The 255,819-nt window shown below is 39.7% G+C and overlaps 1 protein-coding gene across 1 annotated transcript; it reads right to left on the reverse strand.

Annotated features, from left to right (window-relative positions):
• Window positions 1-15,017: 15,017 nt before the first annotated feature.
• Window positions 15,018-213,260, reverse strand: LOC124720283. The gene is made up of 9 exons (XM_047245594.1): window positions 213,100-213,260; window positions 209,088-209,165; window positions 189,329-189,408; window positions 160,728-160,834; window positions 131,733-132,253; window positions 81,891-81,961; window positions 63,063-63,274; window positions 37,240-37,338; window positions 15,018-15,353 (listed from the first exon to the last, which is right to left on the reverse strand). Exons 2-7 carry the CDS (start codon window positions 209,127-209,129, stop codon window positions 63,112-63,114), a joined length of 984 nt encoding a protein of 327 aa, XP_047101550.1. The 5' UTR covers window positions 209,130-209,165; window positions 213,100-213,260; the 3' UTR covers window positions 15,018-15,353; window positions 37,240-37,338; window positions 63,063-63,111.
• Between the last annotated feature and the right edge of the window lie 42,559 nt (window positions 213,261-255,819).

Raw genomic sequence — 255,819 nt, forward strand, 5'->3', positions numbered from 1 at the left:
TGTGCCATCATTCGCCAAACTCTCGTTTCGACGTCTCGAGCGTTTAGGAGATATCAGGGATGTTACGAATATTTCATTCCAGCGAGCGTGAGTGCGCTACACAGCATCCATTTTCTCGAGATCGGAGGCAGATAGAGACCTCCTCCCAAGTCTAAAGAAAAATTCAGCATGTTAGCTAAATTTCATACGCAGCAACATATGGTGCAATGCGCACGGAACGCAAAATCATAGCGATCCCTAATTTTCATTGCAAAACGTTTCCAATTTTGCGTAGCCTCTTACTAAAATGTGTAAACCACAGGTATGAACGTTACCATCGCAAGTAAACGTGATGAATAGTGAGAGCAGTTGAGATACCACACACACGTCTCACAGAAAGGAAAACAACAAATAAACGGCTGTGAACTATATTACAACAAGAGTATTCAAGAGTCAAAACTTCCAACATGAAACGCAACTTAAAAAAACCGTTAAAAACGTATGTTTTGACAGAGCACAGAGAAACTATGTGACAACTGTTGCGTTCATTTGTTGCAGCTTATGAGACAAATTAATATATTTTCAGCATTTCCTTGGAAGTGATCACATTCACACGGTAACGTATTCTTACCACATGACTCATAGACTATTCTATAACCAACGTATAGTATGACAACTGCTTAGCCAGCAGAAAGAGAAGAAACACTGACGGGACGGACAGTTCATAATGTTGTGAAGAAAAGAAAACAAAAGTAAATGGCACGAGAGAGTTTCCAACATGACCCATTTACTTGATAGTCCAACACCATGACCACTTAACCATGACACCGTGGCTATTCAGATCAATATTGCACTTGTCCGTTCACTGTTCGTATTTTTTTCTTTTTTCACAGTTCAGAACACTTTCTTCCTGTTTCCATGCTTGATCTGTGTTCATTTTTAGACGGGCTATCCACTGAGCCACCAAATCTGATGGGGCTGCCATTGGGAGTTTCTGTTGTAAGAACCCTCGGCGGTATGAAGTGCTACGTTACAGGGCAGTTTATTTACGATTCTCCTGTAACAAGAAAGTGCTAGTAAACTCCCAAAGACCTGACCTTCTGCAGAGATAAGTCTTATATCTACACAAAAAAGCAGAGTTTTATTCGCGACGCTTCCAGCTATATCAGTAAATCTGGAAAGTAGGAGACCTACATGGAATGTAATTCCTACATTATTTAACGGAGCATACAAGGTCCCACAACTGTAGCTTAAGGGAAAACCACGCAGCCGTAATAGTAAATCGTCAAAAGTAACAAAACTGTTTCTCGACATGGAACAATTCATTTCAAGAATTATTTGCTAAACCTGGGCCACGAACGGCAAGAATCTTCAACACGTGAACTTTTGAAGCAAAAGTAATTACATTTACAAAAGTACTTGTGGAATAGGAATGTCGAGTGAAGTGTTGGAAAGGGCGAATGACTAGATTCCATAAAATTTTAAGTGTCTTGGAAAGTACCTACATAATAACAACAGACACATATGCTACCCATGCATGACATGTGTTTACATTCTCTTTCTTTCAGCGGAGTACGCTGCAAATACACCTATTCGAAAGAATTTCTTAATAAATATGTTATAGTTTATATCATTGAATCAGTGTGGTTCGGCTGTTTCCACATGTATTTAATGATACTTCAGGTCTCTTGATAACTTCCTAATGCATGAAACTAAGAAATGTGACAACTGTTTCCTGAATTAAGTAGAAAATAAGTAAAAACAAACATTATCCTTAAGACGCATGTGATTGCTTTCTCACCCCTCAGGGCGCTAGAATTACTCTAGCTGTCAAACGGTAAGGGAGTGCGGCCATAAAATCTAGAGCTGTTCCTAAAATATCGATATCTTTTCCAAAATACGAGGGTTATTCCAAAAGTAAGGTCCGATCGGTCGCGAAATGGAAACGACTATGAAAATCCGATAAAGCTTTGCACAGATGTGTTGGGTAGTGTCTCTAGTATAACCCCAGTTAGCATCACGTCACTCTTCTCATTTCTGAGCTCGCAGTGAGTGCGTAAAGATGTCTAGAAAATAGTGTCTGCCGCCAAGTACGAGGGCCTGGTGAGAAATTTCGCCTGAAGCTATGCAGCCAACATTACATAACTGTCGTGCTGTTTCATCTTCACAACAATTCTCAGCCGCATTCTGCAGGGGCAATGAAGATGCTCCTGCATCGTTTTCAAATGGAAATGTTAGATTACCCACAATACAGTCCGCAATTGTCTCCCCCTGAGTTTCATCTCTGGTCACATGAACCGCTGTCTTCGAAGACAACATTTTGACACAGACAACGAGGTGTAGGCCAGCGTGGAGAATTGGCGGAAAGCACTGGCGGCTGCCTTCTATGATGAGGCTATTGAAAAGTTGGTACAACGCTATGACAAAAGTCTAAGTCAGAACGGCGACTACGTAGAGAAGTAGCTGAAAGGTGTAGCTAATTGTTACAAGTAAAACATTTCTGATGTTCACTGTGGTTTCAATTTGGCAATCAATCGGAGCTTACTTTTGGAATAACCCTCGTATATCGAGTTTCAATGACTTGAAATTGAACGCCGATATATCGATATATTTATATTAAAACGGCAATATCGAGTGCAGATATTTTTATTTTATATTCTTTTTCTACTATATTTCCATTATTTATTTTTATTGTTTTCTTTTTGTTTTATTTATTATTATTTGTAAGTCTATTATAATCTCTTTTCGTAATTTTCGTTAAATATTTAAGCTGTTTTTTTTTAAATTACAGTAGAACATAATTTATCTTTCACTGTGTGAATGAGTAATTTATGTCCGAGTGAACCACATTTTTGTCGAAGTAATTAAACTTACGATCACCAGAATAATTACGACATCTTATCTACTAAATTTTAGTGTAGATATCTCGGTCACAGTAACTCTGTTAGTGTAATTTACATACTAAGGTGTCTGTTTCAGTCAAAACGTTTTTCTTAGCAAGTAGTAAAAGTTTGCATACGACCTCCAGGAGAATAGAAGGAATTCACAGTGTACTGTAACTAGCTTAACATGCATTTTGCACCTTAGCATACGGCAATGGCACAGTTTCTTTTTAAATGATAAAGAGCGGCACCATTTCTTCGTAAATGGCACTCCGATTGATAGTCGAGAACAAAGTCGTTACACTTTCGGGAAAGAAGTAAACGCTCTTGCGCTGATGCTGGTTTGCAGCAGCGACCTACAGGCAATGACCTCCCAGTTGCGCCGTGAGTCATGCGTATCAGAGGGTGTGGGTTGAGCCCCCTGCTGTCTTCTGCAGGCCTGGCTGTCCAGAGTTGAAGGCGACGTCGGGCTGCCTGGTTGTGTAGTTCCAGCCTCCCCCTAAAACGAAAATTATGTTAATGGGCCGAAGTTCTCTATTCATCAAATTACGTTCCAAGTTCCGATACCGAACATGCTCTGCTCCAGCTTTATTCAAAAATTACATAAATCTTCCAATATATTTTATGAAATCACAGTTAACGAGGGAAGTGACAACCTGTCGAAGTAAGATCATCAATCACATACAGTGCGAGGCACAGATTTATACTCTATCTCTGCCTGCCAAAAATTGGTAGTTACGCCAGCTTTGTTACTGTAAACTGTATAGCATTTGCCACAGACCAAGAGAACGAGTATTACACATTCTTGGAAGAAGTATTGTAAATATTCGTTTATTTACATCAACGTCGTTACAGAACAAAGTATATACAGTTGTTGAGATTAACGTTACTTCAGATACTATTCGACAAGACGTCAAAATTGGAAATAAATGCGACTGCCAGCTGTCTGTTGCTACTTGGCGGACGGCGCCCCACACAGCTGTTGCGGGGCGTCGCCAAGAGATGGCAGAGCGGTAGCCGGTCCTTTGCTAACAGCAGTACGTGTTGGTTATCTAAGTAGTACTAACACCTTCTAACAATACCACCACTTGCAAAGTAGGTTAGAAATCAGATTAATAATGTTGCTCACGCAGCATATGTTCGCTTCATTGGGCAACAACAAAGTTATTGACTGTGGATGGTATCGTCAGAATGGAAATAATGAAGTCACTGTAAAAAAGTCATTAATTTTGGCACTTATCTTGAATGGATTCCCATGTAGATATCGTCGAAGTTGCTATGGCTCATCTTGTTGATTCTAGGGTGATTCCACTTTGACTGCTAGAAGGTCCAGATCTGTATTTTAGCAATATTTCAGGATCTAACAAATGCGTGTTCCAGGAAATTCTTAATGATCAAACAATCCCAGATCGGAAAATGGTATGGTAGAAATAATTTTTGACTTGGTGTTCACGATTCGCATTTTTATTTGACTTCTTGTAAATTCACACATACTTCTTCTCAATTGTCACATCATCAAGACAGTTTTGTATCAATCTTCATACATTTAATTTCCACTTTAACCAAACACAAGACTTGACTGTTCTTTTACAAAGCGAAATAACAACTTAACTTCTACAAAGTCAAACACAGACTGCTCTGTGGGCATTCGCGCCGAAACGGTTACAAGTGAGACAAATATTATGACAGTCTCAGAGGAAGGAATACACACAAAAACCATATCACTGTAATATATCCATACATTGGAGTACCTATACATCAATAAAACCAAATGTGAATACTGCCACAAAAACATGTCTGTTACTTCGCAGAAAAGTAGTGCGATATTAGTGGTATCGAGAACTGGGGTTGGAATGCCGTAATGGACGTAATGTTGATGCAATAAGTTGTTCTGAAAGCGGTGCCGATATTCAAGGCAATAAAAGTGGGTTAAAAGCTGTGAGCTATCTGGGGAAGTTAACCTTTCATTACTGAGCAACTGTTTCCCCAGGTATCCAGTCTAGCTTACCAAATTCCCAACCAGACTAACATTAATAATAATCTTTTAATAGTCATCTTAAGACAACCGGTGATATGTATATAAAAAGAGAATTTAAATAAAAAGAAATAAATCAGTTTATATTTGGTCATTTATATTAACATTTATCATTGTTCCGTTAAAATTTCTGCATATTAAACTTGATTCATAACTAAACTGGTGCCTTATTTAGGATTGTGAAAATGTGAGTTTGAGCACATCAAATATAGAGCCAAGACTGGGAGACTGCATACAGCACTGCATTCATAAAATAACACACGAAGAACGTTGAAACATATGCAAGATGAAATGAAGCACAACCAACTGATTAAATTTTCACCCAAAGAAATTATGGTCGTAGCGCAGTCCTGTCTGCCATGAAATTACACTCACTGGTATACTAAATTCATACTAATTGTCTGTGAAATCTTCTCGAAAAGAATACCTGAGGGCTACTTTAATGATTACACCACATGCTTCACGTGGTCAACTTAGTTTACGCAAAGAGTGTAACTCCACAATAATTTTGAGAAATACAATAAATTACATCGAAAAGAAAAACCTTGAACTGGTTACTATCGTTATACTATTAACCTGATGGGTCAAACAATTATATAAGCACGTGGTACTGGTCTCACAAACTACACGCCACGTGGGTTGAACATAAAGAGAAGTTGCTATATTGCAAAAATGTTTTCAAGACGAGACATTATAATCTCACGCACATTCACATTTAAGACTGATGATCTTAGAGTTACAGATCATCAACACGTGGTTCCACTTTGCTTACAGAGTAGTGACTAAGCAACTACTGAAAAATATTCTGAACTTCACACTCGAATTACACTGCATTGCAAATTTAAGATAACATAAGATATTTTAGATCTAAACCTGAAACAAAGGTGATTAAATTTTCAGTTAGGCTGAAGTTAAGAAATCCATTGTCCTACAGACTTAGCAGAGACGCACTTAGCCGGAGATCTTACCACTTCAGACGCTCACCACGGACAGACTCCCGTGGGTCCCTACCGAGGGTGCTTCACAGATACAAACGGAAGTAACCAGAGAGGCAGCTTCCTATACCAACATGACAACGGACGGACAGGACCATACTAAGAATAGAAACCTCTTTGCTTTTAGAAAGCATAGCTACCTGTTCCGATGTTGGTCCTACTGTTCTCTAGCAGACAGGCTTGTCTGCTACCATCAAGCATGCAACTAGAAATACATTTGCTCATTCATCCTTTCACACAGAAGGGAAGGGGGATGACAGTATCTTATCGTATACACTATATAAAAAAAGCGCATGTAGGTTCCATATGAGACTGCATGGCATGAATTACATATAAATTGTGTTTTAAAGTGTAGTAGTGTGACAGATCGTTCTTGTTTATGTGTAAAAGTAACACGTTTCACTGCTCAGTCTCCTCCCAGAAGGAGTCAGAAACACCACAGTAAATTCAGAAGGGGATTTAAGAAATTAACATGTAAGGCATCCAACAGAGACCTTTCATGGTCACATAAATAATGAACCATTACAACCTGTATGCAAGAATGTAGACCTCTTTGCTGATACTTTGGTTGCCCAGTAAGGGGCAGGCCGACGGCACATAAACCCCTGTTCTGTCAAAGTCCAAGCTAGTTAAAAAATATTTTAAATTACATAAAAACAGATGGTTATGAAAGATGACTGTTCTTTTAATGCATACCCTACCCTGAAACAACGTCCATACCATCCCTGGCTCTATTTGGAACATATACGTTTTGACGATCTTCACATTGAAGTCTGACTGTCTTTCTCGCCTTCTCCAAATTTTTACTGAATTCAGTTTCCACACTTCTCATAACACAAGACTTATTTCTAGCACTATCACACTTCCAGCGCATTTGACATTTCTCAATCCTTTCATTAAATTTGTAGAAGCTCTCTGTTCATCTAAAAAATCTTCGACTGTGGGCCACTAAATACACCCTTCGGAAAACAATGTTTCTTCTTTCCATCTGCAATGTGCATCCATTGATAAAGAATCTCTCTCCAGTTATTCTTCAGAGAAGAAAAAAAAGCCACATCTAAAGAGTGCATAAGACTAGTACCGTTCAGTGGAATGCAGATGAAATTTATGTTGTTCTCCTCAAACAGTTGCATAGTTTTCATTAAGATGTGAGAAGAAGGTTTATCTCTAATAATTACTCTCTGTCCTCCTTTCTCTGAGGCAAACAGGAGAAAGTGAGTCTGAAACCAGCTGTCAAACACACTCTGTTCTAGCCACTCACTCCAATGTGTTCATTTGCATTCCAGGAGGTGAACTGTGAATCCAGTCTGTCCATTTTGGCTTAACTTTATCTATACGATAAGGGGGAAGGAATTCTCGTGCTGCCTTCCCAAACAACATGAGAGTGAGGCACGGTTTTGAGGTGTCCTCAGTTTTCTCAGGACGTCGACATGTCCGACGAAAAAAGAGCTTTCTTTTGCAGGTATGTTACGAAACCCAGTTTCATCAAAAGTGGAAACATTTCAAAAGGAACGCCGTCAATCTCGGCTTTGCATTTCTCCAAAAAGTTATTGATTACATTCTCATTTACAGCAGCAGCCTTCCTTGAAATACAGACTGTAATTTTGTGAGACAGTTCAGAATTATGTCCCTAGAAATTACCTTTCCCCAGGCCCATCGAAAGCATATTATCAGCAAGGCAGTAAACTTTTCTTATACAGGTATCAAGATAGAATTTAATCATGCATCTCAAGTCAAAGACTGGTATTGGAAGACCCACATCACTAATACTGATACAGTGATCAACAAACGATCTTTCTCCAATTTCGGTAAGAGTGGTGGGCTTCCAGCCTTGCAGTTGCTCTTCCTTCTCAATTTGTTCCCAAATGGTCTGTGTTGGAATGTCATATCTCCTTGCAGCTTCCCTCTGTCCACTTCGTCCAGACGTATTTTCTTCAAATATCTTATTTAGAATTTTCATTCGAGTAACAGGTTTTCTGCCATATCACCAAGTACCCGGGTTTCAACCTTTCTGCCATGCCATGGTATGTAGAAGAAAAACGTAGTAAGCCTACAGCACTATTTAAATTCGTGGCTAACTAGAGTCTTAGAATGAATATTTCGGCTTGTTTGTTATTGAACCTACAGCAATTTTTGAATAATTCGCAAGAGTGTAGAACGATCCTGCTTCCTTCTGCATAAGTCTCTACTGTTCTTCTCGGTAGCTGTGCGGCTCCAGAATTGGCTGAAAGATGTTAGTTCTACCAATAGTCTACAGCGGTATTTTGGTGGACATTGGACGTAGATTTAAAACACTTTAATTGCACTCTCACTGAAAATTATTCACCGATATGGCCAGATTTGTGTCTCAAAAGCAAAGCAGACTACTACCTACTACACTGGCTCGCATATTGTTAAATTGTCCTGGTGTTAGTAATAACACAGAACGGTCCAGTGGGTGAAACGGTTGAAAAATGGTTCAAATGGCTCGTAGCACTATGGGACATAAAATCTGTAATCATCAGTCCCCTAGACTTAGAACTACTTAAATGTAACTAACCTAAGGACATCACACACAGCCATGCCCGAGGCAGGATTCGAACCTGCGACCGTAGCAGCAGCTTGGTTACGGGCTGAAGCTTCTAGAAGGACTCGGCCCCAGCGGGCGGAGGAACAATTCTTATGTGACAAAAATTTAACATATCAGTTCATCATGTCACTGCCCTCATACACTTTTAAGGAACTCTGAACAATTAAGATAGTGCAAGACAATAATCAAGTCCCTTAACACTGCCCTGCTAAGTGGTGATTGTTCATAGGAGTCAATGATCAACGTGTAAAAAGTTCTCGCTCAGAATTAATTATTAATTACTGTCAGAAAAGTCACGAATGAAGCCCATGAGTGAAGAAAACGAACTATACACAATGTACGCGAATATTTCATAATGTTAGTTATCAGACTGCAGCACACAGCTCACGACAAGAGACACAGGTGTTGCTCCATTTACCATCAGCCGCAGACTGCCTGACCTCAGTTGTGCTAGGTCCATATACAGCTTCGACTGTGAGAAATATGTTCTACACTACTCATTATTGACGGCAGCCATCTTGCTTAAAATATTTTATAATCCGTAAAATACTGAGCTATCTTGTTAGCTACTTAATTAATAAATACTGCACGTCAAGTGGAACATAAAAAATTATTAACAAAATTAAAATGGGCAAGTTCAGGATCTAACAGTAAGTTCGACAAAAAATTAATTTGGAAGATAATTAGTTTTGGACAGGTTTAGATACCTTGCGGAAACGTTGGAGGTATGGACTTTTAAACGATAGTCGTTAACATTTTGAAATACACTAGTGTCCCAAATTAAAGCAACAAACAGCTGGCAGTCCATAGAGATCGAAACTGTATCCCGAAGGCCAGAGTAGGGGCGACCGTGTGTGACATCAGAGAGAGAGAGAGAGAGAGAGAGAGAGAGAGAGAGAGAGGTCCGTCATTTGACTGTGAAGGCACAACGGTTCCGCAATAGTTTTGCAAGGCAACTGGGATCTGACCTCGCACCATTGAAAGGTCTCTGTGTACTGCATCGGTATTAAAGTACTAATATTATGTAATTGTTCACATGGAAGCCCTCAATTAGATTTACACTGAATATGAATGAATGCTCCCAGATTTCCATCCTTCTCATTACTGCCCGTGTGAAAGTGCATGTGTATGTATTTTTCGTGTTTCCTTTGGTAGCCAGTAGTATGGAACTTGCTGTGTGCTGTGGTCAGTCTGGCCAATTTTGGGTGTTCAGTCAAAGGAAAGAGGCTTGTGCCTTCTGAGTCGTGTTTATCGACAGTGGGTAGGTTGGTACTGGAAGCAACCCCTTTGGTCTGTTCTGGCTACCTGTGGAGATTCGTTGTTCTGGGGGGTGCTTAAGCACTTAACGCTGGGCAGTCGGTGAGTGTCGTCTGTAGATTAAGACTGAGCTTAGAGTCAGATGTGTAACTCTTGAGGCTAGCTGAAGTAGTATAGTTCTCCCTTTATTGCAGCGATAGGTGCATTATATGATACACAGTTTACGCAGGATAGACCATGGTGCAATTTACCTGTTTTAATAAGTGTCTTCTGGTACGTTCTTTGTGCTACCAGACCTTCTAATGTGCAAAGGCTTCCCATCTAGTAATGCTGACATTACTTTGCAGAAGATTTTCCTAAGTGTGTAGGTGTGCATGGTTACATTCTCATTTATTACTGCAGTTTGAATGCTTTCGGTTTCACCTGCGATTTGATAAATTTACCTTTATGCTTCGCACCACATGGCGTGAACTCGCCTTCCGTATTTTTCAGTGATCAGTCGTGCTCCCTTGAATGAATTTAGTTTCTGTTGAATTCTCTGTGTAATTAATGGATTTTAGAGTATTTTACTGTGTGAAGTTTCAACTGGTTGCTTTGTTAGTCTGAACTAGGTGCTTGGACGGGGCAGTTGAGCCCTCAGATCTCTGTGTCCACCGAGGGACAAATTTTTTGCGGTTCATTTTGTCTCCTTGCGCATCGCGCATGTAATTTAACCGTTTTGTGGAAATATTCAGACACCTCGTAAATGTGATCCTTTTTTTAACTCTAGTATGTCCCCCCGCCCCCGCCCCCATTCCCCTCTTGCATCAGTTTTATTTGTCTGTGAATGTTTAAGCAACTGTATTGTCGAAAGGTTACTACTTCGGAAGGCACGAATCTCTTTCCCTGTGTCTTTGGTGTAGGTGTAATATGTCTTGATCATTGTTCATTAGTATGGATCTTACGTAAGTATTTGCATTTATTCGTTCCCCTTCCAAGTATTTTCACATACCTCCCCCTTCATGTGGTCCATCATCATTTAACCATTTGAAAGTGTTAAATTTAACTTAGGCAACGGCCAGTGTTATTACAATCTTTTTATTGTATAGTGTTTAACTTGTATTTGTGCTTAAACTCAATTGTGTTTATGCTTCATGTGTGTCCATCAACGTAGCCACACCCTCCAAAATCGATTTTGGTACACCCAACCTGTTGTTACCAAAGCGCAGTATTCTTGCAAGCCCAAACTCTGAATTTCAATTAGATTCTAAAGAATTATGTTTTAGTTTAACTAACTGCTTTCGTTCAGTATGATCACGCATTTGAGTAAATTAATTTCAGCATCCATTTTATGAGAGTACTGAGTTGTAAATGGTTGCTATGCAACAAGTTAATAATTTCATTAATTAATTGTAATTAATTTATTTCCTACTTCGTTGCCTAAATAATTTACTTTAAAAGAAAATATCAGAGTGCTTATTTGCACTAGTATTCACGGGTCCAGTAAGTTTAAAAAGCCATGCATCGCATTTCAGTATAACCCATTTATATGGCCAACCGCTGCCACAGGGTGAGACTACCAGTGGCAGTAATGAGAAGCAGTCAGTAGTTAGGATGTACTAACCGCACACTTCTTGTTCTCTAGTGCTCGAACAACTTCCACATTGTTCAGAGACAAAATTTCTGATCAATGCACAGCGTTGTTTTGTGTCTGATTTTTGTGTATCTTTGGGGGTTCTTTTCATCTCATTGCTGTACGGCGATCTGTTGTGTGTGACTGTATGTGCTAGGTTGTGTGTGAAATTTTGAGTGAGACATTGTCTTATATTTTGGAGATACAGGGTTTGTTAGTGTTACAGCAATCCTTTTGCGGAAGTAGGATTGTTTATGGAGATGCGTAGCAGGTCTAAGGGTGTTAGTAGACGTAATAATTTGAATAACATGATTTTGTAGTGCCGGACTCCAGTAATACCCCCGACTCTTCAAACTTCGGAAGTGAGCAGACAGCATCCCCAGATTTGTCGGACGGTGCTCGGAAAAATTTATGGTGCGGTATTAAAAGCGCGGTTGAAACCACAATTAGCCCTACAGTTAGCACCCCTTTCGATATGGCACAACTAATGAGAACTGCAGCAGATATGCACAGATACGAATCAAATATCCAAGGAAAATCAGAATGTTACAAGAACCGTAAAACATACGTTATCTGAGGAAAATCAAAACCTAGCAAAAAAGTTATCTGATCAAAAAATCAAAAGCATTTAAAAAAACTGGCGGAATAGAATGAGAATCATGCAAAAAAGTTATCCAAGGGTATGGATTAACAGTTTAATAGTTTCGCAGTGAAAATTAGAGAGGATGTAGTTACCGAATTTAAAGATCATATTGAAATAGTCGATCGGTGACTTAGTGCACTGGAAGCAGGGCAGGTTCGAGTCGACGAGCAACTTAGCCTGCAGGGAGAACAGCATCTTGGTGATTTCCAAGCAGTAAGTGAGTGGTGCAGCCAGTAGCACAAGGAACTGCAAACAAGAGTCGAAAGGGTAGAGGCGCAGGTATTGGAGGTCATTAAGGTCCAGGTGGACGAGAACGCACAGGCGATCCACGTGCTGGAGGCCGAAATGCCAAAGATAGTAGTGAAGATAGGGAACTTGTCTATCACTGACAGGAGTGACAAGACTGGAGCGTTTGGCGAGGGCAAGACTTCAGAAGTGCGATTTCTAATGAAATTGCAACGAGGTCAGTATGAGATAAATGGGCAGCGGAAGGAAGTTACACACGACCTTTGTGAACGCGTAAAGCATTTAGAGGAATGGCTCAAGTGTGACACTGAAGCATGGGAGCGTGTACCCAACTGATCCCAACCCTCCCCGTCCCTGTCGCGAATGGCGAATGTTAAAAATGATTGTCGGTAGCATTAGCTCCAATTTTTTTGTTGTGGTCATTTCGCGAAATGTTTGAGGGAGGAAGTAACGAGCCATCCGACTCATCCCTTCTCGAAATTTCAGCAGCAAAACTCTCCGTGGTACACAGCGCCTCTCTTGTAGCTTGTGCCGCTGGAGTTTGTTGGGCACCCCTGCGACGCTCTCGCGCTGACCAAACGATGACGAGACGAAACGCGCCGCTCTTCGTTGGATCTCCTCAGTCTCTCCTATCAGCCCTACCCGGTAAGCGTCCCAGATTGTTGAACAGTACCCAAGAATTGATCCTACAAGCATCTTGTAAGCCACGTGTTTCGTGTATGCGTTGCATTTCCTAATCCTTCTCGTTATGAGACTACTCCTTGGTTTACATGGTCATTCCACATAGGGTCGCTCTAGATAGTTACTCCTAGATATTTTAAGGTAGATACTGCTTCCATCAATTTGTAATCAATAGTAACCGGCCGCAGTGACCGAGCGGTTCTAGGCGCTACAGTTTGGAACCGCGTGACCGCTACGGTCGCAGGTTCGAATCCTGCCTCAGTGATGGATGTGTGTGATGTCCTTAGGTTAGTTAGGTTTAAGTAGTTCTAAGTTCTAGAGGACTGATGACCACAGCAGTTAAGTCCCGTAGTGCTCAGAGCCATTTGAACCATTTAATCAATAGTGTAGTTGGGCAGTAGTGATTTTCTTTTCCTATCTATGCGCAATATGTTACATTCATTGACTTTCTGGGTCAACTCACAGAGGCTGCAGCATTCATCAGTCCTCTGCAAGTCATTAAGCAAATCGATACTGTCTTCTGGCGTCGCCACTCTCTTATAGACTGCTGTATCGTCCGCAAACAGTGTCGTAAAGCTTCCAACAATAACACTACCACAAGAGGGCTACAAAACCTCTTGTTCAGTATATCGTTTGACACTTTAGTGACACATCCACGCACAGGGATGCAAAGTGTAACTCTATCACAACAGACAGCGGAATGAATGTTTGAAATATCATTTGCCACAATACGTACACGGGGGTGCACAGTGCCGCTATTTGTAATTCACCTATCGAAGTCCAGTGCATCCTACCCACACTTCTGGTAACTGATTTGTAGTCGACTTTCTTACCTCGCGTCTCGTATGACTTGCCCGACTAGGTTTCTCCTCCACCGGTCGCGAGCTCAAATGTTTGAGCCGTAAACAGTGCATAATAATGTGGCTGTTTGGTAGTTTGAATGCTAAGCATAATAAGAATCTTGAAATGTTAGGATTCCAACTAAATCTGTTTTATTTCACCTACCGTAATATTAGTAAGACCCACAGATGTTTCGTAACCGATATCGGAAGTCCGAAGTGATCGTCACTATATTTCAGTCCAGCTCACTAGTTTTCAGTCCGTGAGGATGAGATAAAGGAACAACTAAGATGGCATGTAACAGAAGAAAAAGCCTCCAAAACAGCTCTAGATCGAAAATTTTGTTACAACTGGAAACGGAATTTAGGACACTCACGGTATTTTTGCTGGGTTAATTTTGAATAAAAATACAAGTTTAGGATGATAACCTCCATCGGCTTTTGCGACAACAGCTGAGTGGATCCTGCTAGGACTCTGTTTCTGCACAACGAGACGTAAGTAATTCAGCAAATTCCTGTATAGTCTCTTAACCCTAAGACAGTACCCGCCCTGACAGTTAAAGTTGTTGTTCAGTTTCATACCCTGATGGCCTCTCCTGAAGTCACACATGGTCGGCCATGCCCTGGTCTTTGGGATACAGTTTTGGTTTCTATAAACTGTCAGCAAATCCGAGAAATGACAGAACGATTCACATTATGCCATTGGTCCAAATCGGTTTCCTGCTGTCCTGTTTCCCTTCTTTCTATGGCCCACCACTGCAGAGTGTCTGGTAAACATCTTCTCTGCACCATCTGTGACTGTGTACAAAGCTATTGTGGCTGTTGGGCTACCTGGCAGACACTACCTTTTTTGATAGGTGCCCTGACATCACCATTGGCACAGTTGTCAGTTGACTGGAATGCCATCTTATATGTAGAACATGATCGTACGGACATCTGTTTGACAGTTTGTATGATTATGTTGTGAACTGGACACAGGTTGGGGACATAACAGTTTGCTGCTTTAATTTTGGACACCAGTGTACGTTTTACATTCTTTAAATTGGGATACTGAAATAATCATCTTACCTGTAAAATCATTGCTCATATCACTTGTTTTCATATTTTCAGTTTTCTCGGTGGTGCACTTACTATTTTCATCATTGGTGGATTCTTTACTATCTTTGCCTAGTACTGAGACTGTACTATTTGGCTTTAATTTTCCATAATTTATTTTATTACTTGATTGGATACTACAAGAAACTTCATTCTTACAAACACCATCATTCTTGTTCTCATACATTATATCATTAGAACCTCCTTTTTGTTCACTGATTTGTTTGTTTCTACTCTTTAGAACTCTCCTTTCTGAATTTCTAAAATGAATTGGGTTTTCAAATTTATTATTTAGACAGTTATTGCCATCTAAAGAATCACTATTCACATCTTTGTCTGAGCCAGGTAGAGATGACTGTCATTCTTTTTTACTTTTCTTTACATTTCTGTCAACTAATTCTTTCTTTTGTTTTGAGTTGACTGCATTTCTTATGCTTTTTGGTGATACTGCCCCTGGATTGTTCAACATCTCACATTTTTTCTTGTCATCTGCACTTTGTACTCTGTTGCTTTTCACAGCCTGTAAAAATAATTAAATAATTAAAAAATGCAAATCAACTGCATTCAAACATAAATCAGTCGCCTACATTACATCATCACAAATAATGATACATACAAAACATTTTAAAATAAATTAAAAATACAGACGGGGAAAGCTTTTAGTTCAATAATTTGTTAATAACTACGGGTGACGACAATCTACTATCACACAGATGGTGTGTTAAGGAGCATACAGATACATAATAGCTACAGACACTACTAAAGCTGGAGCAATCAAAAATGGTGACCGCCATCGTACACAGCCCCAATTTCTGTTACAAATGTCCTCTGCCTACTTCTACCCTCTTGTTCCATTCACTTTTTGCTCATTTATCCCATCAGATCCCACTGATATTCTAGTTGAGAGATACATTCAGACCTTTCACATGTGTGTAAATAGGAAATACATTTCTCCACATTCTGCATGTCCGCACTCTTGCACCAAGCATGTAACAGTCATGCATAAAATCATGTATTACCTGCCCTTTGCATGATTACAAATATTTACAGAGACAAGGAAGATGACTTTAAAAAACTGTAAGATCATTCAGTCATTTGATAAACTGATGCACTGGATAAATGGAACGAAATGTGAAGGCACAGTGATGTGGTAGGCTATTCATCCAGTAGAAATGTCATCGGTTATTTGAGAGATGAAAGAGGAATGAAAAGGTGGGTGAGTATCATGGTGAATTAATAACCACTACTCCACTACAGCCAGTCCATCCGTTTTGTGGCATTCATATCCTAACAAGTCAGTGCAGAGTGTAAATCTCATTTCAAGCTACTTTTATTATTTTAGGACTTGTTGTCATCAAACCCCATGTTATTTTGCTAATTAGTGTACTATGCAGCATATAGTCCATTACAAGAGTGAAAAACTTTGTGCATGTTCACATTTTGTTATGATTGTCAGCCAACAACATGCTTCTCCTTTCACAATAGCAGGGGCTGGCATTGAACTAGCACTAAACAGATTCACTGATTAAATTTTTTCATGTCATTTTGAGCTCACTTTTTTGGTTTTTCTATACAATTTCCTTCCAGGGATAATTTTCTGGATTCAACACTTTATATTATTAATAATACATAAAAACAATCTGTGAGTGTTCATGTTTCCCACTCACTGATACATTGTTGTCACTTCATTAGTTTTCCTACAGTTTCCTGCTTCACCTGACATAATTTTAAGTTTCTTTGTGACTACATAATTTGAGTGTTTACTGGGTGGGACTGAATAATTTTTTAACTCGTTGTTGTTTACGGTAGCTCTAAAATGCTATTTGTTTACAATACAAGACTTCATGTACACTCTCTCCCTTCTAGATCAAAAGTACACAATATCTTAACAATTTGTGAAGTTTTGGGCTGACTCATGTTGCAGATACTTTCTGTTTTACTAAAACAGTAATCTTATGGTTAACATAATATGTGATTAATTAATTTGGATTAGAATGGAATTTAAGTTTGTAGCACTCCTGAAACATTCTTTTTGAACATGATAACATCATAGATAAACATAAGTTAGAACATAATTATCAACAAAATATTCACCTACAACAGTCTGACAATACAGTTTATAGTTAATGTAGTCACTTAGCCCAAGATGTTAAAGCATTTTCGTCCAGACAGAATTCTTATTACTGATTTTTTGATAGGGAGGGAAAATGTGTGCATCTGAGGTTCAACATCAACAGGGATGCAGGAAAATATGGAATACACATTCTTACAGTGTTAGGAACTCCCATCAGAGAGCCTCGCTCCAGGCATATTCCAACTGGTAATTCAACAATTAAGTACAATTTTAATGTAGCATTTCCCAAAGTAAAGAGACAAGAAAGGCAGCAAGATTAAACACAGTGGATTACCAGTGAAACGCTAGAACAGGGAAGGAAGCTTCAGGATGTGAGATGAATGGGTAAAGCTGAAAACTATAAAATGTTAAAAAAGAAGTATAGAAAAACAATAAGAGAAGCCAAAGCAAGAGCAATTGACACCACTATAGTGAACTCAAAAAACAAGGCAAAGGCAGCTTGGAATGCAATCAATGCTGAAAGAAAGAAAAAAGATGGGTCAAACAAAGAGGAAGGTATTAGGTGAATTAAAATAGACAACACAGTGATCACAGATGGTATGGAAATGGCAAACATACTGAATAATAACTATATCAGTGTAGTAGAAAACTTAAAATTTGAAAGAAATAGTCAAAAACAGAAGGGTATTAAGGTACCAAAAAAGATCATGCAGGACTATGTTCTTAAGACCAGTCACGGAAGATGAATTGTGGAAAACTATACAGAAACTGAAGTCCAAGAAATCAGCTGGTGATGATGAAATATCAAATCATGTAATAAAGCTGGTATGTGAGGAGATAATAACACCACTGCTGAACATAGCAAACTGTTCTTTCAGAGATGCAATTTTTGCAGAAAACTGAAGATAACCAAGGTAGTGCCAGTGTACAAGAAAGGGTATAAGGATGATCCCAACAACTACAGACCAGTTTCACTGATATCAGGTTACTCAAAAATCCTAGAAATGCTTATGTATACCAGATTAGTTAACTATTTGGACAAACATAACATTCTCATACCATCACAACATGGTTTCAGAAAGGGTAAATCTACAGAATCAGCAATTGCCAGTCTAACAGAATACATTTTACAGTCCTTAGATGAGAAAAAGGTTGTCTCTGCAATGTTTCTGGATCTTTCAAAGGCATTTGACACCACAGACCATGAAATGCTGATACAAAAATTAAGCAACTATGGCATTTGGGGGCAACCAGGTGAATGGATAAAATCATACTTGTGCAACCACAAGCAGTATATATCATTAGGAAACTCATACCAATCAGAAACCAAATCCATCAAATATGGAGTGCCCCAGGGTTCGGTAATGGGGCCATTGTTATTTAATGTGTTTGTTAATGATATAGGTGTTGAGGAGGAAGAAAAGAAAATATTGTATGCTGATGACATGACAATACTAAATAGTGACCAAAATATGGAACAGCTTGAGAGAAGAGCATACATATCTGCAAATGTCACAGCTCAATGGCTGTTGGAAAATGAACTGGGTATAAATCTAAAAAAGACTATGTATGCAGTGTTTAAAAACAAGGAAAAGGCTGTAGACATGGATTTAGAGGTTGATGGAACACGGCTGGAAGAAGGAGAATCTGCTAGATTCTTAGGTTTTCTTGTGGATAATGAACTGAAATGGAAAAAACATATTAATAATGTCTGTAAGAAACTGAGCTCTGTCATATTCTTAATGATGCAGCTATCACAGTATTCAGACAAGAACATTCTGTGTACAGTGTACCATGGACTTTTCGAAGCATACTTACAGTATGGAGTGACTGTGTGGGGAAACTCAAACAAACAAGAGACAAAATGAGTGTTCACTTGACAAAAAAAAAAGCAATTAGGACCATTTTAAGAAGAAAGACCTCTGAAACGTGCAGAAACTGTTTCAAGAATTTAGGTATCTTAACTTTTTCATCATTTTATATATACAAAACAATAATGTACATCACAAAAGGTAGTGAGGACTGGATTACAAATGCTAGTGTACACACCCACAATACAAGAAGGAAGAACGAAGTACGGAGCATACCCCACCGACTGGCAATGCTAAAAAGGACCCCAGTACTCTGGTATCAGACTACTAAGAAGTCTGCCCAAAAACCTGCAAGATAGTGTACTTCACAAAGACTTTCCAAAGAAACTTAAAGACTATCTCATTGAAAAAGAGTTTTACAGTGTTGCAGAATACTTATGCCATTAAATTTGTATATATTGTTATTCATTATCAGTGATGTAAAAATGTAAGCTAAAGCTGTAGAAAACTAAGTGATAAAGAATGTTAATATTTTGACATGTCCTATATTATATGTACATTTACTGTACACAATGTAATGTTACAGGATCAAATAAAATTCAATTCAAAACCACCTGAGTGTACAAACAGTGTTTCCTCGGGAGAGAACTGGAAGCTACAGGAAAAGTTCAAAGCGGAGCCACATGGAGCTGGTGATTGGCCAAGGCGACACATTGTGAATTACACCAAATGCAAAAACCATTAACATACAGCGCACACCACTGGTCTGACAGACGCGACTAGCCTAATGACAGCAATGAGGAAGAGTGTCACACTCAGCATGGAGCCCTGAAGGACACTGTTCTCTTAAATCTGTGGGAAGCTGAGTGATATATCAACCCTGACATGAACAAACCAACAAAAAAAATCAATATGGAGCCCCCAAAATCACCTGTTATGGACAGTAAGTAAAATGTGATGATTCCAAGTGGTGTCCTACACCTTACGTACATAAAAAGAAGACTGCAATGAGGAGTTGGCATTAAAAAAAGCGTTTCTGACTGCTGCTTCCCATCTAATCAAATGGTCATTTGTGGATTGTCCCTTCCAGAAATTACACTGACAGGGGACAACGGAAAACTCAACAAAAACCATCGTGCTATAATCTTTTCAACCAATTTGCAGAGCATGTTGGTGAGGCTAATTGGCCAGTAGATGTTGATGGATGTGGGGTTTTGTCTGGTTAGAATTGGGAAGTTCACAGTCAGTGAAAGATTTTTATATGATTCTGAGTGGTGAGGGTGAACAATAGGGATATATCTTCAACTTTCCCATTATGCAGTCATAAGGTAGTTGGGTAAGAAGAGCTAGAGCTCACAGATGCTGATACAGAATGGGTTGCAAGGCGTTCAGCAAGAACTGACACCAGTTGTTAATCATTGGAGGCCCAGAAGACTATGGAGCTTGGTCTGTACACAGAGAATTAAGACATACATTCCCAAGGTGCATATATGGTGCTCCCAGCATTCCTCCTTGCTGTGCTTAATTAGACTGTGAGGCTTGTGTGCAGTCACTTCAAACTGATGAGTGTGGTCTCTGAATGATGTCACTTGAGACACGCAGTGCCCTTAAATGATCCTGAATTGTTGCTGCAGTGTCTTTGGTCAACCACTGCCCGGTGGCAGTAAGGGCCTGTAGAAATGGGAATAGCAGTTCCTGGAAAGCAGACGATAGGTTAGGACACGTCACTCAGAACATCATTGGTGCTATATGACAGAGAGGGCATGAAGTGGTAGCAGAAATATGCAAGTGCCAGTTGACCATTCAAAGATATCCAAATGGTACATGATCTGTTATGCTGACGAAGAAGTATCAGGAACTTTGGAAAGTGGCCACTACGATAAAAATCATTGTGTAGTGACCATTGCAGTGAATCCATGAGATTGGGGGGAAAGTCTGGACTAGAGCTATTCCATTAGAACACCCCTACCAGACAACATAGTACTTCCCTACGAGGGGAGAGGTGGTGGTGGTGGTGGTGGTGGTGGTGGTGGTGGTGGTGGTGGTGGTAGTGGTGGTGGTGGCAGCGGAGGGAGCACTTAAATGCCAACACAGGAGAAAAATGGGAGGGGGAGGGAGAGGAGTTGTTGGATTAAGTTGGTCACCTCAACGTAGGTAAGTGACCTGCCTGATACAGTTGACCATTCGAAGAGCTCAAAATGGTACATGATCTGTTATGCTGACAAAGAAGAGTTGCTGTTGCATCCAGTGTGGAAGCAAACAGGTACAAGCATTATGGTTGAGTGGCCTTGCACATGGGCAGGGCAATGTGCAAAAAGCACAAACAAAGGTGGGGATTGGTCAGTGGTCAGACATTGGAGAGTTGTGGTAGATGCATATGTGTGAACATGAGAGAGAGCCATTCTGTGTAACAGTTCCTATAGCATTTATTTAAATGTTAGTGGTATCAAGACTGAAGATAGCTGGGTTGGATCATAGGAAAATTGTCTCAGTTATGTAAATACTTGATTTGCAGGAATGTCTAACTGAACTGATGGTAAATTTGCATGTGCCAAACCAATGTGTAATGGTGTAGAAATGCACAAAGGAAAGCATTAACAATGGCTACCAGAATAGAGACATGAAGACATCATCCTGCCACCATGGCATCTCAATTTGTAACAAAAGAAGGAAAGTTATGAGACTTTTGTTAATAATTTTTATAATCTGAAAATTATTTCAAATCTATGCAGAAAACTACCAGTCAATAATTTCAATTTTTGATCAATTTAGTAGTAATATGGAACTAGTTATTGGAATTCTTGTAAAGTTATTTTGCCTTAAGCAGCATTCCTCTTTCTTAAAGTAAATTGAATTTAAATATCAGTATTACTATTCAAGTTTTCTTGTAGCACAGTATAAAGCAAAAAACTTGTCGTCTTATCCAATGTTACATTATGATGCTGTATGCTACTTTAGAGCAGCAGTATTAGTGCAAAGACAATAGGGTCACCTGTTTATAGGTCATTTGTTTAAAATTATCTGTCACTGAATTACAAAAGTTCTTGCAAAGAAATACTTAAAGTCAAAATAAATTCAGTTCATTTCAGTCAACAATATTATTCCATGAACCATGGACCTTGCTGTTGGTGTGGGAAGGCTTGTGTGCCTCAGCAATACAGATGGCCATACCATAGGTGCAACCACAATGGAGGGGTATCTGTTGAGAGGCCAGACAAATGTGTGGTTCCTGAAGAGGGGCAGCACCCTTTTCAGTAGTTGTAGGGGCAACAGTCTGGATGATGGACTGATCTGGCCTTGTAACACTAACCAAAACGGCCTTGCTGTGCTGGTACTGTGAATGGCTGAAAGCAAGGGGAAACTACGGCCGTAATTTTTTCCCGAGGGCATGCAGCTTTGCTGTATAGATAAATGATGATTGCGTCCTCTTGGGTAAAATATTCCGGAGGTAAAATAGTCCCCCATTCGGATCTCCGGGCGGGGACTACTCAGGAGGATGTCGTTATCAGGAGAAAGAAAACTGGCATTCTACGGATCGGAGCGTGGAATGTCAGATCCATTAATCGGGCAGGTAGGTTAGAAAATTTAAAAAGGGAAATGGATAGGTTAAAGTTAGATATAGTGGGAATTAGTGAAGTTTGGTGGCAGGAGGAACAAGACTTTTGGTCAGGTGAATACAGGGTTATAAATACAAAATCAAATAGGGGTAATGCGGGAGTAGGTTTAATAATGAATAAAGCAACAGGAATGCGGGTAAGCTACTACAAACAGCACAGCGAAGGCACTGTTGTCGCCAAGATAGACACGAAGCCCATGCCTACTACAGTAGTACAAGTTTATATGCCAACTAGCTCTGCAGATGATGAAGAAATTGATGAAATGTATGATGAGATAAAAGAAATTATTCAGGTAGTGAAGGGAGATGAAAATTTAATAGTCATGAGTTACTGGAATTCGAGAGTAGGAAAAGGAAGAGAAGGAAACATAGTAGGTGAATATGAATTGGGGTAAGAAATGAAAGAGGAAGCTGTCTGGTAGAATTGGTTCAAGAATCATAAAAGAAGGTTGTATAAATGGAAGAATCCTGGAGATACTAGAAGGTATCAGATAGATTATATAATGGTAAGACAGAGATTTAGGAACCAGGTTTTAAATTGGAAGACATTTCCAGGGACAGATGTGGACTCTGACCACAATCTATTCGTCATGAACTGCAGATTAAAACTGAAGAAACTGCAAAATGTTGGGATCTAAGGAGATGGGACCTGGATAAACTGACTAAACCAGAGCTTGTACGGAGTTTCAGGGAGAGCATAAGGAAGAAATTGACTGGAATGGGGGAAAGAAATACAGTAGGAGAAGAATGGGTAGCTATGAGGGATGAAATAGTGAAGGCAGCAGAGGATCAAGTAGGTAAAAAGACGAAGGCTAGTAGAAATCCTTGGGTAACAGAAGAAATATTGAATTTAATTGATGAAAGGAGAAAATACAAAAATGCAGTAAATGAAGCACGCAAAAAGGAATACAAACGTCTCAAAAATGAGGTTGACAGGAAGTGCAAAATGGCTAAGCAGGGATGGCTAGAGGACAAATGTAAGGATGTAGAGGCTTATCTCATTAGGGGTAAGATAGATACTGCCTACAGGAAAATTAAAGAGGCCTTTGGAGAAAAGAGAGCCACTTGTATGAATATCAAGGGTTCAGATGGAGGCCCAGTTCTAAGCAAACAAGGAAAAGCAGAAAGGTGGAAGGAGTATATAGAGGGTCTATACAAGGGCAATGTACTTGAGGACAATATTATGGAAACGGAAGAGGTTGTAGATGAAAATGAAATGGGAGATATGATACTGCGTGAAGAGTTTGACAGAGCACTGAAAGACCTGAGTCGAAACAAGGCCCTGGGAGTAGATGACATTCCATTGGAACTACTGACAGCCTTAAGAGAGCCAGTCATGACAAAACTCTACCATCTGGTGAGCAAGATGTATGAGACAGGTGAAATATCCTCAGACTTCAAGAAGAATATAATAATTCCAATCCCAAAGAAAGCAGGTGTTGACAGATGTGAAAATTACCGAACTATCAGTTTAATAAGTCACAGCTGCAAAATACTAACACAAATTTTTTTCAGACGAATGGAAAAATTGGTAGAAGCTGACCTCGGGGAAGATCAGTTTGGATTCCATAGAAATGTTGGAACACGTGAGGCAATACTAACCCTATACGACGTATCTTAGAAAATAGATTAAGGAAAGGAAAACCTACGTTTCTAGCATTTGTAGACTTAGAGAAAGCTTTTGACAATGTTGACTGGAATACTCTCTTTCAAATTCTAAAGGTGGCAGAGGTAAAATACAGGGAACAAAAGGCTATTTACAATTTGTACAGAAACCAGATGGCAGTTATAAGAGCCGAGGTGCATGAAAGGGAAGCAGCATTTGGGAAGGGAGTGAGACAGGTTTGTAACCTCTCCCTGACATTATTCAATCTGTATATTGAGCAAGCAGTAAAGGAAACAAAAGAAAAATTCGGAATAGGTATTAAAATCCATGGAGAAGAAACAAAAACTTTGAGGTTTGCTGATGACATTGTAATTCTGTCAGAAACATCAAAGGACTTGGAAGAGGAGTTGAACAGAATGGACAGTGTCTTGAAAGGAGGATATAAGATGAACACCAACAAAAGCAAAATGAGGATAATGGAATGTAGTCAAATTAAGTCGGGTGATGCTGAGGGAATTAGATTAGGAAATGAGACACTTAAAGTAGTAAAGGAGTTTTGCTATTTGTGGAGCAAAATAACTGATGACGGTTGAAGTAGAGAGCATATAAAATGTAGACTGGCAATGGCAAGGAAAGTGTTTCTGAAGAAGAGAAATTTGTTAACATCAAGTAGAAATTTAAGTGTCAGGAAGTTTTTTCTGAAAGTATTTGTATGGAGTGTAGCCATGCATAAAAGTGAAACTTGGACGATAAATAGTTTGGACAAGAAGAGAATAAAAGTTTTTGAAATGTGGTGCTACACAAGAATGCTGAAGATTAGATGGGTAGATCACATGACTAATGAGGAGGTATTGAATAGAATAGGGGAGAAGAGGAGTTTGTGGCACAACTTGAAAAGAAGAAGGGACCAGTTGATAGGACATGTTCTGAGGCATCAAGGGATCACAAATTTAGCATTGGAGGGTAGTGTGGAGGGTAAAAATTGTAGAGGGAGACCAAGAGATGAATACAATAAGCAGATTCAGAAGGATGTAGGTTGCAGTAAGTACTGGGAGATGAAGGAGCTTGCACAGGTTAGAGTAGCATGGAGAGCTGCATCATACCAGTCTCAGGACTGAAGACCACAACAACAACAACAGTAGCAAGTGTGCTAAGAATATTAAAATTTCAGTTCTGAGTTTACAGAGAAATAAAATTTCATTCTTGCAAGTGACTCATCTAAAGTTGTTAAATTTAATTCAAACGGGAAACAAAATTTGCTCCTCTAGAGCTGGAGACCGATCTTCATTGAATTAGTTAGTTCTCCACACGGGATATCTCTTGGTAAGTGATCAATGCTCTCTTCAAAATTTGCTTAGGCTGTCTGCTGTTATGGCCGCCAACTGGGATTCTAAATCGATAGGAAGTGTGACTTTGTATGAAATGTAAGGCAGTGTTCTACCTAGGATTGTTTATTGTTTAGTAATTGTGTTTGAGAACAGGTGAACATTGTGTGTAGTGTTTCACTAATGCTCAACTGAGTGAAGTGACAGCATAATAGCTAGTAGAAAGCTGCCAGCTTCTTGGCAGCCAGCAGTTATATGAACGAATCCCACGTGACCAGTCATGGCAGCAAAAAATTTTTCCAAATATGCTGGTGTAGAAGTAGTACATGGCTGCCAATTCCAGCAAAGTTACCACAGTAAAATTGGAATCATTCACTAAATTTTGTCAATGTGAGTGATAAAGTCGAGTGGTGACACTAGGGGTAAAGAGAGTCAGTTGCACTTGACATTACAGGGATGGAAGTGACATTAGAATAATAACGCACAAGCAATGTGATTTGGGTTTGTAATTCAGGTTTCAACTGTTGGCACCCCAAATTTAATTATATTAGCAAATAATTTTTATACCATTGCACCTGTCAACTGCGTGACAGGATTTTTAAAATTTGTGAATTGCTGCAGTAAAATGGTAATTTACATAACCTTCAGTTTTGTAATTTTAGCATTGTAAAACAGGTAGAAAATTGTTAAGTCCATGCGATAACCTGTATAATAATAGGAAACCAAACATTTAGAACAGTTGTACAGGTGAACATTATGTGTACAGTTTGTACTTCACTGCATGAAAATTTTAGATAGGCACAAATGAGAGCAGCACAAGATGATGTCAGGTCCTAATGTACCAGACGAGGAATTGCCTTTCGATCACAAGATGTCAGAAGGCAGTGTAAGACAGAACAACAATTTAGAAGACAGTTCTTGCATAGTGTTACCAGCAGTGCCAACAGAAATATTTTTTGCTAGTGGATGTAATGACATACATGGATTAGACAATCCATTAAGAATATTTACGCTGATTATAAAAATGGAACAGGATTTCAGTCAAGTAAAAATTAAAACTGAACCATATGTGACAGTGGAGGTGATGCAGATGGATATCGGTGTTGATTTAGTGACTTTGTTAAATCATATAGTGACTCGAATAACGATATGGCTACAGGTATTACCACCGATATGAACAATGTGAGTGTAGGTTTCAAAAATAAAGCAAACCAGCTGGAAACTAACATGAAGACTACTATGATGCAATTAGAGTGTAAAATAAATACTGGCCTGGATACAAAATTGACAGAAAAGAAAACAAAGATGACTAAACTGAAAGATAAAATTGATATTCAACTGAAAACCGAGTATATCAAAACAGGGCCCATGATATCCAATTTGGATTGAAATCTTTCAGGCAAGATTGATACAAATTTGGAGATGCATAACTGACGTAAGCCAACTGGTAAACAATATGAAGACTAATGTAACTAAAATTCAGACAAAAATTGCCAATATCAAAGAAAGATTTGATTTGGAAACTTAGAGAGTAGAAGGAGAGGTAGAACCTGTTATAGAAGGACTGCTGCAAGTTACTGAACCCACAGTTAGGACTGAAATTTTGGACGAAAGACAAGCCAGACTGGAAGCATTATGCAACACAATGAAGAGTATACTAGAGAACATGGATTCTTGCATTCAATAGCAAGAATCCCCAACAATTCATACTGAGATGGAATTGGTACATTTGCAGGTACAGAATCAGACACCGAGTAGTTACATACCATTTGTAACAAAGAATTCTGGGATTTTAAGTAAAGAGGGTAAGTTTGGCCCTCAGAAAAAACAGGGAGGTTGGCATCCTACCGACTTCATCAAAAACTGTATGTTGGGTTGGGTTGTTTGGGGAGGAGACCAGACAGCAAGGTCATCGGTCTCATCGCATTAGGGAAGGATGGGGAAGGATGTCAGCCATGCCCTTTCAAAGGAACCATCCTGGCATTTGCCTGGAGTGATTTAGGGAAATCATGGAAAACCTAAATCAGGATGAACAGAGGGGGGATTGAACCGCCGTCCTCCTGAATGCGAGTCCAGTGCGCTAACCACTGCGCCACCTTGCTGTATGTGTTACCCACAATGTCAGGCAGAGAAAGGACAAATTAAGTAATTAATTTGTTAGCAGGAAATGCTAAGTGATGGGGACTGAATTTGGATGTGGAGAATTTTCCATTCTCTGTATTTAAGAGTAAGTTTCTGGAATAGTTTTAGTCTGTCCAGAAACAAGTCCAATTGTGGTGAGAGCTTATCATCGCCAGAATGCCAAAACATGGATGAGGATCTATGAAGGAATGTTGCGAATCAGAGTTTAAGAGCTTGGCGTATTTAAAAAGCAGAAGGGCCAAATCTGAGATAGCCTGAGAACTCGAGAAGAAGCTGCCAGCCGATTCCAAGCCATATGTAGGATGTTAACTGGAATACTCTCTTTCAAATTCTGAAGGTGGCAGGGGTAAAATACAGGGAGCAAATGGCTATTTACAGTTTGTACAGAAACCAGATGGCAGTTGTAAGAGTCGAGGGGCATGAAAGGGAAGCAGTGGTTGGGAAAGGAGTAAGACAGGGTTGTAGCCTCTCCCCGATGTTATTCAATCTGTATATTGAGCAAGCAGTAAAGGAAACAAAAGAAAAATTCAGAGTAGGTATTAAAATTCATGGAGAAGAAGTAAAAACTTTGAGGTTTGCCGATGACATTGTAATTCTGTCAGAGACAGCAAAGGACTTGGAAGAGCAGTTGAACGGAATGGACAGTGTCTTGAAAGGAGGGTATAAGATGAACATCAACAAAAGCAAAACGAGGATAATGGAATGTAGTCAAATTAAGTCGGGTGATGCTGAGGGAATTAGATTAGGAAATGAGACACTTAAAGTAGTAAAGGAGTTTTGCTATTTAGGGAGTAAAATAACCGATGATGGTCGAAGTAGAGAGGATATAAAATGTAGACTGGCAATGGCAAGGAAAGCGTTTCTCAAGAAGAGGAATTTGTTAACATCGAGTATAGATTGAAGTGTCAGGAAGTCGTTTCTGAAAGTATTTGTATGGAGTGTAGCCATGTATGGAAGTGAAACATGGACGATAACTAGTTTGGACAAGAAGAGAATAGAAGCTTTCGAAATGTGGTGCTACAGAAGAATGCTGAATATAAGGTGGGTAGATCACGTAACTAATGAGGAGGTATTGAATAGGATTGGGGAGAAGAGAAGTTTGTGGCACAACTTGCCTAGAAGAAGGGATCGGTTGGTAGGACATGTTTTGAGGCATCAAGGAATCACAAATTTAGCATTGGAGGGCGGTGTGGAGGGTAAAAATCGTAGAGGGAGACCAAGAGATGAATACACTAAGCAGATTCAGAAGGATGTAGGTTGCACTAGATACTGGGAGATGAAGAAGCTTGCACAGGATAGAGTAGCATGGAGAGCTGCATCAAACCAGTCTCAGGACTGAAGACCACAACAACAACAACAACAACAACAACAACATGTAGGATGTAACGATCATAATTTTGAAGACTTTCTGGAAAAGTGGAGAGCGAGAATATAGAGCGCAAAACTCGCAATCGAAGAGGATTCAGGAATGTCCCTGAATGAGCTAATAACAATCAGCCACAAACAAATATGATGAGAGGAACAGTTAGAGAAGGCTGAGGAGATTGATACCACCAGGAAGGGGAAACTTAACTGGTAACAGGGTGCAAGATGAACTGGAAAATTAAGATCTGCATAGATATTAGTTAACAAGTCGATGAATTGCGATGAAGATAAATCATGAAGGAAGAGGAAGGCAGTAAGGGGAAGGATGATACTGACATGCATGCATATTAAGAGATTATCTCTTTCATTCAATACGCTCAACAGCTGGAGAAGCAGCCTGCTAAGAATTCAGCAACTTCCATAGAAGAGACAAATTCTGACTCAAACCTGCAAATAATAGAGAGCCATGTCAATTTCAATAGGCAATAGTGATAGCAGTCATGCATAACCAAGAAAACAAGAGATCTGACAGAAAAAAGATGAGGTATCCCGAAACTGTTGGAATTTATACAACTGACGTACTATCGTAGACATCCTACATAGATTAGAAAATTTGCAGGAAAACAAGGAAGATTTGAGCAGCTGCAATGAGGAGGTCATTTTTCCTGACAAAGAAGTGGATGCAATTGTTTTAAACCTGTGCAAACTGTTCAGAGAACAGATGGGGTAAGAAGAACAAGAAATTGGTCAAAATCAGTATCATTAGACAGCATCTTTTAAGACTAGCAAGATATGTATGATTCTGATGAATTGTAAACAGAGAAAGATGAACAACTGTGAGAAATATACACTCTAACAGTAAAATTTGTAGTGTCAATTTGAGCTAAAGAAAATAAAACCAAAATCCATCAGGAAAACAATGAAGATGTAGTAGGCGAGGAAGTTTCTGATACCATGGTGGATGGGCATAACCAAAATGACACTGTAGAAGAGGATGAGTCTCAGAATATGTAGTCATTGAGCTATGAGAGAAAGCAGAGCAGGATGGTTGAAATGGAGAATGAAACCTCCAGATAATACTTTCACTATAAAGATGGATCAGATATCACAGCAAGGCCTTGCTGTTGAAAGGATTTATTATGGGAAAATGAAGAAGACCGGAGGGAGGATACTAGGGTGCAAACCATCATTCCCATTGCAGTACATGGACAGGAAATGTTTGTACTTTTGGATACAGGAATGCAAATAACTACTGTTTCAAATGCTTTTCTTGAAATAACCAGGCACAAACTGGAAATATGTCAGTGGCCGGTGTTAAGGTTATAGGTACCACAGGAGAGAGTAGCAAACTTATAAAGTACCAAGTATTATTAGACTTTCAGATACAGAGAGATATATATTCGAGCTGAGCTGGTGACCCTCGCTCACAGCTTCAGGCTGCGTTGGCTTCCATCACACAGCTTGAGACTGCTGCCAAGGGGTGTCACTGAGGGGGTTTGGATGTGGGGATGCAAGGGACGTCGAGCACATCCTACATGTCCTCCAATTGGACCACTGCAGTGACCTCCCCGGGCACTACCTGCACTGAGGTTGACTCCTCACCCGTGGTCAAGTGGGAGATCATTCCAAAGTCTAGCAGGCAGCAAAAAACTTTCCATGGGGCCAATTGTAGGACCTCCCAGGTTCGTTTGGTGAACAGGTTTCGGGCATTATCTGTGGCTGACGATGTCTCTGAACCGAATGCAGTCGTCCACCCCATTCCAGAGGAAGCTTCTCGGCCCACAAGGTCTGGGAATTCACAGAGGGTGGGTTTGCTGGTAGTTGGGAGCTCCAATGTTAGGCGCGTAATGGAGCCCCATAGGAACATGGCTGCCAAGGAGGTGAAGGAAGCCACTGTGCACTCTGTGTGCATTCGGGGGGAGTCATTCCAGATGTGGAACGGGTGCTTCCAGATGACATGAAGAGTACAGGGTGCAGCCAACTGCATGTGGTGGCTGATGTCGGTACCAATGACGTGTGTCCCTTTGGATCGGATCAAATTCTGTCTGGTTTCGGGCGGCTAGTGGAAATGGTAAAGACTGCCAGTCTTGCTCCCAAGATTAAGGTGGAGCTCACCATCTGCAGCATTGTTGATAGAACTGACTGTTGTCCTTTGGTGCAGAGCTGAGTGGAGGGTCTGAACCAGAGGCTCAGGCGGTTCTGTGACCGTGTAGGCTGCAGATTCCTTGACTTGCACCATCGGGTGGTGGGTTTCCGGGTTCTGCTTAATAGGTCAGGAGACGACTACACGGGTAGTGGGGGCTATGTGGAATGGACTGAGCGGTTTTTTAGGTTAGAGGGTCTCACGGAACCACAGAAGGGGCATCTGTCAGAAAGTGGGCAGGTAAAACACAGTAAGGTAGTTGTAGAAACGATTGGTATTGTAGTTGTAAATTGTCGTACCTGTGTTGGGAAAGAACCAGAGTTCCAAGCCCTAATAGAAAGCACTGAAGCTCAAATAGTTGTAGGTACAGATCTGGTTAAAGCTGGAAATAGGTTCAGCCTAAATTTTTTCAAACGATCTAGCAGCGTTCAGAAAGGATAGATTAAACACAGTTGGTGGTGGAGTATTTATTGCTGTCAAAGGTAGTTTGCCTTGTAGCGAAATTGAAGTAGATAGTTCATGTGAAATAGTATGGGTAGAGGTTATACCTGACAATTGGAATAAACTATTAACTGGATCGTTTTACCGACCCCCCGACTCAGAAGACATAGTTGCTAAACAGTTCAAAGGAAACTTGAGTCTCATTTCAAATAAGTACCCCACTCATACATTTATAGTCGGTGGTGACTTCAATCTGCCCTCAATATGCTGGAAAAATTATAAGTTTAAAGCCAGCGGCAGGCATAAAACATCATCCGAAATTGTAGTGAATGCTTTCTCAGAAAATTATTTTGAAAAATTAGTTCATGAGCCCACTCAAAGTGTAAATGGTTGTGAAAGCATACTTGACCTTTTAGCAACAAATAATCCTGGATAGATAGTGAGTGTTGTGATGAATACAGGAATTAGCGACCACAAAGCAGTTGCTGCTAGGCTGAATACCGTAACACCTACAACCATCAAAAAGAAATGCAAAGTATATCTATTTAAAAAAGCTGATAAAAATGCTCTTAACACCTTTTTAAGAGACAGTCTTCACTCCTTCTGATCCGATCATGTAAGTGTAGAAAAGTTGTGGAATGTTTTCAAAGAGATAGTATCAACAGAAATTGAGAGATATATACCACATAAATTAATAAGTGATGGTATTGATCCCCCATGGTACACAAAACGGGTCAGACTGTTGTTGCAGAAGCAACGAATATAGCATGTCAAATTTAAAAGAACACAAAATCCCCAAGATTGGCAAAGTTTTACAGAAGTTTGAAATATGGCACGTACATCAATGCGAGATGCTTTTAATAATTTCCTCAATGAAATTCTGTCTCGAAATCTGGCAGAAAAGCCAAAGAGATTCTGGTCATACATAAAGCACACCAGTGGCAAGACACAGTCAATATCTTCACTGCGCAATAACAATGGTGAAGTCACTGATGACAGTGCCACTAAAGCATAGTATTAAACACGGTTTTCCAAAACTTCTTCACCAAAGAAGATGAAGTAAATATTCCTGAATTTCAATCAATAACAACTGCCAAGATGAGAAACATAGAAGTAGATATCCTAGGCGTAACAAAGCAGCTTAAATCACTTAATAGAGGCAAGGCCTATGGTCCAGATTGTTTACCAGAGTTCCTTTCAGAGTATGCTGATAAAATAGCTCCATATTTAGCAATTAGATACAACCACTCGCTCACAGAAAGATATGTACCTAAAGACTGGAAAATTGCTCAAGTCACACCAATACCCAAAACGGGAAGTAGGAGTAATGCACTGAATTACAGGTCTATATCATAATGTCAATTTGCAGCAGGGTTTTAGGACATATACTGTATTTGAACATTCTGAAGTAACTCGAAGAAAATGATTTATTGACATATAGTCAGCACGGATTCAGAAAATATCATTCTTGTGAAACACAACTAACTCTTTAAACTCATGAAGTAATAAGTACTATCGACAGGGGATGTCAAATTAATTCTATATTTTTAGATTTCCAGAAGTCTTTTGACACCGTTCCTCACAAGCATCTTCTAATCAAACTGATGGAGTATTACCTCAGTTGTGCGACTGGATTCGTGATTTCCTGTCAGAAATGTCACAATTTGTAGTAATAGACGGAAAGCCATCGAGTAGAACATAAATAATATCCAGTGTTCCCCAAGGAAGTGTTTTAGGCCCTTATTGTTCCTGATCTACACTCCTGGAAATTTAAATAAGAACACTGTAAATTCATTGTCCCAGGAAGGGGAAACTTTATTGACACATTCCTGGGGTCAGATACATCACATGATCACACTGACAGAACCACAGGCACATAGACACAGGCAACAGAGCATGCACAATGTCGGCACTAGTACAGTGTATATCCACCTTTCGCAGCAATGCAGGCTGCTATTCTCCCATGGAGACGATCGTAGAGATGCTGGATGTAGTCCTGTGGAATGGCTTGCCATGCCATTTCCACCTGGCGCCTCAGTTGGACCAGCGTTCGTGCTGGACGTGCAGACCGCGTGAGACGACGCTTCATCCAGTCCCAAACATGCTCAATGGGGGACAGATCCGGAGATCTTGCTGGCCAGGGTAGTTGACTTACACCTTCTAGAGCACGTTGGGTGGCACGGGATACATGCGGACGTGCATTGTCCTGTTGGAACAGCAAGTTCCATTGCCGGTCTAGGAATGGTAGAACGATGGGTTCGATGACAGTTTGGATGTACCGTGCACTATTCAGTGTCCCCTCGACGATCACCAGTGGTGTACGGCTAGTGTAGGAGATCGCTCCCCACACCATGATGCCGGGTGTTGGCCCTGTGTGCCTCGGTCGTATGCAGTCCTGATTGTGGCGCTCACCTGCACGGCGCCAAACACGCATACGACCATCATTGGCACCAAGGCAGAAGCGACTCTCATCGCTGAAGATGACACGTCTCCATTCGTCCCTCCATTCACGCCTGTCGCGACACCACTGGAGGCGGGCTGCACGATGTTGGGGCGTGAGCGGAAGACGGCCTAACGGTGTGCGGGACTGTAGCCCAGCTTCATGGAGACGGTTGCGAATGGTCCTCGCTGATACCCCAGGAGCAACAGTGTCCCTAATTTGCTGGGAAGTGGCGGTACGGTCCCCTACGGCACTGCGTAGGATCCTACGGTCTTGGCGTGCAACTGTGCGTCGCTGCGGTCCGGTCCTAGGTCGACGGGCACGTGCACCTTCCGCCGATCACTGGCGACAACATCGATGTACTGTGGAGACCTCACGCCCCACGTGTTGAGCAATTCAGCGGTACGTCCACCCGGCCTCCCGCATGCCCACTATACGCCCTCGCTCAAAGTCCGTCAACTGCACATACGGTTCACGTCCACGCTGTCGCGGCATGCTACCAGTGTTAAAGACTGTGATGGAGCTCCGTATGCCACGGCAAACTGGCTGAGACTGACGGCGGCGGTGCACAAATGCTGCGCAGCTAGCGCCATTCGACGGCCAACACCGCGGTTCCTGGTGTGTCCGCTGTGCCGTGCGTGTGATCATTGCTTGTACAGCCCTCTTGCAGTGTCCGGAGCAAGTATGGTGGGTCTGACACACCGGTGTCAATGTGTTCTTTTTTCCAGTTCCAGGAGTGTATGTTACAATCAAATACAAAAGATGCAGAGTTGTCATAACTGAGGTATTGCACTACTGAGATCTGTGCATACAGAGAGCTTGAAAACTACTTTTATTTTAACTTTATGTATTTTATATTTTTATCAATATTGAATGTTTTGATGCAGGCAATGGTCTGAGGATGAACATTTCTGTTGGAAACTAGGCAAAGACTATATATAACTATGAGTGAAAATATTTCTTCTGTTATCCTTACTTTCTACCCAGTTCCCTCCTATGTATCTTTTATATTTTTCTGTTCCACAATGGGTGCTCTTATCAGACATGTCCATTCCCCTTCAACTGACCTGCCTATAGTGGTATTCATTATTATAGTATCAGCTGTTTTAGATAACTTCAAAAGCACATAATCATTACTCAGTAACAGTGATTCTTTTAAATGACTCCCTTATACTACAGTCTATTCTTCATCATTATTAAACTGTGATCTGACTTTTTATCTGCTCCTAGATAAGCCTTACAAACCATTATCTGATTTTGGAATCTGTCTAACCACACCATAGTCCAACAAGAATTTTCCGATGCTCCAGGTCTTTTCCAAGTACCCCTCCTCCTCTCGTGAATTTTGAACACTGTATTTTCTACTACTAGCTAAATTTTATAGCAGAACTGAATTAATCTTTCTCTCCTGTAACTGTTTTCTATTGCTTCCCCTACTACAGACATCAGTCACAAATGATTATGTATATTTATATAAATCTCTCTCTTTCTCTCCCTAGTTGGACCTGAGTTGCTTTCAGTTCTGATGACAGAAAACATATCGCTGAACTTTTCACAGTAGCTCTCCCTGCCCCACCTTTCTATTCATGAGTTATTCACCTAACCAGAAATGCCCACCTTCTTTCCATTTAACTTCTCTGACCCACACTATCACACTATATCTACACTGACCCTTTGCATTTTCTTTTTCAGATTTCCTAACTTGCCTGCCACATATAGACTTCAGACACTCCATACTGCAATTCATAGAATATTACCCTTTCGTTGACTCTTCAATCTTTTTCTCATGATCACTCCCCCTTGCCACATCTGAATGGGGAATTAATCCAGAAACTTTTATCAATGGAGAGACCACGTCTGTTTTATTACAAGCCACATGTCTTGTGGATATGCAACGACAGCCAGTCAAAATAATAGCAAAAATTACCTTAATTAAAATTGACTTTATAGTATAGAAAGGAGTGAATGATTCACCTAAAAAAATCTTTCATTACCCGATGATATTAAATGCGTGACATATAACAAAGTTAAATCTGAAAGTAAGCTGAAGAAGTTCCTTTCTGGAAATTCCTTCCATTCTTTAGAAGACTTTTGGTTTATAGGGGTACAATTATTGAACTACATGAAATGAGATTGTCATAACTTCTGAACAGTTTGCTTTAGGATGTTCAGACTGTATGATTGGCCAAGGAGCACAAATGGACTATTATGCACTGTATGGTGTGGTTTAGTAATAAAGCACACTTTCATTTGGATAGGTTTGTCAATAAACAAAATTGGCACATTTGGTAGACAGAGTATCTGCATTTCACGGTCAAGAAGCCTCTTCACCCTCAATGGGTGACTGTGTGGTGTGCAGTGTCCTGTCACGGAATAATCAGTGCAATATTCCTTGATGGCACATTTACCACTGAACACTTCGTGAAGGTTTTGGAAGATGATTTCATCCCCAATATTCAAAGTGACAATGGTTTCCACAAGATGTGGGTCATGCAAGATGCAGCTTGACCCCACCGAAGCAGGAGAGTGTTTGATGTCCTGGAGGACCACTCTGGGAACCGCATATTCTCTGGATCTGAACCCATGCAACTCCTTTTTCTGGGATTATATTGAAGACAAGGTGTATAACAATAACCCAAAAACCATTGCTGAGCTGAAAACAGCTGTTCAGGTCATCAACAGCCTTGTTCTGACACTTCAGTAGGGCATGCGGAATTTCGCTATTCGTCTGCACCACATCATCATCGCCAATGATGGCAGGCATATCGAACATGTCATAACATAAATCTGAATATATGAATTGATGTTTACATGTTCAATGATGTGTGTGCATGCCATAGTTTGTACCCCCTTTTTTTCTTTCTTCTCCCCCATATAGTTCAATAATTGTCAGCCTGTAGAAACTAGTAGCATATTTAGTGCAACAGCTTTACATACACACTTGTTTTATCAAGATAAATAGTGTATCCTATTATGTGAATTCCTTTGTAAATGGTCAGCATGCAATCAAAGTTAAATATCAATTAAGTAAGTATCCTGTAAACTACATCAGTTCAATATCATTATAATATATCATCCAAGGTGACTCCTGGAGCATGTAACTCATAACATTAATTTCTTTGGTATTTCTCTCAATTACAATGGATCCACCTATCACATTTTATTCCAGTTACATTTGTTTCCTCCCTACAGTCATATTTAACGTTTTCTTCTTCTTCTTCTTCTTCTTCTTCTTCTTCAACATGAGCTTCAAAGGATAACATTTTACCTTAACTTCTACTCCTAAATGTCCAACAGTATCTGATTCAAAAACTGTACACTCTATTTTATTAATTTCAATCGTGTCTGTGAAATACACAGGTACGGGTCAAAACTGTTAATTATGCCATTTAGCTTTGTAAAATTAAACAGTAGAGGCAAAAATAGATTAAAAAATTAATTACCTTCAATGTTGTCAGCATAGACAATCCACATATCTAAAACTTTATGCCAAAACCGTGGCATTCCACATTTGAACTTAGACGCAATTTGTGCAGGCAGACCTGCAAAAGAAATGTAACAAAAATATACTACACCCGTATCTGGATTGTAAAAGAAATTCCACTTACTAAGTTTCAGCACACATTGAGAAGAAAAGAAATAAAAGGTGACACAATGCTTTGGATGCAGTGTTGCTTGTCTTGTAATACAGCTTCCATTTATGCAAATTTCCATTTCATCATTAGATTAATGACTACGAGTTCACCTGCTCTGCAGTACGCCCCTTTCTTACAACCTTTGTCCTTCAGTCTTGCTGTATTTATCTTTATCTCTATGTTTATTTTCCTTAGATTTTTCTTTACGCCATTATTTCCCTCTTGTTGTAAATCACTCTGCATTATGTTGGTTCATACCTCCATATTTTGGTTTAATTAAAATGAGTCAACAGAAAACAAAAATGCCCAACCACTATAATTGAAGAGTGAGATTAAATTATGTTGAAATTGTTCACACTAATAATGGTAATATTAAAACAGAGAAAAGAAAAGATTGCATAGGGCTGAGACAGGTGGTACACAGATACACCACCAGACTTTACTCTGTCAGCAAGGAGTTGATAGTACAGTCACACTTCTTCTTTGTCTCCATGAAACACTCAATCAAATCTATTCATTGCTGGCTTTCTAATGACTTTCCTACCGAAAAGTTGCATGCCAACTGAGACAGAGAGAGACAGAGTGCGGGGGGGGGGGGGGGATTGTTATATTGTTATGTATACATGTGGTCTTATGCACAAATACATGAAAGATTTCAATTTATATTCGTATCACACACTAAGAAGAGAAATAACTAACAGACATCAAAATGTATATATTCATACCAGACTGACCACAGCCCAAGTATAGAGAGATCAGAGCAGGCTGAACGGAAATAGGGATTATGGAACCTTTTTATGACAGAGTGCAGACCACCGCAGCCATCCATCACTTTTGAGAAAAACTCAATGTCGTAACAAGTACAATGTTTTTATTTATTTTTTTCATTTACAGGAAATTACATATATTTGTTTGAGCATTACTAACATGAAATAATTGGAAGTAAGCTGTTGTCTCTCAAACCAACATTAATAGTTCCCTTTAACAATTTTTAGGTGTATCAAGGTGTCGTACTAACTGTATGGGAAGTGAAGATTTATTTGGAAAAATTGTGACTTCTGACACAGGAGCTGAGAAACTGAGTAAAAAATTACAAACTTTGTATCAACAATGACGGCAACTACATGAATATGCTGGAAAAGAAATAAACCTTGAAAACATAGCACAGAGAGTGAGAGAGAGAGAGAGAGAGAGAGAGAGAGAGAGAGAGAGAGAGAGAATACAAAATTCAAAAAGTCAGTAAATTATATGTTAATGTACTTAAAACTATAATAATGCATGGAAAGTTCTGGTTAATAATAATGAATTATTTAGGAATAAAGGAACGATTCACCGAAAGGCAGAAGCGCTGCGTTGTTGACAGATACACAAACAAGAGGTTTGTTTGCTAGCTTTTGGAATGAAATTCCTTTCTCAAGCTATAGGAGAAACACACACACACACACACACACACACACACACACACACACATGCACATTCCTTGCTCCCTAAAATCAGTGAAAACAGAACAAAAGAGGGATGACTGAGGGAGCTGGCAATGGAGTATGATCAAGGGTTCTCCAGGCCCAGCAAGCAATGGAAGATGTCCTAATGCCAACCACTTTGACCTCACAGTAGTTTAAACTGTTCTACTTGAGAATAAAATCCACTTTCAAAGAGGAAATGAAGTACGACTTCAACAGTCTGTGAGCCATTCGTCAAGATTAGAGGCAAGAAATCTGGAAGACCACACTTAACATGGAAAGCCAAAAGGAGCGGGCCTCCCACCCAGACATGAACTTATTTTTGTACAGCTCAACAACCATGATGTGGGGGTGGCTCATTATGTAACATAAAACTATCAATTCATTTGACACCGTCAATGACTAACTGACATAAGATGGAGGACTCATTCTGGGAGGAATGGAAGTAGTAGTGGTAGTGTAAAATTTATTAGAGGGGGCAGTAGCCCAGCAGATGATGAGTAAGGAAAGGTCATATTTGCACCCACAAATTCACACCCTGTGATCACCAAAGCAAATGTTGGACAATAATCACTTCTCTAGCCTTTCGTTCGATCAGTGCATTCCCTGGGATGCTCTCAAGATTTTGGACCCAGAGAAAGGCAACTGGGCAGGCACTACAACCACCATCTTTCTCTCAAGAGAAGTGAAAATTAATGTGGATGAGAAGCTGCTGAGGTTACAGCATGGTATTCAATGTGCCATTACGTTGCAGATCATGAAATAAATAATTTAGTGTGTTAGATTTTAGCCTCAAGGACAGGAATGTGGCTGATGAGATGTGTTACTGCTACATGTCACAAGCCGAAAAAAAGCAGCCACCATGCTGAATGGCGTTAAATATCATATTTGGTGCGTTTTATTTCTCACTGAGTACATGGTATGAATATAAGTTGGTTCGAAGCACCAGCAAATAGAAGATCCCCTCAAAATGTATTGTTTTAGTTACCATTTGTTATAATACAATGACAGGAAACTCAATATTCATAGGTAATGGCTTCCTGTTGCTGATATATTAAGTGTTATAACTTGAAATCTATAAAAATGTATCGTTTCAATGCTATGGCACAATGACTGCCTACCAAAAGCACATCTTTTTGGTACAATTTTCATATTAAATGTGAATTAATGACATTTGTAGGTACAGTTCTTAATCTGTGTATGTCATTAACAGTGATCCAGTAGCTATGATGATACTGTAGCTCATGTGCTGATATTCGTGAGAGAATATAGCACATCCCTAGCCAGCTCTACCTTCCTTCAATGACATGGTTTGATACACAGTTTGTGGTAAGTACTCTTCATATACAAAATACGTAATATTCATATCAAAGGAAAAACAGTATCAAGTCATAATATCAAAAATGAGTTTATTCGTGATATGTACAGTTTGATGTTAGAAATAGTGTGTACTGTGCATTGGGTTTGAAAACGCCAGAGCAACAGTGGCAGACTTGCTGTAACAGGGTATGGTGTTGTTAAAAGCTGGTCATCATATGCGCAAAGCTTATAGCCATGCCATGCTGTCAGATGTCATTGGGATAGCGGCCTTTAATTATCATTAAAAAAGATATTGTGTTGTAGAACGAAAAAAAGATGAAAGACTTTGTATGATCTTAATTCATGTATCAGTTATTGCCTAGTTGTGTTCACAGAATTAAGTAGCACACATACATGTGAGCAGCCTGAGTTTCTGTTATTACATTGGTGATACAGATGTATTATGGAAAATGAATAAAATTTAAAACCTTTATTGAGAAGTTGTTTGTCACAAGAGTGTTTGTGCAAGGTGCTCATCATGTTACATCCTACCCAGATCATGTCATTGAACAGAACCAAAATCATAAATTAAGTGAGGCTGAGAAAAAGGGAAGTAGACTGTCTTCGAGATGATTGATTTTTAGTGAAATGACTTTGGATGTTGGAGGCAGTATTAGTAGCCGTGATCAATTTAGAAAGGCTAGTACATGCTGTTTAAGTGATATACAGTTTTCAATAGTGAAAAGGTGCCATAACATTTCACAATGGTGTAATGTTAGCTCAAAGACATGAGTTACACAGCTGCACTTATGAATGATTAGTTGTGTGTGCTAATATCACTGGTTGCCTTAACAACAGATGACAATAACTATATGATGAACTGTGAAAAATACATTATTGCTGGCAATTATGAGCAGATTTATTATCACTGTTACACAATTAATGCCTGCTAGTCCAATTAAACAAGAATCTGTTAGGATAAAGCATTTATTTGGCAGAGGCAACAGTGATATTGACCCAATAAGTATAGGTGGAACTGTTTCCAACATCTCAAAGTTAATGCCTGAACACGGTAACCACCTCTCCCCCCCCCCCCCCCCCCCCCTCTCTCTCTCTCTCTCTCTCTTTTTATGTGGGCATGTGGGGGACAACTAAATGGTGAGGTGGTCAGTCCCGTGATTCAAAAGTTATTTACCTAAGATACAGTGTCTGTTAAAAGTGGGTGGATACAGTGAGAGGAGTGAAACTATAAAAGGATGAATTTACAACAAATGCAGTGGAAAGCATAAAAGGGTAGGCCAAATGTAAAAACTGGATAAACAGAGGTATAAGAGAGTGGTCTTTGCATAGAAAACACAAAGAGAGGCTCCAACCACAACCACCTTGCCCCTGATCCAGGAGGAAAGCAAAACTTATAACTGAAAATAAAATCCACTTTTAGGTAGGAAACTGAGGAACAGTTCAACCATCTGTGAATCGCCAGCTAATACTAAAGACAAAGAATCTAGAAGACTAAACGTAGTATGAAGGGCCAAAAGAAGGAGACATTCCACCAATATATAGAATACATTCAGTCTGGCTCCACAGACACATTGTGGGGGTGGCTTGTTACACAAGAGAAAACAGTGGGTGAGCCTAGTATGACTGATGCATAGACAGCATAAGACAGTGGACTCCTTCTGAGAGGAGCAGAAGGAAGAATGCCAAACTGCAGTAGTCTCCTTGACTGTGCAGAGTGTATTACTTAGAGCAGCAGTGCACCGGATGTCATTTCACTTTTTGGCAAAGACAGAGTTGACGAGTATCCTCTTATATGCACCTGAAACCATGAAAGGGAATGGGTGGTAAGTATCTGTCTCTCTAGCCAGACAGTCTACCAGTTCATTTCCTGGGATGCCCAACAAGACTTGGGACTCAGAGAAAGACAACAGAGCAGGTGGCAGGGCCAAGGGCAGAGAGGAGTTCATGGATAGCAGAGACCAAAGGGTGATGTAGCCTGCAAGCTGCTCACTGAGTCAGCATATATTTAAACACTGCAAAGGGAATCCTGAGTAATGAAATGGAGGGCCCTCTTAATGGCTAGCAGCTCTGATGTGAACACACTACATGATCCCAGCAGCATATGGTGTTCCATGCTATTAGGAGGCGTAAAAGTGTATCCTGCCTTTTTTAATCATTTTAGAACCATCAGTATAGAGGATGGCAGCACTCTGGAATTCTTCAAGGATGGAACGTATAAGATGCCAGAATATCATAGGGGTGACAGAGGCCTTAGGGCCCTGAAATAGATCAATCCTAACTGGTTTTCCAGGCATCATGAAGGAGGGGGGGGGGGGGGGGGGAGAGATACACAGGGCGCTTTCCAATGCATGGAGATGGAGATTTTCCAATGAGTGGAGATTCCAACAGAGGATTGGTTGGTAGGTTGGCTTAAAAGAGGGGGGAAGGGACCAAACTGCTAGGTCATCGGTCCCTTGTTCTGAATAACACAGTGCCACAAGGGTGAGAATAAAACAAGTGAGACTGACAACACAAAATGGAGAGAAAGGAAAAACCACAAGTACTACAGAAGGGCAACAAACACTTAACTGCACAAAGGGGAGAAGAAAACCGCAGAAATGCAAGAAACAGGTGGATAGATTAAAACGACAAAACAGATTACCATGGCTGGCTGACCATAAGAATAAAAAGGAGAAGCCAGCCACTGTGCAGCACATTAAAACCTCCAGCCTAAAAGCACTAGGAAGTAGAACACAGAGGAACAAAGGACATGTGCTAAAACTTAGATCAAGTGTAAAACTAAATCAGCCAATGAGGCATTGTCAGATAAAATTAGTGGCAACGAGTCCGGCAATCAAAGATTTCGTCACAGTGGGGCAGTGCACCAGAATTTGGGCCACTGTCAACTGGGCACCGCATCGAAACTCTGGCGGGTCTTCATGGGGCAGGAGATAGCTGCAGGTCATCCAAGCGTGGCCAATGTGGACCCAGTAGAGAACCATGAGAGGCCTGCATGGAGCACTGCCACACATTAGTAGTCTCCTTACTGGCATGCCATCTGTTGTGCATACTGAGACTATGCCATTCTGTCTCTCAGAGCTGAAAAACCTGGTAGCATAAAAACGAATGCAGGTCAGTTATTGGAATGCCAATCTCCATAAGCAGTTTCGGTGTAGCCAGTTTGGCCAGCCTGTCAGCAAGTTCATTGCCTGGGATTCCGACATGTTCTGGGGTCTGCACAAACACCATTGAACAACCGGACCATTCCAGGGCATAGATGGACTCCTGGATGGTCACTACCAAAGGATGATGCTGGTAGCACTGGTTGATGATAGCTTGTAGGCTGCTCAAGGAGTCAGTACACAGAAGAAACGAGTCCCCAGGACATGAATGGACGCGCTCAAGAGCACAAGATATAGCCACCAGCTCTGCAGTGAAAACACTGCAGCCATCAGGCAAGGAATGCTGTTCAATATGTCCTCCGTGGACATACGTGAAGCTGACGTGACCATCAGTTGTCAAGCTGTCGGCATAAACCACTTCATGGCCTCAGTACATGTCAAGAATTGAAAGGAAATGACACAAGAGTGCTGTGGGGTGAACTGAGTCCTTTGGGCCACGTGAAAGGTCCAGACAAAGCCGCAGCCTAGGTGTACACCATGGAGGTGTACGTGAATGGACCTCGAGTATAGGTGGTAAAGGCAAGGACTCTAGTTCAGATAGAAGGAATAATGTGTGCAATGTAACTGGCGAGCAGTTGTGCACACCTAATCTGCAATGGAGGGGCTCCAGCTTCCGCCATGACGCTTGTCACTGAACTCGTCCTAAAAGCTCCTGTAGCTAGTCAAACACCAGAGTGGTGCACTGGGGCGAGTAAATGCAATGCTGAGGGCACCGCTGAACCATAAACCAGACTCCCATAGCCAAGGTGGCATTGAACAAGGGCTCTGTAGAGCTGCAGCAGCGTAGAGCGATCTGCACCCCAATTGGTGTTGCTCAGGTAGCAGAGGGCATTGAGGTGCTGCCAGCACTTTCACTTAAGCTGATGAAGGTGAGGAAGTCAAGTCAATAAGGCATCAAAAACCAATCCTAAGAATTGATATGTCTCTACTACAGTGAGGGAATCATCTGTAAGGTAAAGTTCTGGTTCAGGATGAACAGTAAGACGCTGACAGAAGTCTATAACACATGACTTTGCAGCCGAAAACTGGAAGCCATGGGCTAGACCTCATGACTGTGCTTTGCGGATGGCTCCCTGTAGGCACCACTCAGCAACACCAGTACTGGTGGAGCAGTATGAAATGCAGAATTCATTTGCATACAGAGTGGGTGAGACGGATGGCCCTGCAGCTACTGCTAGACCGTTAATAGCCACTAAAAGAAGGGATAAACTCAATACACAGCCCTGTGGGGACCCCATTCTCCTGGATACGAGGGGAACTATGGGAGTCACCGACTTGGATATGAAAACTGGAAGCGACAGGAAATTCTTTGGATAAGAATCAGGAGCAGGCCTCAGAGACCCCACTCGTATAATGTGGCCAAGGATATGATGTCGCCAGGTGGCACCTGTATTGATGAGGCAGAGGTCAAGTTGTGACAGTAAAGTTTCAACATCTCTGCCTTTGCAAACAAGCACAGTGTCACCCCACAAGGGTCTATGAGTGTCAAAATCTCCCAAAAGTAGGAAAGGTTTAGGGAGCTGATCAATCAGTGCAGCCAGTGCATTCAGGTGTACTGCACCATATGGAGGACAATACACACTGCAGACAGTTACTCCCTGCATCGTACTTATTCTGACAGCCACAGCTTCAACAGGTGTTTGAAGGGGCACAGTTTCACAACAGACTGAGTTCAGGACATAGACACAAACTCCACCTGACACTCTATTATAGTCACTAAAGTTCTTGTAATATCCCTATAGCTGTGGAGGGCAGGGATCTACATATCTGGGAACCAGATTTCCTTAAGGGCAATGCAGAAAATAGCTTAAGAGTTGCCGTAGCTCAGCCAGATGGTGGAAAAAACCGCCACAATTCCTCTGGACAATGACATTATCGTGAGGCTGGGAAGGCATGAAGCACGCAAGGAGGCAGGTTAGGCCTCAGGGTCATCTGCTGCCACTAACTGAGTATTTGTTGCCATTTCTATGCTGGATGAGGCATCAATGAGATCCAGGTCTGCAGGGGATGCTAAGATCTCCACTGCATCCTCAGATGCAGAATTGATAGGGAGTTGTGGTGTTGAGGCCACCAGAGGGTCCTGTTTCTTATCAGACTACTTCTTAGTTTGATTGCTCTCTTGCTTCTCTTTGGGGCCTGCTGGGAAGATTTTTCCAAAGCAGCTTCAGGCACAGAGAAAGACCGTGAACCTCTTTGTCCAGCAGCTTTTGGCTCCTTGAGCCACTGGTGAGTGTCTACCATGGCATTAGTGGAGACCTTGGGAGAGAGGGCCCTAAGGGATCCCTTCCGCACGAGAGGAGCCAGAGGAGGCTGTTGCTTCTCCAGCAGGGGGGAGGGAACCAAAGTCCCCTGCATTTGGGGATGACTTTCTCCCAAAGTAGGTGCTTTGGGAGCAATGGAGGAAGATTTGCCCCCTACCACCAAGGGGGCAGATGTATTCTGGTGGTCCAGAGGGCTCACTGTTCGTGGCACAGAGTGAGGAACCATTGGCACTTGGGATGGTGATTGTGACATAGCTGCAGCATATGTTAACGTCAACTGAATGGGGCATAATCTTTCAAATTTACATTTAGTTTCTGTGTAAGTAAATTGGTCCAGGGTCTTGTACTCCATGATTCTCTGCTCCTTTCGGAGTACTGGGCAGTCTGGTGAGCAGCAGGAGTGGTGCTATCCACAGTTGATGCAAGTGGCAGGTGGCGCACATGGAGTATCTGGGTGCAGTGGATATTCACAGTCTCAACATGTGGCACTGGAATTGCAGCGGGAAGACATGTGCCTGAACTTCCAGCTCTTAAAGCACCACATAGGGAGAGGGACGTACAGTTTAACATCAGAGCAGTAAACCATCAACTTGACCTTTGCAGGCAATGAATCACTATCAAAGTCCAATATGAAGGCACAGGTGGCGACCCTGTCTTTGGGTCCTATGTAAACACGCAGGATGAAATGAACACCTCGCTGTTACAGAGCTCATCATCAGACTGCAAGAGGAGCCCGTGATGGAAACTGATCCCCTGGACCATGTTGAGGCTTTTATAGGGAGTGACAGAAACAGGAATATCACTCACAAGTGAGTAACACCTGGGATTGGGCTGGGGATGCTGTCTGAAACAAGACTGCACTGTTTTGCATCTTGAACAACGCTGTCACTTCTCCAAACTTATCCTCAACGTGTTCAATGAAAAACTGAGGCTTCGTAGGTAGAAAGGAGTCCCTATCAGTTCTGCTACAGACTAAAAACCGAAGCTAATATGGCTCTCTGTTCTGTAGCCATACGTTCCTTCCATGGTGTAGCATTGTGTTCGATCTTATCCTTCTTAGAGACTGCTGGTGACATACGGTCATCAGCAAGAGATGACTTAGTCCGCTTCACTGCAGGTCATTCGCCCTAATGCCACCCACTCTGATCCCCTGTGAGAGTCATCCAGCCACAGCAAAGGCCAACTGGCATGATGGCCATTGCTGGGAGTCCTGATGCCCCAGGAAGACAGGTATCTACTCCTTGGCATACATGGGGAGTTTCCAACTCAGTCATCAGCAGTGTGATCCCTATGTTGTCAGGGGGCTACCACCAAATGGATACATGATGACCCAACCACAATGGACTGGCTACCATGCTGGATACTGAGTGCAGAGAAATCCAATATTGTCATGGGGGCAAAAGAGGACAGGAGGCAACGGAAGAAGATGACATACCCCAGAAAGTGTCCTTGCCGAAATAGCTGAATTGCAGGTGGAGATGCAAAGCCATGACGAGAGATTCAGGAGATCGAATCTAAGGGCATTATGGATAAGTCGTGCACCACATAAGGTGTCCTGCCCCATATGGCCCACATTTTCATAGAATTTTGAAAGTGACAGGTCAAACCATAGAATGGGACCTGAACTCATAGGGCCAAAAAGTGTGAGACTTCTTTTAGTCGCCTCTTATGACAGGCAGGAATACCTTGGGCCTATTCTAACCCCCAGACCAGCAGGGGGAGTGGGAAGTGAGACACATTCCAACCAGCAGTCCCACCTGAGTTTGGGTATCTTAGGAGACATCCCTCATTTGCAAACATGATGGGGTATATAGGATGGTCAGGGAACTGTCAAAATGGTGACAAGAGACTGTTGATGAGACTACTGTGAAAGGCACACCATATAATGATGAACAACAGGATCATGTAGTTTCAAAGTGGAAGGAGCTGCTGAGCCATAAACCACACAAGCATAGTCTAGTCTGGACAAACCCAAAGCATGGTAAAGATGGAAAAGAGTAGCACAAACTGCAACCCACAATGTGTCCACCACAAGACAGAGCACATTAAACTTCCGCATGCAGGTAATCTTCTGGTGGTGAATATAGGGCAGCCATGTCAGCTTTTTATCAAAAGTAAGGCCCAAGAATTGAGACTGTGCTCCAACATCTAGGTGCTGGTTCCCTAAATAAAGTTCTGGATCAGGGTGCACTGTGGGTCGACAGCAAAAATGCATAACCCGCATTTTGGAAAGAGGAAACTGAAAGCCATGGGAGAGGGCCTATGCAGAGGCCTGTCAGATGGTGCCTTGGAGCAGGCATTCAGCAGATGCTACCAAGTGGGAGCTGCAAAAATTGTCGATATATAATGCCAGGGTAACCTGATGGCCAACAAAGGTTAATAGCACATTGCTGGCTATGAGGAAGAGTGTGACACTTAAAACACAACCCTGTGAGATATCATTCTTCTGAATCCGAGGGGTGAATGTCGACTCAAACACTGAAGAGCCAGTGGGATAAAAACTCGCAAATAAAAACTGGAATGGGCCATGAAAGCCCCCGTTATAGAGGGTAACTAAAATTTTATGGCACAAAGCCGTGTTGTATGCCTTATGTAGGTACCGTGACAGTGAGTTGGCTGTTAGTACAAGCCTGTTGGATTGCTGCTCCCAATCTGAGTGAATGGTCAGTTGTTGACCATCCTTCCCAGAAGTCACACAGATACAGTGATAAAAGGCCCTGAGATTCAAGTACCCAACATAATTTGAAGCTAACCAACCTCTCAAACAGATTAAAAAGTACATTGGTCCGCATAATCGGGCAGTAGTTGTCAAGAGATGTTTGGTTCTTCCCGGGCTTAAGGATGCGGATAACTATGGTGTCTTGACATTGAAAGAGGAAGGCACCAGTGAGCCAAATGCGATTAAGACCCTGAGTAAATGTTGACCCTGAGTAAATGATGTCTCTGGGTAACATCCAAGTGTTGGATCATCTGGTTGTGGATGGCATCTGGGCCTGGGGCTGTGACATGTGTAGCGGTAAGAGCCTGCAAGAACCCATTCAGTGAAGGCTTCATTGTAGAATTCAGCTTGGTGAGGGTTGAAACCGAGGGGGGGTTTCTTCAGCTTGGCATTTCTGCTGGAGAAACATAGCAGGGTATGAACAGGATGATGATGGTATTGCAAAGTGTGTTGTGAAATGTCCTGCAAGGATTGAGGGAGAAAACATAGTGCTCCAAGCATTTGTCTTCTTACTTTGCTTAAAAAGGTAGCAAGCCTTAGCATGGAGACACTTCAAAGCAATAAGGTTGGTCTGTGAGCAGTGACATTTAAATTGTTACAGGGCCTATTGGCCATCCTCGATAGAGACTTGCTACCTCCTTGATCCATGATGGTATCAGTGAACGACAAGGACCTGTAGATAGGGGGATAGAAGTGCCAGTGTCATGAAGAATAGTTGCAGAAATGTCTCACACAACCGCATCACTGCAATCCAACATAGAGGTGTCAAAGTGCATTGCAGAAATATATATAAAGGCCAACTGGCTCTGTGGAATGCCCAGCATGGGGGCCTGTCTACCGGGCAGCAGCAGGGGAATGATACAATCATCAGAAAGTGATCACTGCCACAAAGACCATCATGGGGTGACCAATGTAGGGAAGCAATCAGAGCAGGGGAGGAGATCGTGGGATCAACAGCAGAAAAGGTGCCATGAGTGGCACTGAAGTGGGTAGGGGAACTGTCAATGAGGACAAAAATCAAAGTCTGTAACATGTTATTCAATCAGAAGATCTCTACCCATTGAAACGCCACTCCGTCAAAGGGTGTGGCATGTACTGAAATCCCCGAGGAGGAGATAAGGAGGTGGGAGTTGCTGTATCAAGGGAGGCAGTCAACAAAAGGAAGTGGTGTATCTGGAGGGATGTAGACACTGCAAATGGTGATTGCTGGGGTCATTTGCACTCATGCCACTATTGCTTCTTCGTTAGTACAAATGGGGATCCAGTCACTGATGACATCGGTGTGAACCAAAATGCAGACCACTCCAGACACTATCCCATGGTCAGCATGGTTTTGACAGAATGCCTGATACCCATGAAAAGTTGGAGAGTAGTCATCAAGAAAGTGCGTTTCTTGATAGGAAAAGACACAATGCAAAGTAAGAGGAAAAAAGCTGTATTTCTGGTAGGTGACAGTAATATCCTTAGCAGTTACACTTGTTTATTGTGTGGTTAGAGACCAGTTTAGACATAAAGAAGCTGAGGGGAGGTCAGTGGTCATCACCTACGAGAGCGGGGTGACATCCATAAATATCAGACTCAAGTTGCAAATGGGGAGACGGCACCTCATGGGGCACCGGGAAGGGGAGGCGTCTTCATCATCATCATCTTCTTCTTCTTCTTCTTCTCCTCCTCCTCCTCCTCCTCTTGGAGGTTGAGGAAGGCAGGCCACAGATGGATAGCAGGCTCCCACAAGGTCTGGAACTGAAAGAGAGCGGGCGACCTTGGGGTGTACAAATGGTGCACCCCATTGCTGAGTTGTGGTAGCAGGCCTACGGCTGGAGAGACACAGGGGTGGGTCCCAAGGGACGGGGTGAGGGGGGCATCACTGGCACGTGCCAAAGAACAGGGCACTTATTCATCCAGGGAGGGTGAATGGCAACCAGAGGAGAGGGCATGGGAACCGCAGGGGACGTGGAGGTGAGAGGGGGATGAAGCTGGGTAAGGAAGTGGCAGGAGGGGGAAAGGATGTATCAGAGGCAAAAGTGGAAGAAATCAACACTGGATGGAGTTGGCCACATTTTTGGCGAGCCTCAGAATAAGACAGACAATCCAGGGACTTAACCTCTTTGATTTTCTTTCTTTCTTGTAAACTGGGCAACCTGGCGAGCATGGAGAGTGGCAGTCATGACAATTTACAACACAGGTGGAGGAACACAGGGTCTTCCCTCATGGAGTAGGTGGCTACAGTCACCGCACTGAAAGCTCCTCATGGGTGGCAGGACGTACAGTTCCACATCACAGGGGCAACACACAACCTTAATTTTCTCTGGGAGGGTATTCCCCAGAAAGCCTAATAAAGGTGCCAATAATGGTGCAGTTGTCTTTACGACACTTCTCCACATGTCAAACAAAATGAACACTGTGTTGCTCCAGGTTAGCCCAGAGCTACTCATAAGTTTGCAGGATGAGATCCCTATAGTCACTTCCTGGATCATATGCAGACACTGGTGACAGATAATAGAAACTGGGAAATGACTGAGGCAACCACAAACACAAAGAGCTGCAGATTGGGCATCATAAGAAGCTTTGATCAACAGGGAGCCTGACTGCTTATTACTGTGAGACTCTACTTTGCCAAACTTCTCCTCTATATTCTCCACAAAAGACAACGGCTTTATGGTGGTGAATGTGAATCCTAATACAGACCAGGTAGTGGGGAAAGTGTTTCATCCAAAGACTGTGAGCCTGGCCCTCCTCCCAAAGTACAGCCAGGGAAGGGAAAGCTGCAGGATCATATGAAGCAGCATTCAAGGATCCCCTACCACTAAATGTGATGGTCTTTGGAGAACGGCCAGATTTCTGCAGCTTGATATGCTTTGTACACCAAGCATCCACCTGACACCACCCACTCTGATCAGGGGCTCTCCCCATGGGCACCACCCAGCCACAGCAAAGGCCACCTGGCAGGACAGCTGTCGCTGGGAGTTCTGATGTTCCAGGATGACAAGCAACTCATGCATCAGTAGTGTGATTCTTGTATTGTCAGGGGCCTAGGCCAGATGAGTACATAACAGCCACACCACATGGACTGGCTACACATGCTGGTGAACTAGTGGAGCAGTGGGGGTTATGGTGGAGAAGAAGAGTGGAAGGCAGGAACGGAGAAGAATCCACATCATAGACACTACAGAGGGAGATCTTCCCCAAATGGATCACACTAAAGACAGAAAATTTAGAAGTGGAGGTCAAACACCAAGGGTGGACCAAAAACGCCAAAAAGGTTGAAAGAGAGCAGGCAAGAGGAACAAAATCACAAGGAATGCAGGTAAACAGGTGAATAGCCAGGTCAACATAAATAAATACGCCAAGAGAGGGGAAGGAGGGAGCAGAGAGGAGGAGCATGGTGAAGGAAATGCAGCCCAGGAAGGAAGAATGGGCCCTGGGAGCACCATGCATGAAATCACAAAAGAACTGTGAACCCCTGGGGAGAGGGGGGTCGCAGAATAACCTTATTAGCTAGAGTGAAGACTAGTAAGCTCCTAAGAGTGTTGAAAGAACTGAATCGATCAACACATAACATCAGACTTGTTAACATCATTGCAAACATATTGTTATTAACAAATTACAAAGTCAGGCCAACTGACAGACACAGTGCAGAAATATTACATGCACATCGACCCGCTGCACACAGCTGAAAGCACCATGGGCTATGAGCTGTGAAAAGAAAGGTAGCAGGTTCACATCCACTTGCTTCTATTCCTTTCTTTCCTAAATAATTAAAGTAGAAATACTATCTCAAAAGTTGATGTTATTTATTATAAACAATGTATCTGAGGCAATTCTTGTTGCAAAGTGGCCAGAAACCTTGACAAGCCAGCCAGAGTGTGCCAGAAAGTAAAACAAGTTAAACACTAGAAGTTTTTACTGTTATGAAACATCTTGTAAAATATGGGTTTATGGACTGGCTTATGTTTTTATCTTGTTGGTAAATATCTTTTTCAATGATGGTATGCAACTTTGATAAAATCTCGTCTTCCATTCACATGAAATTACAAAACAAGTCTTGAACTTGAAATCTGTGCAATAAGGTATGTTACTTCAGAGTGCTGGTAGTCAATGCGACATGAGAATACTGACATTAGACACTATACCATAAGTGTATTAAATTTAAAACTGAAAATGGGATGGAAATCCAATTAAGTTAACAAATAACAATATCTCAGATTGTTGGACAGCATTACGTATTGTTCCAGTGCCAGAAATTCAACATTCAAGCCGCTGATCAGTCCAGAACCTTTATTATGATTTTCTCAACTTTTCTTTGACAATCACTAACGCAGCTGACACAGCTATTTTATGTGCCTCTATTCTTTTGGTAACGATGTGCATTGCAAATAAAATAAAGATAATGGGTGCACAAGAGTGCTGAGAGCACAAATCATGTTAACCAGCTCATCCCATGTGCTGAGGTCACATGTCCTGTCCACATCCACGTCAATGTTAGCTGCCTTGTCCCATGGGAGGATGGATTAAGGTCTAATAGAGAATGTTGTGAATAGCACACATCATAGGGTGACAAAAGTATCATCAATCAACAGCCTGGAGACTGCTCACTGAGTTACTACAAATTAAACTGCAGTTGAGGGTGGTCCATTTGACACAATGTAGGGCTCTATTAATGGCTGTCACAACTGCCATAAAAACATTAGATCATAGCAAGCAGAAGAGAAAGTGTGCTGCCACCCGGTGTGTTAACACATGTAGTGTAGGGCAGATGGCAAGCCCGTAAACTACGAGCAGAACTGTCACTTCAGTTGACATGATTTTGCCATATTGGAAGGTGTATGTCGGTAGTGTCTATGCTTATTTTGCAAGTTTGTTTGAAATGTTGTGAGTGCACATCACAGAGTTGAAGGCTACAGTGGCAAAGTGGTGTTAAGAGTCTTAGTTATTCATTTTTGAATAAGAAGAAGAAGAAGAAGAAGAAGAAGAATGAAAAATGCCTTTGTGCATTGTTCTAGTGTGCAGATCAGGCAATAGAAAAAGTAAGGGTAAGCATGTTTTAAACCTCCAAAAAATGTAGCAGAGTTTTCCAAATGAGCGACAGCAATAATTCGGAAAGATAGAGATCTGACTCACAGTTGTTTTGTGTGTGATTCACATTTCAGTGAGGAACTTCTCACAAAAGCAGACTTGTTTGTCATCAATAGTAAACAAGTTAAAATTCCAAGACAAAAGTGGTCTCTAAAATGAGGAGCTGTTCCTCATTTATTTCCCAATATACCATAATATCTATCAGAAGTATTGCACAAAAGAAAATCACCAGTAAAACACTCACAAGAAAGAAGCTGTGGCAAAGAAAAAATATTGAATAAGAAGTTATGATCTCAGTGTTTCTTCTGTCAAGGGAAGTTTGCAGAACCAAACAGTTCCAGAAACAGCAGTAATATCATTAAAAAGAACATTTAAGTATAATAAACTGGAAGTTGTGTGATTATATATTGAATTATGAATAGCGAATGCTGAAATAAATCTTCTGCTGAAGCACCCCTCAGACAAAAAGCATATGACAATTCAGTCACATCTCTTGGATCATTCTAAACTAAGCAAGAAACAGAAAATCATAGTAGTCACAAAATAAAGAAAAGCCTGTTGGAAAACAATAAGGGAATGTGGATGATAACAGAGTTTCTTCTGGACAGCGTGCTCTTAAAAATTAAGTCACCCAAAGGATATAGACATTGTTTGAAGCAAGGATTGTTGCCACTTCCTTCCAAAACACCATCTGCGAAGTTTAGTAATGGGTCTCAGATGCTCATATGGAATCAATATGCCTGCTACCAAAACAATTAAGAATTATTCACAGGAAGGATGAGATGAAAAGAAACACATAGGTGTGCTGATTTTTGATGAAGTTAAGCTCCAAGAAGAAGTGCATTTTAATAGCACTTTGTTCAGTGTTGATGGGTTCATCAATATAGGGGAATATACTCCAGAAGACTCCTATGAATAAACTTGTAAATCATGTTCTGCTGTTTATGTTTGTAGCTCTACTGCATAACTGGATCCAGCCTGTTGCTGTGTATGCTACTTGCAATGCAAGTACTGATGACTTCATCTCACAGAAATTGATTCAAGATCAAGACAGAACAAGAATTACTGCATTCACTTCTGATGGCAGTCAGCCAAATAAATAGGTCTGGCAGCGTCTAGGAATTAGTGACATAAAAAATAGCTACCTGCTCTGTATCAAATCCAGTTGAAGAAACAAGAAGAATTTGGGCAGTTTCAGATGATGGGATAAGATGAATAAGGATCCACAAAAGTTCATCTCATGGAAGGTAAGTAAAACGTGATGGTGCCAAGCAGTGTCATATGCCTCATGCAATAAGTGGTTGGCATTTTGAAAAATGCCTGCCAGATTGCTGTTTTGAAACCAACCAGATGGTCAGTTGCGTATCCTGTCCATAAACCCACACTGACAGGCAACAAAAGGCTCTGTGATTCGAGATCCCATCATATTTGCCAGGTTACCATCCTCTCAAACAGTTTCTGAGCCTGTTGGTGAGGTTAATCAGACACTAGTTGTCAACAGACTTGGAGTTTCATCTGGCTTAAGGATTGGGATGATGATAGTATCTTCCCACTGTGAAGGGACTTGCACTGTGAAGGGAGAACACTTTCTAGCCAAATACAGTTGAAGTCCATGAGTAGACAGGGTTTTTGAGTGTCATCCACATGGTGAATTGTCTGATGATGTTGCTCTAGCAGTCCAAGGAGCATCTTTTGAACATATTGAAGAGAAGCTCTCCCATGCTCTAGAAATTCTAAGTGGCTATTACCAAGACAACCAGCTGAAGCCAAATCCAGCAAAAACACAGATTTGTGCATTCCATCTTAGAAATAGACATGCAGCAAGGAAATTGCAGGTATTCTGTGAAGATAAGTAATTAGAACACTGCTTCACCCCCAAATATTTTGGAGCACCTCTTAATCAAGCACTTACCTACAGAATACATTGCCTGAACACCAAACGGAAGGTATCTCCAAAGGCAACATGGAGTGGTCGCGCGGTTAGAGGCATCATGTCACTAATAGTGCAGTCCCTCCCACCAGAGGTTTGAGTCCTCCCTCGGGTATGGGTGTGAGTGTTGTCCTTAGCGTTAATTTAGTGTAAGTAATGTGCAAATATAGGGACTGATGACCTCAGCAGTTTGGTCCCTTAGGAGTTCACATGCATTTGAACATTTGTCTCTGCAAGGAACAACATTTTCTGGAAATTATTAGGTACAACCTGGGGGATGCATCCTTGCATCTTAAGAACTTCTGCTGTAGCTCTTTGTTATTCAGCTGCAGAATATGCTTGCCCTGTCTGGTGCAGATCTAGTCATGCTAAACAAGTATATATCAAACTTCCTGGCAGATTAAAACTATGTGCCCGACCGAGACTCGAACTTGGGACCTTTGCCTTTCGCGGGCAAGTGCTCTACCAACTGAGCTACCGAAGCACAACTCACACCCGGTACTCACGGCTTTACTTCTGCCAGTACCTCGTCTCCTACCTTCCAAACTTTACAGAAGCTCTCCTGCGAACCTGGCAGAACTAACACTCCTGAAAGAAAGGATATTGCGGAGACATGGCTTAGCCACAGCCTGGAGCTGTCGGGCACACAGTTATTAGGTCGGGCACACAGTTTTAATCTGCCAGGAAGTTTCATATCAGCGCACACTCTGCTGCAGAGTGAAAATCTCTTGCTGGAAGTATATATCACCTTGAATGAAACCTGCAGACTCAGTACAGGATGTTGAGATCTACACCACTTGATAAAGTTTATGGTCTAGCAGGCATCCCACCTCCAGGTACCCATCGTGAATGTGCATACAGACTGGAAACATCTAAGGCACTCAACGTGAAGACCCACACACTACACGGGTATCAGCCAGCAGTACCAAGGCTCAAGTCAAGGAAAAGCTTTCTCCATTCAACTGAAAGCCTCACTGAACTACCTTCGAACTTCAGGATCAACTCATGGCATTCCAGAACCAGCCACTATGCAGGGTGGATGATCCCAACTGAACACCTCCCATCAGGTCATGAAGAAAGCTGGTCAATATGGAAGACCCTAAACAGGCTGCATTCTGGAGTTGGAAGAATGAAGACCAACTTGAAAAAGTGAGGATTTGCATGCAACTCCACAGCATGTGAATGTGGTGAAGAACAGACGAGTCATCATCTTGTCTGCAGCCTATTCCCAACGTCATGCATGCCACAGAATTCCATCGATGTCACCAAGGATGCATGGGAGGTTGCTACATGCTGGTCACAAAACATTAAATTGTAATTGTAATGCTTATAGTACCATGGTTTGGAACATTTTATATAACTTGTAAGCTATAGAGTGAGTTCCTGACATGATTAAATAAAAAAATTGTCTGGTTATGAATCAGATCAGTGCCTGGGGCTGTATGATGAGTCAAGAGCCTGAAGCACTTCCCAGACAGTATAAGGTTCGTTAGATAACCAGCATGACAGATAGTGAAAGACAGAAAGATATCCAATGTAAGCATTCACAAGGTACCCACATAAGAAGAGGTCACAGATGCTGTTGGAAAGTAGGTCACAAGGTTTTCAACAAGGACCAAAGCATTGGAACAAGTAACACCATAAAGAAAGAGACTGGGAACACATGTTGATATTTGACAGCCATGGAGACTATGAAGCTTGACTCACACCTAGTATTAAGAGGCATATGTTCCCAATGAGAAAACGTAGGGCTCCAGCATTCTTCCTCACTTTGTTTACTTGCATAGTGAGCCACAGATGAAGAGCCGTTTGCAAGTAAAGAAGGTAGTCAGTGAAGAATGTCGCTTGAGACATTTAAAGGCCCTTCAATGATCCTGAAAAGCTGTTGCAACATCTTTGGGGTCTATAATGGCACCATTCAGTGGTGGTGGTGGTGGGGGGGGGGCTGTATAATGTGGAACAGCAGTTCCTGTGGTGTAGGTGATCACACCCATGCCAGGGACGTTCGACACCATGTCATCAATGCAAACTGACAGAGAGAAGGTGAAGGTAACAGAAGAGGTACACAAATACTATTTGACCCTCTGAAGAGCTCAACAGGTTAATCAGTCCATCACGTGGTGACAAGGGAGTGAGAGGACCTTCGTAAAGTGCTTACTGTCACAAAGATTGTCACATATCAACCATTGCAGTCATGCCACAAGACTGTGAGAAGAGATCCTAAAGTTGACAGAAATGGGGTATCCAATGCCTCTGGGATCACCGAAGTATGTTTCTCCTGATATTTCTTTTTTGTCTCTTACACAGCTTTTGGCCATTGAGATCCTTGAGAGGGTTTATTTGTTCTGGGTGTAGGATTGGAAAAGAGTGGACAGCCCTGGGACCCAAATGGTGTGGCTCTCCAATCCACTGACCAGTGTTGGGACACTGATTTGTGGATTTCTGGCAAGAGGGTTTCCTAAATGGAGTATTTTCACTGGTGATGGCAGAATGGCAGAGGAGAAAGTTACTTCTTTTGCTGGGTATAGCTCTATAAAACTACTTGCAGTGTCTAATGCAACTCATATGCAACAACTTTACAGTACCGTAAATAATTAGCATTGTCTCGCAGATTATTATTTCGTTACTGTATATCATCATAGATTGCTAGTCATTTCATTTACTGATTAATCCATCAGATATTATTGTGAACCATTGTTATGATCTATCTCATGGTATCTGAGTGGTTTTACCTTATTACTTTTTGTGATAAATTCAGAAAATTTTACTATATAATTATTCTTGTTTATGACCTTTGCACTAGTATTTAGTTTTAGTGATCCAGTGTGTCCTCTTACTTTTATTTTTGCAAAGTTGATATTCCAAAACTTCATTTGTAACATTACCGTTCTGTATCTTTCTCTTCATCATAAATTGTTTTCTCCACAGTCTGATCACTTGAACAACTTGATAGTAAGAATTTTCCTTCTTATCTCTTACAAAGAGTTAGTTACTTTATTGTTTATTGAAAACATAGTCTTCAAGGATGTGATTTTGTGGTATTGTGGCTGCATCAGCTACATGTGCCTATCGTATGTAAAAAAAAAAAAAAAAAAAAAAAGTAAAGCACTTCTGACATTAAGTATACTAATTAATAGAATGGAACAAGTAGTTTTGGTTGCAGATGAGACACTGTCATTTTGTGCTGCTCTGTATTTAAGGTATTAATTGGAGTTTAACCATTAATTTCATCCACATTATGAAGTGGCCTTTACAAATGTCTGCTTATGTCTGTGTATGTGCGGTTGGATATGGGTGTGTGTGTGAGTGTATACCTGTCCTTTTTTCCCCCTAAGGTAAGTCTTTCTGCTCCTGGGATTGGAATGACTCCTTACCCTCTCCCTTAAAACCCACATCCTTTCGTCTTTCCCTCTCCTTCCCTCTTTCCTGATGAAGCAACCGTTGGTTGCGAAAGCTTGAAATTTTGTGTGTGTTTGTGTGTTTTTTTATTGTGCCTATCTACCAGCGCTTTCCCGTTTGGTAAGTCATGGAATCTTTGTTTTTAATATATTATGAAGTGAACAAGTGTATGAATGCCACTTCATGTTCATATTACAAAAGTATCCCTTTTCATATAGTATAATTCATTAAAACTGAAAAGTTCATAAGGTGGGAAAACACACACTCTGATATAAATTAATTTACAATAAATGTGGGATGAAGGTTGTCTGGGTATATCTTTGGCACTCCCATTTCATTTAAAAGACTAAGTGTTGTAGTACTTCCTATTTATCTACAGAAATTAAAGCAGGTTTGATTACAGTGTGACAAATAGGCCACACTTCTCTTTGTGTGTCAGCAGTTGTCAACACAGCTGTAACAGACCCATTATGTTGACACATATCAGTGTAATTTAATTTAGTTAATAGTTTGGTATTGGTGTGTGGGTGGTGACTCTGAATTGCCTTGTACTGATACAACTGCAGTGGGATAGGAGAAGGGATTTCTAGTGAGACTCTTCACAGGGATATGTAGGTTTCTTTGTAAAAGACATGAGGTTCAAGAACAACAGGCAAAGACTTGTGGCCTTCAAGCTGAGATAGTATCAGAAGTGATGGGGATAAGCTAGGTATCACAACTCTCACACAAATGTGGGCTAATCTTGGATGAACAGAGCAGTCAGGGGAGCACTGAATTTCTACTGACATTGGTTGTTGCTCACATTGAAGCTGTGCACATTGCTGCTATTGGGAGACAGAAATAAACAAGACAAAACTGTAACAGGAGGGGAAAAGATACATCAGCTGAACTGACAGCTGAAAATGTAAGGGAGAGCATGGTCAAAAATGGTATAATTTCTTTGATTACAGGTATGAGAGACTAAATACCTCATTCAGACAGACTGCTTTAAAAGAATTCTTTATAAATAAACCATACCACACATAAGAGTCTTGCACCTAAGTAGCTCACAACTCTTTTATGTGTATATGTGTGATGAGCATGGACCCACAAACCATTGCAGGACCTTTTCATTACCTGTGGTGAAGTTTTACTCTGACTATATATTTTCTCTGACTTATACTCTAACACAGAAACTCTTCTGCTAACCTAGCCACGGTGTCATGCAGGATAGGTCATCCACTATCCAGCAACATAGCTAGTCCGGATGGGGGGGGGGGGGGGGTATCATCAAGTATCCGTATGCTGGTAGCCCTCCTGACCACACATGGATCACACTACTTATACCCAAGCCTTCACCTCCTACTTACACAAAGTAGTAGATGCTTGCCATTTTGGGGTATTGAGACTTTGGGCACTGACCATTGTGCCAGGTGGCCTTTGCTCTGACATGGTGGCATGCACTGTCAGAGCCTTCGTTCTGAGTATTTGTGGAATTGTGGTGAACGTCTTGTGTCATGTAATGACCAAAGTTGTCAGCTGGTGGCCATGAATCCTCTGCAGACGTTTTGAACAGATTGCAATTTAGTGCTTATTATTGTGACCCTAGAAACTTTTTCTCCTGGGCTACACCATGTGAGGAAAACATAACCTAGTGACTTGTCAACAGTTTATTCCCCTATGTTTCTGGTTTGCATCTGAACAGATGGATTATACTTTCTCTCCATTAAATCAGTGTTTTTTTTTGTGGAGATTATTGAAAAAGTTACTGCCAAACTCTGTTCCCTTTGCAAACTGCTGTGTGATTAAATCTTAATTAAGATGGCAAATGCTACCCATTCCCAGACATTCTTTTCTTGTAAACAAGTTGGTTATGTACATGTTACCATCACACTAAATAAGAACGTCAAAATGGTACAAGAATTAATTTTTCAGTGGGAACTAACCCTTCATACAGATGAAGGACTGCATGAACAATTGGAGAGATGAGGGTTTCACTTTGTTTATCATGCACGTTGAGACCCACCAAAACAAAGCAAACACCAGCACATTTTCCTGACTTTTGAGAGGGATTCACCTTGAGGAAAGGTAAAAAAAAAATTTTGTGTTACTGATGCAAAGTGAAGCTGGATTCCCATCCCACATTCGACATTTTTAAAGGGTGGCACTTGGGGCTGATGTCTTCCCAGTGTACATGTGATCCTATTTGGGCAGATTGTGGTCATCCACATTATGAAAATTTATTGTGAGATCACTACCCCGTCTGTGTCAGTTGTGGGAACGACTACCCTCCTCAGTTGCAGAAGTGTGGTAACTTAGTCAACAAACACAAAAGTGAAGAACTAAAGCTGACAGATGCTCTCATATTTAGAAGCCCTGGAAAAGTATGATTGCCTCAGTTCAATCTCAGTGATGATATTGACCCTTGTCACTACTGTGACCAAGTTGTCAGTAGTTACAGGAGTATTTATTACATAGACATCAAGACATCCGGTAGCACACAGATAAACTTGACCATAGGGGAGATAGGCCCTCCCTTCTCAAGGTTCTTGCAGCACAGTTAATTTTGGGAAAAACTCCTCCCACCCAGCAAAAGAAGTAACTTTCTCCTCTGTCATTCACCAGTGAAAATACTCCCTTTAGGAAACCCCCTCACCAGAAATCCACAAATCAGTGTCCCGACACTAGCCAGTGGATTGGAGAGCCACACCATATGGGTCCCAGGACTTTCCACTCTTTTCCCAAACCTACAACCAGAGCGAATGCCCTTAGAATCCTATCATCAGTGTGTAACATGCAGTTCTCTTAGTTACATATTATTTATATGTACACTCAATAGTTAGCTTTGGTATTCTTTTTTGGGGAACAAATGCACAAAATATGATCACAATTTTCAAACTCCAGAAAAGAGCCATAATAACCAAAAATACTAGTTAAGGTCACTGTCAAGATATGTTCAAAACACTTGGGATATTAACTGCTCCATGTGAAGACATTTACCAGTCAGTTATACATATCAAAAATAACATTGATAATTACTGCACAAACACCTCTGTCCATGACCATGCAACAAGACATAGACTCAACTTACATTTACCAAGAAAAAAATAAACATAAAACTCAAAACAGCATTTTCTACCAAGGAATAAAACTGTTCAATAAATCACCAAAAGAGATTAAAGAAATTGCAGAAATACACTTATTTAATAAGGCAGCTAAAAGTGCCTGTTATGCAATATATTTTATACATTGAAGGATTACGTAGACAAAACAGAGTAGGGGTTTCATAAAAAAATGTTGTAGAAATAAATAATAATAATAATAATGATGATTTAAAAAATCCAACATTCCACATAACACCTTCACTTTACATTTTTTCCTTCTTTTTTCTTCTAGAAATACTTACCCCCAAGCTATGCATAGCACAATTCTAACACCTCTTCCTCTTTCTGAGCTCAACATCTCGCTCATTATGGAGGGATGCTGACTCAGTTTCTCAGGATAGCAAATGGGAAGTTGTGGTACAGAAAATTGCCCAGAGATCACCAGTGTGTGTGTGTGTGTGTGTGTGTGTGTGTGTGTGTGTGTGTGGTGAGGGAAGTGTTATGAAACAATGTGTGTATACTGTGTACAGTGAGTGATAGTGAAATATGAGTGAACAGTGTGGTATTACATTATTTAATACGTTATTTGTAAAAAACGTATTGTATACCAGGAGTAAATCTAATGATTATGTCTAACTAGAAGTCTGTAAATATATGTGTATATGAATTCGCTTATTTTAAATTGGTCTAAACTTGTAAATACTTTGACATGTCCTATATACTTGTAAAAAGAACTCTATGGATGAATAAAGCTTTTACTACTACTACGACCACCACCACCACCACCACCACCACTACTACCCAGGTGTAGATCTCTCTGTCTGAAGCAAAACAAATGCCATGGATGTCTTTCTTTGAGGCTCAAAAAATATGGAAATCACATGGGGAGAGATCAGGAATGAATGGCGGATGTGCAAGAGCTACCCAGCAAAATTTCTGCAGCATACTCAAGACAACCTTGGCAATATGTGGAGGGGGCAATACGTTGCAAGGCAGTTTCTACAGTAGTTTTGCTGGGAAGCCTTTGCACATCCTTCATAGAGTTGCAATCTTACCAACATGATTTCCATATTTTTGAAGCCCTGAAGAAAGACATTTTTTGCCGTCAATTTGCTCTGCTAACATTTTTCTGTGATGGTATCAGTCATCTTGTCTCACAGTCAGATAATGTATTAACAGTTATCATGATTACTTTTTAAATCATAAACAGTTTTCTTACTTTTTTGCCATCTATCTCATTTTCATTTGACTAGCTCTTACGTAACACCTTAAAACTGAGATACAAAACTGTAGACATCCTTGCAATTATGTACATCATGAAACTGTCCTATGAGCTTGCAGGTATTGCCATCAACAAGTGTCACAGTATCACTTTTGAGTCTTGATTTTACTGAAGCTGTTGTGTGATCAATGTACGTGCTTCCCATAGACCTAATGAACACAAAAAAGAAATAAACAGAAGTCTGCACTCACATTACATTACATTACATCTACCAAAAGAACAAGATCAAAGTAAATTTAAGAGTAAAATACAGGGTGACACAAAAGTCTGTTAACATTTGAAAATGCACTAATACACAGAATAAAGAAGGTAGAGAGGTACAACTTGTTACACATCTGAAATGACATGGAGTTTTATTGAAATCAATAATGAGTGCAAAAACCCGCCAACAAGTCAATGACACTGGAAACTCAATGGCTTGATGGGGAAGTCATAATGTGGTGTGGATTTACCACATCACTCATGATTGGGCTTTTTTTCTTTGAGGAAATGCGTAGTACTGCTTTTTGAAATGTCAGCATGGCAGGTGTGAAGTATGCCAATATGTTACAGGATCACACCATCCTTAGCCTGGCTGATAAACACCTGCTGGAAGGTATGACTTTTATGCAGGATGGCACTGCAGCCCACATTGCTACATGTGTGAAAGATCTCTTACGCACATCATTAGGTGAGGATTGTGTGCTGAGTTGATACTTCCATCATGTTTGGCCTCAATCCATGTGATTATTGTTTGTAGGTTTACCTGAAGTCAGAAGTCTACAGTGATCATCTGACATTACGGATGTTAAAAAGATGACATCTGATGGCAATTTCTAACATATCTATTTATATGCAGCGCAATGCTGTTCACAACATTGTTCCTTGACTACAGGTGTTATTGATGAACGACATCTGCCATGTTGAGCATGTCTTAAGCAAAGATCATCTTGCTAAAAATCAATTTTTATGTTAATTTTTGTTTTTGTATCCTATGAAGCACCATCTGTTGGTCTTTCGCGAACTTTTTTCTGGTTTCATAAACCCCATGTCATTTTAAGCATGTGTGTCAATTTTTACCTCACTACCTACATTAATTGGTAAAATATTGAATTTCAAATGTTATCAGGCTTTTGGGTCACCCTCTACACTTTAGGGCAAGAAAAACGATGCACTACTTAATAGTTATGTAAACTGTTCACAAATTGATATTTATGCAGGTATCGACAGATGGTTGGTTGGTTGACTGGGAAAGGGGACTAAACAGCGATATGATCGGTCCCACGATCTAAGGTGGTAGGAAGAAAACCAAGGGAGAAACAACACAAACACCACAGTCCAGTCATGGGGAAGGAAAAACGGGCTAACAAAGAGGTAGAAGGAAGATTGGGGCAGCAGGGAGAGGAAAAAAACATCGATCCGTCCCGAACTGCATATTATATACCACCATCACAACATTATGGGGACAACACCGGAGGAAGAAGATACATGAAAATGGGAAAAAACTGCACAAAACGTAGTGGAAATGGTGGAAAGAATCTAGCTGGTGTGGAGGCAAGACCATGGCCTCCATAACCAACACCAACGCCAAGGGACTCCAATTCCAGACAAAAATTCAAGAACTTAAACCTGAGAGGACAAAGCACTTTCGCAAAGAAAACTGAGGACGGACTAAGCATCCAAGGATTGGCTACTGGCACCTCGCAGTGGCACATTTAGTGCAAAGGACCAAAAGGCAGGGGCAGTCCAGCAAAATATGTATCACCATGAGGGGAGCAAAATATGTATGACCATAAGGGGACGCCCACTACAGGGATGGGGGAGGGGGGGGGGATCATTGTGTAGTAAAAAACCGTGTGTCAACTTAGTACGGCCCACACAAAGATGGCAGAAAATGGTAGATTCCTACCGGGAAAGACAGAGGTAAGAATGCCATGTAGTGGGAGTTTCGTCAATTGAGCAAAGTTTATTACACAAAATAAGCAAAACTGTAAACTTTGGTGGTCGACAGGTGGATGTATGATGCTGCAATGAAATTTCACCACACAGTTGGCAAGGTTAGTAAACTGTGGATATGTTGATACCAAGACATACAGTCATTGCACATTCCATTTAGTGTACTCAGTTTGACAGTAGCTATGCCTTACAGAGTGCCACGTGAACAATACCAATACACACAGATGACAGCGCATAGTTGGATTCAAAAAAGACAGTCGGAGTAGCCAGTGAATCACTCACAATGAATACGAGTGATGCCAATATTCGACTATGTTGGCAGGAATGGGTTAACCATGGCTGAACACAGCATTGGGATGGAAACAGCTGACCTAGAGAGACAACAGAATGAGAGGACTCAGCAATCATTACAGAGGCACTCAGAGCCCCTGACTCACCATCACTATTAATCTGACGAGCAACTGATGCTTCAGTGACCACAAGGACCATTAATAGGTGGATCTCAGAAAGGGGTCTGAGCTCTCAGTGCCACTTGTGCTGACCACCATTGATCCTTGTACAACAACAAGCCTGTCTGCAGTGGTTTCGGGCATATACGACCTGGAATCTCACTGACTGGAGTAGAATTGTCTTCAATGATGAATCCAACTTTAAATTGAACCCCAATGACCGGCAAAGACGTATCTGGAGTAGCCCTGGACAGTGGTGGGATACCAACCCAAATGTCACCTGTCATATGGCCAGACAACCAATTGTGATTGTCTGGGGTGCCATGTCATTTCACAGCAGGACCTGTTAGGTTGTCATCTGGGGACTTTGTTGCCCTTGATGGGACACCATCCTGAGCTTACATTTCAACAAGATAATCCCTTCTCACAGGAAGAGTCTCTATTGCTTGTCTTTGTACTTACCAAACCCTACTTTGGCTAGCACGGTCACCGGATCTCTCACCAATTGAAAACCTTTGGAGCATTATGGGCAGGGCCCCCAACTAGCTTTGGATTTTGATAATCCAATGCACCAGTTGCACAGAATTTGGCACCATACCCCTCTGGAGTCTCCCCCCATGAACTATGGGCCTTGCCATTGATGGTGAGGCTTGCATGCCTCAGCGATACAGATAGCTGTACCGTAGGTGCAACCACAACGGAGGAGTATCTGTTGAGAGGCCAGACAAATGCGTGGTTCCTGAAGAGGGGCAGCAGCCTTTTCAGTAGTTGCAGGAGCAACAGTCTGGATGATTGACTGATCTGGCCTTGTAACAGTCACCAAAACAGCCTTGCTGTGCTGGTACTGTGAATGGCTGAAAGCAAGGGGAAACTATAGCCGTAGTTTTTCCCGAGGGCATGCAGCTTTACTGTATGGTTAAATGATGATGGCGTCCTCTTGGGTAAAATATTCTGTATGTAAAATAGTCCCCCATTCAGATCTCCGGGCAGGGACTGCTCAGGTGGATGTTGATATCAGGAGAAAGAAAAGTGGCATTCTACGGGTCGGAGTGTGGAATGTCCAATCCCCTAATCGGGCAGGCAGGTTAGAAAATTTAAAAAGGGAAATGGATAGGTTAAAGTTAGATATAGTGGGAATTAGTGAAGTTCGGTGGCAGGAGGAACAAGACTTTTTGTCAGGTGGATACAGGGTTTTAATAGAAAATCAAATAGGTGTAATGCAGGAGTAGGTTTAATAATGAATAACAAAAATCAAAATAGGAATGCGGGTAAGCTATTACAAACAGCATAGTGAACGCATTATTGTGGCCACGATAGATAGAAAGTTTACGCCTACCACAGTAGTACAAGTTTATATGCCAACTAGCTCCGCAGATGACGAAGAGATTGATGAAAAGTATGATGAGATAAAAGCAATTATTCAGATAGTCAAGGGAGACAAAAATTTAATAGTAATGGGTGACTGGAATTCGACGGTAGGGAAAGGAAGAGAAGGAAACGTAGTAGGTGAATATGGAATGGGGGTAAGAATGAAAGAGGAACCAGCCTCGTAGAATTCTGCACATAGCATAACTTAATCATAGCTAACACTTGGTTCAAGAATCATAAAAGAAGGTTCTATACATGGAAGAAGCCTGGAGATACTGAAAGGTTTCAGATAGATTATATAATGGTAAGACAGAGATTTAGGAACCAGGTTTTAAATTGTAAGACATTTCCAGGGGTGGATGTAGACTCTGACAATCTATTGGTTATGAACTGTAGATTAAAACTGAAGAAACTGCAAAAAGCTGGGAATTTAAGAAGATGGGACCTGGATAAACTGAAAGAAGCAGAGGTTGCAGAGAGTTTCAGTGAGAGCATTAGGGAACAATTGACAAGAATGTAGGAAAGAATAGGTAGCTTTGAGAGGTGAAAACGTGTAGGCAGCAGAGAATCAAGTAGGTAAAAAGGCGAGGGCTAATAGAAATCCTAGGGTAACAGAAGAGATATGAATTTAAAGGAGAAAATACAAAAGGAGAAAATACAAAAATGCAGTAAATGAAGCAGGCAAAAAAGGAATACAAACGTCTCAAAAATAAGATCGACAGGAAGTCCAAAATGGCTAAACAGGGATGGCTAGAGGACAAATGTATGGATGTAGAGCATATATGATTAGGGGTAAGATAGATACTGCCTACAGGAAAATTAAAGAGACCTTTGGAGAAAAGAGAACCACTTGCATGAATATCAAGAGCTCAGATGGAAACTCAGTTCTATTCAAAGAAGAGAAAGCAGAAAGGTGGAAGGAGTATATAGAGGGTCTTTACAAGGGTGATGTTCTTGAGGTCAATATTATGGAAATGGAAGAGGATGTAGATGAAGACGAAATGGGAGATATGATACTGTGTGAAGAGTTTGACAGAGCACTAAAAGACCTAAGCCGAAACAAGGCTCCGGGAGTAGACAACATTCCATTAGAACTACTGACAGCCTTGGGAGAGCCAGTCCTGACAAAACTCTTCCATCTGGTGAGCAAAATGTAAGAGACAAGCAAAATACCCGCAGACTTCAAGAAGAATATAATAATTCCAATCCCAAAGAAAACAGGTGCTGACAGATGTGAAAATTACCAAATTATCAGTTAAATAATCCATGGCTGCAAAATATTAACACAAATTCTTTACAGACGAATGGAAAAATTGGTAGAGGCTGACCTCGGGGAAGATCAGTTTGGATTCTGTAGAAATGTTGGAACACGTGAGGCAATACTGACCCTACGTACTATCTTAGAAAATAGATTAAGGAAAGGCAAACCTACATTTCTAGCATTTGTAGACTTAGAGAAAGCTTTTGACAATATTGACTTGAATAGTCTCTTTCAAATTCTAAAGGTGGCAGGGATAAAATACAGGGAGTGAAAGGCTATTTACAATTTGTACAGAAACCAGATGGCAGTTATAAGAGCCAAGGGGCATGAAAGGGAAGCAGGGGTTGGGAAGGGAGTGGGACAGGGTTGTAGCCTATCCCCAATGTTATTCAATCTGTGTATTGAGCAAGCAGTAAAGGAAACAAAAGAAAAATTTGGAGTAGGAATTAAAATCCACGGAGAAGAAATAAAAACTTTGAGGTTTGCCGATGACATTGTAATTCTGTCAGAGACAGCAAAGGGCCTGGAAGAGCAGCTGAACAGAATTGACAGTGTCTTGAAAGGAGGATATAAGAAGAGCATCAACAAATGCAAAACAAGGATAATGGAATGTGGTCGAATTAAATCAGGTGATGCTGCGGGAATTAGATTAGGAAATGAGGAGCTTAAGTTAGTAAATGAGTTTTGCTATTTGGGGAGCAAAATAACTGATGGTAGAGTAGAGATGTCGAAATAGAGATGATATAAAATGTTGACTGGCAATGGCAAGGAAAGCGTTTCTGAAAAAGAGAAATTTCTTAATACAGAGTACAGATTTAAGTGTCAGGAAATTGTTTCTGAAAGTATTTGTATGGAGTGTAGCCATGTATGGAAGTGAAACGTGGATGATAAATAGTTTGGACGAGAAGAGAATAGAAGCATTCGAAATGTGGTGCTACAGAAGAGTGCTGAAGATTAGATGGATAGATCACATAACTAATGAGGAGATATTGAATAGAATTGGGGAGAAGAGAAATTTGTGGCACAACATGACTAGAAGAAGGTATCACTTGGTAGGACATGTTTTGAGGCATCAAGCGATCACCAATTTAGTATTGGAGGGCAGCGTGGATGGCAAAAATCGTAGAGGGGGACCAAGAGATGAATAAACTAAACAGATTCAGAAGGATGCAGGTTGCAGTAGGTACTGGGAGATGAAGAAGCTTGCACAGGATAGAGTAGCATGGAGAGCTGCATCAAACCAGTCTCTGGGGTGAAGACCACAATAACAATAACAACAACAACAACAACAACAACCGCTCTGGAAGACATCCAACAACTCTATCAATCAGCGCCAACCCAAATAACTGCTTGCATAAGGGCCACTGGTGGAACACCTTGTTACTGACTTGCTCAGTTTGTGAAGTTCTTTCTCTTGAATAAATCATCCAATTTTTTCTGAAATTGTACTCATTTGTTCATCTGTACATGAATATCACATCTACCAATTTCCATCCCATTAGGATAATTCTTTCATAGTGTATTGATTCTTTCTGTCTTAGAGTGTACTTCATAGATACTTAATAGTTACAAAACTAAGTTTGAAAATCTGATCACTTTCAAATTCCCCATTTCACAATATGCAGATAGTGGAAACAACGAGCTCTGTCATGTATGTTCTGCAGGAGCCCCTAACATCTCCTTCAACTTCAATGTTGACAGTGAGGCAGATCCATTAAGCACTAGTCAACCCTCCTAATCTATCAGTTCCTTACAGCTGTTGTTGTAGTTGGGCAAAAATGGTACATGACGTCAAAATTACAAGAGTGGTTGTTGACAGCATGTCCTTTGCTTTGTGTATGTACCACAAATCGGGAGATTTAAACTGATCCAAACTTTACAATTTTATATTACATCCAACTCTGCCTGCTGTATGTGAAGTTGAGTGAGTCACATGTATAAGAAATAGAACAGGACACAAAATTAAACCGTATGTGACATTCTGAGGTTTGCCCTGTGACTGCTCCACACTGGGATCCTAAACAAAAATTTATTTACTAATTCTCCTCTACAATCCTTAGAAGCCTGTAATAGAAATTGTGAAACACACTGTATACCTGTCTTGCAAGTGCAGTCAGAATGCCTAACTTGTGGGAGGGGCCTCTAAAGATGGCTATAGGTGAAAACCACACATTTCTTTCACTGCCTACTGTTTCACAATCAATACTGTTTACATTGGCAATGAGTTACCACACAAACTCATGCTACATACCATTAATAACATTACGTAAAACAAGATACAGACGTGTTTCTCTCACAAATTAGCAATTATGCAAGTAGCAACGGCTGTTGAATTTAGCTGTTTGAGGGGCTCGCTAATATGTTTTGTCCACTGCAAATATGCGACAACAAGCTCAACCAGAAACTTGAGCATTTTAGCCTATTCACTGGCTCCTATTAATGTTCTTCATTAATTACTGCTGTTAAGTCCCTTTGTTGCATATAAGTGAATATTATGTTTTTCATTTGTTTTCTTTTTCAAAACTAAGACACATGTCATTTAAAATTCTTAACAACTTCACCTGCTTCTGTCTCTACAACATGGTTAATTGTAACTGCTGTGCCACACACCAAAAGAACTTACTATGCTTGATGAATGTGATGTTGCGTCATTCACCTGTATAAGAAAGAGAAGAGGATGCAAAATTAAACAGTATGTGACTTTCTGTGATTCGCCCCATGACAATTTTTTTTGTCATTCTAGTATCTGCTTCTTTTTATTAAATATGTGCAAACATATTATTCATCACCGATTCTTTCCACAAAAAATAGTGTGTTGATCGACATCATCAAATGCCCTGGACAGATGATACAAAATATTAATAGATGATATTGCCACAAGCTGTGCCATAGGCAGTGTGAAGTTATAGCTAGCATCCCCGCTAGCCTTCTGCAGATCACCAATTCCAATCCAATTACCACTAAATATTTGTTATATAGTATTCATAATTTCTACAAGGTTCTTGAAATATATTGTGTTTGTTATGTTCACATATAATGAAATAGTTGATGTTTGTATAAACAACAGCACTCTTCGTATCAGTGTGTTGGTACTTATAGATGGCCGTGCTTTCTGATTTGGACTCAACTGTGATTTTTACATGACCCTGTTTGGTGGAGATGTTGGTTATTTCAAAACATCTGTATCTTCTGGCTTCAATTAGGCAACATAAAAGGTGTTGTCTTGATGAACAAATCAACAGTAAGTGAACAGCACATCAGACATCCTCCAGTGCCTACTGGAGACAATGGTCAGGACCCAACAAAATGGCTGAAAGGAGTCAACTAATTCACCAAGTATAACAGATGGGATGATGTCAGATGTTTTTCATTCATATACTTTCATGTGGGTGGCACAGCCCAACTGCAATTCAAGAACAACAAAGAGCAGCTCATTGGTTGGGACAAATTCCAGGCCTAACTGAAGAAAACATTCCATAATAATCAGCCGCAGGTCCACTTAGTGGAAGAATAATTGAAGAATGGGGCCCAATTCATGAAGAAATGACTCAATCATACATAAAAAATATTTTGGCTTTATGCCACACAGTGAAAGCGAATATGACAGAAGCTAACAAAACAGATTATGTATTGAGCTTTTCTGGTAAAGGATGTCACAACAATCAACAATTTCATGTAATGTTACCAGTGCATGAAGAAAACACACAAGACAAGACTCAGACGAAAGAAGTATGATCGCCATCTCAATGTGGTCCCCATGGCAGTTGTGGAAGTCCATCATGACCTCACCTCTCTGACACACCAGGTAATGATATATACAGCAGTTTATGGCACCCAGGAATGTTGCACAAAGTGCACGAGGGATAGCAGCTATGAACATGAACCCCATACTTCAAAAAAAGAATGTTGACAAAGAGATGTACCAATCCTTAGCCCCAATCTAGGGCACTAGTTGAATGCACCATGAAGAATGGACTCTACCAACTTGGATTATGGCATATCCTTCAAATGAAAACCCAGCATTTCTACAATCTCGACTACAACCAACTCCTCTGCCAAGTACAATGCCCTGTAGAAGAGACATCTGGTGGTCAGAGAACAACACACTGGTATGTCTTCACTGTGGGCACCCTGGAGTCACTGTATGCTAGTGCAGAGAAATGAGACTAGCATATGATGATTATTGTGCCTTGATACGTCAAGTATCAAAAGAGTTCTATTCACACTAGTCAACTGCAGATGGTTAGAGTCAACTTGTGAGATGACGCCAGTTGTTGTACACGGGGAAAAGTCACCCATCAGATGCTGACAGCCGTTCCCTTTTGCCATACACAGGTACCAGCCACTCACCTAGAATGTGATCTCATAAAAGCTAAGTGAGGCAACCATCTATGGAGGTGAGGCTGTCACAGACAAAAATCCTCCTTGGTTGGCAATCATCACAGTGTAAGGAAACCACAGTGACATAGTCACTGGCGACCAACCTGTCTGGGCACTGTTCGACTCCAAGGCTTCTTTTTCTGCAATGTTGAATGCTTGTTATCATCAGCAACAGAAGACAATATTCCATGATACAAAAGCAGTTGTGCTGATGGTTGCAAGTGGGAAATACATCCACATGATGTACTGCAAGAATAACTATCATTTAAGAACAACAGCCCTTTGAAATTTTTTGTTTTAACATAACGTAATCACAATGCTGTTTTCAGATAGGAATTCTTGCTGACATCACACGCAGTCAGACTGTGCAAAATCAAAGTTCCACATACACAAAGCTATTCCAACAAGCTCTGGGTGGTTATTTGCTACTGAAGATGACATCCCATTGTCATCAAACTGATGAGCTCCATTCATCAGTCAAAATACTCAGTCAAACTGTGAATCTCTTGTCAACTACAGAAAGATACTCAGGCCCAAAAAATAAATCTGCATACATCACTAATTGTCACAAGCAAATACAGTTGTTCCCTAAATGTAATTGCATTGGAGCAGCTAAACTAGACCAGAGTTGGCAGCTGATTGCCACTGGTGGAGAATTGTGCTCTGCTACCACTACAGATGATGAAGAGTACAATGTTATTATCAGACAGCTAATAAGATCTGGCCTGATGGAGGAAAAAGTCTGTGTGTGTAGCCATTCCATGCCCATTTTTGGGTGCTTTCAAACTTGAGTGCAGAAGTGAGAGATCATGTGGACCATATCAAAATGGGGCAGAATCCATGAATTAGTTAGCACGTGTATGAGATCACTGGCTGAGTGACACACAACTCATGAGGAAGTGGAGAAAGTGCAACAAGACGTCAGTCTTGAACTTTGAGGTAGCACTTTATCCTTCCTGTGGTTCTCATGACGGGCGAGGATGGTGCGTGGTGTTACTGCATCGACTACTGACACTGAACAAAATCCCAAAAAATTAGATAAACCCATTGCTGCATACTATACTCTAGACTGCTTGAAAATAGCAAAGTATTTTTTTAACGATGATCATGCAGACGGGCTGCTGTCAAAATTGAGATTGACGAGGCTGATAGTGAAAAGACTGCCTTCATAATTCCTGATGGCCCCTCTGAGTTTGAAGACATGTCACTTGCACTGTGTTTATGTTTCTGTTCGACCTGCAGGGTTCCACCTGAGTCTGAAAAAGTGCCCATTCACCACCCAAAAAATAAAAACCTTGGGGCACCAAGTGAATGGCAACTGAGTCCCACCCTGATCCCAGTGCTTCATATAGGGCCTGTGCAGCAAGGCATGTCCCTCGCCAGAATTGCTATGCAGAGACACTAAATTTTCCTGGAATGATGTGGGAGGAAGACGTTTCCTCGCTGATAAGGAGACGCTAACATCTACATTGGTAACACTGTATGACAAAAATATTGAGGCAAACACTGGCAGTTATGGGATGTTGGCAGATACAGTCGAACAAAGATTGGGATACATATTGCCCATCATAACATCTGTGTATGACCAAACAATGCAAGGTTTCACACTATTCTTTCTGCTCCACGGTCACAAAGCTGAAATTACAACAGATACATTGTTACAATTTCAGCAGATACATTGTTACAATCCCCCCATGAACCATGGACCTTGCTGTTGGTGGGGAGGCTTGCGTGCCTCAGCGATACAGATAGCCGTACCATAGGTACAACCACAATGGAGGGGTATCTGTTGAGAGGCCAGACAAACGTGTGGTTCCTGAAAGGGGGCAGCAGCCTTTTCAGTAGTTGCAAGGGCAACAGTCTGGATGATTGACTGATCTAGCCTTGTAACAATGACCAAAACGGCCTTGCTGTGCTGGTACTGCGAATGGCTGAAAGCAAGGGGAAACTACGGCCGTAATTTTTCCCAAGGGCTTGCAGCTTTACTGTATGATTAAATGATGATGGTGTCCTCTTGGGTAAAATATTCCGGAGGTAAAATAGTCCCCCATTCGGATCTCCGGGCAGGGACTACTCAAGAGGATGTCGCTATCAGGAGAAAGAAAACTTGCATTCTACGGATCGGAGCGTGGAATGTCAGATCCTTTAATTGGGCAGGTAGGTTGGAAAATTTACAAAGGGAAATGGATAGGTTAAAGTTAGATATAGTGGTAATTTGTGAAGTTCGGTGGCAGGAGGAACAAGACTTCTGGTCAGGTGACTACACGGTTATAAACACAAAGTCAAATAGGGGTAATGCAGGAGTAGGTTTAATAATGAATAGGAAAATAGGAATGCGGGTAAGCTACTACAAACAGCATAGTGAACGCATTATTGTGGCCAAGATAGATACGAAGCCCACACCTACTACAGTAGTACAAGTTTATATGCCAACTAGCTCTGCAGATGACAAAGGAATGATGAAATAAAAGAAATTATTCACATAGTGAAGGGAGATGAAAATTTAATAGTCATGCGTGACTGGAATTCGAGTGTAGAAAAAGGGAGAGAAGGAAATGTAATACGTGAATATGGATTGGGGCTAAGAAATGAAAGAGGAAGCCGCCTGGTAGAATTTTTTACAGAGCACAACTTAATCATAGCTAACACTTGGTTTAAGAATCATGATAGAAGGTTGTATACATGGAAGAACCCTGGAGATACTAAAAGGTATCAGATAGATTATATAATGGTAAGACAGAGATTTAGGAACCAGGTTTTAAATTGTAAGACATTTCCAGGGGCAGATGTGGACTCTGACCCCAATCTATTGGTTAAGACCTGTAGATTAAAACTGAAGAAACTGCAAAAAGGTGGGAATTTAAGGAGATGGGACCTGGATAAACTGAAAGAACCAGAGGTTGTACAGAGTTTCAGGGAGAGCATAAGGGAACAATTGACAGGAATGGGGGAAAGAAATACAGTAGAAGAAGAATGGGTAGCTTTGAGGGATGAAGTAGTGAAGGCAGCAGAGGATCAAGTAGGTAAAAAGATGAGGGCTAGTAGAAATCCTTGGGTAACAGAAGAAATATTGAATTTAATTGATGAAAGGAGAAAATATAAAAATGCAGTAAATGAAGCAGGCAAAAAGGAATACAAACGTCTCAAAAATGAGATCGACAGGAAGTGCAAAAAGGCTAAGCAGAGATGGCTAGAGGACAAATGTAAGGATGTAGAGGCTTATCTCACTAGGGGTAAGATAGATACTGCCTACAGGAAAATTAAAGAGACCTTTGGAGATAAGAGAACCACTTGTATGAACATCAAGAGCTCAGATGGAAACCCAGTTCTAAGCAAAGAAGGGAAAGCAGAAAGGTGGAAGGAGTATACAGAGGGTCTATACAAGGGCGATGCACTTGAGGACAATATTATGGAAATGGAAGAGGATGTAGATGAAGATGAAATGGGAGATACGATACTGCGTGAAGAGTTTGACATAGCACTGAAAGACCTGAGCCGAAACAAGGCCCCCAGAGTTGACAACATTCCATTGGAACTACTGACAGCCTTGGGAGAGCCAGTCTTGACAAAACTCTACCATCTGGTGAGCAAGATGTATGAAACAGGTGAAATACCCTAAGACTTCAAGAAGAATATAATAATTCCAATCCCAAAGAAAGCAGGTGTTGACAGATGTGAAAATTACCAAACAATCAGTTTAATAAGCCACAGCTGCAAAATACTAACACAAATTCTTTACAGACGAATGGAAAAACTAGTAGAAGCCGACCTCGGGGAAGATCAGTTTGGATTCCGTAGAAATACTGGAACACGTGAGGCAATACTGACCTTACGACTTATCTTAGAAGAAAGATTAAGGAAAGGCAAACCTACATTTCTAGCATTTGTAGACTTAGAGAAAGCTTTTGACAATGTTGACTGGAATACTCTCTTTCAAATTCTAAAGGTGGCAGGGGTAAAATACAGGGAGCGAAAGGCTATTTACAATTTGTACAGAAACCAGATGGCAGTTATAAGAGTTGAGGGACATGAAAGGGAAGCAGTCGTTGGGAAGGGAGTAAGACAGGGTTGTAGCCTCTCCCTGATGTTATTCAATCTGTATATTGAGCAAGCAGTAAAGGTAACAAAAGAAAAATTCAGAGTCGGTATTAAAATCCAAGGAGAAGAAAGAAAAACGTTGAGGTTCGCCGATGACATTGTAATTCTGTCGGAGACAGCAAAGGACTTGGAAGAGCATTTGAACAGAATGGATGGTGTCTTGAAGGGAGGATATAAGATGAACATCAACAAAAGCAAAATGAGGATAATGGAATGTAGTCAAATTAAGTTGGGTGATGTTGAGGGTATTAGATTAGGAAATGAAACACTTAAAGTAGCAAAGGAGTTTTGCTATTTGGGGAGCAAAATAACTGATGATGGTCAAAGTAGAGAGGATATAAAATGTAGACTGGCAATGGTAAGGAAAGCGTTTCTGAAGAAGAGAAATTTGTTAACATCGAGTATAGATTTAAGTGTCACGAAGTCATTTCTGAAAGTATTTGTATGGAGTGTAGCCATGTATGGAAGTGAAACATGGACGATAAATAGTTTGGACAAGAAGAGAATAGAAGCTTTCAAAATGTGGTACTACAGAAGAATGCTGAAGATTAGATGGGTAGATCACATAACTAATGAGAAGGTATTGAACAGAATTGGTGAGAAGAGGAGTTTGTGGCACAACTTGACTAGAAGAAGGGATCGGTTGGTAGGACATGTTCTGAGGCATCAAGGGATCACCAATTCAGTATTGGAGGGCAGCGTGGAGGGTAAAAATCGTAGAGGGAGACCAAGAGATGAATACACTAAGCAGATTCAGAGGGATGTAGGTTGCAGTAGGTACTGGGAGATGAAGAAGCTTTCACAGGATAGAGTTGCATGGAGAGCTGCAACAAACCAGTCTCAGGACTGAAGACCACAACAACAACAACAACATTGTTACAGTTTTAACTGGCTGATACTCGGGAAGACTATGTGAGACACCTCATCACCAGGACTGAAGAAGCTAAACAGCTGGCTCGCATATGGATCCTGGAAGCCCAGGAGAAGGACCAAGAGCTGCATAATACGAAAGTGTAGCTATCAGAAAAGTTAGTAAAATGCCAATGTGGTTCCTATTGTAACCTTCATCTCTTCTCAGAAATCACATACAAAGTAGAGGATTATGATCCTTCACCAAGAAGTCAAAAGTATAGAGATCTCATCAATGTCATCCTTATGAAGCCCTGCTACACTCCTGAGGCAAAGACTGACACTGGGGCTTCTCTTTCAAGGACACTGAAGGCCCACCAATGACTGTGAAGCTTATTATCATTTTATTTTATTTATTTATTTGGCCTTCAATGTGAGTTAACTACTTAGAAATTAAGAGTTAAAAGAAAAATTGGAATTTCCTTAACTTGGATGTGAACGTATTTCATTAAAATAACTAAACATTGTTTTGACAGAAGGTCTACCTTTCATGCTCATGGAAGGAAAGAGAACATGACAACAATACATGAATTGCTGCCAAATGGAAGACCACTGACAAGATCTAGATCCAGGATGTTGTATTCAGCTCCAGTGAGAAGTTCTGAAATGGGCTGGCATCTGTTTCATCATGAGATGGAGCAATGACAGAATATGCGCTGCATGGAAGTGCAGTACCAATCAGCACCATTGGCTGGCATGCTGCAAATTATCAGTTCAAATCCAATCACCAGCAAATATTTCTTATTTACTATATATCATTTTTGGAAGGTTCTCAAAGCTTATCAAGTTCATAATGTTTTCAAACTCTGGAATATATGATGGTTACATAAACAGCAACACTCTCCATTCAGGATCCAATTCTGTACTCTCTAAATGTTGGTGTCTGTAATAAATGTACTTTAAGTGTTAAGTATTGTACTTCACTGATGATCCTGCATTCTGCTTTGGACTCAGCTGTGGTTATGTCAACACTTATTTTTTTATTTAATGCTTGTAATATAAGTGATGAAGTCAAGAAAGATCTGAGCATTTTAGTTGGATGGAGACAGACAACATTCACCTAAATGTGCCAGTCCATGCAGATTGAGAACTTCTCACACCTTTCGCTCCCACCCCAGCTACCATCTTGGACTACATGGACATACGCCACCTACTGCCACAGTAGACATAAGTTGGACCATGCAGCAAGTATAATGCACACCGACATTCAAAGGCATCGCCGCAACTACCGGTACACAAGATGGCTTCAACGGGTAGCCCGATCACTGACTGCCGGCACCTGGTCCACTGTGCTGTGTGCAGAGGTCTCGAGGCTTTCAATTGTCAGTGATTTTGAGATGTGTAACTACCTCCACCATATTCTTGCTAGTGTCACATTGTAACACAGTAAAGTGTATCTTTCTGTTCCTAGTTAGAACAGTAGCTTGAGTGATTCCTCTATTGAATTAATATCATATGTACATCTTTTTGTGGTCCTCTTCATTTATTTACCTATCCTAATCAGACTTGGCTTTCAGGGTTTTACTTACACCAGGCCAGTGGTTACTTATTTCGTTGTTCGAAAAGTATCATATTAACAAGTACAAAGAAGAAGAATGGGTAGCTTTGAGAAATGAATTAGTGAAGGCATCAGAGGATCAAGTAGGTAAAAAGGCAAGGACTCATAAAAATCCTTGGGGAACACAAGAGATACTGAATTTAATCGATGAAAGGAGAAAATATAAAAATGCAATAAATGAATCAGGTGAAAGGGAATACAAACATCTAAAAAAACAAGATCGACAGGAAGTGCAAAATGGTTATGCAGGAATGGAAAGAGGACAAATGTAAGAATGTGGAAGCATATATCACTACGAGTTAGATATTGCCTACAGGAAAAATAAAGACACCTTTGGAGAAAAGAGAACCTGCTGTATGAATATCAAGAGCTCAGATGGAAAACCAGTCCTAATCAAAGAAAGGAAAGCAAAAAGATGGAAGGAGTATACAGAGGGTCTATGCAAGGGACATGTACTTGAGGGCAATGTTATGGAAACGGAAGAGGATGCAGAGGAAGATGAAAAGGGAGATATGATACTGCATGACGAATTTGACAAAGCACTGAAAGACTTAAATCTAAACAAGGCGCTGGGAGTACACAACATTCCGTTAGAGCTACAGATTGCCTTGAGAGAGCCATCCATGACAAAACTTTTCCATCTGGTGAGCAAGATCTGTGAGACAGGCAAAATACCCTCAGACTTCAAGAAGAATTTAGTAATCCCAATTCCAAAGAAAGCAGGTGCTGACAGGTGCGAAAATTACCAAACTATCAATTTAGTAAGTCACCGCTGTAAAATACTAACACGAATCCTTTACAGACAAATGGAAAAACTGTTAGAAGAAACCCTTGGGGAAGATCAGTTCCGATTTCAGAGAAACGTAGGGACACACGAGGCAATACTGACCCTACAACTTCTCATTGAAGATAAGTTAAGGAAAGGCAAACCTATGTTTATAGCATTTGTAGACTTAGAGAAAGCTTTTGTCAATGTTGACTGGAATAATCTCTTTCAAATTCTAAAGGTGGCAGGGATAAAATACAAGGAGAAAAAGGCTACTTACAATTTGTACAGAAACCAGATTGCAGTTAAAAGATTCAAGGGGCACTAAGGGGAAGCATTAGTTGAGAAGGGAGAGAGACATGGTTGTAGTCTGTCTCTAAGATTATTCAATCAGTATACTGAGCAAGCAGCAAAGAAGACAAACAAAAACTTTGGAAGAGGAATAGGGAGAAGAAATAGAAACTTTGAAGTTTGCCAATGGCCTATGCCAATTCTGTCAGAGACTGCAAAGGACTTGGAAGGGCAGCTGAATGGAATGGACAGTATCTTCAAAGGAGGACATAAGATAAACAGCAAATGAGTTTTGCTATTTGGGAAGCAAAATCAGTGGTGATGTTCAAAGTAAGGAGGATATAGAATGTAGACTGGCAATGGCAAAAAAAAGCAGTTCTGAAGTAGAGAAATCCGTTGACATCAAGCATAGATTTAAGTGTCAGGAAGTCCTTTGTGAAAGCATTTGTAAGGAGTGTAGCTTTGTATGGAAGTGAAACATGGGTGATAAACAGTTTAGGCAAGAAGACACTAGAAGCTTTTGAAAAGTGGTGCTACTTCAGAAGAATGCTGAAGCTTAGATGGGTAATCACGTACTGGATGAAATTGGGGAGAAGAGAAATTTGTGGTACATACTAATTAAAAGAAGGGATCAGTTAGCAGGACACATTCAGAGGCATCAAGTGATCAAAATGGTTCTGAGCACTATGGGATTTAACTTCTGAGGTCATCAGTCATCAAGGGCTCACCAATTAGTACTGGAGGGAAGAGTGTGTGTGTGTGTGTGTGTGTGTGTGTGTGTGTGTGTGTGTGTGAGGGGAATAAAATCATTGAGAGAGACCAAGAGATGAATACACTAAGCAGATTCAGAGGGATGTAGGTTGATGAAGAGATGTAGGTTAATGAGTAGATGAAGAGGCTTGCACAGGATACAGTAGCATGGAGAGCTGCATCAAACCAGTCTTTGGACTGAAGACCACAACAACAACAAAGAAGGTAGGTCTGAAAAGCCCCAGATGCTAAATATCCAATGTCTTCTTTAGTACTTGCATATACATAGCGTCTACTTGTTCCTGTTTCACAGGTTAACAAATTCTTGTTAACCTTTGAAGTCACATATTGCCAGTATACGTATTCTTGAATAATTGGGTGAAAGCAAACAGGATGGGAAAGAGATAGGAAGGAAGTACTGACTTTTGGCCACATAGGGCATTGCAGCTATGCAATGGTGAGAGTTGAAAATTTGTGGTGCCACACCCTGTCTTGAACCCTGATGCTCCGCTTCTCTAGAACAGTTGCCTTCACCGCTTTGGTCATCTGGGCATTCTTTCTGTATTCCCAACTTCCCACTCACCGCATAGCAACAACCACCACCCATTACCCTCCTACTCGCAGATTTCTGATTCCCATAGGCGTTCTTCAAATGTTGGTTATGCATTTGCACCAAAACTTTTTCCACATTACTTTTTAAATAGTGGCATCTGATTACTTCATGCAACCCTAGCATACAATCGGACTCCTTTTTGTGGAGACATTAAGATCATGATCACATTAATTACATTGTGGATTGCACATCACCACAATTATGTGTGATCTTTCTCAACAGTGAAACTAGTCAGAAAAATGGCTTCAAGTAAGAAGAAAAACAAGCATCTGCAAAGATGCAGCCTGCTCATGTTATATTATATACCTGGATCTATGGACATAAGTTAAATAAAAATAAATAAATAACATGTACATTAAAAATGGTCTTTCTCAGATGTATCTATACCTGACTCCTTTGAAGCAGAGTTTTCTCCCATTCAAGACGGGCAGCCACTTCTCCAGCAATATTTCACTACCCTGAAATAGAATGGGTCTGTGTAAAAGTTATATGACAAAAAATGTAAATTTACAAAACTCATGCAGTATTACACATTTGCCATTTGAGAATCAAAGTCTAATATCTTCCCAAAGACATTAGAGATTAAGTAACAGCGTAGTAGGAGGTTCATGAAAAGTGACTAACACATCTCAGAATGATTTACGGAAACATCAGAAAATCTTAAAGTGAGTGTCACATGGACTTTGTATCTTATTTCAGTTTGCTGTTTAAGTGGGTAAAGAAGACTCAATGAATCAGCAAGCATTCACAAATTTTACATGGGAACCATAGGTGAGCACATTCATAAGGTGTCACTACTCATTTGGCAGGCAATTAAAAAACATTGCTACCCACTGACTGGATATTTGAGCACAGCCTACATGGTTGTCAGATCTCCTACGATAATGTCTCAAGGTCAATTGTTAGACTCAAAAATCAATGGGAATTTATTCCCATTTGCTGAGGAAATGATAACAGCTACATTAACCTTCCCCTAACTTCTCCCATTTCTACACCAACTGTGAGAGTCTTGTCATTTGTGTTCTGTTCAATGAAGGTTTAGCATCATAAAGTGTCATCAGAGATCAGCCACTGACACCCCCCCCCCCCCCCCCCCCCCAAGACAAAATAAAAAGGATGAGAATTAATCCATCTCTACTCCACCCCCTCTAAGTGTGTGTGTGTGTGTGTGAGAGAGAGAGAGAGAGAGAGAGAGAGAGAGAGAGAGATATTTCATGATACTTCTTTTTTTCCCTTTTTTCAGATATATTGTGGCAGCAGCAACATCTATGTGAGTTATCTTTTGGCTTTGAGTCTAAATTACCGCAGCAGCATCCCACAATAGGCCTATCTGAAAGGATGCCACTGTTTGTTTCTTCAACCCACTGAGCCACAGTTAAATGGTCCCAGTGTACTACTAATCTTTGCCTTTATGCATAATTTCATTGTCAGTAGATCCAACTGTGCAAATACAAGCAGACTGTGACTGCCATGTAGTAAAGGAAACTGAGAATGTTATACACAGTGCTAAAGTGCAGTTTAAACATATGGAGTAGGATAAGTTAAGTCGTTCAGTGCCATACACCGATTCTCATATCATGATGGAGTATTACCCATCTTACTCTCCCCCGGATATTGGCTTCTCAGGTGTGAAGCTATCCATCATATGAATGAACAAGGATGCAGCACTCAAGGTAACATCTGGAGACTTTTCCATTTATTGACATCGTTCAAGACTTATTAACTCACTGGCATATGCGGTGCATTACAGATTGTTTTTGACAGACTGAACTAGTGGCAACCATATGACAAAGCTGTATTCAGTGAGCCTGTGTGTTACATATATGTACATAATGTACATGTAGATGACTTAACAGTGTATAAACTCATGTGTCCATGCAGTGCAAAACTGACTGCAATCATGCCATATGTATTAAATCCATAAACCAAATTTACAGATGGCATATAAGTTTTATATTGGACCCATCTGTCTGAACACTGTAGAGACGGAATTCAGGATGAGTGTCTGAACACTGTAGAGACGGAATTTAGGATGAGTAAGAAACAATTTGGAAACTACAGCACAGCTGTTGATGTAGTGGGGTAAAAGTGTTCTAATAAAAAAAAAAAAAAAAAAAAAAAAAAGGGAAAAAAAGGATGATGATTTGCTGCACACAATGTAATACAATGAATAATATTATTATCTTACAAAACTGTTTATTTTTTCACAATCCCATCCTGTCACTTAATGTGATTTAAGCATTTATAAAGACATGCAGTCACTTTAGTTCCACAAGTAAGGTGTTTGTTCCTTTATCACAAATCCATACAGAAAGAGTGTCATTACCATCCTTCCACCAACTTGCTAAGCTGTAACAACTGGACTTTTTTGCATTTTTATACCAAAAACAAAGATCACATATAACTAAACACTTTTTTGTGTTTTAAAGTTGCATATACTGCTGCTAATGCTACATATTTACAACAGTTGATAAACAGTTCACCTGTTTACATAACAACTCACAAAGGCTGAAAATGTCTCAATGGGTAGTATTACTCCTTGCCTCAAGATGACCACTAAATAAGTATTAGTGGCAATAATTAGTCAGAATGTTGTCAGTTGAGACAAAGTCATCACAGCCACCTGACATAAAAATTATGCTGTTTAATTCTAAGTATAGTTAAGTAATGGCAGGAAAATGGATCAGTGTGGGAATGAAGTCAAATCACGAACTCTACTCAATGTTGGCTTGCAAAAACCTGAGTATTGTGATAGGAGACTCATATTATCATACCAACTGAACCACCAAAATTATCATGTTCATCTTCATGTTCCTGAATGCATGATGAGTCCGCACCTCTCACCATATGAGGGTATATCCATAACCACCACTCAACCGAACACGTTCTGATATGAGAGGAGCACCTGATCCCACTCTTCATCGGTCCAGTCCCTATGTGACCACTGAAGGGGATGGACATGCTGCAAATGCACTCCTGAGTCTCTGAGGTGTGACTTAACGATGCAGGCGCAGATGTGTGTGGCACCCTATGGCCAATACGAACTACTACTATGCATTGAACATGTATCTTCTGTGGGCTCAAAACTTCATCATTTGCGTGTTTTGTTCACAGTTTCTGTACTTTCCAAGGAACAACCAATTACCCAAAATGTTATTTGCTCGTGTGAAGACATTCTTGGAAACGTTAAAGGATGGGTGGGAGTCAATGGTACATATGCAGGACACTAAATCATTCAGGACAGTGAAATTGTAAACCTCGTCATTGAAAGTTGACACTTCCAGCATCTCATCAATTAGTGGCCCGTAAAATGAAGATGAGAAATATGCTGTTTTCTTCTGAAACAATTACATGTTTAGATTCTGCCTTGTGACAGTTTCAAGCTCAAAATCAATGTGAGCAATATCATGTACCTGTCCTGCTCGTAAGCAGCTAAGCTTGTGTAGAGAGGTCACAATTAAAGATTTTTGTGTTAATTCTATACATATGTACTGCACATGTAAAATGGACACACATTACATATTTTTTGTTTACTAGGCTGTAGAACATACATTCTTACTGCAAATGCCTATGTAATAACAATAATAATAATAATAGACATTCATTTCATTAAGAATGTAAGTAGTTTTTATTGTTAAATTTGTAAATAAAAGTATACAGGTCAATCAACCAAATAAATCAGTTTTCTAAACACATACAGACAGGTGTGTGTACCCTGTGGCCACTATATGCTGCACAAAAATAGAATATGCAATTCCTACATATGCTACGACTTTTTCCCTGTTCTTCTTGGAGGTTATTTGTGCTTTTCTAAGAATTTGCACTGAATACACATTGAAATAGTATGTGTATGCATTCAAGAGACTGCAACCATCACGGGTGGACAGTCTTAAGTGACATTTTCCCTGAATAATCACATCTACTAACAATTAAGTGTGCCCTACAAATAAAACTGTTGGACAAGTGTGTGTGAATTTCTTTGCACCATATTTTAGCAAAGGAGTGACCGAACAAAAATTAGACCAACATGGGGTTTTTAAATAAGTGTATCAAGACTGTACTTACCATTTCAGTGGAATTGCTGATAACATTTGCACTATATTGAGGGCCCAGCACAGTCAAATAGCACAGACACTGACTATAACTGCCTTTCCAAGTGTCACAACAGTGGACTGATGCACCGGACCACCATGCCACAAGGGGTGACAGCCGAGTCAGTGGCGCTTGCTGAGACAGCTATGTCAAGTCAGCAACACTGGCCCATTCAGTGACAGTTGGGTGAGCTGTGCTTGCCCAGAAAGTGACAGTTGAGCAAGCAGGGCTTGCTCAGAAAGTGACAATCAAGTCAGTGTACTTGCTCAGACAGTGACAGTCAAGTGAGTGGTGCTTGCCGAATCAGTAACAACTGGTGGGAGACCAACATTACTGCCTGAAGCCAGACATCGTAATTGCCACAAAATGCTAGATGGTGTGGTCTTGTGTCCAAAGAACACCAATGTCAGTGGCTCTGTAAAGGTGGCACGGGTTAAGTCACAAATGCACGTATTAAACACTACTGGAAAGGGGCTAATGGAGGATGACTATGTCTCCAAGCCATAAAAACTCAGCAACAGACTCCATTCCAAAACTGGTACAGAATTTAAGGCAGAACATGTCTCACCCATGCTGCTGACTACTTGAAGCGTAAACTATATCCCTTTGCCTTCCAACTCATAACACTTGAGGCCAGGGTAGGACTCCTTCAGATTATTCCAGGTGTGTACTTTACCACTAGTCTGACACCCACCCACAAAGTATAAATGAAAAGTATTATCATATACTACTTGTATTTTGGAAAGCAAGAATAAGGATTTTCATGCCATATATCCCATACTACATACTAGACACACTGACCGATGGAGAACTTTTAGAAAGCCTCTTTAACAACAAAATTTCCTGAATGACACCACATGTGAGGAGTGTGACAGGATCATGAAAATTAGATTCCAGGCAGGACCAAAGTCATGTGGCTACAACCACCAGGTATACAGACTGAGACACTGGCAATTAAAGTCTACATTGCTGTTGATCAGTGGTTTAACTGCCACGACCTCAGCCACAGCACTAAGGAAGCGAGAGATAACATGCACAAAATATGGACAATCAGGACACAAATGCACAGAGTGCAGCTCAAGTGAGACCACTGTCTGCATATCCTGCAAAAACAGATGCCATACTTGTAAAAGGGCTACAGCAGGGGACTACCAAACATACAAACAACTACACAACAACTACTGTCGATTAGAAAATATTGATTATGACAGTTAAATTCAACTAAATAAGAGATGTGAATGCAGTAAAGGATACCTCAACCACCAAGAGAAGCTACTGGAGAGCAATATCCTGACAGGCAAATAGGCCTCCAAACATATAACTTCATAGATGACGAGCAGTTTCCCACTCACACAAGTATAGGGCAGTTACATCAATACACCAGAATACACATATGAAATGACATCTGGAGGATATGTTCTCTACAAGGTAGCCAAGAAAATCAAAAAACAAATGTATTACTGCATGGATTTTCAGGCATCACTCATACAACATACAGAGGAGCTCAAGAACGAACCTCACAAAAGAAAGCACAGAAAGCAGACTGTATAACAAAACAAACCAACCAGACAACTGGAGGACAACAAACAAACCATCACACTGATTACACCAAATCATGAATAAGCATATGGAACTCGTAAAAGTGAATATTACATTAAGCCAGTAAAATTCTGTTTCTGGAGGCATTCTTAACCCAGGCAATGAGATAAAAAAATGCTCACCTGCATTATGGGAAGCAAACACCTCAAATGAGATTGACCAAAAAGCTTCATTTGCAGGGCAGGAAACAAACACCTCAAACACCACAATGCCTAGATTAATCAAAGTAGGCAAACTAAATGAGTAAAAATACAAAAGCAACACATGTGATTCATGCAGAAATACTAATACTTATGAAATATCTAATCCCCCAACTATATCAAGAGACACCACCATTCACTCATATAAACATGGATGACATAACCAAGGGAAATGGTGTGATGAAAAGAGACACATGAGATGTGTGTAACTGAAACAAGTGTAACTGTGTGCACCTCAAAGAAGATGCTTAAAATAATTACCATCATGGCACAATATCACACTCAGCTTTCCATCCAATTATAACACTCGCTTGCTGTGACACAAACCAATGTTACCCTCTGGGAGGATTTTTAATTTTGACTGTGCGTGTGTCTAATGGATGAAGGTATCAGACAGTAATGTTGAGTATATTGTAATTAATAAAAAAACTAAACAGGCTCTTACTTTGGGGATAATGAAAGTAGTAACGTTCATACGAATGAAACAATAAACGGTCACCAGCCCAATTAGGCACATTAAATTGAAATATAATGTTCAAGAAAATTGAATATTAGTTGTTGTAGTGACTTTCATTACGACTCCCTTTGAATAGCACACTGGATACACATGAATACAGGGCAATCTAAGTTGTGGGTAGCAGTAATTACCATTAATGCACAAATCAGTAATCCTAGAAAGCAAGATTATACCCCACTCATAATAATAACAGTTACAATCACTATCATTACATGACTCAGTACTGAGATGTTACTGCAGGAAGCACTGAATTAAAGTTGGATATGGAAATGTTTCTGACTTAACTGACATATAAAAACCACAAATAAAATTAAATAATACTACAGTTACACTGTTTATACTCCCATTTGTAGAAATGTTTCAGATTTCTTTAGTAGCGATAATAGTCTAATTATCTTTATAATATGAGAATAATATGGTGGGGACACATAAACTGATAATGTATCATTGGTCAAACTCGATGATCATTTCAATTGCAAGATTCAATACAACTAAATTTAATTCTGAGCTCCACTTGGAATAGTTTATGTTTTCATCCTTCAAATCAAATTTCCCAACACTAAGTTCTATTAACCTAAAATATTGAATATTACATTTACCCAATGAATATCACAATTACCAGTGTACCTACACACACCTATGTGACAATGACATAAGGGAGCAGCTAAGAGTGAACCATACCTATCCCAGCCGAGGTATTTGTGCATTTTTTAACTGGATGTGGACCTCATTCCATGAATTTAAACCACGTGAGTCAGGCAGACACCAACCTGTACATGTGGGCAAGAAGTATCCCAAGAACATACAGCCTGTCCTGCAGACAGTATACGAACATCAGACACATATTATACCAAAACTACATAACACATAACCACAAACAAGAAATAGGACAAACTTAACACATGAAAAGACAACATCTCCAAAGCTACATGAGAAAACTACATATAAACACAAACCTATTGATGGTGAGCCTATACACGACCTCATGACAGATTCCATAGGGGAGTTGCATAAGAAGAAGAAGAAGAAGAAGAAGAAGAAGAAGAAGAAGAAAGCAACAATTCACCTACAACAAAAGAACTTTGGATGATTGATATGACCATACTATACTATAAGTTAGTATGAGATCCACCCCAATAATGCAATCTAAACCTGTTTATACGATCAAGTATAAGAAAGTGGATGTGTATTGTCACAAAAATGCACTATAGATCAACAGATACATATACAATAAAATTCTCAACAGATAATTAGGATGATGATGATGAAGATGATGATAATAATAATAATAATAAGCCCGTGGAGGCCCAGGAAAAGAATATGCCTCTGGTACGTTCTGCCAGTCGTAAAAGGCGACAAAAAGAACAAACCACTAATAGGGCTAACCCCCCTTTTCGTGTGATTACTTGGTTCAGGACAGAACTAAAGAAGCCTCGGACAAGCGCCGTCATGGTCGGGGACGACGCTTGAACCCTATGCCCGCCCACAATGGTAATGACACTGTTAGCCAACTGGAAAATGATTTAAATCCAAATAGAGGTGTTTTGCAGGATATGCTTCCTGCAACCACCCTAGAAGGAAAACAATGACAGAGGATGAGACGGTCAGATGAGGTTAATCGACACCTCATGTTCTGTTATTACCAAGCAACAAATCTAGGAACCAACACAACTGGATACAGATCACAAGTATACATAACATTTATTACCAGATACCCAGAATTAAAATTTTTAACAGAACAATGACTAGCTGATCAGATCCGTGTAATAATCAAAAATAACAGGATACCCCAGTCAGAATTAGAAAACATCAAACAACAACTACAACAAATACTGGAAAAAAAATAATGTGCGATCAGAAGAAGAAGAAAATACAGTAATGGACTCAAACATCCCAGAGCAAACAAACAAAGACCAACACGCATCAATTAAACAATCAGAGGAAAATGAAATCTTAAGACAGCCACCGGAACAAAGCACAAATAGAACACGAAGTGACACACATGTTAGATATAGAAGAGAAATTTCAGCTGACATATATAGAATACAAAGAGACAAATACAGACATTAGACTATTCTTGCATAGACCACCAAATAACCCACAAGTCGAAACAACAATAAAAACTATCAACACAATCATACACAACAAAATAAATGAAAACAAAACTATGGAAGAGTTACAACTACTGGTTTATATAGGAGCACTCACTACACTAAATATACATACTAGGCAGAGATCAGAACCAACCAACACACAGAAGAAACCCACAAAACCAGCATGGCAACACAGGCTACAGATCAGAATAGAGAAACTGAGAAAAGACATCGGACAGCTAACACAATTTATAAGAAATGAAATGTCAGAAGAAAAACGTAAAAGGTTAGATAAAATCTCACAACAAGAAGCGATAGAGCAATTAGATGAAAAGAAGCAGAAATTACAAGCATTGGCCAAACGACTTAGAAGATACAAAAAAAGTGAAAATAGAAGGAAACAAAACCAAACATTCAACACAAACCAAAAGAAATTTTACCAGACAATAGATAACACACACATTAAAGTACACAATCCACTAAGCATAACAGACATGGAACACTTCCGGAGCAACATATGGTCAAACCAAGTACAACATAACAGGCATGCACGGTGGATACAAGCAGAAACAGACACATACAAGATGATACCGCGGATGCCTGAACTGATAATTTTGCAACATGAAGTCACCCAAGCAATTAATTCTACTCACAATTGGAAAGCCCCTGGAAAAGATAAAATAGCAATTTTCTGGCTAAAGAAGTACACCTCAACACATTCACATCTAACTAAATTATTTAACAATATGAATATAATAGAGGGAAACATTCCACATGGGAAAAATATATCTAAAAACAAAGATGATGTGACTTACCAAACGAAAGTGCTGGCAGGTCGATAGACACACAAACAAACACAAACATACACACAAAATTCAAGCTTTCGCAACCAACCGTTACTTCATCAGGAAAGAGGGAAGGAGAGGGAAAGACGAAAGGATGTGCGTTTTAAGGGAGAGGGTAAGGAGTCATTCCAATCCTGGGAGCGGAAAGACTTACCTTAGGGGGAAAAAAGGACAGGTATACACTTGCACACACACACATATCCATCCGCACATACACAGACACAAGCAGACATTTGTAAAGGCAAAGAGTTTGGGCAGAGATGTCAGTCGAGGCAGAAGTGCAGAGGCAAAGATGTTGATGAAAGACAGGTGAGGTATGAGCGGCGGCAAATTAAAATTAGGAATTAGCGGAGACTGAGGCCTGGCAGATAACGAGAAGAGAGGAAATACTGAAGGGAAACTTCCCACCTCCAGAGGTCTGACAGGTTGGTGTTAGTGGGAAGTATCCAGATAACCCGGACGGTGTAACACTGTGCCAAGATGTGCTGGCCGTGCACCAAGGCATGTTTAGCCACAGGGTGATCCTCATTACCAACAAACACTGCCTGCCTGTGTCCATTCATGCGAATGGACAGTTTGTTGCTGGTCATTCCTACATAGAAAGCTTCACAGTGTAGGCAGGTCAGTTGGTAAAACACATGGGTGCTTTCACACGTGGCTCTGCCTTTGATCGTGTACACCTTCCGGGTTACAGGACTGGAGTAGGTGGTGATGGGAGGGTGCATGGGACAGGTTTTACACCAGGGGCGGTTACAAGGGTAGGAGCCAGAGGGTAGGGAAGGTGGTTTGGGGATTTCATAGGGATGAACTAAGAGGTTACGAAGGTTAGGTGGATGACGGAAAGACACTCTTGGTGGAGTGGGGAAGATTTCATGGAGGCTGGATCTCATTTCAGGGCAGGATTTGAGGAAGTCGTATCCCTGATGGAGAGCCACATTCAGAGTCTGATCCAGTCCCGGAAAATATCCTGTCACAAGTGCGGCACTTTTGGGGTTCTTTTGTGGGAGGTTCTAGGTTTGAGGAGATGAGGAAGTGGCTCTGGTTATTTGCTTCTGTAGCAGGTCAGGAGGGAAGTTGCGGGATGCGAAAGCTGTTTTCAGGTTGTTGGTGTAATGGTTCAGGGATTCCAGACAGGAGCAGATTCGTTTGCCATGAAGACCTAGGCTATAGGGAAGGGACCGTTTGATGTGGAATGGCTGGCAGCAGTCATAATGGAGGTACTGTTGCCTGTTGGTGGGTTTGATGTGGACAGACGTGTGAAGCTGGCCATTGGACAGGTGGAGGTCAACGTCGAGGAAAGTGGAATGGTATTTGGAGTAGGACCAGGTGAATCTGATGGAACCAAAGGAGCTGAGGTTGGAGAGGAAATTCTGGAGTTCTTCTTCACTGTGAGTCCAGATCATGAAAATGTCATCAATAAATCTGTACCAAACTTTGGGTTGGCAGGCCTGGGTAACCAAGAAGGCTTCCTCTAAGGGACCCATGAATATGTTGGTGAACGAGGGGGCCATCCTGGTACCCATGGCTGTTCCCTTTAATTGTTGGTATGTCTGGCCTTCGAAAGTGAAGAAGTTGTGGGTCAGGATGAAGCTCGCTAAGGTAATGAGGAAAGAGGTTTTAGGTAGGGTGGCAGGTGATCGGTGTGAAAGGAAGTGCTCCATTGCAGTGAGGCCCTCGACGTGCGGAATATTTGTGTATAAGGAAGTGGCATCAATGGTTACAAGGATGGTTTGCAGGGATAACAGACTGGGTAGGGATTCCAGGCGTTCGAGAAAGTGGTTGGTGTCTTTGATGAAGGATGGGAGACTGCATGTAATGGGTTGAAGGTGTTGATCTATGTAGGCAGAGATACGTTCTGTGGGGGCTTGGTAACCAGCTACAATGGGACGGCCGGGATGATTGGGTTTGTGAATTTTAGGAAGAAAGTAGAAGGTAGGGGTGCGTGGTGTTGGTGGGGTCAGGAGGTTGATGGAGTCAGGTGAAAGGTTTTGTAGGGGGCCTAAGGTACTGAGGATTCCTTGAAGCTCCGCCTGGACATCAGGAATGAGATTACCTTGGCAAACTTTGTAAGTAGTGTTGTCTGAAAGCTGGCGCAGTGCCTCAGCCACATACTCCCGACGATCAAGTACCACGGTCGTGGAACCCTTGTCCGCCGGAAGAATGACGATGGATCAGTCAGCCTACAGATCACGGATGGCCTCTGGGCTTCAGCAGTGGTGATGTTGGGAGTAGGATTAAGGTTTTTTAAGAGGGATTGAGAGGCAAGGCTGGAAGTCATAAATTCCTGGAAAGTTTGGAGAGGGTGATTTTGAGGAAGAGGAGGTGGACGGAACTGTTCCAGGCAAGGTTCAATTTGGATAGTGTCTTGGGGAGTTGGATCATTAGGAGTAGGATTAGGATAATTTTTCTTCGTGGCAAAGTGATATTTCCAGCAGAGAGTACGGGTGTAGGACAGTAAATCTTTGATAAGGGCTGTTTGGTTGAATCTGGGAGTGGGGCTGAAGGTGAGGCCTCTGGATAGGACAGAGGTTTTGGATTGGGAGAGAGGTTTCGAGGAAAGGTTAACTACTGAATTAGGGTGTTGTGGTTCCAGATTGTGTTGATTGGAATTTTGAGGTTTTGGGGGGAGTGGAGCTGGAAGTGGGAGATTGAGTAGATGGGAGAGACTGGGTCTGTGTGCAATGAGAGGAGGTTCAGGTTTGCTGGAAAGGTTGTGAAGGGTGATTGAGTTGCCTTTCCGGAGGTGGGAAACCAGGAGATTGGATAGTTTTTTGAGGTGGAGGGTGGCATGCTGTTCTAATTTGCAATTTGCCTGTAGGAGGATGCTCAGAACAGCCAGTGTGGATGTGGGAGAGGAAAGACTGAGGACTTTTATTAAGGATAGGAGTTGACGGGTGTATTCATTGGCTGAGTTGATGTGTAGGTGAAGGATTAGGTGGGTGAGGGCAATGGATTGTTCAGTTTGGAACTGGTATAGCGTCTGATGGAAAGAAGGGTTACAGCCAGTGATGGGAACTTTAAGTGTGAGGCCTTTGGGGGTAATGCCAAATGTCAGACAATCTTGAGAAAATAAAATATGGGAGTGTAATCTGGCTAGGGCGAAGGCATGTTTGCGGAGGGAATATAAATAATACTTAATGGGCTCGTTGTGGGGATGGTGTGAGGGTGACATGGTATTAGAAGGTGGAAAGTGTAACACGAGGCTGAAATGAAACTGAAAATAAAAATATAAATATATGGGGAGAGATAAAGGTGAACTGGAAAGCAGCTGGAGATCTGGTGTGAAAAAAGGCGAAAAAGTGCTGGTTATAGCTGGGCTTGTTCATCCTGTGGTGAACTTGGGTTGGCAGACAACGATGTGCACAAAGGTTAGGTGGTTGTGTCGCCGCCAAAACACGTAAAAGGGTGGAGCAATTCGGGAAAATTTCGAAAAAACTGCGTGCAAATGTATTAAAAGGAGTGGCTTTGTGGTGGCAGCTTGTGAAAATGAGGCTAACAATTGTCTGACGATAAAATAATGACGTTAAAACCTGTGGGAAGCGGCTAAAAAAGATCAGTGATGTGGGAAAAACGGAAATGGAAAAAAAAGGCGAAAGTTATTAGAACTAGCCGAAATGGCTGTTTAATAGCTGAAAGGAACTGTTTGTGAACTGGAAACGGTGGATTTTATAGCAGCGGTAGTGTTGAAAGCGGAAAAAAATTTTTTGGTTATGGTTTGGAAGTGGGTTACATATTATTGAGTATATATAGGCGGGATAAAATTGTATGGTAGATTGAGTAACGAGGAGAAGGTGAATACAAAGTAAAACTACTTGCAAAAACAGAAAAGTAAAATAAGGTGACAGGAAAGATTTCGAAATGTCACAGTGACAATAACAAACGTAATTGTTGGGTTCAAATTAATGATATGAATATAATAGAGGGAAACATTCCACGTGGTAAAAATATATCTAAAAACAAAGATGATGTGACTTACCAAACGAAAGTGCTGGCAGGTCGATAGACACACAAACAAACACAAACATACACACAAAATTCAAGCTTTCGCAACTAACCGTTGCTTTGTCAGGAAAGATGGAAGGAGAGGGAAAGACGAAAGGATGTGGGTTTTAAGGGAGAGGGTAAGGAGTCATTCCAATCCTGGGAGCGGAAAGACTTACCTTAGGGGGAAAAAAGGACAGGTATACACTCGCACACACACACACATATCCATCCGCACATACACAGACACAAGCAGACATTTGTAAGGGCAAAGAGTTTGGGCAGAGATGTCAGTCAAGGCAGAAGTACAGAGGCAAAGATTTTGATGAAAGACAGGTGAGGTATGAGCGGCGGCAAAGTGAAATTAGAAATTAGCGGAGACTGAGGCCTGGCAGATAACGAGAAGAGAGGATATACTGAAGGGAAAGTTCCCACCTCCGGAGTTCTGACAGGTTGGTGTTAGTGGGAAGTATCCAGATAACCCGGACAGTGTAACACTGTGTCAAGATGTGCTGGCTGTGCACCAAGGCATGTTTAGCCACAGGGTGATAGTCATTACCAACAAACACTGTCTGCCTGTGTCCATTCATGCGAATGGACAGTTTGTTACTGGTCATTCCCACATAGAAAGCTTCACAGTGTAGGCAGGTCAGTTGGTAAATCACGTGGGTGCTTTCACACGTGGCTCTACCTTTGATCGTGTACACCTTCCGGGTTACAGGACTGGAGTAGGTGGTGGTGGGTGGGTGCATGAGACAGGTTTTACACCGGGGGCGGTTACCAGGGTAGGAGCCAGAGGGTAGGGAAGGTGGTTTGGGGATTTCATAGGGATGAACTAAGAGGTTAGAAAGGTTAGGTGGATGGCGGAAAGACACTCTTGGTGGATTGGGGAGGATTTTATGAAAGATGGATCTCATTTCAGGGCAGGATTTGAGGAAGTCGTATCCCTGCTGGAGAGCCACATTCAGAGTCTGATCCAGTCCCGGAAAGTATCCTGTCACAAGTGCGGCACTTTTGGGGTTCTTTTGTGGGAGGTTCTGGGTTTGAGGAGATGAGGAAGTGGCTCTGGTTATTTGCTTCTGTACCATATCGGGAGGGAAGTTGCGGGATGTGAAAGCTGTTTTCAGGTTGTTGGTGTAATGGTTCAGGGATTCCGGACTGGAGCAGATTCGTTTGCCACGAAGACCTAGGCTATAGGGAAAGAACCGTTTGATGTGGAATGGGTGGCAGCTGTCATAATGGAGGTACTGTTGCTTGTTGGTGGGTTTGATGTGGACAGACGTGTGAAGCTGGCCATTGGACAGGTGGAGGTCAACGTCGAGGAAAGTGGCATGGGATTTGAAGTAGTACCAGGTGAATCTGATGGAACCAAAGGAGTTGAGGTTGGAGAGGAAATTCTGGAGTTCTTCTTCACTGTGAGACCAAATCATGAAAATGTCATCAATAAATCTGTACCAAACTTTGGATTGGCAGGCCCGGGTAACGAAGAAGGCTTCCTCTAAGTGACCCATGAATAGGTTATATCACTTTGCCATGAAGAAAAATGATCCTAATCCTACTCCTAATGACCCAACTCCCCAAGACACTATCCAAATTGAACCCTGCCTGGAACAGTTCCATCCTCCATCACAGAGGGACCCACCTCCTCTTCCTCAAAATCACCCTCTCCAAACTTTCCAGGAATTTATGACTTCCAGCCTTGCCTCTCAATCCTTCTTAAGAAACCTTAATCCTACTCCATACATCACCACTGCTGAAGCCCAGGCCGTCCGTGATCTGAAGGCTGACCGATCCATCGTCATTCTTCCGGCGGACAAGGGTTCCATGACCGTGGTACTCGATCGTCGGGAGTACGTGGCTGAGGGACCGCCCCAGCTTTCAGACAACACTACTTACAAAGTTTGCCAAGGTAATCCCATTCCTGATGTCCAGGCAGAGCTTCAAGGAATCCTCAGAACCTTAGGCCCCCTACAAAACCTTTCACCTGACTCCATCAACCTCCTGACCCCACCAACACCCCGCACCCCTCACCCCTGCCTTCTACCTTCTTCCTAAAATTCACAAACCCAATCATCCCGGCCGTCCCATTGTAGCTGGTTACCAAGCCCCCACAGAACATATCTCTGCCTACGTAGATCAACACCTTCAACCCATTACATGCAGTCTCCCATCCTTCATCAAAGACACCAACCACTTTCTCGAACGCCTGGAATCCTTACCCAGTCTGTTACCCCCGGAAACCATCCTTGTAACCATTGATGCCACTTCCTTATACACAAATATTCCACACGTTCAGGGCCCCACTGTGATGGAGCACTTCCTTTCACGCCGATCACCTGCCACCCTACTTAAAACCTCTGTCCTCATTACCTTAGCGAGCTTCATCCTGACCCACAACTTCTTCACTTTCGAAGGCCAGACATACCAACAATTAAAGGGAACAGCCATGGGTACCAGGACGGCCCCCTCTTACGCCAACCTATTCATGGGTCGCTTAGAGGAAGCCTTCTTGGTTACCCACGCCTGCCAACCCAAAGTTTGGTACAGAATTATTGATGACATTTTCATGATCTGGACTCACAGTGAGGAAGAACTCCAGAATTTCCTCTCCAACCTCAACTCCTTTGGTTCCATCAGATTCACCTGGTCCTACTCCAAATCCCATTCCACTTTCCTTGACGTTGACCTCCACCTGTCCAATGGCCAGCTTCACACGTCCGTCCACATCAAACCCACCAACAAGCAACAGTACATCCATTATGACTGCTGCCACCCATTCCACATCAAACGGTCCCTTCCCTATAGCCTAGGTCTTCGTGGCAAACGAATCTGCTCCAGTCCGGAATCCCTGAACCATTACACCAACAACCTGAAAACAGCTTTCGCATCGTGCAACTTCCCTCCCGACCTGCTACAGAAGCAAATAACCAGAGCCACTTCCTCATCTCCTCAAACCCAGAACCTCCCACAAAAGAACCCCAAAAGTGCCCCACTTGTGACAGGATACTTTCCGGGACTGGATCAGACTCTGAATGTGGCTCTCCAGCAGGGATACGACTTCCTCAAATCCTGCCCTGAAATGAGATCCAGCCTCCATGAAATCCTCCCCAATCCACCAAGAGTGTCTTTCCGCCATCTACCTAACCTTCGTAACCTCTTAGTTCATCCTTATGAAATCCCCAAACCACCTTCCCTACCCTCTGGCTCCTACCCTTGTAACTGCCCCTGGTGTAAAACCTGTCCCATGCACCCTCCCACCACCACCTACTCCAGTCCTGTAACCCGAAAGGTGTACACGATCAAAGGCAGAGCCACGTGTGAAAGCACCCACGTGATTTACCAACTGACCTGCCTACACTGTGAAGCTTTCTATGTGGGAATGACCAGCAACAAACTGTCCATTCACATGAATGGACACAGGCAGGCAGTGTTTGTTGGTAATGAGGATCACCCATTGGCTAAACATGCCTTGGTGCACGGCCAGCACATCTTGGCACAGTGTTACACCGTCCAGGTTATCTGGATACTTCCCAGTAACACCAACCTGTCTGATCTCCGGAGGTGGGAACTTTCCCTTCAGTATATCCTCTCTTCTCGTTATCTGCCAGGCCTCAATCTCTGCTAATTTCTAACTTCACTTTGCCGCCGCTCATACCTCACCTGTCTATCAACAACATCTTTGCCTCTGTACTTCTGCCTTGACTGACATCTCTGCCCAAACTCTTTGCCCTTACAAATGTCTGCTTGTGTCTGTGTATGTGCGGATGGATATGTGTGTGTGTGCAAGTGTATACCTGTCCTTTTTTCCCCCTAAGGTAAGTCTTTCCGCTCCCGGGATTGGAATGACTCCTTACCCTCTCCCTTAAAACCCACATCCTTTCATCTTCCCTCTCCTTCCCTCTTTCCTGACGAAGCAACGGTTGGTTGCGAAAGCTTGAATTTTGTGTGTATGTTTGTGTTTGTTTGTGTGTCTATCGACCTGCCAGCACTTTCGTTTGGTAAGTCACATCATGTTTGTTTTTAGATATAAATTATTTAACAGTTACATTGCAGACCCATACACATTTCCTGATACACTTACACATGGAATAACTTACCTGAAACCTAAAGATCAAGCAGACACAGCATAATGAGCTAAATATCGCCCCATAACATGCCTACCAATAATATACAAAATATTAACTTCAGTCATTACAAAGAAATTAATAACACATACAACACAGAACAAAATTATAAATGAAGAACAAAAAGGCTGTTGCAAAGGAGCATGAGGATGTAAAGAGCAACTGATAATAGATGCTGAGGTGACATATCGAGCTAAAACTAAACGAAGGTCACTACACTACGCATACATTGATTACCAAAAAGGTTTTGATAGTGTACCCCACTCATGGTTACTACAAATATTGGACATATACAAAGTAGATCCTAAATTGATACAGTTCCTAAACATAGTAATGCAAAATTGGAAAACCACACTTAATATACAAACAAATTCAAATAATATCACATCACAGCCAATACAGATTAAGCGTGGAATATACCAAGGAGACTCATTAAGTCCTTTCTGGTTCTGCCTTGCTCTGAACCTACTATCCAACATGCTAAATAATACAAATTATGGATACAATATTACTGGAACATACCAACACAAAATCACACATTTGCTATACATGGATGATCTAAAACTACTGGCAGCAACAAATCAACAACTCAACCAATTACTAAAGATAACAGAAGTATTCAGCAATGATATAAATATGGCTTTTGAAACAGACAAATGTAAGAAAAATAGCATAGTCAAGGGAAAACACACTAAACAAGAAGATTACATATTGGATAACCACAACGACTGCATAGAAGCGATGGAAAAAACAGATGCCTACAAATGTTTAGGATACAGACAAAAAATAGGAATAGATAATACAAATATTAAAGAAGAACTAAAAGAAAAATATAGACAAAGACTAACAAAAATACTGAAAACAGAATTGACAGCAAGAAACAAGACAAAAGCTATAAATACTTATGCTATACCAATATTGACCTACTCATTTGGAGTAGTGAAATGGAGTAACACAGACCTAGAAGCACTCAATACACTTACATGATCACAATGCCACAAATATAGAATACATCACATACATTCAGCAACAGAAAGATTCACATTAAGCAGAAAGGAAGGAGGAAGGGGATTTATCGACATAAAAAACCTACATTATGGACAGGTAGACAATTTAAGAAAATTCTTTCTAGAACGAGCAGAAACTAGCAAAATACACAAAGCAATCACTCATGTAAATACATTGGCTACACCACTGCAATTTCATAACCACTTCTACAACCCTCTAGATCACATAACATCAACAGATATGACGAAAGTAAATTGGAAAAAGAAAACACTAAATGTCAAGCACCCGTATCATCTAACACAGCCACACATCGGTCAAGATGCATCCAACACGTGGCTAAGAAAAGGCAATATATACAGTGAGACGGAAGGATTCATGATTGCAATACAGGATCAAACAATAAACACCAGATATTACAGCAAGCATATTATTAGAGATCCCAATACCACAACAGATAAATGCAGACTTTCCAAACAACAAATAGAAACAGTAGATCACATCACAAGCGGATGTACAATACTAGCAACTACAGAATACCCCAGAAAACATGAATGACAATGTAGCAAAAATAATACATCAACAGCTTGCCTTACAACATAAACTTATAAAACAACATGTTCCCACATACAAGTATGCACCACAAAATGTACTGGGGAATGATGAATACAAATTATACAGAACCATTATAACAGATAAAACAACACCACATAACAAACCTGACATCATACTCACCAATAAAAAGAAGAAATTAACACAACTAATCGAAATATCCATACAAAATACAACAAATATACAAAAGAAAACAGGAGAAAAAATTGAAAAATACATCCAACTGGCTGGGGAAGTCAAGGACATGTGGCATCAGGATAAAGCTGACATTATACCAATTATACTATCAACTACAGGAGTCATACCACACAATATCCACCAGTACATCAATGCAATACAGCTACATCCAAACTTATATACACAGCTACAGAAATCCGTAATTATTGATACATGTTCAATCACCCCGAAGTTCCTAAATACAATATAGCATATACCGTACAGTTAAAAGGAAGTCACGCTTGATCAAGGTCCACGTCACTTTCCAGTTTTGACCAGACATAACATCTGAGAAAAGAAAGAAAGAATAATAATAATAATAATAATAATAATAATAATAATAATAATAATAGACTAAACCAATACACTGCTTGAGTATCAACCATATAGCCAATGCACAGTGTCTCTTCTACTCTTAACTATTAATGTTAAGAATTGTGACTAGCAGTCATCACCTCAAAGCAACAGTTCCAAGGAATTCATCCCCAGTCATCTATAATGTGTCCTATCTTCTATTATTTTCTTCATAAATATCAAAACATTATTTACACTTCTCCAAATTTTATGTTCTATTAACTGGTTTTAAAAAATGCTGCAGAAAAGGAAAATTAAAATGAAAAATATGAAAAAATAATAATACAATAAAACTTGCTCAAAATGGAGTCACATGGGACTAAATTAATTTTCCAAATTGGACAAGTTTCTGGATGACACAAAACACACTAGACTATGTAAAATTTGTAAAGTACCATACACAAACATACAATCTGTAACTATGCACCTATTTAGATACCTTTACTCCTACACAGTTGATGTGGCTTAGAACACCAGATCATTACAATACTGCTATGTGATACAGCATATCTGATTTTTACTGTAACTTTCAATCTGCATACACGTCTTATTCCCTTGTTTATTTGCTAAACATTTTCCTGTTCAAAATTGTTTTTTAAGAAATATTTTACACCACAGAATAGTTCCAACAGCTTGAGAGAATTTGTATGTGCTGCAAATTGTGTAACATTGTTTATGCTTGCAACAGCCTCTTCAGGTGTATTAATTTTTCTAGGGACATTACTTTGCTCCTATTCTTCTTCTTTCTTCCCTTCTCATTGTCTTCTGTGTTCTGGTTTTCTATTACACCTACTGCTTTGCATTTGAATTAATTCAGCACTTGCTGCAAAAATTTCTTGAGCCTTGAATAGTACAGAAGCATCTTGTTCATTACTTCCATGCCCCATTTTGTTGAAGCACTTGATGACAGTTTTGGACTTTATTTCCCTTACTGCCAAACCAATCCAATTTACTGCATCCAGTACAGAAACTGACTGTACTAGAGGATATGCACTTTTGGCATCTTTATCACTAAGAATAAGAGACTACATCAGTAATCATATGTACTGGGTCTTGAATGTGTAATTAACCCTCTAGTCCATGGGTTGTATGAGGCTGGTTGAACTGGGCAGGAACCCAGTCAATTTCACATTTGATAACTTGACTTTCAGTTTGCAGGATGCATTGTCTAGGAAAAGGAGAACTTGGCGACTTCCTTTTTTAATTTTGGCACTGAAAAAGTTCAGCCACTGTTCCATAAGACACAAACACCATCTATGCCTTTTTATTGTTTAGCCATTTGACTGGAAGCTTATTGATGTCTGTGTTTTTGATACAAGGGGGTTTTTCCACCTCCTCAATTACCAGTGGCTTCTCCATTTCACCCAACATGTTTCCACGCAGCAGTATAGCGAGTCATTCCTCGGACATTTTCCACTGATGTACTTTTCTTGAATTACTTCAGATTTTGTAGGCAGCACATGATAAAATAAACCCTTTTCATCAGCACTGGGCAAATCTTTTGGGTCATAATTTACCATTAGGTTGTGCAGTATTGTACTCCATTCTGTTGCTACATTTACTGCACATCCTTTGCTTCCCCATACAACGTTATATCTAGCTTTGAAATTGTCCAGGCATGTCGTGGATGCCTTAAATATGTATTCCCTTGCTCTTTACAGGCTTTCAGAGCCCCTCTCTGCAACATGGGTCCAGCCAAAGGTAAGTTTTTTTGCCCACATACGTATGAAAATCCCCACACAATCTCTTTAATTTTTTCATTTTTGTCTTAACTTGTCTTTTCACTTTCCCATTCCCTTTGACTCATGTGCAGTGCCAGAGTTGTCCCACTAGCTCAGTGAGATGAGCAAAGCTATGGAGAACAGATACGCAGACTCATCAAAGTTGAAGTTACGTTCACGACAAACTTTCTTTTCTTTTCCAGTTAAAGCATCAAACTGTATCAAATTAACACCCCTACAATGTGGTATCTTCTTTCTGTTACTGTTACCTTTATTTAAACATTAAGACATAAGATAAACTTTCTACAGACACGAATGACCACTGTGTTTCATCCATGACACAAGTAAAGCTGACAGAAAATAATAGTTGATACATTAACCGTGTCTGTATCAATGAGGTGCAAAAAACACAATAGACAGGCTGAACTAGATTGCACATTGTGCTATGCACAATAATTCTATTCTGTATGTTTGACATCAGTCAGCCAGTACGTACACATTTGAGCTACATTCACTTTCGAAAAGATGATCAAATCAATCACCTCGCATTTGCTAACACTTTGCCACTTCCTGGATCATACTTTGCTCAACCCTATGCAGGACACCGGCATCCACTATTGCCAAAGCAGCATCCACGCGAGCTATTACATCCTGTACATCCATAGGTGGAGTGCTATAAACTTGCTCCTTTAAGTATCCTCACAAATGAAAATGTAGTGGATTAAGGAGCGCTGAACAATGAGGCCAGAACAATGGACCTCCATGGTCAATCCATGGCTCTACAAATGCTTCATTTACACAGTTACACACATTCATTCCGAAGTGTGGTAGTGCACCATCATGCTAAAGCCATAGCTGTTGCTGAACACCATGTGAAACGTTTTCTAATCCATTAGGCAAAGTATTGCAAAGAAACATATGATACAGCAGGATATTAAACTTATTTGGCAATAGGTAAGAGCCCAAAAACACTCTTCCCACACTTCCAACCCATGGGTTTATGTCAAAACATGAAAAAGCCACGTTCAAGGAAGACATATGGTTGTGTTCTGACTAATAATGGCTGTCGTGGGGGTTCAACATACATTCATGAGTGCAGCTACATTCATCTGTACATACCATGTTATTTATAAAATGTTCGTAATCTTTCATGTGGTGCAAAAGCCATTCACAAAACTGTATTTTTCGAATATGGTCTTATGCTGGTGTTGAGTTAATGTGTAATTACACGGATGCTGTTCTTCATCATGCAACTTCAACAACCACTCTTTGAGATATCTGGAACTGCCTTGAATTATTACGAGTAATTTTCCGAGGTGACTGGTGAACTGTTTCAAGAATCACGACCTCTGTGGAGTAAGTCTGGTCCTCGGATGACCTGTGTCCATTACTTGTGGAAGAAGATTACCACGGTGATGCTCCAGGTGACAAAAAACATTTTTATCAGGATGGCGCCTTTGATGGCGTACATATGAGTAGCCGTAGCAGCAACAACATCTCTGTTATCAGATCCATCAGCACCAAAAGCATATTGACGTATTCATCATTTGTGTACTCTACTGGGAAGCTGCCTGACATGAACTTGAGAAGACATTATGGTTGGGCACTGAGTGATTAGTAGACACGTGTAGCATGAACTGTAGTGGATCCCACTGTCATGTGATGTCCAAGATTATAAAAGGGTATTATGTGAATCACCCTATATGTATTATGACGATCCCAACAAAATAACACAATGGAAATGACTGCTCAAAATATCAACCACTGCAGGGGATACAGCTCACACGAATGAAATCATATCAGTCATTTCAGATCCTCGAGAAAGATGCGTTGTTGAACAATTATTACAGAGACAACAGTAACTCCACAAACCAGAATGTGAAACATTCTCGTGTGGACGTGCTGACATATGGCAGGCAGATCACATAGATATCAGGGCTTGCTGATTTATGGCAGGTAGATCTCATAGATATTATGGCTGTTGATAAAATATCAGCAATATCTTTTTCACCAATATATTGATATCAAAATGGCAATAATATCAAGTGTCGATATTTTTATTTTATATTAGATTTTTTGTATTTTTGGTAAATATTTGAAACTGTTCTTTTGAAATTGTAGTAAAACATAATTTTACTTTCACTGTGTGAAGGAGTTTTACTTCTTTTTAAGCTTTCATCATGTCCAGTCTTTCTCTTTGACTGTGCGAAGCAATTTGGTGGCACTAAGTAGTAGTCGAGTTCCACTCAGGGGAGACAGTGTGAATGGAATAACAAGACTTCCAATGTGAAGAAACAGCACACCAGTTGGGTTAAAAAACAATTTAAAATGCAACTTGTGTGCTATTTCTACACAGCAACATTATTTAAAAAAAATATAGGTGTAGGCTTCCGCAGCCATTATCACTGTCAATGAAACAGCTCAAGGACTGTAAAACAGGAGTCAGCGTTGTTAAAATAAAACAGGAATTAGCGCAGAGCAAGCCCTCAGGAAGACCACTTACAACAGTGGTCTAAACTTTGTACAATTTTAGATATTTACAATGCTGTCAATAGCCCTAAAGAATTTTATTGACAATTGCAGAAAAATATGAACAAAAATCTAAACGACGAGATTGGTCTATGTGGTAGGGCGAGAGGTGTGAGGAGGAATGCTGCTGTAATCGGCTAACAACAGAAACTGCAACGTTTAACTTCACCACACAATTTTGACATTACTACTGCTAGGTTGCTGGCATTTGCAGAAATAAAAAAAAAACAGGGTGCAGAAATAAAAAAAAAGACATGGAAGTCAACATGAAGTTTTTTGGACAGATCTGATATGTGACGAAACCAAGTGATGTACCTATCGGACACCTTTTATTTACGTGCCACTTACATGCAGTTACCATTGTTAGCAAAGTGATTATCGCCAAGCACGAATGTGCATAACTTTCCTCTCAATTCTTGCTCCAAGAGAGATAAGCAGGTTGCTAGCTTGTTGATGAACAGAACATCTAACAATAAATCACTACCGTACTTAAAAGTACAGCTCTAAAACTGGCCACACATTTACAATGTACGGCTGATATTTTTATAGGCCAATGTTTTTTTCATCGATATATCAATAATTTTTTTGAAAACGACAGTCTTCTAAATATTGATATATCGGATTCACAATATTTTTATAAATATTGACAGTCCTAATAGATGTCACACGATATGCATGAGCAAATAAAGGATTTACATATATTTTAATGGTTGTAGATACATATTCCAAATTTCCCTGGGCTCTACCAGGGAAAGCAAAGAGTGGAACAGATGTTGCATGGGTGTTTGAACAATTGCTGTGGAGAGGGATCAATTGTTGCCTAGGCAATCTTCAAATCGGCCATGTAGGTTGTGATGTACTTTTCCCATTTCTTGTTTTCATGTTTTTGATTTCTTCAAACGCAAAGAGAAGCGGTGAAGTGGTAGCCCAGCATAGAGCCTGTGCCTACCATCATGTATTTTTGATTGTCAAGTGTTAAAAAACAAAAGATGTTTTTCCTGTTTCTTGGTAAAAGGAAGGACTCGCTCTCTGTTAATGAATGAAGGTAGACGCATGTTATTTTAAGAGTGTAATCTGCCATTTTGGTTGTGAGAATAAGTAAAAAGTCTGTATTTTTTATGTGCATCAAATGACAAATACAATATCATTTTACTAATTGAAACATTATATGAGTTAAATGATTAAAGGAAAATCTCATATAAAGATGTGAAACAAATACTAGCAAAGAGATAGAGGGGCTGGCCAGTACTTACCTCAGCTCAGTACAGCTGATAGATACCGTTTTGTGTATGTATCGGCTCTACTGAGCTGAGGTAAGTACTGGGCAGCCCCTCTATCTCTTTGTTAGTATTTGTTTCACATTATATGAGTTATTATTCCAAGTGGTACTGTAATATATAAAAATCCAAGAAGCCCACCTGTGTACTTTGGAGTTACAATGAAGATCCGATTACAATGTCGTAGACATGGTCAAGATTTTGTAGGTGGATACGGTGATCACACGTAGTATTATTAATTGGTAAGCATAAATCTACAACAACAGGAAGAGTACTTCGTCAATGCAGAACTAATATGAACCCATTAAAGGTATAGCCCAACTTATTGTGCTTGTCTAAGTGCCGAAGAATTAATCTCATTATTTTGATACATATAAACATATTTATATTATTGTATCATATATTTTTATTATATTATAAGGTGAATCTTACAGTATGTAATTCAAGGAATGGAGTACACTACTATTCAACATTCTCCCATCTGAAACTGAGTACCATGGAACATTTGTACAGAACAATAAAAACCACAAATGTATGTGTTTTAATCTTTGTGGTTCTAGATATTATCCCACAAATAATTTGGCAGTATAAGCATACTAAATATCACTGATAAGAATAAAATTATCGATGTTTAGGATAATGGGCTTCTTTATCTATATTACTCTACGAAGACAAGTCATTGTTTAATATCGTTATCAAAAATCTTGGAAAGTTTTAGACCAATTTCTACACAATAATATAAAGTTTGAATGGACATAATATATACTCTAATAAAATTTCTGACAGACATATGCTACATGTATATATAAAGGGGAAACGCTGTTAACAAAAATTTCAAAAAGCTCTTGAACAATTTACATCAAACATCTACATGATACTCTACTAAATGTTCAGACAGATCTATGATAGCAAAGTATTTAAACCATTAGACAAACTTTTCCTCTCATATATATGTATTCTTTTCCTCTATATATAACTTTAAACAAAAATTGTATACACAGTAATGTGCTTTTTTTTTCTTTTCTTTCCTTGCAGTTGGTTTGTGCAGAATACAGGTAAGTTGTATTTATGGCTTATCAGCTAATAATTAGAATACTACTACGCAACTGCATTGTCTGAAACTTTGTAATTCACAGATTAAAACCATATGAATTACTGTCACTGAAGCTACTATCTTCACAGATCCAGCAGCTGGAGATGTCTCTCTCATACCCTGCATACCAACAAACCCAACCGATTTACCCATTCATTTTAAGTGACTTCAGTTTCCAATCAAGGTTTCATTTACAATAACAATAAACAAGGCTCAAGGTCAAGGACAGGTAAGAGTAAACGGACAGAGGGGGGGAGGGGGATTGTTGTAGACAGAGGCAAGAAGGAGATGGACAGAGAGAGGGGAGGAGGGTATGGAGTGAGAGAGGGGAGTACATGATGGATAGAGAGAGGAGAAGGAGATGATGGACAGAGAGGAAGAGAATGAGGAGGAGATGGGCAAAGAGAGGGGGGAGGAGGAGATCACGATGTAATCCTATTCCATACATATTTAGCAACTGTGAAGCACTGATGGGTTCCCTAGTATGGTATACAAATGTGTTAAAATGGTGGATCAATGCAAGCAAAAATTTAATGCCCCTGATTTGGAACACATTTCAAAATATAAGATGGTGTTTGAGAAATCTTGTCAACTGAACTGGTCAACAGAGATATTTACAGTTTCCAAAGTGCAATGAACAAACACAAGAACTTACATCTTAAAGGACAGTGAAGCTGAAGATATTTCTGTTAGGTTTTTATACAGAAGAATTACAGAGAAGCTCTAAACCACATATGGTCCTCATAGAACATGTCACAGGACATCAGAGGAACAGGGCTTCAGTTAAATGTGTTGACTTCTAAAATTCATTAAAAAATTTCATAGAGTGTTCATACAGAATATGATACCAAGGGCAAAGTGGAAATCTAAAGAATGCTGGACTGTAAACCTACATGTTGCAGGGGCATTTCGTACTCAATGTGCTGCATACGTAAAAAATGGAATAAAATCTACTAGTCTGACTCATTCAGTGATTTAAATCCATCACAAGAATTGTGCCACAATTTTACCAACAAACACATGTTCTACAGTGTTTGATGCCATCAAGACTCTGATACATATCTCATTTGATATTCCTGCCTATGGCCCTCCTGATAACCGTACATGTGTCAGTTGATGTTTAGATGTGATGTCATACCTTCTGACTTTAAAAGAATGTTCATAAGTATTCAGCACAAATTTTATTAGCAAATTTTGTTACACCACCTGTGTGCTTTAATAGTTTAGTTCCTTGAGTTTCTGCGTGTAAATTTAATATCTAATAGCCTCTGTCCTCGCATTTTCATTTGCGTCAGATAGTAAACTGATTTTGTGACATATTACAAGTTCCTAATTGGGGCGAATTATTTAGTTTCACCTGAGTGCTTCAGTAGTTAGGTTTTCGAATATCTGCGTATTATTAGACACAGTTCCTGCGTTTTCATCAGGGTCTACAGTAGAGTTGCGCAGCACGTGCCGATAGTCCATTTATCTGATAGTTTGTCTTTTGTATGGACAGGGACTGCAATTGTTGTGTGCGGATGCGAGCTGAGTTGGTGACACTTCGCTCTCAGCTTCAGGCTGTGATGGATTCGGTTACACAGCTTGAGGCTGCAGTGGATGGGCACCACTTGTTATGGGCCAGCCGTGGGGATCTGATGGGCCTTCAGCACGTCTGAGTCCTCCAATCGGTGGCCAACCCAGTTGCTGCTCACACTGAGGCTGACACCACACCTGTGGTAGAGTGGGAGGTCGCCCTGGGGTGAAGCAGGCAGCAAAAGACTTCTGAAGTGGCCGCACATAAGGCCTCTCCGGTTTGTCTGACAAAGAGGTTCCAGGTGCTGTCTGTGGCTGACACTGTCGCTGAGCCAGATGCTGTTGCCTGTCCTGTTTCAGAGGAAACCACTCAGCCTGCAAGATCCGGGCAATCACAGAGGGTGGGATTATTGGTAGTTGGGAGCTCCAACATTAGGTGCATTATGAGGCACCTTTAGGGACTTGGCTGACAAGAAGTGTAAGAAAACCTATTTGCACTCCGTGTGCGTACCGGGTGGAGTCATTCCAGATGTGGAAACGGTCCTTCCAGATGCCATGAAGAGCACAGGGTGCAGCCAACTGCAGGTGGTTGCTCATGTTGGTACCAATGATGTATGTCACTTTGGATCAGAAGAGATCCTCTCTGGTTTCAAGCAGCTAACAGAAGTGGTAAAGGCTACCAGTCTTGCTGAAAGCAGAGCTGACCATTTGCAGTATAATCGACAGGACCGATTGCGGACCTCTGGTACAGAAACCAAATGAAGGGTCTCAATCAGAGGCTCAGATGGTTCTGTGACCGTGTAGGCTGCAGATTCCTTGACTTGCGCCAAAGGGTGGTTGGGTTTCGGGTTCCGCTGAACAGGTCAGGTGTCCACTATATGCAGGACGTGGCTACATGGGTAGCAGGGGCTGTGTGGCGTGCAGTGGGTGGTTTTTTAGGTTAGAGGGTCTCAGGAAAACACAAGGAGGTCTTCAGTCAGAAAGGGTGCAGGCCGTACACAGGAAGAATGTAGATACAGGAACCACTGGTATAACAGTTGTAAATTGTCGTAACTGTGTTGGGAAAGTACCAAAGCTCCAAGCACTAATAGAAAGCACTGATGCTTAAATCATTATAGGCACTGAAAGCTGGCTAAAGCCGGATATTAGCTCAGCTGAAATTTTTTCAAAGAACCTAATGGTGTTCCGAAAGGATAAGCTAAACACAATTGGCGGTGGCGTGTTTGTTGCTGTTAGAAGTAGTTTAACTTGTCGCGAAATTGAAGTAGATACTGCCTGTGATTTAGTATGGGCAGAGGTCATTGTTCAAAACCAGAATAAAATAATAATTGGATCCTTCTAACGACCACCCAATTCAGATGAGACAGTTGAAGAAAGGTTCAAAGAGAACTTGAGTTTGATTTCAAAGACGTACCTTACTCATACGATAATAGTTGGTGAGGACTTTAATTTATCCTCGATATGTTGTTGAAAGTACATGTTTAATTCCGGAGATACACACAAAACATCATCCGAAATTGTGCTAAGTGCATTCTCTGAAAATTATTTTGAGCAATTAGTTCATGAGCCCACGCGAATAGTAAACGGTTGTGAAAACACACTTGACCTCTTAGCAACAAATAATCCTGAGTTAATAATGAGCATCAAAACCGATTCAGGGATTAGCGAACACAGGGTTGTCGTAGTGAGATTGAATATTGTAATCCCCAAATGCTCGAAAAATAAGTGAAAAATATACCTACTCAAAAACGCAGATCAAAATTTACTTGACACCTCCCTGAGAGACAATCTCCACTCATTCCAAATTAATAATAAAAGTTTAGACCAGATGTGGCTTAAATTCAAAGAAATAGTATTGGCAGCAATTAAGATATTTCTAACAAATAAATTAACAACAGAGCTGATCCTCCTTGGTACACAAAATGGGTTAGAACACTGTTGCAGAAACAAACATGCCAAATTTAAACAGATGCAAAATCCCCAAGATTGGCGATATTTTATAGAAGCTCGAATTTTAGTGCAGACTTCAATGCGAGATGCTTATAACAGTTTCCACAATGAAACTTTGTCTCAAAATCTGACAGAAAATCCAAAGAGATTCTGGTCGTATGTGAAGTATGCTAGTGGCAAGAAACAATCAATGCCTTCTCTGTGCAATAGCAATGGAGATACTATCAAAGACAGTGCTGCCAAAGCAGAGTTACTAAACACAGCCTTCCGAAATGCCTTCACAAAAGAAGACGAAGTAAATATTCCAGAATTCTAATCAAGAAAAGCTGCCAACATGAGTAACGTAGAAGTAAATATCCTCTGAGTAGTGAAGCAACTTAAATCACTTAATAAAAGCTAGTATTCTGGTCCAGACTGTATACCAATTAGGTTCCTTTCAGAGTATGCTGATGCATTAGCTCCATACTTAACAGTCATATACAACCATTTGCTTGACGGAAGATCCGTACCCAAGGACTGGAAAGTCGCACAGATCACATCATTATTCAAGAAAGGTAGTAGGAGTAATCAACTAAATTACAGGCCCATATTGTTAGCATTGATATGCAGCAGGATTTTGGAACATATATTGTGTTTGAACATCATGAGTTACCTGGAATAAAACGGGCTATTGACACACAGTCAACATGGGTTTAGAAAACATTGTTCCTGTGAAACACAACTAGCTCTTTATTCGCATGAAGTGTTGAATGTTATTGACAAGGGATTTCAGATCGATTCCGTACTTCTGGATTTCTGGAAGGCTTTTGACACTGTACCACACAAGTGGCTTGTAGTGTAATTGCGTGCTTATGGAATATTGTCTCAGAAATGTGACTGGATTTATGATTTTCTGTCAGAGAGGTCACAGTTCGTAGTAACTGATGGAAAAACATTGATTAAAACAGAAGTGGTTTCTGGCAGTCCCCAAGGTAGTGTTATATGCCCTTTGCTGTTCCTTATCTATATACAGGATTTGGGAGACAATCTGAGTAGCCGTCTTCGGTCGTTTGCAGATGACGCTGTCACTTATCAACTAATAAAGTCATCAGAAGATCAAATCCAACTGCAAAACGATTTAGAAAAGATATCTGAATGGTGCGAAAAGTGGCAGTTGACCGTAAATAACAAAATGTGTGAGGTCATCCACATGAATGCTAAAAGGAACTCATTAAATTTCAGTTACACGATAAATCAGTCTAATGTAATAGCCATAAATTCAACTAAATACCTAGGTATTACAATTATGAACAACTCAAATCGGAAGGAACACATAGAAAATGTTGTGGGGAAGGTTAACCAAAGGCTGCATTTTATTGGCAGGAAATTTAGAAAATGTAACAGACCTACTAAGGAGACTGCCTACACTATACTTGTCCATACTCTTTTAGAATACTGCTGCATGGTGTGGAATCCTTACCATATAGGACCGATGGAGTACATCGAAAAAGTTCAAAGAAAGGCAGTACGTTTCGTATTATCATGAAATATGAGAGAGAGTGTCACAGGAATGATACAGGATTTGGGCTGGACATCATTAAAAGAAAGGCATTTTTCATTGTGATACAATCTTCTCATGAAATTCCAATCACCAACTTTCTCCTCCAAATGTGAAAATATTTTGTTAACACTGATCTACATAGGGAGGAATGATCACCACAATAAAATAAGGGAAATCAAAGCTTCATTCTTTCCACACGCCATACAAGATTGGAATAATAGAGAATTGTGAAGGTGGTTTGATAAACCCTCTGCCAGGCACTTAAATGTGATTTGCAGAGTACCTATGTAGATGTAGATGTAGAAATTACTTTCCACCAACAGATCTAGGCAAGGGCCCTGGAGTATTGCACTGATCGATCTTGAGACATACAACAGATTTCCTACTATCCACAAGGCAAACAATAAACTACATCTAGGAGTTGGTAAAGTTGTGGAAATATGCCCGGCTCATATGATATTGATGATTTAAATGGATTTATAAGAAAATCATCTGTAAAAGAGTGCAAGTTACATGCAAATGTTAATATGTGTAAAATGAAAATAAAATTGACAAAACAGACAACAGACTTTAGCCATGAGGGTTCCATAAGGCCACTATAAGCATTCTCAAGGATTCACATTTTGGAGAAGAATTCAGATAAATTTTAAGGATCAGAACTACCTGTGGATGTACAAGCAGTTAGCTTGACTAGTGTCGAGCATACCATCGCAATGAATCTGTATCTTCACTACAAAAGCCCAGGATACAAAATTGTTGAGATGTGCTAAGCAAACTGATACACCTCCAAGTGACTTGGGAGGCACCAGACCATCTCAATTTGAATACTGTTGACCGGGACAAGAATACAGTTGATTTTTACAAGAGACAACTGCGATACTACTTCACTTTAAACAGCATGGAAGTAAGGTACAAAAGGGATGCACACAACCTCCAGTACATCTCATCATTTCAGAAGCTCAATGTTGTAACATGGGAGAATTACAGGTTCCTTAAATTAATAGGATTGAAACCACATAGTGATGTCTGGCTCCAGTTTGTGAATCATTTGCTAGGAATATTTCTCTCATAAGCCTTTTCTTCAGCAACATTTAATAATAAAGATGGGATAAGAATTCTCATTCTACACACACAATGGTTTAACAATTGCGAGCAACAGTTTCCTATACTTGGAAGGGAAATTTGAGAAGAAAGATGGAGGAACTATACCAGCTTCCAGCTTACATGTAATATTTTTGCCTTTATCTGTCAAGAAATAAGATACTAACTGGATGGCATCGAGGTCGACCATCAAAACATATGTTTCTGTGTCAACTTTGTACTTGAGCAGGATGGTACAAACACAGATGAATAAGTCTCTGCTTTAGAGTATGTATCCCACAAAAATGTTTATGGGGTGTGTTTAGGATACAAGACACATCATGAACACTAAGCAAAAACTAATTCTGGTTTGAAGTACAACAGATAACTCAATATAAGAGCCTAAGCCCAAAGAGAATAAAAGCTCATCAGAGAAATTGGTATGGGAAATGCCTCATATTCCTGTGACAGTGGAAATGCCTCATATTCCTGTGACAGATAAGGAACACTTGAATTTTTTATGGGTATTGAAATCAGAAATTTAATTACCAAGAAGTTTATGTTCATAGGAACTGTCTGAATATTCAGTTCTAGAGCAGTTCAACTAGACCTGCGTCGATTCCTTATCCTGGCTCTCCAGACAGGATGTGACATCTGAAAAAGTATTCGAGTGTGTTCAACAATTGTAAACTAACCAAAGCCAAAGTGTACTTAATTCTGAATTCTACCTATATGATAATTTACAATTTGACTGGGGTACTAACACTCGTGGCCTACTCTCTGACATGTGTACAAGGTTTCACTCCAATTAGATATATTGTTCAAAGCAAAATGAAAGTGAAATCAGGACTAAGAGACACATGTGTTGAATTTGAATCATCAGATAATTTCCCCAGGTATCGCAGATCCATAGCATTTCGCAATGACACCTTGCAAGTGTGAACATCATTGCTGACACACAGGGTTTCTACAAGTAACGAGGAAAAAGTTGTATTTGAAGATATCATCTTTACTGTATTCACAAATGTTGGACATGTAATAATGACATTCTCTGCAAGTGTGACAACATCCAATTGTTCAGAAAAGTAATGCGTGCCAAGACAAAAAATCACATTGTGGTCAGCATATTGTCACCACAGGAAATACTGGAACATCCCAGGAACAGCTTACAATATAATCCATCCAAATCTTTGTACACAAAGACAATGTCGTTTACATCAAAGTTAATGAAAAGGTGATGTGGATATGTAATTATAAGAATGCTTCAGTTAGCAACCGGGAATAGCATCCATCTGTCAAACATATGTATGAATTTGAGTGACCAGCAAACGATATTTTCTTTTTCAAATAAGCTTTGTATTTAATCAGTTCAATATCCTTCTAAATCCTCCTCCACCAACGGGTTTCAACATGTGTGCAAACAGGGAATTATTCACAGTAAGTATTTATGTTCATCCAGAAACATTTAGATTTCCCATCCAAAATAGTAGAGTTTTAGATGTGGCTTCTACATGTCTTTGGAATCAGCAACAGTCTCCTGCTGCCTCTTTCCGACACACTATCCAACCCATTCTGAATGCAAAATTCCATGTATTTATTGCACAAACTGAGGTGCACACCTCATACTTAAAGTTCACTTTTTTCATCATCACTGCACTCATGCTGGATAAAAACCACCCAACATTTATGTCTCAGCCCTTTAGATAATAATGTAACACTGGGCAGTGCATACAGACACAGCAGTGTCCTATGCACTTGAAGCAAGAACTCTAATAATGAATTCAAGATATCCAGACACTGTCGCCTCCAGTACATTATCGATACCTCTGATCTTCTAACCCAGCATACGAAGTGCATTTTGGGCCTGAAGACAGCATACTGAAATGCTAACACTGGAACTCAAAATAAAATAAAATCACTTCTCAAATATGTATGGCTATGTGGCAATCTTCCTCAATAAAAGTTTTTGGATAGGTCTATGGCAGCAGCACATCACAGCACTGCTGCAATCCATTACTTGACTAAAGTAACATCAAGTACATAGGAATGCGCAGATATTTAAAATGCCCTCTTGATTTTTGGTGGTTTAAGATATCTTCTTTAAAAACAATAATGAAAGAGAGTGTGTGTGTGTGTGTGTGTGTGTGTGTGTGTGTGTGTGTGTGTGTTGTGGGGGGTGGGGAGGGGGGAGTGCAAGCTGGTTATCTACTGGGGGATGAAGCTCACTCTCTCCTCTCCATTCCACTCACTGACTCGAAACTAAAAGGACTGTAGGAAAAACATTGCCATCAATTAGGCCTCAAAAACAAAGAAAGCAAGCAAGGCCTGTTGATGTTAAAGGAGCTGGATTGGCTAAAAGGCTGTAAGGAATTACTGAATATATCAACGCAGAGTGCAAAGCAGATGGCAGTCCTCCAGGGCTCTTACTACAGTGAGAGTCTTTCCCTCCACATTTGCGATAAACACTAACATAAAGCTTAACGAACTTCAAACTGGGGTAAAATCCGCTTTCTCTAATGAATCTTAGAATTCATCCAATACTCGCTTCACCGTGTCAGTAGTTCATCAATATATTGGCCAGTGTGAGGAGGGGTACCCAGATGGATCCTCTTGCCATAAGAGAAAATCGTTACCGAGCCTTGTATGTGTGATCGACAGACTGCATAAAGTGGCAAAATTCTTTCCTCAAAGTTCAGTAGTGGTTTCCTTCATCATTCTGATTTTACTGCAGGTAGTAAAATTTTACCAATCAGACTCCCTTCCTGTTATGATTAGATGCATTTCTTGGTGTATTAGGTCAGTACCAGGTATCCTAATGCCTAGCAATTCACTCACAGTTGCTTCCTCAGCAAGATGAGCTGTGAGCTGCTTACGAGCATAGGAGTGTGCTTCAGTGAGCACATGAAAGTGATGGCAGCACCCAATGGAGGAGGTCAATAGTAGATCCTGAACACTGACAGGCGTTGCCTTCCTTGCACAGTGATGGCTAACAGATTGAAGACAGCTCTATGAGTCAGAGACCAACAGGGACTTTTTGGTTACAATGTGTTATAGGGCTTTGGTGACAACTGCCTGCTCCACAGTGAACGCACTTCACAGAGACCAGAGTTTGTTATTGCTACTGTACACAAACACACACTCAACTCTACAATAGTTCTATAGCCATCTGTGTACATGGTTTCTGAATTAATATACCCATGAAGGATTAAAAGAAACAGTCACATATAGACATTAAAGTATGTGTTCCCTTCAGGTCCACAGAGCAGGTCGAGGTGTATGTTTGAGCTAGCTATGCACTATGGAGTAGTTCGAGGAAAAATATGTGCATACAGTTGATTGGAGGTATCTAAAGACAATTCCTCAACACTTCCCAGCTGTTCTACTACCCCTGAGACATTTCACTTAAAGTCTAGACTTCTGATTGCCAGTGGCAGATGGCATGGATCACTAGGTGCCTACCCAAACATTATTACATAATTAACTAGAAGTTAAGAATTTTGACAGAACTGTAACGGTACAGTCACCTTACCACAAGGTTCCATTATGGAATATTAGAGCGATCTTAGAGCGTTGAATTTTTAGAGATAGTAATTTTATTTGGCACCCATGTGATAACCATTTTAGTTTCTCATCAAAAAAGCCTCAGGCGTGATACAGCTCCACCACTTCTTCTACCTGATTATATAAGATATGTTTAGGATGTGGATACCTAATTCAGAGCTGTATCTACATCTACATCTACATAGACCCTCTGGAAGCCATCATATGGTGTGTGGCAGAAGATACCCCATACCACTACTAGTCTTTTCCCTTCGTGTTCCACTCAAAATATATGTCTCTGTATGAGTCCTGTTTCTTGTATCATATCTTCGTGATCCTTACATGCAACATATGTTGGCAATAGTAGAATCGTTCAGCAGTCAGCTTCACATGCCAGTTCTCTAAATTTTCTCACTGGACAGAATGTTGCATTCCCTTCAGAGATTCCCATTTCAGTTCACGAATATCTCCGTAACACTTATGTATTGCTTGAACCTACCAGCAACACATCTAACAGCCCCTCCTGTGAACTGCTTCAATGTCTTCCTTCCATACAACACAGTGACCGCCCCTGGTAGCTGAGTGGTCAGCATGACGGAATGTCATACCTAACAGCCCTATTGACATACAAGTCGCTGAAGTGGTGTCAACTCGAAAGACTTGCACCAGGCGAACAGTCTACCTGACAGGAGGCCCTAGCCACACGGCATTTACATTTTATCTGACATGGTATGGATCCCCAACACTCTAGTAGTACTTAAGAATAGGTCGCACCTCTGTCCTATATGCAGTCACCTTCACAGGTGAACCACTCTTTCCTAAAATTCTTCCAATAAGCCAAAGTCGACCATTCGCCTTCTCTACCACAATTCTTGCATGTTCATTCCATTTCAGATCACTCTGCAATGTTAGGCCCACAACATTTCAGATTTGTTCTTTCCATTCATCTGCATTTGACCGTCATTCATTATACCAACCAGAAATTTTGTCTGTCATCTAGTATCTTCCTACAGTCACTCAACTTTGAGGAAAACATAATGTGTTCTTTTACTTACGAAATCTTCGAGCCACTCACACATCTGTTAACTTATTCCATGTGCTCATACCTATGGCAACAGCTTGCAATGCACCAATGTACCAAATCTAGAAATATGGAATCTGTCTGTTGCCCTCCATCTACAGATTGCAGTACGTCATGTGACAAAAGGACAAGCTGAGTTTCTCACAAGCAATCCTTTCTAAACCCATGCTGATTCTTGGACATAAGCTTCTCAGACTCAAGAAAGTTTAATACGCTCAAACTTAGAATATGTTCATGGATTCAGCTACAAAACGAAGTTAGGGATATTAGTCGGTAATTTTTTGGGCCTGTTCTTTTACTTTTCTTATTTACTAGCATCACCTGTGCTCTTCTCCAGCCACTTGGGACTTTGTGATGAGCAAGAGATTCACAATAAATGTAGGCTAGGTAGAGGCCCAATACCATAGAATACTCTTTGTAAAACCAGATTGGGATTCCATCCAGACCTGGTGATTTATCTTCTTTCAAACCTCCCAGATGTTTCTCTACGCCAGAGATGGTTATTGCTTTGTCATCTTATGAGAGTCAGTCTGATGCTCAAATGACTATATCTTTGCATGATTCCCCTGTGTGAACAATTTCTTGAACGCAAAATTTAAAACTTTGGCTTTCGTTTTGCTATCTTCAACTGCCATGCTGGACTGGTCAACAAGGGACTGAATGAAAGACTTACATATGACTAGAATTTTCTCAGGTACTCTGCCAGAGCTTTTGCTGAGGTGTGACTGCGATAGTCGTTGTGTGCTTCATACATAGATCTTTTCACAGATGCATTAATCTCTACTAACCTTCACTTGCCATCATTTGGGCATTTTCTTTTGAAGTGAGAGTGCAACAGCCTCTGTTTCCTCAGCATCTACCAAATTTCATTTTTAAACAATGGAGGTTCCTTTTTATCCTTCATCCACTTACTACGCAGTTAACTCTCCAGACCATGATTTACAATATGCTTAAACTTTGCCCGTAATTCCTCTATATCCACCTTACTGGAACTAAGTATTGTCAATTCACTCTCTAAGTGAGATGCTAACTACTGCTTTTCTGCTCTATCTAGCAGAAATTCTCTCCTAGCCTTCTTTCCTGATTTATTAACTTTAGAAACCATAGTTGCTATTATGATATCAAGATTGCTAATCCCTGTTTGTATACTGACATTGTTGATAAGATCCATCCTATTTATAGCTACAAGGTCTAAGATATTTCCAGTGTGTGTGGGCTGCTGAGTTGGCTGCTCAAGATAGATTTCAGAAATCATGTTCAAAAGTATTTCACATGATTGGCAGTCTATACCACCCCAATGAATCCATAGGAATCCCAATCTATACTCAGTACGTTAAAGTCACCTGCAACTAGTCTTGCACAAAGTCAGTATTTATGCGCTACTGACAAGATTTTCTTTGAATGACTATAGAACTGTCACAGCGGAATCGGATGGCTGGTAGGAAAATCCAACAATTAACATGGTTTCACCTACAGCTATTATATGGAAACAGATAACATGACTCGCTAAATATCTCAGAGCTTTCCACCTTGGGTTTCAGCCAGCTCTCGATCCATGAATAATTTGAGCATAAGAACTTTCCCGGAGGGCAGTAAATATGAGAACTGTATTCAAACACTTCGACAGTTTGCTGATATTGTGACAGTTGAAGTGCCTTTATTCTGAAGGCCGTCTGGCTTCCTTTGCTGTATATCGACTGCGAGTTGTCATAAGAGGACCTCAAAGTACCGTTTAGCCTAAAAAACCTTCATGTGCACTCCTCAAGTACTCTGCTACCTGAGTAGCTGCTTAGTTTGTGTAGTGCACCCCTGACCCATCAAGGGGAGTTCTACAAATCCTAACAAGATAATGCAGGTCTACAATTCTGCAGCCAAGACCATCACAGAGTCGACCAAGACTTGGTTGAGACCTTCCACTTGGCTGCAAACCAAAGGATCCTGATCAACTCTGGAAACAATACTGCAAAGTGCAACCTCTGCTTGTACCCCACACGCGAGGCCAGCAGTCTTCACTACCTCTGCCAGTCACTGGAATGAGCTGAGGATGGCTTCAGGCCCCAAGCAAAAGGCGTTGTTGGTGCCGATATGAGGCACAACTTGCAAATGACTGTACCCTGCATGCTCGATAGCCACAGGCAAGGCCGCCTCAACATCTCAGATGAGGCCTCCCGACAGATGTATTGGGTGCACATTGGCTTTCTTTCCAGCCCTGAATGCTCTGCTCCTAAGGGGCCCCATAACGGGCCTAGTGTTGGAGCTCCTGATAACTAGTAATCCCCCCCACCCTGTGTGCCTGCTTGGACCCTACTGAAGAAGCAGAGGAGTGGTCACCCGTCCACTCACAGGATGAATGGACGAGGCGAGGCGACCAGTCTCCACATTGGTGGTGTGGGTTTTTGTAGAGAACTGGGTGCCACTGTTCAGTATCCAGTCTGGAGCCTTCTGAACACCTCCCTAGAGCTGACATTTTGTTATACCAGTGATGTGGAGCTGCAATGTAAAGAGAAGTCATCAACACACAGCAATCAACAAACCACACAGCTCACCATGGATATGATGCCACTGACACCAATTACAAAATATTAGATATTGATGATGCCTGAATGCTTTTTAATTGGATATATCAAGAGTATAAGATGGTAAAAACTGCATTGATACTGGAGTAAATATTGCCTGAATTGGAGAATTTGGCAGTTCATCATCCTTTTGAAGAGTTTGTACATTCCATTCAACAGAGAGATCATGGTGTAGTTGTTCAAAAAATGAGGAACCTTTGCTGACCTCAAGGCTGCAATAATGCAACTCTTTAGCCATTAGGAGGAAAATACCCCATCTCACCATACCAAATTAGAAGACTGAGAACGTGCAGTTAATTCCCATGGCTGAGATGTTTTCATTTCTACTGACGTATTGGAAAATAATGTAATGCACAATGCAGCTTCCATGGACTGTAGCACCACAACCCCTTTGGAATCCTGTATCCTATTCCAGACTCATCTCCACTCTCCCATGAGGGTATATATGTAATATTAGTAATTTACACCAATTTAAAATGTTGCTTTGACTTTGACTACGTTGTGTCTCACCAATACATAGAATAAAGGAAACATATTTCTGGTTATCTGTATTCGAATTCACCAAAGCAACTCTGAAATTTACATTAATTTAAATTATTGTGGTGACATTGTTTACGTTGGGCCTCACCAGTATATCGAATGAAGGAAACATGTTGGATTAAAAACTAATGTACCATCATAATTTGCACACAATACAAACTACAGGCACACGGAAGGAATAAATTTGTTATTGTAGTTATGGAGTAATTAGCAATTAAAGTTATGATATTTCAAGTCATCAAGAGACAGCTATTTTTATGTTTTTTAAGTCAGAAATTGTTCATTCTCCAAACAGAAACATGACACAATGCTTTTTCAGACAGAATCAAACATGTTTATGTTTTAATTGGTGTTAGTCAATAAAACTGTACTAACAACTGTATAGAAATGTAAAATTTTACTCATACAAAATTTAATTCCTTCCTGTCTTTGTATAAAATTATTCAGTTATTCTATGTAATTTTCTATGTGATTTGGGAAGATGTATGTAAAAACTTTAATTGTTAAATATGCAAAATTCAATGTGTAACAATAAAAGTAATTGAAGGGCTCAGAGAGATATAGTCATAAGCCACAACTTTCACGAAATTGAGTTTTTCATGTTGCGGCATTCTTAACAATGTCTTTTTCACAACATGTTGAACAAGTTCCATGTTACTGCAACAGATGGCAGGCTATGATGGAGTGCAGTTCTATGCTGTGCCATCTGGTGGTAGTTTCAGAAGATACATAGTCACAAGCCACGGCAAAAGGGCAGGTGGGTCAGGAACGTCGGAACCGTCTTCGGGTCTTCAACGCATATTTGACACAGACAGTAGTGGAAGTGAAGAGCTTTACCCTTTGGATCCTGACAGTGATGAATCTTGGCATCCATCGACCAGCAGTTCCAGCTTAGATGATGTTTCGGTAAGTATATAAAACGGTTTATTTCTGCTGATTAATTTCCTGTGGCTTGTGACTTTGTTTCTCTCAACATTGCCAACGCATTTGACAGCCATCCTGTGTGTTAATGATGAAACTTGATGGGCACATTTATATTACTGCTTAATGGTGCAATAATGTAGTTTCTAAGGCAAAAGATGTGTAAAAAATATTTTCTCATTAAATTGATTTTAGCGAAATTTAATGTTTTGTGTGGCTTATGACTATATCTCACGCAAATTCTTAGACTATTTTGTTCTTCATATTATAGCTTGAAATAAGTAGAATAAATGAAGAATCACCTGAAAAACCAAAGCCTTCATGGAGAAGAAAGCGAAATATTGATCAGTGGAAGAAAAATAAAGCAAAACATCGACGAAATGTTGGTCAGCAGTATAAGTCTTTAAAAACCCACAAGACTGTTCAGGCTGCTACTATAGGAAGTCCCTGTACTTGTTTAAATAAATGCTTCACAAAACTGCTTGGTGAGGAAGAAAACATTTTTCATTCATTTTGGAACAAAGGAAACTTTAATGAACAGAATACTTACCTGATGAGCTGTATGAAAATGGAACCGAAAAGGTGGAGGTTTGTTCACTATTTAAATAAAAATGGTTCAATATTTTGTATATTTATTCCATTTTGTTATATTAGTCATAATTTCTTTCAAAGCTATCCAAAAAAGACTTCCAAGAAAATATGTGAGGGTATGCGGAATAGAAGCCATGATCTGCAAGGAAGCTTTCCTAAGGGTTCATGGCTTACAGATACACGCACAAAGAGTGAGGAATTTGCAATATCAAATGAAGCAGGGATTTGCAGTGCCAAAAGAAGATGGAAGAGGTTTGTATGTTACTCTGTGCTATAAGTTAGGGATGTAACCAAACTGAGTACTATACAAATATTTCTATTAGGAAGAGGATATACACTCCTGGAAATTGAAATAAGAACACCGTGAATTCATTGTCCCAGGAAGGGGAAACTTTATTGACACATTCCTGGGGTCAGATACATCACATTATCACACTGACAGAACCACAGGCACATAGACACAGGCAACAGAGCATGCACAATGTCGGCACTAGTACAGTGTATATCCACCTTTCGCAGCAATGCAGGCTGCTATTCTCCCATGGAGACGATCGTAGGGATGCTGGATGTAGTCCTGTGGAACGGCTTGCCATGCCATTTCCACCTGGCGCCTCAGTTGGACCAGCGTTCATGCTGGACGTGCAGACCGCGTGAGACGATGCTTCATCCAGTCCCAAACATGCTCAATGGGGGACAGATCCGGAGATCTTGCTGGCCAGGGTAGTTGACTTACACCTTCTAGAGCACGTTGGATGGCACGGGATACATGCGGACGTGCATTGTCCTGTTGGAACAGCAAGTTCTCTTGCCGGTCTAGGAATGGTAGAACGATGGGTTCGATGACGGTTTGGATGTACCGTGCACTATTCAGTGTCCCCTCGACGATCACCAGTGGTGTACGGCCAGTGTAGGAGATCGCTCCCCACACCATGATGCCGGGTGTTGGCCCTGTGTGCCTCGGTCGTATGCAGTCCTGATTGTGGCGCTCACCTGCACGGCGCCAAACACGCATACGACCATCATTGGCACCAAGGCAGAAGCGACTCTCATCGCTGAAGACGACACGTCTCCATTCGTCCCTCCATTCACGCCTGTCGCGACACCACTGGAGGCGGGCTGCATGATGTTGGGGCGTGAGCGGAAGACGGCCTAACGGTGTGCGGGACCGTAGCCCAGCTTCATGGAGACGGTTGCGAATGGTCCTTGCCGATACCCCAGGAGCAACAGTGTCCCTAATTTGCTGGGAAGTGGCGGTGCGGTCCCCTACGGCACTGCGTAGGATCTTACGGTCTTGGTGTGCATCCGTGCATCGCTGCGGTCCGGTCCCAGGTCGACGGGCACGTGCACCTTCCACCGACCACTGGCAACAACATCGATGTACTGTGGAGACCTCACGCCCCACGTGTTGAGCAATTCGGCGGTATGTCCACCCCGCCTCCCGCATGCCCACTATACGCCCTCGCTCAAAGTCCGTCAACTGCACATACGGTTCACGTCCATGCTGTCGCGGCATGCTACCAGTGTTAAAGACTGCGATGGAGCTCCGTATGCCACTGCAAACCGGATGACACTGATGGCGGCGGTGCACAAATGCTGCGCAGCTAGCGCCATTCGACGGCCAACACCGCGGTTCCTGGTGTGTCCGCTGTGCCATGCGTGTGATCATTGCTTGTACAGCCCTCTCGCAGTGTCCAGAGCAAGTATGGTGGGTCTGACACACCGGTGTCAATGTGTTCTTTTTTCCATTTCCAGGAGTGTAAGTTCATCTTTTTTTTCTTTCAGGAAAACATGGAAACTACCCACATAAATTTCAAGACGAAGCAATACAAAGTGTTAGACAATTTCTCTATGTCATACCGAAATATAACAGTCATTACAGTAGGCAACAGAACCCCAATAAAGTGTATTTGGATTGTGATCTCACAACTGCTTCCTTATTTCGAGATAAATACTCAGAATACTGCAATGAAAAGCAGGTTCCTGCAGTACCTGAAAGTAAATTCAGAGAAATTTTCGTATCTGAATTTAACATAGGCTTCAAACTACCAAAAAGTGACACCTGTTCAAAATGTGATGGATTTCTAATTGCATTAAATAACCCAGAATTATGTGCAGAAGAAGTCACAGAAAAGAAACAACAATATGAACTGCATCTCAAAAATGCTGACAGAGGACAAAATATGATTGCGTCTTTAACTGCTCTGGCTAAATAAAATTCGAAAGAGCATCACGTGATAGCAATGGATATGCAGCATACGTTCCCCACACCTAAACTAACAGTTGGTCCAGCATTTTCCTAGAGGAAAATACGGACTTACAACTATGGTATCCATGACTGTGGATCAAATAAGGGTTATATGTTTATGTGGAGCAAGAATGATGGAGGACGGGGCTCAGATGAGGTTGGGAGTTGCTTATTGAAGTACTTGGAGATACCTAATCCTCAGACAAAACATCTCCACATAATCACAGACAACTGCAAGGGTCAGGCAAAGAATTGGACTATTATTGCTTTGGAAAGGTCCCTTGTTGCTACCAAAAGATTTGATTCTGTCCAGCATTACTTCCCTGTGGTAGGTGACACCATGCTACCTTGCGGTCGTGATTTTGGTCGCATTGAACGGTATGCAAGAAACAGACGTCCAATAGTGTACACTCCAGATGAATGGGCAGAAGTAATAAAATCTGCGACTCCTAAACATTTCATTGTAACTAAAATGGTAAGAGAAGACTTCAGAAGTTTGGAAAGCCTGAAGACATTGATCTCAAAATGTACAGAATCCACATCTGGAGATCCCCACCATTTCAGTGAAGCTACTCAATTTAAAATTGAGTCTGAAGATCCCTTCAAGCTATGTGTAAAGCACTCTTATTCAGACATAGGAGCTTTCATGTCAGTGGATATTCGTGTCAAAAAGAAAGGAAGGCTAGTCGAACCAAATACATATCAGCTACCAATAAAGTACAGAAAGCCACTACCAATTAACCAGAAAAAAATTGATGATGTACTGTCTCTTATGCCATACATACCTGCAGCAAATCAAGATTTCTTTTGGTCATGTACTGGAAATAACCTGTACAATGATGTGGTAGGGGAACTTCCTTGATGTAACTGTATCAATGAAAAAGTAATTTATACGTCTCAGATACCTGATATGTACATATTAATGTGCAAAAATTATATATTCTGCTTGCTGTGTAAGAGTAGTTAAGATAAATCCTTACAAATTCATACTTTATGTTTTAAACAATTTTTTGGGAGATATAGTCATAAGCCACCATTGACTACATCTGAATTAGAATCATTCTAAAATTAATATTTTATAGCATGCAGAGAGTTGACTATTTAACAACATGCTTCACAAGTATTAAGCAAGTGTTTGCAGTAGAAATAACTTTTCTATTTTGTATTAAACATTTTCAGACCTCCGTGGAACTTTAAACTCGCTGTATCTCAAAACCAGTTCGATGTGGCTTATGACTATATCTCTCCGACCCCTTCAATTGTTTAAAATCATATAAATAGAGGCGATTTTTACACTGCCAGAGGTTAGTCCTACATCAGTCTTAAGTCTGCCTTGGACCGAATTTTTGTATTAACAGCATGTAGTCAGACTTTGTATGTTCACCGTCAAACATCTAGCATACAAAATAAAATTCTTTGTGTACAAGAAGTACTGAAACTTACTTACTTCATTACACAATTCCCACGTGGCAATGCAGTAACATCAAGTTGAACCTAGGGCAGCATCAAGAAAAAGCACTCTGGATTACACAAGATACGTCCTTTTTCTTTTTTCTTTTTTCTTTTTTTTTTTTTCTCTCTTTGGCGGAGGATATCTTTAATAAGATGTGGCATATTGACCATTGTTTTTCTTGTGTTAAGCAGTGATACACATTCCAAACTTCAGCACAAAAACATTTTCGCCACATTATATTACAACTGAATGAAACACACAGTAAGACAAGAGCCCCAGGGTGCTTCTGAAAAATTCTTCTACTGCTGATAGATAATCAATGGAAAGTCTTGTGTCTGCTACGATAAAATTTAATAAACAGAGTTGATGGGCATGTATTTATGCACGGAAGTTTTAACTCTGTGAGAATCCATTATAGTTCCATGTCTCATCTTTGAGAAAATTGCTTGTACTTCTGAGATATCCATGACAACTGGTAGTGACCATACATATTGGATGCTGAATCCCCAATCTGGCTTGTTCTAGTTTGAACAGACGCTTTCTATGCAGACCATATGTCACTGGTTTTGAGGAACTTCACATTCATTCTTGTCATGTGTCATAATTAAGCACAGTCTATGAGTGAGACAGAACTATATCGAATAATTTTGTGGAATACCTATTCATGAATAAATCTTCAAAAAGGTAACAACTTGCTCAGTAAGACAAAATCTTAATATGCTCTAATGTCAAAATGGTGATGTACACAGGCGAAACAATACACCGCAGTAATACACACAGCATATGATTTATTATTTTAAAACAAAATTACCTTGGAAACTATGTTGACATCATCTTTAGTAAAACTGCAGCAGCCAAAGCATAAAATTCCCTAAAATAAGTAAATAAGTCATGATCAGCCCTAACTGGTGAGGAGAGGCAGAAAGAGAGAGAGAGAGAGAGAGAGTGTGTGTGTGTGTGTGTGTGTGTGTGTGTGTGTGTGTGTGTGTGTGTTGGGGGGAGGGGGGGGGGGTTCTGTTTGTAATTCACTCAAACATTACACAGCCCGAAGTGCTGTGACTGACCCCATCATAAGTTTACAGGATTCAGACACAATGGCGAGAAATAAGGCAAGGTATTCATCTCTGACACAAGAGCCAGTGATAATTTTATCATTGGTAAGAACACCCAAAAGTATTTTACAGAGCTGAATACTGTAAATGTGGCAAAGTTCGGCCCATACTAGTGAAGATGAAGTGTGAACTCTTGCTAAGCTGTTCCTAACATTTCTTTTTTCCTTTCTTATTAAAAATCAATCCCACACTTAGTAAGGTTTTCTGTGGAAGAATGACATTTGAACCATTGAAGTGCCCATCTCCATGCTTTGATGGCTGCAGCAATCAGTTCTAGCCACCACACCACAAGACACTTCCCAAAGAAGTGGGAGATTGTCACTTGTAGTGTGTGAGATTTATTCTCACTTTTTCTTACACAATATCATCAATTCCCTTCAACTGATTAAATTCAAACACTATTTTGGTGGCAAAAATTGACCAATCAGCTTTTCTGAGAGACAGCCACTGACACAGTGATAATTGTGACTGTGTTAAATAAGGGAGTGATGGTTGGGATAAAATTTGTGACCACTAGGGTATCTTTGCTGAAATGAATTTTAACTCCAGTATTGGGTGGGCAATGATCAAGTAGTGCAATTAATTTTTCTATTGTTTGACCTCTTTAGACTTATTTGTATCATCCCATTTCTTTGTGGTACATTAGTTCAATTTATCTACACCACAAGAATTGCTCAAATGAAATATTTCAACCTAAACCAACTTTATTGTTGGTTTATCATTATTTCTTTACCTTTAGCTTTAGCTTGTTTTGCCTCTTGTTTAGCTGAAACTAGTCCTTGTCGTCAATTACAAGGAATGACTGTTTCTGTCAGTTTTATCAAATTGAGACTCTATGAGTACTTCCATCACCTTTTTGCACTTTGAAATCCTTTGCCTATGGTGAGTTGTGAAATTATGCTCAAACGCTAGCAATGTAGTCAGCCATTCAGTTGATAAATACGTGGAACCATTAGAAATCACAGTAATTCATTCTTCGTTTGAGATTTATTTGCAGAAGACAAACAATTTACTCTTTTACCACCCACTGAACTGTCAACCTTCTTGCATTTGAAGGCAAGGCCAGGTACTGTGCGCCACATCTTCACTGAGACATGACAAAGCATTGAAATCAATATTAAGGGCATAGTTCTCATCGCTCCTACTTTTGCAATTATTACTGATTAATTGGTGCCTAGTTTTACACATAACCTGAAGTAAAATATTTGTAATCTGCTTTGGACTTTCTGCTAAGAAACTTACATTAAGGGCAGTTTCTCCTATGTACACAATTGTTTGAGGAGACCGAAGTATCCTTGGCTAAGCCCCTCAGTATTCAACGAAGGATGAGGCAACATGAGTGTAGTGAATGAAATGATCTTCATTAGAACTGGAGCAGATTCATTTCAAACCTTCACCGAGGTATCTGTTCTTACTTTCAATAAATTGAATTTTTATAGTCAAATAAGCTACATTTGCTTACAAAATACATTACTTGATGATTGCCCTCAGCTTAAGTCGGACAGAAAAGCACCCAGTATATTACAATAAACAATAACTAGTAAGCTCTTAGGGAGTAATACGCACTTCGAAAAAAAGGTGTCACGAAATTTTAACCCAAAAGAAATAATGTTGTGTAGGTCAACAGCGCACCATTTATAAACTATGGAAACTTGCTGCCATGCACTTTGATTGACTGCGGGTTTGCCCTGTTGCCGATGGTCTGGAGAATGCATAACTGTGAATGCTTTGCCTGCCAGAGATCACAACGTATCCAAGGCATCCCACACACTCGATGGTACTGTGCCAGCTTTCCACTCTGGGGGCCTCGGGGCAAATCCACCAAGGTCCCGACACATCCATTGCAGTTTCATGATAAGACGTTCTGGGAACAAACCCATCAACAGCTGTTAGTTCATGTACAGAAAGCCTTTTACAAATTGTGTCGGCACTGAAAAGAGCCTTTTTTGTAGCTAGGACACTGTTTACTAAAGCAGGTGCTCAAACTGGCGACCCTCTGAAGTGACACAAGCTTGGTAATGCCGAACGGTGTTTTGCCGAACTCTTTCAAAGATTCCTGGCATTGTCCTGATGTGATTGGTGGCATGCTGAATGTGATACATTAATTCCTCTTCATTTGTAGGTGGTTCACATCCAGGTGGGTGAAATAGAAACTTGAAGAATCCCCATAGGAAAAAGTTCGGTGGCGTGAGATCTGGTCGCCAGGGCCATGTCCTACAAGCACCTCTGCCACTGAACTGGCCGTCGAAGAGTTCATTTAAATATATGTGCACAGCACAACTGTTATGTGCGGATGCCCCATCATGCTGCAACCACATGCGTAGTCAGATGTCCAGGAGAACGTCTTCCAGCAGGCTGGGTAGAGTTTCTTACTAAAAATCATGGCAATTGGCCCCAGTAAGTTGAGGAGGTAGACGGACTGGCCAAATCAGATGGTTGCCCACAATGATTACCTAAAAGTTAAATGAAAATCGTTCCTGGTTTCCCTGGACGCATGTGACATGAGGATTTCCCCTTGCCCAGTAATGAATGTTTTGAGTGTTGTAAAGGCCATCTTGACAGAAGGTGCACTCGTTGGTAAACAACACAATGGTGGGGAAGTCAGGACCTCGTGCAACACTTAACAGAAACCACCGGAAAAACCCTAGCCTGTGGTCATAGTCCGCCATAGGATTTAGGTCTTTGACAGGGTGGAAACTAAATGGATGCTGGCCGTAGTTACTCAGAACCTCACAGACTAACTGATGAGTGACCCCCAAGTTGTGTCCAACCACTCGAGGACTCGTCGTAGGTGCTTCCTTGAAGTGCTTGAGAACAGTCTCTTCAAATGCAGCACCCTATCATGTTCGAGGTCTTCCAGCATCATCACGATATCCCACTAATGAGCATGTTTCACTAAGTTGCTGGTTAATTGCTGTAAACATCTGGGGGTTTGGGTGGCGTCTTGCTGCATACCGTTCCTCATACAACTGTTGAGCTTCATGCGCATTAGCACTGGCTAGTCCATAGACAAAACTCATATCTCATTGTTCCTCAAATCAATACTGTGCTGCCATGCTTACTGCATGACTAAATCACAGGTGATGTTTGTGTGCTCTGAAGCAAAGCTTATGTGTGAATGCCTCTGATGTGAGGTGGAGACAAACAACAAGACCAATTCGACGTGTGTGTATCACATGGTGGCACTGACGGGGGGAGGGATGTTTGTATGTGTGAACCGACAACCATAGCACTGCCCGTCAACCGATGAACAGCAACAGGGCAATCCCACAGCCAATTGGAGCACGTGGTGATAAGTTTCCATAGTTTAAAAAGGGCGCGTTGTCGACCTACACAACATTAGTAATTTTGGTTCCTATTGGCATCAGCTATCTAGGGTTAAAATTTTGTGACACAATTTTTCTCCATCCTGCTGAAATTATCAAGAAACTGCTTACTAGACAATGGACTTATTTTGCGAATCATGATCATGGCAAAGAAGTCAAAACAAGATCTGAGGGATCATCATATGGACAATCTACTGGGAGAGTATGCCAAATAGTGAGAATAGCTGCATAGTTACTTTTACATGGCACTGTGAAATATATGCTGAAGAAACGAAGGTATTTTAGTGAACTACTAAATGACGTACATTAAACTCAAGATATCCCAGAGATGAGAAGATTAACCTGAAATGTGTGTGCAGAATCATTTTGAAAACCAGGTTAATATTTTAAGAAGATTATATGCTAAAAAATCAAATTTTTCCGATGTAATATCAATATCAATGCTCGTCCTCCTCCTCCACCACCACCACGACGACCACCACCACCACCGATTAAACTTACCACCAATGTCTGAGGTGTATTAGTTCTTCTCATGACAACCGATTGCTTCTTATTTCCATACTGATTATCATTGATTTTTGCCTCTTGACAATTTGTGTCCAAGTCAACAATGCCATTATCTTCATCACTTGAGTCTTCACTATCACTAATAACATCGAAACTTCTTTCAGCTGCCAGAAAATGATTCTTTGTAGTTGTAACTGTGTTGCTACATTCTGGTTTATTTCTTTTGGGGATTACACAATTAGTTCTTTCTTCTTCTAAACGTGGCTGATTTCCAGTACTTTTAGTATCACATTTTTCATCTATAGCATTATTAGAACCAAGTCCATGAACTGTATCTGTGAACTTATTGTTGGCAGGTAAGGGTGAAAACGCAAAATTCCTCTTTTGAGTTTTGTTTCTGAATTCCTCACAACTACTTTCTTGTAATGATTGTCCAGGGGGCTTTTCTAAGGAGGAACAGCTGTCTAAAATAGCTGCATTGTCATTTCCCTTCCACTGAAAATCATGTGGTTCTCCTGATTAACAGACAGAAAACAAAAAAAAAGATTAAAACTGAAGTGATTATAATGAAGTGGTCAACTTAAGGCATGAATGTGAAACAGTCAAAAAGAAATAAAATAATTAATTATTGGAATTATCATATCATTTACAATGTGATATAAATATTTATGTACAAGAATTAAATGATAAACAAGCAAATCTGTGAAACTAAAACTCTTAACTGGTAACTAAGTCAGTTAAATGAGTTTAAAATGAACTAAGACAAAATCTGGCAGAAAAAGAAAGCAAGCTTTCTCAGAATCTACATAAAGATAACCACTAACCATAAAGGCAGGGTACTGAATAGACAACATGCACATAGAACAAGACTGGAAATTTTGTTGTGTTTTTGGACAATGTTCTTCTTAGCTTTCAATGTTCTCCTTCTAAGCTGATGAAAAACATAGACCCATTGACTCAAACATGCACAGCTACATTGACCCAACTGATTACATAGCCCTAGGGCAGCAGCCCAATGGTGTGAGGAGTTCTGTTGGATGGAGAGGGTGAGAGGAGCAGTGAGGGTGAAAGGCAGTGGGAGGAAAAGGCAACAATGGAAAGAGATAGGTATGCAGAAACAGAAGACCCACCCATGAGCAGACGCCACAGGTTGTGCAATAACCAAGAAGTCAAGCCTGTTGCGCTCAGCAACATGTTCTGCAACTGGATAGTCAATTTTGCTCTTTGTTGTAGTTTTAGATTGGTTATTACTCAAGTGTCAAGTTTACATAAAAATCTGTACCAAAGTCACAGCTGAGTTGGTATACAATATGACTGCTTTCACAGATGACCCTGTCTCTGATAGGGTAGGATATGACTGTTGGGGAGGGATATTCTACAGCTACACTCTGTGGACCACTGTGAAGAGCACTGTACTATATAATCTTTTTCCTATTCCATTCCCACATGGAGCACAGGAAGAATGATTGTTCACAAGCCTCTGTGTGTGCTGCAATAAATTTAATCTTGTCATCACAAAACCTATGAAAGCAATCTGTAGGAGTTTGCAGTATATTTGAAAGAGTCAAAATTGATAGCAATTCTTGAAACTTTGTTAGGAGATGTTCTCAGGACTCTGAGGCTGCCAGTTCACTTCTTTCAAAATCCATGACTCTCTTCTGTGGATCAAACAAACCTGTGACCATTCATAAAACAAGCCTGTGACCATTCAAGCTGCCCTTCTCTGTATGCATTCAATATCCCCTACTAGTCCTAATTGGTAAGAGTCCCACACAAGCAATATTCTAAGATGGGTCACATGATTGATTTTTAATCTGTTTCCTTTGTAAACTAATTGCATTTCCCTACTATTCTACCAGAAAACTGAAGTTAGCTACCTGCTTTACCTACGATCGACCTTATGTCTTTTTCCCTTTCATGTCCTACCAAGTGTTACACTCGGGTATTTGTGTGAGTTTACAAATTTCAACTATGATTCACTGATATTATGTTCATCTGATACCATGTTAATTTTTTATTTTTCATTTTGTTAAGTGCACAATTTTACATTTCCAACCATTTGAAGAAAGTTGTCAATCTTTGCAACGCTCTGAATATTTTTGCAGTTTCCTTCAAACTGTATTTCATTGTAGATAGCTGCATCATTGAAAAAAGTTGAGGTTACTATTAATATTGTTTGCAAGGTCATAAATATGCAACATGGACAGCAAGAGACCCAACACACTTCCCTTGGGTACATCCAAAGTTACTTCAGTTCTATATTTGTCAATAGTTCTCTATCCAAGATAACATGCTGCATCCTTCTTACTAAGAAATCTTCAACCCAGTCAGATATTTTGCCCAATACACCATACTTGGGTTCAGAATATGTTGTAAGTTTCTGCTACAAATCAATGTTCAGGATACTGGACAGTAATTTTGTGGATCACTTCTGCTAACCTTCTTATAGACAAGTGTAACCTATGCTTTCTTCCAGCTACTGGGTATGGTTTTTTGTCTGAGAGAACTACTATAGGTTGTAGTAACAGAGGGACTAACTCAGATGAAAACTGGGCAGAATCTGACAGGTACTCCATTGAGCCCTGGAGCTTTGTTCAAATTTAATGATTTCAGCTGTTTCTCAATATCACTGAAACTAATACTATTTCACTCATCTCTTCAGTGGTATAAAAATTTGACTGGTGCAATACTCCTGTGTTTGCTTATGTAAAGGAACATTTGAAATCAGAGTTAAGAATTTTTGCTTTTGCATTACTACTCTCAATTTCAGTTCTCGTCTAGCCCGCGAGTGGCTGGATGCTAACTTTCATGCTACTAAAAGCCCTTACCTATGAATGTTGCTCACTTAACTGCCAAACACATTTCATTTAGCATCTCTATCTGCAGCCCTATGGTTTCTTTTACACACATTATCCAGTAGTCTGTTTCTTTAGAAGATTCTCTACAGTGATTGTATACCATAGAGGATCTCTCACATCATGAACTGTTATACTGGGTATTTAACTTTCCAGTGTATAGTCAACTATTCTTTTAAACTTGAGCCATAATTCCTCTACATGTCCCTGTACTGTGCTGAAAGTTTCCAGTTCGTCACTGTGATATGACACTAGTGCCTCTCCATAGATTGAACATATAGAAAAAGATAGATTGCTACGTATCGTAAAAATGACATGTTAAGTTGCAGATAGGCACAATTAAAAGATATGTAACTTGAAGGGGCATCACTGCTGTCTGCTGCAGTGGGACATTAAGCAGAATCAGCGGCAATGATATTCATCATTTTAGGGCACTATTAAATGAAGGTAGACGCTGAGCTAAAAATGTGGTTAAGTTGTTTTAGTCCAGAGTAACAATGGGAGCATTCCACAGCAACTGGTTCAGTTGACTGGTTCAAGGATTAGGGCCATATGTGGATATGCAACAGGAGATATACTTGTAGACTAGGTTTGCAATGGAGTGACTGTGAAGGTTCTGCCAGCATACCATAGGTGCACATTGCCTGTTACTCCAGGTATGACATCAACATGTGGTCATGGTCTATTGGAGGGGATGGCTGCTAACAGAATAAAGTACTGTTGATGGTTTGTAGTCTCAATGACAGAGGTACTCACAGAGCCATCAGAGAGATGGAGATTATTGTCCAGTACGGTGGCACACCAAGTTAAAGAGGACCATGTGAACGGAAGAGGAGAGAGAGTCTGGATGCTGTGGAAGAATGAGGATATAGTGTCTTGGCCCAGACACAGATCAGATCATAATGATATCATCAACAAACACAAACATGGCAAGGGCATAGGATCTTTGGGTGGCTAGTAAGGCTTCCTTTAATGACCCATAAACAGACTGGTATGTTTTAGACTGGTAGCACTTTAACTTTTCTGCGGTTTCCTTAAATTACACTGACTGACCACATTAAGCGTGCTGTCAAAGGGTGGTACATGCTTCAGTGGCAGCTTCTCAACTACTGTAAAGTACTGCATGTCAAAGCATGTCAACAATGATCTGAGCATTTTACAAGTAACATAGTATCAAATGTTACTGAGTGGCAAATTTTGATTTCACAGGTATGTGCTTTTGAACAAAGGGCCTTTACACTGAAGTGACAAAAGTAATGGGATAGCAATATGCACAAATACAGATGGCAGTAGTGTTGTGTACAAAAGGTATAAAAGGACAGTGCACTGGTGAAGCTGCCACTTGAACTCAGATGATTTATGTCAAAAGGTGTCCAATGAGATCAGGGCTACAAGAGATGAATTAACAGACTTTAGATGTGGAGTGGTAGTTGGAGCTAGACACACGGGATACTCCATTTTGGTAATAATTACATAATTCAATTTTCTGAGATCCACAGTGCGGAGACTGTGCTGAGAATACAGAATTTCGGGCATTACCTCTCACCAAGCACAATGCACTGGCCAACTGCCTTCAATTAACAATTGAGAGCAGTGATATTTGCACAGAGCTGTCAGTGCCAACAGACAAGTGACACTGCGAGAAATTACCACAGAAATGAATGTGGGATGTACGATAAACATACGCATTAGGACGGTGCACCAAATTTGGCATTAATGAGCTCTCACAGCAGATGACCAACACGAGTGGCTTTCCTAACATCACAAAATGGGGCTTGTGAAGACGCTGGTTGGACCCTAAATGACTGGAAAACTGTGGCATAATCAGACGATGCCCAATTTCAGTTGGTACAAACTGATGGCAGGATTCGAGTGTGGTGCAGACCCCATGAAATCGTGGACCTAAGTCATCAACGAGGCACTGTGCAAGCTGGTAGTGGCTCCATAATGATGTGGGCTGTGTTTACATGGAACGTACTGGGGCCTCTGGCCCAACTGAATCGATCATTGGCTGGAAACGGTTATGTTCGGCTACTTGGAGAACATTTGCAGCCATTAATGGGCTTCGTGTTACCAAACAACAATGGAATTTTTATGGATGACAATTCATCATGTCACTGAGCCACAATCATTTGAGATCGGTCTGAAGAAGATTCTGTACAATTCGAGCAAACGATCTGGCCACACAGATCGCCCAACACAAATCCCATTGAACATTTATAGGACATAATTGAGAGGTCAGTTCGTGCACAAAACCCAGCACCGGCCACATTTTCACAATTATGGATGGCTATAGCAGCAGCATACTTCAACATTTCTACAGGGGACTTCCAATGACTTCTCGAGTCCATGTCACATTGAGCTACTGCATTACACAAGGAAAAAGGAGGTCTGACACAACATTAGAAGGTCTCCTAAGTCTTTTGTCACCACAGTGTATTTTGGTTATTGTGCTGTTTCTGTGACCCTAATCTTCCATCCTACAACTCTTTATTTACACAATCCCTTCAACAACAAGTTTCATAAACAAGGCATATAGTAATATGTACCCAACCATTTTCTCTTTTCTAGTTATAAAGTTCTTTACTTGTCATATTTCTTGCTGACTTAGTCCGTTATTCAATCAGTCTCCTGATTTTCAATAAACTCCCTTGGAACACCAAAATTTACAGGCTGTAACAATTTTTTTCTGATTTTCCAGCATACATGCTGTGCTCCAAACAGACTTTCATTAATCTTTGTCTGACCTCTGCATATGGGGAAGCATTTAAATAGTGTTCTATTTTTATCTTATGGGACCAAATTGCTTAGGTTGTCGGTCCCTATGGTGTTCCATAATTCTACATAATTTCATCAGCAATATTTATCCACAATTTTGTATGCCTGTCTAACGATCATCCTGAAACACTAAGGAACAAGAATTGAAAGAATTACCATCCTTTCTCGTAATTGATCTTTGGACAGCTGAGTAAAGGACTCTGAAGTGACTGTGGGGCAATGAATGAGACAACTCAATTATTGAAACACTGACAAGTAAAGACTCATACATACAACAAAATATCATGTAAAACTATAACAATGAAAATAATCATTTTTTGAAAATATATTGTAGTCTTTTCTTCTCATCCCGGCCAGTAAGTCTCCCCTGACCTGGGGTTCTGGCTGATTTTTCTGAACTCTATCTCTTTTCCTAATCCTCAACAGTTCTTTTTCCTTCAGCTCTCTGCCTAAAGCTTGCCTACGTAATACCTTTCTTACGTGTGTTCCCCTGCCGCCGCTCAGTGACAAGATTTTTTATCCATCCATTTATATTATGTATAATTATAAGTATCAGTACATGACACAACCATACTGTAATGCCTTCAGTAAATTTTGTGTGTCACTGAATTAAAAGCAGCTCCATTGCAGCCATACGCAAGGCAAGCAGTCGAGCACAGAAGGGGTGACATGTAATTCCACAAGCGAGTCTGTCTGTACACTGTGGTGAAAGGCCGCACAACTACAAACCAGCCTGCAGAATATTCCCACAGCATTGAGACACTGAGATGTTGATATGTATGTGCCTGGGAACAAGGCAACGGCACAACGAGAGTGTTATTAATCACCATAAATACTCTCTGTTTCTAACTCAATTATGCACAGTCTGGCAGCACCTTCCACGACATCAGCTGTGTGCAATTCTCCATCATATTACAGGCCAGCCAGCAGCTGATACCAATCTGGGCAGCCACCTCCACCAGACCAACTCACGGTTTTATGTCTGCACCTGTAGACTCGGAATGACACAACAGATGAGCCACCCCCAGGCTCTGAGCTCCGATGCATCACCACACTTCTGCCTTGGAGGGCAGCAGTTTGCAACCATGGAGGTATGGCAGCGACCATTACACACCAGAGTGAGTTTCTAAACCAGTAGCAGTGGCTGCCTATGAGAATTCAGTGGTTTATGCATCACTGGCACTGCTCACTAAGGGTCACATAATGCTAACTTAGCCACGCACTGCCAAGTGAGGTAAACAGTGTCAGCAACATGAGACAAGGACATCAAACAGCCATCCTGCCCCCGTGACCCTCTGATGTCCATGGCACTGCCAGTAGACCACACACCTGAAGAGGGTAAATCTGGGAGCATCACAGCACTTCGACACTGCAGCTCGTGGTTAAATAAAATATGTCGTATCTTGCAGCAAAGTTTTCCTAGTCGATCTTGGCCAGCACTATCATCTCCAGGTACTATGTGCAATATGATTTAGGTGTTATTATTTACTGGACATTAGAATATTTGTTGGGGGTGGGGGGGGGGGAGGGGAGGAAAGAATGATTTCATAAATGTTTGAAGGGATAATGCAATAATCATTAAAAATGGAGTAGCACATCTCAGTGCACGTAACTGATCACTTGGCTTCATGAATTGTAATTTATTCTTTGTGTGTGTGTGTGTGTGTGTGTGTGTGTGTGTGTGTGTGTGTGACTGGTTAAGTAATAAGTTGAGGGCATTAAATATTTATTTTCTTTCAACAATCATTTGTTCATGTGAACAACACTACACGCTTGCATCACACGGAATATTACAGATTTATGTGGCAAACTGATCAGTTGTTTCTTTTATATCTAACACAAAGATAATAAAACCAATTCCAGCAAAGAGGTAAAAGAAAATGTGGACCACTACAGGATTATTATCTGTGTGGTCATCATAAATAGTTCTGGAGCTAACACTTGGATAAAATTCAATAAGATAAAATACACTCATCATCCCAGTTTCTCAAACTCCTGAACATTAACATTGACTGTGGATATTGTATCACAGACACAGTCCCTTTGACTGTTCAGAGATGTCACTAAACCCACTCAAAGATGTAAACAACCATGCATGAGCAGCACCTATTAGACGGAGGAGGCCCGGCAGCTGATCAGTTCCAGACATTCCACCACGAAGGAGGTAAATGGCTTGTGCTGTCTGTAGTTCAACCATGCCTAGACAGTCAATACTACAGTTTGATTGTCTCTGCATTGTTACTTTGTGCCAGGAAGGGCTCTCAAAAAGGGAGTGTCCAGGGGTCTCGAAGTGAACCAAAGCGATGTGGTTCGGACATGGAGGAGATACAGAGGGACAGGAACTGTTGATGACATGCCTCACTCAGGCTGCCCAAGGGCTACTGCTGCGGTGGATGACTGCTACCAACGCATTATGGCTCTGAGGAACCCTGACAGCAATGCCACCATGTTGAATAATGATTTTCATGCAGCCACACGATGTCATGTTACGACTCAAACTCTGTGCAATAGGTTGCGTGATGTGCAGCATTCACTCCCGATGTCCATGGCAAGGTCCATCTTTGCAACCATGACACCATGCAGAACACTACAGATGGGCCCAACAACATACCGAATGGCCCGCTCAGGATTGGCATCACCTTATCTTCACCGACGAGTGTTGCATATGCCTTCAACCAGTCAATCACCGGAGACTTGTTTGGAAGCAAACCAGTCAGGCTGAACACCTTAGACACACTGTCCAGCAAGTGCAGCAAGGTGGAGGTTCCCTGCTGAGTTTGGGTGGCATTATGTGGGGCCGATGAACGCTGCTGGTGGTCATGGAAGGTGCTGTAATGGCTGTACGATATGTGAATGGCATCCTCCGACAGATAGTGCAAGCATATTGGTAAGGCATTCATCTTCCTGGACGACAAATCATGCCCCCATCGTGCACATCTTGTGAATGACATCCTTCAGGATAACGACATCACTCAACTGGAGTGGCCAGCATGTTCTACAGACATGAACTCTATCGAACATGCCTGGGATAGTGTGGAAAGGGCTGTTTATGGACAACGTGAACCACCAACCACTCTGAGGGATCTGCGCTGAATTGCTGATGAGGAGTGGGTCAATCTGGACCAACAGTGCCTTGATGAACTTGTGCATAGTATGACACAATGAAAGCAGGCATGCACCAATGTAAGAGGATGTGCTACTGGGTATTAGAGGTACCGGTGCGTATAACAATCTGGACCACCATCTCTGAAGATCTCGCTGTATGGTGGTACAACATGCAATGTGCGGATTTCATAAGCAATAAAAAGGGTGGAAATAATGTTTATGTTGATCTCTATTCCAATTTTCTGTACAGGTTCCAGAACTCTTGGAACCAAACTGATGCAAAACTTTTTTTGATGTGTGTAATTACTAAATTAAATTACAAAAAATAAAACTAAACTAATTCCTAAATAAATATATCCAATGTTCTGTTCTCTCTCTATGACATTGCATGTCATAACATCATTACATCACAAGTCAAAGCCAACACCAGATACAGTATGTTCAAGCGACCCAAAGCAACACGTATACAAGCACAGCTACACTGTCCTAGACAGCTTCATATTCGTACCTCAGCAGCCTAGTTTCTTTACTCCTTCCATTATTCCACTATTTTTCAGTATTGGAGAGTGTTATAAATCATTTTAGTGATTTATGTGCTGAGAGGTGACAAAGTAGTGAGATGTGGCACAGACCCAATGTGTTTCACTATTGATGTTTGGTCGACTGTCACAAAATCACTAGATTTAAACCAAACCGAAGCCTTGTTGACAATAAAACCTGAACACAACCCAGACAAGAGTCAAGAAAGAAAATGAATTCAAAAATAAAATACTAAATATCAGTTCAATGAAAAATCCTAAGATATTTAGGACTTAACACACCACCACTTCAGTCATATGCTTCCATTGTATTGTTTCAAGTCTTTTAATGTTACCTATCCATTATCTACAAGTACAGCATCTCTGATCTTAATCTAGCGGATTCCGGCAAGTAGCTTGCTCGGTCCATCTGCAATCAAATTGTGTGGCTACAAGTCCTGTCCACCTCAATTTCATTTTTGTTAGCATTATCAAATTAATCTTCCACTGAAGTCTGTTTCCTGAGCCACTGGTATGTTTCCTCTTATCTTCTAGTAATTCCCAACGTGCATCTCCTTATTGCTCGATGGACAACCTTCGAGTGTTTGAATGGTTTTTTAATTTAATGGCCACGTGCCACTGCTTTAGAATAAAACTGGTAACAAACACTGATTGTAAACTTTAATTTCAAACATGTCAGAATTTTTAATGTATTTAGGAACAAAACAGGGACCATACTCAGTCCTTTATGTTTGTCTTCAGCTCTCCATCCAGCTGTAGTCAAGAAGTGATCTGAATAGGAAAGCTAAACTGTTCTATGGCTCAGCTGTCAACTTGCACCATTTTCTATTACATGTTTTGTAGGTCTACTTCTAAACTTACTGTATTAAGTGTTTTCATTAGTTATTGAACTCTGCATGGACTACACATTAACAGTGATTCTGTACTATCTTGTGTATATTTTTTTTAGTTATGAACAAGTCTGCAAAGTTTCAATGGATGTGGCACTACAATCCTGCAGACAAAGAGAACAAGATGTTTGTGTTAACTCTGATACAGATCACTTTTAAAAGGTTTGTTCTGTATCTTTGCTAACTTACCCTAAGTGCAGCAGACCGTTCTCACACATGAAATGTGAATGTTGATTGTGGAAGAACTTCAGCAATAATATTTGGCATACAAGGTGAGGAGAAGTGACTGAACAGTTCCTGATCAACAGAGGGAATCTCGTGTCTTGTATTCAATCTTGCAAAGGAAAAGGTGCAGGATAGGATTCACTGATTTGGCTCAAATTTTGTGAGTAGAAGCATGTGGATGTCCCTTTCAGGTGCCTAAAATATCACACCTGAGTAGGCCATAAAAAACTCTAGATATTTGTGAGTACAACACTCTAAATATTTGCGAGTACAACACTCTAAATATTTGTGAGTACAGTCTGACATTTTTTTGAGCATTCCAAAGGATATTTCTCTCATACTGTCATGTCCTTGACTGATATGAAGAAAGTGATTGATTTTGCTGATGCTCTTCCAAAATGTAAGTTCCTGTTATTAAAAATAACATAGTTGCATTGAACAGCTTCGAAACGTACAAAGGGTTTCAGGGTTCAGTGGGCTGTTATGAACAGCTGATGAAGAGAACATTACAACAATAGGCAATAGCAATGCAAGGAGAGGGAAAAAATTAACAGTGGGAATCGAATCAGAGAGAGAGAGAGAGAGAGAGAGAGAGAGAGAGAGACCAACCACATACCTCTTCATAAAGATCTTGTTTGTTAGGTTCAGTGCATAATGTCATATCTCCATTATTTACTATGAAATTATCATTCATAATTTCAGTAACCTGCTCTGCAATTGCTTGACCCCTAGATATTTCTACAGGAGTCACATAGGCAGGAAGTTTGTTGGTGATCATGCCTTTCTCTTCATAAATTGAGAAAGTGTCATGAAAAGTTGTAGTTTTGATGTTTCCACCCATAACATCACTGGTAGAAGATTCTTGCTGGGTTTCCGTTTTCCAATAAAATAATAATTTTTTATGAAAATCACTGCAAACATGAGGCAAGACAGCATTCATAACTGTAGAGACCACTACAGAAATGTCAGGCAACAGATATAGCAACAACAAACTGTACAGGATTTGAAACAGCTGCCAGAGCCATGTGCTCTGACCCATAGAAGAGAAACAAACAGGAAGGATAAAGTGAGGACATGACAACAGAATATTGCTGCTGAAGGACAGTTGAAACCACAAACCATCAGAAATGTATCATTTAAAATAATTATTCTTTAAATATATTAATTAATTAAAGTAATCATAATTAAATTTAATATATCAAACAAGGAAACTCCAGGTCAGAATATCAACAATGTAGGAAAAGACAGATTGCTACTTACTGTAAAGGTGAAACATTGTGTTGCAGACAGGCACAATTAAAAGACACTTACACATAAATTTTTAGACGCCACCTTCATCAGAAAAAGATGAAGGGTATGGGTGAAAGTATAGTGCAAGTATACTGTTACATTTAAAGTATTAATTTTAAACAGTGAAAACTCAAGGCTCGAATATCGACAATATAACGAAAAAACAGATTGCTATTTACTGTAAAGATGACACGTTAAGTTGTTCACACAAGCAGACACACCTGATGCCTACATCTTCACTGCCATCTGTGGCATGCAACTGTCACATAGAAGGGAAGCAGCAGCCTGGAGGGGGTGGGGAAAGGGAAGGGACTGAGATAGCAGTGTACATGTGGGAGGAGAGATAAGCCTGTCTGGCAGGCCATGCAGGGGACTAGGCTGGTAACAAGTGTTGCTTTGGGAGGCTGTGGGGAAGGGAATTGGGGGGAAACATGGAGCAAAAAGGGAGAGAAGTGGGGAATGGGAAAGATGGGTGGGTGTGTTGGCAGAGGGTGCCAAACAAAGAGGTTGGGAGACAAGAATAGGGATGAGGTAACAGAATAGTGGAGGTGAAGACTGTTAGATGGAGGGTGTGGGAAGAGTATGTTGCCACAGGGTGAGGTCGGGATAACTTCAGGTGCAAAGAATGTGTTGTAAGGATACTCCCATCTGTGCTCTTCAGAAAAGCTGGTGGTGCAGGGGAGGATCCAGATAGCTTGGGTTGTGAAGCAGCCATGAAAATTAAGCGTGTTATGTTCAGCTGTGTGATGCGCCACAGGGTGCTCTACTTTGCTCTAGGCCACAGTTCAGTGATGGCTGTTCATCCTGGCAGACAGCTGGTTGGCAAATACAACAATATAAAAAGCTCTGCAACAATTGCAGCAGAGCTGGTATATGACGGTGGCTGCTGTCACAGTTAGGCAGCCTCTGAAGGGATACAACAAGCCTGTGACAAGACTGGAATAGAAAGTGCTGGGTGAGGGACTGGGTGGCTCTTGCACCTGGGCCTCCCACAGGGATGTGATTGGGATTGAGAGTGGTACAGAAATGGACTATAATGCTGAGGAGGTTGGGTGTGTGATGGAACACTACTTTCAATGAGGTTTGAAGTATCTTGGGTTGGATGTCTCTCATTAATCATTAATTTTATATATATAAATGAACTGTTTAATCATATTTACATTTTACAATTAATAGATTAACATTGTGAGGTCCTTTGATATAGTTTATGTTGATATCTGCCTCTCCCATCTATCCACCCCCAAAGCACAAAATATAGTAGTCCCCTTACTGTTATTTGAGAGGAATAGGCAATGTGCCATTACAAGATTTCACCATCTTCCTTCATATTCGGACTCATCCATGATAATGCAAGGCATAAACACAAATGATACATCACAACAAAGAAACAAAAAGAAACATAGACTAACGCAGGATAAAATTCCAGTTCGAATAAATGACTATATTACTTACAAGATTCAACTAGTTCCGTGCTGCATGGTGTCATGGTTGCAAAGATGGACCTCGCCATGGACGTTGAGACCGAAGTTGCGCATCATGCAGCCTATTGCGCACAGTTTGAATCGTAACATGACATCCTGTGGCTACAAGTAAGGCATTATTCGACATCGTGGCATTGTTGTCAGGGTTCCTCCGAGCCATAATCCATAGGTAGCTGTCATCCACCGCAATAGTAGCCCTTGGGTGGCCTGAGCGAGGCTTGTCATTGACAGTTCTCTCTGTATCGTCTCCAGGTTTGGTCAACATCGCTGTGGTTCATTCCAAGACGGCTGGACGCTTCCCTTGTTGAGAGCCCTTCCTGGCACACAGTAACAATGTGGATGTGATCAAACTGTGTTATTGACTGTCTAGGCATGGCTGAACTACAAACAAGACGAGTCGTGTACCTCATTCCTGGTGGAATGATTGGAACTGATCGGCTATCGGACCCCCTCCATCTAATAGGCGCTGCTCATGCATGGTTGTTTACATCTTTGAGTGGGTTTAGTGACATCTCTGAATAGTGAAAGGGACTGTGTCTGTGATACAATATCCACAGTCAACATCTATCTTCAGGAGTTCTGGCAACTGGGATGATGCAAAAGTTTTTTTGATGTTTGTATATACGGTGAAAATTGCTGATGCAATTTCCTGCTCCATACTAAAACAGACAAACGGAACACCTTTAAAAAGTGGCCAAAAACTGGTTGTTCTTAACACTTTTCACAAGTTCAGAGAGGAAATTGGCTTTGAAATTTTCTGAGGAATTTTATTTACAAAAGTTAAGGCATATTTGTGAATGAACTGCATGGCTGAATCGCTAGCATTAAAGAATTGTGGCTGGATGTTGTACTGATCACTGGTTTGAAGCTTGTTCTAGTCTTTCTCTTTTCATTGCCCCCCCCCCCCCTCCCCCAATTCAATTTGATTACATAGATTATTTAAATATAAAATTCTCTTAGATAATTGAAACATAAAATTCATCAAATGTATGCTATTTAACACTCATCTAATCATCATTTCCCTTTCTTTCTTCTTTTTTCTAACTACACATATTCCAGCTTTCATTGCAAATATAAAACTGTAATTATCGATATTTTGCATAAAGTTTGCTATTAAAGAGCGTTTAAATTAAGAAAACACTAAAAATAAATTTGTGGGACAAAAATGAAAAATCAAATTCTCTTTATTGGGACTAAATCCACCGTTTTACATCACACATGTGATCAAGAAGCCAGAGGGATAAGCCATGTTAGAAACATGCAAAACAATAGTTTTCATGACACTGTGCATACCATACAACTGCTGCATCTTTATAGCTGCCACCGTACCACTGCAGTCTGCACAGAACTGAGTTAAAGTTATTTTGTGAGAAATAACATGAAATTTAAGCTCCCAGATGAACTGGAGTAAATGTACGAAACTTTGTCGTATGTCAATGCTGAATGCTGGCAGGATGCAGAAAAGCATGCACAAAAAATGGAGGAAAAAAGTGATGCTTGAATGGCTTCATGGATTCTCTTGTTGAATGCCTTGTTATCAACATAGCTAATAACAGTTCTTAAACTGTACACTATTTTAACTATACGGTGAAATCTCTGCAATGCACTTTTATGTTATACATATCTGGTGCAGAAAAATTACCCTGTGTTTAAGTTGTACATCACTATGTTAGCTACTGTCAACATTATGTTATGTTTTCTGTATTGTCTTGTAAGAAGCATACTGCCAGAGTTTTGCTGTATATTATTTCATTCTATTTAAAAATTAAATGACATTCAAAGCAGTATTGTTTGTCTGCTCATCTGTTTTTACGTCATAACTGCCATGTTCAAATCACTACTGGTTAGTTGGGCCAGCTAATTGGCCAGTGCAGTCCAAGTTTAATGTGCTGGTAAAACTGTTGTCCTGTATTATCATTGAGTCAGTGTGTGAGTAACACAGCATAAAACAAACCTTCTGGTACTTAACCAAATCAGTGCCACCCTTGAAGTGAAGTTCATCTCACAACAAGCAGGCTTTCATGCTGGCAAGTCATGCAGTAGTCAAATCTCGAATCTAACCCAGCACATCGAGAGGACGGTTTTGAGAGTTGTGAGATTACCAGAGTTGCTTTTGTTGATCTAACAGCTGCATATTGCACTGTGAGTCATGGGAAACTGTTAAAGAAAGAGTATGACCCTACTAAGGACTACCAACTAATATCCCTTATTAGCACCTTCCTCCAGAACAGAAGATTCTAAGTTTCATTACAGGGTAAGAGGAGTAGATGGTGAACACAGAAGAATGGTCTCTCCTAAGGCAGTGTGCATGCTCCAGCATTGTACAATATCTACACAAATGCTCAGCCAATACCAGCAAGTACTAGGCTCTTCATCTATACCTATGACACAGCAGTAGCTATTCAGTGGACAGACTTTAAATAAGTAGAGGGAAAGCTGTCTCTACCAATGGATGAACTCTCCAAGTACTATGATGACAACCACCTGAAGCCCAATCCCAGTAAAACTCAAGTGAGCGTATTCCACTTATGAACCAGCAAAGTGAAGCAAAAGGTGGACATCACATGGTGAGGAGAGCAACTGAAACATTGCCCAACACGTCAATCTAGCTGTTACGCTGGAAAGGGCTCTAACGTACAGGCAGCAATATCTAAATGTGGAACAAAAAGTCATTGCTCGCAATGGGATACTTCAGAAGCTGATTGGCAGCAGCTGGGGAGCCAACCTGCACCTCCTAAGGGCTTCTGCACTTGTGCTCTGTGTATCAGCTGTCAAGTATGCTGCTCCTGTGTGGAAGGCTTCAGCTCATGCTAAGCAAGCCGATATTGTGATCAATGATACTGCAAGGATCATCTCAGGATGCTTGAAGCCAACAACAGTGCATAAATTGTATCCGATTGTCGGAATAGCCCCACCCAACATCTGGAGGGCCGCTGCTGCAGACAGTGAGAAAACACAGCAGGAGAATGACCGCCGACATCCTATGTATGGTCATCAGGCAGCAAGATCATGCTTTAAAGAGTGCAAGAGTTTCCTTCCTAGGACTGTGCCACTGGAGGGAGCACCAGAGGCAATTCATCTTGCAACATGGAAGAGCTCACTTCCTGTAGAGGTATCGCCAAATGAAGAACTAGCTCCTGGCGCAAACCTACAATATCCTGTATGGAGGTCCCTCAATCACCTAAGAGTGGGCATCCCCTGATGCAAGACCAGCCTGAAGAAATGGGGAACCCTTCCAGTGAGCGCAGACACCTCTTGCAACTGTGGTGCTGAAGAAGATCCAAGCCTCCTCCTGGGCAACCCGTGCACAATACAAGATATTTACGAAGAAAATGACAAAGCTATCACAACTGAGGTTTTTTGGAAATGCTGACCACACACAGAAATGAATGAATGAGCATAAAACATATACTTCTTATTGTACTTCACTGTACTCCAGACAGCTTGGCTTCCACTGCATGTGAAATGCAATCCCACAAGATTCTAGCACATATGCAAGTATATATAATGTAATGGTTATAATAGAAGGAAACATTCCACGAAGGAAAAATATACCTAAAAACAAAGATGATGTGACTTACCAAATGAAAGTGCTGGCAGGTCGACAGACACACAAACTAACACAAACATACACACAAAATTCAAGCTTTCGCAACAAACTGTTGCCTCATCAGGAAAGAGGGAAGGAGAGGGAAAGACGAAAGGATGTGGGTTTTAAGGGAGAGGGTAAGGAGTCATTCCAGTCCCGGGAGCGGAAAGACTTACCTTAGGGGGAAAAAAGGACGGGTATACACTCGCACACACACACATATCCATCCACACATATACAGACACAAGCTTGTCTGTATATGTGTGGATGGATATGTGTGTGTGTGTGCGAGTGTATACCCGTCCTTTTTTCCCCCTAAGGTAAGTCTTTCCGCTCCCGGGACTGGAATGACTCCTTACCCTCTCCCTTAAAACCCACATCCTTTCGTCTTTCCCTCTCCTTCCCTCTTTCCTGATGAGGCAACAGTTTGTTGCGAAAGCTTGAATTTTGTGTGTATGTTTGTGTTAGTTTGTGTGTCTGTCGACCTGCCAGCACTTTCATTTGGTAAGTCACATCATCTTTGTTTTTAGGTATATATAGAATGTAATGTTTACATCATGTTTATTCTTATGATATTAAGAGAGTCCTATCATGAAGTACTGGTTCCCGCCATCAACAGAGCTATTAATTCAAAAGTTTCTGTTGAGTCCCAGTTTACATCTTTTGTGAGTCAGAAGGATAGAAAGGGTGGGGGGTAGATGAAACAACAGACACACAGAGAATCCTCACATTTGTAAAGTGGAATCTGTGATCTGATTTCATTAAAAGAGTTTTGTGTTGCAGCTTTATCCATAAACATAAGAACATGTTGCATAGGTTGGAGTAACCACAGACAGTCAATCTCCATCAGAATTACGCAAACAATTTGTGTTTGACACATAATCATATGCTAATGTCATATGTGCATAAATTGGTGTGAAGACTGGTTATTTTCCAGTGTCACATACATGTCTGTCATTGGAAAATCCCACCCACTATCTAGTACGGAGGGGTCTGACGATCGTGTCATATCGCTGAAACCAGTAGCCTATAAAATAAATTGGAGATAAAATTTCAGCTGACTGTGTTTTTTTAAATACAAATTGGCTGTTGTCCTCAACTTCAGCAAAGCAGGAATGCAGGCACACAAACTGCTCAAATCATGTCCAGCTGTCACCCAGAAAGTGTTAAGCAATATAATGCTAAATTTTTAACAACATTCCACATCTGAAGTTGATTAAATCTGATGACAGTTATTAATTATAAAATGATGATACTTTTTCAAAGCATTTGTACCTAACAATAAATTAAAAGATTTGCTGCATCAGCTGTGGGAATGTAAACAGAGTACACTACACTCTCATTTTTGTAAAATGTGTCATTATGGCCCACAGTTTACTAACTGAACTAGTCATTTATAAAACGCTATTACAAAACAACATATTTCCATCACTACAATTCAAATAAGGAAACAATAATGTGCCCATTACAGTAATGAAATCTCAGGGTCATTTTCCCTAGATTTTAGTTAATGCTCTTACAAGGTGTAATGTGATGATATTGCTTAAGAGCATAATATTACAAAGTGATGACCAGTCCATCATCAGCGCAGGTATTGCACAGTGCCCACGCGTGTGCCCTGGAAAAAGATAGTCTCTACGAACAGTGGTAGCCAAGTTTCACAGTGGCAGTCAGTTTGGGTGGGACAGGTGGCTACTGTCTATGGCACTTGCTTGCAATGATCACTTCACACACACACAAAATACACGAGTGATCTCCCAGTAAATACTTAAGTGCCTTACATCATGTTTAGCTCATCGAGGGCTCACAAGTTAAATCTTTCCCCAAGCAACCATAAAATTTGCAACGGTTGTGTCCGTCTGATTGGCAAGCTCTGATTCACTGTTTCATCAACTGAGTTACTTAACCACAACTTACGACGTTCATGTTCATTACATAATGCCATGACAGACACTACTTTTAGATCAGTCTTTGCAGGTGTAAGAACAGGTGTACATTTAAACTGGTGATATAGTAACACAGATCTGCTTATCAGTATTATGACTTGCATCCAAATATCCAATATAAGTAACACCATGCAACAGCCTTCCTCAAAGTGTAACAGACATTTCATATCCCGCTGCTGCTACTACTGCTACTACTACTACTACTACTACTACTACTACTACTACTATTATTCTTGAATCATACTGTAAGAGACAAACAACATCATTGAACCAAAGTTCATTATCCTTCTGCCTAGAAGCGAATAACAGATAATAACATAGACACAAACATAGAAACAAGCAACATACTGATATAAGCAGCTGCTGAACACAATATGAAGACGAATGCCTGCTGCAATGTGCTTATAAAGACTAGTGCTCCAGTATATGATGTGGCAGATGCCGTGGCACGTGCACAAGTCACACGGCCCACTGCAGACAGCCTCTGGTGGCCAGTCCATGCAGATGCCACTGACGAAAAATTAGAAGTATAGCGTGCCAGGGGCCTGGTGCCACAGCATATACCCAAGTACTATATCCAGAGTTCTACCAGGCTTCCTCAATGGGGAGAGAGCATTCAAATGATGTGGGCAACTCTTGAAATATCCACAGCCTCTGTGACAGACACCACAAATGATGAATGTAATATGGAAGGAGATTCAGGGCTGGAATCAGTGAGTACAGGTGCCGAAATGGTATGGCTGCGGACACATGTGGCGTCTGCTCCCCTGTGAAGTCCCATAAGAGAGGAACGATAACACAAGTATTGGTAGCATCTTGATGTCCAGTTCTCGACATGCTGGAACTGTGCCTATGGTGCAAGTGCTGGCATCTCATTTGGGGGCACCAGTGTCGAAGGGCCTGAAGGCACTGGCTCAGTTGGTACCAATGGCAGTAAAGCACTGCGGAAAGGCCTGGCAGCAAGCATCAGGGCAGCTGGATCCTGGAGGAAAATCAGGAGGTGGCAACATCCACATGGAGGGTGGGTTCACCCCTGCAGCAGGGATGCTCTATGAGGCTAGAACAGGTGCTGATGGTAGAGGCAGCAGGTACTGTTAAGCAGTACTGGTATTGGTGCCACACTGTCAGCCTGCCACTGGTGTGCACAATATAGTGGCAGTGGCCTTGGCAGCTGTGGACCGTGGCCATAATCCACTTCGGTCTTCAGCCAAACACCAAAGCCCAGTCCGTGGAGCCAGTAGCATAGCACAGAGAGAGCTGTGCCTTCGGATTATGGCTGAGTGGCATGAGCAGATGCAATAGGGTGCATTCCTGGCAACTACAGACCATCTTGGTTGGAATCCGATCCCTGTAGGAACTTGAGAAGCATATCAAGGTCTTGTCTATGTAGGAGGCCACCACAAGGTACTTTTTCATTTGTATGTTGAAATGTGTGGACAAGACATCCCATCTCACCATTACACCACACTGTGGAGCATCATCTGTCATGCATTTTCGAGACAGCCTGAATCATAGCTGCGGCTGATGTCTGAGGGCAGTGAATAACATATGGAAATTTATAAAAAGCATGGACAACCAAAAACCTGGAAAAATTTAGGATGGGTCTCATGAAATCAATATGGACACAATCTCACATACTCTGCAACACAGACAACAAAGAGAGTGTCACTCACAGCGCTGTCTATTGTGTAGCAACAAGATGTACAATGTCAGCATCGATTCCCCGTCAAAAAACACAATAACCTGGTACCCAAGAACACTCAATGTCCCCGATATAGGAGCTGAAGCACATTCTGCTGTAAGGCAGCCAGAATCACAACCGTAGACGACAACTCATTTATAACTAAGAAGACACAATCGTCAAACACTGAAAGGTTGTGACATAAGGCAAAAGAGTTACGTAAAGAATCAGAAGTCGTACCCAGAGGCCTGTCCAGCCAGCTGTGCTGAATGAGGTGAACAACTTGATGCAAGACCGTATCAGCAGTGCCAACAGCTGCAATCCAGGAGCCTGTAATAGGAAACCCTTCCACTGTACATTGCACCTCAACATCAAAGTGAAAACAAAGGAGTTCACCCTTATAAAAAATAAGATCTGGACACAGTGGAAGGTAAAACAGTGCATCGGTGTCAGTAGGCCGAAAATGAATTTCATGCTTGTAGCGAGTCAGAAATGAGACCCACCAATGAAGGCAATGTGCTGCTTTGTCAGGCAACAATGCAGAAGGGTTAAACAATGAAACCGAGGGCTTGTTGTCAGTGAAGAGGAAGAACTTGCCACGAAAGTACTAGGGCTCAAACAAACAGATCTGTATCAACGTTTGGTTACAGGAAAATTATGTACCTCTGAATGTGCTGGTGGGTGTTGGTTTTCTGCAAAACTCTGCAGTCATGCTCTAGATATACTTGTAGATGTAATTGTAGATGCCATACGCCATCCTTTCAGAAGCTTTTCGTATGTGTAGAAACCTCTTACATAATAATCATCGTACATGTTCTCCAGTGTGTTGTCATCAAACGCCGTGATGATACTTGCAACTTTAACCTTCTTCTTGGGAGACAGTTGGTATTCACTGTCACAGCTTCCATCGCTTCTTCTTGCACTTGCAGTAGCACTACTGTTTGCAAAGAGTTGTTCGTCAGTATCGTCCCTATCATCATCATTATGTGTTAGTGTTACAACAGTATCTATTTCTAACTTATGCTCATATTTCTGCACTATAATAGATACCAGAAAACATGCGAATGATTCATCTTCTACACCAATACCATCTTCACAAAGGAGGGTTCTTCGTAACTTCATCTCAACCAATCGCAATACATTAGCAGGATCGATTACCAATCGCCGAGCCATCTGACACTTCAATACACAAAAAATGTCACAAAACGCAACTTCAGAGGCACACTGCACTGTCCCTACTGGTCCTGACTGGCGTGCCAGCAGGTCAGTGTGCAATGCGGCATGGCATACACAGAGGCCTCTAACGAATGACTGCAGAGTTTTGCAGATGCGGGAGTATCACTAGTGCAATAAGAGACCTTTACATTATTTCTCACATGAGTTTGGTATATTTGTGTTTGTTAGAGCCCAAGTACTTTCCTGGTTAGACCCGTACAACACATCATGAAACTTTTTGAGTGCATAAAGTACAAGTGCTTCTTCCTCAACTCAGGAGTTGCACTGCCGAGCGAAGTTGAATATTTATGGCAAATTAGCTATTGGACGTTCGGAACCATCCTCACCTTGAAGTGTAAGAAGTCTGTAATGGAGGTCTCCATAGCCAAAATGTCATCATAGTGCATGTAGAGTTCTCTCACTGCACCTCTACTCCATGCCACGGTCTAAGTCACAAATGTCAGTTTGTTACTAATTCTCATCACAATTCCTATGCCAATTGTACAGTCCTTGGCACCATCATTAAGTTGGCTCCCGAAACAGAGATTCCAAATGTAATGTAGATTTCTAAAGCGTGAACACATGCTCCCAGGTCGGTGTCCACTGATAAGAAAGGTTCTTGTGAAGAGAGACAAGAACTCGGAAAACAGAGAGTCTAATTGCAAGAAAGGAACGTGTTCGGGAACAAGATACACCATATGTGAAACGGAAAAATCAAAGGTACTGAAAGCATCTAGACCAAACAAATGTGCAGTACAATCATAGTGTCTTCCAAAAATCAAGGAACAAGTCACAGACAATACATAGTGGGAGCCATAAATAGCTCAAAAAGTGGAATGTACTGCTTGTTTTAGGTCGCCAAATGTCAAGTAACTGGAGACAACAATGGAGACACAATTAACGTCAACAGGAGGGGGCTAGGAATGATAAACAGACACTAGATGCCCTTTTTTCCTTCACTTGTTGCCAAGTCACCAAGTGCTTAAGGAACATGGCCTTACCATGTTGCACAAAAGAAAATGTGCAAGATAGGAGCACGAGGTGCTGCTGTTGCTGTGGTGGTTGTTTGGCATGATGTGGCATGGAGGCTGCATTTGTACAGCTGTCACATCATCCTCCCCGAGAACTGACCAGCACACCAACAACCAGGAACAGGAGCCACCATAGCGATGTCACACCGAGTCTCAATCTGATAACTAGCAGCACAAGATACATATGTTGGAACTTAAACAGTGGCAACACTGTTGTGGAGACACTATGCAATGGAATCTACTATTGTTGCTGACAGCACACGTTGTTGACATACCTACCTTACCTCCAACCAAATGGACTCGCCCATCCCACGTCACTGGCATGCGCACAGTCGAGAGAAACACAGTCACTTCTGAGTGAGCAGTCTAATGTAACGGTGCCACTATGTTTTCGAAACAGGAACAACGGAGTTGGATCAAGATTGAATGTGGCAGAGGTTGTACAGAACGACAGTGTCATCAAGGTCTTCAAGTGGCATGTGGGGAATCGGTATCGCTGTGCAGAACAGTGGCACATTGGGTAAAAGCCTTCAACGAAGGTCGGCAAACTGTGGCAGACACACATCAGGTAGGCTGTCCTAACATCTCTGAAGAAGAAGTGCATGCTGTTGCCGTGTTAGTGGGCAGTAATCGGTGCCATACGATTCATGAGCTCACCCGTGAAACCGGATTAGCGCATATGACTGTGCTTTGCATCCTGAAGGAATGCCTTTGCATGTGAAAAATTGCATTACGATGGGTTACACGTGACTTGACGGGCATACAGAAATGGATGCATTAGGACACAGTTCAGACATACTTGGACTGCTATGAGTGCAAAGGAGAGCTTTCTTATGCCATATCGTAACACTGGATGAGACATGGGCCACATCATATGAGCCAAAACAGAAAGTCCAATCCAGTGAATGGTATCATTATAGGTCACCGCAAAAGTTGAAAGTGCATCAGAGCCCCAGTATGGTGAAAGTTATGGTGATTCTTGTGTATGACTGTGATGGCATTATCCTAACACATTACATTATTCCATGGCAGACAGTCAATGCACAGTATTACTGTTCATTTTTGAAGCATCTCCTGTGGCTAGCTTTGTGAAAGAAGTGACGACACTTTTTGGGCAACCCACCCATCATTTTGCAAGACAATGCGTGGGCACATACGGCGCAAGCTGTGTCTGCTCTGTTCGGTCGATGGGACTGGGAAGTACTGTACCATCCACCATACTCCCCAGACTTAAGTCCTTGTGACTTTGATTTGATTCCGAAGATGAAGGAACCACTTCATGGCATTCGCTTCAGAACTGTTCCAGAGTATGACAGGCAGTAGACCACTCCATTCACACCATCAACAGAACACGCTCTGCGAACAGTATACTATGCCTTCCACATCACTGGCAACGGGTTCTACACAATGCTGGTGACTGTTTGAAGGACAGTAACAGGAGCTAACATGTAACTCTTTTGTACCAGTTGTGAGTAAATAGTTGCCACTATTTAAGTTCCAACCCTTGTATCTCGAAAGATTGAACAATATTTAACACTTTGCTCAAAGATGGGTTTTAAAATTGTAGTGCGCACTGACTTTTCATGAGCCAACCAAATGATTGTGCCATGATCCATAGAACCGGCATAGGAATCATGATGAGAATTGGTAACAAACTGACATTTGTGACTTAGACCGTAGTGCAGAGTTCTGCCACATCGGCCCTGTAGGACTGGGGAACAATGACAGAACTCTACATGCAATGAAACATGTACATTCAATGATGATAATTTGACAACTTAAACACTTCGTCAAATGAAAGTGACGCAAGTTCCTGGAGTGTGGCTAACTGTTAGGTGCATCCATTTTCATTTTGAGAAATATGGGTGGTGCTCTTCCTTTGTCACACATTAAAAATTCCAATTTATCCAGAATTTTTTGTATTTTAAATCTTTCAGGACTGCTTAGTAGAATAAATTCACATTCTCACTGAAAAGAACACTGGAGGGTGTGATTTTCATTAAATTGAACAAAGGTGAGTCCAGGTGAGAATACCAATAACTATGAAAAGGATACATTGCTACTCAATGTGTCATCTTTATGGTGAGTAGCACTCTTACCCATTTCATTAAATTGAGTGTTTAATTTATAAAAGTGAATTACCATTCACTGTGGACGCGGTATGAGAGTGATGACCTTGCTTTGTTGGGATACTATTATACACTGAGTCCAGCATGTTTTGTATAATGCAGTGTTCTATAATTTATATGACAGCTGGCAAGTTTTGTGTTGCAATTATTCTCTTAGAAAACTTTTGTCATGGATGAAATAATCTTCCTGCAGTTGTTTCCTGACTCATTACATAGCCAATATATTTCTATTGTTGGCAATGTATAATACTGCTTGTAATCCTGTTAAGTCATAGTACAAGTTGATAGGGTGGCATCAGAGTCCAGATGGTTGGGGGGGATTAACAAACAGTTGTAATGTTTGCATTTACAATGTTAAGAATTGGCCTTCACATGAAAAAAGAAAAGAGATGTAATAACAAATCCAAGCCGTGTTCCTGTAAACATTCTATTAACTTTTGACAGCCACTGTAATGTGAATTTTTAGTTAAGTGACTATAGTAAGAAATTTCTAATAATGGTCATCAATATGTATTTGCTTAAAAAATTAATAGAGAGTGTTTTAAATCTTGAAATAGTCACAAACATAGTGCAAACAAATTGCTAGTAGGTGGAAAAGATGCAGAATGAAAAATGAAATATTGCTGTCACTGTTGCAATAGCAGCCATTAATATTCTTATTATTATTCATGAAATGCTACTTAGCATGCACAAAAAAGGAAAGGACAAATGGCTTCCACTGCAATGATAAAGCAAAATTTTCTCTCCACATACTAGTAAATTACTTGCACTCTGGTGGTGCCTATTTCAAGATTTAAAACACTCTCCATTGATCTTGTAAGCAAATACCCATTTATCACCATTACAAGAAATTCCTTGTTGTTGTCACTGAACTTAAAATTCACATTACACTGGCTGCCAAAAGTTAAGAGAGCGACTGAAGAAATACTGCTCAGATTTATTAAAGGATCTCACTAACATTGTAAATGCAAACATTACAACTATTTGTTTAAACCCCATGCCCCCTGGACTGTGATTCTACACAATCAACTTGTCGTACGACTAAACAGGATTACATGCAGTATCACACATCACTGACAACAGAAATATACTGGTTATTTAGTTGGTTCATTCATGAGAAAAGAAAATAAATGCAACACAAAACTTGCCATCCGTAATATCCTTTATGGAACACTGCATTACACAATACATGTTCGACTCAGTATATAGTTGCATGCCAAGAAAGCAAGATCATCACACTCACACCATCACATCCATAGTAAATGGTAATTCAGTTTTATAAATGAAACACTCAATTTAATGAAAAGGATAAGAGTGCTACTCATCGTAAAGATAACACATTGAGTAGCAATCTGTCCTCCTCATAACTGCTGATATCGCAACTTGGACTTTCCTTTGCTCAGTTTAATGAAATGTACATCCTCCAATGGTTGTTGCATTGAAAAATGTGAAACTCTGTATTAACTCCTGCATCTGTACATCATTACTTTCCTGTTCCTTTACCCAGTCCCAGCCTGCCTTCTCCTCCTGGTGTAGAAACAACTAAAAACATCAAAACCTAAATTTTCAACATTTCCTTTTCCATTAATGTGTGTCAGATATACACCACTCATTCTGGATTCCAAATCTGTTGAACCCTTATTCTCCCTGAAATGGTGTTAATATTAAATTTTGACAATATTTTGAATTAAATTATAGACTATATAACAAAATGGGTATAATAAAAACCAGTTTGCGAAAAAAATGATTGCTTCTATGTCAAATGATTTGGTGTAAGCTCATAATGACTCCACATTTCCAATTTTTCAATGGAAACAAAGGATGCCCAAATGCAAGATAAAATGCTGTATATGTCGAGCTATCAGAAATCCCATGAAATCATCAAATTCAGAAAAGAATAAATCCTCAGTATAAATATGTTACAACACCTCTACCACATTCCTTTCGTTTTGTCAGTGCACAATAATGCTGTGCTATATTATATTAACCAGCTTAGTGCCCACTGCTTCACTCGTGTAGACTGTATGGCCTGCAGAGATCAAATTTTTATGCTGTTCACAAATTGCAACACCTTCTACACTTTTCACACTAATTAAGGCCACATAAGTGTGGCCTTTTCTGAATGTACTTCTGACCAAAAAAAGCAATTCTGGAAGCTAGAGTCCAAAGTATTCATTAATCATGGCTTTGGCATTTCTTAAGGAGATATTTCTACACCAACTTTCATTCCCCAATAAATATTTCTTTATATCTAACCAAATGTGAAATACCAATTTTTGTAAATTTAGCTTTAACATTTTTTTTAATGTAACGACATATTTTCTTAAAAATTTTTGTCCCCATTTTGTACTCTCTTAGACACTGAATTTCCAGAAACACTGAAAGCTGCATTATTATTATTATTATTTCTAACTGATAAGTCAAATACCAATTGTTATAGATAAAGCCTTAAAAATCCTTTAGTAATTACTTAATTTTCATGAACTTTTCACCCACTATTATACGCCCTTACTTGTTGAAGTTACAAAACGTGCTGAAACACATATTTTTATTTTCTGAAAGAAACCAAATACCACTTTTTGCAGTTTTAGCTTCAAAATTACCTTCACAGCAACATATTGTAAAAATGCCTTTTATCCCCAGTTTCACCCCCTTAGGAGTGGAATTTCAAACAATCCTTTCTTAAATGATGCCTACAGTGTAAAATCCACACACTCTCCAAACTTCAAGTTTCTGTCCTTAGCAGTTTGGGTGGGCAATGATAAATCAGTGAATCCGTCTGACCTTATTTCACCCCCTTATGGACTTAATTTCCAAAAATGTGAAACATGTATTTTTAATCTCTAACCAAAAAACCAAACACCAAATTTCAAAGATTTACCTTTAAAAATGCTTTTGCAATGAAATATTTTCATAAATGTCCCCCCCCCCCATTTCACCCCCTTAGGGGCTGAATTTCCAAACACAGTGATTTGCATATCTTTTATTCCTAACAGAGAAACTTAATACAAATTTTTGTACATTTAGTTTCAAAAACGCTTGCACAGTGAAATATTTCCAGAAAAACTTTCATTCCCTGTTTCACCCTATAGGGGTTGAATTTCCAAAAACAGTGAAACACTTTTTTTTATTTCCAACTGAGAAGCCGAATTTAGATATTCACAGATTTAGCTTTGAAAATTATTTCATAATAAAATATTTCCATAAAAAATATCATCTGCTTTTTCACCCCATAGAGGTTCAATTTCCAAAAACACTGAAATAAATATTTCTTTTATTTGTACCCGAGAAGTCAAAATACCAATATTCATAGATATAGCTTTAAAAATACTTCAATAGTTCCTTACTAATGATACACTTTCAAAAAAAGTTTTCACCCACTATTTCACCCCCACAGGATTAAATTTCCAAAAATGGTGAAACATATTTCTTTGCTTCTGACCATGAAACCAAATACCAATTTTTGTAGGCCTAGCTTCAAAACTGACTTATAGTGACATTTTAAAAAGAAAACTCTTCATACCCCATTTCACCCCTTTAGGGTTGGAATATCAAAAAATCCCTTCTTAAACAATTCCTACAGTATGAGATTTTCACTCTGCAGCGGAGTGTGCACTGATGTGGAACTTCCTGGCAGGTTAAAACTGTGTGCTGGATCGAGACTCGAGCTCAGGACCTTCGCCTTTCGTGGGCAAGTGCTCTACTGTCTAAGCTACCAAAGCACGACTCACGCCCCATCCTCACAGCTTTACTTCTGCCAGTACCTCATCTCCTACATTCCAAACTTTACAGAAGAAGGTTCGCAGGAGAGCTTCTGTAAAGTTTGGAAGGTAGGAGATGAGGTACTGGCAGAAGTAAAGCTGTGAGGACGGGGCGGGAGTCGTGCTCGGATAGCTCAGATGGTAGAGCACTTGCCCGCGAAAGGCAAAGGTCCCAAGTTCGAGTCTCGGTTCGGCACACAGTTTTAATCTGCCAGGAAGTTTCAATTCCTACAGTATAAGATCCACACTTTTTTCAAATTTCAGATAACTGTCCTTAGCGGTTTGGGTAGGGCAATGATGAGTCAGTCAGTAACGACTTTACCTTTTATATATAAAGATTGAGATATATTGTATCACCTGCAGTTATGAGCCATGTGTCCTTTGGAACAATTCAATCAGATTCAGTTTGTACCAAATATTTAGAAAATAAACAATTTTTTCCATAACAGTGTAATAAAAAATGGCAGAACATACCACAGTCTTCATCACTGAAATTTTTCAATTTGCATAAAGAATTTCGACTGGCCACAGTATGGGAATTTATTCGTTTTATTATTGGTTCAGTCTGAACTATACCACTCCTATAAAGATAAAGAAGATAAACAATAAAATGATTGAATGCATATTGTAACACGTATAAAATTAACTGTGTATAGATATGCATTACAAAACCAACATTTAATGCACCACTACATGAAAGTTATTTTTAACATTTATCATATTTTGCGAATCACTGATCTAGTTTAGCAGCAGAATTTTATCCAAACAAACTTAACCATATTTTCTGCTTGTTAAATGTCACAAGAGCAGGGATCTTGCATTAATGAATAGTAATTTTACAAGTCAAAAGGTACTCCACTTTTATTATTTCACAAAACATATTTGCAAACATATCTGCAGGACCTCAAATTACATATGGGGCCTATAAAAGTGGCAAACAGTATGTATTTCTACCATGAGATTTGTTGCGCAAACTGTTCTTATCACTGTAATTCTCTGAACATCCGAGCTTTAGACAATAATTGTCATTATCTTCATCAAGAGAGCAACTGACTGTCAAAGAAGTAACAGGATTGCACAGATACAGCAAGTTTAGTGGTGCCCACTAGGAGCAGAGATTATATTGGTGTCAGCAATGAAATGTAGCTCTTTGCATCTGTTTTCATTACAACATTTAACATGGGATGTGCTGTTAGATATTGTCATGTTTGCCCAAGTATTTTTCCCAGAATCAACAAAACCATCCCTCCTCATTCTATGAGGGTCACTCCAAAAGAAATGCACACTATTTATGTAAAAATACAGTTTTCATTCTGCATGTGTGAAAGTTTTACAATGTGTAGATACATTCTTTCAACTTGTTTTCAAACTTATTTCAAACTGTTCCCGTGAGTGCCACCATCACAGCATGTCTTCAAGATGGCTGCTACACTTGACGTTCGTCAGAAGCAACGTGCTGTGATAGAATTCCTGTGCTGTGAAAACGAGACAGTGCGAAACATCCACAAGAGGTTGAAAAAGGTGTATGGAGATGCTGCTGTCCATCACAGTACAGTTAGTCAGTGGGCAAGCAGGTTACGTGATGAAAGCGGGCATGGCAATATTGAGGATTGTCCTCGCAGTGGCAGGCCTCGTACTGCACACACTCCACGATCACAAAACTCGGATGGACAACACTGAAACATCCGCCTTACAGTCCTGACCTGGCTCCATGTGACTATCATCTCTTTGGGAAACTGAAAGGCTCTCTTCATGGAACAAGGTTTGAAGATGATGACTCCCTCGTGCATGCTGCCAAACAGTGGCACCAACAGGTTGGTCCATAATTTTACCGTGTGGATATACAGGCGCTGGTTCCAAAATGGCATAAGGCAGTTGAGAGGGATGGAAATTATGTGGAGAAATGAAAATATTGTTCCTAAAGGATATATCTACACACTGTGAATCTTTCAAACATGTATAATAAAACATGGATTTAAAAAAAAAAAATAGTGTGCATTTCTTTTGGAGTGACCCTCGAATTTGTAAATCCACCAGACATTCACAAAAGTGCCCAGAAATTCACCCATATAAGACATACTTATCATACACTACCTGATCAAAAGTACACGAAAACCTATTAGTGGACATTAATATGGGGTGTACCCTCGCCTTTATGACATCTTGAAATCTGTTGTGGACACTTTCAATGGTGTGGCTGAATGTCAGTGAAGGAATGCCAGACCATTCTTCCTCCAGCAAAAAACCAGAGAAGGTAGTGATGTTGGATGCTGGGTCTGGAGCAAGGTCACTGTTTAAACTGTCCCCAAAAGTGTTCCAATAGTTTCATTTTAAGACTCTGGGAAGTCCAGTCCATTTCAAGAAGCGCATGCGCGCGCGCACACACACACACACACACACACACACACACACACACACACACAGAGAGAGAGAGAGAGAGAGAGAGAGAGAGAGAGAGAGAGAGAGAGAGAGAGAGAGAGCGCTAGCTGTACGCAGTATACAATGCAGTAAAATGTGTTTATAACCATCCACAATTAGCATTTTTAAGCACAATAAGGTAATATTACCCCAAGCACAAGAAATACCTCCATAATGTAACACCACTGCCTTCATACTTCACTATCGGGACTACACAGGATGGTGCATAAAGTTCTCCAGAATTCACCAAATACCAAACCCAAACCTTTCCATCGAACTGCCACAGGGTATCGTGTGATTCATCATTCCCACTTATTCCCAATCATCCAGTGTCCAGTGGTTTTGGCCTTCGCACCACCTCAAGTGTTGCTCAACACTGACCATAGAAATTTGAGGCTTGTGAGGAGCTTCTCAACCATGGCACACTATTTCTTTTGAGCTCCATACGAACAGTCACTGTGATAGCTCCACTGCTAACAATTTGAAATCCCCAAGTGATTCCCTTCACAGACTTCATGTAATTGTTTACAATCTCCCTCCCACAATGGTCAATGGTACCTTTCCATCTCAACATGAGGTCTACCAGGACTGGTTTACTGTGATTGTTCCTTTACAGTTACATTTCACAATCACATAACAAACAGCTGACTTGGGCAGAGCTTTAGAAGGGTTGAAATGTTGCCGATGGATTTGTTACTCAAGTGACAGCCAATCAGTAGTGCATGTTCAAAGTTGCAGCATTAAGCTTTCCTGACTGACTCGTTCTGCTGTTAATGATTCTCTACTGACAACACAATATTCCTTGCCTTCTTTTATACTGGTTGTTCTGCACACAATACTCCTTGCCTCCTTTTATACTGGTTGTTCCACCTCTTGTGATGTCTAGTGGTTAATTCCACGTTACATGGAAGTGTTCAGGTACTTCTGGCCAGATAGTGTATGTCTAGCTTGTATCCACACAGTTGTTAAGTATCACTCAAAAGTTGCCACATACTGCAACTTAGTGCATTTGAGGCACAGAATAACACTTCTTTTGAAGTCACAATCAAAGACAGAACTACACTGTATCTTAACCTCATTACCCAGGCACTAACAGCATTTTCATTCATTACTGATGCACAAAAAAAATGTAATTCATTGCAAGATGGACCATTTAAGTAGAGAAAAGGAGAGCATGACACTTTATGCAAAAATTCAGGCCATTTCTGTGATCTTAGCAAATTTAGTTGATTAACTTTTGAACTGTTCAGTAGTTGTACCTAAATTAGAACTAACAATTACACAAAAGAAGTTGAAGATTCCGTGTCAACAGAAGTAGATCCTTAAACATATTAAAACAAAGTATGCTCTGAATACTCAATAACAGCAGAAGCACTGAAATTATCAAAATCAAATATTATCAAATTTTAACACTTGTTCTCTGAGAAGATCTGGGAAACTTGAAAACATGCAGAAAAATGGCAAATAGCTCTAATCCAAACCCTTCATTAAAAAAGAAAAAAATAATAATAATAATAAATAAGGTGTTTATAACTACAGAGAAATATTGATTTCATCTATTCTATTATGAAACTGTAACTAAACCTTTGAAAAAAATTAAGAGAACATTTATCTAAACAATTCCTAGAATATCAGGGTGACTTCAGAAAGGGAAGATTAAATCAGAATCCTACTCTAGATATAAGATCAATAATTTCTCACAGCAGTTTATGGAGAAAACTATACACTTTAATTTGCTGACTTACAAAACATCTGACCCTGTAGATAGAGTAACCCAGGATAAAAATATCACAGAATTTGAAGTGATAGCAAAATTAGCAAACATTATCTGTGAAAGCCATTGTCAAAATTATGGTATTTTCCAGATTTTTCAAGTCAAATCTTTCCCAAGTTTACTTTTTCACTAAATTTGGCACCAGAGCGTCCTTTTTTTTACAGAAGTATATATTGACAATTCTTAGAATATCTATAATTAATTATTTTTTGAAGTATAAATCAGAGAGGAATTGGTAACAGGTCACATCAAAAATGAAGAGATAAGAAATGAAACATTTTTAAAATATTAAATATTGTATTTTGATTTAAAGGCAACAGAAAATATCGAATAAAAATTACAAATTCTGTTTTTTCAAATATAGATACATTATTAGTTACTCATTAAAGGGAACAAACTCTCAAAATATGTCATAATAAAATGAATATAACACTTCATTACATTTTGTATTTCTGCCGAAATCTCTGACGCTTTGCTCAACATAATTGCTCCTTTTGTTTCTAATTCTTTGATTTCAGCTTGCTTTCACTTGTTCGGTAATCATTCCTTCTTTTCTCATTCACATTCCTTCTAATTTTTTAGGTCCTCTTTGCACAAAGAATGCGCATGCGAAAACAGGATATAAGACTTTTCTTGATATCACCATTTCCATAATAGTTTTCTTTATGAGCCAAGAAGCAATTCTATACTTTCCCCTTTCAGGTGGTCTTTATGTAGCTCAGCAACATACTTCTTCAAATGTGGAATATGATGTTTAAGTGCTCTCTTCATGACTTACAAAATTTCCAACCCATCTTACAGAACAAAATTTGAGAGGGAGCTTGGAAAACCCTGTAATATTTGAGAAGGTTGTCCTCCTTGATGGAAAATACTTCATAAAGTACAGAATCACCCTAAGAAATTCAAGAACATTCCAGGCACTTTCATTATGAGCAGTTTTCAAAGCTTCATTCACTACATGAGGTGAGCAAGTGAAACAATGAAATATTTGTGTTTGATTATCTTCTTCATTGAATAGAAATGCTTGAAAATCACGAAACATATTCAAGTTCACATCTGGTCCATCCACAGAAATTTGGATTATATTCTTAGGTGACAAATTCAAACCATTCAGATCCTCCAGGAAACCTGATTGTAAATCAGAAGATGTGGGAAAATTCAAAAACACAGATATTAAATATCTTGTGGATATAGACCGATATTGCTCATCCCTGAAACAAACCACCAAATCCGTCTGTGCCTTTTGCACAACTTCGCTTAAACTCTCATCATATGACACACAAAAGAATCAAACTTCCCTGACTTTGTTAAGTAGGAGTTTCAGGAAATGAGGGCCAAGTCCACAAGTAATTATATGTGACAACCTACACTTGCGTAACTGTATTTTTCTGATAATCATGCTGCCATAAAACATAATTTGGAATACGTCTGTTGTGTTTCCAGAACTTCTCACTGAAGAATGAGTCATGACTTTATTCAAAGACCATATAATCTCAGATTTTACTTTCTCATCAATAACTAAAAAATGTTTCAATGAGTTTGTTTTGGAACCCTCTTCAACTGAAGTTCTAGATATTGTAGTAAGAGCAAGTGATTGCAATTTGTCACTACCATTTAAATTCCTTTCAGAACAAACTTGTGACTGTGCTGTCACTTTTTCTACTATATCACAAGACAACTTGTTTTGTTGCCTTGAAACTAATGAATCAACCAATGCTGAATGTCTCTTTCCTCTTGCACGTGTTTTTACATTTGAAATGCCACTGGTACTAATGTCTAAGTCACATTTGCACAAAATGGTCAACAGATGCCAAATTATAGTCTGCAAGTAGTACTAATATGGTGTGGGAAACATTTTAGTTAGCAAGAAAACAATTTTACTCTGATTGCCCTTAACATCTTTAAAATGAGATTAAAATTACAATAGTTTTATATTAGTAATTAAAAACTTCTAAGGAAGTGTCTTTCCAAAAAAGATGCAGAATGAAGATATTTAAACAGAAGTGGGAGTGGACAGAATTAAAGGAACAGTCGATAATCCTCCAGCACCACATGGGATGACAGCACTGTCATGGGTGGAAATACAATTTATATGTCATTTCCACTAGGTGTATGTGTGGTGTCACGTATAGCTCAATGAAGTCACACCTTCACATTTCTCAATTTCCTCTCATGGTTGCAAACTGCAGTAGCAGTCTTTGCTAACATGGCTTGAACAGATGGACACTTAAGTTTCCTACACATAAGTTTCCTACACATAATGAAGACCTAAGAGATCTGGCGAATCTTTATTATGTTGTTGTTGTTGTTGTTTTGTGGTGTTCTGTCCAGAGACTGCAGCTCTCCATGCTACTCTATCCTGTGCAATCTTCTTCATCTCTAAGTACCTAATGCAACCTACATCCTTCTGAATCTACTTAGTGTATTAATCTTGTGGTCTCTCTCTACGATTTTTACCCTCCACACTGCCCTCCAATACTAAACTGGTGATCCTTTGATGGCTCAGAACATGCCCTACCAACTGATCGCTCCTTCTAGCCAGCTTATGCCACAAATTTCTCTTCTCCCCAATTCTGTTCAGTACCTCCTCATTAGTTACATGATCTACCCATATAATCTTCAGTATTCTTCTGTAGCACCACATTTCAAAAGCTTCTATTCTCTTCTTGTCTAAACTATTTATTGTCCATATTTCACTTGCATACATGGCTACAATCCACACAAATACTTTCAGAAAAGACTACCAGACACTTAAATCGATACTAGATGTTAACAAATTTCTCTTCTTCAGAAGCATTTTGCTTTCCATTGCCTGTCTACATTTTATATCCAATCTACTTCGACCATCATCTGTTATTTTTCTCCCAAATAGCAGAACTCATCTACTACTTTAAGTGTCTCATTTCCTAATCTAATTCCCTCAGCATCACCTGATTTAATTCGACTACATTCCATTATCCTCATCTTGCTTTTGTTGACAATGTCTGTTGCGGTCAACTGCTCTTCCAGGTCCTTTGCTGTCTATGACAGAATTACAATGTCATCGTCTAACCTCAAAGTTTTTATTTCTTCTCCATGGATTTTAATTCCTACTCCAAATTTTTCTTTTGTTTCCTTTACTGCTTGCTCAATATACAGACTGTTAGCATTGGGGATATGCTACAACCCTGTATAAGGTAAGTGGTAGGGTCAGTATTGCCTCACGCGTTCCAACATTTCTACAGAATCGAAACTGATCTTCCTCAAGGTCAGCTTCTACCAGTTATTACATACATCTGTAAAGAATTTGTGTTATTATTTTGCAGCTGTGACCTATTAAACTGGTAGTTCGGTAATTTTTGGATCTGTAAACACCTGCTTTCTTTGGGATTTGAATTATTATATTCTTCCTGAAGTCTGAGGGTATTTCACCTATCTCATACATCTTGCTCTTCAGATGGTACAGTTTTGTCAGGGCTGGCTCTCCCAAGGGCATCAGTAGTTCTGATCGAATGTTGTCTACCCCCAGGGCCTTTTTTTGACTTAGGTCTTTCAGTGCTCAGTCAAACTCTTCACGCAGTGTCATATCTCCCATTTCATCTTCATCTACATCCTCTTCCATTCCCATAATATTGTCCTCAAGTAAATCGCCCTTGTATAGACCCTCTATATACTCCTTCCACCTTTCTACTTTCCCTCCTTTGCTTGGAACTGATTTTCCATCTGAGCTCTTGATATTCATACAGGTGGTTCACTTTTTTCCAAAGGTCTCTTTAATTTCCTTGTAAGCAGTATCTATGTTACTCCTAGTGATGTATACCTCTACATCCTTACATTTGTCCTCTAGCCACCCCTGCTTTGCCATTTTGCACTTCCTGTCAATCTCATTTTGGAGATGTTTGTATTCCTTTTTGCTTCCTTCATTTACTACATTTTTATGTTTTCTCCTTTCATCAATTAAATTCAATATCTCTTCTGTTACAAAAGGATTTCTACTAGCCCTCATCTTTTTACCTACTTGATCCTCTGCTGCCTTCACTATTTCATTATTTCCTTCCCCCGTTCTTGTCATTCAATCCCTAATACTCTCTCCAAAACTCTCAACAACGCCTGGTTCTTTCAATTTATCCAGGTTCCATCTCTTTAAATTCCCACCTTTTTGCAGTTTCTTCAGTTTTAATCTACAGTTTGTAACCAATAGATTGTGGTCAGAGTCCACGTCTGCCCCTGGAAATGTCTTACAATTTAAAACCTAGTTCCTAAATCTCTGTCTTACCATTATATAATCTATCTGAAACTTTCCAGCGTCTCCACACCTCTTCCAGATATATAACGTTTTTTATGATTGTTAAACCAAGTGTTAGCTATGATTAAGTTATGCTCTGTGCAAAACTCTACCAGGCAGTTTCCTCTTTCATTCTATTCCTTAATCCCATTCCCTATTCACCTATAACTTTTCCTTCTCTTCCTTTTCCTACTATCGAATTCCAGTTCCTCATGACTATTAAATTTTCATCCCCCTTCACTATCTGAATAATCTCTTTTATCTCGTCATACATTTCTTCAATCTCTTCGTCATCTGCAGAGCTAGTGGGCATATAAACTTGTACTAGTGTGGTAGGTGTGGGCTCCGTGTCTATCTTGGTTACAATAATGCATTCACTATGCTGTTTGTAGTAGCTTACCCATGCTCCTATTTTTTTACTCATTATTAAATCAACTCCTGCATTACCCCTATTTAATTTTGTATTTATAACCCTGTATTCACTTGACCAGAAGTCTTATTCCTCCTGCCACTGTACTTTTCCTTTTTAAATTTTCTAACCTACCTGTCCGATTAGGGATCTGATATTCCATATTCTGATCCACAGAACACCAGTTTTGTTTCTCCTGATAACAATGTCCTCTTGAGTAGTCCCAGCCTGGAGATTCAAATGGGAGACTATTTTACCTCCAGAATATTTTACCCATGAGAACGCCATCATCATTTAACCATACAGTAAAGCAGCATGCTCTCAAGAAAAATTACAGCTGTAGTTTCCCCTTGGTTTCAGCCTTTTGCAATGCCAGCACAGCAAGGCCGTTTTGGTTAATGCCACAAAGCCAGATCAGTCAATCATCCAGACTGTTGCCCCTGCGACTACTGAAAAGGCTGCTGCCCTTTTCAGGAACCACATGTTTGTCTAGACTCTCAACAGATACCCCTCCGTTGTCGTTGCACCTATGGTACAGCTATATGAATCGCTGAGGCATGCTAGCCTCCCCACCTAAGATACAACTTACACATCACCACTTGATTGTCATCCTTCATTATCTGGCACAGTTCACAAGTTCTGATAACTGTTAAGACTTTCTTACTTAAGCTCTTAAGGGGACATGCTTGTGAAAATGACCAAAAATTTGAAAAAAAAAATTCTTGGTCCATAGAAATAAGCATTTCATGCTGATTTCAAGAATGTATAGTTAATGGGCATTATCATTTTCCATTTGTTCTTAAATTTTGGTTGAACGTAATTCTGCACAGTGGCCATTCCCATCTGCCAGTTTGAAGTGCAACAGAATATGTGATGCATTATTCTGTTCCGTTTTTTTTTTTTTTTTTTCATCATTAGTTAGGGATCATTAACACATGTGTATTCTAGAAGGCACTGACTCCAAGAAACAAAGTACAGGCATGTCTAGAAGGCTGTGGTTTGAATGTTTACATTAGTGGTTTTATAGTAATTGTGTGTTGTTTTGTTTCTCTGTGTGTGTGTTTCCTGTGCTACAAATGCCGAGAGTAAAGATATTTAGCCTCAAACGAAAGTTTCGCGGCAAACAGTTCCAAACATAACCAAATAATACACATCAGTTGCTTCAAAAGTCACCCATGGAAACTGTGTCTACAGACAGTGCTTCTAGACATAAACTTTCACTTTCTGAATGTAATAAGAACAAGCCTAGTAGTATTGTAAGCAGCAATAATGACGGAAATGTTGTTGTGAACCTAAATAACCTGTCAAAGACTTTTGAAGAGTGCTTACACAAAGTGAAATTTATTCTTTGACTTAATATTATAGACTAGCAATAAGGAGTAATGTAGGAAATTTTGTGTACAGGTGGTCAACAGTAAATGAATTACTCTCTTTTATAGGAGGTTTAGATACCATGAACAATGAAAAAAGAAACCAAAATCCAGAAGAGACAAATCACAGCAATAGTAAACATAATTCAGAATTTCAGGGAAAGAAAAAAGCAAACTTTTGTCAGGTAACAAATTATACTTGGGGCAAGCATAAACAACTGAGTAATAGGCTGAAAAATGCAAATGCAAAAACACTTAGTAGTACTAAAAGGGATGATGATAAAACAATATTTTGATGATATACACAGTGATGAGCCACATTATTTGAGGAAGATGGGCAGTGTCCTGGTCAAAGAGCCAAAACCGAGGATGTACAAGGATTGGAACTTTAATAATGGCAACTATTTCTTTACAGCTTATACAAAATAGATGTGTGTTTCAAAGTTTTACTGACCTTCAAAGTAGTCACCAGCATTGTGTATAGCCCGTTGCCAGTGATGTGGAGGTCATAGAATACTGTTAGCAGTGCCAGTTGTGATAATAGTTTGAGCAGAGTGGTCTGCTGCCCAACGAATTTGTGGAAGTTCTGAAGCGAATTCCGTGAAGTGTTTCCTTCGGTTTAGAAATCGAGGGCTTAGGTCAGAGGTGGTATAGCACTTAGCAGCCCCATCAGTCAAACAAATCAGTAACAGGTTACAATGAAAGTGCTTGAGCATTGTCCTGCAAAATGGTGGTCTGGTCCTGTAGAAAGTGTCATACTTTTGTCTCTATGCTGTTCATTTTTGGAACACAACCTATGATCATCTTAGAGATAGAAGTGATGACACTTTCTGGGACCTGACCATCATTTTGCAGGACAATGCTCAAGCATGTACAGTGCAAGCTGTTACTGACTTGTTTGACTGATGGGGCTGCTAAGGGCTATACTGCCTACTGCACTCCTCTGACTTAAGCCCTTGTGAGTTCAACTCGATTTCTAAACTGAAGGAAACACTTCATGGAATTCGCTTCAGAATTTCCACAAATTCGTTGGGCAGCAGACCACTCTGCTCAAACTGTCATCACAACTGGCACTGCTAAGAGTATTCTACAACCTCCACATCACTGGCAACAGGTTATACACAATGCTGGTGACTACTTTGAAGGTCAGTAAAACTTTGAAACACATATCTATTTTGTATAAGCTGTAAAGAAATAGTTGCCATTATTAAAGTTCCAATCCTTGTACATCCTGGGTTTTGGCTCTTTGACCAGGACACTGCCCATCTTCCTCAAATAATGTGGCTCATCACTGTGTATATAATCGAAATATTGTTTTATCATCATCCCTTTTAGTACTCCTAAGTGTTTCTGCATTTGCATTTCTCAGCCTATTACTCAGTTGTTTATGCTTACCCCAAGTATAATTTGTTACCTGACAAAAGTTTGCTTTTTTTCTTTCCCTGAAATTCTGAATTATGTTTACTATTGCTGTGATTTGTCTCTTCTGGATTTTGGTTTCTTTTTCCATTGTTCATGGTATCTAAACCTCCTATAAAAGAGAGTAATTCATTTACCGTTGACCACCTGTACACAAAATTTCTTTAGGTACATAGTAAATTAAACATCTAACTAGTATCTTCGCTATATTCTCGAGAGGGTAGTCTACAGACTTCAATCGGATAAGGTGACACACTGCACACTTTTTAAAATTGCCCCATGAACTATTATAACATTTTAAGTGCAGTAATTCTAATGTTAGTTTCTTCTGTATAGCTCCTGATCTATATTTTCGTTTAAATATTTCCTGAAAAAAAATTCTGAGATGTAAATTCCTCTGTGTGTGCATTTCCTCACACTGTTGCATCCCCTACCAAGTAAGTCAATGCAGAATCTATGTTCTTAGAATCCTCCTACTTTTGTTGTAAGGTCCTAGAAAATACTATCAAGAAATAAGTAGAATGTACACTCATGTTCAGAAAAAATCAGAACAGCTTGAACGACTAGAGATAGGACATTGATATTCACAGGGCATGTACATTAGTGTGTTCTGCAGAAATGATTAGCATTTCAGTCACCTCGTTCCAGCATGCCTCTTGTTGCCTAGTAGGCACAGGGCCTGCCACGGGCACTGGTAACGCGTTCCACGCATGATGGCATAGATGCATATACGATGTGAAAGGAGTCTTGTTGTAAAGCCATCCATGCTCCATTCACTTGGTTCCAAAGTTCATCTGTGGTGGTCAGCACTGGGTCACAGCACTGCACCCGTCATTTCACCACATACCACATATTTTCGAATGGTGGCAACGTCTGGAGATCTGGTGGGCCATGGCAAAAGGCTGACACCAAGAAGGTACAAGTTCAAGCAGCAACATGTGGTTGTCCATTATCTTGCTGAAAAATGGAATCTGGGGTGTTATTCAGAAAGGGCAAAGCTATGAGTCACAAGAAGTCACACTGGTCACGGTGCCGTGGACTAGCAGCAAATGTGATTTGTAGTTGTACCCAATAGCACCCCACATCGTGCTTTTCCATCATTGATATTTGCTTAAAGTTGGTGCTGTGTGTCTTTTGCAAATGTAGTCACTGTGATGTCACTCCCTGTCTGCAGTGAACCAAAACGTGGCCATCATTTTCAAATAAACAGAACTTGGATTCATCCAAAAACACTATCTGATGCTATTCCTGTCCCCAGTGACGTCATTCCATACACCACTGAGGTCTAACATGTTTTAGCCGTATGCACATTTTATCAGCAGGTGGTGGTGTGCCGTGATATTGATGCTGACCTTCAACCCGTGGGCCGACATGAAACAAATGCTAATCATGTCTGCCGAACATACTAATATACATGTCCTGTGAATATGAATGTCCTATCTCTAGTCATTCGAGGTGTTCTGTTTTTTCTGAACATCACTTTACATTACCACCAGGTTTAAATTTCACAAAATGTTTCTGCATATTCAAGTTACTTCCTTCCTAATTACACTGTAGGAAATACTGCAACCAGCCCCAAATATTTTTAAATTATTTTATTAAACCATTACTAGTTACAGAGCTGCCTAACATCAGATAGCAGTACTGACTTCTTTGCAAGTTTTACATTTGTGTCCTGAATTATAACAAGGTATTTGTGTTACACTGTTTACAAAAGGCTTTACATTTGTTTTATAAAATATATCAAAGTTTTTATGAGTAAACAGTTTTATGCCCATACATGCTCTATACATAGCACTTACTTCACAAAAAGCCCTCCTTTACATCTTATAAGGCAGTGGTTTGATTTTCTTTTACAGTCCATGTTGATCAATGAAGTGAGCTAAATACGCGATGGCTCATACATTTGTTTACATCGGCAGCTGATATAGTGTACCAAAGACTGATATATATGAACAGGTATGGCACACTTTTAGAGCTACTGCAAATGTACTTTTAATGGTACATATAATTCCATACAGTTATACATTTAATTATTAAGGTTTCAAAGATGCTGATAATGGTCAATGAAGAATTTTCTCTCTGTCAATTAATTATTACTGATATCATTTAAAATTATAGGAGCTGTATGAAATTTTGGAGGTATATTGGATTTCTTTCTTTTCTGTTCTAGTTAAGGAAATATCCCTAAGTCATCTTTGATGCTTATTTCTGTGTTTCCACATTGGATCATGTGACTAGCAAAATTTGACTTATTTAGGGTGTCGAGCCTGAGAGCATCTATGTGTTCACAGTTATTGTACATTAAACCACTTACCAGTTTGCCTAAGTTAAAGTAGGGGCACACAGAACAATTTAGTTTATAAATGCCAGACGTATGCTGTACTTCAGTTTTTAAATTTAAGTAGTGAATAATTTTGTCTTTCATTTTATTGTTTGTGGAAAAATTAATTTTGATATTTTTTTGCATGGAATAAGTTTGCAGTATGATATGATGCTTTACCAATGAATGGTAAGCAGATATATTTCACAGAATTCTGAGGAGCTATTTGAGCTAAATTGCTGTTTTATTTGGACTTAGAGCTATTTTTGTCACTGTATTTCTTTTTAATTCTGTTGTGAAGTTTAGTGATGGTGTCAGAGCTCTAACCATCATTATGGGTGATTAGTTTGATTGTTTTTAGTTCTTGCAGTTTATCTTCAGTGTCCAAATGGATTTTTTTCCATTCTGTTGAGTGTTACCCTATAATACACCATTTTGTGTTGCTCAGGGAGACATGATTAGCTGCTGTCGTGGCATCCATTGTAGTGGGTTTTCTATATATTTTAAACTTATATTTACCACTGCATTTACTAATTTTTTATCCAAGAAATTTATGCCACTATCAATTTCATGCACAACAGTAAAATTTAGGTTTCGGTGGGATTTGTTAACCTCTTTTGAAAACTAACTAACTTCTTCTATCGTTCCATCAAATAAGGTAAGTGTGTCATCCCCATAGCGTCTGTAATATACGACTTTTTTCTTTATTGTCATATTGGCATTGAAAAGGATGTTTCTAAATGATTTATGCAAATATTGGCTAGCAGGCTAGCTAGGCACCTGCCTACTGCAAGGCCATCTTCTTGTTCATACAAATTGTTATTAAAGCTGAACTAGTTTTGTGATAGCACTAAGATTATAAGTTTAACTAGATCATAAATTTCTGGTATACTGATCTTTTTTATGTTTAAGCATGTTACTTTTAATTACAGAGATCGTTTCTTTTACCAGTACATTTGTAAGCAAGTTAAATATCAAAGAATGTGAATGTGGCTATGTGTGGTATGGGGATGTCTTTGACGTTTCCTGAAATCTCATGGCTATTGTTTTCGCTAAAAATTATTTTCAAATGTAAAGGCCTTGGTGACGATCTCATTAAGTTTTTTTTTGTTTTTTTTGTTTTTTTAGTAAGTGCTCTTGAGGTCACAATCAGATATATAGGACAATGCTCTTTGTGAATCTATGATTGTGATCAAAGTCCTGAAGGTGGAGGGTACATTATTGCGCATTCAGATTTTTCAATTGAGACTAGGATGAAGTTGCACTCTCTGAGGGCTTTTTTATGCTTAGCCTATAATTTTAGGTCTGGCTAAGTATTAATTTCTTTTATGTTACATTTCTGAAAAAAATCTACATCTACATCTACATCCATACTCTGCAAGCCACCTGACGGTGTGTGGCAGAGGGTACCTTGAGTACCTCTATCGGTTCTCCCTTCTATTCCAGTCTCGTATTGTTCGTGGAAAGAAGGATTGTTGGTATGCCTCTGTGTGGGCTCTAATCTCTCTGATTTTATCCTCATGGTCTCTTCATGAGATATACGTAGGAAGGAGCAATATACTGCTTGACTCCTCGGTGAAGGTATGTTCTCGAAACTTCAACAAAAGCCCGTACCGAGCTACTGAGCGTCTCTCCTGCAAAGTCTTCCACTCGAGTTTATCTATCATCTCCGTAACGCTTTCGCGATTACTAAATGATCCTGTAACAATGTGTGCTGCTCTCTGTTGGATCTTCTCTATCTCTTCTATCAACCCTATCTGGTACAGATCCCACAATGCTGAGCAGTATTCAAGCAGTGGGTGAACAAGCGTACTGTAACCTACTTCCTTTGTTTTCGGATTGCATTTCCTTAGGATTCTTCCAATGAATCTCAGTCTGGCATCTGCTTTACTGACGATCAACTTGATACGATAATTCCATTTTAAATCACTCCTAATGCATACTCCCCAATAATTTATGGAATTAACTGCTTCCAATTGTTGACCTGGTATATTGTAGCTAAATGATAAGGGATCTTTCTTTCTATGTATTTGCAGCACATTACACTTGTCTACATTCCATTGCCATTCTCTGCACCATGCGTTAATTCACTGCAGATCCTCCTGCATTTCAGTACAATTTTCCATTGTTACAACCTCTCGATATACCACAGTATCATCTGCAAAAAGCCTCAGTGAACTTCCGATGTCATCCACAAGGTCACTTATGTATATTGTGATTAGCAATGGTCCAACAACACTCCTCTGTGGCACACCTGAAATCACTCTTACTTCGGAAGACTTCTCTCCACTGAGAATGACATGCTGCATTCTGTTATCTAGGAACTCTTCAATCCAATCACACAATTGGTCTGATAGTCCATGTGCTCTTATTTTGGTCATTAAACGACTGTGGGGAACTGTATCGAATGCCTTGTGGAAGTCAAGAAACACGGCATCTACCTGTGAACCCGTGTCTATGGCCCTCTGAGTCTCGTGGACGAATAGCACGAGCTGGGTTTCACACGACCGTCTTTTTTGAAACCCATGCTGATTCCTACAGAGAAGATTTCTAGTCTCCAGAAAAGTCATTATACTCGAACATAATACGTGTTCCAAAATTCTACAACTGATCGATGTTAGAGATATAGGTCTATAGTTCTGCACATCTGTTCGACGTCCCTTCTTGAAAACGGGGATGACCTGTGCCCTTTTCCAATCCTTTGGAATGCTACGCTCTTCTAGAGACCTATGGTACACCGCTGCAACAAGGGGGGCAAGTTCCTTCGCGTACTCTGTGGAAAATCGAACTGGAATCCCATCAGGTCCAGTGGCCTTTCCTCTTTTCAACGATTTTAATTGTTTCTCTATCCCTCTGTCATCTACTTTGATATCTACCATTTTGTCATCTGTGCGACAATCTAGAGAAGGAACTACAGTGCAATCTTCCTCTGTGAAACAACTTTGGGAAAAGACATTTAGTATTTCGGCCTTTAGTCTGTCATCCTCTGTTTCAGTACCATTTTGGTCACAGAGTGTCTGGACATTTTGTTTTGATCCACCTACCGCTTTGACATAAGACCAAAATTTCTTAGGATTTCCTGCCAAGTCATTACACAGAACTTTACTTTCGAATTCATTGAATGCCTCTCGCATAGCCCTCCTCACGCTACATTTTGCTTTGCATAATTTTTGTTTGTCTGCAAGGCTTTGGCTATATTTATGTTTGCTGTGAAGTTCCCTTTGCTTCTGCAGCAGTTTTCTAACTTGGTTGTTGTACCACGGTGGCTCTTTTCCAGCTCTTATGATCTTGCTTGGCACATACTCATCTAATGCATATTGTATGATGGCTTTGAACTTTGTCCACTGATGCTCAACACTATCTGTACTTGAGACAAAACTTTTGTGTTGAGCCATCAGGTACTCTGAAATCTGCTTTTCGTCACTTTTGCTAAACAGAAAAATCTTCCTACCTTTTTTAATATTTCCATTTACTGGTGAAATCATCGATGCAGTAAACGCTTTATGATCGCTGATTCCCTGTTCTGCGTTAACTGTTTCAAATAGTTCGGGTCTGTTTGTCACCAGAAGGTGTAATATGTTATCGCCACGGGTCGGTTCTCTGTTTAACTGCTCAAGGTAATTTTCAGATAAAGCACTTAAAAAAATTTCACTGGATTCTTTGTCCCTGCCACCTGTTATGAACGTTTGAGTCTCCCAGTCTATATCCAGTAAATTAAAATCTCCACGCAGAACAATAACATGGTGGGGAAATCTACTTGAAATATTTTCCAAATTATCCTTCAGGTGCTCAGCCACAACAGCTGTTGAGCCAAGGGGCCTATAGAGACATCCAATTACCATGTCTGAGCCTGCTTTAACCGTGACCTTCACCCAAATTATTTCACATTTCGGATCTCCGTCAATTTCCTTCGATGCTATTGCACTTCGTATCATTATAAACACGCCTCCCCCTTCACTGTCCAGCCTGTCTCTGCGGTATACATTCCAATGTGAGTTTAGAATTTCATTACTGTTTACATCTGGTTTCAGCCAACTTTCTGTCCCTAGCACTATGTGGGCATTGTGACCGTTTATTAATGAGAGCAGTTCGGGGACCTTTCTATAGATGCTCCTGCAGTTTACTACTAGCACATTAATATTGTTATTCCCTGTTGCATTTTGCCTACTCCTACCTTGCCGTGTCTCAGGAGGTGTCTTGTCGGGCCTAGGGAGGGAATTCTCTAACCTAAAAAACCCACATGTGCACTCCACACCTGCTCCGCTACCCTTGTAGCCACTTTCTGCGTATAGTGCATGCCTGACCTATTCAGGGGGACCCTACATTTCTCCACTCGATAGCGGAGGTTGAGAAATTTGCTTCCCAGATCTCCGCAGAATCGTCTGAGCCTCTGGTTTAAGCCTTCCACTCGGCTCCAAACCAGAGGACCGCGATCGGTTCTGGGAACAATACTACAAATAGTTCGCTCAGATTCCACCTTGCGAGCAAGGCTTTCCACCTTCACCAACTCCGCCAACTGCCTGTATGAACTGAGGATGACCTCTGAACCCAGACGTCAGGAGTCATTGGTGCTGACATGAGCAACAATTTGCAGTCGGGTGCACCCAGTGCTCTCTATCGCCACTGGCAGGGCCTCCTCCACATCTCGGATTAGACCCCCCGGCAAGCAGACAGAGTGAACACTGACCTCCTTCCCCGACCTTTCTGCTATTTCCCTAATCACCCGCCTAACGTTCGAGCACCCAATCACTAATAAACCCCTCCCCCCATGTGCCTGCTCAGTCCTTGCTGAAGGAGCCGCCACATGTCCACTCACAGGCAGAGTGGGCGATGACACATGGCCAGCCTCCACATTGACCCTCTGCCTCGTGCGCAGTGAACGCCACTGAAACCGCCACTCCCCTTGGGGAGAGGGTGGCCCAACTCCACCCGGTACCTGCGAAGATGTCTCAACAGCAGGGACAGTGGGTGAAGCATGTAACACCTGGGGTGTACCATGCGACACACCAGACTCCCCACAGACTCCCTCCAGACTACACTCTGAGGCAGCAGCCTGAAGACAGCTGACCATGGCCATCAACACGTTCAGCTGTTCTCGAACAGTGGCCAGCTCCTCCTGCATCCGTACACAGCAGTCACACATCCTATCCATCCTAAGAAATCAATTTACTGTAGAGAGTTAATCAACTGTTAACTAGACTGCTAATTCACTAAAGGCGGCTGACAGTTGACTAAACTGTGGTTACTAGACACTTCTTGTAGAAAACAATGAAAATAGCACTACCTGTCTCTGGACTGTATTCAAAACAAACACTAGCACTACTGGCACTATGGCTGACTAAAGGGACTCTCTCTAACTGTATTCAAAACAAACACAAAATCTATGGAACACTATTACTAGCACTCGACAATTAAAGCTTCCTAAAAGCAAAAACACACGGAAGAAGAAGTGAAAAGTAGGAAAACCACAGTTAATACTTAAATTAACGTAGCTCGCTGCACAGCAGGCATGAAGCAGATGACGACACTGACACTACTGGCACTATGGCTGACTAAAGGGGCTCTCTCTGGCTTCATTCTAGTGTTTGTTTATGTAATCGTCTTCATACATTATCACTGTAGAGCTTTGTTCTAAATGAGTTTTTTATTTATTTTTCTGAGATCAGTTGAGTATTGCAAAAATTTGCATTGCGTCTTGTTTGTGTCTGTGTGTTCCTGGATTAGCTCGTTTATTTTATTACCTACAGCATTTTCACTGCAATTATTTAATTTAGTTATCTCACATGCAATTCTGGTTTCAACGATTGCTTCTTTAATGTTAATTTTTACTTGTTTTAGTTGTAATGTTATGTTTTGGGGCCTTGTTTAGCAGATTTTGTTCAAAATTAATGAAACTAATAGTTCTAAAGTTGATAACTCTATCAAAGAAACAATCTTCAACAGATGATGGGTTTTTGTACGACTTCTTGCTTGAAATTAGGGCTTTTATGATATGATGTTTTGTCGTAATGAAAACACCAGTTTCGTCTACAATGCATATGAAATGCACAGGAAACAGCAAGTTATTTCATTCTAAATGAAGTACATACATCTGACTATTCAGAAGCTCTTTCTGTTTGTACTGAGCTCTCATTTCACTACGTAGCCAACACAGTACACACTTTACCTTTGCTAGATATGCAGTTTTACTGATGTTCTTGACGTTCACTTTGATATACTTTAGAATGACTCTTTCAGCAAGACGCTTTTTGTTAAATGCTACAGTAAGTATTACTTTCATTAGCTGAAGCTTGCACTTTTCACAAATCATGCACAGATCTCCTTACCTGGTGACATAATAACAAAATTATTTTATCCACCTTGGTGAGAGAACACCGGAGCTGTTTTCGTAAATTATACTGTGGGAGTAACATTGACGTTTTTGGAAGTTTTACATTTTTGACCTGAAGTATAACAATGTTTCTGTGATTACATGCTTTACAAAAGGTTTTACATATGCATCCTAAAAGATAACCAAGTTATTGTGATTACAAAGTTATATACTTATATACATTCCATAAATTGCACTTTACATACTATAAGATGAAGGTCTAATTACTCTTTTACAATCCACGTTGATTAATGCTGCCATATACAAATGTATCCACCACCTTGTATTTAGTTCATTGACCAATGTGAAATGTAAAAGAAAATCAAACCTCTGCCTTATAATATGTAACAGAGAGCTTTTCATGAAGTAGACACAATGTATAGAACATATATAGGTGTAAATTTATGCAATCATAAAAACTTTGAAATATTTTAGAACACAAATGTAAAACCTTTCATAAATTAAGCAATCACAAAAACTTTCTTCTGTTTTAGGACACAAATGTAAAACTTGTAAAGAAGTCAATGCTACCCATCTAATGATGGGCTCGGGCCTTTAATTAGTGCTGGCACAATTTAAAAAAATCTTTTAGCTGGTTGCAGTATTTTTCCTAAAGTGTGATTTATGAAAACAGATGTGGTGTTCTCTAACTAAAATGGATAAAATACTATCTAATTGAAATATTTTCAATAATGTACTAGTGGCACAGGATTTTCCCAGATACTGATTTTCTTTCTATTGTGGTTTTTGCTAACTCATCCCATAATCATTTGAATTCCATGTTTTGTTGAGTAGCCTCATTCCCCAGAAAGTTTGATACACTACTGGCCATTAAAATTGCTACACCAAGAAGAAATGCAGATGATAAACGGGTATTCATTAGACAAATATATTATACTAGAACTGACATGTGATTACATTTTCACGCAGTTTGGGTGCATAGATCCTGAGAAATCACTACCCAGAACAACCACCTCTGGCCGTAATAACGGCCTTGGTACGCCTGGGCATTGCTGGAAATAATAACGGCCTTGATACGCTTGGGCATTGCTGGAAATAATAATGGCCTTGATATGCCTGGGCATTGAGTCAAACAGAGCTTCGATGGCATGTACAGGTACAGCTGCCTATGCAGCTTCAACACGATACCACAGTTCATCAAGAGTAGTGACTGGCATATTGTGATGAGTCAGTTGCTCTGCCGCTATTGACCAGACATTTTCAATTGGTGAGAGATCTGGAGAATGTGCTGGCCAGGGCAGCAGTTGAACATTTTCTGTATCCAAAAGGCCTGTACAGGACCTGCAACATGTGGTCATGCATAATCCTACTGAAATGTAGGGTTTCACAGGGATCGAATGAAGGCTAGAGCCACGGATCGTAACATATCTGAAATGTAACGTCCACTGTTCAAAGTGCTGTCAATGTGAACAAGAGGTGACCGAGATTTGTAACCAATGGCACCTCATACCATCACACCGGATGATACGCCAATATGGCAATGACGAATACATGCTTCCAATGTGTGTTCATCACGATGTCGCCAAACACAGATGCGACCATCATGATGCTGTAAACAGAACCTGGATTCATCCGAAAAATTACATTTTGCCGTTCGTGCACCCAGGTTTGCCATCGAGTACACTATCGCAGGTGCCCCTGTCTGTAATGCAGCATCAAGGGTAACCGCAGCCATGGTCTCCAAGCTGATAGTCCATGCTGCTGCAAACATTGTCGAACTGTTCGTGCAGATGGTTGTCGTTTTGCAAACGTCCCCATCTGTTGGCTCAGGGATTGAGACATGGCTCCACAATCCGTTACAGCCATTCGGATAAGATGCCTGTTATCTCGACTGCTAGTGATACTAGGCCATTGGGATCCAGCACAGCATTCTATATTACCCTCCTGAACCCACCAAATCCATATTCTGCTAACAGTCATTGGATCTTGACCAACGTGAGCAGCAATGTCATGATACGATAAACCGCAATTGCGATAGGCTACAATCCAACCTTTATCAAAGTCGGAAACATGATGGTACGCATTTCTCCTCTTTACACGAGGCACACAACAACATTTCACCAGGCAATGCCAGTCAGCAGCTGTTTGTGTATGAGAAATCAGTTGGAAACATTCCTCATGTCAGCACGTTGTAGGTGTTGCCACTGGCGCCAACCTTGTGTGAATGCTCTGAAAAGCTAATCATTTGTATATCACAGCATCTTCTTCCTGTTGGTTAAATTTCGCGTCTGTAGCACATCATCTTCATGGTGTAAAAATTTTAATGGCCACGAGTGTATTATCCAAGTTCTTTTCTTTTTCTCAAAATTTCTGTTCTACTAATTCTTGAATTTTTTCCTCCAAACTGGTAAGTGTATCTTGTGAACAAATTGGTTCACCATTTTCACGCCACTGTTCTAATAATTAGATATGGCCTTGTGCATCTGAGATTGGATCCTTTACATATTTGCAAACCTTCTCAGTCAAATCACATAAACGATCTACAATGATTTGTGATTCATTAATATAACCATGTATTTCACACCTTACCAAATCACACTGCCATAAAATTTCAGTGTGTATCTCCTCTTTTAATGCGGACAGTTTTTCATGTAATTGATTACCTAGCCTCATCTCAACGTGCAATTTCGGAACCTCACAAGTTTCCCAAATCTATTTCTTTAGCTCTTCTACTAATTTTGCATTACTATTTTCTGGCTTTGATGTACACTCTTGTTTTTGAAGCATTTCACTACTAAGGTGATTGCCTTGAGCCATAATATTATATTTCATAATTACAACTTCACAAGAAAAACTGCTATATTTATTCCCTGTCCCTCAGGGGTTATTTTTCTAGTCATGCAAGTACAGTGGGTCTGTAAAGTCACGGTGCAGTTATGAACACATGTTGTGGCTAATTGAAACCAAATGAAAGATTGGAACTTGCACTACTTGGACAGTATAGCAAAGTGTTTCTGTAGTATGATGTTCAATGATGTGTGTGTATGTAAGTCATGAAGCAACCCAACAAACCGGGTAGCAGCAGCAGCTGATCAGGCCATGTCAGTCGAGATGTTGATGATACAAAGAAAAGTTTAGTGTAATTCGTGGCATGCTTAATCCAAATCCATGGCCGATGTTCAACTTGAATATCATCACACGCACAACAAAGAGCCACCACTTATAAAAAAAAAAAAAAAAAAAAAAACATTAATTGGTGGGATACCCAGTTAAAGGAGACTGGCAGTTTCTTGATGAACCATGTTCTGGTAGGCAGTCACTACGCACAGAGCCCGTAGAAGCTGTAATGAGACCCAAAAAATCTGGTGTATGTAGCATTGAAAATTAGACCTAAAAAAAAAGATCAGTTCATAAGGGCTGAAACAAAAGCTCATCTTTTTAGGGTTACAAATTGTGGTTGTTGCACAGTATCAAACTGACTGATAGGTCCAAACGATTGAAGTTAGTTACACATATGCTTAATGAGATTGATTATGATGAACAATTTATGTAGAAGATTGTGTATAGCTATGATGCCACATTCCATTTCTGTCATATTCATCACTGTTCATCAGAATATGGGCTTCAGAAAATCCTTGTGCCTACGCTGAACACGAGGTCAACACATGGTGTGCCCTGATGCATAAGTTTTAGGCCAATTTTTCTACATGGTGCAGACTATGACGTCAACAACTACCTTGACATGTTGCACTGAAGGCAGTGGCAGTGCCACAATTTGCAGAAGGTATCATGTTTGAACATGATGGCACTCCTCCACACTATATCAATAATGTTTGCAAATTTTTGGATACAGAATTTCCCCCCACGAAGAACAGGAAGGGGTGGTTTCAACTCATGACCACCATGATCCTGGACCTAGTATCATTAGAATTTTACTTTTGGAGTTATGTGAAGCAACAGGTGTACAGTGAATATATCAACGACATTAATCACAGAATCGCAGATGCTATTCGCTCTGTTACACCAGATGTCCCTACACGTGTGGTAAGAGCTAGAATATATCATTTAGATGTATGTAGTGCAACAAATGGAAGCCATTAGAACTGCGCTGAACATGTATGCACACTTGGAAAGTTTGGCTTTCACTTTCATCTCATTTCACATTTCTACCTCATTTCACTACATTTCTGCAACCAATTAAAACTGCACTATGACTTTACAGACACACAGTACACTGTATCTCCTATTTACCAAATTTAATATCACTTTTCCATTATAGTACTCCCTGCACAAAGTCACTTCATTTAAAGTGCAGCAAACATTAACAGTTAATTTCTTTACTCTATTTACACCACCAAAACAAACATATTTACCTTAAAATATATTAACCACAGCCCACCCTAAGATGAGAACTGTGTGCTGGTGATGAGTTGCATGCTGGTGTGCTGCAGACTCATCACATCAAGCAGCTGTCACAGGCTGCTGTTGTAGTGCGGCTGGCAACCAAAAACTGTGTGGTGCTGTAGGCTGCATGCCGAGTCAGGAGCGGACACAATATTCGAAGACTGCCATCCTGTCACCATTCTTCTTCACACAACTCACATCGTCATCTTCCTTGCCGTAACACCAACTGTATAAGGATTGTAGATCTTTTTCTTTTGTCACACATTTACAATCCTTAGCGGTGGACTTTTGTTACTATTATCAACTGTGCTTTTCTGTTTAATCTTTATTAGTACCCTTCTTTTTCTTCCCAAATTCTTGGCAATTTGTTCTCCCCTATTTCTTTACCAATTCTTCTTATCTGATTATACTACGTGTCTACAGCTAGATGTTCCATTGTTGGTGTCAGATGCCCTTGGCAACTGTACTTCTCCTTGAATATAAAAGGAAAATCTTTCTTAAATTGATGTTCTTTTTTGATTTTCCACTCTCCTTCTACCATATTTCCTTTCTCCTGGCCTATATTGTCAACATATGCAACTTGGTTTGGGTCTTAGTTTGTCCTCAGACTGGATGTGTGTGTATCATGTTCACACACAAGGGCGTTCACACAAAGGAGCTATACAAGTACCTTTACTCCCTGAATTCCATATATGCTCGCACAACAAAACTTCATTGAATATACAGTCACCTATATTATTTATTACAGGATCCACAGCTGGTCCTGCTATTCACTTTCAGCCTCTCTTCTTCTTTGTGCCTTGATGGGGACCCCCACCCTGACAATTTAAGAAATACACTGAAAGAGATGTCAATTCTAATCTAGCACCTCAAACACCTCTTTCCACTTAAAACTTATATTCTCGCATCAGTTGAGAATACAACTTGGTAATATTACATCGGCCAGCCTTGCAGACGTCAATTTAAATATTTGCCTCCACCTCAAGTACTTGTTCCATACCAAGATCAACAGCAAGAAGAACAAGAACAACTGAAGAAGATATCAAAGATACATTTTTACGTTGTTAATTCAAGTCTTATGTCTTCTCCATGACCATTTTTCATGATACTTTACACTCATGGCTGCACAGAATAACATACGCCGACTACAGCAGATGGAGACACGCGCTGACTATCCACTTCCACTAGATGGGCAGCTCTGCACAAACAGAAAGCCTAGCGGCAGTCTACAGCTCTCAATCATTCTCCCTTAATTTAAAACTTTTCTCTTTATTCACATGGACATTTTCATCTCTTGCAGAGCCTAAGAGATGTACATTGCCATTTTCCAATCTAAATGACATGTAACACTAACAGTAACACTATCTCCATTTGCCTACATGTTCTTTTTTATTATTTCTTTTTTGTGCCATTATCAATTGCAACTGGGAAAGAGACCAGTACATATCACTAACAAAATATTACATTCAGATCTGTAAAGATAAAGCAGGCAACCCGAAATGCCTAACATGTACTAATGCTTTTCCCAGTTGCATTTGGTAACAGCTCAAAAGCCTAAATTTGGGAAATAATAAAAAAACATGCATGCAGATGGTGGCAGTGTTATCATTTTAAAACTTTATTATGACTTTGGTACAAGAGTTGAAAACTGAACAACAATAAGCTGTTTGAGAGTTCCAAGAAGAACCAAAAATAATAGAAGTGGTTTGTTTGCAAAGCACTTTCACTTTCAAGAAAACGGTCACTTACTCCTTTGGTTACAGTGTACATAGGGTAACCTTTGCATTCTACGAATTAATGCTGAATATCACCACTGCAGAAAAAAACAAATTGCTACTTACCATAAAGAAGACACATTAAGTTGCATATTAATTATGCCTGTCTGCAACCCAACGTGTCTCCTTTACAGTGAGTACCAATCTACCTTTTCCTAAATTGTTGACATTCCTACCTGGAGTTTCCATTCTTTAATTAGTTCCAAATGGAATACAAGAACTTATATGCCACAAGTCATCAAAGAAATCAGGAAAAACCACAGAATAATAGCCAGGAATATTTTAATAATTGTTGCATTTCAGCTGTGAAAGTTTACAACTGATAATTCGATACTTTTTACATCACCAAAAGTCATTAATATCAAATATATAAGACCAAAGGGAATTAAAAATACCATAAAGTTGCTAAAAGCAGCAATACTTTTCTATGGCAGTGTTTCTAGCAGGTTAGTAAAATCTTGTGAAAGCTTGATAGAATTAATCTTGAGCCGCATTCATAATCAGTCCTTCACTCAAGCAAAATTTGCTAACTACTTTTCAGTTTCACATACCGACATATACCCTTACAAATGAAAACCTAGCAGAACTACAAACAACCAAAATAACCTGCTGGTATATTTTGTGACCTTACTGAAGCCTTTTACGTACCGTATTTACTCGAATCTAAGCAGCACTCGAATATAAGCCGCACCTGAAAAATGAGACTCAAAATCAAGGGAAAAAAATTTTCCCGAATCTAAGCCGCACCTGAAATATGAGACTCGAAATTCAAGGGGAGAGTAAAGTTTTAGGCCGCACCTCCAAATCGAAACAAAATTGGTCCATTGTAATATGAGACAATTTAGGTCGAATGAATGACGATACAGCTACAGTAGTTTGGTTCGCGTAGTAAGCTTAGCAGTTAGGCTTTACCAGGTAGTCATTGCTATCCGTCAGGCGCTCCGTCCATATTTATACGGGTACCCTTCCTTTTTCACGTGCTTCGTCTGGTTTGGATCGATTGCTTATTTTTCTTTGATCTGATAAGTGCCGTTCTCTTTGTTATAGGTGTTTACGTCACTCTAAGCTGAAAATGCATTACTGTACTGTGTCATGCACTGTTTGTCGCATTCTGATTATCAGTGTTTGCGGCCTGTCGCCGCTCGCGGCTCGGCTTGCTTTTGTGCGCACTACCGCTGCCTACAATTAAAAAAAGAAAAAGAGAGGAATCGTCTAATTAGCAAAACAATGGCAAGAGACTGCTATTTGTTGTTACTCACTGCTGCTTTCTTTGACGATCAACAAGAACCAAATAATAGACTGCGTATGATAGAAGATGTTCTGAACGAGAGTTTAGCGAAAATTTTTCTCTGTTCGAAAATCTTTGCAGACGTCTCTTTAGTACATAACATTCTGCACAGAAATTAGTCACCTTAGATTTAAAAATCTAGTCAATTGACGTGCTTCATTTCTGACTATCACTATTAGTCATAAGAATAATACGAATATAGACATGAAATGATATGTATATTCTTCGCGTTTGCTGTTGTCTCACTCTAGTTTCGTAGTTTATTAAGCAGACAGGATTTAAATGAGATAGCAGCAAACACGAAAGAATACATGGCAAAATGTTTATATACGTATTATTCTTATGGTGAAGAGAATACTGCATGTGATTCACAATTCATAAAAGTTCCTATTAGCAACCATCTCTTCTCATAGGTAGAAAAAATTCAGAACGTAGAGTTGGCCATATTGACAAACATCACAAACAGTCTTGCCAGTCGGATTTTCGTAGTACAGTACATTGAAATGTTGCTACATTCGAAGACAAACAATACGGAATTTGTATTTACTTCGTTGGATAATGTATGAAAATGCAGTGGTCGAAACTCGTGGCGGAGAAAAAATTTCGTCTTCCACCGTTTTTTTTTTTATTTACTGACGCAGAGGTTTTGGCGCCAGTATTTATCTTTGTGCCTGAAAAGCATGCATGTGAATCGCTACATATATTTGACGACAGAAGTTAGTTGTGGCGGCACCTACCAACATTTTTCAGAACTTCCGCTTACTTTGCACTCGATTCTAAGCCGCAGGCGGTTTTTTGGATTACAAAAACCGGAAAAAAAGTGCGGCTTAGATTCGAGTAAATACGGTAACTAAACTGTTCAATTTTGTGGAACAAATCTGCAAATTTCCTTCACAATGAACAGCTAACTGCATGTTCAAAAATGGTTCAAATGGCTCTAAGCATTATGGGACTTAACATCTGAGATCAAAGTACCCTAAACTCAGAACTACTTAAACGTAAATAACCTAAGGACATCACACACATCCATGCCCGAGGCAGGATTCATACCTGCGACCATAGCAGCCGCGTGGTTCCGGACTGAAGAGCCTAGAACCACTTGGCCACAGTGGCCGGCCTGCATGATCTAAGGTGAGTTTTTGGCTTCAAAGGACCTGATGACAAGTCATATAAAACTAAATCACAAAATAGAGAAACACAAAATTAGTTACATATCAATGTAATCTACATTTTGAACGTGACAAAAGGCAGTCATTGTAAGCAACATGTCAGAAACAAGTGAAATTTCAAACATGCTTACTTGTTCTCCACAGATCCCTGAATGCAGAGATCAAGTTCGTCTGTTAAAACACACCACCATCTTTCAAAGGTCATCACTTTCTGGAAACAGAGGAAAGATAAGTCTTAATTATTGCATAAAATATATCATCGATCTAAGTTTTATTTATACAGTGATCATTTTTTATTCATGCAATTAGTTGCACAACCAAGTTCTTTTCTTTGCTGCAGTAAACGGATGAAACAATTGTACTGAGATAATCAGTGTTGGTTTAAGGCCAAAGTGACTCAAGTGTCCATTTGCAGCACCGTTGGTGCTCGTCATGCAAAATTTGTAAACAAGGTGTCTCATTATAAGTAGCAAACATAATCAGTTTCTATGCTCACTGGATTTAGATTTATTATTAAAGGTCTTACCAAGCTATGGCAGGTAATGTACAAGGCAAGGAGTGAAAGAAAAAGGGGTGTTACAAGTGATACAAGTTGAGACGGGGTGGGGGGTGGGTGCTAAATTTTTTTGCCACTTGTGTGGGAAAATGTTTTTGAAATAGCACTGGAGATGTTCTTGTTGTTGTGGCCTTCAGTCCTGAGACTGGTTTGATGCAGCTCTCTACGCTACTCTATCCTGTGCAAGCTTCTTCATCTCCCAGTACCGACTGCAGCCTACATCCTTCTGAATCTGTTTAGTGTATTCATCTCTTGGTCTCCCTCTACGATTTTTACCCTCCACGCTGCCCTCCAGTACTAAATTGGTGATCCCTTGATGCCTCAGAACATGTCCTACCAACCGATCACCCTCCTTCTAGTCAAGTTGTGCCACAAACTCCTCTTCTCCCCAATTCTATTCAATACCTCCTCATTACTTATGTGATCTATCCATCTAATCTTCAGCATTCTTCTGTAGCACCACATATTGAAAGCTTCTATTCTCTTCTTGTCCAAACTATTTATCGTCCATGTTTCATTTCCAAACATGGCTATACTCCATACAAATACTTTCAGAAACGAATTCCTGACACTTCAATCAATACTCAATGTTAACAAATTTCTCTTCTTCATAAACCCTTTTCTTCCCATTGCCCATGTACATTTTATATCCTCTCTACTTCAACCATCATCAGTTATTTTGCTCCCCAAATAGCAAAACTCCTTTACTACGTTAAGTGTCTCATTTCCTAATCTAATTCTCTCAGCATCACCCGACTTAATTCAACTACATTCCATTATCCTCGTTTTGCTTTTGTTGATGTTCATCTTATATCCACCTTTCAAGACACTGTCCATTCTGTTCAACTGCTCTTCCAAGTCCTTTGCTGTCTCCGACAGAATTACAATGTCATTGGCAAACCTCAAAGTTTTTATTTCTTCTCCATGGATTTTAATACCTACTCCAAATTTTTCTTTCGTTTCCTTCACTGCTTGCTCAATATACAGGTTGAATAACATCGTGGATAGGCTACAACCCTGTCACACTCCCTTCCCAACCACTGCTTCCCTTTCATCTCCCTCGACTCTCATAACTGCCATCTGGTTTCTGTACAAATTGTAAATAGCCTTTCGCTCCCTGTATTTTACCCCTGCCACCTTCAGAATTTGAAAGACAGTATTCCAGTCAACATTGTAAAATGCTTTGTCTAAGTCTACAAATGCTTTCCATAATCTAGCTTCTAAGATAAGTTGTAGGGTCAGTATTGCTTCACGTGTTCCAATATTTCTATGGAATCCAAACTGATCTTCCCTGAGGTCGGCTTCTACTAGTTTTTCCATTCATCTGTAAAGAATTCGCGTTAGTATTTTGCAGCTGTGACTTATTAAACTGACTGTTCAGTAATGTTCACATCTGTCAACACCTGCTTTCTTTGGGATTGGAATTATTATATTCTTCTTGAAGTCTGAGGGTATTTCACCTGTCTCATACATCTTGTTCACCAGATGGTAGAGTTTTGTCAGGACTGGCCCTCCCAAGGGTATCAGTAGTTCTAATGGAATGTTGTTTACTCCCGGGGCCTTGTTTCGACTCAGATCTTTCAGTGCTCTGTCAAACTCTTCATGCAGTACCATATCTCCCATTTCATCTTCATCTACATTCTCTTCCATTTCCATAATATTGTCCTAAAGCACATCGCCCTTGTATAGACTCACTATATACTCCTTCCACCTTTCTGCTTTCCCTTCTTTGCTTAGAACTGGGTTCCGATCTGAGCTCTTGATATTCATACAAGTGGTTCTCTTTTCTTCAAAGGTCTCTTTAATTTTCCTGTAAGCAATATCTATCTTACCCCTCGAGAAATAAGCCTTTACATCCTTACGTTTGTCCTCTAGCCATCCCTGCTTAGCCATTTTGCACATCCTGTCGATCTCATTTTTGAGACATTTGTATTCCTTTTTGCCTGCTTCATTTACTGCATTTTTATATTTTCTCCTTTCATCAATTAAATTCAATATTTCTTCTGTTACCCAAGGAGTTCTACTAGCCCTGATCTTTTTACCTACTTGATCCTCTGCTGCCTTCACTATTTCATCCCTCAGAGCTACCCATTCTTCTTCTACTATATTTCTTTCCCCCATTCCTGTCAATTGTTCCCTTATGCTCTCCCTGAAACTCTGTATAACCTCTGGTTTAGTCAGTTTATCCAGGTCCCATCTCCTTAAATTCCCACCTTTTTGCAGTTTATTCAGTTTTAATCTACAGTTCATAACCAATAGATTGTGGTCAGAGTCCACATCAGCCCATGGAAATGTCTTACAATTTAAAACTTGGTTCCTAAATCTCTGTCTTACCATTACATAATCTATCCGAAACCTGTCAGTATCTCAAGGCTTCTTCCAAGTATACAGCCTTCTTTTATGAGTCTTGAACCAAGTATTACCTATGATTAAGTTGCGCTCTGTGCAAAATTCTACCAGGCGGCTTCCTCTTTCATTTCTTAGCCCCAATCCATATTCACGTACTACGTTTCCTTCTCTCCATTCTCCTACCACCGAATTCCAGTCACCAATCACTATTAAATTTTCATCTCCCATCACTACCTGATTAATTTCTTTGATTTCATCATACATTTCTTCAATTTCTTCGTCATCTGCAGAGCTAGTTGGCATATAAACTTGTACTACTGTAGTAGGTGTGGGCTTCATGTCTATCTTGGCCACAATAATGCGTTCACTATGCTGTTTGTAGTAGCTTACCCACACTCCTATTTTTTTTATTCATTATTAAACCTACTCCTGCGTTACCCCTATTTGATTTTGTATTTATAACCCTGTATTCACCTGACCAAAAGTCTTGTTCCTCCTGCCACCAAACTTCACTAATTCCCACTATATCTAACTTTAACCTATCCATTTCCCTTTTTAAATTTTCTAACCTACCTGCCCGATTAAGGGATCTGACATTCCATGCTCCGATCCGTAGAACGCCAGTTTTCTTTCTCCTGATAACGACGTCCTCTTGAGTAGTCGCCACCCGGAGATCCAAATGGGGGACTATTTTACCTCCGGAATATTTTACCCAAGAGGACGCCATCATCATTTAACCATACAGTAAAGCTGCATGCCCTCGGGAAAAATTATGGCTGTAGTTTCCCCTTGCTTTCAGCCGTTAGCAGTACCAGCACAGCAAGGCTGTTTTGGTTAGTGTTGCAAGGCCAGATCAGTCAATCATCCAGACTGTTGCCCCTGCAACTACTGAAAAGGCTGCTGCCCCTCTTCAGGAACCATGCATTTGTTTGGCCTCTCAACAGGTACCCCTCCGTTGTAGTTGCACCTACAGTAGGGCTATCTGTATTGCTGAGGCATGCAAGGCTCCCCACCAACGGCAAGGCCCATGGTTCATTGGGGGGGGGGGGGGGGGGGAGGGGGGATTATTATGTTATGTGGCAAAATAAGTGCCAAAAACATGTACCTTCATTCTAAAACAATATTCCTCTTAACCCATTTTCTGACAAACCTTCAAATACTGGAGAGAATACAGTGCATAAAGTCTCACCCATAAAATGCAAATGTTATTCTTAACATACTTTAATTTTACCAGGTGGAATCCTACATGCAAACTAGCTAGCTTACACAGTGTTCTCTTGCAAAACTTAATGATGTTCTGCGTTATGCGTGGGACAATTCATATTAAATTAAAATAATTAATTTTGAAACAATACTCATATCAAATCAACTTCTAATGCACAAATCTACTTCTTTTTGACTTGGTTTTTAAGAGTCTGTCTTGTGCTCTCAAGAGTGGCCCACTGGACTACAAACGGGGTTGCAATAATACACTGTTCTAGTGTTCTGTTCAGCAGAGAAAAGGAAATAACGGATGGTCAGATTTGTGTGTTCTACAATGAATGTTTTGTAAAGGGCTAATTACAATATAAAATATGTACTTTCAGCTTTAATTTGCCCATTTTTGAAACTTATATTTCAATAAATATATTTTCAAAGAAGTGTCCCTGTTTTTCTGGACCTGTTCAGCAGTCTTTCAGTTTCAGCAGCTGACCCTTGTCTGCTTACGGCTGTAAAACCTTTTTAAAGTTGTAGCTTTTCATAAAGAGTGTACATGCTCAAAAGCAACATTAATGAGTAAATAGAAAGTAAAATGAGAGAAACCAGCTTTTAAGCCACAAAAATACAAGTGTAGTTATGTACAATAACTTCAAGCAATAAGCAGCAATAAAACAAATGAAAATCCAGAAAGACAGAACTTTAAACACAATGTATGACTGGAATAATGTGTTTGCACTTCAGACTAAATAAATTACAAATGCCGTCTTATTTAGATTCTGAACAAGTATGTTGCCTTCCTGATGCTGTTGATGGTGCTTTTGATTTTAAATATGTGATGACCCAGAATCCATTAAGTACCTTAGGTAGATGGACAATGGAAGGAACGGACATGGCCACTGGGATGCAAAAAGCTGATAAGTGCTGGAATTTCTTCACCGACTTTAAACGCTTTGACTAGGAATACTACAAAATCATTCTAACCTCTGTTTCCTCTAATATTGTTTACAACAATGGGCTTGAACCGTTGATTTTCTCTTACCCTAGCAACTCTGTGGACTTCAGCATACCTTTCTTGATCAAATTCTATTTCTTTAATTTCTTTCTCTGTAATGTAATACAAGATGATGCTTGAAATGCTGTCCTTGAATTTAAATAGATCAAGACTATAGTGTAATCTATCACTTTGTTAAAGTAATGTATTGCACAGGGTATTTAGGACTGATGAATGATGACCATCAACTACTGGAGCACATTTATTTAAAGTAGTTTGGATAGTGGGACATTCATGTTGACCACTGGGTTTTTCTGCATGTGTATGTTGACTGAATGGTAAGGTAGACTATGTTGCTACTGGACAGAGCAACACTGGAAGTGGCTTCCGTTTGGCCACACTTGCTACTCTTAATGTTTTCTCTGTGCAGCATATCTCTGTTTCAGATATGTGTCAGCCTCCTAGGATGAAGACACATGTGACAATGCAGCAGACATACACAGAACCAAGAAATGCTATAGACTGTAACTTGGTTTGTTGCAAATGATGTTGAAATATACTAGTCAAGCAAACAGAGCAGCTTGATATCTTTCCTGTGTGTAAAAAGCTATAATAATATATGTGGTTTACAGAAGAAGAAAATTCTCTTGTGTAGTAGTGTGCACAGTAGTAGTCTGTTGTTGAGTCTTCACCACTCAGCAGCATGCCAAAAAGGAGACAGTGTCAGAAATACAAGGAAAAAGGTGTTTTGACAATACTGCCCTCCTCAGAGAAAATTGTCATGTAGGTACCCAGGAAAAATTTCGTTTGTGGTGAAAGCCTCACAGAATGGCAAATCTGCAAAAATTTGTCAAGGTACTTGAAAGAAATTAGTATTTTTGTCATAATGAGTTACAGTAGAAAAGGGCACTGTCCATGACAATGTGGTCAACTGTGAAGGTTACTCAATGCAGCAATCATTAATAATACTTTATTCAAGAAAAGTTTATGAAGAACTGAGCTGTTGAGGAGAAAACTTTATAGACTTCTCAGTGATACAGAAAGAACAGAAGAAATTTAGTTGTCCATACAAGAATATTAAATTACTCAACAATAATTACAACACAGAATAGAATACATGTCTACAATCCAGAAGATCGACGATTCTAGCCGGTGGCTGTTTTCTAGTCTTCAGTTCCTTGTCATCACACACCAGTTACACTGGTGGCATATCAAACACCAGAGTTGGCCACTGCTGCAGCAATTTCTATTGTAGCCTTCCCACCATGACGGTCCCACTTCGCACTGGCAGTTCGCCATGCCTAGTGCCACTGAAAGTCGTAAGTGAGCTGTATTTGAATCAAAATAACATGCCTTCAAATGGTACTATGTGTTGTGAGAAATTTGAAGTCAGTGGCTGGCCAAAAAATTGTGTGTTATTGGGCTTAAAATACTGAGTCAACAGACAACTCATTAGCGTTTTTACATTACTAAATTTTAGACAACAAATGAAACTAACTTGCTAACATTTTACCCACTTTACAAGGGTAGTTAAGTACTAAGATAAACCAACTATGTGATCTTGTAAGAAATGCTGGTTTTAAACAATTAAAGGAGGTAGGTCAGAATGTAAAACATATATGAAAGAATTAACTAAACAAATGTTTACAAGAGTAAATGAACAATTCTTAAGAAACCCAAATGTGGTTACATGTGTTAGAGCAGGGTAAAAATTTGGACATAACAGCTTTACCAGGCTCCACTTTTAGAACTTTGGAGGCAAGAGTAAGTGAATTAATTACTCAAATGGTACAAGAAACAACAGATTTATGTCAGTACACTATGGCTCACAGTTGATTTAGGAAAAACAGAAGAGGAACTAGGTAAGCTCTGGGATGGACTCAATAAAACCAGAGATAAATTAAGTAAATGGAAATTCACCAGAACTATCAGACGAATTAAATTTAGATGGAGAAGATTTAAGACTTATTTACGCTCTCAACCTAGGAGGTGGTACTAGTATTTCATCTGGAGGGCATCATAAAACACTACTGACACAATGTCTCTCACATGGCCTGGTGTAGTATTATTTAGTTAATAAGAGTATACAAGGATTTTATTTACACTGGTATTAATTATAGCCACATCACTTATTTATTTATCTGTTATTTAAAAATACCAGGTGACAAGAAAAGTGGAACTCAGAATATTAGGGACAGATTAACAAACTATGCAAGGAAGAGATTGCACCAATAATAATCAAGACCCTCTTCAACAGAAAAGGATGCCTCTACAATATTGACACTGTAAAGAAGAATATTACATAAAAGCGAAGTACTAAGCTAGATGAACTACTGCTTGTCACATTCTGGGATACTTATATACCCTACAGATATTGCAAGTATCTTCAGATTTCATACAAATAGTAGCTCGAGTAGCATTTTCTGGTCTCAAATAGATTACTAATTGGTATGAAGATCATTAGACCACTTGCTGTACTTGATGTTTTCCCTGTGCAGCAGATTCCCACCTCAGAGTTGTGACTGGCTCCTTGGAAGAAGACATTCTTGACAGTGCTTAAAAAAGTCACAGAACAAAAGAAACATGAGAGTAGGGTGTGTTCTAATCTGTAACTCTGTTCATTGCAAATGTTGTCAAAATGTGATTATCAAGCAGACAGAATTGTTTGAAGTCTTTCTTGTGTGTAAAAAGCATTACAATATTTCAATATTTCTTGTTTGCAAAAGAAGAAATTTCTCTCATTTAGTAGGGTGCACAGAAGCAGCCTGCTGTAGAGTTTCCAGCACTCAGCAAAAATGAAAAGTCAGTGATATGAGGCATACACGGTATACTCAGATGTCAATTTGGGGATGGGGGGTGGGTGGGGGGGGAGAGGGAGGGAGGGGGGGAGGGAGGGAGGGAGGGAGGGAGAGGGAGAGAGAGAGGGAGAGAGAGAGGGAGAGGGAGAGAGAGAGAGAGAGAGAGAGAGAGAGAGAGAGAGAGAGAGAGAGAGAGAGAGGGGGGGGGGGGGGGGAGGGGGACAGGGGGAGCGGGAGAGAGAGAGAGAGAGAGAGAGAGAGAGAGAGAGAGAGAGAGAGAGAGAGAGAAAATGGTGGCTTGTCTGACCATGACTTTTTTTATTTATTTTCTTTTTTAAAGAACCAGTTTCTCTACAAACTCTTCTACAGTTGATTGATGCATCGCTAGAACATTCTTATCAGTATAAACCCCTGTTTGTACTGTATAATTTCTTCTGGGTCATATGCTTTTAAAAACACGTACTGAATAAGATTCTAGCTCAGGTTATCCAGGACATGATTCTCAATATTGGAGCATGCATTCTTTGATTCCAAATGGCACACAGTTTTTTTTTGATTAATTCCTCATAGTTACCATCCTTGATAGCTGCTGCAGCCAACACCACTTGGCCATTTTTATGTATTACACATGCATGAACTGAGTGTACCAGCCAGCATTAGGGAGAAAATAAAAATGGGTTTAAAAAATGAAAGAAAAGTAGTTGCAATTGGATTTTATTGCTTTCTTTTCAGATTTATGATTACACAATTCAATATAAATGCCTATTACTACTCTATTCAAAACAATAACCCATTCTTACAACTACTTTATTAGTGCCTCTTTTCATGCCCTGCCAGCAATGCACCTGAAAGAATCTTGCCCATCTGCCAGTTCATTTGGGCACAATTAATAAAAAATTTAGGAGACAAAATAACTGAGAAATTGGTGAAGATCTACAAATTTCTGTATGCTTCCAAAAAGTAGTTAACTGTACTTTACTCTCATTACAATTCTACATCAAGTTAGTTTCTTTTTGCTGGGAGTGTAAATGTTATTTTAGTTGCATTTCTTAAATTGCAAGAAAAGTTAAAACACAATATTAATAAAATAAATTCTTCTGACACTACATATTTGCCTTCAGTAAATATGATGGCTCTCTTTAGTTCGTGTAAGGCTAACTATCTAACATTTTGATGTTAATTAAATTTTCATATTAGATACAGTTGGGTTTTATTGATTTTTTTACAATGGGTTTAAAAACGCAACCTTTTTGGGTAAGGTTAAATTACAACAACTCTGATACCAGCAGCACTACTTTGGCCTGAGTTCACAAAATTTTGAGAAGACCAATTCCAGAACAATATATGTCTAAAAGTCATAAAAACACCAAAACATCAGGAATCCAATATATTTACTCAGAATATGAACAAGACAGTAATAGCAATTTATTCATTCTGATGTGAAGAAGAATTATTCCAGTTGTGTTTAGAGTTCTAACATTCTGGATTTTCATTTGTTTTATTGCTGCTTATTGCTTGAAGTTGATTTGTACATAACTACATTTGTATTTTTATGGGCAGAAAAAAGTTTTCACTGATTTATCTTCCTGTTTATTCATTAATATCACGTTTGAGCATAAAAATGTGTGTGAAAAGTAAAAACTGTGAGCAATTGTTTTTTCAGTCATAAGCAGGCAAGAATCAAAAATTAAAACTACAGCACCTCTGAAGTTGAAAGACTTCTCTTTTTAGATACAGAAAGATTATAAAGATTAAAGAACATACAGTTGAGATATGGACTCCCAAAACTACACAAATTTGGCACCCAAAACATTTTCACCAAATTGGTAGGAGCATATAATTTGACAGAAAAGGCCCAAGGCTATCGAACAAAAAGCACAAGAAGACAGCACAGTTGTTGGCCAAATCTGTTGATTAAATTGTGAATTGTGACTGGTTAACGATGGGCTCTCAAAGTCACACAGTTAATTTTCTATCATTTTTGTGGTCTTACGGCTGTTACAGTTTGCATTTAAAAATGTCAGCAATAATATCTTCTAATTCAGCACAAAAAGTTGTTTAAGTGTACAAAAGCAAGGGCTTGTAAACTGAAAGTACCTTTCACAAAAGTTATCCAAAGTTCACACTTTGGCACATGTGTAGGTGGTGCAAACTCGGGACCCCTATTCACGAGAGGCTATAGAAAGGAACCAAAGGAGATATGGAGCTGAATCTTAGTACATATCCATTCAAGACATTGTGGAACCTTCCAATAAAATTTCATTATATTCAGAAATGGTCCAGCAGAGACTCCCGTTACTTGAAATGGAATGAGCCAATTTTGAAACTGTCCATGTACTCCACACCCTAACAAGGACTGTACAGGTGGAGCAGAAAGTGCACTGCAGTCATAAACAATATTCTTTATTTATTCAGAAACGTATTTCGTTAGAAGTGATTTTAAGGTGGGAATCAGTTTTTAAACACCAGACTGTGCTTCTCTCTGTGTATGTGAGTTCGGAGGAATGATGGTGAGACAAGAATTGAGGTTACAGGATGATTCAGGAAGTGGGGTGGGGGGAGTGAAGGTGGAGGGGAGGGATGTATTGTAGGATCACAGTTAGATGGAAGAGTATACCAAGTAAGGCTGGGTTCAGTACTAGTTTTGAGTTGGTAGCAAAAAAGTGTTTCCACTTTAGGGAGGAGAGTAGGTCTTTAACAAGCTCAGAATGACTGAATTTGTGAATGTGGCAAAAGACAAGCCCCTTTGAAATGAGGCTTTTGGAGGAGAGGTTCACTACCGTGTTACAGGACTGTTTAGGCCCTGGGTTCGGTAGGATGGTGGGTGGGAGCTTGTGAGATTGTAGCATATGTAGTTCTGCAAGATGGGGTCAGGCATCTATTAACTGATGTAAAGGAGGTTTGACAGAGGTTTTTGTAGTGGTGCTGGATTGTGGTAGTCCAATATAAGTGTACAAAGTGAATAGACTTTACAGTTTTTAAGGTGGCACTGTGCATGCTGCTCTTGTTCCTGCAGTACGTGGGTTTCAAATTTGGCAATGTGATGTGGTAATTGGTACAGCGGTGGAAATATTTTACAGGCAGTGCTGAGGCAGTGACGAAATGTTTAGGACTCAATTATATATTGTGTAGGGCTAAGTTGGTGAGAGCTGTGGAATGACAGAATTATAACATAGAATCACTGTGGAAAGCTATTTGGGAGCAATTCCACAAACTAAGCAGCAACACAGAAACAGTTATGTGGGACTGGGTTCTGTATAGGGGTAGGGAAACTTTTCTGTATTTACACAGATGGAAGGAACAAAAATCGATTGTGGAGAAATAAAAAATAGTAACAGAGCATTAAAACATATGGGAATATTCTGAAAAATTGGAAAAAGACAAAACCAGATGAAGTATAGTGAAGGAAGGATGAAGCTACATGAAGCACAGTAGCAAGACATCAAGATGTAAATAAGACCAATAAGAAAACTGGACGAGATTAAAATGAAGACAGGAATAGAAATAAATAATAATACAATGACAGTGTGAGATGCATGTTGGTATGTAGGTATGAGTGAAGCAGGCAGCAGTTCTAAATGGGTTGGGCATGGTCAGCATGGTGTGTGCACAAATATTGGGAAGAGAGGGTAAGTGGTCCGTTAAGAAGTCAGCAACACAAAATGCGAGACCCCTTGCCTTTTCGTTATGATGCACTGTAAAGCCTGTCACACAGCATAAAAGGTAAGAAGACACAGTGCTGCCAATGTACTACCAATTCACACGGGTCCATACTGTACCCTATAGCAAACAAAAAGTGAGATATCAACTGACCTGAGTTAGGAGTTAACATAAGACTAATTTCAATTAAAATCAGTGCCTTAATAGAAAGGTTCATTTTCTTCTACCATAAAACAAAGAATGAAAATAGTCATCTACAAGCATCACAACAGTACAAATATTCCTCAGGATGGATGTATTTATGTGTTACATAATGTGGAATTCATAAACTGATTTAGTAACTGATTTGAAGTTTTATTTTTCCCAGAGCATTTTAATGCACTGGAGGCCACTGGCGCCAATCATTTTTGGACTGGTTGCATACCAGTCTCTGCCCACCAGGTCTGTTGGGTGCTACGAAGGTCACAACTGTTGCTGTGGCAGAACACTGGCATTTCCTTGAAAGTGAAGGTTTCATTCTTATTTTTGCCCCGGCTAGTTTCAACACTATCTGATTTTTAACAATTAAAATCTTAATTTCAATATAAGATGAATAAAAGCCAGTTGTCATGCCATTTCCTTTTTTCATTTATTATTAATACAACAACATACTAGTCATCGTACAGAGCAACAAGTTAAGTCTTTATGAATTTCCTTCTTTCCCTTGTAGTACATTTACTAAATTTAGCATATGCTGCTCTGTTTAAGAGTTTTAATTTCACATTTTTGTAAGGAAAAAATCCTTCAGCCTGTAGCGCAGAATTGCTTACTGAACAGCTAGCTAATTAATGCATCAATACCCATTTGTGACACATCAGGAGGGTAACAAGTTGTGTATATGGGCTTCTATCTGCTTTTATAGTTTGCTTCTCAGTTGGTATAACTAGGATGGTTAGGGTGTGTGCATCCTGTATGTGGATGCACGAGGAGTTGGCTGTGGTCCGCGAACAGCTTGAGGTGCTTCTGGCTGCGATTAGTGACCTTCAGACTGCTGCCTCAGGGTACAGTGGTAGTGGAGAATCTGGCGTGTTGTATGGGACACTTGTTTTGCCCGTGGGCTCTGCTAACCAGGCACCTCCTAGTGTACATGATGCGGTGGATTCACCCTCACCGCAGGTTGAGTATAGGGAGGTAATGCATTTACATCAGTCAAGGTGGAGAGCCAATGAGGAGACTGGTCGCTTGGCCTCGCCTATTCACCTATTCGCCCTTTAAGTAAATATGTGGCTGCTGCTTCAGTAGGATCTGGGCAGGGGTTTACTAGTTATTGGGAACTCCAAAATTAGGTGTGTTGTGGAGCCCTTAGACAGACACTGTTCAGGGCTGGAAAGAAAGACAATGTGCATTCGGTAGTCTCTCGTTGAGCCTCATCCGAGATGTGGAGGCAGCTCTGTCTGCAGCTATCGAGTATGCAGGGTGCAGTAGTCTGCAAGTTGTGGCTCAGATCAGCATCAATGATTTCTGTCGCCATCCTCAGTTCATACAGGTGGCAGGGGAGGGGTGGGGGGGAGGGGGAGGGGGGAGGAGGGTGGGAGGAGGAGGAGGAAGTGGTGGTGGTGAAGACTGCTAGCCTCGGTGTGGGGTGCAGGCAGAGCTTGCAATTTGCAGCATTGTTCCCAGGGGTGATTGGGTCCTTTGGTTTGGAGCCGAGTGAAGGGTCTCAACCAAAGGCTTCATTGACTCTGTGATTGTCTTGGCTGCAGATTTCTAGACCTGCATTATCTGGTGGGGATTTGTAAGATTCCCCTTGTCAGGTCGGGGGTGGACGACATGAAGGAAGCAGAGTGCTTATGAAGTGCACATGAGTGTTTTTTAAACTAGACAGTAGTTTGAAATACTCTGAAGAACACTCACCAGTCAATACACAGCAAAGGATGTCAGACCACTTTAGGTCTAAAGAAACTTCGTCTGTCAAAATTTTATCAGTAAACTGTCAAAGAATTCATAACAAAATTTCTTGAATTTCCTGCCCTACAGGAAAGCTCTCATGCTCAAAGTATTCTTGAGACCAACAGCTCACTGCAACCTAAACTGGAAAGATCTGAGAGATTTAGAAAGTCAGGGAACATATGTCGTAAAGACAGATTAGATGCCATAGCAAGGGGAGTGTTTATTGCAGCTGACAAAAATATTACCTCTGTTGAGGTTGAAGTGGAATGCAACAGTGAAGTTATCTGGTCCTGTATAACACATGGATGTTTTTAGAGGCGACTCAATTCCACTGTGACAGTTTTAAGTCTTCAAAGAAAGTCCACAGTCAATTGCGCATAAATTCCCAGACCATGCAATACTAGTTGGAGATGATTTTCACCTATTGAGTATAGACTGGTATATCTATGGATTCATTGAAGAGGATACTCACAATCAGATGGCCAAAATAATTTTGAAAACATTTTCTGAAAACTCTTTTGAGCAGTTAGCTTGGCAGCCCATACACAATGGAAATATCTTAGATCTGGTAGCTACAAACATGCCAGAGCTTACTGACAATATCAGTATAGAAATGGGGATTAGCAATCATAACTAGCAATTAACCATGGTTATGAAAGATATTACATCAAGTAAGAAGGCTAGGAGAGTGTTTCTTGTAGATAAGAGTAGATAAGCAGTTGTTAGCATCTCACTTAGCCAGTGAAGTAACGTCACTTAGTTCCAGTAAGATGCATGTAGAGGAGTTACAGGTAAAGTTTAAACTGATTGTAAATCACGGTCTGGAGAGTTATGCACCTTGTAAGTGGATAAAGGACGGAAAAGACTCACCATGGTTTAATGATATTTGGAAGATGCTGAGGAAGCAGAGGTTATTGCACCCTCAGTTCGAAGGAGACCGCAAAAATGACAACAAGAAAAGATTAATAGAGATTCGTATGTTTGTGAAAAGATCTATGCGTACAGCATACAACAACTACCACTGTGATACCTTAGCAAAATATCTTGCAGAGAACCTGAGAAAATTCTGGTCCTATGTAAAATCCCTAAGTGCATCTTACACTTCTGCTCAGTCCCTTGTTGAACAGTCAGGTGTGGCAGTTGAAGACAGCAAAACGAAAGCCAAAGTTTTAAATTTCACATTCAAGAAATCATTCACACAGCAAAATCATACAAATATACAGTCATCTGACCATCGCACAGGCTCCTGGCACAGAGAAACAATTGAAAGATTTAAAAGCAAATAAGGCACTAGGTCCGGATGAACTCCCAATTTGGTTTTACAAAGAATACTCCACGGCATTATCCCTTATTTAGCTTGCATTTATTGCGAATCTCTCATCCAGCACAAAGTCCCAAGTGGCAGGAGGGTAAAGGAACACGCCTGCAAAATTACAGACAAATATCAGTAACTTCAGTTTGTTGCAGAATCCTTGAACATATTCCCAGTCTGAATATAATAAATTTTCTTGAGACTGAGAAGATAATGTCTACAAATCAGATTGAGAGGGCACTGCTCGTGTGAAACTCAGATCAACCTTTTCTCACATGATATAGTGTGAACTACATGTGAAGGGCAACAGGCAGAGTCCATAGATTTCTGGAACGCATTTGACATGGTGCCCCACTGCAGGCTCTGAATGAAGGTATGAGCATATGGAATAAGTTCACAGATATGTGAATGCCTCGAAGACTTCTTAAGTAATAGAACCCAGTATCAGGGACAATGGTATTGTCAGGAGTGCTCCAGGTACGTGTGATAAGATCACTGTTGTTCTCTATATACTGATAAATGATTTAGAGGACAGGATGGGCAGCAATCTGGGGTTGTTTGCTGATGATGCTGTGGCACATGGTACTGTACTAATTAAAAGTTATCAACTGAAAACTTCACTATTATACGAGATAGAAAATTTAGAATGAGCTGATCGATATAATCTGAAGCAGTGACACCACTCACCGGAAAGCACTCATTCCATTCTCTGTGAGAAGATATTTTGATTCACTGGAAAATAATTCAATTAAAATATATACATACTTAAAGTTTGGAACCAGGCACATTATTATCTTTTGTGTCATAATATCTGTTTACTTCTGAAGTTCACCTATGCATTTTCATAGACATTATTTTTATGGACTGAATGGCATCCTTTATTAATCTGTAAAGTCATTAATTAAAAACTTAATAAAATTAACATAATGCATTATACATTTAAATATGACTGCCAAACTTTTAGCTGGGGTGTTCCTAACATGGATGAATAAAGTGGTTGCATGAATTTTTCTAATGTAATAACCCACAACATATTTCATAAACCCAATTTTGGCCTGAGTATACAGCCCATCCAATGCAGTAAAACTTAACCTAGTCGTTTTCAAATAATTACAGGATTCCGAAAGCAGCAAAAGCAGCAAAAATCTTTACACCACCCTTTATAAGACCAATCCGACCCAAAGTATTCAGTCAGTGGCAATCTCTCACATGATTAACATATCAGCATTCACATTATCAAAAGTCAGTCCACCCAACATCTTCATTAACATCTTCCTTTTCTTTTTCTACAGTCTTTGCAGTGACATGCATTACCTTTAACTTTTTGGAAACATTCAGTAGGCAGCATATGGGTTGTGTAATTGTGTCAACATTATGAAAGACAGTGTCCATGGGTTACATTCCTGGAAACCGGATGTATCAGCACCAGGAATACTGTGGTTATGTTAATATGTCACTCTTCATCTGATGAAGGTGCTCTCTGTTTAAATCAACACTGTCACACTACTATTTCAGATTGTGGTTTTTTTTACTGGTAATAAACATTTATCAAAGATCTGAGAGTGGTCATCAATTTGACTTCAAGGAATAGATACTCAAAATAAATTATAGTATTTATTTTGGCATACATTACAGGACAACTTTACACAGAACTGGTTTTCAGCAATAGTGCGATCTTCTGTCAATGCGAGAGCAAATGCAGAATACAAAGTTGCAGCTAAGCAATGTCCCCAGATGGTTGTCACAGCAATCAGAAACTGTGTCACAAACAAAATTTAGTTTCTGTGTCATTATCAAAAAATAGGAAATGCAAGTCATTATCCATTTCTGAGCAGATGGCTTCAAGCATTTCTTTTTGTGCTATACAGTTCTGTTTCTTTTATTTCTAATCACATTTTTTCAAGATTCTAAACAATACATGATCACAATAATATCTTTGTAGAATTTGCTTTCAATTCAGCACAGTAAGGTCATAAACGCATTTTTCTTTTTAGTAGCATACACACAGTGAGCAATATGTGGAAATACAACATAAGAATGATAACGACAGGACATGAACAACTGACTTTTGCTTTTGTTGATCTATGTTGTTACCTGGTCAAAAACTGTGCTCTGAGTTGTTGCTTCAAATTGTTGTGTGTGTTTGTATTACATCTGAACATTCTATCATATAATTATCTTTAATTATTTTGATAAAACTTTATTTTTTTATCACTTAGCTGCAGCAGTAAAGGTTCACTATTCACTGTCAACATTTTTGGTTGTTGGTATGAATGTACGGGGACTATAAACAGAAAGCACGAATGACGCGACAGCTAGCTTATTTTCATCTTACATTTAAATTAATATTTTAATTGTTATGTCTACCACAGTTTTGAAACTAGCAGAGGTGAAAAACAGAATGAAATCTTCACCTCTCAAGAAAACAATCAGTGTTACGCCCACCAAACAGTAGCCACTTCCCTGGCACCTGGCAGGGCCGATGGGTGAACACTGTCACACAGCCGGTACGAGAATGGTTGGCCTCAGAGGCACCTAGTACTTTGTAATAAAGGGTGTAAAGCAGGATCACGCTAGTCTAGCCCATCAACACAGAAATGCTGTTATTACTAGACCAAATGGTTAGTGGTTTTTGTTTTACTTAAATGTTTGCAGCTGGAAACAATAGGAAAAAATTATATGGATCTTAGTGCAGCTACAAAGACTACATTAATACACAACATTGTTCGCATATAGACATAACATCATGTTAATACAGATAAACAAATATGCTTTCAGTTTTTGTCTTATCCTTGTCTGGAGATGTGATTATCAGCTCATTAGTGATTCACTGAACATCCCTCTGAAAAGTCTAATACATTCGAACTGTGGCATCTCAACTCTTGTTTGTATTATCTCCATTCACTAATACTACTTTGACACGTGTGTAGAAATGCAAGTGTCAGTTGTCAAAAGCTTAAAATGCTATAGGAGGGAAAAATAAAATTGCAGATCAGTTACTAAATCCATTTACAACTCCACATCATGTCATACAAAGATGTGCACATCACGAGCAATGTTTTTACTGGCTGTGATTCTTGTGAATTGCTCTTTTCCTTCCTTGTTTTATGGTGTAGACATATAGTTGTAAAAATATAGTACGTTGACAGCACTGTCTCTCCTTTCCTGTTATGCTGTGTGACACTTTACAGTTCAGCATATCAAAAGGCAAGGGATCTTGTAACTTATGTCACTGAATATGTGAGAATATATGTGTGGTGCAGGCAGGAGCAGGAAAATACAATGATGGTGAAGAGAAGTGGTGAGATTAATTTGAAGATCCAGAAATAAACCTATCAGTCTTAGCATGCGGAGATAATAGTTGCTTTCGTGGTGTGTGTGTGTGTGTGTGTAATTTAATTTAGTATTACATACATGTCAATCAAAAACAAATATAAAATTAGACTTTATTACAAATCATATAACACTGTTCCCTGATTACACAAACTTTGCATTGGATTTCTCAAATTTAAAGAACTTTTTTTATGAATTATAGAACATAGAATGTATTATTAATCATGCACAAACAAAACCAGAAAGACATAACTTGAACAAATCAAACTACATTCCAAATTTTTCTGCCTTAAAAATTAAGACAATAACATGATTATTACACAAAATTTTCTTCTTCTTACTTTCAAATAACGTGTTATTATCTCTTAGGAATCTTTATTACTTCCAAGCAAGTTAAAAGATTTCAGTGCTAGTTCTATTTCACACATTTCTGTACTACAGAAAAATTCATCAGATCATAATGTGGGTCACATTTTCTTCTTATATTATGGTTGTGGTACATTTGATTGTGAGAAAGTTATGATTGAAGAGAGAGAATGTTTGGTTGTGGTCAATGTCCCCACTTTCTTAAAAAGGCTAAGACAGGAGATTTCTTGGGTGATGAGACACATGTAACTCTTTAATAATCTCATTTTGGGTGTAGACATTTTTCATTGCCCGTTAACTGCCTTAGAAAACATTCACAAATCCACAAGTGAATGAAAATATTTCATTCATATTAGGAATTATTCTGATGGCGAGTGCTGCAGACCACATACTTTTAATTTTCTAAATTAGGAGCATGTGCAACTCCCAATTTTGCTACAATCAACACAACACATCACTGTTATCCACCTATACTATACGGCTTGATGATGGCATCCCCTTGGGGGCAATATTCTGGAGGAGAAATGCTTTCCCTTTTGGATTTCCCAGTTGGTAAATACTAAGGAGGAGGTCACCAGAAAAACATTTCAATTTTGTAATGGAGGGAAGTTGGAGGGGAGGGGGCAGGGGTAACATTATAAAGGGAGAACAAGTTTTGACAACAGCATGCAGAGCCAAATGGATGTAGACTGCAGTAGTTATACGAAGACAAAAAGATCTGTACAAAAAACAAGAAGAGCTGCATCAAATAAGTCTTAGCCTTCAAAATAACCACTGTTGGCTACAACACACTTCTGACATCAGTTGTAAAGCTGTTGGAAACTGTCAACAAATTTTCTTGTGCAATCGCTCAAAGCACTGTGGTTACACACCGTTGCATATCTGTGGCATAGCAGGTGATGAGACCTGGTGCTACCAATAAGATCCTGAGACCGAGTGACAGTCAGTGGCACAATGTTTGTTGTCTTCCCCGCCTCCCAAAAGGAGTCTTCTGTCAAAATCCAAGATAAAAGGATGTCGATTGCTTTTTTCAAAAGCAAAGTCTCGATCTATCATGAATTTCTATCTGAGGGAGGTGAGGGAAATGCCTGTCGCTCAGTCTACGGATCGTACTGGTAGCACACGGTCTCACCTCCTGTAATAATGTGGTAAATCCAACAACGCATGACCACGTTACTTAAAACTATTCCACAAGTAGTGTTTATGAACAGTTTTCAATAGCTTTACAATTAGTGTCACAAATGTGTTGTAGCTAATGGTGATTACTTTGTAACTCTCATTTTCTTTATTTTCTGACACTATTCATCGAACTTATTGGATGCACCTTGTATATTTCAGAGTATAATAGCACACTGTAATGTTCTTGTGTTTGAAAAGATGGTTTATGCCACCTTACCTTATGTAAACTGCCTTTCAAAAGAGCTGCCCTGTCTTTCATTTTCTTGTACTTCTCAACAAATCCTTCAATCTGCCACTAGAACAAAACAAGAAAGAAAATTGTTGTGAACAAAACCACAGGAATTTGCCCACGTATTCTATCTACAGTAAAATTAACTTGAGGAAGCTGCTTGGTCCAAAACTACTTGTAACCACCTGTCAAAAGCCCAAATAGCCATCTTTCACAGTGAGGACATGCATGGAGAGTGTCAGTGAGGTTGCAGAAGGTACCAACAGGGATGTGGACCCACTCCAGTTCCACTATCATGGCCAAGTGTGCTATGTTTCACAGCTGAGGGCCAAAGATTCGTGGCACAAACAGTATCAAAGTAGTCACCGCATATTCTCAACTGGGTTTTGAATTCAGCCTTAGGGTAGAGGAGGGGGCAGGGAGGGGGTGGGGGGAGGCAGGGGAGCATGAGCACAGTGAACTCGCTCTGGTGCTCATGGTACCACACATTACACTACGAAGTGTGTGACATACTCCATTGTTCTGCTGGTAGACGCTAACTTGCCAAGGGAAAATAAATTGCACGTATCTACATCTACATCCATACTCCGCAAGCCACCTGACGGTGTGTGGCGGAGGGTACCTTGAGTACCTCTATCGGTTCTCCCTTCTATTCCAGGTGGTGAGTGGATGTGGTCCTCAAGGATTGATGCTTACTTGTGTTGAATCACTGTGCTTTCCAGAATGATGAGATCACCCAGGGAAGACCACAAAAATATTCACAACACCATAAACCCCCTCCACCGGCATGAACCCTTCAACAATTGTTGCAGTGCCATACATGCCAAAAGCCGTCCGTATGATGGAGCATAAAACACGATTTATTTGAAAAGGCCATCTTTTGCCACTCAGTAGCATGCAAATTCCTGCCTTTCTCGATGATGGACAGCAGCCAGAATATGTACATGAACCAAACCATTGCTGCAGAGGCCCATATGCATCAACATTTGTTGAACGGTCCTTGAGGAGACACAGTTGGTAGCCCCTTGGTTCATCTGGCCGGTCAGTTGCTCAACAGTTGCATATTCATTCACCAACACATATCTTTGCACCACAGTTGCCTGCATGCCAGTTTTCGATAGCACTAATTCGCCATGCACAGTATACTTTCACCACGGTGGCATGAAACAGTTTACAATCTTAGCCTTTTTGGAAATGCTTCCACACTTGGCCTGAAAACCAATGATGTCCGATAAATCGCTCTGTTTCAGCATTACGACAACATCTGCACTGTTTTCTGCATCACTCCTCGACTCACTTTATATATACTCCAATGCTAATGCTCGCATCTGCCGTCTGTGAGCTGTTACTGCATGTTGATATAAAACATAGGCAGTGCTCACCTTAATGTGACTGAACTGTGTATAAAATTACAAAGAGACAGATCGGGTGGGCAGTACTTACCTTTAGAAAGTGGAATTTCAAGTACTGCTGATGGACACTTGTAAGTGTATGGGGCAGGAAAAAAAAAAAATTCGAATTCATTAGTTTCCTGATGTCTGAGGGACCTCTTCCAATCATCCCCAAGCTATCAATCTTTCCTCCCTGGGAAACAAACAAAGTTATGAGATATCCGCCTTCCTCATTCCCCCTCATTTTGTGTGTGACAATCAGCAGCACTGGCAATTTCACCTCCTAAATATAAGTAGTGGTCGGCCATAGTGTATCACCGGAATTAAATACTTTCCTGCTAGCAAAAATTACACCCCATACAGAATTGCAGTCAAATAAAATTAGATATAATTTTTATTTACCAAGCAGCTGTAGATACAGGCATACACAGTGAAGTATAACAGCGCCATTTTTCAGGTTCTTTCCAATGAAGAAAGTACAGAAGTAGGAATAGTAACTGAAATTAAATGGAAAGAATGAAAGGAAAAACAAGTGCTCTTACTGTGTTGTTCACCTCCTCCTTGCTCCAGGAACTCTTGAGAACTTTTTCTATTTAATCTCAGTATGCACTGTTTCATCCAACCTGTCTTCTCTTTTCAAATAATGGAAAATCCAGGATGGAATATAACAATATTATGGAAATGAAAGTCACCACTCACCGTATGGTGGAGATGCTGAGTCATAGATAGGCACAATAAAAAGACTGTCACAAATAAGAAGCTTCTGGCCAGTAAGGCCTTACTGGCCAAAACCTTCTTGTTTGTGACAGGCTTTTAGTTGTGCCTATCTATGACTTAGCATCTCTGCTTTATAGGGAGTGGTAACTTTCCTTTTCATAATATTGTTACTTTCTTCTCTTTTGGCAGATTAATATAACTCCAGTTTCAAAAAAAATTATGTTTTCCTTGACTAGGTTTTCCTCGTCTGTGTGAATGTCTTCCTTGATGGTTGGTAAGCAGTTTCTATCAATATTTGATATAACACAGGAGATTTCAAAATACAGGGTGTACATAAAGTCTAGGAACAGTTTCAATTATTTATTGCACAGAAACCAAGCACTGTACAGATATCACACACATGTCATTTTGAAGGGAAACACTGAAAGTTTCTTTTTTTCCTCCTATGTTTAGAACCAAGTACGGTAAGAAGCCAACAACAAGAAAGGCCATGTACCACTGCCACAACAAATTCGTTATGACAGGTAGCTTGTGCCTGGTGAAGAGAAGCGGACATCCTAGTGTGAGTGCAGTGAATGTAGAGCACTTATGAGAGACATTCATAAGGAGTCCAAGGAAATTGGCGCATCGTGCATCCTGTGAACTGGAAATGACTCCAATGACAGTGTGGAAAGTTCTGCTACAGAAGCTGTCTATGAAACCATTAAAATTGGAGCTAGTGCAGAAGCTCAATGGCAACGATAAAGACAAGCATTCTGAGATTTGTTCACAGTTGTAACAACTGAATGAGGATGGGTATGGCATTGTTGAACACTTAATTTTTAGTGACCAAGTCACTTTTCACAGTACTGTGAAAGTGAACAGGCACAACTGTCAAATCTACGGTATGAAGCATCCACACAAATGCACTGAATTTGAGCATATTCCCCAAACACAGGTGCCAATGCTAAGGAAAAGGTAATGTGGGTTAGAGGGCAGAAGGAAGTAGTAGTAAACCAGTTCATTCAGAAACTCGGAGATATTAAGTGGGACTGTAAATATAACTGTCAAATGGGAATAAATAAAACTGAAACTGCTTTTAAGAACTTCATTAAAAATTATTTAGGTTTGTGGTATTCTTGTACTCAATAGTTTGTGTACAATGGGTTACTATCTCATGAGGAAACTAAATCTTCTCACTCTTTGATGTGATGCCAAGACGCAGTACCAATATTTCTGAAGCAGATGTGAACACATTAACCAAACCCAAAAAGGGCTTCCAATGACTTTGTCACCATAATAACCCAGGTGATTGACTGATTCTATGCGATAGCCTTCGGCCTCAAACAAGTTTGAGGACTTCAGAACCATCATTAAACAGGGTTGGACAGTATTATCTCATCCATCCTACAGCCCTGACCTAGCGCACCTCCTACTTCCATTTGCTTGTCTCATTAAAGCATCACATTTGTAGATGACATTTTGAGGATGACAAAGATGTGATTCTTACAGTGGAGAAATGGCTTCAATACCAGAACAAGGAGTGGCACTGACAGGGTACACACACCCTTGTGTCTCGATGGAGGAAGGCCATAGAACAGGGCAGCAATTGTGTGGAAGTATAGGGAATGTAGAATAAACAACATTCTTTCTTTTGTGTATTTATTGTTGTGTTCAATAAATAATTACTGAAGGGAAAAAATGTAGTGCCTCACTTTTTGGGTAACCCTCACATTTATTTTAATAGTTATTCCATATTATTTTTACTACTTTGTGAATGAAGCTTGTGGTCAAAGCACGAACTGTTGGTAGTAAAATTTAACAGTGAAAAAGAGAGGGATGGCTGTACTGAGCTGAGAAGACACATTACATTTCAATGATCTGTCACCCTGATGCTACTCATAAACATTTACCTCGAGTCAGTTTCCTTCTTGTAGCTTCTCCATGTTAAGGACCTGCTATGCACTGCCACCATGTCTTGTCACATGACTGTTTCCATTTGCAGAGGATTGAGGGCTGTAAGACAGCTCTCTAGTCTTCAAGCTACAAAATAATGTAACTGCCTTTTAAACAACTCTTCTGTATTTTGTTGCTCTTATGTCACATTTATATGCATTAAGTAAACAGATCTCATTGACAAGAACAACATTTTCAAATTGAATCTCATAACACCACAGAAGAGAGTGACATTGCTCTTCAGCCTTGTTAAGCTTTTTCTGGGTGTTGATATTGCAGACAGTGCCTCTTCCTCTCTGCCTTCCAAAACACTGCCAAGCCACAACCCCAATAAGTAAATAACCCCTTCATAGCAGGAGAAGATGTTATATATCTGTCACACTTTGACAATGTCCTAAGACGACAATTCTTTTGTCATTTCTGAAAATATTACACCACGAAGTACACACAGAGGGGGGTTCTTTATATAGTAACTAGCTAAATAATATTTTTAAATGAACATCTTTATCTGATCACGAGGAAGAAATCGGACATGTTTTTATGGACAAATAACATGTATCGCCTAAGTAGGCTGGGATCTACGTTATGTTAAAAGATACCGGATACCATGTTAATTTACATATTCACAAAACTTAAGTGTCACATTCAGTGTTTTTCATATTTATACTTTTGTAATTCGAAAATATATAGTTTAAATGATGCACCATATTAAAGTCTCACAAACACCCATTTTTACACAATAGTCATGTAAAAGGCTCAGGAAATGTCACATCCATGGCTAAAACTGTTATTGGAAAGTAGTTTGTTTGCAAGGTGCTACTCCAGTCTCCGTAAGCAAGAAATTACTATTACTTCATTTTACAAATGGGCTCCCACTCAGTTTGCCGCCTTCCTGCTGATACAACAATGGGCCAGTTCATGATGGACTAGGACAAATCATCACTGTCAAGACCTACCTACCAACCAAATCATGCCACAGGATCACTTGACTTTAGACACTGACTGTTATCAGAGCTAAAGAACATCTCTCTCTTATGTTCCAAACCGCCACCTATAGAAAACACTAAATGGCTCAGTTTCTTTACCTTGGCATTTTCCCTTCTGCTCCAAGATGGTTCTGGAACTACCTTCTGTTGTCCTCCTGACAATTCTCACAATGTAATCCCTATGAGAAAATAAACTGATACGGTTTCCTTTTCCCAACATGAGTACGTATAATAATTACAAGTCCACATCACTATCCAATCCTGACTACACCCCCAAGTGGGTGTAAGAACTGGCATCTGAAGTGAGATGCCAAATTTGACCCACTTTCAGCTTTGAGGTGCCCCATACAAATTACTAAGCTGTGAACAGATGTAAGAAACCATCGTGCAGGATAGTCCGGCTCCATGCTGCGGTGCAACAGACAAGTGCTTAGCACAGTCAGCCCAAGCTGCCCACCACAGTCTACCCAGGCCTAATGCCACGCTGCCATCACTGCCATTAGGCAAGGAAATTCAACCTCGTCTGCCTCCTCTACCGTGGTCACACGAGGCCACATAATGATTATGATGTCCCAATGGCACCTCGACACCGGGCATCGCCACTGCATTGCTGCCCAATCTATTGTCAATGAACAATTTAATTGTAACAATGAAAATAATCGATTTCTGACAATATACTGTAATTGTATAGCTAAAAAATCCATTCACCAAGCAACGGTTGGAGCCTTTCCTTATCATCCCATCTGTTAAGTCTCCCCTGACCTTGCATTCTGGGTGACTTTTCAGAACCCCACCCCTTTCCCTAGACGTCTCAAGTTCCCTTCCCTTCACCCCTCTCCCTACCCGTTCAATCTTTATGCTGGAAGGAGGGGCCACTGGCTTCAAAAGCTTGCATAAGTAAAACCTTTCTCCTGCCATCACTTGGTGACTGGATTTTTTTATCTATCCAATTCCTACATATTAAATGTGCAAGCTTCACTTGTAGGGGGAAATGCCTCTGGACCAATGCTGCCACTGACATTACCGAGGTCTGTTATCAAATTTTGTGTGTGTGTGTGTGTGTCTAGTTTAAAGCAATTTCCTCACCCACATCACAGAGACAACTAGAGATGGATCCAACATATTGCAAACACGGGTGGAGCAACTCCGTGTGAAAAATGATGATCTGCAAAGGCACCTTAGTGAGGCATTAGTAAATGTGATGCTGCGAAACAGCACTGTGCCTGGAGCTAGCCTAACTTCCCTATTTCTGTGTTCCCATAGGCGGTTCTAAACCAGGTGAAAACGTTGACACAGTAGTACAAAATGTAATGGAAACAGAGAAACTGTCCCCATCGAGTGACGAAAAGTTCATAGGAGTACCAGCATGAAGTTGCAAGGAGTGGCTCATGCTTATGTAGATTCAAGGAAGGGCTGAGAAATACCAAGGCATTTGACATCCTTGCAGAATGCCTTGAGGATATGTACAGAGATAAATACCATCAGCTACTATAAGGACAATCTTTCCATCAAATATCAAAATTCTGGAGAGGATTTCGAGTGATTTTCTGCCCGAATAAGAGTTATCTCTTGTCGTACATATGTACTAACAGAAAGTAATGAAAGGAAAGAGATACCACTCAGGAAATCAGAAACTTGCTGTGCAGATTCACTCATTCGCAGGATTTACCCCACAGGTACCTGACAAGGTGAAGTACACCGAGTACACTAAGATAGGCTATACAACTCACAAAGGAGGTGCAACAATTCGTCTAATCATCCACCGGGGTAAAGCCCACTAGATGTGTATTCGTTGCCGAAGTGTACTGCACTCATTGCAAATGAGAAAAAGTTACACGGCTCCTTAGTGTTTGGCACCAGCATGTGCTTGTTTTAGAAAAATCAGACACGAGAGAGAAAACTGTCCATCTCTACAGCACTGCTCAGCTAACCAAGTAGGTCAACGAGGTGCTTGAAGGAATATGAATACGGGAAATGTGAATGGGAGCAGTTTTGCCACTGCTCCTTGCTCCCCTTCTGCAAAGCCAATCCGGTAAGAGAGATAGGAATTGCTCAGGTGGTAAACTTAAGTTTCCAAGATAAAATGAACAGCAGAATGTCTACTTTCCTCATCAATACAGGCATACCAATAAATGTTTTGTTTGTTAGATATACTCACTGTCAACTGTACCCCATTCTAGCTGACTTTGCAACTTCATCTGAAGAAAAGAAACAACTTCTGTCAAACTTCTTAATGTACCACAAGATTCCTACACATGATAACAAGCCAATAGCCTGGAAACCTTATTGCATATCCTATCACTTGCAGCCTGCAGTACACAAAAATACCTCAGATTTACTAAAAGATGGAGTAATTAAACCTTCTTTCAGTTCCTGGTTGTCACATACAGGGTGTACATAAAGTCCGGGAACACTTTCAATAATTATTTATTGCAAAAGAACTAAACATTGTACAGGTGTCATACATATTGCCCTTTGAAGAGAGAATGTGAAAGTTTTTGTTTTTTACAAACATTTGATATGCGAACCATGAGAGATCCAGCACATGTCAGTATGGTAATTGATACCTTGCCATACCCATCCTAGCATGGCATCGTTGACTGTGGCAGTCGCTTCCCGTACTCTCTCCCGGACCTCTGTTGTATCACGTGGTAGAGGCGGTACATTCACCAGATCTTTAATGTGTCCCCACAGAAAAAACTCACACAGAGTGAGGTCTGGTGATCAGGAAGGCCATTTCACGAAACAGCTGTCCCCTTTTGTAGCAAAGCCAATCCACCAATGCAGCAGCTCCGTGTTCAGGTACCCACAAACTTCAAGATGGAAATGGGGTGGAGCCCCATTCTGCTGAAACATGTCCAAGTAGGAATAATCAGTGACAGTGCTTTCGACAAAGAAGAATGGCCCGTACAGTTTTCGACGTGACAAGGCACAAAAAATATTTACCTTTGGGGAATCACGCTCAAATTCAATGCTTATTTGTGTTGATGCTTTGTATCCCATATTCGACATTTATTTCTGTTCACTTTCCCATTTGTTGAACTACAACATACCTCAACTCACCATGCTTGTGACTAGCACCGACTATCAGCAAATTACCAAAATACGCTGTGGCGGTTGTAATGCTATTGTAAATATAATCCTGCCATTAATCTGTATATTTTAAATTTTTTGTTCCTTAATAATTTTGAAAAATTAAGCAAATACTATAACGAGAGTAAGCTTTTGTTAAGTGTAGTTTCTCTGTTAAAAATAACCTCTTTGATGTAGGTGGAATAAATGTATTAAAACATATTTTGTAAATAATTATGTAATATTTCAAGTACAACTGTAATTAATTATGTCAATTTTGTATGTATGTGCTGTCATGCAATTGTAGATGGTTCATACTTAGGGTTTTTGTAAGCAGAAGTGTAAAGTGAAAATGTGTAGGGATCATAGGTAGAACAGAACTCCGTTCTGTGGTGGAATGGGAAAGGTGGTGGGGCGCACGAGTGAGAATTGGCGCGCAAGTGACACAGACAGTCGGTAGCTGCCCTGCAAGTGGTGAACATGCATTACGTTGGTCAAGCACTAGAGGCCCCGAATTTTCTGCAAGATTGGGTTTTGGCCTCGGACATGTTCTACATGATTGGCGCAGTATGGCAATAAATTAATAGCTCAGAAATTTGCAATTTTATCGTCGCCACCAAGAGGAAGATAGAGAGCTATGTACCTGTGCAATATTACTTTGCAGCACCGCCTCATACCACCTTCGACATCAGTAACAGGCAAAGTACTTTACTTAGAAGTGTATCACAGTTTGAACCATCCTTCTTCAATCAGTGGAATATAAGTGTTAAATGTACCTTTGTGTTTAGCCATAATTTTCCAATTTCATTTACCTCAGTAGGGTCCTTACCTAAACGAATTTATTCTGAGTATTCTGATGTTTACTGAAGCTTGAATAATAGTAAATTACTGGCAATAGTATTGTTTTGGTAGTAAATTCTGAAAATCATTATTAAATACTAAAGTTTGCACATATCTGTTTAAGAACCACCGCTTTGCGTGACCATGAGGATAAGTTTTCAATAGCATTTTTGAAAGTAAGGTAACATTATTGTTTAACTGCAACAATCTTAACAGTATTTGTCCGTGTTGCTTCTCCATGTCAAAGAAAGCCAGACAAATATTGGTGTTAGTTAAACGTTAAAAAGTAAACAAGTAAAAGTCCTAAAGAAATGAAATCTAGTTGTGTTAAATAATAGGTTTGGTCATATGAATAATAGCTATAAGTTTAATATTTTTTTGTATCCTTGTTGAAACATATGTGTTATCATCAGCATCATCATCATTTAAGACTGATTATGCCTTTCAGCGTTCAGTCTGGAGCATAGCCCCCCCTTATAAAATTCCTCCATGATCCCCTATTCAATGTTAACATTGGTGCCTCTTCTGATGTTAAACCTATTACTTCAAAATCATTCTTAACCGAATCCAGGTACCTTCTCCTTGGTCTGCCCCGACTCCTCCTACCCTCTACTGCTGAACCCATGAGTCTCTTGGGTAACTTTGCTTCTCCCATGTGTGTAACATGACCCCACCATCTAAGCCTGTTCGCCCTGACTGCTACATCTATAGAGTTCATTCCCAGTTTTTCTTTGATTTCCTCATTGTGGACACCCTCCTGCCATTGTTCCCATCTACTAGTACCTGCAATCATCCTAGCTACTTTCATATCCGTAACCTCAACCTTGTTGATAAGGTAACCTGAATCCACCCAGCTTTCGCTCCCATACAACAAAGTTGGTCAAAAGATTGAACGGTGCACAGATAACTTAGTCTTGGTACTGACTTCCTTCTTGCAGAAGATCGTAGCTGAGCACTCACTGCATTAGCTTTGCTACACCTCGCTTCCAGTTTTTTCACTATGTTGCCATCCTGTGAGAATATGCTTCGTAAGTACTTGAAACTGTCCACCTGTTCTAACTTTGTTCCTCCTATTTGGCACTCAACCGGTTTATATTTCTTCCCCACTGACATTACTTTCGTTTTGGAGATGCTAATCTTCATACCACAGTCCTTACATTTCTGATCTAGCTCTGAAATATTACTTTGCAAACTTTCAATCAAATCTGCCATCACAACTAAGTCATCCACATATGCAAGACTGCTTATTTCGTGTTCACATATCTTAATCTCACCCAGCCAGTCTATTGTTTTCAACATATGATCCATAAATAATATGAACAACAGTGGAGACAGGTTGCAGCCTTGTCTTACCCCTGAAACTACTCTGAACCATGAACTCAATTTACCATCAACTCTAACTGCTGCCTGACTATCCATGTAAAGACCTTTAATTGCTTGCAAAAGTTTGCTTCCTATTCCATAATCTCGTAGAACAGACAATAACTTCCTCCTAGGAACCCAGTGTGTGTCTTCTTTAAATAATTACTGAAGTATAGTGATAAATTCCATAAGTAACAGAAAGTGGAATTAATAGTACTTACTGCCAAGTGACCCAAGTAAATGGAAATTAAGTGGTTGTGTTTCAATTACATAGTAAGTCAAAGTAGTTATTTATTCAGTGTCGAAAATTGACTTCATCTTTTTGTGTGGACACTGAGCCCGATTTGGGCTGGCGACCGTTTTATTAAGAAAAACAGTTTATTGTTATAACAGGCTTTGTCTGATAAAAGGTTTCCAAAAGTAATTATTATCACTGCTTTTCCCACAAACTGTATGATTCAGAGAAAAATAGTTCGATAATTTACCATTAGGTTGAACACGGTTAAAATCTCTCTCCGAGAGTTGATGGTTTGGAGTGTGCCTGTCACTACTTACTACGCAGTTCTGACATTCCAAACTGCGGATCTTCCATCTTTACAGTGGTAGAACTTAAACGTTCTGGTACCGTACTGACGAGAACGCGAAAGAACAATTGCATGGTACACATGAAAAAAGAACTTTCAGGGTTTCTCTTCAAAATGACATATGTATGATATCTGTACAATGTTTTGTTCTTGTGCAATAAATAACTGAAAGTGTTCCTGCACTTTTATCAGGGTGTATACGCAGACAAGGAAAAAAAATTCCCGGATTTTTCACGGATAAAAATACACTTTCTCCCAGGTGAAAACAAGCTTTCTCCGTGTTAAGTGACAGTATATTTTCCCTTAGCAATCCTTTGAATGGTTATGGTTTTATACATGGGCATAGAATTTCCGGGCACTATAGAAAACGAAACTCAGGGAAAAAGACAAGATCTGGAAATATCTTTCATGTGTAGCAACATGCATGCTGCGTATTTTCGTATTACAAAAGTATACATTGGAATTCCACCAAACACCACATGTTACTTTCCAAATCATTGAAATCGAGATTGCGACGCGCTTTTGTAAGCCAGTCATAGCTCATGTCACGTGATCTCGCCAGCCGATGACAGCAGATATTCAGAGCATAGGACACGTGATGTAGTCAGCCAGTAGCATTATCACTGTTAAGTAGCACGAACACACAAACAGGGAAAGTTAATAGTTTAAATTAATATATATGGTGTTGCTACAAGAAAAGCAAAGCTGTCACATGCGAGGGCTATCCACAAAGTACATTACGTTTTGGAATTAAAAATAAATAAAGTATTGGAATTTTTTTTTATTATATACAGATGAAAGCCACACTTAAATACTACTTTTCTACATAGTTGCCATTTAAATTAAGGCACCTATCATAACAATGGACGAGCTTGGAAATTCCTTCGTCGTAAAATTCGGCCGCCTGTGCCTTCAACCACGTGGTTACCTCTTCTTGAAGCTGTGCGTCGTCATCAAAACGCTGCATAGCCAACCACTTCTTCATTGCTGGGAATAAGTGGAAGTCGCTTGGTGCCAGGTCGGGACTGTACGGCGGATGAGGAAACAACTCCCACTTAAAAGATTCGAGAACTTCACGAGTGGCATTTGCTGTATGGGCCCGGGCATTGTCGTGAATCAGCAAGATCTTTGAGCCCAACTTTCCCCTGTGCTTGTTTTGTATTGGTCTTCTGAGGTTGTGCATAGTTTGGCAATACCTTTGAGAGTTTATTGTAGTCCCTCTTTCCAGGAAATCCACAAACATCACACCTTTTCTGTCCCAAAAGAAGAGGTAACCACATGGTTGAAGGCACAGGCGGTCGAATTTTAGGACGAAGGAATTTCCAAGCTCGTCCATCGCTATGATAAGTCCCTTAATTTAAATGGCAACTATGTAGAAAAGTAGTATTTAAGTGTGGCTTTCATCTGTATATAATAAAAAAAAAATTTCCAATACTTTATTTATTTTTAATTCCAAAACGTAATGTACTTTGTGGATAGCCCTCATATAATATTGGTCTCTAAGGTTAATATGCTGCAAGAGAAGCTAAGCTTTCGCATATAATGTTGATCTTTTTTGTGTGTGTTGCACTTTGAGATACATCACACAAATGTGCCAGTAAAATTTTCAATAATGAGATAAATGTCTGATCTTCAGGGTTCAAAATTCTTCTAAATGACTCATCATCAAAGAGTTGATTTTTAAATGAGTCAAATGCTCTTTAATTTAATAAATTCATGGTACATTCTTGCACATAGTTCAACTTACATAGAAGGATATTTACTTTGAAAGTAACGCTTTTCAAACCACTAGTTGCAATATTTTCCCGTGACCTGTCAGAAATAGGTTTGTTTCAGCAGTTGCCAGACAGCGCAAATAACAGGCGACACAGCTATCATAACATAGGAAGCCCGTATGTGCGTACGTGTTAAACGCTGAAAGATCATACATTATGTCATAAAAGAAACAAGACATTAGAAGATACTCCATGAGCATCGGAATTTCGAGAACCATATTAAAATGTGCACATTTAAAGTGCACAGTCGTATGTCCAGATTCCCAATGAAGTAGACCTCAACTTAATATTAATCCTTTCAGTGTGTTTTTCGGGATGTAAATTTTCTTGGAGCACCAGTATTGTATTATATCATATTTGGTTCTTAATTATGGCATAATGCCATATGTGCTGGGGGAAAAAAAAAAAAACATGCACGTGAAATGCAGCAAACAGTTGAAACTAGCCAGTACGGTGGAATTAAACATTGTGTTTCAAATACATTGACTGCCACTGCAGAAAAGGTTAATAAAAGTCAAATTTCTTTTGCAAACAGACCAAAATAACTTCATTGTTCCACAAGGCGAATAATGTTTGACTGTCAGAAAGGTAGAAATAAAATAAAATCTGAAACTAATGCCATATTTAAGCCTTCCATAATTACGTGAATGTATTTTAATTCACTTGATAGCTCCCGGCCACAGATATCCGTTTTGTTTTGATTTGACATGAGAGTATACGAAGGGGAAACAGCAAAATCACTAAATGAAGACACAGATCACGTGGAGACTACCCACTACAACTCTACTCTGACTGCTCTGCGCATCAGCCCCAGATCTACGATATTTGCGGACCGGATCAATACTAAAAAAATCGAATTTTCAAAAATATGTTCATCTTGTAGCGCACATCTTTCTGAAAAGTCTGAAACATAAAACATATGTGTTCGAGGAAATGTAAGACATATTATTTGGTCTCAAGTATGGCTAAGTGCAGTGCCACGCCTCCTGATAAATCATTCTTCTTACGCATATCACTGTATTTCGCTCTGTGGAATTGAAACGTGTATATTTTGTAATGGATGCCATCAAACTACACTCCTGGAAATGGAAAAAAGAACACATTGACACCGCTGTGTCAGACCCACCATACTTGCTCCGGACACTGCGAGAGGGCTGTACATGCAATGATCACACGCACGGCACAGCGGACACACCAGGAACCGCGGTGTTGGCCGTCGAATGGCGCTAGCTGCGCAGCATTTGTGCACCACCGCCGTCAGTGTCAGCCAGTTTGCCGTGGCATACGGAGCTCCATCGCAGTCTTTAACACTGGTAGCATGCCGCGACAGCGTGGACGTGAACCGTATGTGCAGTTGACGGACTTTGAGCGAGGGCGTATAGTGGGCATGCGGGAGGCCGGGTGGACGTACTGCCGAATTGCTCAACACGTGGGGCGTGAGGTCTCCACAGTACATCGATGTTGTCGCCAGTGGTCGGCGGAAGGTGCACGTGCCCGTCAACCTGGGACCGGACCGCAGCAACGCACGGATGCACGCCAAGACCGTAGGATCCTACGCAGTGCCGTAGGGGACCGCACCGACACTTCCCAGCAAATTAGGGACACTGTTGCTCCTGGGGTATCGGCGAGGACCATTCGCAACCGTCTCAATGAAGCTGGGCTACGGTCCCGCACACCGTTAGGCCGTCTTCCGCTCACACCCCAACATCGTGCAGCCTGCCTCCAGTGGTGTCGCGACAGGCGTGAATGGAGGGACGAATGGAGACGTGTCGTCTTCAGCGATGAGAGTCGCTTCTGCCTTGGTGCCAATGATGGTCGTATGCGTGTTTGGCGCCGTGCAGGTGAGCGCCACAATCAGGACTGCATACGACCGAGGCACACAGGGCCAACACCCGGCATCATGGTGTGGGGAGCGATCTCCTACACTGGCCGTACACCACTGGTGATCGTCGAGGGGATACTGAATAGTGCACGGTACATCCAAACCGTCATCGAACCCATCGTTCTACCATTCCTAGACCGGCAAGGGAACTTGCTGTTCCAACAGGACAATGCACGTCCGCATGTATCCCGTGCCACCCAACGTGCTCTAGAAGGTGTAAGTCAACTACCCTGGCCAGCAAGATCTCCGGATCTGTCCCCCATTGAGTCCTGCACGAACGCTGGTCCAACTGAGGCGCCAGGTGGAAATGGCATGGCAAGCCGTTCCACAGGACTACATCCAGCATCTCTACAATCGTCTCCATGGGAGAATAGCAGCCTGCATTGCTACGAAAGGTGGATATACACTGTACTAGTGCCGACATTGTGCATGCTCTGTTGCCTGTGTCTATGTGCCTGTGGTTCTGTCAGTGTGATCATGTGATGTATCTGACCCCAGGAATGTGTCAATAAAGTTTTCCCTTCCTGGGACAATGAATTCACGGTGTTCTTATTTCAATTTCCAGGAGTGTATATTCAGGACAACGGAAATGTCCTGTGGTGCCTCACCTGCTCCCAGTCAACCGGTTTGACAGCCTGCCCCTCTTAAAAACCAAAATCTCACAATTAATAGCAGATGGGATTTTTTGCAATCGGGAGAACAAGAACTATTCAGAAAATCTGAACTCTTTAGTGCCTATTGGCTAATAACTTGCTGTTTTGTGTGACATAAAATTAAATATAGGATACATAAAACCAATAAAGACAAGAGATAAGCAAGAAATTATGCATTTCTTCAATCCTTAGCTCCTAGCATTTTTTTCTCTCTAATCTCACTACAGCTTTACATGGTGTGCTTTCCTTTCTGGGAGAGGATCTACGGTATTACCTCATCAAAGTTCATGAAACGTTTTGCTACTTGAAAAATCAAAATGTCATTATCTAATACTGAAAAAGCTGTTAACACAAATAGTACCCAAGACTGGCGTGGTTTCTCGATCTGATTACATCAATTTTGTCACTGTCTGCTAGATAAAACAAAATAGGCCTTTCTAATATGTCAGCAGTTTTGTAACACACACCAAATAAACAAGACTGTTTTGGCACCAATGGCCATTTTTGTAACACTACAGAATATAATTCACGCAGTACCAATATCAAATGCCTATTAGGCCTACTACAAACCAAAAAAAATTGTTAGGAAATAGTTTCACTTTCATTCATACGCACCAGTTTCTCAAGCAAGAGATCGAAAAGTAGTATTACGAAATTTTTATATAAATTTGGTATCGCCATATTCTCCCATAATTTGTGTAATGTCCCCATTTCTTCTCCTTTCTCATTCCACAAACAATCTTGTCACCACCAATTCTGTAGCTATTTGTGCCATTGTCAAAATTTGTTTGCTGATTAACTTCACTAACCCTGCCAGAATCACAGGTTAGGTTATCCCACTATTATTTTCCAGTTAGGCGTTTTACGTTTTTGAGCAACACGTTTTCCATTTTACTTCCAGAATAGAACTTAAGTGGCTGCTACACGAGAACTGTACTACTGGTCCTTACTAGTGTAGCGATATGGCCAAAAATTTTCTGTCAAAATTTCATTTCCTTAGATACACAGAGAAGATAATACATAATTTTTCTCACCTGTTATTCCTGACAGTTGTTTATTTCCACTCTGGTAGTCTGAATCTATGGATTTCGCTAGTAATTATAACAACACTGATCATTCACAAACCCAATCAACCACATAATCAGACAGCGATTAGCATTCATACGTTTCGCTTTAGTCCGCTCAGCTCGTATAGCCCTGTCCCATCAACGGGAAGTTTATTTCTAGATGCGATGAGACATCACATACACTATGCATGCATTCAAAAATCAACTTATGATTCAGTCAGAAATCAACTTAAAAATGTGTTCAAAAATGTTCAGAATACAATAGGGATGCGTTTCAAAATTATATGAATAATCAATAGACAAACATGCGCTGCATGCTAGGCACTTTGTGATACAAGTTTTTTTCCTCAAGAATATGAATTTGGTGCCCCCTTTTCTTGGTAGCATCTAGCTGCTTGATGCGACTGCTTGCACAGCCAACATCCATATTCCTGTAGCCGGAATCAGGAGAATCTACTACTCAAAAGCAACTCAACTGTGCATGCGTATGAGCCCACTCATAACTGCTAAAACGAATCTAATGTAAACAGATGTGACTTCACACTCATTGGAGGCAATTTGTTGTTATGAAGCATTGCATAGTCTTCCTAAAAAAAAAAAAAAAAACCACGGGTTTTCCCGGTTTTCTCCCGGATGAAAAAATTCCTGGGTCGTAACTGGATCTCCCGGTTGTCCCAGGTCATATACACCCTGTTTATGTACGCTCGTTACAGTGGTAGTCCCCAACAAAACCAGTTACAGAGGAAAAGCTTGCAGCATTGATGATATTTTCAATCACCTTGGCAAATGCAAATTCTTCACCTTGCTCCAGCTACTATCAGATTCATGTAGCTATTAAAGATGCAGAAAAAGACAGCTTTTGCTGTACCCTGTGGGCATTATGAATATCAAAGAAAGCCCCCCCCCCTCCCCCAAAAACACCCGCCTCTCCCCCTCCACAACATTTTAACATTTTGCTGATTTACTTTTAGCAGGTTTAAAGCTAACCATGTGACTAGTATACCTGGATAACACAGTTGTCTTTTCAAATTCAGTGAGGGAACATGCAAAGTAACTAAAAAAACATACTAACCCATTTTAGTGATGCTAATCTAAATTTGAAATTCAAAAACTGTGATTTTGCACCGTCAAGAGTGCACTATCCAGGCCATATAATTTTAGCAGATGGTTAAGACCGGAACCACAATTAAAAAATGCAGTGAATGATTTTTCAGCATCGAGGAACATTAAAGAATTGCAACTGATTTCTCAGGTTAATAAATTACTATCGCCGTTTTGTGGAGAACTATCCGGTCACCACGAAATGGCTTGCAAAATCACTAAAGAAGCGAGCTGCTCCTGTCTGGACAATGAATAGCAGGAGGGCCATGTTAAAACTGAAAGACATTCTTAACAAGTGCATCTGTCTTGGGTTATCGGCATTTTGCTCTACCTTTAATCTTGTTGTGTGATGCTAGCAACGTCTCAGCTGGTTGTATTTTGAGTCAGATACAAAATGGTGAAGAAAAACCAATTGGTTATGCTTCACATCAGCTGTAGCAGCTGTGCAAAATTACACCTTGTTAGATAGGCCTTAAAACTCTGTGAATGTGACTACATAACCAGACTTAAGCCTGGAAAGTTAAATCAGAATCCAGGTGCCTTGAGTACAGAAATTACGATCCTACAAGTAGATGATGTGCTTACTGAGGAATTAAAGAAGGCACAAGAATCCCGAGACTACTGGCACATATATACTGCGACAAAGTCATGAGTGTATACAGACACATCGTAATGGGGAAAGTGCCACGCAGGCACACATGGCAGGCCATTATTGGTGGTCAAAATAAAAGGAAAAAAAAAATAAATAAATAAATAAATTAGGCTATTATGTTCGAAACTGTCTTTTTGCAGAGAGTGCAAGAACAAAAACCAAATGTACTTCTTCAAACTATATCTGAGGTAGCTGGACCTTTCAAAGTCTTAGCACACTATATTGCAGGACCATTTGCCTTAACAGTAAAAAGTAACGTACATTTTATCTGTCGCTGACCATTTCTCTCATTATCTTATTGTGTGACCCACTGCAGACATGGCTGCTGAGATGGTTGTGAGAGCACTGGTAACTTATTTTGCACTACAATCCAGAAGTCCAGAGGCCATTATAGCAGACTGAGGGACAAACGTTATGGCCAATCTTATCATACAGTTACCGTATTTACTCGAATCTAAGCCGCACTTTTTTCCGGTTTTTGTAATCCAAAAAACCGCCTGCAGCTTAGAATCGAGTGCAAAGTAAGCGGAAGTTCTGAAAAATGTTGGTAGGTGGCGCCACAACTAACTTCTGCCGTCGAATATACGTAGTGCTGCACAGGCATGCTTTGCAGGCACAAAGATAAATACTGGCGCCAAAACCTCCGCGTCAGTAAATAAATTAAAAAAAAAAAAGCCTTCTCCGCCCCAAGTTTTGACCACTGTATTTTATACATTATCCAACAAAGTAAATAGAAATTCCGTATTGTTCATTTTCGAATGTAGCAGCATTTCAATGTACTACGAAAATCGGACTGGCAAGACTATTTGGGATGTTTGTCAATATGGCCAACTCTGGGTTCTGAATTTTTTCAACCTGTGAAAAGAGATGGTTGCTAATAGGAACTTTCATGAATTGTGAATCACATACAGTATTCTCTTCGCCATAAGAATAATACGAATATAAACATTTTGCCATGTATTCTTTCGTGTTTGCTGCTATCTCATTTAAATCCTGTCTGCCTAATAAACTACGAAACTAGGGTGAGACAACAGCAAACGCGGAAGAATATACATATCATGTCATGTTTATTTTTGTATTATTCTTATGCCTAATAGTGATACAGTCGGAAATGAAGCACGGCAATTGACTAGATTTTTAAATCTAAGATGACTCTAATTTCTGTGCAGAATTTAATGTACTAAAGAGGCATCTGCAAATATTTTCAAACGGAGAAAAATTATCGCTAAACTCTCGGTCAGAATGTCTTCTATCAAAAGCAGTCTATTATTTGGTTGTTGTTAATCATTATCAAAGAAAGCAGCAGTGTAAGTTACAACAAATAGCAGTCTCTTGCCATTGTTTTGCTAATGAAACGATTCCTCTCTTTTTTTTAATTGTAAGCGGCGGTAACGCGCACAAAAGCAAATCATGCCGCGAGCGGGGACAGGTCATAAACACTCATTATCAGAATGCGACAATAATTCATGACAGTATAGTAATGCATTTTCAGCTTAGAGTGACGTAAACACCTATAACAAAGAGAACGGCACTTACCAGATCAAAGCAAAATAAGCAATCAATTCAAACCAGATGAAGCACGTGAAATAGGAAAGGTACCCGTATAAATACGGACGGAGCGCGCGACGCATAGCAATGGCTACCTATTAAAGCTTAACTGCTAAGCTTACGACTCTAACCTACTGTAGCTGTATCGTCATTCATTCGACTTAAATTGTCTCTCATATTACAATGGACCAACTTTGTTTTGATTTGGAGGTGCGGCCTAAAGCTTTTCTCTCCCCTTGAATTTCGAGTCTCAGATTTCAGATGCGGCTTAGATTCGGTAATTTTTTTTTTCTTGATTTCGAGTCTCATTTTTCAGGTGCGGCTTAGATTCGAGTAAATACGGTATCTTGACTGTTTAAAATAAAGAAGTTCAGAGCTACATCATTTCATTCTAAGAGTAATGGCAGGGTTGAACACATTCATAAAACAGTACCTAGAATCTTATCTTATAACATGATTAGCTTCCCCTCAGACTGGGATTGTCTATTACCATATGTGATTTCGTCATACAACACCAGAGTACACAAAACCACAGTGTCAATTCCCTTTGAGGTTGTTTATCATCACAAAATGCATTCATCTTTCACGACTTATAAGCTGTCACCTGAAATGAATTCCAGCAAAGTGAAGTACCTGGCTAAATATTAACATTTATTTTGAAGAGAATTCAGCAGAACAATGCAGCTGAACATGGAGACAGCTCCGTAGTTGAAAGGATGCTAGGATGCTGATATACCCACTAGGAGATCATGGGATGTTATGACAAACTGCCATGAAATTGGGCAGAACTAAGAAATTTACATGTCCCTGCACTAGACCATTACAATTAGTGTATTTCACATTGCCTGTCATCGTTGAATTACAGATCAGAATATTATAGCTCAGTTTGATTGCTTGACCAAGTATAAAGATATATAGCATCTACTGTAGAGGATCCAGCAAATCTCAGAAATGTTTAGAACAGATGTTGATATAATTTACATTCTGTTACCCCATCAATTTACAGTCTAGGGATTAAAAACAATTTTTATCTTGCGTGGGAGACGAAACTATCTATTTCAATCAACTGATGATTCTGCTCTGTGTTTTCGCCTCGTGGCCTCTTCAGCCCCGTTTCACTCTTATTTATTCCTCTATATTTCATTACCTGCATCTACAACTAAATGGTTTTGTCACATGTTTGCATTATTTCACTACGTAGAGACATTGTCACTACATAATTGTCTAGGTTGTCTAGTGTGGCAAAGTTACATTAAAATTTATGAAATTTGAAAATCTGCATTACCACACAAGTGCAGACTGTAAAAGCCAGTATCATGGATAAGACTAACGTGTTGTTAGGAAAGGTCTGCAGAAACAAGATCCCACTCTCCGTGAACCAAAACACCTATTGCTAAACCACCGCCCAAGAAGCACGATCCAGCACTGCTCCACACACCTGGCCTCCAAGTAGACATCGATGATACAGTGTAGTATCTTTACTTACACTTGAGTGGCACAATTCAGCACCTTATGTAGATTCCATTTCTTCTTGGAACACACTGAAGACAGTTTGTCTCTTACACAACAAACTCGAATGGTCCCAGATTGATAGTTGAATTAACCAAACGTTGGCAAGATATATGCCAATCCCTATGTCGTTCTGGTTTCACTTGTGTTTTCTAATCGGAATTTCACTCTCCACAAGTACCAAGTAACAATGAACAGTAGTAGACTTCTATTCAAAGCATCCTGTTGCAATACTCTGGGAGATGAATTTCTGTTCTCAGCACAAATGAAAGAAATTTGAAATGTTGCTATCGAACCATTCCTGTCATCCATTCCAAAAATTAGCTTATCTCTCAGTACACATCCTGTCTCATCACTTTTTCCAGATACTAGCAACAATGAACTGTTCTAGTCCTTAAAATAGTTGATGACACAGGAGCAGCAACAAGTCACTAGATATAGCTGCCACATGTATTATGGATTCCACCAGCCCAATATTTTATTTAACATAACAGGCCCAGTAGTGACTTCCACCCCGCTTGCATGACTCTATACTGCTCTTCCACACCCGAAGTTATGTAGCAGAACACACACAGCCACTCCAGCTTATCATGTTTCAGGCAAGTTCCAACACATTTTGTGAGGTGGAGTGGAAAAGTTGAGATATAACACATCATTTTAGGGAAAATGATGAGTTACACTCTCTGTCCTAATGTATGAAATATGATTAAGATATTTCATTAAAAAAATACTTAAGTTTCAGACAGCGAATTGTGGGAGAAATAGTGTATTAATATTTGCAGGTAATACGGGGTACATGGGCGCAGCATATCTGCAAGATGAGATGACAAGTTCAGTGTCTCCACCTGGTGTGGGCCATTAGTTCTTAGAAGTCGAACTTTGAGATGTGTTGCGACCATGAAAGAATGGTGCTCACAATAGCGATAGAGACGATATATGGACAAAAACAAACATGTTTTTAAACTGTCATTCTGATATTATTTCTCAATCTGACATTTTTCTTTGTCAAAATGTATTTTTGTTGTGCAGTTTAATGAGACAAGACATCTATAACTAAAACAATTGTAATATGATTGTGTTAAACATATCTTAGGGGAGCTATCTTCAATGTATAAAGCAGCTTTAATTTTCTTGGTCGCAGATTCCATGTCTCTTTCACCTTCTAGCACTTAAGACACTGCAAAGGAAATGAAGTCCACTAAGAAGGACAGAAGCACATTTATTTGGATCTGATCAGCAGGTCCAAATCACAATTCCTTCACATCATAGGCGACCATAAAAACTATAATATCTACCATTTACTGATCAATTCAATAGGTGGATAAACAACACCTCAAAGTTAATAAGATTTATTTTTCTGCTGCCACCAACTGTCATCTTGTAATTTCAAAATGGCTCTGAGCACTATGGGATTTAACTTCTGAGGTCATCAGTCCCCTAGAATTTAGAACTACTTAAACCTAACCAACCTAAGGACATCACACACATCCATGCCCGAGGCAGGATTTGAACCTGCGACCATAGCGGTCGCGTGGTTCCACACTGTAGCGCCTAGAACCGCTCGACCAGCCATCTTGTAATTTCACCTAGGATTGTTTTCTTTAATTAAACTACATGGTGTACATAAAAGTCCGGGAACACTTTCAATTATTTATAGCATTAGAACCAAACATTGTACACGTATCATACACATGTTACTTTGAAGAGAAACCCAGACTTCCTTTTTCTTTTTTTTTTCATGTATATGGCTACAGCATAGTTTGGTAATTTTGCTGATAGTCAGTGCTAGTCGCAAACATGGCCAGTTCAGGTGCAGAGTGAGCTTTCTGTCTATCAGAGTTCGATGAAAACAGGTGGGCTACAGCTGTTCAAAGATCTTTAGAACCAAGTACAGTAATAAGCTACCAACAAGGAAGGCCATTTACCACTGGCACAACAAATTCCACCCCATTTTCATCATGAAGTTCGTGGGTACCTGAGCACGGAGCTGCCGCATCAATGGATCGGCTGTGCTACAGAAGGGGACAGCTATTTTATGAAATGGTCTCCCCGATCACCAGATCTCACTCCGTGTGACATTTTCCTGTAGGGACACATCTGGTTTATGTACCGCCTCTACCATGTGATGTAGCAAAGCACCGGGAGAGAATACGAGAAGCGACTGCCACAGTCGACGATGTCGTGCTGGGACAGGTATGGCAAGAATTTGATTACCATATTGACTTCTGCCGGGTCACTCATGGTTCGCATATAAAATGTTTGTAAAAAGAAAACTTTCATAATTGAAAGTGTTCCCATACATTATGTACACCATGTACTATTATTTGGTATCTGTCTTGTAAACTGTTTATTTGTGTTACTGTTTCAAACAACAGTCTCTTATTATTGTGCTTATTTGTTCATTTAATATTGTTTTAAGTTATTTTTACAATTTGTTAATTAAATTTAACTGAACTTGATTACCTTGCTGTTGTCGTCATACAATCAAAGGGATCACCCTTTGTTGTTTATTGTAAATGATTTATTATTTGTTCATTAGGTCACAGAAGCATCAGGTTTCCCAGTTGTCTTTTTATACTTGTTAGTTAAGTCATTTTGCATTATGTTACTAAAAAATCAAAGATTTCATGTTATGTTTTTGTTTCATTGTTGGCACGCAATTTTCCTGTCGATGTCAATACATAATTTTTCAAACATTTATCAGACAATGGAAAATCCAGGATGGAATGTAACAATATCATGAAAGGAACGTTGCTACTCGCCATATGCTGTCGTGGATAGGCACAACAGAAAGACTGTCACAAATAAGCTTTCGGCCAACATGGCCTTTACACACACACACACACACACACACACACACACACACACACACACACACAGTCTCTGGCAACTGATTTTGAAAATTTTAGATTGTTCAATAAGTACTTTATTTTAAGATAACTCTAAACAAACCCATTTGTATTTTGTGGTAGTGTGTTGCAATGAGTTTTTTCTAGTTAAATAATGTTATTGTTGAATCTGAAATTTTACTCTGAAGAAGCATGTAACAAGGATGAGGAACCACTACACATATTTTGTATTTTTGTTTTTTTATTATTCATTACATTTCACAAATATTTTGCTTCAAAGTACAACAAAATGACAAATTTTATGATTATACACGAGAAGAACTCTTTGTGCTTGCCAGCATCACTATGTTTTTATCCCCTAGGTACACAAAGTTCTTTAGTTTTAAATGTTCATACTTAATGTGTTGCTCATTCCACAGTGTGTTTACTACTAAGTAAGTGATTACTGACCATCCTTGTAAAAGCTAGCATCCAGTCATGTAAATTGTTTTATGGATAAGATAGATGACTCCACACCTATGTATGACATGTTAATCCAAATCTTGATTAAGAGTGATGTATAAATTGGAATGGACAGTTACAGAAAGTAGTCAGCTCACAACCTGTGACTTCCATGTATTTTTTATAGTCCATAATAGCACTTATAACCTCAAAATTAAGTAAAAATTGGTGCATGACTGTACACCACACCCATTAACAATTTGATAAACCTGCAATACGATGCACAAGGCAAATAAAAATCATGGATTAAGAAGATCCTTATATTTTCCTTTTACTGGGTTCAGTGGTCTATGAGCAAAGAGGCCAACATACACATTTATGATAAACTCTAATAAAATGTTAGAGTACTTGCTAATGACCTAAGCAGATAGTCTAGAGACAGCATTTGATGCTAAGTGTATATTGATACAAATATTTGCTACAAGTTACTAAAGATTGCAGACCTGAACCAGAATCACATTTTGTAAACAGTGCATTTCAAATTCAGGCATTTGTTGGAAATGAATGGATAGGTCTTTGTAGTAAGCTGACATTTTGAATCAATCCTAAGGCCCTTCTTATACGGTACAATTGGAGAAGATCTGTCCATACCAGACAGGTACCTGGAATGAACTCCTAGTCCAGACCAATGTTTTCACTTGTTTGAGAAAAGTTTCATGTTACCCTTTTAATTATAAACTGCACACCTAAATCAAATCTTGCAATGTAGTTCACTATGCACCAAGGATGAATAATACCACCAAACTTTACAAGGATTAACAACTACGTCATTGTTCAATACCATATGCACAAATGGCCTAGCAGTACTTGTAGAATGTTGAAAATAATTCACAAATAAAGAAGGTGTAGTAGCAAAATATGTAACAACCTTCTCTTCTGAGCAATACTAGTGACATTAATGTCTGGCCACTATGCAGAAATACAGAAATTATTTTTTCTAAATCACAAAATAAAGCTGTATAAAAAAGCACTTACCTCATTGGCAGTATTTAAATACTCAAGCCACATAGTTTCACCAAACTTCTTTACAGAACTGTGTAATTCAGAAGAACCATGCAGACCTCTTGAGTCATTGTATAAAATACTGTTACTTATAACACTTTTGTATAAACTTGCAGCATAGCCATAGTTACTGCATTTAGACTGTTGTAAAGAAAGTGATGTTGATGGGGAAGCACATGCTACAGATGACTTGAGTCTTGCATTGTAGTGTGTATCTTGTTGGCTCACCTTCAAGTTTTCCTTAGTGGAAACCATTTTGGCTTTTTCAAGGTGGCAATTGTTCATCAGGAGAAGGTACTGAACTGAATGAATAAGCATACAGTGCATTGTGTGATACAAGATTTACTTCGTATTACACAGCCAGTATTAAATAAATTGTAATAAATTACATACCAGCATTCCTTTCTAATGCTGAAAATATAATTAATCACAAAACAATGCCCTGAGCAAGAGTGAAGTTTACACGTTTTACTGGCTCATTTTCATTAATGTTTTACACGGGACCCCGGGTTTGATTCCCGGTGGGGTAGGGGATTTTTCTCTTCCCGGGGACTGGGTGTTTGTGGTATCGGTATCATTATCATCATCATCATCATCATCATCATTTGTGTCAGTGGCTACAATGGACTGTGTAAAAAATTGGACTGTGTAAAAATTGGGACTTTGTACGGGCACTGATGACCGCGCAGTTGAACGCCCAACAAACCAAACATCATCATCATTAATCTTTTACAGAATCAAAGTAGTACTCAATTTGTTAACATGCATTCTCTTGCAGTGCACAATTCTCAGAATATCAGAGCAGAATCTATCTCAAAAGAAAAAACCACAAAAAGTGAAAATTTCAATAAAGGTTTTAAGAATTGTCTACTAGAAAAATAGGGATAACTCAGAACAACTGATATGAATAATAAACTAATTTTATGCATACATAGAAAATGTACTAAACAAGATTTGGAGCCTTAAGAATCACTACTTAATTAAAGAACTGTTGCGCACAAATCATCTGCACTAACAATTGTGAAAACTGCAACCCCAAGAAAGTCACATGTGCTTGCATTTTCTACCACCAATTATGTACGCTACTATACACAAATGATTACAATCACAGCACTGAATATTATCTCTGGCTTTGAGGATTGTGAAGACCCTGCACACTGAAATTAGAAAATACAAGTGCTGCGGAACACAATCAAGGAGACACTGGACTTGTTATGGGGACTCTCTCTCCATACAGTTTCTATGAGAGTCTACAAATAGTCTACAGTGTTCAATCAAGTATCCATGACAAACAAGTTGCTAACCAAAACATATCCAGGACACATTTTCCGGTTAACGTGTCATGTGAAAGTGCAGTAAAGTACACTGTGTATATGACATTATTCAAAGAGGTTTTCTGCATTCCTTGTCACATGTGGCTGGGCATAATCCTACTGAAGTATGCTGGGTGGTGTTGTCAGGAGGAAAAGATGTATGTGGGACTCAAAAATATATTGATGCAGGAGTAGCTGTTCACATTTTCAAAACATTTACAATATAAGTCAATATTTCATATTGTATTGAAGGACCGTCAAATCATTGAACTCTGTGTTGGTCTGCTACATCACTCCACAACAAAATCAGCTGGACATGGATGGTTCAATATGAAAGATGATAAGATTTCTCAAAGATGTATAAATAACCCACGCAAATTCAATTCCACATCTAGATAGACGGGATGTTCAAATCTTTTAAATGCTACTCGTAGATGAAGGTAAATGTGCAACGGCACTCTGACATTCAGTTTCAAGACAGAGGCATAGATAGGTACATGGGCAGCAACTGAAGTCTGAAGTACACGAACACTTTTATGTTTAACACTAACATTCCCAGCTACAATTTGTACTGTATCAGAATGTTTTAGCAAGTATCCTGGTTGACTACGAAGAATCAACTGAGCAAAAGATGATCACAATATGTGAAATAGGCACAAATAATGTGTAATGCGAAATTACAGACTCTCTGCACTGCTCTGTTTTGGCACAGACATTGGCAGTGAACACACAGCACCTATCAGCTGGGCGCACATGTTATGCCGCCTCCAGTTGAAGTTGTCACAGACTGCCTGGAACACACGCCTTACCGAAAACACAAGTTTCATCATTACGCCAAATGAATTAGTTTTTACTGTACCACTGATTGTCTGTACAGCCTTTTTAAGTCTGAAGTGTTCTAATGACTGCTGTCTGTTACCACATAGCCGATTTGAGCGGCTGTTAATAAGAAGTAATGCACTTTAAACTATAGAAGAGTTGAAATGAGAGTTCATTTTAAGTCATTTTGTGGCTCAGAGTAGAGATTTCTATCTTCCACTTAGTGTTCCCTGCAAGATGGAACAAAGTCTAAAAGAATTGGATGTTTGAGCATGGCCATGGCCTGAAGGATCCAGACCACTAGAATGAATCATCAAGACAATAATTCATCAAGAAGAGATGCATGAGGTAACAGACAACAATCTAAAATGGTGTTTAAGGAATACTCAAGCTATGTAATGCATACCCACAGCTTTTACCACAGCCATTTCTCAAATTTTACACTGTACTTGGTAACCATGAGGGGAGATGAAACTGTTATACTGGAAAGATTCCAAGTTTCGCAAGAAAGTATACCAATTTTCAAGAAATATTGAGAAGATAACATTTGTTGCCTGTGGCAACTGAGAATTAACAAAGTTACATTACTTGACGCATTACACTGGCTAAATATTTTGACAATTAATGAAGGATACTGAGGAAATATTATTGAAAAGTTCACAATAACATCATTCATGAACAAAATACTTCAATAGAGGGTAGAAAACTGGCAGCCACAAATAACAACAGCATGGATGCATTACAGATATGCAACACAAATATAACACAACTATGATTTAGAAGAAAATTTGGTGGGTGTGACAGAGAAGACAGCCTGACTTATTTACAACTGATGAACAAAACATCCACCATCTCAGCACATCCATTGACTATGAGACTACATGTCGAACATGCCCAGCGCAATATTCATTACACCCACAGCCACCGAGCAGATGTTGGCACTGTGGTTGCTAGTTATCGCCAACACATCCGACACAACATAACTTCTCACCTTAATCCTGTGAGAAGTGACCAATTACTTCTCCTATTTGTTGTGTTGCACATGACTACACATCTTTGACTGAGATAACAGGAGGAATGTCATAAATTACAGGAGTAATAATAAAAAAGAATAAGTACAAAATTTCAAAAAGTTACTAGATGATAACAGTGAACTATTAGAAGACAAGACCCTTAAAAACTGGGAGACAAAATTAAATCTGACTTTGTGTCTAAATTGTCAAAACAAAATAACAGAATAATTACTTAGAATATAAAGTTAACGTACTAGAGGAGAACTTACCATCATGAGGGCACAATATTGCTCGTTATGAGTTTTGTCATTATTTCACAGATGGAAATACACATTTTCATACAGTATAAACTGATATTTCAAACATGAAAGAGCATGTAGAGTCTTGCAACATGAAACAGTCGAGTCCTCAGTCTACCTTAACCAGCTTAGAGGAAAGATTCCAAATGTTTGTTGAATGTGAGGTGTAATCCGCTAGATCAAAACCACTTTTGTGGAAAGCAGTACTGATCACAAAAATGAATCTGAAAAGATTTGGGTTGTGTTAAAGGAAACTAAATGAGCTCTAGAAATTAGAAAATTTGATCAAAGTCTGGCAGTGCTGAAAGAATTTTTTGAAGATTTACAGCTAGGAAATAGTATGAATTTGTGAAAACATATTTCCCAAATTTAAACCGCAAACTGGGGGTGACGGTCGGAGGAGGGGAGTTTGTTCAACTAATGTATTTCTTAGGTGTATTCTGATGTTCACTACCCAATAAGGGGGATGACTTGAAAAAGGTAGACTTCACACTAGATTACTTAGTGGGAAATTCAGCAGAAGGGGTAACACCCATTCAGAGGACTAAGTCGTGGAATGATTTTCAGGAGAGTATTAAATCTAAGTACTGGTCTCCAAGCACTCAAGAGAAATTGACACTAAAATTATTAGACCCAAAACAATACAACAATTCTTGGGGCATGAACAAAAAGGTTTACTGAATGGCACCTTACGGGGTCATTCCATACCAAGCGGTCTAGGAAAAAAATAATTGGTTGCTCGACCATCTCAAAAATTTGATATTTACTGTGTCAGTTCCCTAATGTTCAGTCGCTCAAAAAAAATTTAATTTCTTTTGATTTTTTATCAATTGGAAACTGTGGCCATTTTTGTTTCACACTGTAAGTGGCTTTTTGCATTAACATGCGTTATAGGATTTTTTAAATTATTTTGTAATGAGTTTCCCCAGACCTTTCAAACAAGAAGCATTTAATTCAGCACACACTGGACTATAAATTAAAACTGTGATCACTTAGCATAATGCGTCCCTTAATTTTTAATATCTCAAAGCTACTAGTCACAAATGAAAAACCTCAATTTTTTAACAGTATTCCTCTAAAGGAGGAATTTCTCAGCCTTAATATTTTTTTGCTATTACATTACACATTACTGTTACTTTTTATAGAGTATTAATGGTGAGAAGCTTACACATAAAACATACACTATTAAAAAAAAGGAGTTTGAATTTTTTCATTCTTTGGCCAGCAATGTCTTTGTTACGGGACCAGATAAAAATCTGTAAATTACACACTTGATAGATCTTCATGATATCAAACTTCAGTACAAATTTCAACTTTGAGATTGAATGGAAACTTACGGAATGGGGAAAAAATTGAACATGAAGAGTCAAAAATATGTTTCTTAAGATCTGCAATATCAGAACTAATGGAATAAAATAGATCAATTAAATAATTTACACACAAGAAAAACACATAAAATTAAAATAAATGATTACTTGTTGAATCAATCCTCTGCAGACAGTTTCACCGAATCCTCTGCAGAGAGTTTCACCAGGCTAGGTGACAGCATCTGGAAGTCTGTACAAGCTCACAGATGAGCCTGTGCAAGTCTGGGCATTGTCTTCCCCTTTGACCATCATCTGTTTACTCAACTTAGTTAACAATGAGCTCTTAAAGTGTGGCATTTACCAGTGGAGTCTCAGTGTTCTGTTGGTGTTCTTATTAATGAAGCTTGGCATAAAGGTGTGTATGGATTGTTTCCTAAAGACATTACATTAATTGAAGATTATAGTGATGAAGAAAAAGTGTCGCTTTACTTACAAATTGGCTCAGAGGTTAACTCAACCTGCAAGTACCATGAAATTAAATACTTACATAAATCACCTTTTTGACCACTCTTGCTTGGACCCTTTTAAGAATCATAACAAAAGGTCTGAGAGAAATAACATCTGATAATTATATTTTTTAAAAATCTGTTTTATCAATATAATACCAGGGAAGTCATTATGTCCAACATGTTATTCTAAGATATTTGTTATTAACAAAGAAAGGGACAGTGATGGTCTAGATAAAGAATTTTGTGACTTATCAGAAACTATCAAAAAGGATCGAGATTGTGAAATCCTATATGTATTGCCTGCTAGTAAAATTAGAAAACTATGTGAAGAAAAAGGACCTTTCGTTTTGAATGTAAAAACTGAGAATGTGGCAATTACTGTCACAAAGAATTTGGAAATTTGATTTCAAAAGAAATATTGCACTAAACCAGATTGAAGTTCTAAGAATTCTCTGATCAAATATGATGATTTGACAGGAAAGCTAAAAACTAAGTGTTGTATTTCAGACAAAGAGGATAAAGTTAAGATTATCACTTCACTACAAAATTCCTCGAGTCGAGCAAAAGTTAGTAATGAATTTAATGTGTCAAAATAATTGGTTAAATTAACACAGCAGTTAATAAAAGAACACAGAATTTTACCTGCATTACAAAATAAAAATGCATCTAATTCCATAGATAAAAACAAGACTGAAAACGTTATTACATTTTATGAATGAAGCAACAACAACTGTTTGATGGATGGCAAAAAAGGTTGTTTCTGTGAAAGAAAATTTTACTAAGGTTCAGATATAAAAAAAGGTTGATATTGTGTAATTTAAATTAACTATTCACTGAACTCAAAAAAGAACATCCTGACATTAAAATTGGAAGGTCGAAATATTGAGTTGAGATCAAAATGGTGTATTGTTGGAGGGGCATCTGGCACCCATTGTTGGGAACATTCATATTTTACTCTTTGATGTGTTATATGTATGGTAGTTTATGTTTTCTCCTTGATCTTCGTTATGTACAATGTTGAATAAATGGTCTCTAAAAATGTATGAACTGGCAATATGGTGTATTACGTATTTGATTAAAAGGTCAACTTTATAATCTCACACAGGACTAATTAGAATCAATATATAATAGGTTATGGGCCCAAGAGAGATTAGTGAACTTTCCATACCAAAGGAATAAACTGATAAATCAAGGTTCATAATTTTCGCGCGTGTTCAACGTGTTGCTATCGTATTTTTTGCTTAGAAACTTTCAAGATTTATTTGTTTAACTGTCTGAACGTATTCAAGATGGCTTTGGGTGGACAATCACTGTTTAATTTTGAAAAGTTGACCAGTATGACAAACTATAACGACTGGAAATTCACGTTGGAAATGTACCTGAAACATGAGGGACTATGGGAAACAATTGCTGGCACTGAGGAAGATGACAAGAATGTACAGAAATTATTATCAAAATTATGTTTATCTGTAAATTCATCCGTGTACCCAAAACTTCGTGGAGCAACGACTGCTAAAGAAGCATGGCAAAATTTACAATTTGCATTTGAAAATAAGAGTTTATCTAGTTATATTGGGCTATTACAATGCTCAATGAATGTACGATTAGCTTCTGAGAAAAATATGGAGGCGTTGTTGTTGTTGTTTTGGGGGAAGCGACCAAACTGCGAGGTCATCGGTCTCATCGGATTAGGTAAGGATGGGGAAGGAAGTCGGCCGTGCCCTTTCAAAGGAACCATCCCGGCATTTGCCTGGAGCGATTTAGGGAAATCACGGAAAACCTAAATCAGAATGGCCGGACGCGTATGGAGACGTATTTGTCAAAAATTATGTCACTTTCTCAACAAATTCGAAGCATTGGTAAGAAAATGGACGATGATTTCGTAGCTGCAATTATGCCAAGTGTACTCCCAGCAGATTTCCAACCCTTGATATGGCAATTGAGAATTCGGGTGTCAAGATTACTAGTGATTTAGTAAGTCAGCGATTAATTCAAGAATCAACGAAACGTCAAATTGCATCCACAAATGAGACCACAGATTTGGCGCTCGTAGCTAGTAAGCAGGACAGTAAACACCAGAAGACGAATATCCAACGTGATGTTCGAAATATCAAGCCTTTTCAGTGTTATTGTCAGAAACCTGGTCACAAGGCGAATGGTTGTAGAACAAAGAAGAAACCAAATAAATTTTCAAATTCTGCGAATGCAGTGAGTACTGAAAACGAAACTGTGTTAATGGCTCTAACTGCGTCTTCGCATCATAGTGATGGCTGGTATGTGGATTCGGGTGCTCACGACACATGACGAATCAAAGAGACTCATTCAACACTTTCCAATCGACCACAGCTGCTACAGTGACAGTAGCAGATAATAGCAATCTTCAGGCTATTGGAGAAGGCGATGTTCATCTTCGAGTTACTTGTGACGACAAGAATAAACAGATAACTGCTAATGATGTTGCGTATGTTCCAAGCCTTGCATACAACCTACTGTCGGTTAGTCAGATGACAAGACGTGTATTGTGTGTATTGTTTGACAATGCGCAGTGCGTTGTATACAATATAAGTGATGTAATTATTTCTGGAACACCAGTAGCAACAGCAACTCAAATAAATGGTATTTATCGATTAGATGAAGTGCATCATTACGCAAATGTTGTAGAAACTGACAGTTATGAATTGTGGCATGGAAGACTGGGACATTTGAATCGTGTAAGCATGCATTTATTAAAAAAAAAAAAATAATGGCTGATGGACTGAATTGGTCTAACGTCAATTTAGATCCGTGTATTCCCCGCATAAAAGGTAACAACCTTTTCCTAAAACATCAGGTAGAAGAGTAAAAGATCTACTTGCCATTGTGCAGTCTTATGTTTGTGAACCAATGAGCATGGCTTAGTGGGGAGAATCACGATATCTTCTCACTTTTACGGATGATCTGTCAAGAAAATATTTTGGTTATATGTTAAAATCAACAACAGTGACACATTCATCGAATTCAAAACACGAGTAGAAAATGAAACTGGTCGAAAAATCAGAATACTTCGAACAGACAATGGAAAAGAGTTCGTCAATCGGTGCATGAAGTTATTTTTAAAGACAAATGGAATTCAACAGGAAACAACAACTCCTTTCACCAAAGAACAGAATGGTGTTGCAGAACGCTTAAATCGGACAATCATTGAAAAAGCAAGATCAATGTTAACAGATGCAGGTCTAAGTAGACAATTTTGGGCTGAACCTGTAAACATAGCAATTTATTTGAAGAATCGATCTCCAACAAAAGCTGCTAAGAATGTCACTCCTGAGGAATTATGGAGTGGTGTCGTCGAATAAATCTGAGTCATTTACGAATCTTTGGATGTCGAGCATTTGGAGCATTTGTACATATACCAAAAGAAAAAAGAACGAAATTAGAAGACAAATCTAAGGAACTTATCTCTGTTGGATATTGCGAAGATTCTAAAGCATATCGTCTGATTGATCCAAATTCACCAAAGACAATTGTGAAAGCCCGTGATGTGCAATTCGTCGAAAACTCAAAGTGCACTTGTGGAAACAGTAATCCAAACAGTAACCCAATTGACGATAATCGTATAGACAGTCATCAACTAAAATCACTGAGGGGCAACTGAACTGACACAACCTGCTGAAGTTGACAGAAATGCAGTTTATCTTGAATTAACACAAAGTGACACTGAGAAAACAGTAAATAGCAACGGACATAGTCGCACGGAAGTTTCATAGCCAGAAATGCGACCTGAAATTAGAAAATCATCACGTGAAAGAAAACCAAATACTAAATATTTTAATTATGATTTTGCGTGTCTTCCTTGTATTTCTGAACCAAATTCGTATGAAGAAGCAATGAATTGTGGTGACTGTGAAAAATGGAAGGAAGCCTTAGATAATGAATATAAATCTTTACTTGAAAATGAAACATGGATTTTGACTGATTTACCACCAGGCAGGAAGGAAATTAATTCGAAATGGGTGTCCAAGGTGAAAGAAACGTCAAATGGCGAAATTGAACGTTATAAGGCTCGTTTTGTAGTGAAAGGTTATTCCCAAATACAAGGAATAGACTTTGATGAAACGTTCTCGCCTGTTGTTCGTCATTCTTCACTTCACATCCTGTTAGCTTTATCAGCTGAATTTGATCTTGACATTGAACATATGGATGTTCAAACTGCGTCCCTATATGGTGATCTCGATGAAGAAGTTCACATTCGTCAACTTGAAGGCTACGTGAAGAAGGGGGAGGAGATGAAGGTTTGCAAGCTGAAGAAGGCAATTTATGGTCTAAAACAGGCGTCACACGTTTGGAATATGAAATTAGATGTGACATTACATAAAATGAACCTAAAGGAGTCAGAATATGATTCTTGCATTTACTTCAGAATTGAGAAACAAAATATACTCATTATAGCTTGATCATTTTCTCTAATAGAAATAATAGGTGGAAGAAAGACTTGAAGAAAGGACTAATGTATCAGTTTAAGATGAGAGATCTTGGTGAACTTAGTTGGTGTCTTGGCATGAGAATAAAATGCAACAGGAAACACAGGACGATTAGTATTGATCAAAGCAAATACGCAGCAAACATACTCAAGAAGTTTGGTATGGAACATTGTAATCCAGTTGCATATCCATTTGAACCCGGCTCAAAGCTGCAAAAATGTGAAACTAAATTGACAGATGAGGAAAACCTTGTGTTACATCGCATTCCTTATCAGCAAGCCGTAGTATCACTACTGTATTTAGATCAAAGCACAAGACTGGACATTGCATATGCTGTGGGGTTTCTAAGTAGATTCAATTCTAATTATCGGAAAATCCACTGGGAAGCAGTCAAACGAATTATGCGATACATTAAAGGCACAGTCAATGTAAGAATAACTTTCCAAAAAAGTGGAACAACTGAAACTGAAAGTTTCTGTGATGCTGATTATGCATCAGATCTCCATCAGCGGCTATCAACGACTGGCTGTATCTTCAAGTTAGCTGGGCCAGCAGTTTCCTGGACTTAAAAACGACAACAAACTGTCGCTCTATCAACTACAGAAGCTGAGTATATGGTTCTATCAGCAGCAGTGCAAGAATTGGTATACCTCCAAGGATTGCTTCGTGAATTGTGTGTTTCGCATAGTGAAAAACCAGTAAGTGTATGCTGTGACAATAGAGGTGCCATTGCACTGAGTCACAATGGTGTGCATCGAGCTCGAACAAAACACATGGACGTGAGGCACCACTATATTCATCATTTAATTAAAACAGGAAAATTCAGTGTGAAACCTGTAAGTACCGATAAGCAGAAAGCTGATTTTTTGACAAAGGCACTGCCTAAAGGTAAATTTTCAGAGTTCATGAATTGACATCTCGAGAACTTGTGGGGGTGTTGGGAACACTCAGTTTTACTCTTTGATGTGTTATATGTATGGTAGTTTACGTTTTCTCCTTGATCTTCGTTATGTACATCGTTGAATCAATGGTCTCTAAAAATGTGTGTTCCTGGCAATATGGTGTATTGCGTATTTGATTAAAAGGACAACTTTATGATCTCACAGAGGACTAATTAGAGTCAATATCTAATACCCATAATGTTTGAATTTGTTTGTATCATCAGAATGCAAAGTTCATGATGGATGGCGCAAATCTTAAAGATTTGACTATAAAGACTTTTTGGAAGTTTTCGTTTGCAATATTAATTGTTACAATTGTATGATCATGGGAAAATGTCAAGACTGTCCAGGCAAACAAGCTTTCCTTGACGTGTGTGAAGCATCAGAAGATGATTTGATGCCTGAAAATATACAATACAAACAATGGATGATAAAGACAGAATGGAAATGGTGACAATTGCAAAACCAAACAAAGAGTTTTTTGGAGTGTTAACCTGAATTACACTATTTTATTGCCAAAGTTCAGGACAAATTTCTGATAGACAAAGAGCAAACCTTGGCAGCTGAGTGCTTAGTTCTTGCCGACTTTTCAAAAAACAATTCCTTTATTGATCAAGATGAAGTACAAGAGTACAACTGGATAAACGAAGAACCCATACTTCATCCATTTGTGTTCTATTATAAAGATCAACATAAAATCACAGTTTTTTTGTGTCGTAAGTGACTACCCTGAGCACAATGCTACAGCAGTGCATGCTTTTCAACTGCAATTAACAAACTAGATAAAACAGGACAGAACTTCCATAAACAAACTGATCTACTTCTCTGATGGTGCTGCAAGTCAATATAAAAACAAAACAAAAGAATTATTAACATCTCCTTTGCAGGAGAAGGACATGGATTTGATGCAGAATGGCACATTTTTGCATTATGCTTCAGGAAAAATGCATGTGATTGAGTCGGGGGTGCAACAAAACAAGCTGTCACAAAATCTAGTCTTCAGTAGACCCAAGAGAACCAGATCTTGACACCTGAAGAAATGTTTAAATTATGTAAAGCAGAGGTAAAAGATTTACCAATGCTTTTAAAATGTGAGGAAATACAAGAACTCTACACCAATATCTTGGAGGAAAGATTCAAAACTTGTCAGAAGATTAAAGGCATCTGATCTTTTCATTGTTTCATACCTCAGTCAAACAACTTGCTGAAGTGTAAGATCACATCAACATTCCCTGATAGTGAACTTCCCCAGTGTGGAAAAGATGTACCACTGACACTTAAAAAAAAGGACACAGTGGCATGGTTTTATGGTGAACAATGATGGATTGGTGAAGTTGTTAATACTTATTGTAAAAACCAATATGTGCATGTTTCATTTTACACCTACCAGGACAAAGGATCTTGTTTAAAAAAGTTGAAAAGGATCTTGCCTGGGCACCTGTTAAAAATGTACTGAAGAACATGTCTCCCCTGGAATTTACAACTGCGACTGGCCGAACTTTTAACCTAATGCCCAAACTGAGTGAGGAAACTTATCTGTTGTTCAATGAACAACGTAGTAAAAACAAATAAGGTGAGAACAAGATCAATGCAATTAGCTGGCTCATTTTTTTAAAAAAGTGATCATAGATATGCTTAAATTATGTAACTGATATACTTTATCTATTAGTCCAGATACCGCCGACAATAAGAAAAGCCTTTCCAACTCATACTGGTAATTTTTTTAGTAGCTTCCCATTGAATCTCAAGGTTGAAATTTATACTGAAGTTCGACATCATAAAGGTCTATTGAGTGTGTAATTTTCAGATTTTTAAATGATCCCCCAACAAAGATACTGCTGGCCAGAGAATGAACAAATTCAATATTTATTTATTTATTTTAAAGTGAACTTTTTTAAGTGTAAACTCCTCACAACTGACACTCCATAAAAAGTAACTACACTATGTAGTATAGCACCAAAAATATTAAGACCAACAAATTACTCCTTCTTTGGAGAGATATTGTTCAAAAATTTAGTTTTTTTTAATTTGCAACCACTAAATCTGACCCATTAAAAATATATTAAGAAATGCATTTAGTTAGATGATCATGGTTTTAATTTATAGTCCAGTGTATGTTGAAAGGTCTGGGGCAACTGCTTACTGTATAATTTTTTAAAAAACATGATGTTTCTAAATGCAAAAGAATGGTTGCAGCCCAAAACAAAATGAATGCTGTTTCTACATGATAACGAATAAAAAAAATTTAGAGTCCACCAAACATGAGGGAATTCACCCACTGAATATCAGTTTCTTCTGAGATGGTCAAGCTACCAACGCTGGACCACTTGATATGGACTGACCCAAGAATTAATATCTTTAAGTACAGTGAAAGATTTTTTCCCAATACTACCATTAACTGGCGCATATATTATCAGAGTGAAAGGTACAAAGAGCAAATTAATTAAAAGGGAAACAAGAGCAACTATCAAAATTGGACCATTTACATTTACATGAATTTTATTAGTGGACTTAATATAAATATTCAGGTGTTTTATGGAGTAGATTGGTTGAAGAAGTACAAAGTGATTTTAGATTTCCATGCATCATCAATGAAGTGCAACGTGGACAATCACCATGATGGAATACAATTTACATCACCACCTTAGTAAGTACTAAATATGTGAGGCTAAATCACATCCGTTTAGTAAATAATACAAAAGTAGTGGAGAAAGAAAATGTTAATCAGCTACAATAAACATCACTTACATTCATAAAAATTGTATACGAGTCTGATTTATTAACTAATATGTAAAAGGAAGCATTGTACCATGTTTTATGTACCCATGAGAAAATGTTTCCAACAAACTAGGGGTCATAGGCCATCATATATGTAATTTTAAAATTAAGAATAAAGGACTATTTTTCTGCAAATCCTAACCAGTACTGATACGTTTAAAACCTTAAGCACAAGAAGATATTAATAAGATGACAGATAATGATATAGAATGTAGCATAAGTGCCTTCAACAATCCTTTACTGATAGTACGAAAGGTTACAGGCAGGGTTCACCTCATGCTACATGCATGTACTTTCCATAGACATATAGAGACTGAGGGAGATATATCAGTGTACATCAATGAAATATTAGTACATTTTGAGGAAGCAAAGTACTTTAGTTTGATGGATTTGGCAATTGGCAGATGAGATTAAATGACAATTCAAAACCATACTCAGTTTTTTTACATGATGGAATAAACTTTCAGTTTAAAGTATTACCATTTGGGCTAAATATATTTGTTTCAGTATTTATACAAGCCTTAGGTCAAGCTCTTAGCAGACAGTTACTGCAAAATATATCAATCTATGTCGATCTTTCAGCCGGTCGGTGATGACAGAATCGAGGCACATGCCCCGCAATCTTTTTTAAATGATTTTACAGAAACTATTTGCTAAAAAAATTATTTTTGCTTTACTTGCAGCTTTATATGTCAGGTTCATTATGAGGTGCCCAACATTTCATTACTGGTCATAATTGTTGTGATATTTACGTGGAAGTAAGACACAGCACGAAATTCGAAAAAGTTTGCAATGAAAAATTGGTGTCGCTATGACTTTGTGATCAGTGCATGTTACATAATATGTTGCTGTGTATTGAAATTTAGCTAACATATTGCATTTTTCTTTAAACTTGGTGGAGGTCTGTAATTGTCACCAATCTCGAGAAAATTGATCTGACGTAGCATACTCATTTGTGGTCACACAGTGCCAGCAATAAAACTAAGGTGATATATCCAGAACATTCGTCATATTTCATAAATGGTTTGAGATATCAAAATGAGAGTTTGACAAACGACAGCACACAAACAGGAGAGTATTTTGCCATACGGTTATTATGTAATTCTTCATTATCTACCATATTGTTCCACTAACTACAGACATTTCCAGTGAAGGAATGTTATTTTTAAGAGCCATCAACAGCTGGTGAAGCAAGAAATGCTATGGGCTTTGGAACAACATAAATGAACTCATTACATGTTTATTTCATACCGTGGATGTGCTTTTTCATAAAATGCTCACCTTAGTTTTCCCCAGTTCCTCTCTTGATAAATTTAATGAACCACTGTGTAAGGATTCTCCCTCAACTGCGTCTGCACAACACGTTAGTGAGGTTAGACTGTATAAATTTCGGTGAGTTTTGGCAAAAGAAGCACATTTTAACACGGCAACAAAGAGAAATGTGTAGGTTTTCCTCAAAATTCCCCATTCATGACACTTCTCTGAAAGTTACAAATGGTTAACAAACAAGGAGAAAATTAATCGTTGTATTTTCGGTGGAATTCTTTTTGGATACTAACCACAGAAGAGGTGACAGATATTTTTGAATAGGCACCATCCGAATGTGGGCATGAGGGGCCTCTCTTAATGTTTACAAAATATGTGAGTGTAGGCTTCAGTTTAGAATGACACTTGCCCTCCAGCACTCAGTATTTACCCTACAGTGCCTGCCCAGAGCCCCACCACCACTGATCTCCCCACACTTGCCCCATTGTCTGCGCATCTACCAGCTATGGTACTCTGCCTGCACCAGCCAAAACACAGTTCTTGGGTCACAGCTGGCAGAATTTCAATAGTCCTATCTTCAGTCCTGGGTTTTCATCTTTGAATACCTGATACAGTTAATGCAGGTTTCACAACACTAGTCATTTTTGCTTATGAACCCTGAAGCCCTGTTCATTAATAAAAATAAAATCTTTCTTCCCAGGCAAACAGTGGCTTATTATGTTTCTGTTGTAGAATTCTATGACACCATACACAATTGTTCACTTAAGACACATTTAGGTCTTGGCTTGGGATTCTCTAAGATACCATATTTGTTTTGCTTTTCTCTCTAAATAGTTAGAGGATCCAAATTTATTTTCAATCCTTCGAAAGCTCCAACTTTTCAGAAGATGTGTCAGCATCTGCATCTTCTCACTGTCTATGGTGCTGGTACTGAATTTCTCTTTCAATTGCTTTATCATTTCAGATTCAATATTTGTTTCATAATCTGCATTTTTTTCCACACGAGGTATGTATTTACTTCTCAATAACTCAGAACTTGGTCAAGGTTTTTCTGCACATATCTTTCTTTTCCTGTCTGTTCTTTTTCACTGGGGATTTGCCAAGAGATACCTAACTATCATTTAATGCATCTAAAGCAACTTTTGGGGCTGCAGATGTGTGACTCATCTGAGCAGAAATACAGGTTTGTGGTTTCCACATGTTTCAATGTAGCTGAGTCAGCCACACACTTTTGTCCCTGAGTTAATTTTTTTCTGCATTTACCACATATTTTGTAGTCTGTCATTATGCCACCAATCATCTGCATTTGCACTTTAAATACATTTTTCTTACATCTGCTGTGTCCATCTTCCCTGAATGGGTTACAGCAATACATGATGATCTCAAACTCCATCTTCCAGGTAGATTTGTATAATTTCAAGACACAAGACCTTTTGCAGCAACTATCTGTGTACATGTTGCAGGCACACTACCATCCAATATTTGTTAGGTTGTTAATGGCCCGCCTACATTGTTACCTTCCAGTGCATTGTTAGACCACCACCTTTTTAACAATAAACATGTTTTTCAGTGCTTTGTGTCATATTGTCAGAGTCTGAGTACAATTTATTTTGCATTAACAGCACATTCCTGTACATATTAATTTATATCTCCTAATCCCATTATCACCCTAACTTGACTTTTTACTGTTGTACAGTGTAACATGAAGAAGAAAATATATTATTTCATCAGTTTCAAAGGTGGCATGTTTTTCGATACTCAAGGTCAAAGTTCAAGGTCACTGACCTTACTTGTGTACATTCTTCAACAATGACAATCTTGCATATCATTGAAAAACTTGTTTCAAGACCTTTCCAAAATTACCTCGTTCACTGTTGTGTCTTTATTAGAATGGAAATTTCAGCCGTTTTTGTCAGCAGTACTTGTCGAATTATCTGCACACTTTTTGAGCTTCAAGTAGCCATTACTCCTGTCTTACTTGTGCTAAAATTCTGTAATTTGTTATTTTTCACTCTCTAGTCATGTGCAACGGACACACCAAATTTCATGAATATCGAAATGGGTCAGGTTGAAAATTGTACTTTTCTGTGTTCATCAAACATGGTATGACTCGTTTTTATCTTTTTTTTCTTTTAATCCTTTTCTTTTCATGTTTTGTACGAAGCAGAAAACTATCACTATAATCACGATACTAAGGGCTTATAATAGGAGAGCAGGTTATATAATAACCATTTTGATTTTTCCAGCATAATTATTCATAGTTTACTTGTCAGGTTGCCTACTAGATTCAAAAACCATCATGACAATGTATCTAATTGACTGCCATTTCATATGAGACACTATTTCTCAATAATGATGTGCCTCGCTACTTAGTTTTCATCACTGGCACCACAGCACGTACACAATGCATTAGGGGCTGTATTGATGTGCCTGGTACATATGTCACACCATATTTCGATCTACGTGACATTGCTGTCTCCAAAAACAGTATCAATTTTATACATGAGATATCTCATCTGCCTTTTTTCAATTACTCTTTAAGTAACATGGGGTCAAATTTCTGACACTACTCTGTTTGTTTTAGTGTAACTCAAACCATGTGTACAAAATAAGATTCATTCTGTATAGAATGTGAACATTTCAGAAGTAATTTTCTGTTAATCAGGAATGTAACAAAACAAATCTGTAAGCATGCAAAACTCTGAAACTTTTAACATGGGATTATAAAAGAAATAAGTTATTTTGAAATAACAAATGAATGGAGAGGTGAAACAATCAGTAATAGGGTAAAAGGAACTACTACTATCAATAAGTAAGATATTATAACAGAGTATTGCACACAATGAAGTAGAGGGGTATATATGTAAAATAAGTTACAAATGTAAGACGGGACTCAAGATAAGATAAAAAATACAACATTCTAACAAGGTTTATGGTACATTAATAAATAACCTAGACAAAATTTATAATTTGTAGAAAATTAACTTTTTCTCGCTTGCATTGAAATTTCAAACACAAAACTTTCCAAGAAGAGACTTAACTCTCTCAAAATTTTGGGCCTGGTACTATTTTCATATTAACCACAACAGAGCAGAAAGTAAAAAAGAAGTCCATAAATGGAAAAAAAATTGTTAAGATTTGAGTGTGATGCTACGTCATCACTAAAAGCAAGCACAGTATAAGTGCTATCTTATGTCAAATTCGCCTCAACTTTCCAAAGCATCTAAAGACTCAAGAGTTATACTCTAATACAGAATGGGCAATGCTGAATATATAAAATTGTACTTAGGAAACTCGGGCAATAGCCTCAGACCACAGGGCACCTACTTCTGCATTTGATCACTTGGGCCTTAGAATCAAAAAAGTTTCTACAACTTCTTACACAGTGACAATAAACTGCAGAACTCTGGGATCACGATCTAGATTAGTGGAGTTGCAAGAGGAGTTAATTAGGACCAAATAAGATGTAAAAAGGTTATCAGAAGCGTTGAAAAAATCCAGACCAAATGGAATTAAAATCAGGCCATATGTTTTATTACAGATGAAAACAGTGGGAGTAAATACAAGTGTAGCCTTTGTAGTAAATAAGAAAATTGAAAATACTACAGGTATTAAAGGAAACTCAAATATTATATTAAAACTGGTTTTAAAAATAAACAAGAGATATACTGTGGCAATCGCTTGAACCTATGGACCAACACTCAAATTCTGTTGAGGTACAACACCCCTACAAATATTTACAGTTATTTCACGCAGAATAACCTCCTCCAAACCAACAAGCACGAATTCTGAAAACCTCCAACAGACAACACCCACCCTACAATTTTTGTATTTATTTATTTGTTTTACTCCACGTACCATCCTCAAAGACAAAGATTGAGGGAATAAGGTAGATGGCATATTTCCTAATTTATAAAAACAATTCAGCTTAATACCGCGCCAATGTGTTTATTAACAAAAGTATGGTGATATGGGTATCAAACAACATAGGTTTCCTTGGTTGATGTTTTCTCGGTAAACAGGGTACAGCATGTTTTATCTTAGACTGAGACTCTTCAGCAGAATTACTTCCTGGTGTACACCACAACAGTATTTCTTATCCACTGCGTCATGACACATTGGTGTATCGCAAATAAATGTCAGGCACGTCACGAAATTTTTATGTTCCTGCTCAAGAGTAATAAGTTTCTTTTATTGTGTGCCTTATATTTCTGTCGAAAAGTTCCTATATAACAGTGTTGCACAATGAATTTGTAAAATTTGCATTTCATATTCACCCATAATTAAAAAATTGTACTGTAGGTACTTTTAAGTGTTTGCTTTTTTGCATCTAGTAAAAAAATCAAACATATGGGTGTCATCAAAGTTTATAACAATCAACATATATAAATTCCTGGGTGTAAAAACTTGTAAGTATATGAAATTGAATGACCACAAAGGCTCAGTTGAAGGTAAACCAATTGGCAGATTTCAGTCCATTGACAGAATACTGGGAAAGTGCAAGCAATCTGCAGAGGAGGCCACTTACAAGACAGTCATGCATAACATCTTAGAACATTGCTTAGTTCTGCGTGGGACTCATGCCACATAGGATAAAAAGGGAAAACTGAACATACAAATTAAGAAAGGCAGTGGCACAAATGGGCACACTTTTGTGTGACCCACAGGACAGCACCTCAGAAACGTTGAGACACCTGAAGTGGCAGACTCCAGAAGGCAGCTGCAATTTATCTCATTAAATCCTCTTTAACAAATTTCCAGAAACACTGTTACATGAAGACTCCAAAGATACTTTCAACTCCCTACTTTTCACTTCCATAGGACCCATGAACATAAAATCAGACTAATTACAGCATGCACCAAGCCATTTAAACAGTCACTTTCATACTCAGTGCATGTGAGATGAAATAAATGATCCAGCAGACAACAAGGCAGAGCATTTGCACAAACTAAGGCACATAAAGGTGAAACTCATCAACATGCAAAAAGCAGAAACAGAAGAAATCGAAACAAGAAGCCAACAGATGCAGACGACGAATGAAGTGCTGGCCACAATGCACCATATCAGCAGGATAATTGCAAAAACAAGACAAAAAAGAAATTAAGGAACTCCAAATAGAACTACAACAGCAACATCAGAAATCATGGAGCAGGTACATAAATACCTCAGCCAACTGTTTGAGACAGAGGAATAGAGCGACGTCACAACAGATGTCCTCATATACATCTTGCATGTCATTCTGACGGACATAGACAAATTAAACCTGGAAAGAAGTATGGAAAAAGATGATGTTCATACCACCATTAAATCCAGCACAACTAGAAAATCAACAGGATGGATGGGATTCTCACTGAATTCTACCATACATACCGGGATATCGTCAGGTGGTCAAAAAATACCAGAAAACTTCAAAATGTAACACACTATCTTAATTCTGAAGAAAGCAGCATTGTGAAAAATAGAGGATTACAGACCTATCACACTGACTACAATATAGCAGCACAATACATGGCAGACAAATTAAAAGTGCTGATGAAGAAAATGATACACCCTCACCAGACATGCGCCGTGCCCAGAAGGGCCACCTATGAGGCTTTAGCCGAATATAGAGAAGCCATAGGCATTACAGCAGTAAACAAATCCGACGCTACGATTGTGCTGGTGGACTTTGATAAGGCCTTCACTAGAGTGAACCACGGTTATCCTTACAAGATTCTAGAAAAACTATGCCTGAATAATAATGAATATACTTAAGAGCACCACCTCCAGGCCATAAATAAACAGCCGTAACACAAAACTAATGGAAGTTCAGAGGTCGGTGAGACAAGGTTGCCCACTCTCAGGGGCATTATTTGCCATGGCCCTGGATCCACTTCAGCGGAAGACCAACACCATCACCGGAATCAAGTTGCCCGGCACTATAGCAAAATGTAAAGCTTACACTGACAACATAGGATCCTTCATAGAGACAAGACAGACTTTCCAAGAATACAATAAGCCCTCCAAACTTTTGAAGAAGCGGCAGGGTAAAAAATAAAGCCACACAAAACGGCACTCGTATGAATCGGAAACCAGAAACTTAACAAAGGGAGCACATGGTACTTGAGACACACAAATGCCAGTGAAAACGTCAGCCCAATACTGGCAATCAGCTCTACACAAAATAAGGGAAAGTGTAAGATCAAACGGAAACAGACTGATGAACTTATTCCAGAATGCAAGTCTCATCAGCGAACAACTACTCTCAAAAGTGTGGTTTCTGGCTGTCAAACTTCCTACTGCTACCTACTGGCACTTCCAAGATCAGCGAAACTGTAATGTCCTTCTTCTATGCCAAGGCAGAATTCTTCACTACGTGAAAGCGAGGCGACACAGAACTGTCTGATATTGCAGTCAATATTTGTTGATAATGTCCACTCTTGGCACTTATGTGAGTCTATATTTGGGGTTACAAAATCAAGTCTCTTTAGCAAGCAAGCTTAGATTCAAATTATTACTATCAGCTAGCTGCACTGTTCAGTGGTTGCCACCAAAGTTACTCATTAACAGATACTAGGTGGTCAATTCACATTTCAAAATGAATTGATA

Source organism: Schistocerca piceifrons, chromosome 11, assembly GCF_021461385.2.
Source record: "Schistocerca piceifrons isolate TAMUIC-IGC-003096 chromosome 11, iqSchPice1.1, whole genome shotgun sequence".
Taxonomy (NCBI): domain Eukaryota; kingdom Metazoa; phylum Arthropoda; class Insecta; order Orthoptera; family Acrididae; genus Schistocerca; species Schistocerca piceifrons.

What these genes read in the sequence shown, in the direction of transcription:
- LOC124720283 (XM_047245594.1), bottom strand. Translation starts at nt 209,129, where the DNA reads ATGAAAGACAGGGCAGCTCTTTTGAAAGGCAGTTTACATAAG. An exon ending in CAGGGATCTGTGGAGAACAA is followed by an intron (nt 160,835 to 189,328) that starts GTAAGCATGTTT and finishes TTATCTTTATAG; the next exon opens with GAGTGGTATAGTTCAGACTG. An exon ending in CTCTGCTTCAAAGGAGTCAG is followed by an intron (nt 63,275 to 81,890) that starts GTATAGATACAT and finishes TGTGTTCATTAG; the next exon opens with GTCTATGGGAAGCACGTACA.